Source organism: Solenopsis invicta, chromosome 1, assembly GCF_016802725.1.
Source record: "Solenopsis invicta isolate M01_SB chromosome 1, UNIL_Sinv_3.0, whole genome shotgun sequence".
NCBI lineage: Eukaryota > Metazoa > Arthropoda > Insecta > Hymenoptera > Formicidae > Solenopsis > Solenopsis invicta.
This window is the reverse complement of record NC_052664.1, coordinates 17,172,432-17,418,654: the sequence shown is the minus strand read 5'-3', so window position 1 is coordinate 17,418,654 and position 246,223 is coordinate 17,172,432. Positions and strand designations below refer to the sequence as shown.

Here is a 246,223-nt window from a genome sequence, read left to right as displayed (position 1 = left end):
GTATCCTCCTCGTTACATAATTATATTTTTTAACAGGAATGACAATGTCATAATTTTTTTTTAATATCACTCTTTAGCTTTACAACGCCACATATTATAAAATTCCTAAAAGTTTTTTGTTACAAAAAAATATAATTCAATAAAAAAAAATTTTTTTTACAAATCTTTTGCTTAACGGTTTTTCTTCAGTAACTTCATTAATAGATCATTTTTCGCCAGTGTCGTTTATACAATCACATTTCTGAGATTCTGAATTTTTAATTAAAAAAATATTATTGAAAAATATTGAATGATTGAAATCAAAGTTATAGCTTCTCAAAGTTGCAAGGGTCTTTCAGACCCCTATGTGTAAATAGTCGTAAGGTTGGCGCCGGATATGTTATGTTTAAGGGTTAAAGACGTGAAGTATTCTTGTTACAATATGTCAACACTGGCAGATACTTTGATAGGTCATATATTGTTGGAAAGATGACTTCAAGAGCTATCTAATAAAAGAAATTAATGTCATTTGAATTATTTACAGTTATTTGCATTTTGGGTACAAGCGAAGATGAGTCTAAAAAAAAAAAATATTTGCATTCAATTAGAATATAATATTTGTGTTCAATTAGAATGCGTAAATTTTGGAAAGGAATAAAACTCGCAATAAGAGAAACGTTGAAAATTTTTCAAATACATTACAAATATTTTTTACATTGTAATCACACAAATAGTCTTTTATTAGACTCATTTTCGCTGACACAAAATATTGTAGCTAGACATACCAAATAACACAAATTAATTTTCTCTTATAAACATTTTTTGAAGTCATTTTAATAATATGTAATTTGCCATAATATCTGTCGGTATTGACACACTGTAATAAGAGCAAAGTCAAAAAGGGCCAAGATTAATTCAATATTTTATACCGCGTATAAAATATTGTGCTTAATAGTACAATATTAGGTTTTTTCTCGCAAATAATTTCTGATACAAAGTCTTGATAATGAAAAAGAAATATATATATTGTCAATTAAGGTATAAACTGAGTATTACATAGTATATAAAATATATATTATAAAACACGCAGTTTATATCTGAATTACTCTTTTTGTTCCATAAGAAATTAATGTACAAACTTACAAACTAAATTGATATTTTCCTAATCGCTTCTTCAATTTGTCCATACTTAATAAGCATATTTTTTAGAAATTATAAAAGTATAACATAAAGTGTCTAATAAGATAAATATGTATAATGTACAGATTTCTACAGAAACACATGTTATTTTATTCTAATTTTTCACAAGAAATAAAAGAGAGCTAAGTAATAGAGAAAATTAACACCCTGCGGACAATTTTCAGCATGAATACCTCCTCTCAAGAGAAACTAGCTAATTACAATTCAAGGAAATTTAGGATGCGGATACGTGAGCATTTTTGACACTTTCGTGTAGCATTCCCTCGCACATTGGCCTTTTGTTCCGACTCCTTCGCTTACCTATCTCCGTCGTGTCGTTTCTTAGCGTTCACCGCGCTGTGTTCCCACACGCTTAAACTTCGCCACCTCCATTTATCCAGCATCTTTCTCCGTGCAGAAGAGCGCCGGTGTAATCCTTCGCGTGCAAACATCTCCAAGATCTCGGCCCATTCGTACCGTGGTGTTCTGGCCGCGCTCGCGCGCGCGCGCGGACGCGCGTGCACGTGCGGACGACACGCGATAATTTTATTCTACGCTACCTAAATAGCTTCGTTACTCTCTCGGACGAAAACACCAAGTTATTTCATCCCCTCGCGATTCCCGCCGTCTGTCTCCCGTGCTGTGTCTCGCGGCGTCGCGCAGCCGATTTTCTTCCGCGAACTTATTGAAATTTCACTGCGAAGGTACGAGGCAGGAAAAACTCTTTTCCTCCTTTCCTCGCGCTCCCCTGCTTTCTTTCGCTTTGTCTTCTCACGACGCGGACGCACAAACCAAGATGCAGCCTTCATCACTTATTTCCCACGTTTCTTCTCGTTCCTCGACGCAAAACATCGCCCGAATGTTCTTTCTGTGCAAGGATCTCTCGGACTCATTCCCCACTACTTAATTTGTATAAGCATCCCTTCGTCTCTTGCTGAACATGACGCGATATTTCTTCTCCACAATTGCGCCATTGTAGCAATTAAAACTGTTATGTTTTGTACAAGGACGTGGAATATTATTCTTGCATAAAATCGTAAGAGATGAAGTAATTAAAGCTGTTAAATAACGCGATATAATAATTTTCCTATGAAAGAAGTAAAGTAAATAAAATCAGCAACGATGACATTTTAATATGATTTACGTCATATGGACGTATGATGTTTATTAACGTTAATGTACGTTATATAAAATTATTATAAAGAGTAATAAATGGCAATAAAGATGAAAATATGAGACCCTGCAGAACTTTTTCGCCTAATTAATAGGCTAATCATACACAGTTTAGATTTTCTAAAATCTTTGATGTAATAAATGTCGCAATACTTCTACAAGCTTTGGCTTTCGACTCTAAGTGTATTCAACTTTTCTCTTTCGGCTGCAATACGACAAACTGCATTGCGTTGTAAAGGCCGCACTGTCAGCCGTAAAACCTTTCGAGGCATTCGCGAAATATTGATTCCCGTTGAAAGCAGTTTGGACGCAGCTGAGACCATCGCGGCGCGGATATACTTTTTCGACGAACGGCGGCACGCATTTTCACAAATTTTCGATAATGGACGGCACAATGCGTCGAAATGCCGCTCCGCTGCCTTTTCCTCGCTCGCTAGAAAAAGCTATTGTGCGAACATTGTGAATAAAAATGCATTAACTAGAATCAATTCCGTGTGGCTTTTCGGTTACTCGCTAGACCAAAACAGATCACTGCCAGCAGAACTAAACGATAGAAACAGGCAACTGGTGGTTGACGGTTAAAGATAGAAAGATACAAATGATGCTCGAAAGGAAATCAGACCAATTAAAACGTTTCCTACTTTACTTTGTAACTCAAGCAATATATTCTTAATTAAGACAAAATTATAATTAACTTTTACATTTTAATTTCAGAAATGGAAATTCTCAATTACTTTATATCGTGATACGTTCAGTTTCGGAAGAAAATCTTTTTCGCAATTATTCTAAGTAATATAAAGTTTTGTAATATCTGACGATTTATCATTATTTGATCTTATTTTACTGGAGGCAATAAATTGCGCGTTTGTCTCTAATTTGTTATCCTAAAAAGGAACTACGGAAAAATGTTTGCTTGATGAAAAAAAAACTTATCAGGAAACTTCCACACCACTCGCTCTGTTTTAGTTGAAGAAAAGAACTTGGTCTGCAAAAACGTATCGAAGAACGATCGCCATCGCAGATGGGCGAATATTACGCGAAGTACGAACAAATGTGACACGAGCACTACCACGTGGGATGACCAATGAGAGAGGCTAAGACCACGACGCAAGAGAAAAGCGTTCTGTGGACAAGTCTATCCATCTTGCTCGACAAATCCGGGGAAGTGAAGTCTCGGACGCACGGGGCATCTCATGGGGCTTAATAGCAGAAAAAAAGAAGGGATATGAACTCATCTGTAGACCTGTGGAAATTGCGAGATGCTGAGCGATCAACAATAAATCATCGTGAAACAGACTGATTTTATACGAAAACGAGAATGTTATAATATCAATTTCCCATTTTCCAGATTTTTATTTGCGCTGTAAATTGATATCAATCAGCAAATAGTATAAACGAGATGGCAAACATTACCAGCAGACTTATATTGTGCATCATAGAATTTGATAGTGCACAGGTTATATTATATTTATATGTGTATGTTATGCTGTTAATATAATTTTGAAAATTAGTACATTGAATTTAATACAACAATATTAGAATCTAATTTTCTGCATATTTTCATTACCTTCTATTGCACAATTATTTTTTTATTCAACTGTTTTGTTTACCGATAACTATTATATATATATTTTTATAATTATTGTAAAAGTTTATATATAAATATACTTAATTCGACGTTTGCGAAAATTTCTGTTCAGAATAAATTAGCATCGTTAAGCTTGTTCGCACCCTTCTACGTCGGCTTGCAGTCCCATCTACTTACGAGGCTAATTGTGATGTCGGGACGAGAGTGAAGAGATCATTACATCGTAGATCATCCATTTATGGCCGCGTAGCCATCTGGTCGCTCAGTTTCGCATGAAGATAGAACCGTTTCAAACGAAAGTCGACCTCCCGTGAGTATCGAGTATTTTGTAATGAGATGGAGGTTCGTCGAACTTCGATTGAGACTACGAACTTCCCTCTTTCTACCGTGTTCTCTTCAGCATCTTACTCTTCTTCGTTTCTTCGGTGTCATCCCAGGTTGCTTTCAAAGACTTTCAAGTCTTTTAAGTCTTAAAACATTATTCTCATGAAATTGAATTGGGTAAGACATTTAGTTTTATCTATAAACTTCTGTTTGATGTCTTCGAATAATTAAAAAATATTAAAGCGTTTTCAGATTGTCTTCGTGTTCTCGTATAATTGTTAAATTTTAATGACTGATTGGTGATTAGTAATTATACATGAAAAAATAATTTTTTTTATTAAAAATTACTGTGGGATATTATTATAACGTTTCTTTTTAAAATAATTGCTTCTAAGAAGTTTTATTTTGAAGATAATTTTTCTGTCTCTTCTCTACCTTTATATTTGATCATTCTCTTAAGTGCATAATTAAATTTAAGAAAATTACTGTTTGATAGAAGACATTGAAAGTTTATTCTAAATTCTCCCATATCAAAAATCCTAGGAAATCGATTCTTGTTCATCAAACAAGAAATGCAGCTCTGTAATTGGTTCCATTCAATGTGTGTTCCGGGTCGTTGTTTTCAGAATGTCAAAGATACGAATAACTTTTGCAATCTCGTCGTCTCTCGCTGAAGTAGGTGTCCATTGATCCATGCACGCGGCATCGAACGGGAATTCATTGACTCGATGAAGAACTTCAGTGAGGAAGCACGGGACGGTTCTGGATTTCCGATCCAGGATTGGAAACTTCCTACGTTTCTCGCGATGGTTGAAAGTCGACTCGATGATTTTATGCGCTTTTGGATAGTACTCTGCTTCATTTTCTACCTACGTCAATGTGTGAAGAACGCGAAAGCGTTATATGAACAACACAAGTCGTTTGTGAAAGTCATTGCGCTAAAGAGTTTTATTAAGCAAAAATAATGACTGCTAAGGAAAATGCATGTTTTTGGATGGAGTCAACGATGCGATAGCAAACGCAATAGCAACTCTTAAGTAACTTATTAAAGCACCGTCAATAAAGACTCAATTTCATTAATTATTAAATGTACAAATAAATAACCCACTACTTATTTATGAAATTCAGTATCTATTATCAAAACATACCGATATAATTAAATCCCATGATAGAGTAACTATTATTTTACAATACTTCCCTTCACTATAACGGAAAGTTATAAAATTTTGGCTCGATAGAAAGGATAGTCTTTTCTTGCGATAAATTCATCAAGTCATTTTCTTATTTCTTCGACATTTCTATATTTTTTATCGGACAAAGCATGCTACATTGAACAAAAATAATATTCAGTGAAATAAATTCTAATGTCTGACAAAAGCTTTATACGTTAACAACATCACATATTAATAATTAGCATTAACGTATGATAATTATAACTTGAAAATTTAAGAAATTTTAGTGAGCTTTTGTATTCGAATCAAGACGCGTTGACAGGTCATCTGACAAAGTGAATAATGTATAATTCACTTAAAAATATCCGTGAGAAGAAGAGCTTTAATCATATCGAGATATATAGTCGTGAAATTAATAGCTCAAACATAGAATATTGGGAGTTTATTTTATGCTACAAATTTATCAAATATAATTTTTTAGGAGAGACTTGTAACCCCAAAGAGAACAAATAAACTTCTATCTATATATCTATAATTTTTCAGGCTAAACTTGATTTTGAAGTAAAAATCTTTGTGAAAATCTTCTCAGTGATTTTTATTAAAAATATTGGTTAGAAGTATTCTATTCTTAAATCTCTGTAAAATTAATCAAAAGAAGATCATAAAAATAATTGCGAAACTAATTCAGACAAATATCCTGTGTTCGAACAATTAGTTTCTGCTTTCGTAACTCTATACGATGCAGAGCACACGATTGCAAGATTTGTAAATATATTGTCAAAGAAATATGTATATTATTTAAAAACAGAGATAATAACTCGTCTCCAAATGCCTTTGAGTTTTAATATTTTCGTAATAATTAATACTTCAAGTAATAATTATTACTATATATGTACATATTAATAATATACTACATATTATAGATATACTTAAATTTATAAAATTGAGAATAATTGTTACTATTGTTATTGTTGTCGAGCCGAAATCGATGCAAGACCACAGGTAGCGTCTTCCTCCGGCTAGCACGGAGATATAGAGAACACGCACTTGTAAGTGCGTTAATTTCCGTGAATCCACCAGCGCCAGGAAACGATTTCTTGCGCGACATCGGGTGACAGGTGGAGAGGCGCGGGGACTCATCGTCGGTGATCATCGCCGATGACGACGTGGCAGGCGGTCGGCTTCTTTCGTACAACTTCTTCGAGGGCGACTCTAGATCCATGTTTCATGAGGCACGTCGGAAAGGGTTAAGGCCACCGCGGGTGCGGCGAAAGCCGCAATCGCCGCTATTTCTCAGGACTTCCCTTTTCGCGATCGGGGAAAACTGAAAAGCTCACGGAGTTCTCAGAGACGTCATGATATTCCGAACGTCTGTGTAGGCCCAATATGCTTGAAAAGAAATTAAGATCTACCAGTAAAGAAGAAATTATATTTGAATTTGTAGCATATACGAACTCCCAATATTCTATGTTCGAACTATTAATTTCACGACTTTATATCTCGATATGAATAAAACTGTTCTATTCATATTTTTAAGTGAATTATATGTAATTCACTTTGTCAGATGACCTGTCAACTTGATTCGAATACGAAAATTCACTAATAGATATTTTTATTCAATGATCATTCTTATGACCATTGAATAAAATTATCAAGATTAATAACAAAATTGTTAAGAATATTTACTATTATTGCGTTCTTCAAAAATATCTAATATTTAATTATTTTTAATGTAATATATTAAATTTTATTTTTAATAGTAATATAATTCATATTTATAATAAATAAAATAAGATTTTGAGAATAATAATTAAATTCATAAAGATTGCTTGTCTGAGTCAATGTTGCACTAAGAAAAAAAACTACTAAATCTTAATAAATATTTGTTTAAATAATTGCAATAAAATATTTACTAAATATAACTAAATATTTATTCAGTACTAAAACCACTAGTTTACTTGTCATTTTTTTATTGAATAAATATTTATGTACCATAAGTAAATATTTTATTACAACTATTCAAAGAAATATTTAATAAAATTTAGTAATTTTTTCTCTCGGTATTTTTGCGTAAGTCATTAGATGCATAATACACTAATAAATGTATATTACTTAAATGCGCAAACGTTTCAACCCAAATTCGAATTCTTTTCAGTATATATTTTGGATAGTAACCTTTGTACATTTCAGTAATATGTATATATTGATTAGTGTATTATACAGTCAATAACTTACGCAAAAATAAAAGAGTTGGTTCAAATAGGCAATCTTTAATTTAATTATAATACTTCTATATTTCATTTTCTATAATTTATTAATTTTTATAATTAATTCTATAATTAATTTATAATACTTCTATATTCAATAGCAATAATGAAATTATTTTTTGAGTATGCGGTTAGGTGTACATATAATTACATATTTCCGATTATACAAAAATTTCAAAGCTTTTTTTCTTTTTTCAAATTACAAATTTCTACAAATCTTTTTATTGATCAAAGAGCCGCAAGGAAATAAATTTATCTAAGATAAATGTAGTTTTGATTATTATTAATGTAGGATATATTTATTTAAGTAGTTTTTTTTTAGATAAATTGTCAAGCAAGAAAAACTTAAAAAAACATATATTTGAATTCTAATTGTTATTTTAATTGTAATAAGAAATATAGAAAAAATAGAAATTGAAAATTCTTTCATTTCTCATAATTCGTCATATTATATTTGAACAAGAAATACAGAAATGAAAAATTCTTTAATTTTCTTGTAATATCTCTTAATGTTTCACTGCGTCATATATGATATGAATACGTAATAATAGCAAACTGTATAGCGAAGTGCAGTATGTCTAAATTACATACCTCTAATATCTACCTGACCCCATTTGGCGAATTTATCATGACGAAATATGGCAAAGTTTAACAGTGCCATGTGACGCTGCGGGATAGTAAAGATTAAGGATGTCGCACACCGAGGCACCAGCGCCGTTCCAATGCTTACACGATCTCAAAGATGATGAACTTCAAAGGAATTTTAAATTAAAGCGAAAGAAGGTTAAACACACTCGCATCCGAACTAGCTCACGACGAAAGAAAATCGTATTTAAGCTTCCGCGAATTGGGTCGCGGTTCGGTTGTCCCGGTTAAAATACATTTAATAAAACATTGCGAAGTAAGACCTAAACAAGCTACGAACATTGAACACTTTAAAGTCGTTTAAATCGCATAACTTCAAGTGGATTAACTACGCTTGGTAATGCTAAATAGGTACACGAAAACTTTCCGGGAAAATTTTCTCTCGCGCAACGAGACCCGACAGTATCTTTTAATACAGACCATTCCCATAAACCTACGTTAAAATTAATTGAGATTTGACCGAGTTTCCGTGCCCTTTCGGAGACGAAGAGGCAAGAGATTTCTAAATAACATTTTTGCATTTTATCGCGCGTTAAATTTTCCAAAAGAAAACAAAAATGGGCAGAGGTATGTGCACGTGAACAACTAATAATAAACCGAGATTACATCTTCCCTAACATAAACGATTCTACCCGCGCCATTGAGAGTCTTACGAAATTTAGGTGGATGCGAATATCCGAAAATTCGAATTCTCACTATGAATACAAATGTTCGATGGGGACCGCCTACGTAATATCCCGCTTATCTCGCTCGCTCGCTCGCTCGCTCGCTCGTATCGTAAGTCGTCGGTGTGTGGCGAGCTTTAAAGCCCGGCACTCGCGCCAGGGAAGTGGTGCTACTCTGAATCACCGGCAGCACACCGGCGATATTCCATTCTGATCGATGCGCTCGCGACGATACGGCGCCCGCAGACCGTTCGTCCTTTCAGATGCGCGGCCCGGCTAGTTCGAACGAAAGCTGGTGCCCGCGGCACGATGCACGCCGATCGAAGAAAACCGGAGTCACGCTGACGATGATCGGCGCTACGCGCCGCTCGCTCGCTCGCTCGCTCGCTCGGTTGGTCGGTCGGTCGATCTGGAAACGGTGATCGCGTTGTTTTTTATGCGGAAGTAGATCGGACGAGGTGGAGCGTCCGCGAGATTGGAATCGAAAATGAGATGTGCGCACGCAGCGGCCGTTAAGACGGCCGCTTTGAAATTTCGTCAATGCGAAACAGATGAAACATTTTACTCGATTAATTTTATTCTCAATGAGATAAAATTAAAAATACCTAGGAAAGAATATTCGTGAAATTGAAAGAGCAGATAAGATAATACATTCGCGCATATGCAACTCTAGAACCGGTACTCAATGTCGTAAATAATTTTTAATCTTGGAATAAAATCCATAATTGATTCATAATAGATTCATTCATACATTTATTCATCTTTTTCTTGCAATCAAACATTGAAAATGATTTGCGTCTATGAATACCAGTCTAGAAATCCTGATATGAAAGTTATAGAATGTGTTCCAAAATTTATGACAGCAGTTTTAATTAACTAAATTAATATATTCAGTAATAAAAGATATATGTATAATTAATTTAATCAAATCAGTCGATTTTTTCTTAATCAAATTAAAATGAAAATTAATAGTCATAAAATTTCCTTATATAAAAGTTATATTATTACGTTAAAAAATACAAAAATTAATTTAATTAAGAATTAATTTTAAAAAGTGTTATTTAATTAAATTAAAAAATAATTATAATCAATTATAAATTATAATTAATTTTACTTTGAATGACTAAAAATAATTGCAATATGTGGAACATATTATAAATTTAACATTTTACTTGTAAATGAAGTTTATATAAAATAATGAAGAGATATAGTTTTTATACAGAAAAAAATTATTTCTAACAATAATATCAAAATATTTATAATTATGTCTAACGTAGAATTAATTTTTCTTTTAAATGATTACAAACCGTAATAAAACTTTTGTTTCTTTCTATTTAAAGTAACAAAATCGTATAACCAACAATCACAACGAACACGAAAAATGATTATCTATACGAATAAAAAATGAATATTCAAAATTTTATAGAAGAAAGAATATTAGAGACTTAAAGAATTGAAAAAGATTTTAACTTATTAGAAAAAAATTATTAAGTTAAAAAGTTAATATGTTTAAAATAATTTGTTAAAAGTGTTAACCAGTTAAAAGTTAAAAGTTAACTCATTTTAAAATAACTAGGTAAAGTTACGAATTATGTTAACTTTTTAACTAGTTACTACCCAATCTTGCACATATATATAATACATAATACGTATAATGCTTGTGTCTAGTAAATGTGATGTAATATTATAATAATGAAAGTAGGGAACCAGAAATGACAGAAATAACGATAGAAGAGAATAGATGACATATGAAATTTACCATTAAACGTTTACTATATCAGTTTTCCATAATGGATTTCTAGTGTAGTGGATTTAATAGACGTTTTGATACCACAATGACGTCAGTATTGTTCCGCCCGTCAAAATGGTGCTGCGAGAGAAAACGCGTCAGCTGGGATATAATAAACTTCTGGAACGCACGCATGTTCATAAATATTGACAGCCAGCCGACATAATTATTAATTACCTCGTAATTACTCGCGCATTTCATTAGGGTCGCATTTGCTTTGTGGAGCTGGAATGTGACAAGCGGCTTTTGAGCTTGTTGCATGCATTAAAATAATTCAACAATATATTATGCGAATTAATGTTTCGATAATATAATAGCATGCTATACTTATATACACATAACGTTATAATTTCGTGCTGCGTAATACAGTTGCAAATAATTAAATTATTAAAAAGCAAATAAAACAATTAATGGTAAAAAACGTCATTACGAATTATAAAATAATTGGGTACGTCGATAAATATGCAGGGTGTCTGCATTAATAATGGACCTTTACTCAAATAAAGCACATACAAATTTTGTAATTTAAATACATAAAATTCACTCAACGCAAATTTCTCAAGCAGAATTATCGCATCTCCAGATATATTATTAACAATTTAATTTCACTTACTATCATTTTCCGTCTAGATTAAATACGTATCTTTGTCGAAAATGAATATATCACCGCGAAATTACGGCACTCAGTAAACATTGCGTACCACCTCTGGCAAATAGCTATTTGGTATTTGGATCATTAAAGTGATTTTAATTATCAAACACATGCGAATACAAAGTACCGCTTTTACTAACTGCCTCACGCGTTCAATTGTTATGTGTTACTGTACGTTTGTATTATTTGTAACGCTATATTTAATAAGAACTATTTCAAATTTCCCTAATTTTCTATTATTAAAGTGAAATGATAATACAAACTAACTTCAAATTAATTTCATGAAATTATATAATATAAGAAAAAGCGTGAATAAATGATACATTAGTGATACACATAATGAAGAGATAAAAATATATCATCGCTGGAATTGCCTATTGATATAAAAATTCTTGTAGCATAAATTGTAAGAAGAAGAGATGACATTTTAATGAAACAAAAGATAGAAAATAGATTAAACTGCATAAGTTTTCTTTTCTTCGAGAACTCTCTTCTCTGCAATATCGAGTAAAATTGGAACATAGCATCGCGAAGAATAAATGTTCCCTCCGTTTTGACGTTTAGCTGATATGAAATTCAAAAACTATTAAGACTTACATATGATCTTTCCTCGAAGAATCGAGCCACGAGAAACGGAATTTGAATCGTGTCTCAAGAGAAACATTGTCCGAGTTCTTTACAAGAATCGCGATCACTTATGTGTTGTCACGAATATCAAACTGACCCTCGTTTTATCCATTGAACGTTCGAGACACGATGGTTTCAAATGTAATCAATCAATTCTCTCTCTCCCCCCCCTCTCTCTCTCTCTCTCTCTTTGCCCAAGATCTCAGAATGATTTTTAGCATCGTGAACGCAAAATTTTAGACCTCTTAAGGATTTCACAGATCTCAATTTTTAATTCTTAACTCCTTTATGTTAATCAGATTGCTCGTACTGCTTAATATTCTTAGAGCTTTCTTGTATAAGTATGTAAGATCTGCGAGTTTATTTGCTCCGAGTGAGACTCAGCTCTTGCTGTAATCACCGAGTGACAACTTTCGAGTTCAACCTGCAAGTAATTTCATTAAATGGTAAGTTAAATTGGTTGTATCATGGCAATTGCTCTTTTCATTATTTCTTTCTCTAAGTCTCTGAATTACATTCCATTTCTATTTGTAAATAATTCTCTCTTTCTCGCCTTTGTTACTACATTATTATAATATTCAATATTCAATATACATCTTCAGAAACACTTATAACTTAATTCCCCAAAAAGATCGCTCCTTTTACTTCTTTTACAATGATTGCGCTGTCGAGCCTATCGATCTTATCGTACTCCATTCGGTGACTATTAGTACATTATAACAAACTTTCGATGTTCCTTTCCAACTATCCTCTTCCTTTTTAACCCCAGTATATTTCTTTCATAATTTCTTTCCGCCTTCCATCACTTGAAGAACTTAACTAATTTTCTCCGCTTCTTATAGACATACTATGATTTTATTAAATAATATTCTATCTGAATATAAAAAAAGTTATATTAGTACCGCGTTCAAATTGTATATTTATATTTACGCTCGTTTTCATAGATAATCACATTCTAATAAGAGCAACTCACAGTATTGTAATTTTACCATTGATAAATTTTATAATAATGACTTCAGCTCAGTTTCTGAATATAATTTAAATACATGTAGATATCTCTATATTTATCTTTAACATTAGTTTTACGAATAAACATTTATGTTAAGTTTTAATATCGTTCCTCATTAATCTAAATCCTTCCTTCCTGAATTAAGATTGCACTAGGACCAGTTCCGAATTGTAAAGATTAAATTTCTTGACTGGAAATTTGGACCAGCAAACGCACGAATCTAGGAAAAAGAAGTTATAGCGGCTTATTGGTCTACATTCTGCGTTATAAAAGTGTATTTGATTCGTGACATATTCTTATAGCATGTCCACGAGAAATCTCTTTCCATTATCCGGATCCTTAAAATTTTTCAAAATAAAAGTTTCGTTAAGGCCAAACGTAATAATTACAAATCACCGATTAAATCACAGATAGATGAAGTTAAGCTAAAGGATAGAATGCGATGTGATTAGCAGACGTAGTCGTCTATGCGGAGAGAGATGAAATTTTGGACGAAACGCGGGACGGACTCGTCGAACGGAAACTCGCATTAATCCGCGGCATTATGCACTTCCCATTTTCCGCCACCGCCTCCCTCGTCGGTTCCGTTCCCTCACTATCCGCTTTTCGCTTCATTTCGCCGACTCGCGTTATGATATGGCGATATTTACCGTGATGGCGTACGGCCAAGCGGAGAGGCCGGCCATTTACCCGATATGCCGATGCACTACGGCCGGACATCGGAAATACGAAAAGCGATCGTATATTTCCGTTTTAATGCTAACTCCAAGAACGAAGGTTCGACGCTTAACTCGTGTGATTAAATTCAGTGGAGAGTGATTTATTCCGCGTCTCCCGCAATTTATGGGAAAAGTCGTTTCGGCAACCAAGAGCTATTTTTATTTTACAATTAGTATTGTTTCTGTGTCTAAATATCCGTTATATTAAAATTACGTTTGTCGCGATAATTATTTATATCATTATATTTGTATGATATCATTTATATTACATTATCTCGAATTAATTGTTACAGAAATTAATTTTATCATTCGTAAAATTCCAAACAAATAGCACTTTATCAAGAAAAATATTATTCGCATTATTACGTTATGATTGCATATCACCATCTAATTTTATAAATATTGTATTGTATTTTTCTTCGTTTGTTTTACTAATAATTTTAAAATTTCATATATAATTTCTTATAACTTAATTTTTTTTATTTGATTTGTTAACTTAATTTTGCTATGGTGGATGATAATTAAAACAAATAATTTTTTTGGAATGTATAATACGATTAAGTAATTTAAAATTGTAACAATATATTTATTATAATCGTAACTTTATTCCACCAATTTAAATAACTAAATAAAAATAAATCTTGCAAACTACCTATTGTAAGTTTACTTTTTGGTAAGAAATTCTATAATTGTTAATAAAATTAATTATACTTTTCATTCCTCTGCCATTTTGTGAAATTTATAAAATTTTTCTTTAATTGCAGAATGCAAATTTGTAGTTTGATCTAGATATATGTATGAAAATAAGATCATTATAGATCATTATAGACATTTAAATATAAATTGATATCGGTATCAATAAAATACTAAAAATTTTTTTGTTTATGTTAATAAATTTAAAATTTAATTTAATAGTTATAAACTAATTTTGAATTGACTAATTTTGGATTATATATTATTATATTATTTCATTTAACAATTATATGTTGCTTATCCAAATTTTTAACATTAAGTTAAAAAATTGTTCTTTACTTATAAACAAAAAGGTTTGATTATATCTAAAACAAAATATTAAAGAGAAAGTGTCCAATATATTTTCATTAATTCTTTCTCTCGTTTTTACGGTGAAAAATGACATTTTTGTAGATCAAAGAGAAAGAAGATTGCTTTTTATTTTTAGAATGAGAAGATTCACTGTCCAAAAAAAATGCATTAAAATTGATGTTCCATTATATATGTTCAATAATACATTCACTAATGCAAAATTTCAATGACTAGAACAGTATTTACTCGGCGAATTATCGTACAAGCGGCGTCATCTGGCGGCGGAAGCACAAGATTGCACGAAATGGGTGGATGAATGGGGAGCATTGCGACCATTGCGAGATATGTAACAATCTTCTAACTCCTAACCTTTAAAAATAGGCGCAGTGATATTTGAGCGTGGTGCGATCCGTGCGATCGTTTGAAATCTAGTCTAGAGAAGGGAGATGAGCGATGCCGAGCTCCAAGAGGAGGAAAGAGAAGTGTTACTCTCGATATACGACGGCGATCCAGCTTTCAAACAGTTGACACCCACAACATTTCAATACAAGGTGCAAAGTTATGTTATACTATGTAGCTTTTCTCATAACTTCGTCATGACTTCTGTGAAATAATTTAGCATAAATTATAACAATTTATGCCAAATTATTTTACATAGATAGCAATATAAATGTAGAATTTTGTAAAATAAATATTTAAATAGTTAATTTAAAATAGTTTAATTAAAATCGAGGATGATTGTATCAAAAAAATGTTTATAACTATAGCTTCATCTTATGTACTCAATGTCTTTTCATATTTCTTCATGCAATCTTTGAGTCTAACTTTGAGTTTGCTTTGTTTTATAGTTATAAACAAAGAATACTTAATATATACTTTTAATTTCAATCATAAAGAAAATATTTCTTGTTTTCATGTCAAATTAATTTTGTATCAAGATCAATCGTGTTTATTAACCATATAACACTGATTTTTTTGCATAGTATGGAGAAGATAATGATATGAAATCATTTTTACTCGAAATTTCATGGGGGGAGACATATCCTACAGAAAAACCGACCATCAATATGAATACATTTTACAATAAACATATGTAAGTACAGCCAAATAACTATTTAATTATTCTTGCTCATTCTATTACTTTGATTAAAAATAAATAATATGGAATATACATACAGTGTAGAAGAGGTAAAGGACAAGGTGGTGAGTCATATAGAGGCAGAGGCTGAGCAGTGGTTAGGTAGTGCTATGACGTATACGTTATTTCAATCTGTCCAAGAACATTACGTAGACTTGGTGTGCACACAACCAGATTCAATCACTGATATAAATTTGCATACTAATAAGCTGAAAATTACAGAAGATAATCAACAGGTATGCTCATTGAAATATTGATTTACTATTATAAAAATCATTGCAAACAAAATGATATAAAATGATATTTAATTCTAAGGCTGAGGAAACAACAAGAAAACCGAAGAAGGAACATTTAAGTAAAGCTCAGAAGCGCAGACAGTGGAACAAAGCAGATGGTAAAGGAGAAAGACAACGAGGATGGAACTGGGTAGACATAGTGAAACATTTGTCACAGACTGGACCTAGAACAGAGGAAGAATCATAATTTAAGACCATAATATTTTGTACAGTATAAAAGGCGTGTTATATTTTTATAAATTGTTGGAAATAAAACCATTTCCTTATCTATTTTTCACAGTGGTTTTATTCTCACATATTATCATCTTCTCTGTTTATCATTAAGTAAAAAAATTTTAATAAGGAATAATTATAAGCATAACTTTTGTTAGTAATTTATTTCTGATGATAGTGCCTGTTATCCATGGACAATCTCCATGCGCCAATTGCCAATAAATTTGTTTCCGTTTTCCACCCTAGAATTATTAAATATATATTTATATCTTATTTTGAACCATTATTGATTTAGTAAAATTACATACCACTTCTTTTCAGATTATTAAGGAATGTTTTGTATTCATTAGTGACGATTATATTTGTAGCACAAATAGTTTGACTAGCAATTGACAATGGTACGTTGCTATTTGAATTCTTGTTTAGAATATGTATATTCAATAATGGATATGATATTTCAGTTGTTTCAGATTTTAGTAGCATGTCCTAGATAACATCGAATAATTATAATAAAATGTACGTTAATAGCAAAAGATATAAAAAGCTTTGATTTCTTACTATTGGTATTTTTCTTGTTATACAAAGATAGAAAGCACACATTGAAGCATAAAAGTATCCTTCGAGTATTTCAATAGATTGTATATCTTTTTTAAGAATTATAAATATATTCTTTTTCTCAATATCTATCGTTATTATATATTTCCTATTTTCAAAGAATTTTAATAAAAATTCCATTTCTGTGAGTGAAATTATATTTCTCTTCAAGATACTTGTGAATGATACACCAATTTTTATATTAAAACCATGTACATTTCTACCTAAAAATAATATTCATAAATTATTTAAAAAATCATTATATAGCAAAAACAAAATAATTTATGTAATTTTAATATCTTACCAGGATTTGTAAGCAGAAATATTGATTCTTCTTTATTCACTTTTCCTGGTTTAGGAATTTGCTCGTTTATCATGTAATTCTTAACGATTATAGCTAAGCGATCTTCATTCAGTGTATCTAAACACAATGCTTTAACCGCCGAATAGTTTGCATAGAGATGGACAGCCACCAGGAAGAGATACAATTCTAATAAATATCTACATGTATATCACTTTATTATTATTAATATTTATAAATAACAATTAGATAATTTAAATATACTCGATACATACCGTCCATCGTGGAAAAAAGATAATATAAAGATTCCAAAGAATGATGCAATTAGATTTACACAAGTTTCTTGACTTCCATCCTTAGCAGAAACATCTGCCACGTTATTTTGTATTGCCTAAGATAAGAAAGTTAATCTTAATAAAATGCTATGAATAACAATAAATTAGGTATTAGATCAATAAGTAAATAACACAAGAAAATATAAAAAATTACTATTTTTTACTCAAAGCAGTTTTTGTTTAATAATTATTTACATATCAATTATTAAATAGCTTTTTCAGTTCTATAAACTGCATGCTATAGATTATTAGTCTTAGAATGTAATCTTAAATTGAAGTTAAAAATATCTGTTTTGACCAAAAAATGACAATTTCTTTTTACTTTCTTAAAACTCTAAATGTATAAAATTCACCTGGTGATTAATCAGTGCTGTTCTCGTAGCTCCACCAGCAACACCAACAATAGACTTCATAGTGGTTGAGATACACAAAATTACAGTAGAATATGAGGAAAAAAAAGGCACAAGCAGTTCTATTCCTTTGGCTATGTCATCCAAGATATCGGCAAATAGCCTCCATTTTTTGCATTGTCCATCTAATTTGGTTCTATGACAGAAAGAAACAAAACCTTGTTATCAAGGTTTTATTTCTTTCTATAATACAACCACTGCATTGCATGACAAAAGTGAATAACATTATCTATCCCTGTTTGGTCTTTACCCATTCCACCATGCAAACATTATACTTCCAATCATCCCAGTGCCACTTTTCAGGATCCACGTTATTGCTGCTGCCAAGGGTGTAGCATTTGACTCTCCAACACCTATTCCTTTCATTATAGAATGAGTCGTCAATGTACCTGTTATAGTACTCGCAAAAGCCTGTAAGAAGTTAATTTCTTCGTTAATTACCTCGTTCATGACACAAGATAGAAAAGAAGGAACCTTATGCATAAGTTATGACACAAAAATATTATTATGATGCAAATATTTCTGATGTATCAATCAAATATGCAATACATGTTACTTGGAGATTTAAACTAACCTGCACCGTATCCCATATCTGATATGCTGTGTAGTCAGGATGCACGCTATCTGGATATCCTTGTGGTAAGAATATCTGTTTGAAGACAGACGTGATCCGGGAACGAATAGCTAGCGATTCGGTGAGAGAAAGTTTCGTCTCGCTTGCGCTAAAACCATCTGGCCAACAGGTGTCAACACACGATCAAGGTTAGGATGCGATTCAATCGATTACATCGGTTTACATCGCAAATGTCTTACCTTTCGACTTTACATAAACTGTCTCTTTCTCGTTTCCGTAACTTTCGCGAAATAGAATACGCATATTCGCAGAAAGAATGCCACGGTAAATATTCACTCCATTCACTCGCCACGTTCGCTGATGTCAGCTGTGTGGTCTGCTAGCTTAGGTATTGTATATACATACATAAAATTTCTGGTGATAACAATTGATGTCTTGGTTTTCCAAGTATTTCAAGATACTCTGATGGCGATAATTAATGTCCCGATTTTTCAAGTGATCTCAAGATTTTTTGGTGGTGTTTGTGATAATTGTTTCCCCAGCTAGAAATAATAATAAAATCGATGTCGATTCAACGTCGAAATTATCAAATTGACATTGAATCAACGTCGATTCAATGTCGAAATCATCGAATCGATTGAATCGACGTCGATTCTATTATCATTTCTGGCTGGAACCGTTTAAATACTTATACTCCTGTATAAATAAAAAAAAAAACAGAATAAAAATGTTTATAAATTAATTTAAAACAAAAGAGAAATATGTCTTATAGAAATATGTCTTAAAAATATAAATTAATAAGTTAAAATATTGTTTAATATAAGAAAAATATATATAATTTAATAGAAATCTTTTCTTCGATTCTTTTTTTGTAACATAAATTAAAAAAAAAAAAACTCAAGGAGAAATAATAAGTTGCATCGATATTGGTTCAATGTCGATGGCGTCGATAACTTTACCCAAAAATATCAGTCAGATCGACGTCAATCAGACATCGAGAGCATTTACTACAATCTTTGACAGATGTAATTAACAAACCCCAATACAAAATTTAAAAGTAGTACCAAAAGCTACATTAATTAAAAATTGCACCAAGAGATTAAATTAAGTTAAATTAAAAGTGTATTTTTCAAAGTATTATTTATCTAGATTCATCTCTAAACTAAAACGATTAAATTCGTTGCCCCGAAACAGGGCCGAGAAACGCTAAAAGCCCAGATGTTGGTCATAGGACCCCAGAGACTATAAGAATATAATTCACCAAAAGTTAAGTAAAAAAAGAGTATTCATAATTAGATATATGATTATGATATATTGATACAACAATACATAACAAAGTAAATAAAACTTCATATAAAACTAAATTATAATCTCAAATTTATATGTGTGCTCAAATCAAATAACTTGATGGCCAACAAACACAATAAACAAATTTAATAAACATAATTTTTATAATGCAATTTTTACTCAATATTACTATTATTAATATTAACAATAAGAATGACTAAAAATTAAATAAAGTTAATTAAATAATAAATATAAATACTGAGTGAATTTCAAAATAAGTTTATGTATAATTCTGATAATATATTCTACAAACCGATTACGCACGCAGTACAATTTCGAATAAATATCGAAAATTTTTTTAAATATTTAAACGTAAAATTTCAAAATTCTTAGCTATTTAAAGTAAAAGTTTCTTAAATTTACTTAAAATCTAATTATCAACAATTCTTTTCTATGTTTTTTCTATCAACATTGCTGTTTTTACCAAGCAGTGATAATCTATATTTATATTATTAAATTTTAATTTTTTAATATAATTGAGTTCTAAAATCATATTTTTAAATTGATTTTCTTATACGATGTATCACAAAGACATCATTCTTATCTATATTCGAGAATATTTTTTCAAAATCTCACTTTTTTTTGTCATTGTAATAATAACTTTATTACACTAATAATATATTTAATGACCTCTCTATCAATCAAACGAAAATAGTTCTACGATCATCGTTTTTAAGATTCTATAAGACATATTTTTCTTTTGTTATAAATCAATTTATAAATATTTTTACTCTGTTTTTTTTATCTATACAAATAGTATTTAAACCGAGACATTAATTATCACAAACACTACCAAAAAATCTTGAGAAATCACTTGAAAAATCGGGACATCAATTATCGCCATTGAAGTATCTTGAAAAACTTGATAAACCAAGACATCAATGACCGTTATTGAAAGTCAAGAGCACATCTTAATCGCATTCTAAATCAACTCAAAAAGTAACGAAAAATTGTCTCTTTGTTACTTAAAGACATAAATAAAACAGAAATCGTTATTTTAAACAAAGAAAGTTTTTTTCTGGACAGAATTACTCTCAGTAGTTTGCCCTTGCCTTCCGAGAGACAATCGTTTTTAAAATCTATTAAAAACCAACTTAGAGTTATATTATTCTAGGTAAATTTGAACTCGGAATCAAACAAAAAAATTTCTAATTAGTAAATTAATTATAATGTAAAAAAAATTATTTTTATTCAATTAGTAAAAATTATATTAATTTTTAGTAAAAATTATATTAATTTTTAGTAAAAATTATATTAATTTTTACTAATTTTATCTACAAAAATGCATCTTGAAATTAATTGTTAATTCAATCAGCAGAGTTAATTACTGCATTTAGAGCAATTGTAACATTTTTGATTCTATAATTCCCTAATCTATTTCTTTTTATCTGTATGTGTGTTAAGCAATAATAAATTAATATCTAATTAATAAATTAACATGTGGATAGAATTGATCAAATTTATTAATAAAATAATTTTAATATTATAAATAAATTTCAATTTAATAAAATTTATTAGCTAATAAAATTTATTCTCCACATTCTAATTTATTATTGCAAAAATTATATAAAATACAAAAAAGAGTATTTAACAAATTAACATCTTCAGCAATTATTCTTTATCGCTTTTCCTGTTGCCAAATATCGCACAAGCATCGCCGATTATTCCATTTAATTCAGCAATACACGAATCTAATCTTTCCTTGATTTTATTTACGTCGCATCCATTGTCAGCGCATGCAGTTACAATGGTCTTCTGTCCATTACTCGAATCCATTTCATGATCAACGATTTTTACGCTTTGTGAGTTATCTTCGCGTTTGCGAGTGCCGTTCACTCTTTTAGTTTCGTAACTAAGTCCAGCAATTTCTTCTTTACGGCAATTGTGATGTGACTCGTTTTGTTGCACCTTCGAATCATTTTTACACGTTGAAACTCTTCTTAATCTTTTCAACTTTTCAAAAAAATTTATTTTCACTCTACAATACTTCGAATCGTTTTTCAATTTTTCGTCGTCATATAACCATATTTTGCATCCGTACGAGTAGTTCTTTATCATATCTTTCTCACAAGTGATCTCTCCCATTTTCTCGTCACCAACCTTCTCAAATTTTTTTTTCTTTCTATTTGTATCATTCGATTTTATTTTTTCTTCAATTACATTACCAGATTTGTCACAAACTGTTGTCGCATCTAGCAACTTGTTCACTTCGTTTCGTAATTCGACATTAAATTTATTCATTAAAACTTTTTTCTTCTTCATTTTCGGCGCCAAACTGGATCTTCTCGATTTCAATCTAAAGCAACTGAGAAAAAATCGGCTTGCATAGCTACGACATTCAAACGAAACGCACTGTACGCCTCTGGAAATTCTTTTTCTTTTAATTTTGTATGTAAAAACATTCACAGAACTACAGCTCGTCTCGCTAACAACGTCATTTCGAAGCTCGTTAAGCTTCCTCAGCTTCTCATCTGCAACACGTGAAATTCTCGCGTCCCCAGTGTTTCTTAATGCGTCTCTTGGTCTTTCGTCGGTTTCTTTCTCGGATTTTTCGACGTCCGAAATGGACTTTCGATACGTTCTCGATGGTTCAGACACACGCGATCTATTTGGCCGTTTATCATCTTCGATTGATTTATCGTCACGTGGGTAATCCTCTTTAAATACGGCCGCCTCGTTCGTCGCTTTTACTTCCCGCGCACGTTTCGCGAATGATAAACGAGCGGATAAATCAGTGCCGCCTGGCGAATTGTCCCCCTTAAAATTTCTTCGCGGCTCGTACTGTGCACCCGTTCGATTTTCTCCGTTTTTCGTCGAATGATTAAAATCCGCAGGTGTTAAACTGGGACAAAATGTTTCTTCATGTGTGAAGTATTAATCGGTAACAAAAATATATAGGCCACAAGTCAATTTGCCCTAATTAGTTCAAACATAAATTCTATAGAACGGAAAATGGATCGTGCTTTAATGAAAATATTTATAAAATAGATTAATTTCATTATAAAATTCATAAAATTCAAGATTAATTTTCTGGTTGGAGATAAATTTATTCCATATTTATATATTTAATACTGTGACAGAGAGAGAGAGAGAGAGAGAGAGAGAGAGAGAGAGAGAGAGAGAGAAAGAGAATGTATCCACGTATTAAAGATGTGCATTTACATTTATTTATTTTCATAAAAAAACTGTTGGTACAAAAATATTTCTTAATTCTTTAATAATACCTTGATAAATTATGTGTTACAATTGAAGAAATCGTGTCTTTATTATTAAATGCGAAAATTTCCTCTCGTAATCGCAAGATTTTGTTGTTTAGTTCAGCTACAGCTATGATGATGTTATCAATGTTAATTTCTGCGTTCTCATATGAATTGTGACACGAGTTGAAAGTCAATTCGTTTGCATCATGTGTATCCATCAACTTTTAAGGAGGTTTATCTGGGGCCACATACACACGAGGACAGAAATGCCTAGCCATCTGAATTTGCATGAGTATCAAAGCAAATTCAAGACGCACGCTCTTTTCTAATAGCGTTTTTCACTGGAAAAACTAGTGCGCACTAAGTGTGCACTCGCTGCAGATAATTGGACGTTTCCGTTGGCACCGTCATCGCGCGAATCGAAACGTTCAATTGCCAGCGACAAGTGCACACTCAGTGCGCACTAGTTTTTCCAGTGAAAAACGCTATAAATATTTGTGCATTATGACTAATGATTATTCGAAAAACGGTAACGTAAACTTAAATTAAATACAAATTAGCAAGTAAAACTGAATCTAAACTAACTTAAACTTAAATTAAACTGAACAACACTCAGACTAGAAATTAAAAACCAACAACTAAGTTAAAATTAAATTTAAACTAAACTCAAATTAAACTTATTAATCAATAAATATATTATAAATAATGTAATATTATTTTTTTACTGAAATCGCAATTAAATTACGAAACGTTTCGTAATTTTTCCGTAATTCCGTATTTTCAGTGTAGCCCACGTAACACACGTACAACATATTAATACACTGGAAATACGGAATTATAGAAAAATTACGAAATATTTTGTAATTTAATTGCGATTTCAGTAAAAAAAATAATACTACATTATTTATAATTCATGTATTGATTATTAAGTTTAATTTGAGTTTAGTTTAAATTTATTTTTAACTTAGCTTTAGGTTTTTAGTTTCTAGTCTTAGTCTGTTGTTCAGTTTAATTTAAGTTCAGATTAATTTAAATTTAGTTTTATTTGCTAATTTTTATTTAATTTAAGTTTACGTTATCGTTTTTCGAATAATCATTTTTTATAATGCACAAATATTTTAAAAGAAACTCGCGTTTTAAATTTGCCTTGATACTCGTGCATATTAGGATGGCTAGGCATTTCTGTCCTCGTGTGTACATACGTCAAGCGAGAAACTCATTCAATTTTGACTTGACTAGCGCAGTGCACACTCACACTGTCCCTTACATTCACACACACACTGATTCTCTTCTATTACTTGAAGTTGTTGCTCATCGAGTAATGGAAGATAACCTACGCATGAAAGAGATTTTTACAAAAAAATATCTACTCATTTTTCAGGTGTCCAATCGATCTACACTCTTCGCACAAATTTATTTTACATAATTTTTTGTTATAATCATCAATTTTTACGTAAACTATCTGTTAATTCTTTACGAATTTTGGAGAAGAAGGTTCGAAAAATGTTATTCCCCATTAGACACTATGTAAAGTTGCACTAAATATTTTTATTAATATCTCATCACTGAGATATCCAAAGGACTCAAAAATTTGCGAGATGTATTTTTATACACATCTTAACTTGTATTTAATTTTTTTTCAACATCCATCTGTTAATTACTAATCAGATGAACCTCCTTAATTTAAACTGCTCGTAAATTGTGCGATATTATTATAAAAAGAAACAATTTGATATTTAATACTTTGATATAATAACAATCATTTTACATATAATAATAAAATAATATTAATTTCATTGCTTCATAAAAATTATTATTTAATTTTAATGTCAATTTTATTATCTATTATTTTGAGAAATATCTTCAGTTAATTATCCCCTGACTACTGAAAACAGTAAATATAAGGTATGATCCACTTGACGCTATAAATTCTCTGAAGTACTTTTTGATTAATTAATTTGTAAAATTCTTTGTTCTGATTGGTTAATAAAATGTTTCGAAACATTTGTGGCTTTAAGTATATCTCACTCATAAATTACTAATTAATGATGCGCCTGACTTGCAAATAACGTCGCATCGCTTAAATGTCAAAATGTGAATGATTTTCACGTTGAAGATGGTTCACTCACTCTCGGAACAAACTAAATTTTTATTAATAAATATTAAAGAAAATAATAAATTCAAGATGTAATCGCGGCGTTATTGAAATCTCGAGATGGCCGAAGATAATACCGACGATATCCTGGTGCGACTTGACGAGATCGAGAAGTTGCAGACGGAACTTCGGCATTTGGTACCGCGAGTCACAAATAGCTCATCTAGACACGCTAGATACCAGGATCTCTCTCATGATTCGCCCGCGTCGATTCGTTTCCCATCCCTCTTCACGTTTCCCGTAATTTCGAATTCTACATCAACCCCGAAGAACGAACGTTTGCAAAAGTCAGCCGCACAGTTAAACCTCATCAATAAATCATTGAACGGCAATCGACACTCAACAATAAACTTGAAAAATGCAGGGGGAACTTCTCAGAGTAAAACATTCTCAAGAGACACGAAAGTCACGAAAGATCTATTAAGAAACCACGCGAGCTCACAAGTGAGAAATTCTTCGGCCTCAACTTCTATAGTAAATTCAAGAACATCGACAAGGAGCAATGTCGCAAATCAAGTGACCAAGAATCCGCAAGAATCAATTAGAATAAAAAGATCAAAGAAGGAATCATCGAAAACTGCAACCAAAGATAAAACGCAGCGTGCAACTGACAAGAGATCCACCGTGCAGCTATCCAGAAATGAAAATGTGAACTCAAGTGAATGACGTATACTTTGAACTTTTATTCATTTTTATTAAATACATATTTACACGATTGTTGTCACACAATCAGGAAATTTTATTTTCTCTTTTTCTTAATTTCCCCCCGACTCTCAATTATTAATTCTCAGTGAGAAATGTACATACATCGATTCGATATCGATTTCGTTATGTTTCGTTATCATTTCTCGCTGGGATTGTTGAATTTCTTAGTTTTGTTTGATTCCTGCTTTCACAGCACGCTCATCTATGTAGATATCGGACATTCAATTTAACGAGACAGAAGCTACGGAATCACGAGGCTCACGTTTAAGAAATTGGGATAAAAGTGCCACCTTCATCGAGCGAATTATAGAAAAACTGAATTACTGTTTTATGAACGATAAGAGGGTAACCGTTCCACATCATCATCTAGGAAATAGGATACCCAGAAAAGTACAGGTGCTACATTCACGAATTAAAGGAACGGAAACTCCACAACTCTACGAGTCTGCAGCGAAAATATCTATCATTTAAAAATATAATGCTTCAAAAATTGAAAGATATGAAAATAATATACCATAAAATAAAGTGACATATAGTTCTTCGTTTGCACATTTGCACAGCAATGATTTAATAATAATAAAAAATATAATAAAACATAAATTGATATTTGACTCACCAACCCGATGCGCAATGAGCGGAGTTACTCAGCCACGAAGCTGCGGTGATTACTGTAACACAGAAACATAAGATTTAAATTAAAACTGCGCCCAAAATACTCAATATTTTAAAAGTTGATCCTTATTTACACATTGAACTTTTAAAATTAAATTAAAATTAAATTAGATCAAAATTTTTTATTAGATATTTAGTAACATAATTATATCCGAAAAATACTATTAAAAAATTTAATTTGTATAAAATTTTATGATTTTTTTTCTTTTAGTATTTTTTTAATTTATTAAGATAAAATTAAATAAAAGAGAAAAAGAATATTAATTTTATATAAATAAGAAATTATATTTACCCCAAGGTTGCTCCGCTGGGGCCTGATGCCTCTCCCAGACCTCCACTTCCTCTCAGAACATTTGAGTTGCCGGTTTATCACGTAGTTATGATGAGTCTGTAATATAGAAACATAAAATTCAAATTAAAGTATCGCTTAAAAGAATCAGTGATTTATAATCTTTACGCGCACAGAATGTTTTAGTTGTTTTTCAATTAAACATCTATTAAAATATTTAGTCTATTTTCAAGATTTAATAAAAATCAAATTTTTATAAAGTTTCAAATAAAAATTCTATAATTATTATTTTAATTATTATTTTTAAATCTTCAAACTAAAATTAATAAATGCAAAGAAAAGATTTTACGCAAGTAAGCAATAATGCTTACCGCTAAGTTGCTCCACCGATGCTCGATGCCTCTCCTAGACCTCCTTCGTTTACTTCCTAGACTTCCTTTCGTGAAATTGTCAAATTTCACAGTACAGAGCAGAGTTGTCTGATATCCATTTTCTGTAAAATAAACGTGAATATAATTAAGACAACAAAACCGATTTATTTGCGGTCAATTTGATGAGTGTCGCAATTTATATGTTTTAATCTTCACCAACAAAGTATCATAAAATACGCGTTCGAACAAATTAGTGAATTACCAGCATACAAATATCGGATTTATTACTCGATTGTTAGATATTATGGAGATTGGGTAATAATTACTTAGTTCAAGAGTTAAAAATTAAATAATAAGGTTGAAAAATTCATAACTTTTAACTTATATAACTTAGTTAATTTGAAATGATTTAATTTTTAACTTCAACTAGTTATTTTTGTAACACATAAACTTTAACTCATTATTTTTTTTATTAAGTAAAAAATTTATCTATAAAAAAAATTATGAATACAAGAAAATTTCTACATGAAAAAATAATTTCTTTATTATATAAACTTAATTTACAAATAAAATATAAATTTAATTTACAAGCAAAGTATAAAATTTGTTTGATAATTCTTATTATAATTATTTTGAGTAATATAACTTTGAAAACTTGCAAATTCCTAATTTTATATGAATAATGCTTTTCAAAATTAACTTTTAATTTAATTCAAGTTAATTTATTCTTAACGTGACTTTCAACTAGTTAATTTTTTAATTATGTAACTTTTTAAATTAGTGTAACTAATTTAATTTTGTAAATCATTAACTTTAATTTAATTTAGTAAAAAAAAATATATATATTAACTTATCCAACTTTAGATATTATAATATGAAATAAACGCAATGTGCATGTTACCGGATGTTACCTTGCCAATTGAATAAGTTTTGGCGCCATTCATTCGGGATCCGTATTCTGTTCAGTATCTTCTGCGTTCTGTAAATTAAACAAAAATAAAATTAAAATAGGGGGATTAATTTCATCTCCTGCATGATCAACTTTACATGCCAAGCTCGCGTCTATATCTATTAATGTTCCACGCCATGATTAGATGCACGTGTGTTGCAATGTGTTTGTCCGTGCAATGCACAATATTATGAATCTTTTCAAAAAATTATTCTTAAAAAATATTATAAGAAATATTTTAAAAGGGTTTTAAAAAATAAAAATAGTAATGTTTGTAAAAACGTTTTAAAAATCTATTAGAAATATTTTCAGAAATATTTTTTTATATCACCCAAAAAATATTATGAAAAATTTAAAAAAAAAATTTTAACAATATTTTGAAAGTGTTTCTGCCAACAATTTCCAGAATGTTTTTAAAAATATTTTTTTGACGGGAACTAGCAAACACAAAATATTTTAAAAATATTTTGTGCTGTGTGAGTACTTGCAATCCGATGCCATAATCGTCGCGTTTATTATTTTTATATTATTTTTATATGATGTTTCGTCGACATTAATTATCGCGAAATGCGCGTTTTCACGGTTTATCAATATATGAACATCGAATCATTACTGTGCCATTAATTTGGTAGTTAATAATGTTACTGCGGGATTAATATAGGATTTCGCTTACCTTAATGAGTCTGCGACGTACGCCACTTGTTCCTGCTCCGATCTGCGTCGCGTCCACTACATTCTGTAATCAGACGAAAATGCGCATCAAGATGGCGAACCACTTCGTTTCCGCGCGGTCGATTTTACGCGTCAAGATTGACACCGCGCTTGCACCATCGCCGTGCTACGTATGCAATCATCGAATCTGCATTACACGACGATCGAATTGGCAGTCAATGCGAGAAAGTAAATATCAATTCGCTCACCTGTTAAACAAACCGCAATGACGGTCTGCCCCGCGTTCGCCGCGTTCCGTAAGTGAAACATGAATATCACTGAAGATGCGGCGAGAAGCGGCTTCGTCTCCCGACGCGCGGTCAACTTCACGCGATTAGATCGACGCCACCGATGCCGTGTCCATGCCACCGCGACAATACCACATACCTCGCTCTTAATTTCGCGTTTATTCTACGCAATACTATCAAGCAACAAATATACCTTGTTTCTTATTTAGCAATTGCTTCATATTCGCTACAATAAGCGTATTGATATTTTAAAGAGACATTTTCCGTACCAGTAACTTTACACGCCGCGACTGCGCTCCGTATCTCGCTTATAATTTTGATTGGAATAGACGTATTGATATTGTAGATATCCGCGTGCGCTACTTGCAATCTGAACAGTAAATATTATTGCGAGATCGATAAAGGTTTCACTTACCTAATATTATTAAATGAACCGGTTTAAATCCGTCAACCTCGGCCTGCGCCGCAATGCGGCCGCATCCGCCGCACACCTAATAAGTGAAATTGGCGACGAGAAGGAAGCGGCTTCGTTTCCCGCGCGGTCAACTTCACGCGCCAAGATCGACACTATCGATACTACGTAACCTGTACCAGAGAGGAACCTGAGAGCGGCCACGGCGGCCTTTTTCCTATAACGCTTCGAAACTCCCGTACACTAGTGACGCACATCTATTCTGGTCAGAATAGGAACTACGTGTCACATCCATTTTGCAACCCACCGTTAAAAACAGTGTGGATGTTAGCACGGACAACAACCCACATCCATCTCTCGAGAAATGGATGTAGGTTGTTGTCCGTGCTAACATCCATTTTGCTGCAAATAAAATCTGACGCGTATCGCGTATGTTGCATCCAGAACAGGGGTCGAGAATGTGCACAAATGATTAATTACGTCTACTTTCGCGTAATTTTTTATTTATTATAATCTGAATTATTTACATTAACATTGATATTAATACATATCAATACGTTTATGCCCATATTTTGCACAATCATATTTTTACTTAAAAAAGATGTTTAATAGTAACAGAGAGAATTTGGTTCTTTAATAAAGAAACATTCATTTTACGCAGTACTTAAAAAATAATTGTAATTAACATCGCATCATATGATGAAGAAGAAATAAATGTCTTTCCACGAATAAATATACCATCTTTTTATTTTTACATAATTCTTTATTATTTAAATGTCTTCAAATTATGCTTTTGAAAAAATTAGCTTTTTTAATTTTTTTAAATCTTGACACAACTCTCTCTCTCTCTCTCTCTCTCTCTCTCTCACTCTTTCTCTCTTTCTCTTTTAACGTGATTGTCCTTTAACTGTTTAGTGCTACGTTTAGGCCGTAAAATTCAGAAAGAGGATTTCGGTCGATTTCTGCGCAGGGACGTAGAGAGACTAGAAAGCGCCCACTCTTTTTTTATTATGTTACAATGGCATATACATGCATACGCATGATTTACAAATGACAATACGCGCGATTAATATGGCACAATAAATAATAATGATAATAATAATAATAATAATAATAATGTAATAAAAATCAATGAAATATATGGATACTTGAGTATTATTTTTATTCTCTAACTTACAAACGTGAAGATTATTGATCTGATTTTAATACAACCTTTCAATAGTTTTTACAAAATATCACGTAAAGATTAATCAAAACTTTACAAAAAAAATTAATTAAGAATTATATAATAATATACGATATAAGGTATTAAAGTATTAATCAGTAAAGTAACGGATTTTAATCAAATTCTTCTCGATATTAATCGATGGCAATTGTGGAAATGATGGAAATGGGATGGCAATGGGATGGAAATATTGGAATGAATGCAATGATGTTAATGGAATGGCAATAATGGAAATGATGACAATGACAATATATATAGCCTGACGGCAATGACGGCAATGGTGGAAATGATGGCAATTATGACAATGTTCTCGATGTTAATGATGGCAATGGAATGGCAATATGGAAATAGAATCGCATAATGAAATGAATGCAATGATGGAAATGTTATCAAAAAGATGGCAATGATGGCAATAATAAAAATGGTGGCAATGTCGGCAGTGGCGGCAATGGCGTAATAATAATGGCAATGATGAAAATGGGATGACAATGATGGCAACGATGGCAATAATGACAATAATGGAAAAGATGAAAAGTAGGCCATCCCATTGGATGGCAATAATGGAAAGAATGCAATTATGGAATGCAATTATCGATTCCTGAATGACATGAGCTTGCTGCTGTATTTGGTCTGCAGCCATATAATATTTCCATTTCATCATAGAATGGACAACGTTTAGTTGCAGCTCTACTAACATTATTATCTCTTTAGCATTTAAAGTATGCAAGTTTTAAATTTTTTAATTTTAGCTTTATCTGCTCTGCAGTTTTATTGTAACCTCTTTGTTCCATTTCTGAAACAAGTAGCCGGAAAATTTCAACATGTTTATGTCTTTTTCCATCCATTATTGATAATATTTGTTTTTCCGTGCATAATTCTAAAAAAACACGCGTCTCCTCTTCTTCCCAATTTTGTCTTTTTTTACATGTTATATTAATTATCGCAGATTTATTCTCACAAGACGAAGACATTATTAACTATTAACTGAAAAAAACTTGAGAAAACTAAATCGCCTATTACATAATACGGAAATGTTTACACCGTTACAAGTGTGCTGAAAATGCGTACTATTTTGATACGATACGTCTGTTTGATTTGTATCGTACCAGACTATACGTCATCGTTTAGACCATCGAATTAAATTAATTTAGTACGTATATTGTACTTTGTACGCGTATCAAACAACCGGTGTAAACTAAGCCATTGCCATCAATGCCATCATTGCCACGATTGCCGTCATTATCACAATTGCCAACATTGCTATCATTGTCACAAATGCCACCATTTCTGCTACTGCTATCATTGCCATCTTTTTGATAACGTTACCAAGCATTTATTCCATAATGTGAGATTCCATTTCCATATTGCCATTTCATTGCCATCATTAAAATTATCGAGAACATTGCCCTAAGATAGTCAGGCTATAGGCTGACTAATAGCACTGATGTCAATCATGTGCATTGTTGAAATGTTGAAATGAATGCAATGATGGCAATGGGATGGCAATGTTGAAATGAATGCAATGATGGCAATGGGATGGCGACGATGGCAAAGATATCAATGATGGAAATAATGGGAATGATGGCAATTGTAGAAATGACGGAAATGGGATGGAAATAATGGAATGAATGTTATGATGGCAATGATGAAAATGATGGCAATAATGGGAATGATGGCAATAGTGGTAATGATGGCAATAATGGGAATGCTGTGAATGAGAGACTATCTCACATATTCCAAGCAGAACAGGGAGTCACCACTACATCAAAATAATATTAAAATGATCATTAAAAGTCACTTTTCGATCAATTAAGATTTGATGTCATTTTCACTTACTGTTCTGCTTGGGATTAATCTTTAGCGGACAAATGGTGAGAAAATCGACCAGAGACCTTTAGTCGATTTTTTGACAAAAACTTGACGAAAAATGACGAATTTTTTCAAAATTAAAAAAATCTTGGAAAAAATTAACTTCTGACATTTCGTATACGACAGGCGAAAGGGCTATTAAAACGCGGAATGGTCCATAAAATTTCGGTAACAATTTTGCCGTAATGCTTTGAGCCGCGGACGATAGGACGTGGTATCTCTTCAAAACGAGCTCCCACTACAAAAACTGTACCACGCCGACGCTGATTATAATACATAACTTGTTTTTGGTAGGCTTGCTCGAGATTTTCCGATACCCATTCAACACTCGTAAGTTTTGCATACGTCGTGACCGATATTTTGCCACTATAATGACACGAATAATCTTTAGCGGAAAAACGGTGAAAGATAGTCCAACTTTGGTCAAATTTTTGACAAGAAGAGATGTCAGAAGTGAATCCTTTTTCAAGTACTTTTTAATTTTGCAGAAATTCAGTCGACTATCACTAACGCCAAAATTGCCATCATTCCCACTATTGTTATCATTTCTATCATTGCCATTTCCATTGCCGTCATAATAGTGACAATACGATTGCCCGATCATCGCCATCATCGCCATCATCATCGCAATCATTACCATTATCGACAAAAGAGTTATATCAGTCAAAATTCGAAATTTTTGAGTAAAACTTTCTTTGCGAATTTCTAAAAAATCTGTATGTTCGGATAGCCCCCCGAAGAGTTTTAACTTTTATCATAATGGATCGAATCGCTAAAGTGAAAAACGAAAGAGTTGTATCAAAGTTCCAAAATATAGAGTGAAACTTTTCTTGCGTTTTTCTCCAATATTTCTGTGTTCTGATAGCCCCCAGAAGAGTTTTAAATTTTTTCATGATGGATCGAATCGCTAAAGTGAAAAACGAAAGACTTATATCAGACCAAAATTTTTGAGAAAAATTTTTTTTGCGAATTTCTCCAATATTTCTGTTTTCTGATTACCCGCAAAAGAGTTTTAACTTTTTTCATGATGGATCGAATCGCTAAAGTGAAAAACGAAAGACTTATATCAGACCAAAGTTTTTGAGAAAAATTTTTTTTGCGAATTTCTCCAATATTTCTGTGTTCTGATAGCCACCAGAAGAGTTTTAAATTTTTTCATGATGGATCGAATCACCAAAGTGAAAAACGAAAGACTTATATCAGACCAAAATTTTTGAGAAAAATTTTTTTTGCGAATTTCTCCAATATCTCTGTGTTCTGATAGCCCCCAGAAGTATTCTAACTTTTATCATGATGGATCGAATCGCTAAAGTGAAATACGAAAGAGTTATATCAGTCAAAGTTCGAAATATTTGAGTAAAATTTTTTTTGCGAATTTCTCCAATATTTCTGTGTTCTGATAACCCCCAGGAGAGTTTTAAATTTTTTCATGATGGATCGAATCGCTAAAGTGAAAAACGAAAGGCTTATATCAGACCAAAATTTTTGAGAAAAATTTTTTTTGCGAATTTCTCCAATATTTCTGTTTTCTGATTACCCCCAAAAGAGTTTTAACTTTTTTCATGATGGATCGAATCGCTAAAGTGAAAAACGAAAGACTTATATCAGACCAAAATTTTTGAGAAAAATTTTTTTTGCGAATTTCTCCAATATCTCTGTGTTCTGATAGCCCCCAGAAGAGTTTTACCTTTTTTCATAATGGATCGAATCGCTAAAGTGAAAAACGAAAGGCTTATATGAGATCGAAGTTTTTGAGAAAAATTTTTTTTGCGAATTTCTCAAATATTTCTGTGTTCTGATAGCCCCCAGAAGAGTTTTAAATTTTTTCATGATGGATCGAATCGCTAAAGTGAAAAACGAAAGACTTATATCAGACCAAAATTTTTGAGAAAAATTTTTTTTGCGAATTTCTCCAATATCTCTGTGTTCTGATAGCCCCCAGAAGTATTCTAACTTTTATCCTGATGGATCGAATCGCTAAAGTGAAATACGAAAGAGTTATATCAGTCAAAGTTCGAAATGTTTGAGTAAAATTTTTTTTGCGAATTTCTCCAATATTTCTGTGTTCTGATAACCCCCAGGAGAGTTTTAAATTTTTTCATGATGCATCGAATCGCTAAAGTGAAATACGAAAGAGTTATATCAGGTAAAGTTCGAAATATTTGAGTAAAATTTTTTTTGCGAATTTCTCCAATATTTCTGTGTTCTGATAACCCCCAGGAGAGTTTTAAATTTTTTCATGATGGATCGAATCGCTAAAGTGAAAAACGAAAGACTTATATCAGACCAAAATTTTTGAGAAAAATTTTTTTTGCGAATTTCTCCAATATTTCTGTTTTCTGATTACCCCCAAAAGAGTTTTAACTTTTTTCATGATGGATCGAATCGCTAAAGTGAAAAACGAAAGACTTATATCAGACCAAAATTTTGAGAAAAATTTTTTTGCGAATTTCTCCAATATCTCTGTGTTCTGATAGCCCCCAGAAGTATTCTAACTTTTATCATGATGGATCGAATCGCTAAAGTGAAATACGAAAGAGTTATATCAGTCAAAGTTCGAAATATTTGAGTAAAATTTTTTTTGCGAATTTCTCCAATATTTCTGTGTTCTGATAACCCCCAGAAGAGTTTTAAATTTTTTCATGATGGATCGAATCGCCAAAGTGAAAAACGAAAGACTTATATCAGACCAAAATTTTTGAGAAAAATTTTTTTTGCGAATTTCTCCAATATTTCTGTGTTCTGATAACACCCAGGAGAGTTTTAAATTTTTTCATGATGGATCGAATCGCTAAAGTGAAAAACGAAAGACTTATATCAGACCAAAATTTTTGAGAGAAATTTTTTTTGCGAATTTCTCCAATATTTCTGTTTTCTGATTACCCCCAGAAGAGTTTTAACTTTTTTCATGATGGATCGAATCGCTAAAGTGAAATACGAAAGAGTTATATCAGTCAAAGTTCGAAATATTTGAGTAAAATTTTTTTGCGAATTTCTCCAATATTTCTGTGTTCTGATAACCCCCAGGAGAAAAATCGATTATAGAAAATAAATAAATGAAAGATTTTTTATAATCCATAATACAATATATTTTATTTGAATATAGTATGCGTGCCATTGACTTACTGTGTCATATTTTTTACATTTTATTGCATTTTTTTTATTAAAAATCTTTAATCTAAAAATTACAAACCTTTTAATTATATTTATATATAAGTTGTGACATGGTAAAATATGGTTAGCTGTAACTTTACTGCATTCTTTAATTAAAAAATTTTTTAAACTCATATCTGTAATGTTATTAAAATATTTTGAATAATGTTGAAACATTTGTTCAAACTTAAAAAAGATTAAAAAAGTTTCAACATTAACAAAAAATAAACAATTATTTGTATAACATTTAATTGTACGAATTTGGTAAATGAATGTAATATTGGAGTTTTTGAGCCAACTGATTTTAAACATTTATTACATAGTCTGCATTGTTTTGTAATAGATTGTATGAGGTAAATGGCCCGGCAATGCTATATAAACTATTTAGTTCTAAATTTGATAATCTTATTAAATGTTTATTGAAAAGCGGAATTGTGCTATTACTTGTGCTATTATTATTTATATCAATGTTTCCTTTATTTGTTTGTTTTTCTTCTGACAAATATTTAATAAAGCCTGATAAATATTCGCTGTCATCATTATCATAACTACTATTTTTTATTCGTTTCATGTACATTGCAATCGAGATTAATTTCAAATCATTAGAAAATTGAAGCGGATTTGGAATAACATTTTTTTGTCTTATTTGAGAAAATAAATTCTCCAGACAATCCTGACTAAAACGAGAAATTAAAATATATTTAAAATTCTTTTCTGTTATAAGGTATTTACTTAATTCTATTATAGATTTGGTACTAATTATAATTCCTCTTTGCACTGGTTTAAACTGACCATTGCCTATTTTTAACTGAGTAAAAATGTTAATAATTTCATGTAGAAAATCAATATTTGCATTATATATGTTCCTATTTTTTTCGCCCAATGCTATACTACAACATCTTGATGTCATTAACGAAAACCACTTAGATACTATGTTTACGAACTATCCAGTTGTAATAAACTCTGGCTTATTATTCTCAACTGCTAACAATTGCAATGAGCTACTTACATCATTCGAGAAGACATGCCTGGCTTTATTGACTTTCATTTTATTAAAATTATTAGTACATATATCGTCTAAGTTTAATCGAGGGGTTAATAACAGTTCAGAATTATTTTGAACACTGATTAAAATGTTGTAACTTTATTTCATTTGTAGGTAAATTATATTTCTTAACTATATCATTTGGAATGATTATTATTTCATTATTAATTAATGACTGCTTAAGATTCTTAAAAACATGTGGTGGGTCACCAATTATATACAAATTCTTACTCGCATCGAATGGATGTGTAACATGATTAACAATTTCACTGTGTCTACCGGTACTTATGCCTAGTATTCTCCATAATCCAGTGTTTCCATATCTTATGTCTGATGTAATAAAGTTTACGTGATAATCTATTTCTTCAGTTTTATTTATGATCTGAAATATTATTTGCTTTAATGTTTCGCTGTTAAAACTATTGCCTGTAAAATGGTACCCTACTACATGCTTCCATCGATTCCCAATACCAACAAGCATGAACACAAGAGCATGCGCATGGCAATTTTATTATTATCTTTATCATTAGGAAATGTAATTTTACCTATAAACGATCCTGTTGCAGAATTGTAACATTGCTGTGGTGTGATGGCCATTTCATCAAATATCAGTCCACATTCTATGTCATTGTCATTTTTGAACTGATGTTTCTTATTTTTAAGAAATTCAAACATTTTTTCTAAAAGTCCAGGTTCAAATTGAAAATTTTCTAATCTTCGTCGTAATGTGCGTATATTTGGAAGTGGTATTCCTTGTTGAATTATCTCTTTGTATCCGTTGGTTCCGCATACAAATTTTAATCGCAAAGCACGCTCAATTGTTTCATGCGACCAAAGTCGAGTATGTCTTTTCTTAAATAAAGCTTCAATTTGACAGTCTGTAAAAATTGACTGTAATGCTTTTTTATATTTATCATTACTGTCTTTTTTTTTCAAAGTATATATAATATTTCTTAAAGTTGTCACTTTTCTTCGCATTTTAATTAGGTTTATCTGTTGCTTTCGGATAACATCTTTGAATTTCTTACATCTCTTTTCTGCTTCATCATTACATTTATTATGTGAAACTGGACAAACCACTGATGATGTTGATTCCATATTAATTGATGATGTTGATTCCATATTAATTGATAATGTTGATTCCATATTCATTGATGATGTTGATTCCATATTCATTGACGATGTTGATTCAGTTGTATTATTAATCACCTAAAATATTTATTTTAAAATTTTAAATGTGAAACTGTTATTTATTTCTTATAATGTGTCTTACATTATAAGTAATTTTAATATTAACCTGACATTCCTGCTTTTGAGTATCATTAATATGTTGATCCATCTGGATGACACCGATGGATTGATCCATCTGGATGGCATCGATGGGTTGATCCATCTGAATGGCATCAATTGGTTTGGCATCAATTGGTTGGTGTGAGTCTGTATTGTTTGACTTTCCTTTTTTTGAAAAATATCCAAATATTGTGGGAACTGCATCTCGTTTTAATTTTCGATTATTAGCCTTTTGTTCCCACATCTCTGGAGCAAAATGTACCTATGTATACAACAAAGAATATATTAATTTAGTAAACAATTATCATTGTTATATAAAAAATAGATAAAGCTTTTAAGAAACAGAATTTATTAAAATAATTTTAATATCTTTTTCATTGCTAATTATTGCACTATATATTTTATTTATTTTCTTAAGGCTCCTGACTCCTCAGCCGAGAACTCCGCGTTGACGGTAGCGACATTTCATCTTCGGACCAAGTAAGAACTAATACACGTGAAACGTGACAGATTGACGATGAAATGTTATCGTGCATGTCATTTTGTTATTATGTGTTTCATTGTAAAAACATGACTTGTCTCGTACCAAATTCGTAAAAATGGACCGCGAGTAAAGTTTCTTTGAATTTTATACATAAAAGTACATTTTTCACTCCTTTTAATAACTATCCGTGTGTTTTCCTGTCTGAATAGACGTCACTTTACGTGCTTTTTACGATGTTGCAGCTGCTAAACGAAAAAGGATAGTCGTGACCGATATTTAGAAATATTTTAAAGCCATCTGATTAGTCTGTTTTATCCAAATTGGCATTATTTAGGAATGGCACGTCGGACAAAATTATGTGCCCATGTGTTTTCCTGTTTCAATTGCTTCACTTTACATGCTTTTTACAACTATTTACTGATTGTTAGGCGGAAAAAGGATAGTCGTGACCGATATTTAGAAGTGTTTTAAAGTCATCTGCTTAGTTTGTTTTATCCAAATTGGCTTTAATTACAAATGGCATGTCGGACAAAATTACGTGTCATTTCACGCAATTTCTCGCTTCTGACGTCACGACTTCAATACAGAAGTATTCTAACTTTTATCATGATGGATCGAATCGCTAAAGTGAAATACGAAAGAGTTATATCAGTCAAAGTTCGAAATATTTGAGTAAAATTTTTTTTGCGAATTTCTCCAATATTTCTGTGTTCTGATAACCCCCAGGAGAGTTTTAAATTTTTTCATGATGGATCGAATCGCTAAAGTGAAAAACGAAAGACTTATATCAGACCAAAATTTTTGAGAAAAATTTTTTTTGCGAATTTCTCCAATATCTCTGTGTTCTGATAGACCCCAGAAGTATTCTAACCTTTATCATGATGGATCGAATCGCTAAAGTGAAATACGAAAGAGTTATATCAGTCAAAATTCGAAATATTTGAGTAAAATTTTTTTTGCGAATTTCTCCAATATTTCTGTGTTCTGATAGCCCCCAAAAGAGTTTTAAATTTTTTCATGATGGATCGAATCGCTAAAGTGAAAAACGAAAGACTTATATCAGACCAAAATTATTGAGTAAAATTTTTTTTGTGAATTTCTCCAATATTTCTGTGTTCTGATAGCCCCTAGAAGTGTTTTAAATTTTTTCATGATGGATCGAATCGCTAAAGTGAAAAACGAAAGACTTATATCAGACCAAAATTTTTGAGAAAAATTTTTTTTGCGAATTTCTCCAATATCTCTGTGTTCTGATAGCCCCCAGAAGTATTCTAACTTTTATCATGATGGATCGAATCGCTAAAGTGAAATACGAAAGAGTTATATCAGTCAAAGTTCGAAATATTTGAGTAAAACTTTTTTTGCGAATTTCTCCAATATTTCTGTGTTCTGATAACCCCCAGGAGAGTTTTAAATTTTTTCATGATGGATCGAATCGCTAAACTGAAATACGAAAGAGTTATATCAGTCAAAGTTCGAAATATTTGAGTAAAACTTTTTTTGCGAATTTCTCCAATATTTCTGTGTTCTGATAGCCACCAGAAGAGTTTTAAATTTTTTCATGATGGATCGAATCGCCAAAGTGAAAAACGAAAGACTTATATCAGACCAAAATTTTTGAGAAAAATTTTTTTTGCGAATTTCTCCAATATCTCTGTGTTCTGATAGCCCCCAGAAGTATTCTAACTTTTATCATGATGGATCGAATCGCTAAAGTGAAATACGAAAGAGTTATATCAGACCAAAATATTTGAGTAAAATTTTTTTTGCGAATTTCTCCAATATTTCTGTTTTCTGATTACCCCCAAAAGAGTTTTAACTTTTTTCATGATGGATCGAATCGCTAAAGTGAAAAACGAAAGACTTATATCAGACCAAAATTTTTGAGAAAAATTTTTTTTGCGAATTTCTCCAATATCTCTGGGTTCTGATAGCCCCCAGAAGTATTCTAACTTTTATCATGATGGATCGAATCGCTAAAGTGAAATACGAAAGAGTTATATCAGTCAAAGTTCGAAATATTTGAGTAAAACATTTTTTGCGAATTTCTCCAATATTTCTGTGTTCTGATAACCCCCAGGAGAGTTTTAAATTTTTTCATGATGGATCGAATCGCTAAACTGAAATACGAAAGTGTTATATCAGTCAAAGTTCGAAATATTTGAGTAAAACTTTTTTTGCGAATTTCTCCAATATTTCTGTGTTCTGATAGCCACCAGAAGAGTTTTTAATTTTTTCATGATGGATCGAATCGCCAAAGTGAAAAACGAAAGACTTATATCAGACCAAAATTTTTGAGAAAAATTTTTTTTGCGAATTTCTCCAATATCTCTGTGTTCTGATAGCCCCCAGAAGTATTCTAACCTTTATCATGATGGATCGAATCGCTAAAGTGAAATACGAAAGAGTTATATCAGTCAAAATTCGAAATATTTGAGTAAAATTTTTTTTGCGAATTTCTCCAATATTTCTGTGTTCTGATAGCCCCCAAAAGAGTTTTAAATTTTTTCATGATGGATCGAATCGGTAAAGTGAAAAATGAAAGACTTATATCAGACCAAAATTTTTGAGAAAAATTTTTATTGCGAATTTCTCCAATATCTCTGTGTTCTGATTACCCCCAAAAGAGTTTTAACTTTTTTCAAGATGGATCGAATCGCTAAAGTGAAAAACGAAAGACTTATATCAGACCAAATTTATTGAGAAAAATTTTTTTTGCGAATTTCTCCAATATTTCTGTTTTCTGATTACCCCCAAAAGAGTTTTAACTTTTTTCATGATGGATCGAATCGCTAAAGTGAAAAACGAAAGACTTATATCAGACCAAAATTTTTGAGAAAAATTTTTTTTGCGAATTTCTCCAATATCTCTGTGTTCTGATAGCCCCCAGAAGTATTCTAACTTTTATCATGATGGATCGAATCGCTAAAGTGAAATACGAAAGAGTTATATCAGTCAAAGTTCGAAATATTTGAGTAAAATTTTTTTTGCGAATTTCTCCAATATTTCTGTGTTCTGATAACCCCCAGGAGAGTTTTAAATTTTTTCATGATGGATCGAATCGCTAAAGTGAAATACGAAAGAGTTATATCAGTCAAAGTTCGAAATATTTGAGTAAAATTTTTTTTGCGAATTTCTCCAATATTTCTGTGTTCTGATAACCCCCAGGAGAGTTTTAAATTTTTTCATGATGGATCGAATCGCTAAAGTGAAAAACGAAAGACTTATATCAGACCAAAATTTTTTAGAAAAATTTTTTTTGCGAATTTCTCCAATATCTCAGTGTTCTGATAGCCCCCAGATGTATTCTAACTTTTATCATGATGCATCGAATCGCTAAAGTGAAATACGAAAGAGTTATATCAGTCAAAGTTCGAAATATTTGAGTAAAATTTTTTTTGTGAATTTCTCCAATATTTCTGTGTTTTGATAGCCCCTAGAAGTGTTTTAAATTTTTTCATGATGGATCGAATCGGTAAAGTGAAAAACGAAAGACTTATATCAGACCAAAATTTTTGAGAAAAATTTTTATTGCGAACTTCTCCAATATCTCTGTGTTCTGATTACCCCCAAAAGAGTTTTAACTTTTTTCAAGATGGATCGAATCGCTAAAGTGAAAAACGAAAGACCTATATCAGACCAAAATTTTTGAGAAAAATTTTTTTTGCGAATTTCTCCAATATTTCTGTTTTCTGATTACCCCAAAAAGAGTTTTAACTTTTTTCATGATGGATCGAATCGCTAAAGTGAAAAACGAAAGACATATATCAGACCAAAATTTTTGAGAAAAATTTTTTTTGCGAATTTCTCCAATATCTCTGTGTTCTGATAGCCCCCAGAAGTATTCTAACTTTTATCATGATGGATCGAATCGCTAAAGTGAAATACGAAAGAGTTATATCAGTCAAAGTTCGAAATATTTGAGTAAAATTTTTTTTGCGAATTTCTCCAATATTTCTGTGTTCTGATAACCCCCAGGAGAGTTTTAAATTTTTTCATGATGGATCGAATCGCTAAAGTGAAAAACGAAAGACTTATATCAGACCAAAATTTTTGAGAAAAATTTTTTTTGCGAATTTCTCCAATATCTCTGTGTTCTGATAGACCCCAGAAGTATTCTAACCTTTATCATGATGGATCGAATCGCTAAAGTGAAATACGAAAGAGTTATATCAGTCAAAATTCGAAATATTTGAGTAAAATTTTTTTTGCGAATTTCTCCAATATTTCTGTGTTCTGATAGCCCCTAGAAGAGTTTTAAATTTTTTCATGATGGATCGAATCGCTAAAGTGAAAAACGAAAGACTTATATCAGACCAAAATTTTTGAGAAAAATTTTTATTGCGAATTTCTCCAATATCTCTGTGTTCTGATTACCCCCAAAAGAGTTTTAACTTTTTTCAAGATGGATCGAATCGCTAAAGTGAAAAACGAAAGACTTATATCAGACCAAATTTATTGAGAAAAATTTTTTTTGCGAATTTCTCCAATATTTCTGTTTTCTGATTACCCCCAAAAGAGTTTTAACTTTTTTCATGATGGATCGAATCGCTAAAGTGAAAAACGAAAGACTTATATCAGACCAAAATTTTTGAGAAAAATTTTTTTTGCGAATTTCTCCAATATCTCTGTGTTCTGATAGCCCCCAGAAGTATTCTAACTTTTATCCTGATGGATCGAATCGCTAAAGTGAAATACGAAACAGTTATATCAGTCAAAGTTCGAAATATTTGAGTAAAATTTTTTTTTTTTTTTTCTCCAATATTTCTGTGTTCTGATAACCCCCAGGAGAGTTTTAAATTTTTTCATGATGGATCGAATCGCTAAACTGAAATACGAAAGAGTTATATCAGTCAAAGTTCGAAATATTTGAGTAAAATTTTTTTTGCGAATTTCTCCAATATTTCTGTGTTCTGATAACCCCCAGGAGAGTTTTAAATTTTTTCATGATGGATCGAATCGCTAAAGTGAAAAACGAAAGTCTTATATCAGACCAAAATTTTTGAGAAAAATTTTTTTTGCGAACTTCTCCAATATTTCTGTTTTCTGATTACCACCAAAAGAGTTTTAACTTTTTTCATGATGGATCGAATCGCTAAAGTGAAAAACGAAAGACATATCAGACCAAAATTTTTGAGAAAAATTTTTTTTGCGAATTTCTCCAATATCTCTGTGTTCTGATAGCCCCCAGAAGTATTCTAACTTTTATCATGATGGATCGAATCGCTAAAGTGAAATACGAAAGAGTTATATCAGTCAAAGTTCGAAATATTTGAGTAAAATTTTTTTTGCGAATTTCTCCAATATTTCTGTGTTCTGATAGCCCCCAAAAGAGTTTTAAATTTTTTCATGATGGATCGAATCGGTAAAGTGAAAAACGAAAGACTTATATCAGACCAAAATTTTTGAGAAAAATTTTTATTGCGAATTTCTCCAATATCTCTGTGTTCTGATTACCCCCAAAAGAGTTTTAACTTTTTTCAAGATGGATCGAATCGCTAAAGTGAAAAACGAAAGACTTATATCAGACCAAAATTATTGAGAAAAATTTTTTTTGCGAATTTCTCCAATATTTCTGTTTTCTGATTACCCCCAAAAGAGTTTTAACTTTTTTCATGATGGATCGAATCGCTAAAGTGAAAAACGAAAGACTTATATCAGACCAAAATTTTTGAGAAAAATTTTTTTTGCGAATTTCTCCAATATCTCTGGGTTCTGATAGCCCCCAGAAGTATTCTAACTTTTATCATGATGGATCGAATCGCTAAAGTGAAATACGAAAGAGTTATATCAGTCAAAGTTCGAAATATTTGAGTAAAACATTTTTTGCGAATTTCTCCAATATTTCTGTGTTCTGATAACCCCCAGGAGAGTTTTAAATTTTTTCATGATGGATCGAATCGCTAAACTGAAATACGAAAGAGTTATATCAGTCAAAGTTCGAAATATTTGAGTAAAACTTTTTTTGCGAATTTCTCCAATATTTCTGTGTTCTGATAGCCACCAGAAGAGTTTTAAATTTTTTCATGATGGATCGAATCGCCAAAGTGAAAAACGAAAGACTTATATCAGACCAAAATTTTTGAGAAAAATTTTTTTTGCGAATTTCTCCAATATCTCTGTGTTCTGATAGCCCCCAGAAGTATTCTAACTTTTATCATGATGGATCGAATCGCTAAAGTGAAATACGAAAGAGTTATATCAGTCAAAGTTCGAAATATTTGAGTAAAACTTTTTTTGCGAATTTCTCCAATATTTCTGTGTTCTGATAGCCACCAGAAGAGTTTTAAATTTTTTCATGATGGATCGAATCGCCAAAGTGAAAAACGAAAGACTTATATCAGACCAAAATTTTTGAGAAAAATTTTTTTTGCGAATTTCTCCAATATCTCTGTGTTCTGATAGACCCCAGAAGTATTCTAACCTTTATCATGATGGATCGAATCGCTAAAGTGAAATACGAAAGAGTTATATCAGTCAAAATTCGAAATATTTGAGTAAAATTTTTTTTGCGAATTTCTCCAATATTTCTGTGTTCTGATAGCCCCCAAAAGAGTTTTAAATTTTTTCATGATGGATCGAATCGGTAAAGTGAAAAACGAAAGACTTATATCAGACCAAAATTTTTGAGAAAAATTTTTTTTGCGAATTTCTCCAATATCTCTGTGTTCTGATTACCCCCAAAAGAGTTTTAACTTTTTTCAAGATGGATCGAATCGCTAAAGTGAAAAACGAAAGACTTATATCAGACCAAAATTTTTGAGAAAAATTTTTTTTGCGAATTTCTCCAATATTTCTGTGTTCTGATAACACCCAGGAGAGTTTTAAATTTTTTCATGATGGATCGAATCGCTAAAGTGAAAAACGAAAGACTTATATCAGACCAAAATTTTTGAGAAAAATTTTTTTTGCGAATTTCTCCAATATCTCTGTGTTCTGATAGCCCCCAGAAGTATTCTAACTTTTATCATGATGGATCGAATCGCTAAAGTGAAATACGAAAGAGTTATATCAGTCAAAGTTCGAAATATTTGAGTAAAACTTTTTTTGTGAATTTCTCCAATATTTCTGTGTTCTGATAACCCCCAGGAGAGTTTTAAATTTTTTCATGATGGATCGAATCGCTAAAGTGAAAAACGAAAGAGTTATATCAGTCAAAGTTCGAAATATTTGAGTAAAATTTTTTTTGCGAATTTCTCCAATATTTCTGTGTTCTGATAACCCCCAGGAGAGTTTTAAATTTTTTCATGATGGATCGAATCGCTAAACTGAAATACGAAAGAGTTATATCAGTCAAAGTTCGAAATATTTGAGTAAAATTTTTTTGCGAATTTCTCCAATATTTCTGTGTTCTGATAAACCCCAGGAGAGTTTTAAATTTTTTCATGATGGATCGAATCGCTAAAGTGAAAAACGAAAGACTTATATCAGACCAAAATTTTTGAGAAAAATTTTTTTTGCGAATTTCTCCAATATCTCTGTGTTCTGATAGCCCCCAGAAGTATTCTAACTTTTATCATGATGGATCGAATCGCTAAAGTGAAATACGAAAGAGTTATATCAGTCAAAGTTCGAAATATTTGAGTAAAACATTTTTTGCGAATTTCTCCAATATTTCTGTGTTCTGATAACCCCCAGGAGAGTTTTAAATTTTTTCATGATGGATCGAATCGCTAAAGTGAAAAACGAAAGACTTATATCAGTCAAAGTTCGAAATATTTGAGTAAAATTTTTTTTGCGAATTTCTCCAATATCTCTGTGTTCTGATAACCCCCAGGAGAGTTTTAAATTTTTTCATGATGGATCGAATCGCTAAACTGAAATACGAAAGAGTTATATCAGTCAAAGTTCGAAATATTTGAGTAAAACTTTTTTTGCGAATTTCTCCAATATTTCTGTGTTCTGATAGCCACCAGAAGAGTTTTAAATTTTTTCATGATGGATCGAATCGCCAAAGTGAAAAACGAAAGACTTATATCAGACCAAAATTTTTGAGAAAAATTTTTTTTGCGAATTTCTCCAATATCTCTGTGTTCTGATAGCCCCCAGAAGTATTCTAACTTTTATCATGATGGATCGAATCGCTAAAGTGAAATACGAAAGAGTTATATCAGTCAAAGTTCGAAATATTTGAGTAAAATTTTTTTTGCGAATTTCTCCAATATTTCTGTGTTCTGATAACCCCCAGGAGAGTTTTAAATTTTTTCATGATGGATCGAATCGCTAAAGTGAAAAACGAAAGACTTATATCAGACCAAAATTTTTGAGAAAAATTTTTTTTGCGAATTTCTCCAATATCTCAGTGTTCTGATAGCCCCCAGAAGTATTCTAACTTTTATCATGATGGATCGAATCGCTAAAGTGAAATACGAAAGAGTTATATCAGTCAAAGTTCGAAATATTTGAGTAAAATTTTTTTTGCGAATTTCTCCAATATTTCTGTGTTCTGATAACCCCCAGGAGAGTTTTAAATTTTTTCATGATGGATCGAATCGCTAAAGTGAAAAACGAAAGACTTATATCAGACCAAAATTTTTGAGAAAAATTTTTTTTGCGAATTTCTCCAATATCTCTGTGTTCTGATAGACCCCAGAAGTATTCTAACTTTTATCATGATGGATCGAATCGCTAAAGTGAAATACGAAAGAGTTATATCAGTCAAAGTTCGAAATATTTGAGTAAAATTTTTTTTGCGAATTTCTCCAATATTTCTGTGTTCTGATAGCCCCCAAAAGAGTTTTAAATTTTTTCATGATGGATCGAATCGGTAAAGTGAAAAACGAAAGACTTATATCAGACCAAAATTTTTGAGAAAAATTTTTATTGCGAATTTCTCCAATATCTCTGTGTTCTGATTACCCCCAAAAGAGTTTTAACTTTTTTCAAGATGGATCGAATCGCTAAAGTGAAAAACGAAAGACTTATATCAGACCAAAATTTTTGAGAAAAATTTTTTTTGCGAATTTCTCCAATATTTCTGTTTTCTGATTACCCCCAAAAGAGTTTTAACTTTTTTCATGATGGATCGAATCGCTAAAGTGAAAAACGAAAGACTTATATCAGACCAAAATTTTTGAGAAAAATTTTTTTTGCGAATTTCTCCAATATCTCTGTGTTCTGATAGCCCCCAGAAGTATTCTAACTTTTATCCTGATGGATCGAATCGCTGAAGTGAAATACGAAAGAGTTATATCAGTCAAAGTTCGAAATATTTGAGTAAAATTTTTTTTTTTTTTTTCTCCAATATTTCTGTGTTCTGATAACCCCCAGGAGAGTTTTAAATTTTTTCATGATGGATCGAATCGCTAAACTGAAATACGAAAGAGTTATATCAGTCAAAGTTCGAAATATTTGAGTAAAATTTTTTTTGCGAATTTCTCCAATATTTCTGTGTTCTGATAGCCCCCAGAAGAGTTTTAAATTTTTTCATGATGGATCGAATCGCTAAAGTGAAAAACGAAAGACTTATATCAGACCAAAATTTTTGAGAAAAATTTTTTTTGCGAATTTCTCCAATATTTCTGTTTTCTGATTACCACCAAAAGAGTTTTAACTTTTTTCATGATGGATCGAATCGCTAAAGTGAAAAACGAAAGACTTATATCAGACCAAAATTTTTGAGAAAAATTTTTTTTGCGAATTTCTCCAATATCTCTGTGTTCTGATAGCCCCCAGAAGTATTCTAACTTTTATCATGATGGATCGAATCGCTAAAGTGAAATACGAAAGAGTTATATCAGTCAAAGTTCGAAATATTTGAGTAAAATTTTTTTTGCGAATTTCTCCAATATTTCTGTGTTCTGATAGCCACCAGAAGAGTTTTAAATTTTTTCATGATGGATCGAATCGCTAAAGTGAAAAACGAAAGACTTATATCAGACCAAAATTTTTGAGAAAAAGTTTTTTTGCGAATTTCTCCAATATCTCTGTGTTCTGATAACCCCCAGAAGACTACTAACTTTTATCATGATGAATCGAATCGCTAAAGTGAAATACGAAAGAGTTATATCAGTCAAAATCGAAATATTTGAGTAAAATTTTTTTTGCGAATTTCTCCAATATTTCTGTGTTCTGATAGCCACCAGAAGAGTTTTAAATTTTTTCATGATGGATCGAATCGCTAAAGTGAAAAACGAAAGACTTATATCAGACCAAAATTTTTGAGAAAAAGTTTTTTTGCGAATTTCTCCAATATCTCTGTGTTCTGATAGCCCCCAGAAGAGTTTTACCTTTTTTCATGATGGATCGAATCGCTAAAGTGAAAAACGAAAGGCTATATGAGATCGAAATTTTTGAGAAAAATTTTTTTTGCGAATTTCTCCAATATTTCTGTGTTCTGTTAGCACCCAGAAGAGTTTTAACTTTTTTCATGATGGATCGAATCGCTAAAGTGAAAAACGAAAGACTTATATCAGACCAAAATTTTTGAGAAAAATTTTTTTTGCGAATTTCTCCAATATCTCTGTGTTCTAATAGCCCCCAAAAGTATTCTAACTTTTATCATGATGGATCGAATCGCTAAACTGAAATACGAAAGAGTTATATCAGTCAAAGTTCGAAATATTTGAGTAAAATTTTTTTTGCGAATTTCTCCAATATTTCTGTGTTCTGATAGCCCCCAGAAGAGTTTTAAATTTTTTCATGATGGATCGAATCGCTAAAGTGAAAAACGAAAGACTTATATCAGACCAAAATTTTTGAGAAAAATTTTTTTTGCGAATTTCTCCAATATCTCTGGGTTCTGATAGCCCCCAGAAGTATTCTAACTTTTATCATGATGGATCGAATCGCTAAAGTGAAATACGAAAGAGTTATATCAGTCAAAATTCGAAATATTTGAGTAAAATTTTTTTTGCGAATTTCTCCAATATTTCTGTGTTCTGATAGCCCCCAAAAGAGTTTTAAATTTTTTCATGATGGATCGAATCGGTAAAGTGAAAAACGAAAGACTTATATCAGACCAAAATTTTTGAGAAAAATTTTTATTGCGAACTTCTCCAATATCTCTGTGTTCTGATTACCCCCAAAAGAGTTTTAACTTTTTTCATGATGGATCGAATCGCTAAAGTGAAAAACGAAAGACTTATATCTGACCAAAATTTTTGAGAAAAATTTTTTTTGCGAATTTCTCCAATATTTCTGTGTTCTGTTAGCCCCCAGAAGAGTTTTAACTTTTTTCATGATGGATCGAATCGCTAAAGTGAAAACCGAAAGACTTATATCAGACCGAAATTTTTGAGAAAAAGTTTTTTTTTGAATTTCTTCAATTTCTCTGTGTTCTGATAGCCTCCAAAAGTATTCTAACTTTTATCATGATGGATCGAATCGCTAAACTGAAATACGAAAGAGTTATATCAGTCAAAGTTCGAAATATTTGAGTAAAATTTTTTTTGCGAATTTCTCCAATATTTCTGTGTTCTGATAGCCCCCAGAAGAGTTTTAAATTTTTTCATGATGGATCGAATCGCTAAAGTGAAAAACGAAAGACTTATATCAGACCAAAATTTTTGAGAAAAATTTTTTTTGCGAATTTCTCCAATATCTCTGTGTTCTGATAGCCCCCAGAAGTATTCTAACTTTTATCCTGATGGATCGAATCGCTAATGTGAAATACGAAAGAGCTATATCAGTCAAAGTTCGAAATATTTGAGTAAATTTTTTTTTGCGAATTTCTCCAATATTTCTGTGTTCTGATAGCCCCCAGAAGAGTTTTAAATTTTTTCATGATGGATCGAATCGCTAAAGTGAAAAACGAAAGAGTTATATCAGTCAAAGTTCGAAATATTTGAGTAAAATTTTTTTTGCGAATTTCTCCAATATTTCTGTGTTCTGATAACCCCCAGAAGAGTTTTAAATTTTTTCATGATGGATCGAATCGCTAAAGTGAAAAACGAAAGACTTATATCAGACCAAAATTTTTGAGAAAAATTTTTTTTGCGAATTTCTCCAATATTTCTGTGTTCTGATAGCCCCCAGAAGTATTCTAACTTTTATCATGATGGATCGAATCGCTAAAGTGAAAAACGAAAGACTTATATCAGACCAAAAATTTTGAGAAAAATTTTTTTTGCGAATTTCTCCAATATTTCTGTGTTCTGATAGCCCCCAGAGAGTATTCTAACTTTTATCATGATGGATCGAATCGCTAAAGTGAAATACGAAAGAGTTATATCAGTCAAAGTTCGAAATATTTGAGTAAAACTTTTTTTGCGAATTTCTCCAATATTTCTGTGTTCTGATAGCCACCAGAAGAGTTTTAAATTTTTTCATGATGGATCGAATCGCTAAAGTGAAAAACGAAAGACTTATATCAGACCAAAATTTTTGAGAAAAATTTTTTTTGCGAATTTCTCCAATATCTCTGTGTTCTGATAGCCCCCAGAAGTATTCTAACTTTTATCATGATGGATCGAATCGCTAAAGTGAAATACGAAAGAGTTATATCAGTCAAAGTTCGAAATATTTGAGTAAAATTTTTTTTGCGAATTTCTCCAATATTTCTGTGTTCTGATAACCCCCAGGAGAGTTTTAAATTTTTTCATGATGGATCGAATCGCTAAAGTGAAAAACGAAAGACTTATATCAGACCAAAATTTTTGAGAAAAAGTTTTTTTGCGAATTTCTCCAATATCTCTGTGTTCTGATAGCCCCCAGAAGAGTTTTACCTTTTTTCATGATGGATCGAATCGCTAAAGTGAAATACGAAAGAGTTATATCAGTCAAAATTCGAAATATTTGAGTAAAATTTTTTTTGCGAATTTCTCCAATATTTCTGTGTTCTGATAGCCCCCAAAAGAGTTTTAAATTTTTTCATGATGGATCGAATCGGTAAAGTGAAAAACGAAAGACTTATATCAGACCAAAATTTTTGAGAAAAATTTTTTTTGCGAATTTCTCCAATATCTCTGTGTTCTGATAGCCCCCAGAAGTATTCTAACTTTTATCATGATGGATCGAATCGCTAAAGTGAAATACGAAAGAGTTATATCAGTCAAAGTTCGAAATATTTGAGTAAAATTTTTTTGCGAATTTCTCCAATATTTCTGTGTTCTGATAAACCCCAGGAGAGTTTTAAATTTTTTCATGATGGATCGAATCGCTAAAGTGAAAAACGAAAGACTTATATCAGACCAAAATTTTTGAGAAAAATTTTTTTTGCGAATTTCTCCAATATTTCTGTGTTCTGTTAGCCCCCAGAAGAGTTTTAACTTTTTTCATGATGGATCGAATCGCTAAAGTGAAAACCGAAAGACTTATATCAGACCGAAATTTTTGAGAAAAAGTTTTTTTTTGAATTTCTTCAATTTCTCTGTGTTCTGATAGCCCCCAAAAGTATTCTAACTTTTATCATGATGGATCGAATCGCTAAACTGAAATACGAAAGAGTTATATCAGTCAAAGTTCGAAATATTTGAGTAAAATTTTTTTGCGAATTTCTCCAATATTTCTGTGTTCTGATAGACCCCAGAAGAGTTTTAAATTTTTTCATGATGGATCGAATTGCCAAAGTGAAAAACGAAAGACTTATATCAGACCAAAATTTTTGAGAAAAACTTTTTTTGCGAATTTCTCCAATATCTCTGTGTTCTGATAGCCCCCAGAAGTATTCTAACTTTTATCATGATGGATCGAATCGCTAAAGTGAAAAACGAAAGACTTATATCAGACCAAAATTTTTGAGAAAAATTTTTTTTGCGAATTTCTCCAATATTTCTGTGTTCTGATAGCCCCCAGAAGAGTTTTAACTTTTTTCATGATGGATCGAATCGCTAAAGTGAAATACGAAAGAGTTATATCAGTCAAAGTTCGAAATATTTGAGTAAAATCTTTTTTGCGTATTTCTCCAATATCTCTGTGTTCTGATAGCACCCAGAAGAGTTTTAACTTTTTTCATGATGGATCGAATCGCTAAAGTGAAAAACGAAAGACTTATATCAGACCAAAATTTTTGAGAAAAATTTTTTTTGCGAATTTCTCCAATATCTCTGTGTTCTGATAGCCCCCAGAAGAGTTCTAACTTTTATCATGATGGATCGAATCGCTAAAGTGAAAAACGAAAGAGTTATATCAGTCAAAGTTCGAAATATTTGAGTAAAATTTTTTTTGCGAATTTCTCCAATATCTCTGTGTTCTGATAGCCCCCAGAAGAGTTCTAACTTTTATCATGATGGATCGAATCGCTAAAGTGAAAAACGAAAGACTTATATCAGAAAGTTCGAAATTTTGAGTAAAACTTTTTTTGCGAATTTCTCCAATATTTCTGTGTTCTGATAGCCCCCAGAAGAGTTCTAACTTTTTTCGTGATGGATCAAATCGCTAAAGTGAAAAACGAAAGACTTATATCAGACCAAAATTTATGAGAAAAATTTTTTTTGCGAATTTCTCCAATATCTCTGTGTTCTGATAGCCCCCAGAAGTATTCTAACTTTTATCATGATGGATCGAATCGCTAAAGTGAAATACGAAAGAGTTATATCAGTCAAAGTTCGAAATATTTGAGTAAAATTTTTTTTGCGAATTTCTCCAATATTTCTGTGTTCTGATAGCCCCCAGAAGAGTTTTAACTTTTTTCATGATGGATCGAATTGCTAAAATGAAAAACGAAAGACTTATATCAGACCAAAGTTTTTGAGAAAAACTTTTTTTGCGAATTTCTCCAATATTTCTGTGTTCTGATAGCCCCCAGAAGATATATACCTTTTATCATGATGTATCGAATCGCTAAAGTGAAAAACGAAAGAGTTATATCAGTCAAAATACGAAATATTTGAGTGAAATTTTTTTTGCGAATTTCTCCAATATCTCTGTGTTCTGATAGCCCCAGAAGAGTTCTAACTTTTATCATAATGGATCGAATCGCTAAAGTGAAAACGAAAGAGTTATATCAGTCAAAGTTCGAAATATTTGAGTAAAACTTTTTTTGCCAATTTCTCCAATATTTCTGTGTTCTGATAGCCCCCAGAAGAGTTCTAACTTTTATCATAATGGATCGAATCGCTAAAGTAAAAAACGAAAGAATTATATCAGTCAAATTTCGAAATTTTTGAGTAAACTTTTTTTTGCCAATTTCTCCAATATCTCTGTATTCTGATAGCCTCCAGAAGAACTCTAACTTCTATCATAATGAATCGAATCGCTAAAGTGAAAAACGAAAGAGTTATATCAGTCAAAGTTCCAAATCTTTGAATAAAATTTTTTTTGCGTATTTCTCCAATATTTCTCTGTTCTGATAGCCACCAGAAGAGTTCTAATTTTTATGATAATGGGTCGAATCTCTAAAGTGAAACACGAAAGAGTTATATCAGTCAAAGTTCGAAATTGTTGAGTAAAATTTTTTTTACGACTTTCTGCAATATCTCTGTGTTCTGATAGCCCCCAGAATAGTTCTAACTTTTATTATAATGGATCGAATCGCTAAAGTCCAAAACGAAAGAGTTATATCAGTCAAAATTCGAAATTTTTTAGTAAAATTTTTTTGCGAATTTTGCCCCTATTTCACGAGTTCTGATAGCCCCATAAGAGTTCTAACTTTTATCATGGATTAAATCGCTAAAGTGATAAACGAAAGAGTTATATCAGTCAAAGTACGAAATTTTTTAGTAAAACTATTTTTGCGAATTTCTCTAATATCTCTGTTCTGATAGCCCTCCGAAGAGTTCTAAATTTTATCATAATGGATTTGTTGGGTTTAAGTGTTTGTAGATGGCAATGATAAGTAGTTCTTTGTTAGTTCGTGAGACTATCTAGCGTACTGTTGTATCTCTATGCACTGTGTGTACGGTCGTTCTTCATCTTCTTTGTCTAATCGTAAGCGTGATAAATCAAAATTTTAGACGTGCAAGTGCATATCATGTAATATTCTTTTAATTACTAAGTTGCAATATTTTTAGTTTAGTTTGCGAGAAATGAATTACTTGTATTCTTGTTGCTGGCGCTAGCTCATTGAGTGTACATTGATTATAATTTTAATAAAAGTTCAAGTTGCATTTCTATCTCAATTGGTCCGATTGAAGATTCCCTGATTTTTGCACGGTTCCCTGCACATCAATTGTATCTCACAATAACGACAGGTTATGGGCCCATGTGCAAAAATAGCGGAAATTGTAACGTAACCTCCAAAAAAACACTTAGTAAAGCAAGTAAGAGTCAGTAAAATGAGGTTATATAGACAAGAATAAAACAAGTATTAGTATTGAAAGCTAATCATGGTTGAAGCAAAATTGAACTTGGACAAGCTAGTCGAAAAGTACAGGTCATAATACAGGTCTAAGTAATTACACATCATGGCGCTTCAAAGTAAATTTTATACTAAGAACGAAAGCACTCTATAATATAGACACAGGTGTTACAGTCAAGCCTTCTGAAAACGATGCTTCGTATGATGAATGATGTAGGAAAAACTGGGAAGCACAAACGATCATTGGCATAAACGTTGATGAAAGTATAGCATTGAAAATATGTGTATGCAAAACTGCTTCGGAAATGCTCGAACATCTGGAAACGCTGTATGGTAAAAGGTCTCAATCGACCAAAGATGGACTACGCATGCAATTCTTCGCTTATACCCTATGATCAGAAAGTACCGGGAATTTTTAAATAAAACAAAATAGAGTTAAATTTCAGGCAAATTTATTTTATCTCCTTCAAAATATGATCCATCTGAAGCAACACACATGTGCCAACGCTTTACCCAGTCCTCCATGCATCCCTGGTAGGCCGACGAAGGGATGGCCTTTAGTTCCCTCGTCGCATTCTCTTTGATCTCCTCGATCGACTAAAATCTCTTTCCACGAACTTCTTGGCAATTTTCTCTTTCCTGGCAACTTCAACTTGGAGAACAAAAAAAAGTCGCACGGGGCCATATGGTGAATACGGTGCTTGCTTGATGGTATTTACTTGATGTTTGGTCAAATAATTCATTGGTGTTTTTGCAAGAAATTCAGATCCTTCGGAACGAGCCTGGCTGCCACGCGTCTCATACCCAAAACATCAACCACAATATGCTGTGCCGTTCCATATGCAATGCCAAGTTCACTAGACATCTCTCTTAAGTTGGTATGACGATTTTCAAGCACCATTTCTTTCACTTTCTTCACGTTTTCATCGGTGTTCGACGTCGATGGACGTCCGGAACGAAGGAAATCTTCCATCACTGTACGACCACTTTTAAAGTCTTTATACCACTCGTATGCTCTTGTTTTTGATAGAGCAGATTCGCAAAATGCTTTTTGCAACATTTTCAGTGCATCGGCACACGAAATTTCGTTCGCAACACAAAATTTCAAACAAACTCTTTGTTCAACAAAATTATTCATGGTAAAATGCGGCAAAATGAAAAAAGTTGACTGATGTAAACAAACGCCAGGCAGACACTAATGATCGGATGGCACTAAAACCTGACAGATGTGCGTCTTAAGGTCGTACCAACATAAGAAAAAAAAATAAACCGGTTCCCGCATGCGCGGTACTTTTATATAAAAAATTCCCGGTACTTTCTGATCATAGGGTAAATGCGATGATAATAAAACTGCAGTCGACAACTGTCTTGCCATAGATGGGTTAGCGCAAGAGCTGGGTGCTATTGGTGAAAGAATAGAAGATGATTGGATTATCTCTCGAATTTTGAATAGTCTACCAGAAAGGTTTAGTCACTTCCATTCTGCCTGGGATTCGACAGTATCAACTGATAAAACAATTTCAAAATTAATGGAGTGACTTCAACAAGAAGAACAACGTATAAAATTGAGAGACAGCAATTCAGTAGAAAGTGCATTAATTTCTAAAGGCAAAAATAACAAGCTCTATAATAAAACGCATCACAAGAAAAATTTATCACAATGGAAAGGAAATCAGAATCAGTCATCAAGCAATTACAACAATAAATGTTTTAAATGTGGCAATGTTGGACATCAGAAAAGTCAGTGTCATGGAAAGCCGTGTCAAGAGTATTTGGATTATTGTAAAAGAAACTACAAATGTAATAATTGTCAGGAAGTTGGCCATTTTGTAAAAGAGTGTCCTAAATTGCAAAAGGAAGATGTAAAAGCTTTCATATTAATTGCCTTGTCCGCAACGGAAATAGAACAAATATCAGATGATCATAAATCATGGTATCAAGATAGTGGAGCAACACATCACATGACTGGAAATCTAAGTTGGATGTCAAATCTCACAACGATAGAAAATTCTGCAACGATAATGTTAGGCGATTCAACAAAACTAAAATCATATAACATGGGCGATGTACACATGACAGCTTGTAATGGTAAGGAATGGTATCCCATAGTACTTCAGCTGGTCTTGTATGTACCAGAGTAAACATTCAACCTTTTCTCGTTAACCTTTGCATTGGATAAAGGATACACTCAACAAGCAAATGCAAGTCAGTCAATTATCCTTGAAAATAACAATCCAGTACTAATAGCAGACAGAACGAAAGGATTATTTCGAATGAGAGTAAGGAACAATAACGATCAATGTTTGACAGCTATATCAATAAAAGATTGGCACAAACGACTTGCACACCAAAATGTCACTTATGTCAGAGACATACTGAAAAGAAACGACATAAAATATATCGACGACTGGAATGGTTACGTATGTGAAGGATGAGCTTACGGCAAGCAATGTCGCACTACACACAAAACGAATCCGAATACAGCTACAGAATGTCTGGATGTCATACACGTAGATTTAGGAGAAATGAACGAATTTTTATTAGGAGGAGCCAAATACTTTCTCTTGTTTAAGGACGACTATAGCCATTATCGAACCATATATTTTTTGAAAAATAAGTCAGAAGCAATTGAAAAGCTCAATATTTTTCTAAAGTTGGTTAACATTCAATTTGGTCGACAGGTTAAAACTCTAAAGTCAGGTAATGGAAAAGAAATTAAAAATACTGAAAGTCGAAAGATACTTGAAGAACTTGGAATATTTCATGAACGTTCTGCAAAGTACACTCCAGAACAGAATGGACGTATTGAAAGAAAAATGAGAACTATAGTGGAAGCTGCTCGTGCCGAACTACATACTGGAAATCTTAGCAAGCAACTTTGGGCTGAAGCTATGAATTATTCTGTGTTTACCATAAATCGTACAGGTACCAGCTCGGTCAAAGGTAAAAGTCCAGCTAAACTTTGGTTTGGACGTGAGTATCAAGTCTATGAAGCCATTTGTGTGTAAATGCTACATACTCATACCAAATAAGGTATTACTTCGTAAGAAGTTGGATAAGAAAAGTCAGAAAGGCATCTTTGTCGGTTATAATCTTGAAGAAACAGGTTATCGTATATATGTTTCAGATAAAAGAAAAATAGAAATATCTTGCGATGTTATTTTTGATGAAAAATTGAATCAAAACCTAAACTCGACGGAAATCTTTCTTAATAGAAAAAAAAAAGGCCTGAAAGAAGAAAAACACATCAAAAATTCTGAAAAAGAGGAGCATGTCAATCAACAGGAGGAGAATCATGATACAGAGTCAAGCGATAAAGAAAGCTTTGCCAGCATTGATGAAGTGGACGAAGAATCACAAATTTTCGATGAAGGTGAAATTCAATCTCAAGATGTACTACAGCGAGGACTACGAGACAGAAAACTTCTGAAGCCACCCAACAGGTATGATCCATGTGCTTCAAATCTAATGGCATTAATCGGAGACGTGGAAGAGATATCGGTCGAGGATGCTTTAAACAATCCAAAGTGGAAACATGCAATGGACGATGAAATGCACTCATTGGACAAAACACATACATGCCACTGATTGAACTGCTAGAAGGTCGCAAAGCACTAAGTAATCGTTGGGTATTTCGCATTAAGGATGATGGAAAAATGAAAGCTCGCCTGGTCGCACGTGGATATGATCAACAGCAAGGGACTGATTATTTTGAAACCTTCTCGCCAGTGGTTCGACATGCCAGCATCAGATTACTATTGAGTTTTGCAGTAAAAGAATACAAACATGTAAGGACTTTTGACATTAAGACTGCCTTCTTGAATGGAGATCTTACTGAGGACATATATATGTCACAACCTCAAGGTTATGATGACGGATCTGGAAGAGTTTGCAAGTTATTGAAGAGTTTATACGGTCTGAAGCAAGCACCTAAATCTTGGAATGTAAAATTTACAAGTTACTTGAAAACATTAAATTTTGAAGCGACAGATGATCCTTGTTTGTTCTACAACGCAAAGAGAACTGTAATAATAGCACTGTTTGTTGACGACGGACTCATCGTAAGTAAAAATCACCAGGATTTGGATCAACTCTTGATTAATCTATCTGCAAATTTTGAAGTCACGTCCAAAAATCCAAAATATGGAAAATTGAAATATGTCGGTATGGAAATAAATTTCCTACAGTATGGCATATTTGTCAACCAACCAGGATACACTGACAAAATTTTAGAAAAGTTTGGCTTTAATGAAGCAAATGAAGCCAGTACTCCAATGGAACCAGGAATGATGACAAACGAAGTAACAAATGATCAAGTGTCTAACAAACCTTTTCGTGAAGCAGTGGGATGTCTGTTATATCTCAGTACCATATCTCGACCAGACATAAGCTACGCGGTCAACTATGTAAATCGTCAAATCAATAAGCCAAGGATCAGTCATTGGAAAATAATTGAACGCATATTCAGATACCTACGAGGAACGGATAATTATGGCATTTTCTTCAACGGAAACACGGAGTTACGTGTGTATACAGACTCGTACTTGAAAACTCGTACTTGAAAATTTTTTCAATACCTTTTGAAAAAATCTGATAAAAATATATTTTGTAGAAGTTGGGGACAAAGACAACACATGTAGTTTTTTCAAGGTAGTAAATCGACGAAATTACGGTAGAAAAAAGGTTTAAAAGTTATTTTCATTTTTTAAAAATCGAAATTTGCATTGAAAGTAAATATAAAAAATATTTTTATTAATGTCTAAGAGTAATATTATTAAAGTCCAATTCTAATTTCATAATTATGAATTGAAGACCTTATGTCATGGAATCATAAAAATTGAAAAATAGTTTAATGTTTTTATCTTAAATTTATAAAAAAAATTTATCGATTAAAAAATTCAAGCATCTACAGAGTATTAGGTAAATTAAATAACATTTAAATTGCATTTAAAAATCATATAAAATACATATATATTTTAAAATTTAATATAACATTTATATTATTATCAATATTTATTAATTTTCTTAAAGTAAACCAATTACATTTAATTTCGACTTAAAAATTGATTATATACTTTAATGTAAGAAAAATTTAACTAAAACCAAAAAGAGATAAATTGTTGTTAATAATTTAATTGAGTATAATCGTCAGATGACAGGCATGAAATGTAAAAATATCTTGAGTCGGAACACGCCGAATTTACTATATTGATATGCCCTGACACGCGTACAAGTTCATGTGTTAAGGCATCGGTGGAACCTAGTGTACCATGTTGTGCTGTGGAATAAAGTCGAAAAATATGCAGCGTGTTACCCATTGAAAATATTCGTAGTCATAGCTACGCATGGCTACGTAGTTCAACAGGCACGTTTTATACACATCGAGGCGCTAGGCGCTTAAGCCACAGTGAGCCATAACCCACAGCTCGTAAAAGTTCTTTGACAGTATACGATTTAAGGTTATCTACACATCAAAGTGATCACAAGTTTGCATTGTTTTTTTTTTATTTTAAAATTATGTTATATTATTGTCACATGACGTAGAAGCTGTCAACAATATTTCAACAGATTGTGATTATCTGTAAATAATGCGGCTATATTTCCCGATTATTAGGAAATTATTGCTTTCTATACCAAGTGATATTGAAATACACGTTTATAGTATCGTTGTACTCTTTGGAATAATAATAATATAGATATACTTGGGTCATCAAATACGAAAAAATGGCACTTGTCAACATCGAAGGAATCGATCCTTGGTAAGTTTATAAATTATATTTTATAGAAAATGTTTTATAAAACATGTTTTACGCATCAAGTAATCCTATATATAATATATATATATATATATATATACATATATATATATATATATATATATATATATATATATATATATAATTTTAAATAACTGCATTATCTCTTTTGACATTAATTAAGTATTATTATTTACTCTAATTATACCTACATGAAAGTCTGATTAAAATTTGATTGTGTGATTAGGCTCACGGAATATGACGCATGCGAGAAGTTGTTCCGTGAGATTATGGAACAGCTGACTATGCGTGATGGAGAACCAAAGACGTCAAAAGTTTACGCCAGTTTGTCAGCTAATATAAGATTGCGTATGAAGCAGTACACACGTGAAGTCCAGCAATTAAAATGTAAGGTGGAAGAAGCTTCTAAATTAAAAACAATGTATGTATTCTTTTATCTATACATATATTAATGTTTTAACATAAGTTTAGACTTTGAAATAGTAGCTATAAAATGATGAGCTTCTTAAAATACAACTTGTATTGACAGAACATTTGAGGAAGCTGAACGTAGAACGAGGCAAGTGGAACAGTTGCAAAGCAAGGATATTCAGTTACAAAAATTATACGATCCACGTACAAATGATTACGTATCATCACGCGCCACTCTATTAAGGGCAGGTTCATCGGCTTTCGCAGATGGTGGCACAACTTCTTGGGCTGCTGATGATGATGATGATGACAAACCATTAGATGTACAAGTATCTGTTAATGATCTTATGAGTTATCAAGATCGAGCTTTGATAGGTAATAATTCTTTAAGAAAATAATTATATACTGCCTGTATTTCACATTGTCCTAATTTCATGTAGAACAAGACAAAGGCTTGGAAGAATTATGTAAAGTGATAGCTCGCCAAAAAGAAATTGGACAAACGATTAGTGGTGAAGTGGATCACCAAAACGGTGAGCAGTATGAAAGATTTTGTATTGAAATTGCACAAAATTGAAAATAATTTTTTCTTAATTTTATTATATTGTTTTAGAAATAATTGATGATCTGGCTGATCATATGGATAGAACCGATGAATCTTTGATCAACAAAACTCAACAGGTTCGTAATATCCATTCCAAAGACCGCACATGTGGTTATTGGGTAGTGATACTTATACTTTTTATTGCTATTGTTGTTATTTCTTTCGTATAGTGAATAATGTTATTTTAATTTTATCATTAACTGTCTATATATAAACTGCACAAATATTGCATTAAAGTATTTACAAATAATTAATATAAATATATTAATATGTAATATTAATTACAAAGTAATAATTTTTTATCTGTTTATCTAAGATCATCATTTAATCCCTTGCCTTATAATATTGTGTGAAATTTATAATATGGATACAAAGATATTACAGATCAAATACGTAATATGAACACGAGTCAGATTATGACAAATATTACAGACTAAAATATAAGAATTATTACTCTTCTCTATTATACGCCTCTTGTATTTTTTTTTACTTTTCTGTTGTATATTTTTTTTTGTTCTATTGCATTATAAAGTTCATTTAAAAATATATACATTTACAAAAAATAACTTATTTATTATTGTTGAATATTTTAATATTTTATAAAACAATTCATATTTAAAAATTTTTTTATCATATCGTTAATTGTCAAACCATCAGTAAAGAAAAATTGAGCATATTATTAGATCTTTGTCCTGGAGCGACTTTCTTCCCAAGTATAATACATGCAATCACAAATTAAATCGTAAGGCAAGGAGTTAATATGATTTAGGAAATTAATATTATGTATATAATGTATATATAAAGGAAATCTTAATATTTACTATTTATTAATTTTAAAAATTTATTCTGTAATAAGTTGCATATTCAGTATCTATTTTTATATGTATATGTATACTGAGGTACTGTTATTTTAATTATGTAAAATTTTATTCAATTAAAATAAATTCAATTAGCATTGAGAATAATATTGTCTGTAAAAGCAAATATTTCTACAATTTTAAGAATAAGAAAGAAAAACTTGTTAAATAGTGGAAGTGGGAAATAAAAGGATTGATACAATCAGACATGTTGCATATTTTACATTTTTCTTTTTTTTTATCTCTTTTTATATCATAAATATCTATCCTGAATCTGGTTCTATGCGAACTTTCTCGGCGCCAGGGATACAAAGAAAAAGATCGCTATTGTGTTTTTGCGCTTAATTCATTAAATGAAACAAAGAAGTCTAGATCCGCCTCGTGCCAGATACATCCGCTTTCTCAGTTTCGTCAGCAATGGATATCAATGCGTGTTTTTTGACACATCTGCTGAAACAATTGACAGACGAAAGGAATGCCTGGACTCTTTTCTTTTTACAACCCGACGCAAATTATTTGGATCACTATTGTTGTCTATAGGAGACATGCTATCAGATTGAAATACATATGTACAATTGGCGCAATAGTTTTCCTTTCCAGCGGATATATCGCATAAATTTACACCATCCGATTCCCTTTGTTAAATTGGATTTAGTATCTGCTAATCGCCGAGAGCACATCGCTCTTTCATAACATACAGTGAGATCTCGTTACAACGCCCCGCGTCTCGAATCTCTGAGCTAATATTGTTGTACTGCAAATTTCCTTATATCGAAATGCTCGCATATTGGAACATCTTGCCATTGAGTTCAATAAAACTTCTGCTCTGTCTATATCTCTGGTTACAACAAAATTTCGCTGCGCTAGCTAGTTGTTACTAGAATTGTTTTTATTTTTTTTCAACACAGAAATCGCTACGAACGTCACATCAATTATCCAGATTTTTGTACTGAACCAAACGGCTTCGTGATCATATAAGAACAGTTCTACGGATACCTGTCTACATTAACAGTCGATCAAACATTTATGCAACAGGGGATCGTTTCCTTAAACATTAGTCAAAGTTAACTGATGTTCAAACCGATGCTCTGCCTCTTCCTGAAGACAGAGGAAAAAAGAGAGAGAGAGAGCGAAAGAGATAGCGGATCAGTTAAATCTCAGTTAACTTTAATTAACTTTTCGCGGTACAGCTGCTTACACGACAGCGCAAAGCAAAACGCAATTAAAAATTTTCCCCAAAGCATCAGTCGAAAACATTCAGAATTTCGCGGCGAGGAACACGGATGTGTCTTCCGTTTACAGGTAGCTGCGTAATTGTAGAATAGATTGCACACCAATAACGTAGCGTACACAGTGTTAATTATGTGGTTCCGTAGCGAGACCAAAGTGGCTTGTGCGCTGACTCCCGTGTTAAGACCAACATCTTCAAACGAACTCTGACATCCTACCCACTCTCTCTCTCTGACTGAATAATATATATATATATATATATTTATCTGTATATATATTAGAATATTCTTTTTTCATTATGTCAAATGGGTCCCGTTAGCCGCTAATCGCTTCACATTTATCGCCACTGGCCCGAGTTAAATGCGTCGACTCGTGTTCTCAGTAACGTGCTCATTAACGAGGACGACGACGACGACGACAACTTTATCTAGCTAAACATCGAAGAACATCGAACTGTTTATGCGTGTTCAAGTCCCTGCAGTCAGTCTGAATCTAATTGACAATTGTGTATACCAAAGGTATGTGTCTCCTTGTTGCGCTGCTTGCTTGAGTTTGTCCCTCCTCTTCTTCGAATCTCGTCTTTTTTTTACATTCAGTTCGCTAACAATCACTAATATCAACTACGTGAGTATGCGTAAATACATATTATAACAGTACCGAGCGTACGACTTTTACCGTGGACTCTCGCTACTCTTATTTATGAATATGTTTTATATACACGAATCACGTGTATTCATAATTTTAGAGTGTAACAATATGCAGGGTGTTTCAACTTCTGCAATTCCAACTTGTTAATATTCACATCTTTCTCTAGTTTTTTTCTTTTCAAATAACATCTGGATATAGACATATTTCATTTTAAGGGATGTCAGAAGTATAGCTAAAAAGAACATATCTAATAATATTTTTAAAGAATAGGTCTAATAAAAACATAAATTTGACTGATTACACTCATTGATGTCCAGATTAAAATACACATCTAAAAGCAATTAAAAATAACTTTATCTTCTGTATGTAATGATTCTCAAAGAATTTTTAAATGTTTCAATATTTTTGCAATAAAACTAAATCCATTAAATATATATATAAAAAAAAAATGATTTTTAACCCATTAGGCAGTCTATTAAAAACTGACATGATTAAGAATTGAATGAAATGGAACACCCTGTATATCTGTATATATCCTTAATCTTCAGACTAACACAACCGTTATCATTTTGCAGTTTGGACATAGAGAAGCACGAGTGTTCTATATTAAAACGCATAGTATAATTTTTTCGTTTTACTTCAAAGCGATGAAACCGCAGTGGTTGTGTGTTTCAACTTCGATATATTTATTATAACGCTAGTTCATTGTAACGTATCCGCAAACCGAATACATATGATGGATGGGTGGCATTTCTCTCAGGCTCTAAGTTCGTCACGCTGTTAATGTAAAAGCTGTATCTTCTGTTATCGAAAAATACAATGTGCCGAAAATAGTATAATTATGATAGTTAATTTAACGACTTCTTGAAAGTCTCACAGGACGCGTCCTATAAACGTGCGCCGGGCGAAATACGCCCACACATATATATACAATAGAATATCGTTTGTTACAGTTGGGATAATTTTCTTTCTAGTTTCGTTTGTTCAGTGGCGGATTGGAATATCTTGAGGCTCTGAATGTTGCTCTAAAAACCAATGCACACAATTCAAAAATTCTTTAACATATTCTCTTATAATATATTATTTAGTTTAAAATCATGCGTTATATTTGAAAAAAGCCAGGAGCAATTTAAATGTTTGATATTTGAATATCACAAGTTATACCATAAATTATACAATTTACCAATTGTATAATTTATTGCGATTGTTTATATAAGACCGTAAATTATTTACTGCGTCTAATGAATAATCCACCACTGGGTACACTTTAATTTACTTCTACAGAGGCAGTACCGCGTGTTTCTTTGAAATACTCTAGAATATGTGTCTCTGTTGCGTACTTCTATTATACATCCGATACAGAAGACGCTTTATGGAAGAAAAAAAGCAAATCTCACTCTCAGATGATAGCGAGAATCGCCATTCGCATTGACATACGGCGATGTACGGTATGGCTGTGTGCAAGAAGACTGACACACACTATCACGCACACAGATCTAATTATTAATTAGCAAATATTATTTGTAATACCTCCCTAGGTGTGTAAACTAAATCTTATAGATATCTTTATTATCTCTGGTTTTGCAAAGTTCACGGTACGGTGATGAAAAACACAATATGGATCTATCGAACTCATCTCGGAGGCGTTAGCCGACCGGAAAATCACGCATACATTATTAGAACAGTTCTGCTTATGTTACGATTCGCGAATAATAAACGACAACGAAAGATGCACATAAAGTGCAAACGACAAAACGAAGAAAAATAAAGAATCAACAAAAAGTTCGTTTCCCAGACATACTTAATGTTTTATTTTCGTTACAGTGCACATTGACATCTTGATTTTTTTGTTTCACATTAAGGCGAGGGTCATGAGTACTTCTTTTCTCTCCATTTGGCTTATCATTAGCGTCACCTGCTGTACGGATGCACGTACTTCGCTCTTTCTCGCACACGATGCTATTACCCTGACCACGGACTTCAAATGCGTATATATTTCTCGAGCAACGTTCCCGCTATCGCACGCACGCTTCGCGGATCAAGGAAGCGGAAAGACCTCTATCTAGAGGTGTGTTATGTATGTGTGTATACGGTGTACATGAATCGTGTGCAATCATGTGGTACCGTCAAAGCGACTTGATAAATCATCTAGGAGCGTAACTCTTATTTTTTCTTTTCTTTTCATTTAATATCACATGATTATGCCTAGTATTTTATTTATGCTCTAAGCAACGCTAATCGTACGCAACATGTTATTAAGTGTCGCACTGAGTGTACAAATTCGAAACTACTACCCTAATAAAGCTGGTAGTGCTGCACGTTGACTTGATACTTTGTTTGTGCTTCGTCGACATTGTGGGATCAAGGAATAATCCCAACAGATTAAGATTTCGCTAATATTACATGTAACATACACGCAAAAACGGACAGACTATGCTCACTCATGATGAATTTATGAGGCTTAATAAGATCTATCTTTTAAAGTCAACATCACGTCCGTTTCGCATTACGTGGAAAATTAAAATTGTGTCAGTTTCGAATTCTCATTAAGTGCTCATACTGTACTCTGTACTCTGCCCAGTCGGCGACTTTGATCACGCGTTTCCTACTTCTTTCCTTTCTTTTTTTTTAGTGCGTTTTGTAACCAGTGCGCGAACACTTGGGTCTCATTCTTTCGGGAAATCTCGGATCAACCGTTCAGTCTTTCGAACGTTCTCCGATGGTGTTACATCGGCAGAGAGAAATCGTGTATGTCATGTGTGAGAAAGAGGTAAATAGGTAAAGATAGATCAAAAGTTTTTTGCGTGTGTTTCATTGTGCTCGCGTGTGTTGTGTTGTCGTTAGTATAATAAGCACTGTTGGTCGTCGTATGTGGGCCCTGCTGATTGACAATCGATCGACAGGAACGCGTTTGTTATTAAGATTACGAGAATCTGTAATCACATATAGAAACAATACAACGCGTGGTTGTGGAGTAGAAATTGTATCTAGAGTAATTATGAGAAGGGGGGAAGAGAGAGAGAGAGAGAGAGAGAGAGAATATATGGCGGTATCGTTATTATGTCTACGTGGATATAAAATGTGTGATCGAAACGTTCAAGATTGCGACGTGGGTCAGTAGCACGCGCCAAAGTGGACCTTCTCAAACAAATGCAAATCAGCACAATGTTTGTAACTTAATATATTAGAAAAGTTTTCCCTATCTCGCACAAAGATAGCTGATAAAACGCTTTTGCGTAGTTCTTTTTTATCTTACCCTTGAGAATTGCTCGCCTTGCGCGCATACAAGATTTCCTTTTTATTTTCTCTTTGCAAATCAACGAGACGCGTCAGATATGGGGGAGTATACACACATTCGGTTTTAATCCGACGTTCGCGCGATAGATATTATAAGCTCGGACAGTGTGTGATTGTGTATATACGGTCGTACAAAGTTGGACTAGGTTTAAAAGAGCATCGTAACGCGAATAGAACGCGATGGTTCCTTGTCCGATGTGCTATCTAGAGTGATTGATCATTTGCATCAGGGAATTCGTACGCTGGTATAGTGAGATGGATTCACGCTCGAAATACTCGCTTCATATCGCGAGTACACTTAGCGCAGAGAGACAAAGAGAGCGAAGCAGGCACAGGTATGTGTGTTCGTTGTGATCACTCGTGACTCCAAAGCACATTTACTAATTTACTGACGACAAGATTCGCGAATACGCTCTTATTCGAATCAATCCGCACATCATTGACTTCTCGTTCCTCTCTTAATCGTAAGATCAGCTCGAGGTATCTCTTTCTCTAAAACTATGTTTTTTTTCTCAGATCATGGATCATTTATATTCGGTTGCACGAGAGCACGCTTCCCGTAATCTGTGTATCAATCCTCATGTGTAATATGTATATGCGTGTACGTTTCTTGACTCAATTAATGTCTGTATTATACATGATGAGCTACACAGCTTTCCGCAAAGAGTTCTCTCTATTTATACCGTCAAAATCAATCATTGCAACACGATCATAGTATATATATGTATATATATATAATATATATGTATGTATATATTTACATTTACTATCTACATTATCTACACATCAACAAACTGTTAGTTTTAGCATTTTCATTGTATTGAATTTGTAAATTGTTTTCTTTCAAAACGTTATGTATCTTGCCTCGCATTTTACCATCCATATCATTTCCAAGCATTCACACTTTCATTCTTTTATCACCATCATCATTATTATATCATATCTGTATCATCATCCTTATCATTATCATCATCCTTATCATTATCATCATCCTTATCATTATCAACATCATCATTCTTAACATTATCATTATCATTATCATCATCATCATCATCCTCAGCATTATTATCATAATTATCTGTATACCGGCGTTAGATGTGTAAACTCACGACTAGTTCGAAGTAACGATTATTGTACAAGTAATCATATTCTTCGACTCTCGATAAACTCACAAATAACCGCAAATCAAATTGACGAGCGACGATTTCATTCAACAAAATATAAAAAAAAAAGTAAAATAAATACGCCAACTTAAAAAAACAGGGGAATCGGGGGCAATTAACGATAATCAGTAGCTACACGATATGCAAATAGGCATGTTATAACACGCGCTATGATCGCATAACTTCGGGCCATGACAGTCTCTTTTTACTGTCCGCATCCCTTTCGAGGCTGCTTCTCGTCGATTTCACCATCTTCAGGCAATGCCATCGTTGTCTCTTCGTGCGGACATTGACGATTAATTCCTTTCTCCTCGGAGAATCATCCTGTCTAACACTGGGTGAGATTTCCCCAAATGGCGATCGAGTTAATCGATGTCGTGGCAACAATGACACGACTCATCTCCTCCAACAGTGTCCTTAAAATCGTTAGTCTTCCTCTAATCTCTCCTGGGGGACAAAACCTTTGTGAGGCTCACGGGTTCAGGTTAAATTAGGCTGCGGTGACGGCGAAGGAGTGGCGGGATGGGGATATAAGGCCGTGTCCTATATGAATGCCCAGCATTCCAATGTCTTAACGACAAAATCTTCACGCGGTGCCAACGGCTCATTGCCGTATGTGCTGCAGGACTGTGTCCTGCCCTGATATAGATCGCCATCCAGCCAGAGCCCAAACTTGCCACTAAAAACAAAACCAATTCCATGAAGCTCTCGGCCAACAACAAAGGGGCAATGACACTTTTGAGAAAAATGAGAGAAACTTACTCTCCAGCACCGATTGCTAAACTTTCGTTGTTGCCCTTGATAAAGTACAGGTTGTCCCCAGTCCAGTTGAAACACTGGAACCTCGGCGTAAACCTGAAGAGCAGGGACTCGCCGGTACCGTAAAAGTGATCGCTCACGTGCAGGGAGCACGAGGTCAGTGCACCAAACACCTGTAACAGAAAGAAGTGACTCATGAAGGCTGCGACTTCCACACATGGTAAACCTGAGAAAACGATTATTTGACGTTTGCATTTCGTTTTTACTCCGAGTTCCGAATAAACAATTTCAGTTGACAAATTAGCGATAAACCAGTTTGGATGAATGCAGGACATTTGCGAAATAAACCAATACGCGAATATAACTATATGAAAATCCATGTTAATCTCTCGCTCAGACTAATTATAATAATCGCAAAACTTTTTACTTCGTATTAATTAAGTCAGTTGACCTTAACATTTTACTGAACTAAATACTTTGCACTTATAATTAGTTTATTTTTCAATGATATATGCATACGAATGTTACATTTAGGTAACTTAAAATTATCTACACAAAGAGATTAGATAAAAGATAAAATAAATTGTTTCGTTTGATAACATCGATATTGAGTAAAATTTGAGCAATTTAGGATATAAAAACAATATATTTTTATTTTTATTTGTAAATTTTTGTTTCTGAAAAACAAGAGTTCTTCAAATAAAAATCAAAGTTGGAAGATAGAGACAAAATATATATATAACATTGTAATAATTTAATGTTTTACTAAAGTTTTTGTAGAGGTTTTTGAATACAAGTTTTGAGGCATTTTTACATTGCGTTACTACTTTCTGATCTATGCAATCTATTATTACTTTAAAACATTTTTTTGATAGGACAAATAATTCGGAGGGGTGAATCTAAAGTTAATACTTCACATTCATTGTTGTTCACATTTTAATTTGAAAAAAAATAATACTTTTATCGAAGATAAAAATGGAACAAATATAGATTCTAATAATCTAGAGATAAAATAAAACTATTTCTTCATCTAGATAATTTATGTAACGGTAAACAATGCAAAAAATAATTTGACTCAACAATGCATGATTTTATGTTAAATAATTATATTTTGAATATAATGCTGTACTCTTTTTAAAGCTGTTTTTTTTAAATATATGTTACATGTAAAATGATTTATATACGATATGACGCTAACATAATACAATGTAAAAAAATATTTGCAACCACATGTAATCATCACGTTGGTTCCAGAGTTCATTTTTCAGGATCTTTGAATTAGATCAAAACTAATTGGCCAATTTCTAATTTAAATTAAGGAACAAGAAACTTACGTTGCCCTCCGTATCCTCGATAACTAATAAGATCGGACTCTCAATTTTCGCCATTTTTCGATACATGCTATTAAGACTGAAACCATGCTGACTGGTGCTGAAAACGAGAGTCCACTGGTAACCCTCCGCTCTCGCGGGCAGATGACGGCAGAGCTCTTCTCTGTGTTCCTCGCTGAGTATTTCCGTTGTGCCGATCAGATCAGGTACGATAACGTCATTATCCAGAGAAATGGCACTGTTCGCGTAAAGAGCTCGCCTGAACTCTTCGCTCATAGACAGTACCTGTGAACGAAGATACATCATTTAGCACACCTTGCCAATGAGACATATATCGCGAATTCTAATCGAGGAGGTAAGAGTAAAGTCTCTACTGTTGGTGATGCCATGAAAAGATAATCGTGACACAAATGGATGTGAATAATGTTCTAAATGATGCTTTATTAATATATATGGATAATATGTCGATATTTAAGAAACATGGAATGAAAATTCTTCTAATATCCATTAAACACAGAAACTATCTTGCAACATGCATATGAATGTATATAATGATCAGAATGTTATGCCTATGCTGAGTAAAAAATTTTCAGAGTATCCTAAAGCAGATATTGGATCAGAGTCAAGCAAGATGTTGAATTGGTTGTAATATTGCAACAAATATGATATTTTTAGCAAATATAATCGACAGCTGTGGTGTTTTATTATAGATATATAAAAATAATATATGTAACTTCAATGTATAATTTTGACAATAAATAAATTACTTGCAAATTTAGAATTACTTTCAAAAAATATTTCAGTGCTATATTCTTGACGCCAAATCCCAAAAAACTTCAAGATACTACACGAAATTTGATGTCTTTTTTTTCGTGAAATTCAAACATGAAAATGTGCTACAGATAAATTAATTGTTCTGATGTCTTTATGGCTTCTGACCTCCTCGGTTTAACTAAATCTAAGCACATTTAGGGCACTACCACATCCAAGTGTCGTGTTGTACTCTGTTAATACGATCTCTCGTAACCGCAGTGGGTGTTGCGTTTATTCAAGTCAATTGCCAGGTAATTATTAACGTGGGAGGCCACCGTGAAATGTGTGCCGATATTAAATTACTTTTGTTCGTTGTCCGCCATCACACGGAGTCGCTTAGCTTCGCGCCGCGCATGATAACGCAATACGTGCGCTAGTGAATGCAAATGCTGCGGCGGCACGGTGCACATCCGTACAGAGAGCCTCCGATTATAGAACCTGAACTATATAGAAGTTACCATAAATGGGCGGCCTTGGAATAAAATCGTATCGGAGCGATTGAACGTCGCATCGATTGTGTCGCGTTGAACCCGAAAGTCGATGCAGATAAATAATGAGCAGAATATACTGATCAAATAGACAGAAATGGCAACTTAAATAGAATAATTGAGGCTCGAAACAAAAAAACGCAATGCAACAAATCTGCTGAAATGATAAGATTACAAATAAAATATAATTTGCTATGATAAAATTATATATATAAAAACAGTAAATATTTTTGATAAAAAAAATATCAAAACTAAAATAAAAATTATTTAAAAGTAAAAAATTCTTAATATAAAATATATTATAAAAATAAAAATTATTTAAAAGTGAAACAAGTATTAATGTTTGCATGATGAATTCAATTTACTGTTTCATTTTCTCTCGTCTGATTTATATTAAAACGTAATTACGCATTTATAATACTCTTTTTTTTCTGTATAACTTTTACACAAAAGAAAATTAAGGATGACAATATAACAAAGTGGTTAATCGAAGAACAAATCTTCGAGAACGCAATGAAAATTATGACGTACTGAATATACAATGCTAATCACAAAATTGCGAGTAAAATTTATGGCTCGTAGTTCAGGAATGCAGATTACTGGTCCGCGGGCAATGCTACGCATCATTAATGTATGCGCAATGCGATGTATTATCGTGTGCTAAATTATTGGAGAGGTCCATTGTCAATCGATCCGAACTAATGGAGCAACGGCGCGGCGCAAAGCACGCCTGAGAGCGATGAGTTTGACAATTTTCACGCACGCCTGGACACGGCACGTGTAATTGTGACTTTGTACGTATACCGTTTTTATGAAAGTAGCATACTTTGGTAATTCTCAGTATTGTGTGTCGCTACATGTGACAACAAAATGTGCTTCTGACAGCTGTTACAGATATTGCTTAATATAAATTGGAGACATGAGTGAGAAAAATAAGACATCAATGATTATATCATGTTTACAGAAGATGACACACAAAGCGTGAATGGGAGAGGCTTGGATATATATTTTTTTTGCTTTCTTTTCCATTCGGGCGAAAATCTGTTGCACATACTGTTTACAGATATGCGTCACATTTATGAAAGAAACTTAATTTAATTTTTTTTCAATTGACATTATGTAGCAATTAATGTTACTTTCTTTTCTCGCTGCAATGAAACTGGGTTTCGTCTATCTTGTTCGAGATGAATCGCGGAAAAATTCATCACCACGATGTTTTAGTTGAGTATATCGAATTTCTGAGGAATATCCGAATGACATCGAGAGAGCAGCAAAGTTGGATCGTAGGTTATCGCGGAAATATACAAATAAAGTCGTCATTTGTTCATTCAGTCTTTTTGCAATACGTGAGTAACAAATCACTAAATTAGTACAATGGATGTTATAAATAACACAATGATGCGCGACGACACTTCGGGTGGCATTATTACACACCGATTATCTCTCATCGCATGTTCCCGTTATTTAAACTACTGAAAAATTGCGTTTCAGAAAGACGCCGTCTGCTTACTGTATTTTCAGCATTATCAGCCATTATCAAGCGAGCCTGTCTTTTTTGTGTAAAAAAAAAGAAAACATAAAAAATTCCGTACATTTCCGATAACCTTTGCTCTCGCGATTGGAAGAATTTTAGCTTTCATACGAATGTTTATTATGGATGGCAGCTGCCCCGACTTTGTCGGATGATGTTATTCTAACATTTAAAACGTCTGACGAGTAAAAAGATTAACAAGAATCGCAGACTTAGAGGTCAAGGCTAAATTTATACTTCTTCTCTCATCAAATTTTAATTTTTGCTACAGGATTATAATAATATATATAAATATATTAAAATAAATCATGTGTTAATCATGTGTTAATAGTAACAAATTGTGGCGTTCTACACTGGGAGAAAAATTTCCTAAATTTTAATAAATATTTATTCGAATAGTAATAATGAAATATTTACTTACGAGATATAAATATTTACTCTATAAGAACAAATGATACTTAAATTAGTGCCTCTTGTATTAACTATATATTTACGTTTAGTAAACATTTAATAAATAACTGTTCAAATAAACATTTATTAAAATTTAATAATTTTTTTCCTTAGTGTTGAAGTAAATAAATTCAGATACCTTCATCCAAAATATTAGAGCTTTCGCTAAAATTGCTCGAAAGCAGCAAATATCGTTAATCTCAAGTAAAATTTAAAACATGCATTTAGATGCAAATATAGATATAAGTGTTAATGACTTATATGATATAATTCGCTGCATGGTCTACGGAAGGGAAGAGAACTTGATATCTTGAATCTCACACATTATCACCTTGTTCCTACACGCGGGAAGAGAACCCAAGTGTTTATTTATACATAAAAGATTGCATTATCGTAGCACACTGCGAGCCTATCGTACTTTTGACATTCGTCTCTCACACGGACGGATATAAAAATGTCGTCACTGCCGGTCAATCAGTTCTTCACTGCGAAGTTTTTCAAAGCTCATTATCATTATCGACTACTTCGCACCACTGGATGCATCGCGTTAATTTCAATTTGATAGCGACATGCTATTCCAGCTGTTTCGCGCAAACAGCTCGTTAGGCAATGCAATTATCAGCTTTTTAATAAATTAACAGGGAGAACAATAGCGACTCATTACAAACAATTTCCTATCATTTATGGAGATAAAAAGTACCACGTGAAGATTCGACGCTTATTTTGGATGCGTTCGTCGTGACGCTTTAACGCTACTTGTGTTATTCTAACTTTAACGCTACTTGTGTTATTCTAACTTAACGAAACAAGAATAGAACGACTCGAATAGCGCTAATGGCGTCTCTCCGAACGTACTCTTTGTAGAAATTATTCTTCGAATTTTAATAATAATTTCTATAGCTTATATTCGGATCTTGAATTCTAACATGGAAATAGCTGGATACAGATCTAAAAATACTTTTATTGTACCAGCAAAATCATTATGAAGGATGAAACATGGTGAGCAATGAATGGCTACAAAGAAGTTATAACTAGTTCAAATATTATTTTCAGGTCTATATTGAGCTAAATTTTTAGATACCCCAGCAAAACCGTTCTTTTCGTAAATAAGATCAATATTTGTAATAATTATTTTTATATCGAGCTTAAAAAAATATAACAAAATATTTAAGATACTTAATATCAAACAGATAATCAAATCGATAAGTAAAATGCAATTTGCAGAATTAATTTGGAGAATTAGATTGAAATCAACGATAAAGATTCTACTAATGATTTCTTTTATCGATTATTCAGTCGATAACAAAATTAAAGCAATCGCATGTATATTGAACAAATGAACACTTAACATACACGAATTTACCGACTTCTGTATACATTATCGAAAGTGTTTGATTTATTACTTGGATCGCAATTTCTGATGACCAGGTTAGGTGATGACTCTTTAACGATAATTGATTAGCTATGAATAAATAATCTATGTCTAATCAGATATATAATAAAGACACAACTAATATGAATCAAAATAATAATGAATAAAAATATTTAACAGTTAGAACAATACATAGAAATAAGTAAATATTAGATAAAAAATTTTCAATTTAGAAAACACTTCTACAAATTGTTCTATGTTGACATTGAACAGGTTTTAATCTGCATTATGTCGTACGTGCTAGCCTCAGTTGTCGATTTGTTGCGTAAACGTCTTCAAGTATTTAATAACGTAAAAAAACCGCACAACTATTTTGATTACCTGATATATGTACATATATGTATACACGCATTCAAACATATCGATGAATAAAAACTGTCAGTCGCGAACTTGGTACTGATTAAACTCGATAAACTATCGACGATGAATTGAATTGAAATCATCAATAAAATCTTTATTGGTTATTTCAATGTAATTCAAATATCTAGAAGAATAATTTCTTATGTTTTGTACATAAAAATATTAGAGTCTTTTAAACGAGAAAATAACTCGTTTTTTCCTCGCAATTGCGTTACAGTATTGTTTAAGATTCTTATACAAAAAATTTTCATAAAAAAAAGATATAAGAGTGACACGTCGTACATCCTTGTCATATCGCGCATAATGTTAATACGCTCCGCGATGCTCGTCTGCGATTATTACATCGAGCGACGCAATGACAGCAACATTGAGACGGTGACCACGTGCGTGATTTAAAATCCAAGTAATACAGAATTGATCGAGCTCCGCGTGTAAAGGTCATCACGAGATAAAAAGAATAGATTAAAAGAATTTCGCGTGGAAAACATATACAGAACGCTATATTACTCTTTAAATAAATTTTTAGGTAAATTAAGAGTCAAATTTTATTTTTTCGCAAAAATTACATGCAACATATAAATCGAAGCAAATCTAATTGTAAAATGAATTAATAAAGTCCTATCAAAAAATGTTTTATACTTCAAAGATATTAATAGTTGCTATTAATAAAAATCCAATAAACCTTATAGTCTCGCTTCTTGTTTTTCCATTAACGACAATAAAGAGATAAAAACAATTTCACACAATGGAGACACTCCACGTGATGCGTCACAAAAGACAAGACTTTCACGTGCTCATATAGAAAAATAAGCTACAAGAGACCATCCTTAACGCTTCTTTTCAGGTACGTGCAAGCCGGGCAAAGCCGAGTATCAAAATAGAACGCGGAAGAACACGTTCCATTCCTCTGACAGGTTAACGACCGTGAAAAGCACATTAGTCAATCTCGATTGGATGGGCAAGTGCAGAAAATACATAAATTAACTATTTTATAAAGGTAATTTACCAGTCTTACTATAAAATAACATACCGAATTTGACATACTGCGGCTAAAAGCACTCAGGTTTATATTTCGCTTCTAATTTATTGTCGTGTCGAGCAAAAATTGGACGATAAAGTCGTAAGAGAATGTTTTTGTCTTCCTTGAAACGTCTTAATTTTTTAAGACACGTATCTTTTTTTGCAATAAACAAGCAGTGTTTCGTTGCGATTTACTCGTTAAAGAGACGCGAAGAACCATCTAAATTCTAACTAAATTTGCAGACTCGTGAGAATAATTGCACACTTACGACGGTCACACTTAGCACGAAAGAAATATCTAACAAGCGCGTCAAAATGGCTTTTGAAAACCACGCAATTTAAATCTCTTTAGAATCAACCGATTGTAGATCAGATATTAATTTGATTAAGTTTGATTAAAAGAACACTGTTGCGCACAATAATTGCGGAAATAATTAATATAATTATTTTTACTGCATTTACAAAATTACCACTAATTTAAGCTCCAAAACACATAAATGAATAATCCATAATATTTCTTAATAAATTTTCTTAATTCACTATGTTCCAATATTGTATAAAACATATTAATAGTGTCGTGACATAAATTATTATAATTATTACTATAATTAAGAATTACGTGAATTACTAATAAAACTCACCGTAAGCATTCTTGACGAATGCTGAAAGACATAATTCAGAATGGGGCATGGATCGACGGTCATTATCGATGTAATAAAATCTAGACGTGTCGTTATCGTAGTTTTCCACTAAACCCTTGAACTCTTCGGTATCGTCGATTAAAATATTTTCGATGTTTACTCGAAACTTCAACTTACACGATTTTATAAAACGCGCTCTCGTTATTAAATAAGTGATACGATTGCGATATCGATTAAGGAAATATTCCACGTCTCTCTTCACCTCCACGGTGCTCTGAAGACAGATGTAAAATTCGCGATTCAGTTGTCGGCCGTTCGACTGAGATTCGACTTGGAATTTTTCTTTACGCGTTTAAAGAATCACGCGGCAGGTGCGAGGTTCGTGTGATCGGCAGGACGAATCGGTCGAGACTGAATGATGTCGGAGGCACTCGATCCGATTTTCTTTGACCATCGTGCGAGTAACTTCGCAAAAAAAAACCTTTCATCGGGATCCGTCTCCGGTTTCCCTTCTTCCTGCTTAATGTCAAGTACACATAAATTCCCGCCGAATGCTCGCGTTGGCCTCGACTACATTATTCTCGCGCGCGATCGTCCTTCGATCTCCTAGCCGTCCTGATGCGTCTCTGATAGCGACGGGCCGTGTTAACGAACCACGCGGAGAAAGAGAGTCGCGCCACCGGTGTCATTCTATCTGCCGAAACTGCCTTTAATGACGCTGTCGTTAATGATGCTCGTATAATAACGAACTTCCGTGTGCCATTATGAGATTTCGGATGGATTTCCGTATACTTATCCCGCGAGGTTAGGCTCAAGCAATTTCTTTTTATGCAAGGACAAAATAACTTAGGAAAGAAATGAATACACGGCATATTGCTGTCAACATAAAATAACATAAAATTTTTAATACCCATCAAAGTTATATTTTATTTAACGATAAACGACGATTTGATAATCTGGTAATTATTTATGGAAAAAAAGCCAATAAAATTAAATACAAATAAAAGAATGAGATATCAAAGAGATGCTTAATTAATCACCATTGTGCGTAGTAGTTTTAAATTCAAAGCGAATTTCATCAAAACAAGAGGTAGCAAGAAGTGAACATCACTTTCTTCCGGTGATTAAATAAAACAGATAATTAAAAAAAGCAGGTTCGAGCAAGTGCCTTATCATTTCTGAGACATCGTTCGGAGACCTGCATTACTTTGACAGATGGTGGTAGCGCGATCGCTTATCTCGCATACTCTCTTTATTTGGCGAATAAAGATTTTCCACGATTAAAATGTATATGTTCCCGAGGCTGAAAATAAATCATCGTTGGATTAAAAGGCACGCCCGACGGACAATGCGGTAACTATGTATTCATTGCGATTATACTCTGATACAAGCGTGATCGTGTCCGGTCGCGTTTACATATGCTAATCTCTTGAATAAATTTTCTTGTACCAGGCGAGTCAAGTCATCATTAATCAGAGATAGGGAAAACATTAAATGCCACTAATTTGCGCAAATTGATGAAGATCTCAGCCTCCAGAAGGTTATACACTGGACATTTAGACGCGTATACATCGATTTAGTAAACAAAACGATATTCTCCGTAAAACACTGAGATTATGCAATAAAACTGCGAAGATTGTTCATAAAACCGCGCGGGACAGCGGACATATATGTACATTACGTAACTCTATTCAGAGATTGCAAGCGAAAGGATCGGATCGGATCGGATCATGTATATTTGTTTTTTAATTGAGCTTTAATTAAGATCGAAGCGAGACGGAAGCGACTGAACCGTCGCTTGAAATATATAGATCAGCCGTTAGGGGGATAATAAGGCTCGCGGAGCCGGTCATAAATTGCCTTCAATTGCGAACTGACTACAACGTGATCCGCTAATCGAAATTTCCTGGCAGCTACGTGAGGAGTGTTATTGTGCGACATAATGCGTGAGCACAGAGGACGTTTATGTCGTAAGTAGCTAAGCAAAATTATATAATTTCGCAAAAAGTGACAACGTCACTTTTATAATTTTGACTGAGAGATATTACGCAAGTCCCGTATTACGTCAGTACTACGGAAAATCTGTCAAAATACAATACTTAGATATATATTTATATGGAGGCGCAAGTGTCGTATTTCTGTATTTATCTGTTCGTTATTATTAATTGTCTAATTATGTAGAGTGTAACAATTGCGTCTAAGTTCAAATTGCACTTGAACCGAGGATCATCTTCATAAAAGCCAACAAACAAAGAAATAAAAGATGCTTTAGCATTACAAAATTATTTAAGTTCCAAAGTAATCAATAAATACTTTGTTTTCTTCCGTAAATAATCACAAGATACGTCATGCATACTCTGAAATAATCGTCAGCAGAAACTTGATCATCCCGCATATGGAAAGTTCATAAAAGGCAATAAAAGCCAGCCGCAAATGTTAACATTCAAGGAGACCGGGAAACGGCCAAACGATTGCGAAGGGTGACTGCGATCGTTATTGACAATCGTCCGGCACGAAAATGTCCACCGATTTCCTTTACAATTCCGAGATAACGGAGCAGGAAAATAAATATGAAAGTTAATGTGCCTGCGACTTGAATGCGCGTCAGCGCACGCAAATGCCACTTCATATTAAACGTACTGTTTTTACACCGCAACATTCCTAAACAGAATATAGCTATTACAAAGCTAATTATTCAGATTACATCATTTTATTTCTTTAAATAAATTCCAAGATTACATCAGAATTCAAAAAACTTTTCGCAAATTTATATCTGTCAAATTAAACGTTATGTTATTTTTGATTTACTTTATGATCATCAATAAAAAGATGTAGTTATTTATTTACAAACAGATAAAACATTTATATTTCTAAAAAAATTTATTCAGTCATAAATATGAAAGATTGAGATTGTAAACTATTTCTAATAATTGTTAGTAATAATGGTATTTAATAACGTAGTAATTATATATTATTTGATACGTAATATCGTCAATCATGGTTTTTCTTGTTGCAAAAAAAAAAAATAATAATAATAAGGATTCTTAACGATAACAGTAACGATCCATCATAGCGTGAACAAATTAAGATAAAAAAAATAATGCTAAAGTGATTAAATATTAATTTAATTTTCTACTATTCTATGAGCAAGATATAAAATATAATTTTAGTATGAAACACGAGTCAAAAATAATAATTTCAACCGCTGAAGTGTGATCACACAAATAAGTAAAGAAGTGCCAATTACGGTGATTATAAATTAATCGCTAATTTAATAATGGTGCTAACAAGCACCTTAAACACTGTAAATATTACCGCAGTTTATAAAGAACTAAACATGTAATTAAGATTTACATAAATAATATTAGACATCAAGATCCAGTCGCGCCCATAGTTAGCGTTTCTTTACTTACATGTAAAAAATTTATCAAAGGTTAATATTTAAAAAAAATAAAGTTTTTTAAATATTTAAGTTTTTGGTAAAAAAATTAATAAAAAAATAAGATAGACGTTAAGTTCACAATATATGTGTATTTAATTGGAAAGATGTATGTTGTAACATGATAGTTTATCTGCATAGATAACACCGGTCACAAGTCATCAGTTACTAGATAAAAACATAAAAGCAATTTTCGATATAATAATTTTTGGATAATTGAAATATAAGAAATTAACATAATCATAAGTCCTGATTGAAAATAACGAATTTATTATGCCAACGCATATAATTTATTATACGTATAAATTCAGAAATGTGTCCTATTTAATATAAATTCTCATAAAAATTAATCTTAAGAACATATTTTATATCTAATCAGAATCATCTATTTGTAATTTCTTTATCTTTAACAAGCTTCACCTAAAATTCTAAGAAACATAAAAAAATAAATTAGTATTGATCTATAATCAATATGTTTTTCATTAATATTGTCAGAATTTAAAAAAAGAAACAACTGCTCATTAATCCGTTTAATTAATTTAAAGTGTCGGCAATTCAGTTAAAATGACCCTTTCTAAGTGATGATTCGTGAAGTTTATATTACTTTAATAATGATGTTAATAGTAACAGAATAAGCAGTTCTAATTTCATAATAATTATAACTAATGTATCCCGATGTGTTTTTAAAACTATCCATATATTAGGAATGATAGTAGGCCGAATGTAAAGCACAAAATTTAAAAACTTCGTAGAAAGAGGGAAGACAATTAACAGAAAAGAGAGATAACTTTGAGTGAATCAGCCAGAAAAAGAAATACCGTAATTGCTTTCTGTTTTTACCTACCTGACCTATCTTTACTACTTGATTTTAGATACGTTCTATTTTTCAGACCAAAGAACATACATATTGTATATTTGATTCTGTCCAAATACTTCGAAAAAAAGCATCTAGTTTGAACATTTTGGATTTATGCTAGTGGCGCATAAAAAAACATAAGCAGTCACACAGAAAAAAAATTAGTATTAATCAACAATTCATTGTTTTATGTATAAGCAAAAATATAAAATCTTCTTGGAAGAATTTATGATCTTAAATAGACATGATTTACTTACATGAAAAAAATTTTCCACGTCATGTAAGTAAATTACGTCTGTTTAAAATTATCATTTCTTGCAAGAAAATTTTATATTCTTGTTTATATATGAAATAATGAATTGTTAATTTGATACTAATTATTTTTTCTGTGCAGTAAGCGAATCGACTAATCACAGTAAAAAAACTTAAGCAATAACGTAAGCAGTAGCAAATCAAACATGTTGATTTTCTTACTGCTTGTGTCGTATTGCTTAAGTTTTTTTATATTCCTTTAGTCTTAAGCAGTAATCGATCTGTGATTCGTTGTGTCTGAAGTTTAGACAACAAAGAATATTGGAAACGCAGTATGTATTGGAAACAAAAGAGCTTTTCACGAATTTCCTTTCTTCCTATTTATTAATATATAAAAAAATTTTAATTTAAGCTATAATAATTTCGAACTAACAGATCTAAAGTGAGTTCAAACAATTCAAACATATCACCAGTTCAAAACATTCGAATTATTCAATATTCAGATTCAAATTATCCGATCATCTGTTTTCGAATAATAATTCTTACTACGGTTAAAATAAAGCAAGCTAAAAGAACATTGACTCTTCTAACAAAATTTCTATTTGTAAACTTTATATTCTTACTACTTTTTATTAAACATTGCGACAAGACTTATGTTTCGAAATAAATCCCTCCATAGAGTTTATTTGTCTTTCATAGTGTATAAGCGCCGATGTCATTAGCAATTGTACAATGTATGGAAAGTTTCGATAATAAATTGCGGACAAACCAGGAAAATTTGAACGATTTTGTTTCCGTGGAAATAAGTTTATTCTCGCTATATTCAAATTTTTAATGCGCTATTCCTACTAGAGGCAAAAGTTCACGTTAAAGAGGCCGCTAAGTCAATACTTTTTTATCCCAAAAGTTCCTTTCATTTGTATACTTAAATAATCTCGATCATTTATTAGATTTGCTGATCACATTACTTTCTGTCTTTAATGCTAATTGTAATTTGTCGCTGCATCTTCAACATTTAAAACCTGTTTACTCTCTATAAATTCGTTTTCATCATAAAGTTACGAATGCATTCAAAACTCGGATTGCTGAAGCGAACCTGTTTAAACGTGAGTGAATCAAGAGCGAGATATGAAAATATTCCTTCCGAGAAGCTTTTACCTTTTCTAAAATCTCGTTTTAAACGCAAGCTGTTATGTGGGTGATAATCAATAATATGCATTATCAATCGAACGATATTGCTACAATTTAAAGCCGACTAGTTCTAAACGGCGCATTGGTGGTTCGGTGAAAGGTAAGCTTAGACTTAACCAAAAGACCGGTTGTTAAATGCGTCTCGTGCAAAACACCGCTCTTCTCGAGTTATTAACGTGCAAATTAGGCGAAAAAGATCACAAGCGAACACACCGTTTTCATGTATATACACAAATTGTTAAGATCGTTTCCGCTGTAAATATTACGTCGAATAATGTCGTACGCAAATAATTTTTTAGTCTGGCAAAGTTTGAGTGAAACGTTCGCAGATGAATAAATTAACACGTAATCAGTATACGCTTCGTAATAAACAGAAGTGATGCCAATAACAGCAACAATACGGTTAAGATATAGCAAAGAAATATTATAAACGACACATATCAGATCTTGAACAATAATCATGTTTTTTCCTTTGCGGATCTTTGTCTACGATTTAAGTTACGTGGACAAAATAATATATTGAACTGGAATTATTAGGATCCAAAGCTTCTTTACGTTCTCAGTCATTTCGGAGGAGATATTTCACTTTCTCTGACATTATATTACATTTGAAGACACTTCGGATTTGGTAACCTACTGAGTTTAACTGTTATCGAAGACAAAGAGACGACTACATGCAGGAATTCGGAAATATCGTTATGCTGAGGATAACTCCAAAGTGAGTCAAAACGTTCATTTTTCAATTATCTTTATGTTTAATGGAGTGTGAAAGAGTTTATAAGTGGAGCTATGCAGTAATAACCGCACTTGACTTTTATTAGCTCTATTTAGATTTTGTATTTTTAAATATTATAAATATATATAATTGTATAACAATAGCAATTACAATCATTTTTTATAAATCTTTATTATAAATACAGAACAATCATGTAGCCAAAGCTTTTACATGAAAAAACGTGTTAGGAATTCGTGATTTAGAAATCTTTTATGTCATCAATTTTTAACCTCGAGCTGCGAGATTTTATAGAGATTTTATAGAGTCTGATGTGGAATTCACAAATCACAAATATTTCAATATGGCCAATCAGGCGGAACCTTGTTTATGTATTACGTAATTCTGAACTGCATTCCTGACAATTTCACAATTGAAGACGGGTTGTTTCACGTAGAGAAGTAAGTGTGATTAAAAGACACGAGTACATTCGCCTTAACTCTGACTTTTACCTTCGTTTTCTGTTTCAAGAATTTCGTGATCTTGACGATCGGATTCGGCATTTTTGACCTCGGCATCCTCGATAACTCGGGTTACCTTCGATAAAACACTAAAAATCGCGGTCGGCACCTTCTTCCTGAGTCTCAATCCTTCTCTCCTTCGTCCACAGATGGAAAATCGTAAAAGTCGTTTACATTATGCCTCACACTCGAATTATATTTTTTTTTCGCGAAACACAAAGTTTGTCTGAAGAAGCAAAGCGGCAATCGAGTCACAAATAAGTGTATCTTAGTTTGATTTCTTTCCTAATGTAACATTCATTGAGAAATCATCACAGCAAGAATTGGTTTATGTCAATATTGTAGCATTGATATTCTGATGATATTCTTAACTAGCAATCAAAGCAGCAATAAAACATTCAGCATTACTTGGTGTTACTAAACACCAATAAATTAAATGTTTTTCTTTTTATTTATACTGGCAAGTCATTTAACGATTGAACTTCACTTCACGAGGACTGAAGCCGCACTGGAGTGGAGCTTTCGGAATAAATCTAATACGTTCATATACAAGTGATGAAGAGCGAAAAGAGGGGAGAAGAAAACGAGTGACGCATATGCTTCGGCAGATGCTTTCCTAGCAACTGCGCATCCTCAGCTGCGCAACACGTGGCCCATTCTAAAAATCTCTCGTGTGGTCTTTACTTCTTCCCCTCGAATACTTTCGTGAACGAGAATCTTCTGGAAACTCAAACCGACGTTAATTTGGGCCACTAATCCAGAAAAGATAAATTTGCACATATTACATTCCACTCTTTCAAGGTTTTCTAACGAAATAGAAGATTGTAATCTTGGAAATATTTTATGGCTTTTAAGTTAATCGCTGATATTCAAAAGTCATTTACGATTGATCGATATATATTTATTTATTAGTTTATTATTATGTAATATGCCGTTTACATTTTTGTTAACTATCTATTTTTTATTCTGACCTATTTCACATTACTTAAAAATATATCTCTTGGCAGAGGATAACTAACAATAAGTATTGTCGAAATATTCCACACAGAGCTATTTAATTTTCGGATAAAAATTATTACACCAAAAAAATGCTGATATGAATTAATATATAATTTGATTTAATTGACGTAAGTAGGTAGGTGAAGTGCTGACAAAAATGTTTTCTAAAAAAAATATTTTTATTTATAAATGATTATAATAAACGTTTTTGTTATATTTCGTTGGTATATTATATTTAAATTTACATTAGTTCAACCCTTAGAAGATAAAGGAATGTAAACAAAAAAAAATATCTAATACTGTAAAACTTGTGGACAATACTTCTTATTTTTTTCTTCTAGAATAAAGTTTTTAATCCTGTATTTCTTCGTTTTTTTTTTAAATATCGTTTTAATATCGGTTATTACTAATATATGAAACTTATACAAAAAAAATGTTTGAATATAAATGATTTTTACTAAATAAACATTACAATAAAATTCATATGAAATTTTTATCACAACATATGTAAAATATTGAATGCAAAATAACATAAGTAGTGAACTAAAAATACAGAGAATTATTTCAAATAATAATTTTTTAAATAGAAAATAAAGTTTAAAATTACAAAATTGTTAAAATAGTGTAAAATAAAATAAATAATTTATAAAAAAGATTGTATAATTTCCATAATTTTACAAAATGGTTTATTTTCAAAACCATCAGAAGCATCAGATAATAGTTCGTAAGAGCATTTACATTTTGAACAAATATTTTTCAGATGACTCATACGCATAAACATGTTATATTTGTAACAAGAAAATCTTGTTATTTTATCAGTAGACAAATTATAGGCACCTTTTCCTCCACTTCCTTGCCCCTCCCTTTCCACTGTGTAGGTGCTTACACACACGTTATAATTTATTTAAATTTGTTATTATCGAGAAAATTGCTACATCTGAGAAAATACCGCTTTAAATTTACGCCAATAATTGCAATTTTAATTTTATATTGCATATAACAGTGCTATATTATTTTACATAAGATAAAATCAGAACGTAAGTGGGTGGGGTGCTGACAGCACCCCAGCACGTTTGACGCTCTGTCATTGTTAACTATTTCAACCTACATGAGTCATTACTATCTCAATATATCAATAATAGGAAGGTAAGACCGTTCCATTGTCAACATAAAAATATGAAATACTTAATAAAATTATGCCTGGGATGTTGTCAGCACCTCACTTACTTAAAGATTCAACATCGGACACAAAAATAAGTAGTTGATTCGTTTAAATTTTATTCATGCAACTATATTTGTTATTGTCTTTACTTTTAATCTTTTTAATATTCATTAATACTGTTATTAAATTAACAAAATATTTTCAATTAGACTGATGCTGTTGATTCAGTGTTTTTTCCTCTATCTATTCAACCTAATTTTCTTGCTTGTCATTGAGTTTTCGTATCTCAAGTTTTTTTATTATATTTATTCCGTTTAACCTTATTCAGACCACTTACCTTTGTTTTATATCTTTGCTTATATAAAATTATTGTTAATTAATTCTGGAAGTAATTCGACGTAAATATTCTTATTCTTGATTATCTTGCAAGCATTAACTAGTGTACTATTAAAATTAATACAACCTTCAAAATATTTTTACGGAAAATTTATAATATGGTATATTGTTACTCCGATAACTCGTGAACAACAGTAGTTAAGCAAAATCTGAGTCCACGGATTTTTAAACGGTAAATTATGTCTGTCTTTACGATAAACACCGCGCGAGTATCTAAAAATAAACGAAATCATACCCGAAGCTTGGCATCCTGTCGTATTCGCGACGTATTCGAGGATAAAAAAATATTTCAGTCGCAAATAGTCATATACTACTCGTCACACACATTGTTAATAATGAGCTTTCTTGATTAATAATAATTTTTGTTAATTTTCTAGAGGTTTAGTTACTACTACGTGAAGAACATTTCGGAGATTTATGAATTTCATTGTATTAAATTTTTTATGCTCCTGCATTGAATATGTTATTCGCGATATTCTTTTTTATTATTAAATTTAATCATGCATATCTTTCTATTATAAATAAATTTATCCTTTCGTTACATAAAGAGAATAAAGTGAATAAATAAATAAAAGAAAATATCCTTTAAAGTTATAACAAAACAATAAATGAAGAACAGTTAGTTCAAAGTTACTCCACCTGGTCTAAAGCAAGTCCATTTTAAGCTAACTCAACTTTTAAAACAAACAATATTTGACAAAATTATTTTTGTTTTTGAATTCATGAAATATAAAATATGTGCGTATGATATTAATGTAGTAGTAAACGCAAACGTATACATAAATTTTTAAAGTTTTCTTTTATATTAAAGCTCCTTTTATGTTAAAGTTCATTTCTTTCATGTAATTCTGAGGGAAAAATATGCTTGTTTTATACTTGCAAAATCTACAACTTTTATGTACAGCAAATGTCACAAGTTGACCGCAAAAGTCGATAACAAAACTATAATTTTCTAATTCTTTTGTGTTGTTTATATATTTATATATGAAGTTGTCAACACCATATAACCTTGCGTTGTCTATACTTTAATTACGTATAAAAAAAATTATAAGTTTGTGCAAATAAAACCAATAAAAAGATTTTCGTGCCTGAAAGCATTTAATCGGGAAAACAGACCTATCGTCAATATCTCTTAAATTACCTTTGTTTCAAATCAATACCAATGCTTTCTAGAAATATTAAAGTATATGTAAGAATCACTCAAGAATTTTTATATATTAAAAGTGATGAAAATTAATAACTCACACGAATAATCCCATCATATACTATAAGGGACCGGAGAAAAAGAGCGAAAAATTTGCCTGCATATTACAAACAACTGAGTACACGAAAGATATTCCCCTAAGAAATATTATTCACATCTGAGTAAATTTACACCGACTGTGTCAATTCTCATCAATAATGCATCGATGTTATGTAAGTGCTGACTAGTTCATAGAGTAGTGACTTTTGATATAAGTTGTTCTATATAATTGCTCGCATCATGCAAGGTACGCAGCATTTATTTGAATACAGGCACGTGGATATCCAAATCTTATTTTACCGTAAACAAGTTAGAAACATTCATCCACGATCGTTTCATGAGAAAGCGTTATTATTCTTTAACGATATAGAAAGAGAGAGAGAGAGAGAGAGAGATACAGAGATTACCGTCAAATATTTTCTTTAAGAGAATATAAACGGTCGAAGATAATTGCTTTTATATCCAACTAACTGCTATTGCGTTTCTATCCTTCGAATCGGCTCACGATGCAATGCTGTCTATCACGATTACCATTTTGCCTTGGAATCAATAATCTTTATTCGTCTTTGACGCAGTAATGATTTGCATGATGCCACATCGTTAAAATCGACTAAATATGGAAAATGCGTTCTGCAAGTATTTTGAATCGAACGCATGTGATAGAAATCTACGAAAAATCGTAAACGGAAACTCAAGTCAAAACATATTATGAGAAATATAAATACATAGGTATATATGGAGAGAGAAAAAGATGATAATATAAATGCGAGATAATAAAATCTTGTCTTCTTAAATGTTATGAGATGATAAAAACATTATGCATGCGCGAGTTAAAGAGTATTAAACAAGTGCATGCTGCACATCTAGATTCTAGTTGAGAATATATTCTACGACCAGGAAGAACAGGTGCATGCAGTCTGTTTTCGGCAGCGATGTGCAATTTCGTCGAGATAAGAACCGGGAGATAAACCTAGCGCAAATAAAATTCGATTACTAAGAGCCGGATTCATTGTTGAATGAAGTCATTACCAAAAGAAGTACCTCGTACATTGTTGTTCGTGGATTATCGCGAGGATGTGAGACAGCAAGAGTGTAAACGGAGATCATAAAGAATTCTCTACAGACTATTTCGCATCACGAGAGCTAACGTACTAAGTCGTGGTAACCGGTAATCGAAGCTGGCAAAGCGGGTTGAAAGTCGATTAAAAAAAAAAGGGAAAAAAAAGGAGACACCAAACGATAGGCACGACCGCAACATCGCGTGACAATGTCGGAGTGCACCCGAGATCTAACAAGGTCTAGGGTGCGGCAGTGTTATCTAAAAGGTGCATTGTTCAACATCGAGCAATTAGGGTGCCTAATGACAGATATCATCGATCACCGGGGGAGGAGTAATCGGTACCTCCGAATCCTGGATCTGCTCGGAATCGGCTGACGTGCTCGAAGTCTTCAGGATGCTGTACAGCTTTACGTAGGGGGCCTTGATCAGCTGTCGGCCAATAGAATCGGCCGTGTTTAGCAAATATCGCGGTATCATTGAGGTAAACCGAGCCCCGTACGATCCTCGCGTCGAAAATCAACAGGAACCGGCGCGTTTGACAGACAATCGCGACAACACGAGCGCCAGAATAGAGTGGCTTTTGATGTTAATGGAGAATCACCCGCTCTCGCGATTTCGCGAAACATTTAGCGTTTCTCAGCGCTATGTGATAGCCGGTCGACACGAGGATCGGATTATCAGCGAAATTAGGAATTACGTTCGCGTAAAAGTTACAGAAAAAGAGATTGATGCGATTTGAGACACAGATATCAAAAACAGCAATCTCTTTCTCTTCAACGAATTATTATGATATTGCAAAATTCAAAATCAGCGATTTCAAATACCGTATCGAATTCAAAGTCAATTTTTCTGCAAGACTTTTCGATGAAGGTCGTGACCGCTCACGCATTAAGTATTTTCCGCATTAAAATATTTCCATCAATAACGCGAGACTCGAATTTCTGTTGAAATGGAGATCTCAAGTTGCAGACAATAACAGTATGCTTACAAATGGCAAATAAAATTTAAAGTCACTCGGCAAAGTAAAACTCTTATCCACTTATCGAGAACAAAAGTTTCAAGATTCTTCACTCGTCAATAGCAACTTTGCGACAAAATCTCTAGATGTTAGAAAAGAGCAACGGGACCGGCACTCGGCAATGTCCCGTCGCGTATTGAAAATCGCGGTACTCACCTCCCAGGATTCTCTTGTCAACTCGCTGATATCATCTTGAGTCTTGCTCTCTTCCGTGGAATCCGCGCCCTCGCCGCTCTCCTGGGGAGACAGTTCCGGCGACAGGTCAGTGTCAGTATCGGACAGGATGTAGCCGCGTTCTCGCCAGTAGTTCTCATCTAGCTCGCCATAGAGGCTCGGCACCCACGCATGGATGAACCTATACAGATCGTCCACTCTGCAAAGAGAAAAAAAAAAACAATAGAAAACAACGATTACATCATTGTTCAGCGGTGATGCAAGCTTAAAAAAATTCGTCCCACAATTCATCCCGTTTTATTTATTTATAAGACTAAATTAAATACAACACTAGTAAAGATTTTTCTACATCTAGAGAAAAGTTATGTTCAAATTGATGAAATTATTTCTTTAATTTGGTTTTTTAGGTTGAAGTACAATGTTTTTAAGAAAAATAAAAAATTGATTTCAAGAAATGAGTTATTAATCTTCTTAAAGTAAATAAATTATTTGTTCAAAATATTTGTTTAATTTAAACAAATAATTTTTCGAAGAAGGTACTGACAGAAATGTAAGAAACAATTTAGTTGCTCTAGTTTTAAAAATATATTTCTTTCATTTAAAACAAGATTTGCGTCACACAACAAAATTTAAAAGGAACAAGCAAAAAAATTTTTTCAAATTAAAAAACTTTTTAAACAAGAATACCTTCTACGGTCGCAGCTAGGTGTCTTCGTGCTTGTATTGTTTGTGTGATTTTATATACTTTCCTCAAGTTCAATGAACTGCGCGCCGAATTAATTTTCAGTCATAACACAATTCTAAATTGAACAAGATTAAGTAATATCACGTACTATTAAATATTAACCCTTTTCCCCCCTGAAAAAACCGTAAAGAAATTATTGCGAAAAATATCACCTCAGCCAGGGTTCGAACCTGAGACCTCCCGAATTTCCGGTACAGGTGTCTTAGCCAACTCGACCATTGAGGCTGTGATGATATTTCTCGCAATAATCGGCTATGAGTTAAAACGCTTTCTAAGGCAGCGTAACTTTTAAAGTAGTAGAGAGAGATATTTTGACCGTTGCTGTATTGAACTTGAAAAAAGTATATAAAATCACACAAACGATACAAGCACGAAGACTTAACTGCGACCGTAGAAGGCATTCTTGTTCAATTTGATACAGCAACGGTCAAAATATCTCTCTACTACTTTAAAAAAATTTTCTTTAACCGTATAGCAATGCACAAATTTTTTTAATTCAAACAAATTTTTTTGACTCGAAAAAACTTCTCTGGATGTACAGCAGAAAATTTCCATTGAAACTCGATGCATTGTATATCAGGAAATGCCATTATATGCAACCTTAATATGTTATCGGTTCATCTGTTATTATATTCTTTTTGCCTAAACATAAAGATAATACATTGCAGAGATGTGAGATTTTTGAAACTAGATAGTAGTTTATAAATAAAATTCAACGATGATGCAAGCTGAAGATAAAGTTATCGGAGTGATCTCAAAACAAATCGACACAATCGACTAAAATTCAATATTTCTGCTACTTGAAATAAGTGTGTGATATTTTCTATTCGCACTATATTTTTGCAAACAAAGAATAATTCTTCATATCAAATTTAAGAACAATTTGTGCAAAGGCAGATAATTTTGTAGCTCTTAGCTTTTAAAGATTTTAATTTGAAATTAGATAAGAGTTTATAAACAAAATTCAACGTTGATGTAAGAGCTGAAGGTAAAATTATTAGAGTGATCTAAAAACAGATATTGACATCATGGATTAATTTAATATTTTTACCACAATGCGAGACAAGTATCGAAATATTTTTATTTGCATTACATATGTTCCAATCAGAAAATAACTCTTTATATCGATCCAAAAATAAATTACGCAAAGGAAAATAATTTTATACCTTTTATCTTTGAAGATTTTAAATTTTGAAGTTTTATGAAACTAAATAAAAGTTTATGAACAAAACAAAATCTAAAGATATAAGCTGAAGATAAAAGTTATTGGATATAAAAACAAATCGACACGACGGATTAAAATAAAATTTTTTATATTTAATATTTTTGCTACTATGTGCGAAATGCATGATATTTTTTATTCGCGTTATTTTTTTCGACCAGAAAATATCTTCGAAAATATCGATCTAAGAATTAATTGTACAAAGGAAGATAGTTTCACAAATCTTAGTTTTTAAAGATTTTAATTTAAAATTAGATAAGAGAGATGCTGATAAACAAAGTTTTCATAAACAAAACAAAAGTTAATAACGCAAGTCAAAGATAAAATTATTGGATACAAAAACAAATCAAATTAAATTAAATTTTTTAAATATTTAATACTTTTATTATTACACGAGATGCACATGTGTGATGTTTTCTATTCGCGTTATTTTTTCGACTAAAGAATTTTTTAAAAATATCGATCCAAGAATAAATTGTGCGAAGAAAGATGACTTTAAATATAGCTCTTGGTTTGAAAGATTTAAATTTAAAATTAGAAAGAATTTTTGTAAACAAAGTTCATACCATGATGCAAACTAAAGATAAATTGCAATAATTTAAAAATATATACAGGTAGATCGACATTACGGATTAAAATTCATATTTTTGTTACTATGTGTATATATAATGTTTTTGATTCACGTTATAATATTTTTTCTGAGAATAAGTCTTCATGTCAATTCAAGAGCGAATTGTAGAAAAAGACAATTTTAGTTTTCAAACGCATTGTTAGGCATTGTTGGTTTCCGTTTATAAACTCTTACATATAGTAGTTTTAACAATGCGTTTTGCGACTTGTCCTTGGGCCGCACGTTTTACCTGCGATGCACGAAGGGCATTACGTTTGTCACCGTCTCCCTCACGTGGCGGTCGTAAATAAAGTTCAGCATACCGCCGACCGCGCTCATCACTCGATTCATCGTCGCGCCGTGGACGAAAGAATCGGCGAGCGATGACGCGTTCAGCGGCGGCGACGGCGGCGACGGCGGCGGCGCGCGCCAGCCAGCTCCAATTGTCGCGCTGCGAGTTATCGGACTCGTTGCGCGACGACGAAGTCGCGACGTATATCGGCGACCTCCGTTTCCAACCTCCCGGCAATTCCTATGCCTCTCGCCGCGATATTTTATTCAAGCAGTATTCGATTTGGGCCGTACGCGCGGCACGCTCGGCGAGTCATTCGCGACAGGTTCCGTCTCTCGCGCGACAGGTCTCCCGGAATATACGCGGACACGCGACACTTGACGATACACGAACACGCGTCTCGTACGTGCAGCGGAGAACGACCGGAAAACGAAGTACTCTATGCCAGATACGTCGACGGGCGAACCGCGGACGTGTCACGTGCCACTGATTCGCTCGGTACACCTGCACTTTCGTTTCATACGCAGCTCGCGCTCGCGGAACATTGTTTCGCCGTATCGCCCCAGCATACACGGAAAGAATGATTTTACTAGAGTATGAAAAGAATTTAGTTGGATACAGATCTGAAAAGCATTTTATCAGGCCATCAAAATAATCATATTGAACTCTCAAATAAATTGCCAGAACGTCAACATTTTTTACAGCATTGCTCATCATGCTTGAACATCCGGCACAATTATTTTCATGGACCAATAAAATTATTTTCAGATCTGTATCCCGCCAAATATTTAGACGCTTCAATAAATCGTTTTTTTCATGTATCCGTTTTGGCTTTTTACCAGCCAAAGTTCTTTGCAATTTTTTTTCCCGACACAGAAACAAAATTAGTACCAAATCAACAATTTATTGTTTTATATATAAGCAAGAATATAAAACCTTCTTGGAAGAGTTTACAATCTTAAACAGACATAATTTGCTTGCAAGAAGCAAAATTCTTCCAAGAAGATTTTATATTCTTGTGATTGTATATAAAATAATAAATTGTTGATTTGATACCAATTTTTTTCTATGTACGATCCCTCCAGGCAATTCAATCCAAAATCCAATAAACGAATCCATCTCAACGCCTTGGCTTTTCGTCATTTTATTTTATTTTATTTTCCAAGATAAAAAGCTATAAAATTACTACCTTGCGCGCAACATGAAAAATATTCCTCGGTTGCTAAAATAGCGCGACGCAAAATCAATTTTTATATAGAAAAAAAACGATTTTGCTGAAGTATCTAAAAATTTAGCTGGATACAGAGCTGAAAATAATTTTATTGGACCATCAAAATAATAACGGATGTTGAAACATAATGAGCAATACTGCACAAAATTTTGACATCCTGCAGCAATCAGTTTAGAGTCCAACATAATTATTTTCAGATTTGTAGCCAGCTAAATTTTTAGATACTTTAGCAAAACCAGTTTCTGTGCAATTCAACTCACAATTAATCGAGTATCGTTACCGCAAATTGCGAATGTAAAATAAAAAATACTACACATACGTATCTTGAGTAATAAAAATGTGAAATCTTTATTAATCGATCTGTTTTTTATATCACTTCAACAACTTCATCTTCAGATTGCATCATCGTTGAATTTTATTTATAAATTGTTATCTAATTCGAAATTAAAGTCTCTTGCCTCTGCAATGAGACGAGATTACGAATACCTTTACACTATACAGAGAAAGAATGCAATAAGGATAAATTAAGTAATAGATATCATTTAATGGCATTTTTTATGTCATCAAATTTCAATCACAATTTTTTATTATAGAAAAATTTTACCCGTGATATTCAAGTTTAAAATGATAGCCCGATAAATAAATTAGTAAAAATTATTAGAATTGAAAAAAATCTCTGAAGAAAATATCAGAACGTATGTATTATTTCTTATATTTCTTAAAATATATTAAATACATAAAAAGCCCAATTTTATCACTTGCTGATATAGATGCGCATCAAATTTATTCTTGTTAGCCTTTAGTCTTGCAGATATTAATGAGGGTACTATTTTTGGTAATTTATAATTTATCTGATGATATAAGAGCGAGAAGGTTACTGAGAATTCAGATTGATATGACAAAACGAGGTTGCTCTCGATAGATCTTAATCTAGAGTATCTAGACGAATACTCAAACTCCTCGATCTTAAGTGTAGATTGTCCGATTCAATCACGATACTGGGAAACAATCGGTGCTGTTTGTAAATAAGAGGCACTCGAAAAGAGCTGTCAACAAGATTTACGCGGTATCATGATATATATGAACGACAGATTTAAAGTTCTGAGAATCAGGATCATTATCTTAATTAATTATTGATAATCATTTAATAATCAACAACCTTCAAAACGAGATACATCTCTCTTTCTTTCTTTTAACATTTAGATCCATATTTATGACACAAATAGATTAACTCTGGTATACTACTCATACTTTTTTTTACATTTACAACTCTAGATAACTATTCACCCATATAGTTTAAGAATTTTTCTATATGCTTTTTATGTCAGTGTCTACTTCATATTTTTGCAATCTACTTCATAGGTTGCAAGGTATTAGAACTCAATTACCACTATTTTAATGTAAACAACAAAATTTGATTAAATGTCATTTTAATTCCAAATTTTAATAACAAAAACTGTACTAAATTTGAATTAACAATTAGCGGGTGAAAATTCGCATTAGCAGAATTAACAGAATTAAAGCAAAAAATAAAATAAACATTTTTAGCGTGATCTTAAAAATTGCGCGTTATTTTTTTTTTAATTGTAGCATATTCTCGTCAGCTTAGCTGTAGTGTATCACATTTGTACTTCACATTTGTGCGAGCGGAGTATTCATTATTTCATTGTTCCAGTGGTCTTTAAACACATGTATGACAAGAAGAAAAACACTGGCCGCCGACGCGCAGCAAACCTTGATCGAGCATCAGCGAGCGTATAAATAGAAGTTCCGGCGAAAATCTATTTTGCGTGTCTTGCGACGAAGCACGTGTCCAGCCGTATCGCATTCTGGGTGCCGTTTTCTTTCGCGGAGATGTACGTAAACCGGCCGGTAGATACAAAAATAACACAGCCAACGATTTGGCCCGAAGAAAATTTATCGGCGTGTTTTCCCGAGAAACGTCACCGTCGAATATTTATTCGCGCACAATCAAGTGATTGACTTATCGCGGACAACACGGAGGCTATATAACTCGTTTGGCGACAACACGTTAGCCTAAAAAAAAAAAGCCAATGTATAAAATTTTAGGAATGCATGAATTCCGTAAATTTCTGGTTCTCGCGTTCGAACACGCTAGAAATAAAACGCGAAGCTGAAAAATGAAGAGCATAAAAAAAGCATAATATCGAAAGTGTTATAACATCAACTATCCATTTTTTTATAAACTTGATAAAATTGAAATTGTTTTTAAACGTGAACAAACAAATTTTAGAAAAAGAATTTTCAATAATTCACCTAAAAGGTCCAAATATGATACTGCACAGTTTTTTAATATTATCTAATTGTAAGAGCGCACCAAGTTTATAGACTGTTTCAGTAGATAGTTACTGCAAATAATTATATTATTTTGGAAGAATTTAAATATAACAACAAAGTTTCAAACTTATATATAATAACGTACCAAAATGCAACAACTCAAAGTGATTATATGAAAGATAGCAATGTGAGAAACAATTACCTGTTGCGTGGTACGCTGAACCAGTATTCGGGACGCAGCTTCTTCTTGCCGTAGCTCATAATTGGCGTCGATCGTGGTATCTTCTTGTCCTTGGGTCTTCCTGTTCGTAGCCTCAGGTACAACGGTGGGTCCTCGCAAGAACGAGCAGGTCTTGGGATCAATTCTGCGTAATGCGGAAAATATTTATCAATACAGATTAGATACTTCGGCAATAAAGGAATTTAACGATTTATCTTTTCGATATAGAATCCGCGATTCCAGGCAGTGTGACTCATGATTTCATCATAATAAAGAAATCTTGTTGCGATAAAAAGCTCGTATGTATTTATAAATATACAGAGATTATATTTCTTAAGATTCTTTAAAAATTGCTAAAAATCACACGTAAATACACAGATAGGTTGAAAACACGAATAAAATTGAAAAACGAGGCAAGCACATTACCACAAAAAAGTGAGAGTAGAGGGTGTCAGAGTAGGAATTATCGTGTAAAAGGAATAACGATAGCAACGAGGACAGTAGAATCGTGAATAGATGAATAGTATATACACATTGCACAGATATTGTAGAAGAGTTTGACAAAATATATGTGCAGCAAGAAATGGTGATGAAATGGAAGTAACCATTACAGTGATAGAGTGTATGGTTGCCCGTAAGTTGCGCAAATCATGTTTAATGCATGACAGTATATAAATAAAATCAGTAATAGATAAACTCATGTTACGTTCAAACGTAAGACGTATGAAAGAGGCAACTGAAAAATTGGGAATTCGCGGCACAAGGAGAAGAGCAAGCTAATACTGTATGAACCTACCCAGGCCCTCGAGTTCGGGAAAATTAGGTGCTTGGACTAGAGGGGCAACAGAAACAAATGACATTACTGCATTAGTATGAACCTATTGTTAGCTAAATGATGAAACCCGTTGTGCTAATCTGAAATAGATAAAACATTACTGGAAAAAAAGAGAGACAGAGAGATGTGATTGAGCAATCAATGCAGAAATGTACAACAGTTACTACCAAAATCTATAACAATCGAACATATGACACATTTCGCAGGAAATGTTACATTATCATAGTGTTTGTCTTAAAAGAATCATTCGATTATTATAGAAAGGATTAATACAAAAAATTCGAAATTCTATGCTAGGTATGCTTTAAAGTGACAATTAAAAGATCATTTAAATTGAAACAAGACGCAATGTCCGTCACATGCAATGTGGCACAAAGGGTTTCAAGATTCTGAAGATATATCCGTATATTTTATTAAAGAAATATATGTTATATGAAAGGTGCTTGTTCAGTTAAATCTTTTCGCTATAGAAACCGTTTGATAAAATACGTATTTATCAGAATACACAAGGTAAGATTGATGAAGTAGAGAGTCAATTTACATCAAACAAGACCCACGTTATTCACGTTGCTTTCTTCCAAAATACTCGATAAATCTTTTATCGTAGAAAAGCGATAATATTTAACGTTTACCTAATGGAATGACGTATGGAACTGATAATGACAAACAAATATGATCTAAAACATTGGTAGACTACTTTATTGTACATCAAGGTAAGCGCATTTGGTTACTAATCCCGAGTTTGCCTGGAAGTTTAAGACGATATTAAAGAAATTTAGGAAACCACATTAAAAGAACTATTTTCGCACAAATTTATAGCCAAAGGCGCTCAAAATTCTGAGATAGGAACAATAAACTGGCAAAACAACACGGTTTAAAAAGCTATCTATGCGTTTTCGGGCAAGTGCAAGTGCATGATATATTAATCCCGTTTGCCATCCCCTTATCGTCTTTTATCAATTCTTTTCTATCCATATCGATATCAATGTTAAATGTTACACGAAAGTAACAGCGACGTGTGTTTTGTGTAAAAGGAAAGTCTGTTGGAGTATGTCTTCATGATTATTAGACTATCCATTCCGATAGGACATGAATTATTTTATAGATACGTCTCTATGCGATCGTGATACTTACTGTCAAAACTCACAAACAATTCCGGCATGTCCTCGACCGAGACCATACTGCGATAATCTAGCCGCGGTGCCGTCGCGGAAGCTTTGCTACCTCGACTACTGTCGACGCTGCTGCTGCCGGAAGATGTTAAAGGTTGCTGTCTAATAAAAGTACCCACGGAAGAGCGTCTGAAAGAAAATTTGTGAAAAATGCATTGTAAGAAAGATAGAAAAAAATTTTGTTGTCAGACAACATTCCAAACGCTTCTGAATGACAAGTACACGTTAGCTGCCAGATCTAACTAAGTTGTAACACATAGAGTTTTCACATCCTCATAATTCAGAAGCGATAATGTAACATTCACAGCAATAACAATAGGAATTAACAATTAAGGTGTATCCAGTATAAATGACGAATAATAAATCAAGTGTCTGCTTGAGGATACTAAACACTATGTTGATTATGTATTGGCTGTAAGCGATCTGAAAAGTAGTATCGGCAGTGTTCGTCGCTCGAGTTTTTCAACAATAACATGATTTACCTGAAAGCAGGAGCCCTCAATCCTAGAGTGTCTTCAAAATTAAAGAATAATAACAAAACAATGGAAAAGTGTACGGGAGAAAGAAACATTTGAACAGTAGAATCCTCGGAATATTTTGATAATTGCGTAGTGCATGTATAATTTTACTTTACACTTACAAGATTTAATTAATATAATATTTTTTTTGATAATCATTGAAAGAGGATTCTATTGAAATAAAACGTTTCCGAATTAATAAATAGTCGATAAGATAAAAAATAGATGAGAAGTAAAGAATAGAGGACTAAGGAAAAAAGGAAAAGTACACCAATGCAAGGTTACGATCGGGTGTCCAGACTCACCCGATGAGGCCTCCTGGACCAGGTGAGAAATTGCTGGAGTCCTGGGAGAGAGAGGAGGCGGTAAGCGGTGGAGTTCCGCCCGCTCTACCGCCCCCACCACTCTCTTCGCTGGGGGTTTTAGCAAACAGGCCCGAGCTAAAGTCACTCACCAGGTTGATCGGCGAGCTTTTTTCCACCACCATTACATATTCTTTGTTAGTTATATTAGAAATGATAGTAAAGCGTTAATGAATATCTAAGTTCGTATCGTAAGCAACGTAAACGTCTTGGAGTTTTGTCAATCGCGCAATAATTATCAGTCTTTTAGATGACTAGACCAGTCATCCATAACATGTGTTTTCATACTTATATATTCCTTTCAGAGTTTCCTATTCCGTATTGCTTTTCATATGCTAAAAGCTCTTCCTATGCAAGTAGCTAATATATGCTACGTTAACAAATGAGGCTATACCTGTTTCAAAGATGAAATTAATTTTATCTACTAAAAAAGATACAATAAATGCACAAGTTATACATGGAATAACAGTTCACAAATAACCTCATTTGTATTCTATATATTCTATACATTCAATAGAATATTCGCAAAAAGCAAGTTAAAATAAAAGCGATAAGATTATTAGTTTTTTTTTGTGAGTATGCATCTTCGCCAAAATGTTAATTCATTCTTAACACAAATAAATTAGAAGAGCGTGAAAAAATAAAAGCGGTTGTAAAAATGTCATATATTTTTAAGTAATTTAAACGCTGTTTGTCCATAATTATTATAATATGACATAAATTTGTTCACCTCGAGAAGACTTTGCTGAAAACAGAGGAATGATGGGAATCTGCGCTGTTCGGAAGGCTCGACATTTTGTCAGAGAGAGATTTGCTGCTTTCGTCATCCTTCTCTCCAGTTAAACCTTCCATCCACGACAAAGGATATGACAGACGTTTTAGCATCTAAAATGTCAAAACAAATACATAAAGTATATGTATAAAAAGTGCTACCGCATTACTACGATGCAAATGTTTAATTTACATACACACCTTGTTTTTTCGAGTTTCCTGTTTATCATCCTCTTTGTGTTCTTCATCCTTCTCTGGCTCTTCTGCATTGCTCTCTAAACTAAAGGATACAGAACTGGCTTTTTTCCTGCCATTAATAGCAGAAGTGGCGTCCAACGTACTCGTGATATTCGTTGGTGCTATCGTTATCGGAGGAACCCAATCTGAGGATAAGACAATATCCGCATCTGAGTAAACTTTTTTCGATGGTATAGGTTGCACTACTGGAACAGGTGGATTAGGATCACGAATATCGATACCAGAATCATGGCACGACAATTTGACTAGAGACCCCTCTTCATCTTCAGGAATGGCATTTGATTTAGCTGGTTCCGCCTGCTGCAATAATATTTTTATATCATTATACATATCTTTCTTTATAATTGGTATACATATGTACAGTATCCCATAAGTTTGGAAACATTCTACATTTTACAGATAAACAATCACAGATATTTAACTTTTCGCACTGAGATGCGAGAAAATCGCAAGTGTTTCCAAACTTATCGACTTTATATATATTTTAAAATATAGTATACAATTTTACTAATTCTCAATATGCTGTCATAATAAATATAATCACCTTATCAGAATTTAATGAATCTTGTTGTTCATCGTCAACAGAAAACGTACTCCGGTCTTTGCTAGGAACTGCCCAATGATGGTCAAGCATGGAACGCCTGCGTTCTTCTAATGTTCTGCTACCTTGGCCGCCAGTACAAAATTCTTTGTCATTACTATCTTTCTCTTTCTCATTATCTTTGGTCGAAGTTGAATTCTCCTCCTGTAATAATGTTGCATGGAATAAAATATAATTTTAATACTTTACATAATAAATGCTGCAACAAAAGAATACGTACACTCTGGAGATTGGTAGGGGTAACAAGCTCTCGTTCAAAGGCCTTTGGAAAAGCGTCGCCGTCTCTCTCGGCGCAGCTACACACACTTTCACTGTCATCGCCTGCCAATTCAGGGAAATTCTCTTCTTTACCGGGAGACAGACATTTACGATTATCTATTTGGGGTTTCTTCATGTAATAAATTTCAGGTTTTTTGTCCAAATGTCCGGATTCGGCATGGGAAACTCTCATGTGCGCGATATCATAATAAATCGCAGCATTGACTACAAACTCCATTGGAGCGATCACTCCGTAAGATTCAGCACCGTGCTCGATAACAAGAGGATCGGACACATTTGGATCGAACATAACTGCGTTTGGCGTGACTAACAGCACTCCACCGACTACACCCTGGAAGAATATTCAAGTTTTAGAAATGTGAAATGTATAGAATAATATCTGTATAGAATTTATTGATATGAAAAGGTACCAAAGACAAATTACCTGGCCATCTGTTATATGCCTGACATTAATTTTCAAAAATCTTTCTCTGAATGGTTGCTCATCCTCATGCGTCGCACCGGAAGTCCCAAGAGGTGTTTTGATGCGCTCCATATGGCCTGGCTTTGGTGACACTGGTCTCAGATTGTCCAAAAGTTCTGCAAAACCAAATGATGCAAGAATAAGTACAAAGTAAAAACATATACTTTATGAAACGTTCAAGTACATGTTTTATTCTAATTTTCATGAAAAAGTGACACTAGTCTTGCCACAGTCTTTAGGAAATTCTATTCTTAATTACGTCGTTTACGATAATAAGAGTTACGACAACAAATAGTTTAACTTGGATCCGATAATGACGTTCTTAATACAGAATCCTAAAAGTCTGTTATCTAATGAGAGACGAGCTATGACACTTATTTAAATTCCAGCTGTCCACATCAATCTAACCTCACATTCAGAATGCTGCGACGTGACTCGTTATTCGTCGCAATAACGCGAGTAACGAGTCACGCGTGTACAATTTCAACGAAATCGGCAATTACACCGTCCGTCTCATTTGCCACAACGTCACGACTGTAGCGCAGGCATTATTACTCGCATTATTACATTCGAGCATATAGGTTAGAACCATGTTTATGCGGCTTTGCACACCGTGGTCGATCAGCTGATGAACAGCGCGACATACCGGGTGACCCACGCGTACGCTCCAGAATTTATTTCGTTTCGCAAACTCTCTCGGACACCTGCGACGAAAAGGAGCATTGTGGTCCGCGAAAGAAAATCGAAGAACTAAAATTCAGTCCGGTTCATACTTAAAATAACTGTCCTTTAACCTTTTCACATGTGATCGATTCGAGGATACCGCGTCTCCATTTGTCCATTTCGCGCAATCGATACTGAGATGCTCTTGAATGAAACGAGAAAAAGAAACTGAAGATACAAATAAAAATGGAACGGAAGATACAAATAAACATGAAAGAAATATTGAATGCGCCATCAACGATATGTACAGAACGTTTCAGATCAGTCATAGGGGAGAGTTGAATGCATACCGGTCAATTAAAATCTCATTAAATTTTTGTATATTTTGCTTAATTTAATATAAAAAGGATATGAAAAAAATAAAAAATGAGGAAAGAGAATAAGATAAAAATTTAACAAATTACAGCTTGTTTTCTGTGTATTAATATTTTAAAAAATAAATACAATTGACATTAACTTTTATCAATTTATAGCTGATAATAATGGAATCATGCAATTTTATATTGAATTTTTATATTTTCATAAAAGAAGGTTTATTATGAAATATTTTATATTTATTGTATATGTACTATTATTACAAAAATTAAATCGATATTTTTATATATATAATTTATTAAGTTTCCTAAACCGTACAAATTTTATAAACATTATTAATATACAATTAATGAATGATTCAAATAAAATTTTAATAATTGTTATAAATAGAAATGTCAATTGCAAAAATAAATTCAAGCCAGTTTTATTTGTTTACCTTTTCATTATATTGTTAGAAAAGAAGGTATTATGGCGACTTGTTTACATTTTATATAATAACTTTATTAATAATCAATATTTTTTATTGAAAACTTGGCGATTATTTTTATCAAACTGTTCTTCAATAGTTTCTAAAGTTACGACATATTTATTATGTTAATTATTATTTATAAAAATGTAGCGACACTGTATGTATTGAAGAAGAACAAAGATGGTAATGTGGCCTACCACAAGAATAAATTTAAAAAATAATTTTAATTTAAAAAATACAGTGTGTTGTAAAATTACATATTTATTAAAAATAAAGATATATTGCAGAATATGTGTAAATGTATGTACATAATACGCATAACTCTTCCGCATAGACTGTAGTATTAAAAATCTATAATACATGTCATGCAAACTATAGAATAGTAATAAAATTGCAATCAACTTATCAAATAATTACTTCCTTATGAAAACTTTGTAAAAAAAAAACGCATTAAGCTTGTTAAGATATCAGTATCTAAGTATAAAAGCCTACATTAGCCAAATTCGATGTTATTGTTCAATTTTGTATAACTCGAAATGTACATACAATTAAATAAAAAATTAAATAACAAGTAAACACTCGAGTACATACGTATATACGTTCGTGTGATAACACGCTCAAGTTAAAAAAAAATGAGAAAGAAAAATATGTGTAATTAAATGTTAAAAATTTTGAAAAAGTTTCAAAATACTCAAAAGTAAAAATGCCTTATAACAAAACTATTGTGTATTAGCATATTATCGCCACGGCAGATTATTAAAGAAATAATTGCATAATTACTAAAATTTGTCATCTAACAACGGAGATGTGTGAGTGGCCGTAATATCTACACGGTCCGTAATACCTTCTCTTCTGTTACTTATTTTGCTATTGTATTATTTATAAATTAATAAATATTTGAAACTTTTCGATACATTATGCATAAAATAATTAGTTAATTATTCGTTGTATTTTTAATTATTTTAATTTATAAATTTAATACTTTTAAAGGCGATACGATTTAGAAGACCCACCGGTATGACTTAGTTAATCGGTTGCCTAAATGCCCTAAATTATATCTCTTGCAGCATCTTGCAAATAGATTTATAACAAATTAATTTATTACTGGTGAGAGGTTCAATATTACAGTAATATCAAGCTGCAATTTCCTACATTATTTGCGTACAAATCAACGTACCAAATGGGAAATAAGTATAATAAAAAATAACTGAAATACTCATTTGGCAACTCTTCCCTATATTCCGTCGCTCGTCCTCGTTTCTTTCTCGCCGATTTATCGATTTGTCTTTTTTTTTGAAAAAAAAGGTGTCAAAGATTCAATAGTTTTCGTGTGTAATATGCATCGAAAGACATATGCGACGTTAAGTCACCTTCATAAAGCGATTGCATGTTTTGCAGTGTATGCAAATCGGAGAAGATGCAGGTCCGCGATCTTTCGTCTCCTCCCGCCGATCTCGCCGGCATTGCGAAATGTGACGACGCGTTACATGTGTTATACAAATGTCGCGATCGCGCGTGCATGTTTCACGCCGAAGTGCAACCAGAACAACGCGGTAGCGGTGGTGACAAAGCGTTTCCCGAAGAAGAAGACATAAATAAACTTCGCGCGGGTGTGCGTAACAATTCGCCTGGCTATTGTTCCGCTAAACAGACAAACAACCGCGCAGTGAATCACAAAATTGTGTAACGTCGGGACAAGTTTTTCTATATCGCGTTCGGCGCAAGCGTTAACGATTCCCCTCGTAAGTGCGTACAATGCAAGTTTTAATTGGCTGTCGCGTATAAATAAGCAACTACGTATTTCGCTAGAAATTAGATATGTTTCACGCGAACAAGTGTTATGTCCGCATACACTGCATATTAGAACGCAATTATTAGAATGCCACGGAAAACGAGAGAAAGATAATACAGAATCCCGTCTCTACGTTTTTCTGTCAGAGAAAAATTGTGCACGTATTATTTTTTAAAATTTACATTTATATAGTATTCAAACAATTTATTATTTGTTACGTTACTCTTTACGTAAATCCTCTGTCGGTGTAACACATTACATCATTTTTCTCATTAGCTCCTTTTTTTTATATAAATTTTTTTTATCAATTTTTGGCACATTATACAATTCTTTTAATTAAAACTTTCTCTCGCGAAATGATCTGTGTTCGAAATTCGGTTCCAAAAAAAGTGTGACAACATGTAAAAAGTATAATATATAAGGATAATGTAATGTTCTGACAGCGATGTAAGCGCGACGTACTTTCGCGCCTTTAAAAATTATCCTAATTAGCTCGCGCAAACGTGTGGTGATGAGTACCTCGACTACCTGCCTCCACCGATAATCGCCAGGTGAAACGCGGGAGTTCCCGCGGTTCGCCGCGGGCGACGAGCGATATAAACGCGAAAAGGCAATCGCGCTGGCCACAATAGTGCTCCGTATCGATCTCTCGGGAATCGCGTAACGCGATGTGGTAACGCATTAATATTCATTCGAGCGCGGTCGACTTTGTACGCAGCCAGATAATATCCAATATCCCAATTCTTTCCTCTGTGTGTTTAACCAGGCGAGAGCCAATCTAGCGCATATCACGCATGACGCCCGGACGGGCGTAGCTTGCTTCGCGGATCCTGCTCCATTATTCATGGCCACGTCGCGTGTATCAAATCTGTCTTGCGCATTAGCATAATGCGAGACAAGATACAGGACCCCCGGGCTACGAATTCGACGGGGAATAAGGACGGAGACTTCGTTTTAATTGCGCGCCCTCGTCGAGTCGTAAATGGGGGAAGGAAGGTGAGAGAAGAGAGAAAAAAAAAGGCGCGAGTCGTCCTTCGACGACCATATGCGACATCTGGACTATGTCCAACTCTCTAGAGCAAGCAGATTTTAGACAGTGTAAAAAATGTTCTTTCCCTTTACTTTGCAAACCGTTCAATAACGCTGGATTTCACGATAAGCGTGATAAGCACGATAAGATCGGATTATTAGTCAAGGTTTTAGCTATCTATTCCTAGAAAGTTGATTAATACTAAAGACTATCTGTAATGTCGTAATAATATGCAAACAAATTTCCGTGTTTCTCTGTTCGCCAAACATAATATAAATCACTTCCCCTAGAGATTAACGAGGAAGACGAGCGCGTCAAATGTTCGATCAAAACCTTCTCTCTTCTTTCCGGAATTCTGCATCCATCATTATAGAATCTCAAGTCGCATCGTTATACCATTACTCGCAGAATAAAAGGATCAAGAAGAAAGGACTTGCACAGGCGTAATTCTGTTGAATATGAACTCGAGGATATCGGTTTCAGCAAACATTCCGTAATAACCGAAGAAGTCAGCATTCAAGGGGATCAAATAGAAGGATGAGAATTACCTTTTTCTTCGGGTGGTAGGTCGTCCTGGGACTCGTGATCGTGGCAAGGGTCAGGGCTGGGCGCATCCGCGGCTGATCCGCCTCCCGGACGTCCTTCTCCTTTCGCCGGCACCCATAACTGCTGACCGGAATAAATGAAAGTACTTCCGAGCCTATTCAATTTGCTCAGCTCGGACGGCGTCGTGTCGAATCGCGCCGCCACCGACGTAAGCGTGTCTCTATCGCCCACCTGTAATTACGAAGGCAAACGTGTCATTAGGCGTCTTAATTTACGTAATTCCTCAAAGAGGAATCACTTTCTTCGCACGTCCCAACGGTCCTTGAGCGTCTCATGCAAACAACGAAGTCTTTTAATTTAATCGGATTGTTGAAATGAACCAAGCAGAGCGATCGTGCAAAAATGATTTAAATTTAATTTCTCGCCGTAAGCAAAGAGGTCTGAGGCGTTTCTAACGAAACAAGGAGCATTAGGAGTAATGTGTGGTAATCAATCTAAATTTCTTCTCTCCTTTTTTAACTCTTAATTTACGAGGTGAAAGTTACGCTTCTAATGTCGTGAATCCATTGGACCCTTATTTTTCAAAGGCTAACGAAACGATACTCATTAATCTTAAAAGCATTTTTGTTATATCTTTTTGATGTTTGGACCCTCATTTATCTATTTATCTAATGAAAACTAATAATACTCAGTCTTGCATTATTCTTATTTAAAGTATGTGACGGCGCATACAGTGGTGTACGCACTGAAAGAAATGAAAAAAATAATTTTGTTGAAAATACAGATGTGAAAATAATAGTTATGTTGGATTATTAAAATAATTACATTGCCCTGAAAAAGGGATGTAATAACTATATTACCAATTTTGGTAACTTCCCAGATAGCACACAGAATTCAAAAAGAATTCAGGTTTATATCATCAATTCTGAATTCATTTTGAGATGCAAAAAGAATTCTTTTTCTGACTTAAAAAAAAAAGAATTCTTTTTGCGTCTCAAAATAAATTCAGAATTGATGATATAACCCTGAATTCTTTTTAAATTCTTTTCTGAATTCTCTATGTTACCAAATCCTTTTTTCAGTGCAATGTAATTATTTTAAATGATTCAATATAATAATTTTCATCTGTATTTCCAAAAAAAATCGTTCTTTCAATTTTGAAAAAAAAGTTTGATAATAGCTACCAAATGTTTAGTGAAATAATGCCAATGAAATATTCGATTAATGTAACCAAAAATATTTTTCTGAATAAGCAAATGTTATCAAATTTAGTTATATTTTTTTTCAAACTTTTTTTTCCAGTGCACAAGCGTTGAAAGATTCAATATCCAATAGAGCCACCTCGTAAGTTAAAGGTTGAATCAAATTCGTATTTGCGAGACGCATTCTCAGCGCACACAAATCGACTCGATGCGGACGCGATGCGCCGGGGAATTGCATCTTCGACAAAATCTTCGTTACTCCTTGCGCATTTGAGCTTTCTACGCGGTACGCATTTTCCCGTACACGAGCGCCCGCGGCACGGGGCCATTAGCCCATTTACATAAGCCGACAGAAACGGCGCGCGCTCGAATGTATCGGACGATAGAAAATTGAATTCCTGGAAAAAGAGTCTTGTCGAGGCACAGTTGCGACGTGTCTTTTATGCAAATTCGTATGCAGCCGCTTGTGCCTGTGTAACGATGGGTGCGGTGCGCTGCTTCGGGTGTTGCGCGCGGCAGAGCGATTTGTCGCGGTCGCTCCTCTCTCCTTGAACAAAAGCCTTCCCGCGAGAAAGGGCCGACATAATTCAATTAAAAAGATCGTCACGCGAACGGACGCTAATCTCACTGTCGGTGGGCCCGACATTTTCCACGAACATCGGCGGAAAATAGGGTTTCCGACGCTTAAAACGCGATTTATGTCCCGCCGGGAAATTCGTTAATTATTCCGCGACACTTCAACCCTCTCTTCAATTGCGCATTGTCTGCCGCTACCCCTAGCGCTCCCGTAATTCCATTAGTTGCCATGACACAGAAATCTTGCTTTGCTATTATCATTTTTTTTTTTTCCCCGGTAAAGTTTCCTGGGGCTTTAAAGCCCTTCTTCGCTCGAAACAATTAAGCCGTTCACTGTCAAAGCATTCCACAAGTCTACATTTTTAAATACGTATTATGTACATTGCAGTTCTTTTTTATTATTTTCTGAGACGGTTTTAAGTGCTTGGTTTTTATTACCTCTCAGAAATGTTTTAAAATTTAAGTAATTTCTTAATTCCAACATTTATATCAATATTTGTATTATATTTATAATTATATACTTTTCTATTATCGTTAATTTTTAATTTATTAAAATAACAAAATTTATTTACATTAACATAAGTTTATTTGAAATTATTCGAAACAAAAATATCTCATCATTTACTTTCATAATTTTTATTTTTTTTATCAGTTATTTATGATTTAAATATTATTAAATATTCATATCGGAATGTTCAAAATCTTTTCATTATTTCTTTCTTGTTTCGCGTCAAGAATATTCTATTTAATGAATTATTTCTGAACCATGTAAGATGGAATGTAGACATTGCTTCAATATTGGTTCCCGACAGCCTTCACTCCGGATAAGTATAGGACAATCAAGATTAGCCGAGTGATTAGAAAGCAGCTCAAGACCCCTCCTTTCCTCCTCTCATCCACGTCCCATTAGTAGTGCGGTCGAACAAAAAAAAAAGGGGAATGTCTATTCCTCTGACGGAGATTAGACGCGTGGGCGACAGCGAGAGGAGGAAAAGAGAGATCGATTAAAGCGGAACAAAAAGCGCTGTGATGAAGCTAGCAAGAAGAGCTAAAGCTAAAGAAAAAGGAACGGCGGTGGATGGGACAACGGAGGGATATTTTCTGAAACCGCGAAAAGCAAGAAGACGAGCGCGATGGTCATTGTCTCAGTTTCCATGTCTTTTAGCTGTGGCTTTATAATCTTCATCTCCGTTTTCACGTTGAGTGAGATGCTGCCAAACCACAAAAGATCTCCTGAGACAGAGAGGTTCTTTCTATTTTATGTGTTCTCCCCTCTCGAATTCGCCAATCTTCCGCGTAACGCTAAAAGATTGGCATGCAGCTTGTTTTCGACAGTACATTTATGCCCTGACATTCGCGAAATACGATAAAAAGACCATCTTTTCAATAATTACAATCTTAAACATTGAACATGTCTTGCCATCAATCAAAATCAAAATTTCAGAACTGTAAAATTGTTTATTTACCTTTGTCAATGAGTCAATAAAAATGGATTATTTGTTTCAATCAAAACTGATTTATTTTTAATATTTTCTGACTGAAATTCCAACACGGTATTTAAAATTCTATCAATTACCAAAATTTGGAAAATTGAATTTGACAAAAATTACTCTGATAGTTTTTAGAATATTGTAAAATAATTTAATTCAAAAGTTTCAATGTTAAAAATTACTGCGTAATTTTCATGTAACAAAATTTACTTAAATAGTTTAATAAGTTAAACGGAAACGCAAAATGCTTTAAGTTTTGTTACAATGAAAACATTTAGCATAATTATTAAGATGGGTTTCATTTAACAACTCAAGTTCTCATAATATGAAATTATTAGAACATCTTTCTTTTACATTTGTTTTTTTATTGATAAACAAATGTCAAAACTTCAAGACTCGTTTTTATTAGAATGATAGACACAGAGAAATTATAAAAATAAATAAAATAACATTGTTTTTCACAGTAGGCGTTTCTCACATTTCTCTTTACAGTAGCACAGTTAACGCCAGGTTAAACAACTTCTTCCCGAATAATTCCTTACATTAATATTCTTGATGTTAATGCAACTCGAAGTTACGATAACATTAATGCTTAGGTCAACACGTCTTAGATATCTTCGTCTGAAAACCGATAAAATGATAAGCGTGAACTTGGAAACTGTTGTTGCTTAATTGTGCACAATTGTAGGGAACATCATTGAGGTCGCCAGTACGAGGAAGATAAGAGAAATTGTCAGATTACAGACGTTAATCGATCAACGGGGTGCAAGGAAACCGAGACGGGAGACATAAGCTGGGTTCTAATAGAGCAGGAATTGCAGCCACCGTGATTATTAGGACACAGGGATTACGCTACGACCATAGTGATTTCACTGCCGCTAAACGGGACAACGTCAGCAGCTACCGGGACAATGACCCATCAGCGGATTAACATTGCGTAAATTGTGAAAATGCATCACTGATGTTGCGCGTGTAATCCAAATCGTTTCGAAATCATTTGGAAATCATTTATTCTCATCTTGGATCAATTCAAAGCTAGCAGAACATTTAGAAATTGGTATTGAATCCTTTTCTCTAAATTTAGAAAAAAAAAAGATTTAAATAATAAGATTGTAATACATTGTAAACATATTACTCACATTAATACTCTTTCCTTAAAACTATTGTTTGCTTTTTAAATCTATTTTTATACATTTTTGTATTACTTTGTTCTTTTTAAATTTGATGTATTTAAAAATTTTTGCACAATAACATAAAAATGAGAAAACCATTATTGATCAGCAACAGATCTGGATAATAACTAATAATATTTTTAGTATAAATTTTTAAAATTACCAGTTCAAGCAAATTGCGCGTCAATTATTTGTCAAGCTTGGAGACATAGTTCCAAACTAAAGATGGCGTAATATTACCAATTAAATTGACAAGCAATTTAATAATACTTTGATACTAACAAGCATCAAAATACTGTAAAGAATTTATTGCAAAAAATAACATCTCAGTTAGAATTCGAACCCGGATCTTCTTATATTCCGTACGAGCGTTCTACCAATTCAATTACCAACACGTGCGTAACGATATTTACCGCAATAACCAATGTATGTTACGAGTACTTCTTTTTTTAGACGACGTATAATAAACGATAATAAGTGAAATTAGGACCATTTTCAAAGATGAGAGTCATTATTGAAACGGTATCGGACGGTATGACTAATAATGGCACTCTCATCTTTATGTTTGACCAATTTCATTGGTCCTAATTTCTTGAATGTATAATAATTTATTTGCGTGTACTAAGCACTTTTCTTGTACCTTCTTATTTAAAAGGTACATGAAAAGAACAATTTTACTGAAATATAGATCTGAAAATAGTTACATTAAACCATTTAAAAAAATTGTATCAGATGTTTAACTTAATTGGTTGCTAGAATGTCAAAACAGTTGGCAATAACATTATCATGTTTGGACGACCTACATAATTATCTTGATAGCCCAACATAAAATTATTTTCAACAGATCCATTCTGTAACTCTTAACGATAGCTTCGTTATCGTTATAATGACGTTGCGTAGACATAATACATGGTAAAAAAGCTGCGCAATAGCGTTATAGCGATAATGAAATTGTCATTAAGAGCTACAGAATAGACCTATTGATTTGTATCCCGCTAAATTTTTAGAAAGAATAATTGCTGCAGTAAAATTCGTTCCGTATAAATTTTTAACAGTTATATATATATATAACATTGTACGTAAAAAAAATCTTTCTCTACCAAGTCGATCTTTCATGACTACTGATTGTGATCTCCATTTGATATATGCTTATACATGCTCTATAGTGACAGATTTAGCAAAGATACTCTCAGTGGTTCACCTTGCCTTCCGAGAGGTGGTGAGCAATTAAAAATCTCTAATGTTCTGGGTGGATTTGAATCTGAGCATTTGGCAGAGAGCAGACATGCAATTCTTACACCATGATCGCCACAAATAAGTAATACGTAAAAATTTATGACCGATATTATGTTCATAATCATAAAAATAATCGTTTTAAAATAATTCCTAAGAAAAACTGTTTAATCGTCTGCAGATCAAAATTATTTGAGATTTAAAGAATTTTCTCATTTTGTGTCGATTCTGTCTCAAATTCGGACATATACAAAAACAACAAAAAAAATAAAAAATAAATAAAATAAAAAATAAAAAGCATTTCGGATCAATTGTACAATTGTACAATTGAATTTCTAAATGTTAAAAAAGAGAATATTAGATTTTTTCAGATTTTTTAGAGCTCAAAAACCTTTTAAAAAATAAAACCATTTATTAGTAACTCCAATTGATTAAACAATGACAAAACCATTGATTGATCTGCGAGAGATTGATATTAAATTCGTCCTTTTAACAATTTCAAAATTTTCTATTCTTTTCATTATTAATAATTATCATATTTGTATCAATTTTCAATTAAACTTAAATAAGTGCAATTTGTTTGTACTTTGTTTCATAATTAATATAAAACACGCAATTAATTATACTTAAAGAATTACATCAAATCATCAAAAAGTAAATTAAACGAGATAACAAATATATTCGTACAGTTTATTTACTTTTTGTTATTTATTTATTTATATTGAATATATGATAATCAACAACGTTTTCGTGAAATTTAGTCGAAATGCTAATAATTCTTGATCTCAATCCCAACAAGATAACTAAATAATTAATAATTGTATGTTTATCCATCGCTAAGCAAAAGACGAAATTTCTAAATTTAGCTTTTAAAAAGAGAAAACAATGCAATACGGTGGCTAGATCGGTCGGGACTCTCGCAGATTTCCGATTTGCTCTATCAACTCCGGAGGGAACCAGGAAATGCAGCTTGTGCAACAACTCTATTTCCTCGTCGGATAAATGTCACGCGGTCTTCCGTTCCCTGGAGCGAGCCTTTCACAAGCATCACATTAGGAACAAGTTAGGGTTAGAAGGTAGAAGGAAAGAGAAAGATGTCGTTCTTCCTAGAACGCTGAACGATCGAGAATTTCCCTTGAGATCTATACATGCGCGAAATAGACGATCGTGATCGACTTTATGATGGTTATAGTTATACGACGGACGAGTAACGCAAAATGTAATACGATTACCGATGTCGCAAACAAAAAAAAAGATAGATGAAAAATACAAAAATTTAAAGAAAAAAAAGCACGAAACTTCTCCTCCATTTGAATTACGTTTTATTTTTGTGTCGCGAGATTACGACACATATTTATTATTTATCTGTTAATTTATAATTGTTTGATTATTTTGATCTGTTTTTAATTATTAAACTTAATTTATGAATTATTAAATTATTTTAATTGTGACGTTTAAATTATTAAACGGAGAAATAAAACCGAGATAATCGAGGCTGTTTAAAATGGAAGTCGAACGCCTTTTAAAATTTATTTCCTCCGCGCGAGAGAAAGCCAAAGAAGCATCTAAATATCAGACACGTCAATGTGAAATGGAAAGGTTCGTAGATCAGAATTCCAGATCGATTCGACACGAGGTGTTCCAACGGACCTGGGCACAGTAGACGCGTGCCATCCCGAGACCGCGATCTTTGCATACGCGCCGCTCTAGAATTCTAGCGATGCGCGCAAGGGTACCGTCCCGCGTCTCCGAAGTTTCGGGAGCGAATGTCCGCGGTCTTTGCGAACTCGCCGCGGCCTTTCGCCACGAACACGACCCATCGGGGAGAAACTATTTCGCTAACGAGAGTCTGCGAGCGTCGGCTTTCAACGAAGTAATTGGAATTCATACCGAAGTGTCTCGCGCCGGGAGATACGCGCGCGCACGCTGATAACTGCGGCATGATGATAACCGAGGCCAGTACACGCGGCTAACCCTTATTCCGCCGTTACGATTTTGTACCTCTATAAATTCTTTCCAATTCTCAATTCTTTAATTTAATTCTTTGAAAAGAGACTTCTTAGAAAAAGAGACTTCACTCAAAAAATGTTTCGCTGATGTAGATTTCTAGGTATTGTAACAAGAATTTATCATCTATTTTTTATTTATCTAAAGTTAACATATTGTTTGTCACATATAAAATTTATAGCAACATTTTATTATAGCAATACCTCCTACAAAATTTAGCTCTTATTGCCAATTATACAGTCAAATTTTATAAGTGTATTGGCCTTAACATAAATAGGTGCTTCAGAAAATTTTTTTCACAAACAGTTCGGATATTAATTCTATCTCTATTATTTAGATTTTTTAAGCATAATATTTGCTAATCATTTATTCTAGACAATTTTTTAAAGAAAAGAAATTATGGTTGTACTTACAAAACTCGAAAAAAATGCTATTGAATCAACAGCATCAGTTTAATCGGAAATATTTTGTTAATACAATAGTAATATTAATTAGTAAAAAATTTAAAAATAAAGACAATAACAAATGCAGTTGAATAAATAAAATTTAGCTGAATGAACTACGTATATTAGTGAAAATCCGCGATTCAACATTTTAATTGAAACAACGTTTTAATTATTATAGCTTTTTTTTTAATGTATTATTGTTGTATTATTTAAAAATTTAGATGAAGTCAACCAGTACGTCCGTTCAAAAACGAATCAGAAAACTTGTAAGAATTATCAGATTATAGTCAAGTTTATCAAATGTTCTGATTATAAAATCTCGAGTCCTATTACATAACAAAAAATTCTGTTTGGTCTTATCAAAATGCATTTAATCATGTTTATCTTGCTTATATAAGAAAATTATTTTTCTCAGTGTTCGATTTTGACGCGAAATTGCGCGAGTACTGTTGAAGCGGATCTTACACACGTTTAGTATGGAAAAAAAAAACTGTTTCTTCGAACTGAATAATATAGATTTATCGCAAGTTTTATAGTAAAAAAACTTCGAGAAAATCACGCGATTACCTTTAGTCACATAACGGTTCAAAAAAGTGCCGTGCTAGAAAATTTTAGCTTATATAACGGGGATTGCGTCCTTCGAAAAATTTATGCGCTGCTACGCAACCTTTTCCATTCCACAATCTTCCCTCGCGCTTGGTTCGTCGACCTTATTATGCATTTAATCGCGTCTCTCTTACAAATTTTTATTTAAAAAATTTCTACAATAAATCTTTGTAATCGCGGAGTCTCGAAATATGATTCTGTAAATTCTACAGCATCTATATATCTTACAAGTGGCGGCGAAGAAACAGTTATGTTAAGCTAAGTGTAGTGACTGGGAAGGATAACGGATATTTATGCATTCGAGCAAAGGTTACATTCGCTCTCCTTGGCACCTAATCGTCTTGTCCCGACACTTGGTTGTCCATTGGAATCGTGCAAGAGCATCGCCGAGTGTACCAGAGCTTGATATGCGCTCAATTAGGGCGTTTACTATGCATACAGACACACTTACCATGTAGGCAATGGTGTTGATGGGCTGCGAGACACGGCCGTGCTTCTTCTCCTGTGTCGTGGAGCCATCTTTGCTCTCGTTATCGGAATCTGCGCAGAAAAAAAACCCTGATTTGCAGTCGTGTCAATTTCTTCATCGACGTATTAATAAATAAAGCATCTCTGTATGTAATATATTTTATCTTGACTCGTCCAAGATTACTGCGCAGACATCTATGTAACATAAATATTTCATGATTATATTTAATCTATTTGTAAAAATGACTTTGTAAAAAGTCGTAATTCAGATTGCTCGCGTCTACTTCGGAGTATTGAGTCCACAGAGATATCAAAGGAAAAATATTGCGCGTTTACATCTATCTTTTTTTTTTCAATAAACTCTGATAATTTTTAGATAAATCGTGCGCGCGAGAGATAATATTGTTAACACACTATATATAACCTCTATTAAAATAGCTACACAATAAAAAAATGTGTGTGTGTACATCTATTTTAAAATTTAGTTGTAGAATGTAAGGGGTAGAAACACATTTTGCTTCAGCAAAAAGTGTATATCATTTTATAGCGTGAAAGAGATATATAGAGCTGTTATCCTAAGTATAGTATTTCCTCGATAAGAACAACGTTGAATCTTCATTGAGTCTTCGCGAGACAAAGTCGATATCGAGCTACAGTCTTAAGAAAGAAAAAGTAGCCGAGACGTTAAATATTCGCGGAGATAAGTAACGGTTAGAAATTTAATTTCTGCAGTCCGCCTACCCAACTGCATTACTCATCGTCAGTGCAGTCAGCTGCACCGTGGCGATTGCGACTCGACTAATAAACGAAGCAGCAAACACGTGACGGCTGAACACAAAAGTCATTCCGGGGGTTGAACCTGCTGCACGCAAGACAAGCGCGGTTAATCATTGTCAATTTAAAGATAAACATTCCTTCGATCGCGGACGGAGGGAACATCGCGAGAATCTTACTTCAGAAGATGGACGAGAGATTGAGATGCCACGAGGCACGGCGGTTGCGATATTGATCTAAGAATCCGTCTTGCAAAAATAAGCGAGACTAGAATATTTTCTCTAAAATATATTTATCGTATTAACTATACACAGATTTCCCGATTTAATTAAAAATAATCACCATTCTCTAAATGTAACGCTAATGCAACCATGTAAAATCAATACTATTAATATAGTGAATCGATCGATAAACATTATTATAATGTTGTCTTTCTAAAATTAAGATATGTATATAAAGCCTTGAGTATTAGTCAGAATATTAAATTAGAATAATATTTTAAAAACTAAACCCGAATGGTTTTAATTATTTCACGCGCGAGTAGGTAAATATATATGCAGTGTTCTACTTTAAATGTCGTAGACAAATATCTGGGAGAGAAAATGCGAAAAAGTAATTTGAGCAAAATTTGCAAGGTTTTAAGGAGGACAAATGATAAAATAAATTTTTAAAAAAGCAGATTTTTCGAGGTTTCATAAAGACCATCGTCATTTTTTAAATAGAATTATGTAATTTTTTGCACAAGACTCTTCTAATTATTCTGCGTATAAAAATATCAAAATAGAGTTATCGAAAAATAAATAATTTACGAGATATTTTATATTTTGTACTAAAATATGCAAAAATAAAGTATCAAATATTTCGTAAATTATTGCATTTTGATAATTCCGTATATATAATTGTAATATATATATATATATATATATATATAATTACAAGAACTATTAAAAGCGCCAATGTCGAATTACTCATGTATCTTAATTGAACGGTCGTGTTTCCTATTATTTTCTACAACAGTCGGCCAAGAGGATAATAGATTTTCTCTATTATATTCTACGCGAGTAAACGTGACAAGAGTAACGAGGAATCGCGCGAGGAGCAATCTGAAAGGTTTGTTTTTCTCTTCCGTGGCCTTCAATAAATGATTCAGACACTTTGCTCAATTTTAACTGGCGACCAATTCGCGCTATTGCGCAATAAGCTCGAGACGACTGCGGAAACGTTATTTTAGCCGGCACGACAGCGCTACACTTGGACTTGACGCTTTAATAACAGATTTGCATATTTCATCGCGTCTCACACACGTCGCAGATGGTGCACGTGTGAAATTAATTAATATTTATTGAAGCAATCGACACGAGGCGGAACATACGTAAACCAGAACGCCTTCTTCAATGAATTTCTCTTATAAAGTCTCAGATCCGATATAAGCACTTTTCACTAACCGTGAATTGAAGAAACAGTTGTTAATTTAAAATGTATTATTTAACTCAAACTGATCGTTTCAGCTAAATTTATTAATCAAAATACACTATTGTATTATTTTTTTAAATAAATTATATCTGCACTGAAAAAAAAATTTCTTCTAATTAAATCATTTTTTTTTAAATAAATGTTAGTTAAAATAATTTATTTTTAAACTTAGGAAATATTTGTTTTAATCAAGGAAATAATGTTAAAAAACTATATATATTTATTTGAAAATAAAAATTTTTTTTCGTAACACATTAAAACTAATAAATGTAACGAAAACAATTTTTTTATAAAAAAATTATAAATCACATTGTTACGAGCCTAACACTAGTTATCCAAGTGATGGGTAATAAATAAAATCAATAATTTTCAATATCTGTAATTAAAACGTATTAAGCTCATAACGATTCATAACCATCATTATTTCCATTAATAATGTAAATTTCATTAATATTTCTATTTATAACGTGATTTTGTAAAATTAGCAGTGTTCAAACAGCGAGTGGTTCACCACCATGTATTATTCACATGTTTCAAGAGTAAATAATTTCCCTCAGACATGCTAACGAAGTGAAGAGGGAAGAATTTGCACATTTAAAAGTTGAAAGAAATTAAAGCAAACACCGAAGGGCTGCTTGCAAAATAGCCATGTTTGAGCCACGAAGAGCCGAGATTGGCGAAGCTTTTACTTTGTGCGGATAGACACGAGAAACGCACGCGGATAATACTCCGTACTCATTTAAACGCATTTTTTCCGCCACGACTTTTCCCGCATTTTCCGAGTACCTGTACTTGAAGTGCGTTGCAAACTGCCTGAGAAGAGCCGCGAGTCCTCTTGCGCCACATAGTACACGACATAATCGTGAAATTCCTTCTCGTAGATATGAATGTTTCTCGGTTCGTAGTCCGCGTATTCCCACTGCGAGTCCATCATGAGCGGAACGTCAAATTCCATCGCTATCTCCAAGCATCATCGCAATTCTCCAGTTATTCTTTGGAATCGCCAGAAAACGGCGAACACTCCTCGTCACCGAAATTTGTCTACGCCAGCGCGTTTAATATTTCGCATCGACCGATCGCAGTGGTGGAATAATGTACACTGCTGGCCGCTGTTTTTCTTTTCCGTAATTGATAAGTGTCGGTTGACGAAGTCAGCGTGAATCTAATTATAGATAATTAGAAAGCGCGCGAGTTTTCGGTCACCTTAATTTTTATTCGTTATTTTGAAATAGCGTCATTGTGACATTTAAACAAACTTTTCGCGGCTCATATTATTAATAAATCTAACTCTAATGATTGATAGAAAAGTATTTGAGCTTCTCGAATAATGCATAAATAAAAAGCTTTGTTAAAAATGCGTTGTAAAACAAACAACGTTAATGGACACTAGTTACAAGTTCGGCAGAGTTTCAGCCAAAGTTTTTACATTAATGAATGGCTCTGGGAGATACAATGGTATTGACTTCTTCGGCTTCTCGCTAATTTTATCTGCACTCAAATGCGACGCTCGCTCAGTGCAGAGTAGTAGCACAACTCGCAAAAAGAAAAAAAAGGTAAAAATAAACTAACTTCGTACAAAAACTGTCTCAAGAGCTACGTGCTAGCTATAAGTGAAACGTAATTTACAATTATAGGCTACTTCGGCACTTTTCGTAATCTTTTCACCGCGTCCGTTTCTTATCAAGTGAACTCAGACGTTCTAAAAAAAAAACAACAGATTATATGTTGAAATAAAGTTATGTCGTGCTAATTTTCGTCGAAAAAGCTGAGGAATATTACACAACCTATATTCTCTAAATCTTGCGTAAGCGAAAAATTTACTTAAAAAATTGCATGGGTTCAATTTTCACTCTTTTAGAGTGACGTTTCACTCTACGAGAGTAAATTTTTATTTTCACTAGAGTGACAAATCACTGGAAAAATTGCACATGCTCAATTTTCACGCTGCAGCAGTGAATTTTCACTCTACAGGAGCAAATTTTTTACTCTTATTAAAGTGACAAATCACTCGAAAATTACACAAGCTGAATTTTCATTCTTTCAGAGTGAAAATTGAGCATTTGCAACGTTTCACTCCATGAGATTTAGAGAGCAACATGCAGAAAGTTCTAAAAAGAGATATAAATTCGATGCACGAAGGTTCCAGAAATAAAACTCGTGCAATAAGATGTTGCAGGACGGTGAAAGGATTAATAAATGGCACGCGACATACGCCTTTACTCACTTTTATCTTTCAAGGCTAAGAATTTTAAATAGCAGACTGTCCAAACTCTTGAAAAACATTTCAATTAATATCTGAGACAATTATCAAAGATTAATCTTTTTTTCTCCCGAAACAAGCCTGTTTTGCAGAATCGTGCCATTAACGTTGTATTGCGTGTCTCATTTTCTTCACGCGGGCGCAGAAACGTACGCAGCTTCGCAGGGCACTTTCTCCTGCCAGCGTGGTCGACCTTGTCAGTGGCAATGCGTAAAAAGTGCTCGTTTTCTGCCGTGAAACCGGCTGCGCCGAAACTTTCTCGCGTGACAGACCAAACACGAGCGACAAAGTAATTGGCCCGCTCGGAATCGTCGAAATAAAATCTAAATATTCAATTTACCGCTCGGATTTGTTCAAAATTGAAAAACTTTGATCCTTTACACTTTTAGTTCGCTAAAACAAAACTTTCCAGTTAATGTACGTAGTACAGCTATTACAATTTGTATGTACATATACGTATATATATATGTATATCCAGCGAGGGTGTAAACGAATAAATGTCAAATATTCTAAAGGGATGTATTTTCCCATCAGTCAAATATTAAAAAAGTTTATATGAACATGTGTTTAGTAACGCTTAGTCTTTAAGAAAAGGATTTTATCGTGAAACAGTGGTGGAATGTCTCGAAAATTGAACGGAGCAATTGATTTTATGTCAAAAAATATGCCAGAATAAAGCCACAAAGTACTGATTTTTTGATAGCACGACTTTGGTACGTTTATAAGCAGAATAAGCAGACAAATTGTATTATGTAAAATATATAAATTTTATAAAAAAAAAAAAAAAAAAAAATATCTTGGATCCTTCATGTAAATTAAAATTGTACCGCTAATCTTTTTGACACTTTACTCTGGCAGATTTTAACATAAAATTAATCGCTCCGTTTTTAAGATATTTTACTGCTTCGCAATAAAAGCGATAATTGATTTTTACCATTACTTATCCCTTACCACGTAATTTTTATCTGAAACATTTTTTGTCAACTGCTTCAAGATACCAACAGTGGAATATCAAGATATTCCACTGTTTCACGATGGTATTCCTCCTACAGCAAAAACTAGCGTGTCTGGGTCCATGTTTGCGTGAACTTTGTAATGTTTGGTCGATTTGGAAAATACGTCTCCCGAATATCTGACACTTACATTCGCTTACACCCTGTACATAAATTATATTTTATATATAACTATGGATAACATATATTTCTCTTATGTATACATAAAATATATATGTATATATACAATAAAATTGCTATGTAAATACGATTTCGTGATTTATAAGAATCTCGCTTTAAATGCGGAGCACGTATGAAACATGGCTTAGCGCAGACGTCGGTTTCGAGGTAATCGCGAAAAAATCCACAAAAGATGACGCAGACCGACAACGTCCCGCGCGTAGAAGCGTACTGCGCGCTCGGCGCAACGGCGGCACTTTATCGCACGTAAGCGATAACGGGGACGAGAGAGAGAGAGAGAGAGAGAGAGAGAGAGAAAGAGAGAGAGAGAGAGAGAGGTCCTGTCACGTCGGCTCTTCGCGATTCCCGGCACGATCCGTGGACGCGCCGTCGCGAGGCAGACGTCATCCGCGCGCGGCTGAAACTGCGCGAGGTGTTCACGATCACGTGAATGATTAGCGGCACTGCCGCGCCGCGGAGGCCGTCAGGTGTCACCGATCGGCGTTGAAGAGGAACGCTCGCGATCGCGACCGCGACTTACCGGAGTCTGAGCGACGGCGACGTCGCCGCCGCCGCCCTGATCGACTACGTGTGGACGGTGGGAACCTCGCGATTCGCGAACGCAACGACCGTGTGTCGTTCGCAGCCGCGACGATCGACCGACTTCGCGCGACTGATCATTCATAGATCGCCATGACGGGGATCGGATCGACGTCACTCTTGGCGGGATTATTCGATTATTCTTTATCGGCGCCAATAAGTCGCGCGATAATTAATTACGAGATTAATCACCGGATTCTCGGAACGGGATGTCGGGTGGAATAAGAGGAAATCTGCTTCGCAAAGGGCCTCTCAGAAAAAATTTCAAATAAACAAGGCGATAAATATTCTTCAGGTTGCAGATACATTTAGGACACGCAATTGATTAGGCGTAATAAAATTTGTCATATAAAATAGCCATTAAAATTATTAACTCTCTAAAAAATTTAATGAAGAAGGAAAAGAAAAATTAGCGACACACAATAAAAATCACCAAATTATTACAGAAGGTATTTTTCTTATTATTCCTTATTAAAAATTAACAAAAGTCTCCCCATTCGTCTATAAAATAAATTTACTATATAAAACGATCCTGAAGAACATAATCCATGAGAAATCATCATAATGTATCTACCTAAAATACTTAATTTAGACATAGTTATTAAAACACATAATATTATATTCATATGAAATATAGACGAATAAGCTACCAATCTTTTTATATCTATACTTGAATTGAACATAAAATTCTTACAATTATTCCTTCAACAATTCTCAAACTAAAAATTAAACAATTAACTTTCATTAATGACAACTGCCTCTGGCAGTCTGCCGTATGCAACTAGTTGTGCGTCCTAAATGTATCTGCAACACCCTGTACACACCCTGTTAAATTCGTAGTGTCGAATTCTACCTAATTTGAATTATTTTTCTTAACCATTCTTAAAAGTCGCTACTGCTTCTACTTATACATATGTTGTTAATTCAAATTAAAATAATAAAAGTTAAACAAGTTAACTATAAAAATGTTAAAATTGACTGAAATATAATTATTTGTTAAGTGCATACGTTAATACAGGCTACTTACTTTAAAATTAAATAATTTAACTATAGAAATGAATTAAACAAGGTTGTTCTTTTAACTACATATTTTGTGTTAAATTTCGACACACATAGAAGTGAATTATAACTCAGGAAATTTGTTTAAATTTGATTTTTTAATATTTAATAATGTATAATTCTTGTTCGCCTTCATTGAATTAAATAATACTGAATTATTATTTTGAGACAAGAGTATAACACATATGAATTTCAGCTCACATATTCTTACGTTTAGAAAAAAAATTTGCTCAATGTTATAACGTACGATGATTAATCGCTACGCAGTTTGAAATATCACTAACGAGAGATTGTGCAAAAAAACGCTCTCTTGTAAGAAAGATTTGCACGCGATGCATTATAATCAATGCAACCACGGAGACTCAGATAGCCTTTGCTTATGCGTACAACAATGTAAATCCTTGCGGATCTAATGGATCTAACAGATATAATTTGACTATAAGACGAGATATTTTTGTAAAGAGATATTTTAAAATATGGTAAATCTGTCTGAAAAAATTAATACGATAACACCAATCATTTTATTTTGCATTTAAGAATTTTTCTATTTAAGAATAAAATATTCTCTTTCCAATAATATTATAATTATCTCTATTTATCAATCTTATTTTATAATACATAGAAGAGTAATAACATCGAATCCAGAAATTTATTCTGCGGACATGGATATTCACGTTAACAATAAATTGCGTAAACAACAAAGAATTTTGATGGTCAGACATACAGCTACAATGTGATTGTGATATAGCGATCCTAGTTTTATCAACCAATCAAATTGTCGCGGCATTGTAACTCTGGTACCATTGCATAACGGAGATAACGATTTTCGCGTCCCGAAGGATCGTTCAGATAATTAGTCTCATGCGGCAGAGATGTTCGATACGATTGCCAGTCGCAACATGTGACGAATAAATTATTGAAATGTGACAACATGAATACATGAATAAGAAAGGCAAATATAATTTCATATCATTCTCAAACGTGACTTTGCATTTAAATAGATAAAAAAATTAATGGTAACTTCAAAATTGTACGAGTTAGGCTAGTGGCATTAAAAAAACGTGAGCAATAAAAATGTAAACTGTGAAGAAATCGATAAAATTTTAATAGTACTGCTGCTTACGTTATTGCATTAGCTCTTGATTGTGACTGGTCGATTTCTTTACTATTATTTACGTCTTACTGCTTACGTTTTGTGCTTTTATGTGCTATTAGTCTAATCTAACTCGTAAAATTCTGGCGTTATTATTCATCTGTTCGTTTGAGTATAAAGTTATGAAGTCACGTTTGATATAAAATTACATTTTGTTTTTTATTCATGTTATCACTAGCTCAATAATTTATTTTTCTATACGGCATTAACCTTAAAGCGTCTATTAAAGTATCTATGCGATCACACTGTTAAAAATATCATGAAAGTCAATGTATTTTTAAGTTAAACATTAAATTTAATGTATCTATAACTGAAAAGTATGTACATAAAATTTAGTACACTTTTAACGACATTAAACGTTTTTTAATGTTCCTGCTTGAAATTTGCTTCCGTTACAGCGCATTAAGTTCTACTGCCGATTTTTAACAGTGCACTTTCTATCATCTATGCATAATTAATACCGTTATTATTGAAAATCTGGTAGATTTAATTTCAATCTGTATGTCTCTTAAATAAAGGAATTAAAATTCACGAAAATATTACCAGATGATCGTAATTAATTACAGAAATGTAATTAATCATGTTCATTTGATAATATATGTAATATTAATTACATTCCTAAATATATCAAAATTTTTTGATGATACTAAATTCAATTATGTCAACATAAATTTATAGTGAAAAAATATGTCTTGTAAATACAATTAAAAGTTTTATAGATTTAACCAAAAATGCTAATTAAGTCCTTAATTAAATCTACCAAACGTTCTAATTATAAAATATCGATTTTAATCGTGACTAGAAATTCAGTTTGGTCTCATAAACATCCATATTAATTAAATAAATGTATTATTATTAACATATTGTAATACAGCAAAGAAAATGTTTTGATTATACCAATAATAAAATGATAGTCTCGTAATAATCTCAGCCATTAACGGATTTATATGTATAGTTTTAAAATACATTGATTATGTCGATCCTGAAGTACTACCTACTTAAGCCACGCTTGCTGTTGATAAGAATGAAACTACAGTATCATATTTTATTCTATTGTTGTATCAAAATAAAAACGTATCAACTCACATAACGTCGGACACTATCAAATATAGCCATCTACGATATTCGTTCTTTCGACAGTGTCTTAAAATTACCTGAAGCAATCAGATCCTATATACGTGCATTATTTCGCATATCATGTAAAACAAGTTTTTGTGTCGAGAAATGGAGAATGCAGAATTGAATATTTAAACACGGAGCCAAGGTTAAGGCTGAGGTTATATATGTTTTGTGTATAAATCACGGCAAATGCTTGTTAATTCGAATAAGTTGATTTCTTGGCCGTCACGCGTCCCGGCCCTGCCCATTTCCGAGAAACTTTTCAAAGGCCTCACTTGATATTCGTGCATGGCATAATCGGGAATAAACGTTTGCACAGCCTATGCGCAACTAGTGTCGTTACAATGTAAACAGTCGCATGTATGCATAGCTACATACGACGGCGAGAGAACTCCGATAAAAACGTCAATGCAATCGACGAATGCATCGTAACGCTTGGAATATCGCTGCTCTCTCTCTCTCTCTCTCTCTCTCCCCCCTTTCCCCTTCGGCCTTTTTTACAATTTTTATCGCGGAAAATAAACGTTCCAAAAAATAAATAAAAAAAGAACAATATAACCAATTTTATATGCAACTGATAATAACATTAAAATTAACAAAATTAAACAATTAATGTAACACAACAACGTTGATAAATTTGTTCACTTCAAATTGCTATACAATTGGTTTAATGTAATTTTAATAAATAACGGTTGATAATAATAAAAAAATAGTTTACAAAAAAAAAAATTACTCCCCGAAATTCGTTTGATTAATAACACGTTGCGAGCAGTGACCACAACTTCAAGTGCAGAAGGGCTGGATTGGCGACCGGATTATTTCTCGGACGTGCAATTCCACAGACGGCTGGCGCAAGTAATGAGATAAATTTCTAACAGTTGGAAACAATTGTCCCATGGTGTATTGTCCCCTCCGCTGCCATTAGAGCCACACCCGCGAGCATATGCACGGCAAATGAGTCAAATGTTCGCGCTGCTATCTGGGTTGCTCGCGTACTTGAAGCGGATTTAATAAACTGCGCGCGAAGCCATCGAGACGGGATCTAAATTTTCATGGCAATTTCGCGTTCGCGAAATGGAGCGCGGCACGGAGTGACGCCAATAGCGGATTTGAGACGCTGCATTCAAGTTGGTTTCTTTGTGCAACAGGCGTGCAAATGTAACGTAAAAGTGATGAAAATCATAAATGCGCGCGCGGTTAATTTTAACCAATGACTGAAGCGTCGAATAAATCGTATGCAATAATTAGATTCCAATCTGCATAATCCAATCACTTATCCAACGCTCGATCATCGTTTTCCTTTTTTATACGATAATTGTTTAATGTCACTCAGCACAAGCACCGAGATACTTCAACTTCGGACGAATAGAGAGCTACTTTTCACCAGTCAATCATTAAGCTCGCTCAAAGATCAAAGATCCTAAGTGTTGTTCCAGGCACACAGAGTAGCATATAAATTACAACTTCCTGAATTATTCTGTTCCTATTACAAGGATTGTCCGACAATGTATACGATCGTTTCGGCACTCGTTCTAATCCTGTCGATTTCTCGCGGCCGGATCTGTTCGTTCCGTTTATCGAAACGTTGCTTCATTAATTACCACACCACTCTATCCTTAATCCCGCGCGTCAATTAGTCTTCATTAAGCCTCACGGGCTGGTATTGGTGTAACGCGCGTCGATTCGAAGTATGCGCGAGATAGGGCGATCGATCACACGTGGCACTTGTGCTACTTTGAGAAAGTAAGTCAATGTAACTCGCCCGAGTAAGGCTGCGCGCGGCTGATTCGTCGAAACAGCCCGGGTCTCCCTGAGACCTTCGTTCGGTATAGATCGCGCCGTCATCATGGTCAGCCGCGCAAATTCGCCCACCCGTCGTCGACGACGTCACCCGGAACTTCCGCGTCGGATATTCCGTGGATGATCGAGTGCGTGAATCCGCGCGCAACATCGACGGACATTGCATGTTAAATGATCTCCGATAGCGCGACGACGCAGCGAATCGAATCGATCACTATGGAAAGGGCATGTGTCGTACAATGACACATCGTTCCAGAGTAAAACGATAAATTGCGGCGGCAGCCGCTTAATATTACATTTTTAATACCGAAATTGCAATATTAAACAGCCCCTGGGATGCTTCCGGCCGCTTTCAACTTTAATATTGAATGCGAATAAACTACGTGCCTAAGATATCGAAAAGAAATAATTAACGTTTACGATTTTATAAAAAAAAAAAGAAAAATTGATTCAACGTCCTCTCTAAAATGATTGAGTTATAATAACGTGATTAATACGTGGCTCGAATTTTTTACGCAAATATCCGACGCGGTCGATCGATTCAATTATTTAATAATGTAATAACGTGGACTTACCTTTCGTGAGCTTATCCACAGATTCGAAGCGTCCTTCGACCTTGTTCCGAAGAGCATCCAAATCGAAGGGTGGCATAATTCCATGATCCACGCTACGGCTCTTGCTCCTGTAATAGAGTAAATGTGGCCGTTAATTAGCTTTACTCTCGTTTATATCCCGAGCTCGTTGCGCAACAAATTTGATTAAGCAAAGCGAAATTCGCAAAAATAGATCGGAAGAGATAAAACCGGACGAAAATGAATTGAGATGCAGGTGCTACACTTTGTGCGCTCTTTGAAAAAGAAGTAACTTTAAATTCCCTGCAATTTACAAGACTTACGAATGTTTTGACTATGCAATACGAGTTAAAAGTTCAAAATTTAAAAACTAAAAGTGACTTGGATTTATTTACTTTTTTCCTAATCAATAACAAAAAGTTTTAATTGCAAATAGACAAATTTTGGCTTTGAAACCACTCTGGTAGAAATTGAATTTCACGTTTGTCTAGATAGAAAAATTGTGTTCTACATAGCTACTATCTAATAATGTAACGCTCACTTTTCCTATTAACTATCTAATATAAACTATTTATAATTTATTACCTTTTCATTTTGTCTTGTTCAGTATGCAGAGATTACATTTCGATATACACCATTAGTACTGGAAATCTATAGTTCATATTGTGTATACTATAGTTTTTCATTCAATAAACAGATTTTTAACGGAATGAGATAACCTTAATCTGAAGCTTCTAGAAAAAATCAAAGTCTTGTGGATATCTAGCTAGCTTGTATATTTTTCAAAATACAGTGCCATCTCTACTATCCTTTTCCTGAATAGTGACTAGACAGTTGCGTACGAGAACCAATTACGAATATATAGTTACTAACCAGTGACGAGTTGGAAAATCTAATCTAGGTATCTAATCTAACTAGCTACAAAATTGTGAATCAAATCGACTAGATCCGTTTCTACCAGAGCAGCTGCAAAGGAGAAAATAACGAAAAATTTGATTTTTGCAGCGAAAATTACCAGATTTTGTTACAGTTTTATGTAAATAAATTTTAAACGAGTAAATGGATTTAAACCTTTACACGAATATTTATTAAAGTTTTATTAATATATGTAAAAAAATTGAATTAAATCGCGATGCTATTTTCTCATCAAATTTGCAAATAAGTATTATAAAATGGAATTTTATATAAAAATCAAGAACAAAAAATTAAATAACTTTTAAACTAATAAGAGAAATATGCTTAAATTTTATACAGACACTCAAACGTAATAGTAGAACAATCTATAAAATTAAAAATTTTTTGTAATACTGTCAAATGTGATAAATCCTTGAAAAATCATTCGGAAAAAAGAGGATCAAAATGATTCAAAGTGTCGTAAAGTGAAAATAATACAGAGTAATGAAAACAAACGCGCGAGAACATCGTGTAATGAAAAGGTATTTCTATTTGCGGTTTACGTCCCTGGAATGGAATCAAGTCACCAGCACATTCGGAAATAGAGTCAAGAGAGGCCACTCGTCGACTTATTCTCGCAGAACGCATTGTGGAACGTACGCGGGTAGACGCTAATAGTTTGGCGCGGCACTATTTGTAAAACGTTCAACTCAACGGAGGCAATCTCGCTTAGCCATAACAAAACGCAATTTCACGATGCAACGAACCGTGCACTGTGCAGGTTACCTCCATAAGTCGCGTCGTCTATGGACGCGTGGCCAACAAAGATAAAGCCCAATGAGATTCCTGCGAACGGGCCTGAATAATGCGCTGTAAAGCAACGCGTAGCGGGGAAAAAAAAAAAAAACGTTTTTGAATGAAAAAGTCGGTGAATGAACTTGCGTTATGTCAGCTCGTTGTTACAAACCACACGCTTCTCCTGGATTTCATTTAGGATTATTCTAATGTTTACTTCTGAGAAATATAAAATTCTTTAACAGATATCGAGAGTTAGACGCGCGCGTTATTACATACAATTTCGCTTGCGGTCATCTTACGGCTAGACTTACTTATTGTTAGTCGACGGGGAAAAAACGACACTTTCGAAACAAAAAACTCAAGGCTCCATTTTAAAAACTCTGTTTGCAGTCTTACGTGCTTTTTATATATATCATCGTGCGTGCGTTTCTAAAGGATGCATACTACATTCTAAACATCAACGACAATAATGAAATCATAACTATTTATAATACTTAGTTCTCACTGTTGAAGTCCAGAGAAAACAGAGATATGATGAGATGATGATGTGCGTATGCGATTTTACGTACCTGACATAAGACGTCGAGAGGTTTTCCGTCGATTTCGAGGTTGTAACATCCGCCTGGGACATTCGCCTGGACCTGGGATGCAACAAACAATCCAAAACATGGGTGATGAAAATACATGCAATCTACGCGTGCGCAGGAGCTTAAAAAAAAACAACTAAAATCATAATTGAATTGAAGGAAAAAGTTAACTGCAGTACGCTTGGAAAGTAATTCCTACACGGAAAACTGTTTTCCACGCAGAGTACTTAAAGTATTTTAACCTCTGGCGGAATTTAATGAGCGACCTTGCGTGCTTGACATTTTAATGTATAGGCATGCGATTTATCAATAGCATGTTTTTTTTTTTAACACGTTTCGACTATGTCAAAATAATAATAATTTACCACGTCTGCTTGCAAAACAAATTTTTATCGTTTTTATTTAAATTTTAGTGAAATACAACTCTATAGCTCGTAACAGCATTACTTTTATCCAAAATATTCACTCTTGCGTGAAAAGGCGTCTTCCATTTCTATTACAAGTAAAAATCTCACTCCAAGCGGTACGGCAGAAACTGCTGAATTAAAAATAAGCGGAAGGTGCGAAAAGCAATTCGGCGGATATTCGGGCAAAACGGCGGCAAGGCAATCGCATTCAAAAATAAAATGTTTAAAACGACATGTACGTCGGAAAGCTATTGATCGTAATGCAGAGTAGCGCTCTACACTGGATGCGCATGCAACTTTGTTATTTGTCGATCCGTGCTGCGACAAATGCTATCTGCGACGGCGACGTGCGCGCGAATCGCGAAAATGCAGTCGCGCTTCGCGCGCGCGCTCGATTCGGTCAATTTCAGGAGTAAGGTCTGCGCGCACTCGCGCGTACGTACGCGGGAGGCTGCATCTCTCTTCCCGCGCTAATTGCATTTCGACGTTTTAATTCGATTACATTTGACGCGGCTTAGCGGCTCCGCTCGTTACCGGTGGCTCACTCACCGAAACGATGACGTCTCTCGTACGTGTCGAGAAAATCGCCCCTTTCTCGAAATCTGTATTTCTTTCGTGCAGGAAAATATAACTTGTAGAAATATTTTCCACACTGACAAAAGAATTGTAGTGGTGGGCAACTGTTAGGGGACAGCCATATAAATTTTATTAATAGAATTATAATATAGTTAAGTAATTATAATGTGGTTAATTATTATTATTAAAAATAAAATAGTTAAGTAAACTACATTATAGTTATTGCAACTAAATTAAGAGTTCAAAGAACTAATAAAAAATAGTAATTACGATATTATATAGCAATTACAATTATTTTTTATTAGTTTTCTCAATCATTAACTTGGTTGCAATAACTATAACATAGTTCACTTAACTATATGTTATAATTCTATTAACAAAATTTACATGGTTGTCCATTTATAGTTGTCACCACAATTTTTCCTCTCAGTGTAACCTGTCGATTTAACAAAGGAATAAATTCCCCTTTTCGTTGCAACTTAAGAGAATTATTCGCGAAGAAATGAATAAGAGCTTTTATTGGCTCGTAGTAAAAAATGATTCAAATCATTTTGTATAAGACATTGCGTCACAAGCAAGAAGGAAAAAAATGTATATTTATGGGGTGAATAATCGAATTATTCACACTGCCGAGAGAGATAAATCAAACGATGAAACGATTCTTTTTCAGACAACAAATTTGTTAACGATTTAAGGAAGTTTCCGTAGAATTGCGGTCATCTTTTCGCTTAGCGCTGTAATATTTAGCAGCTCGGTAGCAACTGGAAGCAATGTGAGGCAAAAGGTGCGCACGTATACAATAAACAAAACTGAGAGAAAACGTTTTATGTTTCGGAAGATATAAATTCGGAACTTTGCATCGTATAACTGAATACAAAGGCGAGCAGGAAATAATAACGTACAAAATGCAGCGTTGCTCCGTACTTTCGGATGTGATTCATTTTATTCGCTCGACCGCATGGGCGCTTCGCAATCTGCGCAAAGCTAGATTTCACCGATGATTAGGCAGCATAAATTACGCTGCAGCGTTAAATCATGTACCAATAATTAGCCGTCGAAACAGTCTGAAGGCTGGCGAAATTAATGTTTCCGACATTCATCCGGGTAGAAATAAAATAAATTGTCGAACAATATTTAATTAAGTGGCCTGACGCGCGTGCCGTTTTCACCGGTCCCGATAAATATAAGCGGGCAGATATAAATAGTTCTGGCACAATTTCGATGGCTCTTGTTTACGCGCCCGTTGCTTTCACGCTCGGCCAATACTTCGCCAAAAAACAAATATTTTGCACAACACCTCGCGACGCGACGACGTCGCGAGTTTACGTCCGCGATTTTTCGCGATGACGCGGCGACGGCGCCGAGATATTTGCCGAGAATGTACATACTTCACGGTTGCGCGATAAAATATGCATAGCGTTATGTTAATTATGAAAATCGCGATATGAGAGAACGATAATTAATAAGTCAGCGCGTTGCGAGGTCTCGGCCATCGAGATATTAATAATAAATTTGTAGTTCGAGCCAATTGACCGGACCTTCAGCGAAAACACACAAGAGCGTTCTGTAATATTTACCAGTTAATATGCAATGTCGGAATTTTTTAAATCCTCCGAGCCCAAGAGACACAAACATATATATATATATTACTTCATCCCGGAACAGATTTATACAGCGAATTTATCAACCAACCTCTGAATTTCTCTTTAATTAACGAGACCGCTTAGTTTATTCGAACGTGTATACGGAAAGTTTTCTTATAAAATTCACCTTAAAATCTTGGTAGTCGTGAGACACCATTGTATTTCAAAGAATTTTATGTAATTTTCTCCAATTTAATAATTATGTATCACACGTATTTTACTTTTAAAAGAGTAAAATATAAAATGTTTATTTTCACGAAAGTATACAGTTCAGTTTCAAAAATTTTAAAATATGTTAAACAGTTTATGATTCTTTGTCGTTTTAAATGCCAAGTAGCATGTGTAAATATATACATATAATATCTTATATAAATTTTACAATATAGCATGGTAATTTTGATCTGACTTAGTCGCTCTTAATAATTTTACCATGTAGCATGGTAATTGATCGGCGTACTATTTATACCATAAGTGGGCAATACATAATTTATCAGAAGAAATGGCATAGCACGTAAGACAGGAGACTCGTGATCTAGAAGTCTCGGGTTTGAACCTACTACGTGGTATTAAGCGCGATACTAAGCGTTTTTTTCAAAAGACAATATATCTATATGTGATTAAATGCATAATCATATAAAGACTAAATTTCGTATGTGATTATTATACAAGAAAATTTAGTATTGTAAAAATTTTATCTTTGAACTTTTTACAATTATGCGTGGTATTTTTTAATTAATTAATAAAATTCCTTTGTATATTTTAAAAATTCCTATCATTACTCATAATATTTGGTAGATTATTAAATTCAAGTTTATCACGGTAAATCATGGTAAAATTTGTAGTGACTTTCGAAATAAAATATATGAAAAAATCTCTCCGTGTAAGAACGTACGTAGAAACAAAAAAATGATGCAATTATTTATTTCAAAGAATTATACGATAGAATCAATAAATAATTTTCAAATTCAGCAAGGTAACATTAATCGCGTTTCAAAAATACTTCTTCACTATTTCTCTTATTTCAATTTTTACAATTTAATAACGGCGCCTGAAGGTAGGCAACTGTAGACATTTGCGTGTAACTTGGTTAACAAAGGAATTTTTTTCGCAAGCGTTTTCCTTATTCAAGTTCTCTCAGTTTCGCACACGGTGAGCAATAATTTAAAACGCAGATTGACGTCAAGACGTGACATATTTACGTGTGTATTAAAAGAAAGTAACGTTTGTTACTAGGTATTGCCATATTTGCCAAACAAAAATGTGTGTTATACATTTCAGGTCTTATAGATATATTAATTACTGTCAAATAAAATTTTAACGGTCAAAGTAAAATTATTACCACGGGTAATTCGATATATTTTACTTAGAATTTTGTTTAATTTTATTCTAAAAAAAAAAAAATTAATTTTTTTTCTTACTAATAAATACAAAGTTTAATAGAAGAATAACATACATTTTGCACCAATTTAGTTCTTGTATAATTTAGTTGTTTAATGAGTTTAATATTTGACATTTACATTTTCTTCAAAACTTCATTATTTTTAATAATCTTGTTTATTTTATACATTTAACTTTTCCATGAATACCTTTCTCAATATTTTTACATAAATAAAATAATAATCATATATGTGGATTATTATCTCATCATATAATTTTAATAAGGACATTAATATTAATAATAAACGAAATACAACATAAAGTTTCGCGGTAAGCTTTCCTAATTGGGTTCACGCGAATTGCAGAGGCAACTTGATTTAAATTAAAGCGACACTATAACACAAGCGTTATCGAAATCGTTGATAAAATCGCATCGCCAAGAAAAAAAGAGAATTAATTCACTACAGTGCATTTTAATTTTTCCGGAAAAGTTTCGCCATGATGCTCTCTCAGAAAAGATTTCTAATAAGAAGACTAAAAATATTCTTGACGCATTTAATCTTATTGCAACCTTGTGCAATATAAAAATAAAGTAATATTGAGATGAGATCTATAATTCTTATTCTCGTATTGTACATCGAATTAAATAAGATTGATTTATTATTTTGAGACAAGAGTAATACATATAAATTTCAATTTGTATATTCTTACATTTGAATAAAAATTGCTCGCTATTATAATGTATAACATTATAATGCATGATAATTAATCGCTCTGCCGTTCAAGATACCATCGATAGGAGACCACGTGCGAACGAGCGCTCTCTAGAGTATAAAGATAGACTCGCATGTAATACATTATAATCAACACATTCGTGGAAACTCTGCAGCCTTTGCTTATAGCGAAATTCCTTATGGACTTTTTGGCTATGGGACAAGGTATTTTTGGTACCTACTTACAAAGCGAGCATGTGTGTGTCATACACTCTTTTATGGATCTTCGTGATATTTTATAAAAAAAATTCTTTAAATTTTCCTAAGATCAATTGTTATCAACAATATGTATATTATGAGATTCACAAACTTCCACTGTCTAATTTAAGGATGTTTTGGCTATACGAGTTAAAAGTTATCGAAATTTAAAAAGTGAAAACTTCTTTAGGTTATTCCTTTTTTTTCCTAATCAACAAGAAAAACATTTTGGTTCGAATTTTAGTATTGAAACTAGCTGCAGCAAAGAAACCAATGAAAAATTTAATTTATAATGGCTTTTGCAACGAAATTTTTACTGTAGTTCTAAATAAATAACTTTTACACGAATAAGTAGATCTAAATGAATTTTTGCACAAATATTTATTAGAGTTTTATTAATATATATAAAAATTTTCATTTAATTGGTAATGCTACTTTCCAATCAAATTTGCAAATAAGTATTGTAAAACGCAATTTTACATCAAGAATCAAGAGTAAACAAAAAATTAAACAACTTTAAACCAATAAGTGAATTGTGCTCAAATTTTACACAGACATTAAAACGTAATGTTTAAAATATTTTATAAAATTTTGATATTTTTAGTAAATGTTCTGAGATATGACTCATACATCCTTAAATTAGACGTGTCTGAACAAATTGATGGAACAGCACCAAGATCATTTTATTCCAGATACGAGAATTTTTCCATTTAAGAATAAAATATTCTGCTCCCAGCAATAATTATGATCGTCTCTATAACAATCTTATTTTATGATGTACATAGAAGAATAATAGGATTAACTCCAGAAATCTTTTCTGTGAGCGTGGAGTACGAGAGGTTTCACTTCCAGTGAAACCTCTCGTACTCCAACGACGATACAAAATAGACAGTTGATTTGCGAGCAATCTACAGCCAACATTTAATAATGCAGAGTTTCGGATGACCTCTTTACGCTCGAACGCGACTCAAATGGCTCGAGTTACGTGTCCGTGCGGTAATCCTGCACCACTGGGCGCAGTACGAGCGGATGGTAGGTACGTGCACAGACGGCGCGCAATTTCCCCGGCTATCGGTCGCGCCGGTGACGCTGCGTGACCGAGATCACGCGCGTCGACCGGCGCGCACGAGGCGCTTCTTACACGCATATATACACACGCATACACGCACGGTGGAATTTAGGATCGCGCATCGGTGAACCGACGAAAGAGAGAAAGGTGGCACGAGTACGCGCACGTGCGATTTCGACATTTCCTGCGATAATCGCGCGGCCGACGTACCCCCCCGGCATCGTTACCTGGAGTCCCCCGATGAGTTCTCTCTCGGTCTCTTCCGACGGCACGCGCGTCAACGGGAAATCTCCGCGGCCTCCTATTCTCCGTGACGAAATCGCGGGGATTCATTGTCGGCGGATGTTAATTGAGCGACGGCAACTCTGTGATTTAAGATTAAACGAACTGCTTAAGCGGAATCGCGCCGGAATTATTGTTGCTCAACACGGTTCAGCGTAATCGCTCGTTCCTAATGAGAAATGGGCAATATCATTACGTCAAGAGAGAAAGAGACGGAGAAAAAGCAACACCCTGAGTCACGATTAGTATAATTTTCGAGAAAAAAAATTCCGCGTTGGTATGATTTAAAAATAATAAGAGCTATACAGAGACGAAATCAAAGTATAACGAAATAATAGCAATATAAACGCGTTGTATTGTAAGAGCTGAGTTACTAGAAAACGATTTAAAATTATTGAATTTTGATTAATCTCTTTATTATTTATTTTGCATTTTGAATATATTCTAAAAATGTTGTTATTTTGTAAATAAATAAACTGACGATCGCAATGAAACTTTGTATAAATCATCTTAAATGCTTAAATAAATTTGGTTTATTTCACAGAATCAGATCTCTGCATCGCAATGAAACTTTACATAAATTATCTTGAATATTTAAGTATTTGAATAAAAAAAATTCAATTTTGTCATTATTTTATTATTAATTATACTTTCATTAGAACATATGCCTACTTCTTATTGAAATAATTTTTTATTTAGATAGAAAGTCGCCGTCAAATTTTTTCTACTATTCATTCACATGCAATCTGTAATTTTTTAAAATAATTTTCTTAATATTTTGAGAAAAGTCCTATACATTTTTAAATATTCACAAAGTGGAAAAATGATCGCGAATTTTGTGCGTGTCTGCATATCGATTGACGAACGTTATAGATATTTTATTTTTCTTTCCCCTAAATATTTTACCATTCCTTTGAAAAAAATACGCGTCTTAAGTATATAAAATTTCTATTCAAGACATGTCATCTAGAACAAATCAAAAATTAGATTATAACGTGCCAAAATTGCACGTTATAACTCTGGGAACCAAAACGCGTAGGATAAAGCAACTAGTGTTTATTTATCCAAGAGCGCGTAATAAATACCCCGGTCTTCCTCAAAGTTTTACGCGCGAATTGACTTTATTCCCCTATTATCATATTTCATAAAGCCGACACGCCGCCAAATTGGCAAGACGGGGCATCGTGCCAAAATGATTTCCTTTCGCGGTACATCGCGCCGCTTAACGTCGCTCTCAAATCCGAATTGAACGTTCCGATCCGAATTAAATTTAGTGTTTTAGCAAATCGACAGGACTTTATTATCTGTTCCGCAAATACGGGCATATCGTAGAAAATCTTTGATTATTCCGAACGTGCATTATTATTATTATTATTACTATTATTTCCGCTCAACTTTGAAGAATCGCTCGTAAAATTTACGGGCAATAAACAATATTCCATCATGGTCGATAACGCTACGATACACGTAAGCGATAATCACGTTATTATACGGTTATACTGTTTTTTTTATTTTTTTTAATAATACGCGGCACGATATTGGCTTCGTAAAGTTCCTTTGTGACGCGCAAATCGATCGATATCGTTTTGTCCGTGTTTCATAGCTCATGAAGCGACTCGTATTATTGCGCATCCGCTATCTCTGTTTCTTCATTGTGTCTGGAATACATTATCGTATCTTTAATTATTAGCATTAAAACGATCGTTCACGTTTCAACGATAGGATGGAAAATGCGACTTTCAGTGAGCGCGCACGTTAGTGAGGCTCTAAATCCGTCTCCGCCGCGGCAGGTACGAAGGAAACTCGATAAAACGAAGACGAGGATTCCCCCCGTTCTCCGTTAACGAGCCGACAAGGCAAACACGGCCGAGCATCGGTGTTTCCATCGGGCAACAACGCGCGGAGAAGATGTTCTTCCCCATCGCGTTGTCCGACTCGTTTAACGATCGTCCCGGAACCGCAAGGATGAAACTCGTTGTCCTCGACAACGATGGATCGATATCCGCGCCAAACTCCGTCACCGGAAGACAAACTTTACGGAGGAAAGAGAGCGCGAAATACGTGTGTACGTGGAAGTGTGCCCTTTATCTGTGCCCGTTGCACCTGTGTGTGGCAATCAGGTTGTTCGGAAACAACGTTGGCCGCCGCGCCGAGACGGAAACTCTGCTGGCTGTCGGCGTTGTTTTAACGAGGCGGGGCCCCGAGAATTCGCAAAGGATAAACTCGATTTGTGCCGCCTCGTGTGTCACAAACCGCGTTACTTTATGACGTAACCTCGCCCATAATGTAATCGATGTAATGTACCGTACGGTCGCGGTGAGATCGAAACCGTCGCGGAAATGCCGTTCGAAAAGCCGATCGCCCTAGGAGGGAAACCGATTGTACCACTCTGTGTGGCATAAAGAGTATCATTAATATCCCGATAAAGTCGGATAAAAATAGAACGCGATAAAAAGTACCATTGGAGAAAATACTAAATATAATCATTACAGAAGCTTTTACAAGAAGCGAAGGAAAATGTAAAAAAAAAAAAAAAACTAAACTACTTTGTGAATATTTAAATTAAAGACAATGAGAATGAAAAACAATGATTCTCTCCACGATTGACGATAATAATTACATTTTAAAGATATATTCCAAGTACGAAATAAATAAAAAAAAATTTATAAAAATTCAATAATTTTGAGTCTTCTTTTAATCAACCGGTTCTATCTTAGAATACAATGTGTTCACATTGCTGTTATTTCGTTACACTTTGGCAAGTGTTTTCGTCTCTACGCAACATACTAATTTATCCTTAATTTATACCAGCACGAGATTTTTTTCCCAACCCGTTAACAAAATTACTAATCGTGACTCAAGGCAATGTGGAAATTCCGTTGAGGACGGAGCGTCAATCGTGCAATGTACTCTCTGTGTTATCGTCCTGCAAATTAAGCGGAAATACCAACAATCGTAAGTGGAGAAAGAGAGGAAGAACATAAAGACGCAACGTAGAATTTTGTTCTCACGGAAATTCTAAGAGTTTAGTTGCACCGAGCATTTAATTTGCATTCTACATTTACGAATACGTTAAAATTGGCTTTCCTTTATATAAAAAATTTCCTATTTTATAACGTAAAATAAATCTTTGCGAAATATATCTTGAAAAATGCATGTGTACAAAGTAAATATTTAATCGAATATCCTCTTTGTTTCCGGAATAAAATCTCGTATACGTGCCAGGTATAAGAGGATATAAATAAATTAAGAGAGGAGGCGAATTTCATTCGAATCGCGTATCCTCGGTGTGTTTCTTGAAAGCTAGCTTCCGCTTCGAAAAACAGCGAGAATCGAGGACATCTCGCTTCCGCCTAATTGATACCTTCGTTCAATTAATTCAAGAAGGAACTAGGAAACGAGGTCAAAACAACATTCTTCTGTTAGCATCAAAGGATTGTCGAAGGTCGAAGAAAAATATCATTACCGAGACTATTTCATCACTTTTCGAGCTAATAAAATGTTTTTCTTGCACCATAATTAGCTTTCGTTTTCAATTACAACATTCGCGTTTATGTATTTTCCCCGAGAACCAGTATCCTGATCGAATGTGATAGCGATTAATTAATTACGACATCGTGATATAAATGAATAAAATTCACAATTAGGTAACTGATTGATTAAAATTCTAACTTAAAAGATGTAAACAATTATACGATATCGATTGTCAATTTTACATCATGATTAATTGTTGACTAATGATAATATCGATTATCAGTAATTTTATCAGTGATTTCAAAAAATAATTAGATAATTTTTTATACATAGAAAACATCAAGTTAATTCTCGTTTGGAAATTCAAAGGCACGTTGGATCATCGTCTGTCCCTTTCGCAGCCATATCGTGACAATAATCGAAGGACAGCGTAACTTGAAACGTAAGAAACGTGTATTCGTCGCGCGTACATCGGCATCGTTGCAGGAATTTAAACGCATTTATCGTTATACAATCGATGCATTTTATCGATCCGTAGTACCATTTGCGGCGAACAATTCTTTGAGACGATTGCCAATCGATCGGCTTATTCGACGCGCGTGATTTCCGGCGGACGGCCGTTTTGTTTTGTCGTTAATTAAAGCCCACCCGCCGAAACTGCGGCCTTCGTCATGAAAGTCGAGCCGTTAATTCAGAATGGCAATTAGACGCAGAAATTAATTTTCCGGCTACGTTTCGTGGCGCGAGCCAAGTCATACACTATGATATAATCATCGTGGTAATTATGAATTCATAAATCGTAAAGCCGCAAACGATGTGCCTCGCACTCGTGTGCGCGTTATAATATCGCGCAAGATATAGCTGTACGAGATACGGCTGTATGAAAAGATAAAAAAAACTTCATATTTTTTTCTCCACGTTACATTTCGTATTTTAAGATATATATAATGCTCAACTAGTGTGACTGCGTCTGCAAAAGGTTTGTCTGATTGTTTTTAACTTGAAAATTGATACCTCATAAATTGTAAACATACTTTTGCTACAATTAAATATTAATAAGTAGTTTAGCAATTAATAGCTCCCCGTGTATAATGGATTATTAATGGATATTATTAAAAAAATATATTGGTTTAAGAGTTTATAATAAAAAGAGAGATTAATTTTAGAACATCACGTAATTGCTTTATACATAAGCATATATGTATATTATCGCATGTGTCTTTGATATTTCTCATTTACACGATCGAGCACTCATCGCAGATTAATAATATCAGCACAAAATACAAAACGCATATAGAAAAAAAAAAACTATAACTAGAAAAATAAACGCTTACTTAATGTGGTTAAAGAGCGTTTAATTTTAATACATCTTGAGTTACAATCTTCTATTACGACGCCATTACACAATCGATGCGAAAGTTCAGAGATCATCGCTAAATTATCTCGACTATTCCAACGATCGAGTAAAAAATTTAATAAGCTTATAAAGAGCCTCCACGTAATGTTCCACTCCTGAATTATCACATCTCGTGCCGTGTATCGATTATATTATTCGTGGTGCGACAATCCTTTAATCTCTTCTTTGATGGGCTCGTCCACGAATGTCATTATTGGACGAATAATCATTATTATCAATTGCTGACTCACTTTCCATACAATCTTTCTTATTAATCGACGGCATTTAACCGTAACTTCCGCGTGCAAAATAACCGATTCGCCGCGAGCGAAAAGTGAATGTATTACGAAGTGCAATCAAGTTCTACTATTCCGTTATTCGCTTTCATTTTTCATACGCCGGATATCCGGAAGAACAAGGTTTCGGAATTCGTTTGGCACTTGTAAAGCTCAATTCCTAGAATTCTCTTGATACTTGATTAGTTGACTGTCCAAAAATAAATTTGGTTTCACGTTTTACTTAAAAAAACAATTCCATATTAAAGTTCCAAGTATTATATCAAATAAAAAAAAAGCACACTGATGAATTCTAAAACACACATATATGAATCATTGCTTCAAAGATATTAGGGTTTCAGAGTTTTAACGCGATCGCATGATTTTACGAACAATAATTTTATTTTCTAATTCTAAATATACATATTGATGTTAAATAAAATTTTTGAATATTTATACTATATTGCTTGTGAAAACTTGTGTGTAATGCGGATTTACGAAAAAAAAACCTCTTTTTCGCGTTCGTTCGAAAAATAGAGCGGCGAGATAGATGGACAGCGTATTAAATCCCGGGAATAATTACATCACGACCCAAAAATGAGTGTCGCAGCACAGTAACAAGCTCGTTCGCGTCGGAGGTAGTCATCGCATCGAAAAATCTGGCCGTTTTGCTATTAAGCAACAGCAACAAGCAGCTGTTGCGTACTGTTGGCGCCTTGCACTCGACGTGCCGTCTCCCGGTTGACGTATCGGCTGCCAAGAATTCCCCGAGATGCAAGAAAAGATACAGAGTCGCAGTCTGGGTCGCGGCCAGGTTTAATGAACGCCTTACAAAACAAAGCTAGATGACGGAATGGACGATGAATGTGCATTGTATATAGAACATAGAAATGCACACCGTAATACAGTTTTATCGCGAATTACGACTTGCGGATGGCGCGAATTATCGTTCGCGACAGCATGATAATAACAATGTGTTTAGATTAATTACCGAGGTCAATTATAAGCTCGTGCAGTACAATGACATCCTGTGGTTCCTTCTCCTTTGAGGCTTATCATTGTTTTTAATTAACTGCATGCATTTATCGCATTGGATTTGTCACTAGTAAATATCAGTATTTATTAAATATCTGAGTGTAGTTTGTTATTCAGCTCGGTGATCAAGACGTCAGTCCAGAAAAATGAATCGCCTCGGCATAACAAACATATAAAACGACACAATAAAATTTTTTTTGCTACAAAAAGATAGAAGTTAGTAATTTTAACAAGTTTTTAAAAGTCGCGGAATAAATTAAATAATTCAGGAATTTCGTCGGGCGTGCACAAATTTAAGAATGTAAAAAGTTCCCAAGCATAAATCAGACACGGTTTTAGCGCGGTTGCATTTTTTATAATTACCCATTTGTCCTCTCGCATAAAGAAGATAAATTAAGTGTATAAATAAAAATGTGCATAAATTTCTCTCGCGATGGATTAACGATTATGTCATCCTTATTATCAGAACAGTGGAATTTATTCGATCCTGAAGATGTCCGAGCCAACTTTTAAGTTGCACCGGATATATATCCAGAATCGAATAAATTCCGCTGTTTTCCAAGAAGTCGCATAACGATAGAATATCATACGAGTACCGTTAGCGCTTCGGCCATTGTTCGAGCGAATGCGATGCGAGTGAGAGTCCATTGTTTTCTTGAACACGGTAATATTCATAGTAAACTCGTTCCCGCATATTCTTCCTAAATTCTTTCACGCGCGTTTTGCCGGAAGGTAAAAATTTTGCGTCAGACGCGGAATTTCGCATTCACGACGACACTATGGTTGACGTTATCAATTTTGAGCTTTATAGAAAAATTCCATCGACGTTCCCATTTATATCCGCATCGATAAACGCCGAAGTTCGCGAGCTGCCAAACGATGCGTGTTCGTCAATCAGTGACGTCACCCATCGTCATTGATCAATTACAATGCACCGTGTAAGCACGCGCGCTTTCGTTGTTCTCTTTCGAACAATCGCGAAACCAATTGTTGCGAATAAAACAGTCACGACATTTATAAATAGCACCGGTAGTAGTAATAGCGGTACTAATAGAAAGCCATTATTTCAGCTTCAAGAAAAACTATTTGATCATTTAAACGCCAACGTTCTCAATTTAACATCAGTACGGAGCAATTTTTCGATTTCAATTTAATACATTTTTGTTAAAAATTCTTATCGTTATCTATTCATTGAATATTTATATATAAATGTATTGACCTCTATGTAAAATAAAAACGTTTTGTTATTTGCCAATAACTGGAAATTAATTTTTTATCTCTTCTACATCGCAATTTTCCATCCCCCCCCCCCAAAAAAAACAACGTTAAACCTGCTCGTGTTGTTCTGCACTCTTTGCACTTAGAACCTTTTTCTTTTTCTCTCCAATATTCAAATGTAGTTTTAAATGCAAAAATTTTTTAGAGATTTTTAGCAACACAAATATATTTTTTCAACACATTTTCAGAAAAACGTCGACAACGACGCATAGAAATAATTTTTAATGCGTGCGAGCAACTTTCAGTCGCGTTTTCTTTCCTTTTTTTCTAACGGAGAAAAGTGCTTAGTAAATTTCGCGACGACAGAATCCCGCTGTTGCTCGTTATGAAATTCGCCGCTCAGCCGTGTTTCGTCGGGGCTCGTAACTCGCAGAGCTCGACTTTCTAATAGTCTCTTGCCGCGGTGCAACGCAGGGCCGAACTCCGAACGCAATGCGACCAGCAATCGCCAACGATAATATCATTCGATTGCGTCGATACCGAGTCACGTCGGCAAAGCGTTTTTTTCCTCGCCGCGTTTTTAATCTTGAGCAAACTGTTTTCATTGCCATTTTACAGGTAAGGGTATAGTATACCTACGAAGATAAGTGATAGAATAACAAGATTTAAAAAAACAATAAGTTTCTCGCTCGTATGACAAAAACAATAAACTAATAAGAGACCAAAACGAGCTGAACTGGTTATCATTTATGAAGATTTTAATTTTTAACTATAGCCGCCTCAATAAGGTTATTTCACATCTGTGTTCACACTACACTCTCATATTTGAGTGTGTAGTGTGAACATAGACGTGAAAAAACCTTATTGAGACGGCCATATTGGACACGAGTTAAAATCCCAATATAAAAAAAAATAAGATTTAATTAATGATAAAATCACATACGCAAATTTCATCATTTCTCCCGAAAGTGAAAGAATTAACGTGCCATAGGATTTCCTTCTGTGATGTACAATGGATCAATGAACTTTGTTAATCCGACGTACTACATTTCAATTCGTTCAAAGGAGAACTTCACCAAGTAGAAAGTGTCGATAAGATAAGACTAATTAAACACTGGCTAATCGAAGAGTTCAAGCGTGATAACATAAAATTTTTAGCATATTTTAAATCAAGTTTCATCCTTTTCTGAATCCAAGTTATACTAATAAAATTCATACAGTTCAAAATCAATTCGTAACTTTTTTTCTTATCGACGAAGGGGACACAGCAATTATGAAAATAGCATAAATGTTTAAAATATTCAAAGTCATGTTCCCGTTTTAGTAACGTCGCGTTAGAAGAAATTTTCATCTTGCATCGCAAAGACGTTAACCATAATTCCACGTCACAGACGCGGGAGTCTGAAAGGTTCGTAATAAGGTACGAAAACCGAATTTGGTAGAAACAAAAAATAAATAATACGAATACCGTGAGCATCGCGCCGCGCACTGTGACATAATATTTGCCGCCTGGCTTTCTATTTGCGTTTTCCTACACGCTTCCTATTTCATTAAATCGGTTATCGCGTAATCTGCGTTTGTCGTTCCCGTGAAACTGCGCGTTGTTGCACGCCATCGTGAAAGCACTCTCTCGTCCCGACTGCATTTTTAAGGCAATAAAGCGCCGAAACGAGTAATGTTCCGTGTCTCGTGAGAATGCACGGCGACGTACAGCACCGTCCCTGAAAGTCGGTGCGCGCTCTCGACGTGAGTAAAAATAAGACATCGTAATCTTCGTGCCCGCTTGTTTTGCGTGAGAGAGCTCGTAAATTCCGCTAGCTCGCGTCTTTGGCACCCTTTCAGCCGCGCTCGATGCAAATGCAACGTTTCGCGCATTCACTGCGATTCAAAAACTGGTTCCGGACCGTCTCATAACCGGTCGAGGCAAAAAGCCCATCAGAAACTCAAGCAGATTATTTATACGTGCAGAAAGACGGTATTGATTTTGACGAACGACGCAACGTGGTAGCAGTCGAGTTATAAACAAGAAAACGCACCAACTAATAAATAAACAATGAAATAATTGATTTAAATAACTACGCGCGAGTCGCGTGTAATAAATAACGATAGTAAATCTCGCGTTGAATCACGTCGCAATAAAATCGTGCCGCGGGGCTGCAATTTGTCGGCGGAGGTATCGGATTCTATTTTCGATGGTACGTAACGTTTCTCTCGCCGATCCCGAATCTGCTGGTACTAAGGATGCGTACGTCGCGTCGTTGCGAAGTTTAAATGCGAGCGCGGGGCTCTTTCTCTCGCCGAACGATTAAGTGGTGCGGTGCTTAGTAAGAGCGACTTTACTTCCGCGGTCCCGCAACGGTTGCGGCGCTCTGACCTGAATTTCCAATTCCTCCGAGAAAGATAATTTGTAGTTCATTATGTACGCCAGTAACGACCCGACGACAATTTTGTTTCTCCTGAATCTATTCTTTTCTCTTTCCGGCGTGCGCGCGCGCGCGAGCTTGTGTTCATCTCCCGGCATGCGAAATCGGGGGGAGAAAATCTATTCGGAAAGCGTCGAAATTGTTAAATTGTTTTACTGCTGCCAGCCGGGATGCAAACGCGGCTGGCAGCGTTTACTTGTCGGCGTTGAAACGTTTTAGTTCGTGTAAAACGTTTGTTTCGCAAATGGTTTTGTTATTATGGAAAAGTTATTACCATATATGCAATCATATCAAAATTCGAAAATTGTACAGCGTTATTCCGTGAAATATTGTTAATCCTTAAACATTTAAAAGTATAATGAATATATGTATGTCGGACGTTTTGCGAAACAAAAATTATTGCCGTACACACAGTGCGAACCGGAATGCAAGAACTTTGTAGCACAAACTTAGTGAAACATTATCATACCCTAAATGATTAAAGATAAAATGGATACAGATGTGTTAGACTTGATTATCGTAAGTTCGTTATTTACCGAAACGTATTGATGATAGCACGTGATTCGGTTCGCGTAAAACATCACGAAACGTTTACCACGGTCGAAATATAACTTCCGTGTGGAAAGTTTAATCTGCTCAGGATGTGTTACGCTTTATAAAGCGTAAATCGCATATATGCGATTTGCAACGCTACGAATGGAAAAAAAAGGGAGCAGATAGCCGGTACGAGAGGCCGGTTTAAATTGCTATTGGATGCCTTGCTCGGTGCGCCATAAAAGACGTCGGAATGATCAGAAATGGTGGAATCAGAGCGTAACAACGCTGTCCCGTCTCACTCAGTTGCGTCGCACGCACTTTACGCAAGCGACCGGCGGATAAGGACACACCTTGCGTGCCTGAAGACGATGAAGTCCCACGATAGGTGGTATACTGTTTAGGTAGCATTGTCAGGTAGTCGTCTGTTCGTCGATTGAGAATTATTCATACTACATGTTATAGAATATCAAGAGAGACAAGTTGAGGGAGAAGAAAACGAAGAGAATATCTTTTCTGTTATTGAAATATGATGAAAACCATAATAATATAAGTTATAAAATTCGCCACACACTACATTCTCCTGATCAATTTAATAAATACATTTCTTCTACAAGATTTATTTTAAATTAAATTTTTGAATATTTAAACTTTAATGAGAATATTTTATAATTCACAACACAGTTGTTAAAACCAATTTCTTATTTTCTCTGATCAAATAAAGTATTAACAGAGAATTAATAAAATTTCTTTCGTACAGTTTTTTGTCGAATTAAGTTAGATTAACAATAAGATACAGATAGATAACAAATAGATAACAAAGCTATCTTTGTCTTTTAATCCGAAATAAACATTAAGAAAATCTTCACCAAGAGAAAGGACCTTGCTAATTCAACAAATGCCCAATACCTGTAACAAATATTTGTACACACAGTGACAACAAATGTGACTTTGTTGTCACTATATCTACAAATTTTATTGAATTAACAAAACCTCTTTTCTCTCAGTGTTATTTTAATAATAACGTTCGTTAGTGTTATTAGCAAAGTTGCAACACAAAGTGCTTTTTATTTACGACTGTTAAAGAAAGATTGTTTTAAAATGAAACGATGTTTCATCAGAAACTTTTTTGTCGAGATTTTATAGAAGTGCTATGAAATCACGTATATTCATTCTCGCTTCATCAGAAATAGCACCGATACTCCCAGCGACAATAATCGTTGTCCTAGTTTGCATAACGCGTGGCTGAGGCGCAATAAGGTCGCTGAGTAAAATGCATAACTGCCGCTACACGTCTAAAGATGCTAAAGGAAGGAAAGTAATAGTCGTGCAAATACGATTATGCAAAATCTTTCCTATAAATACAGATGGGACATGTCACCCAGTAATTTCGTGTCGGTCGATAAAATACGGTGGTGGAGAGGCTTACAAATTATGTAAGGTCGCGGTGTACTTGAATCCAGGTGTAACATCTGCCTTCAAGGTTCCGCATTACATGCGCTTTTGTGTACAAATAATTGCTACATGATTATGCGATGCATTTGCAACGCTTTTGACTGTACGTATCACATTTCTTAAGAATAAATTACAACGTACGATAAAAGAATAAATTGCCGTATGATGAGATGATCATTTTTCAAAATAAAACGTCCGATTGAGTTATCCTTATCGCGATTAACTATTTTTCGCTAGTTTTAATTAAAATAATAAGATTAAAGTGGAAAAGAAAGATGAAAACACGTTTTATGTACTAAAAAATACAAATTTTATATAGTAAAATAAACACTTTATATATATATTAGATACAGCTTGATTGTTTTTATTGAAAATAATTCAATAATATTCAAAAGCTTTCAGAACCAGTAAAACCAGTTCTGAGGCCATTGTCTCTTAATATACTCGCATTTTTATTTAAATATATGTATAACAGAATCTATGTAATTAGTAAAAAGTATTGACGCTTGACATAACTTGATAAAACTTGTACCGTGTGAAGCAGAAGAGAAGCGGAGAGGGGCCGCGAAAGAATAAAAAACATTTAATGACAGAGAGCGCTATTTTAAGATCTCGCGACCGGTTTGTACGAGAGTCACAAAAACCCTCGCTTGTATATCCCTCTTCCAAGTTCCAAGTGATCCGTCTTGACAAGCCAAAATTTTTCAGAACGCTACACTCGAGTTCCATACGTGCAAGAAATGGCGCGAAGAAAGAGAAACGTGTTAAACGATTGCGTTAACGTTCCTTTGTTTTCAGCACGATATAAGGTACGTACGGTACATACGTTCCGAAATGTGCCGACAGTAGAGAAAATCTATGCGCATGTGGCGTGAACTATACTACCTTTCAGTACTGTCAGTATACTTACATTTCGAAACGTACTCATAGTGATGAATATAAAATCTTCGAGCAACATATTTTTAACATCAGAGGTATTTTAAATATTCTCTTAGTTAATTGTTTAATTATTGATGTATGTTGATAAAGAATAATTCGAGAAGATTAAAAAATTGTGTGGATTATTATATTAATGAAAACAAAAATGTTTTATATATAAAGCGAGTGTTATATAAATCGAATATTTCATTGTTTACGAATTCTTGTTACAAAACAAGTGTGACAGTATCGAAAAGGTCGACTAACTTTTCGGAGTTCAAGCCAAGCATCTTTTGCCGTTAATGTTAACGACGACGATAGCGTTGACAGAGATTTGTAATGAATCGCGCGATGACATATGACAAAAGTTATCAGCAAGTTACGTTGATTAAATAATGCAAACATCAGTATCAGACTATGTTAAGAGAGTAGACGTGTAATGTTGACAGTCTAAAGTACGAGAGAATAAAAGATTCAAAATAATATTTCCGGTTTTAAGAAGTAGAAAGAAAACTCTCGTTCATTTGCTACAGCACGATTAAAAAAGAAACAAAGTTTCTCAGCTCGAATTGCATGAATTACTAAGAATTTTAATCTAATATTTTAACGTACGATTTTGGTGTAATAATTTGATCTACTGATGTCAAGAAATAAAAATATCATTAGTTCTTCGCTCAACATAATAAATTCCCTCTTTTTGACAGACTGAAAAAAATGATAATTTTTTAACTATGACTGATGAACAATAAAGATAGAATGCGATAGCATTGATAACACGGAGAGCATTGCGCTTTCAGACTGCAGCTACAGGCTTTCCCTAGGAATGTAAGTACACTTCATACCGCAAGTATACAAAATAAGAAAGAATGCAAAAAATTCTATGAATGTATAATTTCATTAAATATATAATTCATTACATCCAAAACACATCTGGACAATACAATTTTTTCTAATTAATTAATTACTGTTATAATTAAAAAGAGATGAATTTTACAGCGTAACAATAGTTAAACTCGTTTTTCAGGAGTGGAAAGACAATCAAATAAAATTTAAATTGTAAAAAAATTCAGATTAATTTCTTATTTAAAGTTTCACCACGAGAGAGAAATTGCTTCAAATTAGAATGAATGAAAAGAAATTCATATTTTCAAATAATATCCATTTTTCAAGACTTGTGACTCACAGGAAATCAATCACGCATGTGAATTATGTAATATAATTAATGGTAAAACTTTCTACTAGATTCTTCTAGTCGATTATTCGCTAAGCACGTTCATCGAAATGATCGTCCGGTTTTGCCAGCTGGGATAGATTTTATGACGAATTGTGAAGGGGCAAACTAACGTCGATTTTTCGCGGTGACTTCCGCGAATAAGTCTTTCGTAGAGAAATCGCGAGATTGCAATGCAACACGGGACTTTCATAAAATGTTCCCGGAGACATTGTTCGGGGAAATATTAAAGTATTGAAAATTCCATTTTCTTCGAAATAAAAATGTCACATTACTTCCAGTTGGAATACTGTTGAAAACAAGACGCCAGAATTTAATTTTGAACTAAATCGAACTCTCTCTCGATAATCTTATTTATCTTTATTCCGCATTTAATTTCCTTGTCATATTTCCCATTCGAAATATCCGTTGTTTTTACCGACAATATTTTTCACTTTAAAACGAAGAGCAAACAAGTTCTTTGTCCAGTCTCGTAAGTCAAAAAGATTGCGTTTTACGGAAAAACAGACTGCGTTTAAATATTTGTTCTTAAATATCTTAAATAAAGTTTTGGTAAGATTCAACTGTTTGAATCAGAGACTAAAAAAAGACTGTGTAACTCTTTGTCTCTTGGCTAATATTATTTTTATCACTGCTTCCGGAATCTCTTTTGTATTACGCGCTTTTTGCGTCGTATCAATTACAAATTATCGTTTATATTTTCACAAAATAGTGTGACCGTTACGAAGAACCGTTATCTGAAACGATAATGTATTCTCGTCTAGCGAACGATATAAGATTTCCGCGAGCCCAGATTATGACTTCAACGCTGATGACATCTCAAAATATTTACCTAGAAACGGCACGCGTTTATTCGCGACTTTTCACTCAAAATTGAGTTTAAGAGTCGAGCGCTTATATTTATCAATTGCACAACAATAAAAGATATAATCTAAGACGAACTGCTGTCTGCGTCGCTGCTTCGTAAACTGTTTATATCCATGCGACAGTGATTTTAAGAACCACACAATCAATGTAATATTATTATTATTATTGTTATTACTATTAACTGCATGTTATGGCATCCAAAATTATACGACGATACAAATTGATTACGGTATCACAAAAGTTAAAATTATGTGATGTGGAAGTTGGTCGAAATCGTGGAAGGCGATAATTTCATCGAATTATTGGATATTATTGAGAATTAATTGAACGCCCAAACTCGCTATCTTAATCGTCATTTTCGCCTGCACTTTGGAGGCCAGCCAGAAACGCACACGAATATATCATTGTGAAAGTCACCGCGAATTGAGCATTAATATTTGAGATTATCGCGTGTATCGGCCATTATGGTGTTTTAAAGTATCATTCACGTGTTTTTCGTCGCACGAAATTTTCTCGAGCAGTGCGAAACATGTTTTTACAACTCCGCAACGATCGCTTAACGATTATTAATTGCAATTGATGTACGAATAAATCGTTCGGAAAGATTAACATTGAAATTTATTTGCGAAATAATTAAGCGGCATAAATATAAAACGAATTATGCCGAAATTTATATTCCCCACCGCGCCGTGAATTCTTTTCCTTTTTTATTCTATGCACGATGTCCCGTATCGAATGTCTCGTATCGAATGTATAATGTATTCACAGCACTTAATTCATATCTGATTCATTCACTTGGTTGGTTGTCTTTCAATAATATTTTTCTTGTATGATTTATTAGTAATAAATAATTCTGAATTTAATCAATAAACTGATACATTGTTTATCGATTGAATTTGTTCACAACATTTCGACCCAAGATTCATGTCCTTTTCAAGCGATTAAACAATATTACTTTAAATTATTTGTTCAAAAAACACGACCGAGTTCTTTCCAGAATATTCATTTGTGCAGCAATATTTCTGTTATCAAAAATCTATATAATTTAATAAAGCTTGATAAAGATGTATAATAACGTAAATCAACGCTTGTCAAAATCACGTGTATCTTTGTGAAACGAAAGCGACTGTATTCTGCATTTACTGCATAAATAATTTTTTTAGAGAGAACTCATGGACGGCCGTGTTTCCCGAACAAGTGATTCAAAATAATATTGTTTAACCGAATCACTTGAAAAAGACCTGAACCTTAGGTCAAGACGTGAACAAGTTTAATAAATAAACAGTTTGCCAGTTTGTCAACAAAATTCAAAATTATTTATTATTTTTATCACCGGCGGTTATAAGCAATACTACGGAGATTCGTATACCTTATTTTCGCTTACCACACTTCCATCTCTTTTAAGATTAAATTTCACTGGACTCACTCAAAGATTGCTGCAATAGGTACGTGATGATTCACAAAACAGCGGATACTCACGTTCGCGCGTCCACGTATAAAACAATCGCAAGATAAATACCTGGTGACCGAGTCCGGCACAAAAATGTTCCACCAGGATGGCCTCTTCTGTCGCGGATAACTCTGCGAATCGAGTCCTTCCGTGCTGCCGGTCTGCATAGGAACGCCAGACACGCCCTTCCTCCTCTTGCGATCCATCTTGGGCGGTTTCACGGCGAGCGGATGCCAGGACTTTCGGCGTCCCTTCTTGGCTTCCTGGGTCACGCGGTCACGGTCCTCGTTCTCCAACACATCCCGATTCTCCTCCAGCAGATCCTCGGACACGTAGAACACCGAGCCTCTCCTACCGCCATTGCTGTCGCTGCTGCTCCTCCTCTTGTCCTTGGGCTTCTCCTTCGCGCTGCTATCCTTAACGTCGATCTTGATGTTGTCCTTGGTATTGTCCTTGGCGCTGCTGTTCTCCTTCTCCTCAAACACGCTGGCCCTACGAGCCCTCTGGAAGAGACTGTCTCGCCGAGCCTTCAGATCCTCCAGAACGCTGTGCCGACGAGTCTTCGCGTCTCGCAGAATCGCCGCGTTTTCGCGCTGCTTCCCGATGCCGAAGATCCTCGCCAGCGACGACTCCTGGTCCATCATCGCCGGGATGGAGTTGGTCGACGCGCACTTGGTCGTGTGACCGTTCTCGCTGATGTACATCTTGGCTGTTTCCATGCTAACTGGCGTGGCCACTGGTCGTCCGTTTGACGAGCGGTTTACAGTCGCGTATTGCGCATCGCAGAAAGCGTCGGAAACGCCGAGTTAGTATCTTGTATCGAGGTCACCGAGGGTCAGCTCGCGTTCAGATTAAGTATTTACTGGCTATACACCGAGGAGAGACCGTTGTGAAAGACCGCTGGCTGCCTCTCCGCCGGTTGTTACCGCTAACGTCGGGTTAACGTCTTACCAGCCGCAAGGCCGTCGAAGATCGGACGAGGATAAAATAACTGCATCGGATGGCTCGCTCTCTTCTTCTGCGAAGTCGTTAATGTCTTCCACCGGAGATAGATAAAGAGAGAGAGAGAAGGGTCAGTTGCTGTGCAAGATATATGTATTCACTGACACCCTACGAAACGAGACTAACGAAGAACGAGTCGTCGTCGTCGTCGTCGTCGTCGTCTCGATGGCGTTGACCGAATAATTTATAGCGGACGAGCCGTCGGGAATTACGAGTGACGTTTGCGATTCGATATCCACGGATCGGATCTAGTCACCAGAATTCCAAGTGTTGGCTAACGAAGGCACTCTCTATTTAATATTACACACCAAAGGGAACCGCGTTGAAGGTTAACACCGCGATGTCCACGAATTCCGAAGCGTTGCAGAGGAAATTAGACTCTCTCTCTCTCTCTCTCTCTTGAGCGAACACTCGTCGATTTGGCTACGCAAGATCCACGCGATTTCTCGCCGGTCGCGGCGATCGATCTCCGGCGGATCCAATTGCCTCCAATCCACGATCGTACGCGAGGGAATGTTATCCGGCTATCGTTGACGAACGGTCATCTCTCTCGCGAAGATAAGGTAGACGTTAAAGCGCGATCGGCGGCGTTATTCCATCGGCGCGGCTCGTCGGTGAAAGCAGCCGAACGGTCGACCGCCTTTTCACTCCCGACGCCGACGACGACGCCGCCGTCGACGCGGTCACTCTCGTGAAACGCGTGCTCTAACACGTAGTAGGAGTACGTCGACGCGCGTGCGTGTGCGCGTGCATTCGTATGTGCGTGCGTGCGTGCGTGCGTGCGTATGTGCCTCGCGATCGGAGCGGATACGCCCGTAGATAGGAGAACACGTCGGGATCGTTGACCCAACTGAAGAGATTCGCGTTTTATTTATATATTTTTCATTTGTCCCACTTGTATACCTGGCGCCCCGTTTTCAAACGTCCAGCGCGAACCGATCGAGCGCTTTGTCTCTCGAAATTGGGAGGGACTTGCTGCCCCCGATAATTTCCGCAAGCGAATCTTCGCGTCCTGCCGTCGTCTTTACCTCGATCAGCCCTCGCCTCCTGCCGAAGGCAGCACGGATGATGAGACCTCGACGTTGTCGTCTCGCATCACGCTCACGGCAACAAAAACACGGAGGATGATGTGAATCTTTGCGAGGATAGGCACGAGATCGCGGAAGCTCTCTTTCCCTTCCTCTTCACGATTATATAAATTTATTTCCCCCTTTTTCCCCCGCTTCTCGTCGAACACACGCGCGCGATCAAGACATTGCGACACAGGGTCGAAGAAGAACGGCTCTTCCTCGCGTCTTTCTTTTCTTTTTCTTTCTTCAACTCGCTTATCGCGCGCGTACGCCACGCACACGCACGCGATGCACGTATCGAAGGCGTTTAAGTACAGAATTACACGGGAGAGCGTCGGACGAGACTCGCGCTCGATCAACGGCCGTCGCGTGAATCGGGTATCGCAGCAACTAAGCGCGAGCGAGCGCGATCGCTTGTATTTATACGCGTACCCGCGTTGCCCACCTCGACTGTCTCTCTCTTTCGCGGCACATCCCCCACCCTCGAGCCACGACGAGCGCGTGTACGAGAGGATACGCACGAGACCTGGCCGATCCTGATTCTCGTCTCGGGATCGGAGGAGGAAACCTGTATACGAGAAAGATCGCGGCGCCGGGCTCGTTTATGGGATCCTTTGATCCGAGTCTCGGACAGCTATCTTTTAAAAATTTCATAAAAATGTCAGGGAGCGTCGTCCAAATTTTACAAGCGTTCCTCGGTATCTTGTCACCCAGGGTCCAGGGTGAGCGTTTTGAAGCGTCAGAACATTAAAACGCCCCACGTTTTTAATGTTGACACACGTGACTATTTGAAAATTTATCTCTTTTTTTTTTCAAGAAGGTCGTAAGCAACGACCTTTAGGCCTAAATACATACGATTATTTTTAGCGCTAAATAAGCGATATAAACGTAAACTTTGATATGTTGCGCTTCTAGAAAGACGCTGGACGATAAAAAAAATTCGAATGCTTTGTAGAATTTATCTGTTTTCCCCGCTTAAAATGGGAAGAGTATACAAAAGTCAGTGAACTCGTTGAGTAAATTAACTTCAAAATAAACTGTTCGCTAAGTTAATTCTAAAATAAATTGTGCCCCATCCACAAAACCGCCGTGCGCGTATGTGTAACATTGTTTGGAAATATATACTTAATTTCTGCTTAACATCATCTATATATAAATTTCAAAACAAACGAAGATACTATTTTTTTTTAAAGAGAAAGAAAGTATAACTATAAAATACAATTCCAGAGTCTGGTTTTAATCGAGCATTTCAAGATATCATTCCTTTTTATTTGGATACACATAAAATGAACTGTTAACGATCCAAGTTTAATTGCCGATCGTAACTGCAGATAGATTTCAAACGTTTTTTAAACGTTTCTAGCGCGACAGATTCTAATCATATTACATCTTTTATCATCTTTTTTAGACAGTCTCAAACTTATGTATCGAGGGCTTCAAATCACGCAATGAATCTAGCTTAACGAGGTAATCTATAATCGAGTCAATCAATGTGATAGTAGTCCATCCGAGAACGATAAAACGAGGTAAGAGATAATAACGGTGATCAACCAGTAACGAGATATATCGATAATTTCGTTGAAATTATTGTTGCGCGAAGTGTACCGATTTCTAGAGGGAGGAAAGGCACAATGCGATTGCGTCATTTACGATATCTTACATAATACTTGACGCTGCAAATTTAAAGAGACATGCTTCTTCACTCTTCAATTTTAGATTGACAGCACGAGGATAAATAAATATCGCTGAAATAAACACATTTGCTGTAATATTTATACGATAACAATCTAGCGCGTGTGCTATCGTCAAATGTTAATACAAATTCTTATTATCTTCAAGGATGATAAGATTATAATTAAAAAAAAAAAAAAATAATAATAATAATAATAATAACAGTCGCAAAACTCAGTGTATCTGTATAAAAGGCAAGCAGATAACTTATAACTTATTCGAAAGATAAGCAAGGCAAAACACATCGCACAAATGGCGCGTCAATTAATTGCGACATATTTTGCCACTTAGAGGGATTGGAAAAAAAAAGAAAGCGAGAAAAGAAATAGAAAAAGTATATTCCGAGAATCTTGCATCCGGGTATTGACGTTCAAATGCCCCGATATTCCTAGATATCGCGCTCAATCAGCCACTTTAAATTGATTACGCAATTCACGGTATCAGACTATCCGTTCAATTCACGGTCGGCCGCGAGATATTTTTTTCCAACGATCGCCATACATCTTGTGGGCGCCCCACGTGATCTTGACCCAGTTCCGGATCAACAAGAGAATGACCACACCCGCTTGTTTATTCGATATTTACTTAGACCATCCCGCTGCAGCCTGGAACCGCGAGCCATGCGAATAGTTCTCGCGAGTTGTAAATAAATGAACATGTACACGCCGCGTTTAAATTAACTTTCCTCTTCTATCTCTATACATATATACATTCATCAAAAATATAAACAATTGTTATTTTATTACAATTTTATTATTACAATCACATTATTTTGTTGATGTTGTACTAGGTATACAGTGTCATGATCAAAATTATAAGACACTTAATATTTTATAAATATTTTAACTGGAAGGATTTAAAGAAAAACTCAAATATGAATTATCCTTTGTTTTGTCTCTACAAATCTTTAATGTAAATAAAATCTTAATAATCTTCTAAAAAATTAACGATTGCTAAATACGTCAATGTTGTTTGGTACGTTTGGCTAACTTTATACTCTAATTACGTTCGTATCGTCCAGGCGCAGCATCCCCTTCTATTTATTTTTTGTCTTAGCAGAATTAAATTAAACAGGGCAAGAAAGAGAAATTACGTAAAAGTACGGTAGGATTAACAGTTCCGCAAATTAACTGTTTTCTACTGCATTAATTAAAAAAAACTTCGACGTAACTTCTGTCAGATATCATAAGAAATAAACTTTAAGTAAATAGCTTTTTACTTACTAGATTAAATTGTCAATTGTATAATGAAGAAACAGTTTGCGAAGAAACAAATTGCGAAACCAAGAATTTGTTTCTATTATATATATATATATATATATATATCCCGTATTTTTTTTACTTTTGAAGTTTAAATTGCGATTCGAATCTATTTTCGAGAAAGAATCCAAGGAAAGAAAAACTTTATTAATCGACTTTCGGCGATAGCAGTTTGTACAAGCAATGCCTGAGAAATGCTTGTCGGTCGCCGGAGGGACATTATGTTGGACGGAACAGAGAGCGGCGTTGTTTGCTGCAAAAATTTTCTCAACGAAAGCGAGGAGATAAGAAGCGGTATTATTCAGTCTCCACGCGGACGGCGGGAGGCCGCTCTAATTGGCTGAATCGAATTAAGAGCCCGACTCGGTTTTCATCGTTGCCAATTTCGTAATTGGATACGCAGCCGAATTGACCAATTGTTTGCCATGCTGAACATCCAACCGCCTCCCTCTCGTTAATCGGAGCCTCCTTCGTTAGGAAAATGCGGCGACGCGCGACGGAAACTTCATCTCGGCCGAGCGACAGGGCGGAAATGTCGTAGAAGAACGGGTGTAAGTGTCTCCTCGTGGCGGCCTTGTAGTTAGACAGCTGATCGCGCAGTGACATTCCCACGCCTGACGATCGATCGCCGTGCGAGTGCGAAAGCGCAAAGCAAACTCGCGATGGCTCGCAAATTATTTCCAAATAAATCCGTCATAGCAAAATTTATAAGCTCATAATTAATCTCTCTCTCTCTTTCTGTGTTTTTCTTTATAAAATATTATAATTAGTTTGCACAGTATATAATTAACATTTTAAATATTAATACATGTGTAGCGAGTGTAAAAACATCTAAGACAATACATATCTCATTTTAGGATAAAAATTCTTGTACATAATTGTAATGTTTATTAAATAATTTGAAAACTCTTTCTAAATCTGCAAAAAAAAAATTAAAATTTTTTAAGTTAATAACGAAATTAAATTCCCATTAGAACAAAATTTTCTTTCATTTAAGCCAATTATATATTTAATTGTATTTATAATTTTCATGTAAAATATTTGATTTCTGATAGTTGTCAAAAATCATCACAAAATTACGTTAAATTTTCGAAGTTCTCTGATCTAAATAAAAAGATCTAATCAGATCTAATTAAAAAAAAAGAAAAAAAAATACACAGAATGATGTTATCTTTGCTAAGTGTACTCATTGAGACACGCGCAAGAAAGTGTTTCACAGTGATGGAATAATTTCGCACGTTAGAGCTGAGTCTAATTACCGAGTATACTTTTATCAGACGTATATTTGTTATTGGATTTACATGTCATGAGATAGGTTTATGCGACATGGCTACTGAAATCGTAAAGAGAGACTATAACACTTTTCTTTTAAGAGCACAAAGAGCAAATCCGTTTAGACTAAAAAATTCTCAATGAAATCGATATAAAACTGTTTACGATCAAAATAATAAGAATGGTTCACGTTTTCGTTAGCTGTACTCGAAAATTCCTTTAAAAAGAAACAATTATTGATCAAAGTAATATATTTCAATTATAACAAAGTTCTATAATATTTGAGAATCTGTACCACAATTCTACACGATGCAAATAAAATGTTCATAAATAACCATCTGCGTTATAATCGAATAAAAGTCCTCCTTCTTTATCCAAATTTTTCTTACTCAAATGCGAGTCGAAACCACCGCCATATCGATGAAGAAACACAAGCAACATATGTGTCCTTGATGAAACTTGATATCTGACTGAATTAAAAAGCAATATATAAATCAGGTATGTCAGATTTCCTGGAGCCACGGCGTCACGTGCCAATTTCAACCGATTAGTCATAAGAATAATTTGGGTGTTGCGATAAGCCTCTTGTTTTTCATCGTAATACAGAATGCGTCCATATTCTCCAATCTACAAATTGGAGCAGCGCCTCGAAATGGTGAACTCGAGCATACTTGTGCCTTCCTGCATTAACCATCCGCGTTAACGAATACACTGAGCTCGAATATGAAAATATAAGCGAAGTTGAAATCGTAGAAAATAACAAAAATTAATTAAGCATTTCGTTAACTCTTTCAACCATGTGAAATGCAAATTTGCAGATTTAACGTAATATCTCGAATAATTCGAGTTAAATGTTGTATTTGAATTTGTTAAAATTTGAATACAACATTTAATTCGAGTCGTCGTCTATAATACGTTAAGATTGAATATTAAATTTGACATGTGCAAAAGTTTGAATCTTACAATAAAATTTGAGCATAAAAATAATCACAAATTTTGATAATAAAAAGATAACACAATATTTTCAAAAGAAGACTGATTTTACTACTGATTTAGCTAGAAATAAATAATGTACAAATTCTTGTCTGGATAATCACGTATAGGAGATAAATATTTTTGTGTTATCTGACGAATTATATGAAGGGATTAAAGATATGCATTCGAAAAGTAACGGAAAATGGAGAAAAAATCGCGTCCTTCGTCATGATTATGCGTATTAAATGTCAGTCTGACGATATTATTGGACAGACCTTCGTGAACTCAGACGGGATAAAAAAGATCGGCAAAACTCTCATAGCGTATCTGTCTGGTGCATCTCATCGTAAAACGGCGATTTACGACCCGACGGAATTATAAACTTCCATCTCAAAAATCCGTCCGAGCGTATATGCAATCGGATAAAGAGATGCTTTTTCCACGATTTTTCTGATTCTGTGAAATCTATTGTTTTCGATCAGTATTCAAATATAATTATAATACAGATATAATCTTTATATTGTATTATTTGGTGTTCTGTATTCAGATATCCTTTTTCACCGGCGCAAATGCGGCCAAACATTTTCGAAGATCACGTAGATTGCGTGTTATGGATAATTTAATTTTTCAATTTAACTCTCGCATATATATAACGTCAAAATCTAAAATTGGAATTACATTTAATCAATTTTAATCGTTTAATTGTATCGAGAGAGAAAGAGAGAGCAAGAGAGAGAGAGAACGAGATATAATAGATCAATATATATATAACGATTATATTGATTGCAATCAATTAGAATTGCGTGATTAAAAAAACTATCTCTACACGCTGGAAAATCGCCGACCGATAAAAAGCTATCTGAAATTGTTCCGCCGATCAATCACTAAATTATTTGCCGCGCGCGATGTCAATAACTGTGCTCTAGTAATTCAAATAATCGAATATCCAAAATCCACTTTCAACGCAGTCATGCTTGCACATAGTTATTTAATAAGAATTTATTTATTATTACACAATCGACCAAATATACTAATTACAATACTACTAATTGCTACAATTATTCTCGTACTTTCAAATAAAATTAAAAAAAAAATAATAATAATAATATTTTAAACTCGTCTTTTTACAATATATTTAATAAATATCATTCTCTATTTTTTTGTTTAAAGATTATTGTGTATGCTAAAAGATACTTCTCAGAAAGAGAGTTTAGAGCACACAATAAAAATCAATTATTCATAAAATAAAATGACAGAAACAACAGCGTGCCAAGGTGCGAGTTCAACACGAACATCCATATCTAATAGATCGAAACGTTTGCTTAGATTCATCATACAAAATGATGCGTCATTCTGAATGATATCACTTCACATAATGGAAAGCTACTTGTAAATATCGGCCGATACTTACTCGAATGTCCACTAAGATGTTCCGCGAGCGACGCGCTCTTTGTAATGCACGAACGATGAAATCGCCGTGGTATTTACGCGGCTGCTTGTTCACCTTCGCGCGAACGTAATTTGTTGTTTACTTCCATCAAGAGATTTCGACTCTTCATTCGGATTACTGAGAGTCCTTGCGCGAATCGATAGCGAGATAAAAACAAAAAAGTACGTCGCGAGCAGCAGCTTGAGAAAGGCCTGCACCGAGCAACAACGCCGCCGCCGCTTTCCGCTTGACATTCCACGCGTGCGGCACCTGCCGCGGAATATTAATGGCGACCGGCGTCACAAAAGTATGAAAGATGTGCATTAATGTTGCATAATAAATACATCGAACAAAACCTTGTAATCGCTCTCCGTATGAACATAATGTTCGTTAACGAATCCGCGCGTCATGTAATTGACAAATTAGAAAAAAAGAGTCCAATCATGATCATTTTCAGAATTATTACTTGTTGCTGCAATTAGCTATTAGAAACATTAATAAATTTAATTCTGATGGAATCGATTGCTGTCAGTGCATGTTTATACGTATCGATTTGTATTAACGTATATATGCATTTCGACTTATATTTTTTAATAATAAACGATACAATAAATGACGTATTTCTGTTTTCAATCATTTTCTATCAGCAATATATTTTTGCAATTATGCAATATTTTTCAATAATTTTATTAATTTTAGACATATATATCAGCATGTATAATCTAAGACATCTAAGTAAACGTTTCGATCTATCAAAGATGTTCGCATATTAATAAAATCATTTAATCGCAAAGGTAGCTTCTTATCACTGATAAGTTGTAACATGACTACGTTTCTTAAAATAGCAGTAACCAGTGCATATTGGTATGATATAATTCTTAATAAAGCTCTTCTTCGTCGAATTTAAAGCCGCTGTAATCTGGATATATAATCTAGACGTTATCTCAGTCTTAATTATGATTATCTCGGAAATTTTTATCGCGCACATTACGGATAATTAATTTAACAGGAACGATTGCAAGCTCTCGAAGATGTTTTGCTTAGAGCGTTATTTGAAAAGTAAATATTTTTTATTTTGATCTATCACACACTCTATACGCTAATAGATTATTTTTACTCATGTACAAATTTGTCTCTAATTTATCTTACTTGTGTAATGAACCGACAATTCGTTGGGGTAATGCATTCAGAATTACTGCAACTGATTTCTCTTATTATGCTTGTCATACACAGAAAATGCAAAGAAAATAAATACTTTCTTTTTAAATAAATAAATTTGTCAGAATCATACTTAAAAAAAAAAACTATCTTTTATAAATTTGAAATATGTAAAAAATTTGATTTCAGAAAAAAATTTTTTCATATGTAGCAACAACAAATACACTGAGAATAAAAGTTAACTTGACTAAATTTTTCAACTTAGAATTTCTTCAGTTTAAATATTTATGTATTTAAGTTAAATATGTAATTGCTTAAACTGAAGCTCAAGTGTTTTACGTACTTATATCAAATACATAAATACTCGAACTGGAAAAATTTCGAGCTGAAAAGTTTAATCAAGTTAACGACTTTTTTCTCAGTGCACGACTCGATAATATTACAATTAATTTTTACTGAATTTAACATTGTAGAGAGAATTATCAATTTCCTAGTGAAAAATGATTTTAAGAAAAAAAAACTTTTAAAGAACATTCTCTGAGACTTTGTCGAAACATTTGTGGTGTATGACATAGTGACCTCAAATTCTTGCATAAAGAAATATTTTTTGATTTCTTACTTCGATGCCGTCGAGAAAAACACTATTTGACATGCATGTACCTGTCTAAGATTTTCAATTTATGTCACCACCTCTTCCAACTCCCGACGGTAATATGTATGCTGATCACAGAGTATTTCATAAAATATTCTAACCGCAGCCTATACCAGACGAATGCTTGGCGTTCGCACTTCAACCACACAATCAAATTTTACTATGTTATTTATTATACTTTGCGCAATTGATGAACCAATTGCGTCGATTGCAACGATTTTTATGGCAACGTAATTTATTTCGATTGTAAATATATCGCCTTGCACAAATTTCGATGGTCAGCGCAAAATCATACTGATGTGTCTCGTCACAAAATTATAATTGCAATAACATATGCGCAATAAATTCATCGGCATCTTCATTTCTTAGCCACGATGAAATTATCCTTGCGTAAATCCAAAGTACTTTAGAACATATTAGTTTACTTTATTACAACCAGTAAAGTCGCTCTATGTAAAGATAGGATCAGCCACGAAATAAATTTTTCTTTTTAATTTTTTAGCTTTCTAAATACATAAAATGTATGTTTTCGGTAAAGTAGTATAACATGCAAAAAGCAATTTTTCCAAAATAATCAGTAAGGAGAAACAAATATAAATATAATTCTTTTCTTTTAACTAATCAAGTTCTAATACGTTTTAAAAACCGGTCGCTTTTGATTAATTTATTATTTAGAATTACAGATGTACAATCAGATGACGAAAAATAATAAAATAAGCAAATATTTTTAATCTTTATGAACGTTAACAATAACCGGTAGAAACAAAATAGATACTATGTATGCAGAAAAACATATCGCACATATTGTGCACACTACTCGCGCGCATGAGGTACAATCTAAACTCGAGTTAATTATCGTGCTACGAACTAATTAAAACATAATTCAAATTGACCGTTATAATTGCTCGTAGCGCACGGAAAACTTTTGCGGACGCCTTTCATGCATGCAACAAGATGATATTCGAAAAGAATACATAATTTTGGCCCCAATTAATAATACACTGATGGGAATTTGATACGTAATTAAATGTAATTTGCAACAATTATAAGCGCTGGACCTCAGGGAAAGATCACATCTGTCGCGCAACGATCTTTTTCCCGACTCTGTCAATTAATTAAATACAAATATCAAATGTTGCCACAAGCTAATTATTGATTAAATTAACCTTTATTATTATATCTTTAATGTGCGGATCAAGTAAAATCAAATTAAATATTTGAACTGTACGTAATAATAATCAGCAATGTTATAGCGTCAGCAATGTTAATATTGCCATAGCTATACAAGGTGATTAGAAAGTTTTTATGTAGCTATATAAACTTTCATAACTTCCGTTCTGTAATAAATTAATCTGCAAAGGCTATTAGAATTGCAATTTAGTAAAGTTTAGTGTGTATTAAGAAATAATCTACTTATAAAAATTATAAAACTTTTCTCTACAATGAAAATAACTTGTTAAATTGACAAAATTTTTCAATTTGATTAAATTTCTTCAGTTCAAGTATTTATGCGCGCATTTAACTCAAATACATAAAACGTTTGAAATTTAATTTAATATAAATTTATTCATATATTTAACTTGAATACATAAATACTTGATTTGCAGAAATTGAATCATGTTGAAAAATATAGTCAAATTAACAACTTTTTGTCTCAGTATACAGATGAATAAAAAAAAGCCAATTTCTTGGCTATTACTATGATCTCATTAGACTTGAGATCATTAGATTTCTTTTTATCAAGATTAAGATTATTGTTTATTAAACGAATTCTTTAAAAGAAATTTCGTTAAAAGAGATCTGCAGGCTAATTGTAAGATAATTAATCGAATTCCTAGATATTACTGTAAATCATTTGCAAAATGTATTCGTAGAACTTTAGAATCGGATTGTATATGTAATAACGATGACATGTTGAGAAGTAACAATATCCCGATAAGTATGTGGATAAAAATAAAATAAATTCTGTGAATAATTTTTTTGACAGGCTAATTTTATATAATGCCATGCAAAGGCTTTGTAACCACCCTGTTATGTAAAATATGATCAAGAGAACAATGTATTCTTTTCTTTAAATTAACAATGTTATAGAAATTACAATAACTCAAGTATAATGAATAATACAAAGTAGTTAAATTAAAAGTAAAGAAAGTTAAAACTTTAAACTTCAATTAATTGATAATTTCTTCGTCTTGTCCAATTTAAAAAAATGAGATAACAAATACTTGCACAAATTTTAGAATTTTTTTGCGACCGATTTCTAAAACATTACATTTTAACTATCTAACAGCAAGGTGAATTTTTAGTGTTCGTTAAAATAAGGATAGATTTTATATGCGACTTCATACGCTTTGTGTTATTTTTTATCTAATCAATGTACAAAATGAGTAAAGAAAGTAAGTGTTACGGTAAATCCTTTCTCGTCGCTGTGAATTACTTGTAAAAGTATAAAATAGACGAAGCCGTAGATTGTATCTGACCCCAACCTTATCTTTAGAGGATGAATATAGTCTACAAAATGCTTGAAGACGATTAAGTGAGATGAAATATTGAACCTCAGAGACTTTTAGACTGTAACGAATAATGTGCGAATTGATTCCAATTGTGAATCGATTGCGGATATCGTTTGACAGAATGGAACTTTACAACTAGTCGATGGCGATGCTCTCTTGCTTTCATTTCAAGGTTGACGGCAGGTACTTGCCTGAATCGATTATCGCTCGATGCGCTTCGTTGAGTGTGAAGAAGATTGGCAGATAGAATTTGCATTAGTATGCAATGGGAATTCGCCTTACCTCCTACGATAATGGGGAATAGGAGCAATAACGCAAAATTTCGAAATTCTAGATTATATAGACAGTGTGATCGTAGAATTTGCCTAAAATATTATCTATAAGATATTTAGGAAATTTTTTCAAAAACAGAGAACGTATATAAAAAGTCTATAAATTAATTCCTCACTCAGTAATCTAAACAAATAATCAATTATTAATTTTATATATTAATTATTTAGCGGTTTGCTAAAAAATATCAAAGTATTAAAGCAAATTAGTCTATTTGGTTTATCAATCGCGCAAAATAAACAAATTAGTTAAGTTCCATTCAATAAAATATTTTGTTTGCAATTTTTAATTTCAGTACGAAAATTAGATGCATTGTTAGATGCGTTTCCCCAGTATCACGTGGCGTTATTTGAAAAGAAATTAACTTTTAAGCCCCTGATTAAAAGAAAAAAATACAATAGTTTATTATATCTCTGATTAGTCGCTAATTGAGAGAAAATTCTTGAGTAGTCTTATAAGATGTCATTCTGTCGATAATGTTGGGAAAAGTATTCACGAAACCAGAAAGATGACGTCAAAAGGAAAGTTTGAGACGGATAAGATCGCTTTTAGTGAAATACAGGCGACACTTCACAGCCACTTCTCCGATAACGAGATGACAAGAGGAGCATGTTTGAGTGTGAATTATATAAGCATATAAACATCAAAAATTTTCGGGTCAAGGCGCCTCTTTTATCATTTAACGTTCGCGATTCGTAGCACGCTACTTTTCCACCGTTTGCGAAGAAGAAGAAGAATGCCGCGCGCAATCTCGAGGATGCTGCAGCAACGGAAAATGCACGTACAGAAAAACGCATATTAACTTTGTTATGTATTCATAGAGGTGAAGATAGTATTAGGGTGAAGATGGTGTTATAAGAGAAGGTGGATGGTCCATGATAGATATTACGACCCTTGATAGATACAATGGCTACTTGTAACGCCTCCTTATTAGGTGCTGAATTCTAGTGATTATTTACGAAATTATTTGTTTAGTAGTCTGTCGTTATACAGTGGCGTTGATATGTCAATAACCGATATTTGTTAAAAGGTATTTTTATTTCTAAGCATTTCGAAATTTTTTTAAAATATATTTTAGAATTTAATGACACATACTTTCTCATACTTTTTAAACGCGAGCGTATTTTCATAAAATTATATGTACACTTGAGTATTTTGTTTTGGTTATTTAACGTTTTATTCGGCTGTGCACTTTCGAGTTATGCAAAGTTAAACAATAAAATGAGATTTTGCTAATGCAACCCTTTAAGAGTGCTGACACCTCAACAGGTCTAATATGGCCTATATTAGACTTTACGGTCTAATAAATAATTCATAATTTTGAGCCTCTATCGATTGATGAACAACACATTGACGAATGTAATCGTTGTTTTTAATCAAAATATTAAATATTAATAACGTAAAAATATTGTAAAAAAAATGTAAATGGAGACCTGTATAATACCTTGTTCTGTAAATATTAGTGTCTTTTTTTTTACAGACATGATCGCTTTTTTTACTTTTTATCAAGCTTCCGTTTAAAACATAATTTGTAATTTAATAGAATAATTCACATATGGGAGTTGCACGTGACATAATGTGTATACATTATTCATAAGTTAAAACAGACTAATAAATATTGATAAAATAATTATTCAAAATAATAAAATAAAAAGTTAATGTAGTGGCACTTTATCGTGATCAATGTTGAATAAAACCTAATGCACGTTATACTGCGATATTAATTTCACTTTAGCTTTTGAAAATAGGAATATGTAATAATATATAGCTTCTAATTTTATCCTATTAGCTGTTATCGTATGAATATTTCGCTAGAAATAATACTCGTTAATAGAAATATACAGAGGATTAATCTTAATTGAATAATTAATTAACAAACTAAAAGTCGACAAGATAAGCAGCGAATTAATCTTGATCTTTAGTTAACTTTACGTTATCGAATTGAAAGTTTCAATTCCCGCCTGACCTATTTGTCGGGGCTCAAGGTGATCATTCGGCTGCATCAGCAGTTGCAATTTTAAAATATCGAGTGCACCTTTCCGGATGTTGATAAACATCAACGGTATTACTACTCGGCTGTAATCGCCGACCTCTAACTGTTCATCCCTACGATACCTTGCAGTTTTCATAGAGCGCCAATAACTGAAATCACTGGCGGAACGACATCGACTCGTTCTTCGATTCGCGCGAACGCGTTCCCGCCATTGTGCCGAGGAAATGAGCTATCGGTGAAGAAAGATAAATGCGTACTCCGCCTCTTTCGCCTTCGTTATTTCGAAACTTTATGGTTAAGACGACCGTCTGACTTCTTGGACCGTACACTATCGAGCGTTTTCAATGATTTTCTGTAGGATATTAGAAGACAGAGAGCTCTTTTTCTCGTACGTCTCGGATAAGCTCCAAGTTCAAAGATTAAACAAAGATATTGAAACAATAGTAGATTAAGTCCGTAATTTGTAAAAAATCTATTCTACTCATCTTCACATCTCAAGCAAACTTGAATTATCAATTGAAATTTACGCAATAAAAATAAAAGATTTGAAAGAGCGGATTATATTTATAAAACAGTTTTCATAAAATTTGTAACTAAAAAGTTACTATTTCTTATACACTGAGAGAAAAAGATGGTTGGAATGCAACTAAAAAACCGTAAATGTAACTATAATATCATAGTTGACAAAACTATAAACATACAATTATTATAACTAATATTATAGTAATAACTATAGCAATAAAGTTTCTGACTGTAATTGTGACTATGCAATTATAGTCACAAATACTAAATACTTTTCTTTTAATAGGTCCTTTTTTTGAGTTAAATCTGACATTGTCTTATGTCCAATTTCTTCACACTTCCCAATAGCTATCTTCCAAGTAAAAATATTCGTCAAATTCTACCTAAGAATTCGTTTTCTTTTTCTTCACTAAATCATCTAGTTAAGTATCTAGCGGGAACTATTCTTCATACTAATAACTTTCGACACAAAATGTACTAAAATTTTAGAAATTACCATATTCACTAGAAGATATCTCATGGATAAAGTTATTTAGAGGTAAAGAAATTGGGCATTAAAGGCGTATTATCGTACGAAAACCAGGAAAAAAAAACTGTTTTTAATGTTTTTGAAATTTTTTTCTAAAATAACGCAAGTGATTCACTTTAAACTTTGTACACGTAATCATCCGCATAGTTTCCGAAAAAAATTCACATAAAAATCATTTTTTTTCCCTCTCTAGCTCTCGAAAAGATAAATACCCTCTTAAATATCGCTACTCAATATTCTTTCCGTCGGCAGACACTTGCGTGGAGAAGAAGAGACAGAAAATTTCAAGTCTCTGATCATAAAACGGTATCGACGAACGATAATCGATTAACACGCGATTAACACACATCGGTTGTTGGCAGAGTGTCGAAAAGCAGCGAAGATAGAGCAATAGCGCTTCTCGGGAACATCAATGTTGAATAAAATTCATACAGTCCGCGAGACCGGATTTATGAAAATTCGAGCAACTTGCAACTTACTCGCGTGAACGGTATAACGAAAATATACGAACGATCGCGAGTTACGGCCCGACCAGATTCCTGTCGCACCGAAAATATCACCGCTGACGATTTATAGGAATCGATACCTGCAGGCGAAAACGCAAACAGTTTATCGGCGGGAACGTTTGTTCGCCGCTGCAAGTTCGCTCGTACGTCTTCTTCAGCTTCATCCGCGCGTGTAAGCGAAACCGCCCATTCGCCCGACGCATCTCGCCAAAAAGACGATCCTCGATCCTCGATCAACACCGCTCGCGAGCGCGATGGAAGAGAATCGGCGCAATATGAAAACGATCGATCTTCGTTCGCGTCGCTTCCAGCAAGAATGCAGCACGATCCTTAACTGGAGCATGGCGATTGAATTGAATTGATATTATGAAAACAACGTACGTTTATATAATACTTCTCGGGAATCAAGATAGCTTATGGAATGTGTCATAAAAATGTGTTGTAAATCTAGAGTACACAAGTGAAAACAAGCATACACAATCTATGCAATATAAATTGTTTATGCAATCGCGAAATTTTTATCTGCTATGTAAATGTTATCTTTCGTTTCGAAAAGTAATATTTATGTATCACAATTTCATTATTGCGTACAAAAATTTAAAACAATCTTGGTTTCTACGTCTTTTAAAATTTAAAATTTCAAGATTAAAGCTTACGAATTGTAGAGCTCGTTGTTTCTTTAATGCCGACCGCTTTGCCATTTTATATATAAACGTTCATTCTTATATTCAAACGTGCTTCGAGCATAAATTCAAATTTCTACGCGTGCTCTTTTAATACATCTATTACCGGAGAAAGAGACTGAAAAAAAATAAATTTTACTACGTGAAGATACGTATCTCTCAATCCGACGGATACTCACATGCAAAAAGTCGTTCTGTCAGGGTAGAAACGAAGTAACAGCATAAAGATTACTCACCTGTAAAACAAAAAAAGGATGCATTATTAATAATTATCTCCTTAAGCAAATAATTTTAATTAATTTACAATTATTAATTTATTTATGAAATGCATTTATATAAGTTACACAAATATATTGTAGACCTAAATAAAAATAAATTGTAAACAGACGAATCTTCAATTTCCCTTTTATTTTTATATCACAAAACTTTTCTAAAATAAATGGCTCAGACGTTAAAAGAATGTATTTAAATAGGACATTTCTAAAAATATTAAGAAAATTATGAAAAAATTACAGATTATTTTATGTTGCAACTTGAAAGTAGTAGAAAAAATTTGGCAGAGATATTTTTCTATCTGGATAAAAAGTTATTTCAATAAAAAACAGATATGTGCTCAATAAAAATATAATTAATAATAAAATAAAAAAATAATAACAATCTGATTTTTTTAAATTTAAGTACTTTAAATATTTAAAGTGATTTATGTAAAATTTTATTGTGACGCAGAGATCAGTTTAAAATAAACAAAATTTATTTATTTAAAATCATTTATTTATTCAAAATAACAAAACAATCACAATAAAACTTTGTATAAATCTTGAATACTTAAAATACTTACAGAAAAAAATGTGATTTTTCTTAATGTAAAAAATAATTTAATTTTTAATAACAAATAGAACAAATAACTAAGTAAACTATAAATCTGTTATTAAATAAAAATCTAATCTTATTCACACAATTTTCATACGTACGTAATTTATTTGAAATGTTATTATTAACACATTTCCAAATTTGATTTACTTTGCAGGGACCGTATGTCCGATACATTTTTAACACATCTCTCTTTGCAATTTTTTCCTGCGCATGTTTTTCACTCTTGCAATTTAAATCTTTTACGTCTTTTCAATTTGTCCACGATTTAACATTCATATCTTCCAGCTCTACAACTACGCAGAGAAACAAGCACGTGCATAAGCGCGGCAGCCTATGCTTTCAGCAGCATTCGCGTATTGCAGGATGCGCGCGTGTGAAATCTTCAGAAACGTTCGCGTTGCAACGACAAAATCGATAAATCGCATATGCAATTGTTTATTGTTCGCACGATATTCGAGACTAAGTACGTTTCTCAATGCGACGCCTGCCCGGTTTTCGCAGACACGTGTCTGTCTCGACATGCACAACACGAACGCAGAGCGTGAGCCATTGTCTCCTTCGAGCTATCGCGCGTGTCTCGTAAAAGCATGGCTATCTCGCGCACGTTTCCTTTCGTCTCGTCGATGCTTTCGCGCTGTATCGCCCGAGATATGCAGGAAAGTTATTTGCGCCCGCTATTCAATCTCCCACGCTCGATACGCGACAACGCGTACAGGGGACACCGAATGAGAAGGAAGCAGTTTTCCAGATTTCTCCTGATTTTTCAAAAGAGGAACGGTCGCACGCGCTCGTCCTTTCATGACGCGCTCAACTTCGCGATAAACGCTTCCGATCGTTCGGATAAAAGTAACACTAGCCATCGTCGTTCCATCCACTTTGTATTCACAGCACGCTTTCCACCGTTTTTTTCGGTCACTTCCGCTCGGAAACGCAACGGAAGCACAATGAATTCCAGACTTCACTGAAAGCATGATTTCAACGGCATGGTAATAGAATTAACCTTTGCTAATTGGAAATAACGCGGTTGTTAAGATGATAATGCATTCGTCGTAGCGCGCGATGGGAAAAAGAATATATTTGAACATTCGAGTCACAATCTTTTTGATTTTATAACTTTGAGGATTTTAAATTTCAGTTGCTGCCGCAAATCTTCAAATATAATTTCAAGAGATAAAAATTCAAGAGGTAAAATCGCAGATGAAAAATCGCGTCTCCCTGCGACAGCCTCGGCGAAACAGTGTTGCGCTTTACTTAATCTTTTATTTTAAATATAATATTTTCAATATAACAAATTTTCAACTACATAAATATGCGATTTATAATAGAAGCGAGTTTTCTGTCGCTTGTTATCTGAATTTCTCGTACTCTTAACGAGACTTAACGCCACGTGAATATTATCAGCTCTAATTAAGTTTTCTCCACGATATGAATTCTACGCAGTCTGATCTTCTATCCTTCGGTAAATACAAAAACGCTTATCTTCCTATCAAGAATTTTAATCTCTTTTACAAACAGCAAACTAGAAGGAAAATATAGGAAGAGAAGAAGAAAAAAGAAGAGAGAGAGACAGAGACAATAAGAATCGCACAGTTTAACAATGCAAAAAAAAAAGACGATTGCTCCAGTTCTTATGTGGAAAAACCGAGGCTAAAGCTGGAGTAATCGTCTTTTACATTTCCATATAGTGTAGCGAGCGATCACAAAGATCCGCTTGTAGGCCTGTTTGTCGCAGAGTATCCTTGAGCGCAAGTCTCACCCGCCGAGCGAAAGGGGCTGTTCGAATGCTTGGTAACTGGAGTACTTTGTCAAGATTACGAAGGTCGCGGACTTTTCGCGACTTCTTGCGAGTTTCGCAGATTTGCGCGACCTTTTACGACTCGGCACACTATCCGGGACAATTACCGGGCTCCACCGACGGCAGATGCCGAGCGAATTCTTGCCGGAGCTGGTGTACACAGCCAGCCGATGACCATGGGCAAAGAAACCCATCGGAGCGAAGCAATGACCGACCGACGAGGCGGAGCTTTCTTGCATGCATGATTAGGCTGTGCCCGTAAAACCTGATGGAACCTGTTTGAAACCCCGTAGACGTGTTCGCACGAATGAGAGAAAGACTCATTCATTCAGGTATGTTCGACTATAAATAGAATTCCCGGAAGGCGGCCGCGACAGCCGATCTTCTCCTTAAAGCGAAGTACTCTTCTGGCTACATGATACAGGTTGTGTACGATTCTAATCGAGCATTGCAATTCTTCAGGAGCGACATAACCTCGATATTTCGATAGTATGAACATGAGGAAATAACCTACGTTTACACGGATTTATTAAAGTATCTGAACATTTATATAGTTAAATACACATATATGAAAATAATGTCAGATCATCAAAATTAATTATAGGACGCTCAAGCTGGTCGCTAGAATGGCGAATCTTTTTGCAGCATTACCCATTACTCGGCTTGAGCGTTGTATATAATTATTTTGATGGTCCAGTAAAATTATTTTCAGACATATATTTAGCTAAATTTTTAAATACTTCAGTAAAACCATTCTTTTTCTGTAAAATTGTTTATAGGCAGATACAATATATTTATTATTATAAGAATATTATAATATCGCATTGAAATTATGCATGCTGGCTTGAATTATTTCGTTTTATATGATAAATGAGTCTTAACTGAGTAAGAACAGACTTTAATAATTTTTTAAATAATTTTTAATCGACTTTTTTTATTCTTCTCAATAACATTGATAATGTATACCATAAAAAGAATATTTATTAATTCATTACTAAACAGCAATTGATGATTTAAACACACAGAAGAACAGTTTTGCTAAAGTATCTAAAAATTTAGTTGGATATAAATTTAAAATTAATTTTGTTACAATCAAAATTATTATGTAGAACGTTCGAACTGGTTGCCAGAATTTGCCAAAACATTTTGCAGCATTGTATTAAATATCCTTCATTATTACTTTGATAATCCAAGAAAATTATTTTCAAATCTGTATCCATAGCCAAGTTTCAGCAAAACCGTTCTATTCCGTTTCTAATTTCTAATCTTGTAATTTACCTTTTCTAATTTCTAATATTAGGCGACACAATAACTTTGTTCCACGGTGTTAACCGCATTATTTAATCGTATGCGATATCGTGCAGCAAAACGCATTACAATTTTAATTATATCTTGCAGAAATAAAATCAACGCGCATGCAACACTGCACGCGATTATCGCATCAGCGAAAATCACGTAATACGACAAATCGCCCGAAACGTTAGCACATACGTATCTGCGATCTCAGAATACAATAGGTAACTAAACAATCAGTCATTGCAGTCCGTTCGAAATTAGAATTCAACGAAAGAAACGAAATGCTTAGATCAAACCGTGCACATGTTTCAGATCAAACGGCTCGTAAGCAACGTTTACCAAGCCATACGGCTCATGTGCGTTCCGAATAAAATTCGCGATCATTAATCGCAGTCATAGTTTATTATACTTGGCCAAAGAATCGAGAGTCATCAATGAAAAAGCAACACAGAATTGAAACGGCGGCGCGGCGCGGTGGCGGCGCAGAAAAGTGCCATTTTTCGAAGAAAAATCCATTCCGGAATCGAGATAAAAATGCTTTTTCTTTTCAGAGAAACCGACAAAATGCGAGTTACTCCATTTTATCTTTCCCTTCAAAACGGAACAAAGAGAGTGAAAGAAAAACGAAGATAGGAAGAGAGAGGAAAAAAAAACTAGATTTATTGGGAACAATTCCTTTCAAATGCGATAATAAATTAAATAACATTGAGTAACATAAGTTCAACAAAAATAAAATAGTATCTAAATAATCTGCTCATATTGAGGATGTACCGGACATACAGTCTCTGTAAAATAAATAAAATTTGAAAATGTGTTTAACATTTGAAATAAACCTTATACGTATGAAAGTTGTGTGAATAAGATTATATTTTTATTTGTTCTATTTGTTATTAAAAATTAAATTATTCTTTGCAACATTAAAAACATCTAAATTTTTTTATGTAAGTACTTTGAATTGTTTTTATTACTTCTTGTTTCATTATTGCATCATTAATTATATCTTTCATTAAAAGCACATGTCTATTTCTTATTGAAATAATTTTTTTCCAAATAGAAAATTACCGCTAAATTTTTTTTACTATTTTTAAATACAATATAAATTCAATGCAATATAAAGCAATTCGTATTTTTTTTTAAATAATTTTCTTAATGTTTTCAGAAATGTCCTGTGCATCTTTAAAAAAAAACCATAATAAAATAATACTAAACTAATTTAGATTGTGTAGAAAATGATGTAGTAATAACAGGAAAAGGATGAGCCAAGAGTACAGTTCAAAAAGAGAGATTGACACTCAAGATTGCGCATGTAAGACATAGAAAGAGAGACGACGGAAATACCGAAGGAGGGAGATGTGTAAAAAAGCGGAAAATTAAAGGCGTAGGACAAGAAGTACGTCGAACCGGTCCAACCGCTCAAGAACAACCGCATTCCAGAGGATTTCTACAAGATTGTCGGCCAGCCCAGCATCCCCTTTGGTGCATCCTATTGAGATTGTGCGCGATTCGTTTTCAAATTCATCCCGATAACGAGCATCCTCCGTGAGAACTATTTTCGGCGGACTGTAACGGCACAGTCGCGACGAGAAATTGGAGCACGTCAGTTTCAAGGATACGTCGCGCTCGTTCAATGGGAGTGAAATCGAACGAGCTGGGCGTCCGCATATGTGCAACACGCGTCCGCATGCAGCTGCGTTATTGTTAGAACTATATTATGACAGGTTGTTATCTGCCGACTGATCATCTCTATATATTTGACGTGTCGCGAAAGAAGGAAATGAGATTGTCAGCGGCATGATCGAATTAATTTATAGATCATCGATTGGCAGCCGTCTATATTTTTCACGAGTCAATTGGTTCCTGCTGAATTTTCTATTTGTTCGTACAGAATGTCTTCGAAATCGAATCGTGCGGCTCCAACTTATTAAGATGCGAACCAAAATTGCTGATCAAACACCTCGTTCTATGATTTTGCAGGAAGAAACCGTTGCGCGCGTCAGCAATTTCGGCTTCGCGGACTGAACACGTTAGGATGACGTACGCTTTATGAATTTTAATTTTTCTCCACGCTAAATCTTTGCTGGCCTCTCGGCGGGGTCAGCGGCGCGATGCGACTCGCCGCGGCTTATATTTTATTTATAGCGCGATTCGGTTCGCGTCATCGCCGTTTCGTATTCGTATTTTTTGAATAAATAAAGGAACAATCCTTCACCGCCCTGCTATCTTAACGCAAGACATACGCGATAGATAAATCGTAAAAACGAAGCGTTTAGCCTCGTGCGCGTAAAACATGGCCCATTTAGATAAGAATTAAATTTTTAAATCATGATGTGTTTCGATTAGCATTTCCGTATTTTTTTTTTTTTTTTTTTTTTGAGAAAAACCTTTTGTTTTATACAAATGCATCTCTATTATTAATCTTTCGTCTAACTTGGCATTTGAAGAATGAAACGGTTTTTCGATTTTAAATTATTCGCTGGACGGCAAACTGAAGAGATCGGCTCCCCTTCCTAAAAAATGTTGATAGCGAAGACTTATTGGCTACGTGACACCGTATATCGTCACTCGTGTTTCGTATAGCGACAGGTGAAACTCGAGCGTTTGCCATCGGTGATCCGGTTAGACGAGCGAAGTTGTTCTTTTGCCAAAATGGTTTTTGCTATTTTTAGCCTTTGTATAAATATGTAATGGAAGTATAAAATTATTTTCATCAATAGATATAGAAAGGCTCAGAAGAGATCCATATTCAAGATGGAACAGCGCTCTGCAGAGGAAATTATGCGCATGGTATAATCAGTAAGAGTACTCCACGAAAAAATACGTGGCAGGTCTTAGCCCAGTTTTTTGGCTGTGTCAATGAGATACAACGTGACACGAACGTGCATACGTGCACAGACAACCTTATAAGAGTTTAATTTTCAACTTATTTATTAATTTATTTGCGAATTTTATTTATTATTTTGTATTTCTGAAAAATTTTTTAAATAAAAATATTTAAAAGAAAAATTAATTATATTATTATTTACGAAGAACACTTCTATGATCTCTTAAATTTAACATGTCATAAATCTCCATGCAAAAATCAAAAGTACGGAGTGCACCTTTGACTGGCTATATTGTGTCATGCGTTCTTTAGAACAAAAATTATTTTATGACAAAATTTATTTTACATCAAGTTCTCTGACAGCGAAAAGGTCGAAAATGAGCGAGATGACGAGAAAGATGCCGACGAAGGTTTAATTCATATGCAAAGTCGTTTATACATGGACAGTGTTTAAAACACTAAAATCGATCATGCGTAAAATCTTACAAATTCACTGCAAATCCAAGTGTATTTTTGTGAATAAAATCATGTAGTCACATTTTACACATTTATATGCGTGTAATTTTTGTATTTTTTACACACATAGACATGTAATTTAACATTGATAGATGTCTAACAGTGTAAAAAGTACAAAATTATATGCCTGAGATTAATTTAATGCGTAATACAAATGCTTTTAAAAAGTGACCTTGGATTTGTAGTGTTGAAAAAAACATGTCCGCGTTAATAAATTATTATATAATAGAATAAAGAAAACGTTGTGTCTATTATTATTGAAAATAAGAGAAAAAAAAACATTTGATTAATGTGCTTTATGTCAAAAAGCAGTTCGCGAAGAGCATCGCACGCACTTTTGTAAAGAATGTGCAGCATCACACAAATGTCTTTCCTCAAACTATTTTTAAGTGAAGTGAAATTTCTAAAATAAAATACTGATTTCTTTACCTTTGGTAGTAATAAAAAAAATTTATTTCCTTTTTCTATTACTTTTTTCCATCTTTTTTATAATCAAAATTTACTGAGTTTTGGATTATTAAATAATTAAACTTTTTTCGAATCTTTCACTATTTTTTTTCCGAAGTACTAACTTTGAACTATTTGCAGCTAAAACGATTTTTTTAATGCACGTGTAAAAAAGTTATGAATTTTTTATTGTGACAATTTGTTTGTAGCAGCATTCTACCAATTCGGCTTGAAATTTGGACATGCACAAAAAAAGTAAAAAAATGTTTCGGGTTATATATTTGTACAATCATATATTTAAATATTAAATATTAAAAGACTATACTAGAATTTTTTCAGATTTTTTACAATCCAAAAACACTTTGAAAAATCCGAACATCAGTAGTCTGGTCTGACATTAAGCAGCGAAAAATAGGTTGGACTACGAAGGATTAAAAAAGATAAAAAGATAATGCACGTTTAAACATTTCCTAATACTTTGATTCTGAGTTAATTAATTTTCTAATTGCTTCCAGTACACATGGCTTATATTTCCGACTAAAAAGAAAACAAATATGATACAAGAGATCCAGGTGTCAGCCGTGATTTCTTAAATTGCAGTAACACTATTCACAGAACAATCCTACTTGTCATAATATGCAGAATATCTCAAAGTTCAAAAAATAAAATATATAGCTAGAAAGTTCTCAAAAAATTAAGTAAAATATTCATTTGTAAATTTCATTTTTAAACAGTGAATTTGAGATGTATATAAAAACTTAAAATGAGTCAGAGATTACATTTAGATGATCACTTATCATGTGATCACTTATATTATCGCACGCACGACTCAGCTGCAACTGTTTAAGCGTAGTTATTTGTGATTGGCCAGTTTTAAATCGTTCTCTTTAAAAAAACTACTTCGAAATAAAAATTTACAAATAACTATTTTACTTAATTTTTCGAGTATTTTTTTACTATAATATTTTGATTCGCGAATTTTAGATACTCTGTGCGTGTGTGTGTATGCGTATATGTATTATATAAATTTGTGTATTTTATAAAAATATCTAAATATATAAAAAATAAATATATATATATTTTTCTACGATCTCTTTGTGTATCGTATACTTTTCCATCCTCCTATCTCTCTTGTTACAAGTTCACGGACGTGAGCGGATCACGCACGAGGGCGTGTTCAATTTGTTTGTGAGCTCGCGATATTTGCGAATTGGCGCGTTCGACAATACCAGCAAATTATGCAGCTGCACGTCCCGTATGTGTATGCGCGCACGCGTGTGTGTGCGTGTTATTATATGCAGCATGCGTCGCAACTCGCGCCGCATGCCATTTGCGCTCGCGTCGCGAACATGTGCGTGCCGCATTAATTGCGCCCGATCGTTAAGTCACGAAAACAGAAGCGAGAGAGGAGTAACGCGAAAAGAATGTCGACTTATCAGTCAGAGGTAATAAATTCGTAACTCGAAAAGAAACAGTCGAATCTATTTTAATTCCAAGTTTACAGTCCTCTTAGCACTTCATTTTTTGCCACTTTTACATTCGTTTTTCTTAATTCTGCACAAACATTTTCGAACAACAATATTGTAAAATTTAAATTAATAGCGCTTATACTAGTCTCCTCGTTTCACGAGATTATATTTATTGCGCATTTGAATATAAATATACGTTAGATAAATCTGTAAAGATTCTTATTATTTTTAAAACGCTTCTCAATATTCTAGAGATCTTTTTATTTCGATAAGTTCATATCTCGGAAGTAATTCGTGCTCGTCTCTGTAAAATCAATCGCACATCACGTACAACAACAATTTGGACGCGCTTTAACAAGACTAATTACCCTTGTTAAGCGATTAGACCACTGTAAAAGAGAGCTGCATCGTTCGACTAGTAGATAGGATCTAAACGTTTCCGTCACATCAGTGCCGGCGTAGCGTCCTTAACTCACTTATATAAGAGTTCATTGCGAATAGCGAGACGTCAACTAAGCGTCGTAACTTGCCCTCACTCATCTCAATACAATACAAAATAGCGCTATTTAGCGTGATTTACACCGAGGTCGAAATTATTCACAATCTTAACAATCATTTTAGTAATTCAACAACACGTAATTAAATAAGATTTTTTTAAATACTCAGAATTTTTGTACGAGTTGAAACATTTTTCAAAAATACACGGAAATACTATATCTTTTCTTAGAATTTTTCATACATGTAAATTCTAAAATATTCTGAGATTTCCTGTCCCATAATTTCTAAAAAATACTTTTAACGTTTTTACATTTTATAACGTTTTATCAGAAATTACGCAGTAAAAAATAAAATATAATTTTAACATTTTTGCATATCCCAGAAAATCCACTCTAAATTAAGTTAAAATAACTCAAAAGTTAAGTTAAAATAACTTAAAATAAGAATTATTTTAATTTAAAATTTAGAGTGGACTTTCTGGGACATTTTATTTTTTTATTGTGTAGAGAACGAAAAATCTTAGAAATCTTAATACTGAGAAATACTGAGAAAAGATGTAGACTTTCTGAGTACATTTCTAAAAAAATGTTCCAATTCGTATACAAAGTTATAAAATTATATAGATATTCTAAAAAATTCTGAAAAATTTATATAAAAAATTCCGAGAAAAATTATCACCATGGTTATTTTGTCTTATACAGTATTTTCATTGTACAGAAAACGTTGATTACATTTTAACATAATATTTATAAAAGACGTAGTTAATTACAAAAAGAAGAAAACGGAGCAATAAAAGACATTAATTTAACATAGTGATCAAATGTTTTTCTTCGCTGCTTTTCTAGTCCAACCGGATCACTAGTGCCTGATAGTGTTTTTGAAAGGGTTTTCGAGCTCTAAAAAATCTAAAAAAATTCAAGTACACTCTTCCAACATTCATAATATGTAATATCATTTCGATGTTACAATTGTATTACGTTTTTACAATTGTATGACCGAAACGTTTTTTCTTTTTTTTTATACGTGTATTAAAAATTTAAAACCGAATAATTCAAAATTGAAAATTTACTTAGATTTTCAAAGCCTTGTTTAGACCACAAAAGGTTAAGAAGAATTACAATTAACAGATACTATTGATTATGTGAAGAATAAGATAGGGAATGATGAACTTTGACTATCCTGACCAACGTGCGTTCTGAAATCATAATGATATCGCTTTCGTCTAGTTCAGTGTTGGTTCGAGCACTCGACCTCAATGAGGCTCAATCGTGTCTCAAACGCTGGAGGATCTCATCGACTTCTGGCCAATCAGTTAGAACAATATCACTGGAATTCATGAAGGTCTTAAAAGCGGCCTTTGTCTATACTACAAAACGAGATAAGCGAGTCCATTTATGGCTCCTTCTATTCGAAAACAGTCTGCCTTCGATCGAAAGCCGCAACAGAATCGGATATTCTCGTATACACGTACACATCTGCATATTTATTGGGAGCAGTAATGTACTAGTTGATAACGACAGATGCGCCCTTGCCGTTGAGCAAGGTCGATGCATTCAATGAAATTCCTTCGCGCAATTCGAATTATGCAGGAATTCTCGTCAAGTAAATTGTTTACAGTTATAAATTTAAATTAAAAATGAAACTGTTCTCTACAAACGCATTTGTATGTAATTAAAATTTCACGGATTTGTTTATATACCATTGAATATTTAGCTGCATTCGTAGCGTTATTATATAGTCATTATAAATTGTAATACAACGTTAATAAGATATACTCATCATTATACATTTGTGTTATTATATTGCGTTTTTAATGAAAACTTTAATTATGGTAGAATTATTCGCGCGGGAATGCCGTTATTATGGTCGACAAATTATGTAGTTTTGTTAATAAGCCTACAGGAATGCTTTGTCCGCGAGGAGAAACAACAATTTTATGCGAACGTATGCGTGATGTAATATGCTACTGTCGCATATTTCTCACAGTTATATTGTATATTCTAGAGATCACGATCGTACTGAGATACTTAAAAATTTATTTGTGAGATATAAATTCATTTGACTAAAATAAATCTTGACATAAATGTGACGAAATAAAATGTTATTCCTGACAAAGAAATCAACTGATAATTGAAAAATGAGTTAAAATATATTTCGTCGAAAGAAGATATTTCACGCAAATGTATATTTCGATGTCAGGTCACATCAAATTTTTTCATAATCGATAATAAATATCGAAAAAAACGTCATAAGTAACATTTGGTTGATAATATTTCGCCTTTTTTCTCAGTGTGTATACCCACAGGTGTGCGGATACTTTCCAGCGATTCTCAATTTCCTAGCTTCCTCAGTTTTCACGTTGTCCAATATAGAAAATTTGAAACATGGTCGAACAACAGAAGTGTCGACGATAATACGTGAGCAAAATTTTACATGAACTACATGGATTTAGGAACAAAATTTTTGTATATATATATATATATATACACATATACGTATTTATATATAAACATATTGTATCGTGGAAGCCCATGTAAACCAAATGTAGATTCCAGTCTCGTGGTATTTCTGTTGTACGGTCATATGTAGGTATCAAATTTTCTATATTAGACAGCGAATACACGTACGTGTATCATACATAATAAAGAATATCATATATAATAAAGTAAGCCGGAGAAGATGCCAGTTGAGCAAGAAGCTACTTTGATTATAATTTCTTCATAAATTAGAAATTAGCTATCCTGATGCGCATTAGGATGCGCTCATTAACTGTTGCTACAACTATAGAGGAAAATTTCGATATATTAATAAAGGCCGACAAAGATTTATAAGAATAATACAAAAACGTAAGTCAAAATAAAATATTACATACTCTTTACAATATTTGATAGCGTAATCGCTAAGCTCTGTGGTTTGATACTTACTTTAAAATCATGTAACTGTTACACTTCGGACTTTGCCGTTTAAATGTTGCATGACAGTTATTATGGCTGGTATTATATTATATTTTATAAATTATGTGTATACAAGCTGCAGTGAAATCTTCTCCTAACACTTTGAGGTAAAATGCTAGTACATACAAAAAATAATTTTTTGAACTTAACAGTTTCAAAAAAATAGTTTTATAAATTAAACGCGTACTTTAAATATTTCTAAATATTTAAAATTTATGAAATGCTGTTTAAGCTGTGCTAAGAAAAAGGTCAAAATGTTACTTGTGACGTTTTCTTCGATATTTATAAAAATTTGTGATAACGAAATGTATTGTATATTTGTGTAAAAGATCTCATTACAATAAATAACTCATTTTTCTTATTATTTGTTACAAATAACAGATACATTTTATTTCGTCGTATTTAAATAAAGATTTATTTTAGTAAACTATTATAAATTTAAATCTTACAAATAAATTTTTAAATATCTTTTTTTTCAATGTATAAAAATATAAGAAAAGTTGTTTTCCAAATTATTCATTTATGTTTTATCACTCACGTTTGTTTGTATAATTTAAAATTTGACTATATACTGTAGGTGAGCAAAACGCGCAAGTTTCTATTATTATTTGAATGCTTGTGGCATCTTCCTTCAAAGAAAATGGCATTTTACTTATATTGGAAAAGATACCAGTTTTGTGGGGCTCAATTTTTATTCCTCAAAAATCTTGAATCGAACTTACTTTTTATTTAAATAATAAAATAAATAAAGGTTTTCAAAACTGTCTCGTAGCTTAATTTTATAAAGTTGATAAAGTTAAGCCAGAAAAAGATTTGAATATAGTATCTTCCCCTCAATTTATCTTATATGTATTAGATAGAATTAGACAAAATTAATAAGTATTATACACGTAAATACTCACATAATTTAATAAAAAGTAATACAATGTAGATTTTTTCTTTTTAAATATAATTGTATTTCAAGTAATCCGCGTGAAATGGGGTGAGGAAAAAGTTTGCTCGAGGTTGCAAATATTTGCAAATAAAAAGCACGTATATCGATACGTCGAATAGACTGACTAAATGGTTATCGTAAAACCAAAGAGGAGTCATTCCCGTGCGTGTCTCTTTTTACGCGCGATCGTAAAATAGCCTACGGCCGCGGGATTATCCTTCGGGACACACGCCCGAACATTCTGTCGCTTTTTACGATCCCTAGCGAAATTCAGGGAGCACCAGAGCGTACTCGATTGGGGCGGAGGAGAAAACTGATAGAAACACGTTCGTTGAATGCGAACGCGGACGATCATGTCTTGAAATTGTCCAGAAATTGAAACCAGTATAAATTAGACCGGATTTAATTTTCCACACTGCGAACGAGATAAGAATAAAAAGACGCTCCGTTACTCAACAATGAGAGTCCACGATAACAATCCAGCGACGCTTGGACATAAATAAAGCTCAACAGTGTATTTTAGGATAGTGAAGTCATACGCTTTCTTTTCTGGCAACATCGTGATCTTCAATCTACAATTTATAAAAACTATTTTATAACCAATCTATAATTCACATCAAATAAAGAAAAAATTCTACTAACGTTATATGCCATGTTTTTTCATATGTATATATATTTTTTTTTAACATTGCGAAATGCGTTATATTATACAACACATAAAATGATAATATAAAAAGATTTCTATTCTGAATTCTGACGTGAATTTCAGATTGTCTAAAGTAAGCATAATAACATCTTAATATTAACGTCAGCGTTTTTTAATACCAATTATATTTTACAATAAAACAATTTTCGCTATTCTCATACACAATTTATTAAATTATAAGTAACCTTGGCACGTTTTATGCACGAGAGTTACACTTTCGCTCGCGTGAGCTCTCTTTTCCGCGCACAGCAGATTTGCGGCGTGTCTCTGCCTCCTCCTCGCTCCTTCTCTTCTCCCCGAGTGACTTCGATACTTGATAAAATACGAGGACATTCGGCGGACATTGCTCTCTCAATAATCTTTTTGTCGAGAGAAATGAAGTATCACGTCGACGAGGGGCGTCGCTCCCGTGTGACACGAGGAAGGCCAACGCCGCGACGCGAGGCGTTTCGCCGCGTGGAGGCCGAGATGTTTCGAAAGTTAATAATATAACAAAGTACAAGCGAGAGCAGAGCAAGTACGTCCACTCTACGGAACCTTGAGCGGAGTCCTCCACTGATCGGCCAAATCGACAGAAACGACCTTCCTTAAGGACCGACCGTTCGTCTTCGTTGCGAAATTTTTGATGATGAATAATATGATTGATATAATCAGATAACAAATGATAACAAATGATCAAATTAACAAAATGAGTCCTCTCTTTCTCTTCCTTCCTCTGTTTATAAAGAATTTTATAATTGCATAATTCATCAATTGTCTGTAGTTTTTGCATAAACAAGGCAAGACGTTTACGCAACGCCGAGACCTTTCGTAAGGACAGCGCAACGTGACGCTACGCAACGCAACGTGTACGTCGCACCATGTGCGACTTTACGATTGCAGATTATGCGCACTAACAGAGAGGCGCGCACGCTTCACAGGTCTAAACTAGTTTAATACGTCCAATTAATCTAATCGTGCCCAATCGTTATTTGTCCCGTGCGAGTACCGTTTTACGTAATAACGAGCAGGGTTTTCAACGAAGCTATCAGTTTGCTTGTAAACACACTTGGAGGTTGATTGTCAACTATACGTATCGCGAGATAAAAAGAAATCTCGACAATTTCTTGATTACGCGTGTACAACAATCTTGTTGCAGTGCACAATAATCACATATTAATTTCAAACTTTCTGCTCATAATGATGTCATTATTGTGTTCACGCTCTCAAAAGAAATATGTTTCACTCTTAATGGGGCTCGAAACTTTCGAAAAAAAGTATTCGAATCATTTTACACATCATTAAAATATTTTTTAATTAAAAAATATATATAAATTAAATTAGCAATCTCATCTTTGATATCAACAGGTATTTAGAGAAGTTAAAAAATGTGGAATAAAAGAAGAAATTTTATTAGGTGGGTATTCTTCCCATTTTCATATTTGTACCCATGCATTTTTGAGAATTATTTTTTTAAGTATGAAAACTATAAATTTGATACTTTATTCTTTAAAACATAAACATTCTTCACAAATTTTTTTTAAACATTAGAAAATATGTTTTTTACAAAATCCGTATGGGTGCGTAAAAAAAATACCGATCACACTGTTGCCGTAATTCAAGAATAAAAAAAATTAAAAGATATTCTTAATCTATATAAAAGTAGTTCTCACCCAACCTACTACCAATTAAAAAATTGATTTTTGCAAAATTTTCAGAAAAAAGTTGATTTCTTCGTTTTTTTTTAAACATTTTCTTATCGGAAAAATCAAAAATTAAAATTTTTATTTGATAATACCTCGGGTGAGAGAAATGTTGCAAATATCTTCTAAAAATTTTTAATTAATTGAATTAAAACTGGATGAGCTAACGTGGCAAAAGTTTTCAAAAATGTTATTTTAAAAAAACAAGTGAAAATTTTTGCAAAGTTTACATGTTAATAAAACTTTTGCAAGCCTCTTACGTCATCTGCGCTCTCTTTCAAGGTTCAAACTTTAAAAAAATATGTAAAAAAAAAGTAACTTTTTCGAAGCTCAAAAGTGAGAATAATTCTTTAAATAAATAAAAAATTAACAGCGCTTGGATACTTTTCACGCGCTTGGTATGTTTATACGTTGCTCCCGATTAAATGTTCACATTCAACATTCCGTTGATTTACATTGACTGTATCCCTTTGGCCCGTATGTCGGTCGCGATAACGTAGGTCACCATTAGCGGAGTTAAGCAAAGCCAGGCGTAAATTCGTAAATGGACGTAATACAAGCGCGTGCACAGTGATGCTTCACAAACGCGATTGCCTCGTGCAATCTGCATACCTAAGTACACGCGGCGAGTGCTTGTAAACCTACTTGACCCATTTACCCGATGACCTCGTCGCAAGAGATTTCTGAAGAGAGTATCTACCTAATGGTGCGGGCGAACTTGTTCCTCGAGTCAAGAACACCAACCGATTATTTCGCTTTTTTTCTCTTGCATTTTGAGGAACAATACAGCAACACAGATTCATAGCGGATTCAGAGCGTACGCCTCGGAATTATTTCACGGACGGTGCTACTTAAATATTAAACGAAAAGCTGAAGATCTGGCAATGACGAATCTTTAAAATTTGCAAAAAGTTAATCTGCACAATTAGAAAAAAATATTTAAGGTCCGATTGTTCCATCTCCGGATAAACTATCTAACGAATCTGTCAACGGTCGTTTATTGTACGTAGACATTTATCCATTAAATATCGATTACCATGTAGTTTATCCAAATGTGCCATCCGGCATTGATAAAACTGAAATAACATGAACGCAGAGTGAACTTAATAAATATCAGGAATATGAGAAAAATCAAAATATTTTAATATTAATAAAACACGATGTACAAATTTTCGAGACTAAAAATCACGCCAGGTAAACGTATTCACATAAGTTTCGGCATAAAGTCGATTCAGAAATTCGTCAGCACCATCGGGATTCACTAAGCGCAAGTTAGTAGTAACTTTGAAGTACCCACGTGAAATCTCCGAAATTTCTTATGTTCGGCGCACTTAATACCATCGAGATGGGTAGATTCCCGGAGAATTTTCGAAATAGGTAAGTAGGGTACGCGACGACGTCATATCCTTCACTCTGTCCCTCGGTAAATCGATTACTCGCGCCGGGGCGATTCCAGCATGGAGAAACGTTCGAGCAGGAAGTACGAAACGAACGCGCGCCCGATAATTTAATCAAGAAACTTCCGCCAGCTTACGCGGCTATGCATTTCTTGCAATTGCCATTTGAGATATCTCCGACTCCGCGCGCAGGAGGAATTCTGCAGGAAATCTTCTAGCTCGCGAGGATCTTGGACACGTATCTGCATCGTAATTTCGTGGACGTGCTTGGACGTGCTTGGACGCGAATATCTTAGGCTTGATTATAAGCGGGATTAATTCATGATGAAAATCTTTAATCCGGAAGTGCACGATGAAATCAAGAGTTTAATTAAGGTATTAAGTAACATACCTAGCAGCTTCTAGTTTCTGGAAAATTTTTTTTTCTAATTGTAATATTTTCTAATTTTAATATTTTTTTGTTGAAACAAAAAGAACCGATCGCTTCAAGAATTTTAATGAAGATAATATTACAAATAACATTTATAATGAGATTATTTATCTTTGAATAATAACGAGATGATAATGATGCGGCGGATGAAGATTATTCTAATGAAATAACCGCAAAAGATGCGATCTCTCTCGTGTTGAAATGTACCAATCGTGTTACCGATAAAAATTAATGAACAATTCATTCATAATAACTTTACGTTCGTCAGAAATAAAAACTATATAAATTTCATATCAGAAAGAAAAATGGTCGGTCGATTTAAAGGGGGGAAAAAAAAAGGAGAAGCAGAGACACTTTGCGATAAAATTTCATCAAAGTTCTACTGTTCTTCTCCTAATATACCACAATATAATTCCATAGGAACAGTCTAGAAAGACGAAAGTGTCGCGCAGGAGGACGGTGATATTTCCAGACAGGTCGTTCGAACGCTTTCGAAGGTGAAGACCTCGGGAATGCGATCTAAATTTGCGGTCATCTTGCATACGTCTGCCCGTGTATACGTGAATACGTGTGCCGATGTGTATGCACGTTAAGTACATACGCGTGCACATATGTATCCGATAGCAGACGGCAACTCGATAGCATAGATGCGGTGGCACATCCCAGCCGCCGCCGCTATGCATACATGCGAATGCATCTCCACATAAAGGGCGGCGTCGGCTGCTCCTTTGTTTTCCCTCGATATAAGAGCGGCCTAGCGGAACAATCGATGGTTCGTTACCGATCCGAACTCGATATTGGCCGTGACCTTGACGGCCACTATAGTAAGCTTTTTCTACGCGTTGCAAAAAGGGACTTTTCGCTAAAAATATACGTATCCATGCAAGAGGTAAGTTTCAATTCTCTTATATACCTAAATGATATATTACAGTACAGTTATGTTTCCTTAAAAAGTTTCCTTGTAACTTTTAAGGCAAAGTAAGAGAAATTTGTTCGCTTTGCCATAGAGATTGTAACTCTTGCGAAAATGTAGCTGCATATATTATAATTTGTTTAACTGCTTAAACTATCAGCAGTAAAATATAGCAGTTCTTTAAGTGGCTCAATTCCTGTAAATAAATCGCAGCAGTACAAAAGCAACTTTACCGAAAGATTCGTATTTTATATCGCACATGCGGTTTATACATGAATCATGCCGAGTGACATAAGTTCATAGTAAGCATGGTTCTCATTTTGAATATAAAATTATAGAACAAAATGAACTTTGCAAAGTGTGAAATCTGTACTGTCCTTGTTTAGTACGACATGCGACATGTGGCATGGCATATGTTAACAGTAACAAATTCAGTAGTCGAAGATATATCTGATGCAAACTTGGGATCGCAAAATTTAAGATATTATACTGAGAAAAAAGATATTTCAAAATTTATTTGTGAGATATAAATTTGTTTCATTAAAATTATTTAAATACGACGGAATGTAATTTTATTCCTAACAAATAGACCAAATAATAAAAAAATAAGATAAATTTCACGGAAATATAAATTTCACTATCACAATTATTTTATAATTAATGAATATCATAGAAAACGTATAAATAACATTTGTTTGTTGTTACTTTGCCTTTTTTCTCTGTGTATTCAGGCTTTAATATGAATATTATCATTTCTAAAATCTTTAAAATTGATTTTTATCAATAAAACTATCGATAAAACAATTCAAGAATGAAAAACTTAACTTTTGCATTTTGGAGCATTTCTCCAAGCGTGCGATAATCACTTCCAGCGCGTGTACATGTCAAAAAGTGAAACTGGGCCACTGGATAATTAATACGTGTTAAACGACGCGCTGAATTGTTCCACCCATATATCTATCAAATATCTCTATTTGTACGACGTGTGCGTCACGTCGGTAACTTCTATACAAAGTGGCTATCGCGGACCGAAATTATATATATATACCGGATACGGAAGTGACGTCTTGGTCGTCTGTTCTCGATGTATCTGTCGCATCCATGACACGATTCGGAAATCCATTACATATATTACAAACGCCTAATGTCGTCATATGTCTGCAGTTTATTGCACCATATTGAGATCGACATTAATATGTAACAACGAAGGAATAACAGAATATTAATATTTAACTTTTAATACAAAAAAAGAAGCATTTTCTATCCTTCAGAACTCGGCGATAAATACGTTCGATAGTTTGCTTTAAGGATTTCAATTCATTTTTTTTTCATTATAAAAAAATGAATAAGATTTAGATTTAGATAGGTTTAAGAATAAATATAATTTTTTTTTGATAGGTTAAATATGCGTAGTGTATGGATGTGCATGAGTGAGTTATAAGACATATTATTGTAAATCAAGTCCCTTCTTGGCTTGTAAAGGCAGAAGCAAATAAATTCTATTCTAAATTATTATGGAAAAATGAGCAATAAATGATATGCTCTCTAAATTTGAATCAGTCTATTATTCACTGATAATTAACAGCCTTCTGATATAATTATATCACTCAGTGATATGTGCATTGTCTTTCAGTGATAATACATTGATCCCAATCAGTGGCAATACCCCTCTCTTAAACGAAATCACAGTAGATAATCACTGATGACAATTATAAATATAGCATTACAAATTGATAATATTTCAATATCATGACATTTCAATTTTATGATATTTACTAATTGTTAAGATTTCACTAATTCAGATTTAGAGAGTACGTGGTATTGTGTAAGATTACGGAATAACAATGAAGAAAATAAATTCAATACTTATAACACTATTAGTATTATAGTTTACAGTTTTTATCGAGCTTTAAAAATCTCTACAAGTTTTTTTAAATAATAAGATTCTTTGATTAAAACCTTCCAATTTGATAAAATTGAAAACGAAACTGCTCTGCGCTCTCATTGATGAGAAATAATTTAAAAAGATTAATCACATTCGCAATGCTAGATGAAGTAGGTATAAGTAATCCATTATGCAATTAAATTTACATTGTAGCGATCGCGTTGAAAGTCGTGCAACTATTTTCTGTGTCGTAGATCCGGGTTTTAATCCGAACAGAAACACCTGATTTTATTCGATCGTTACCTTTATGGTAATGGCAAACCACCGGCAATATCTTGCCATAAGAACCCCTCTAATTAGGCCGTTCAGAATCGACGTTTAAATTGTAGAACATCTGTATATCTGTGTAAATTATAAAGAGCGCGCACCACAGAAATATGCTGAGGGGTCATCGTGTCTCTGATAACAGACTAAAGATGCAGAAAAAGAAATTCACATTGATTATACCGTTAGAGATAAAGGAATGTAAAAATAAGAAATGAGGTAAAGGAATGTAAAAGTAATGAGCTTTAAGACTTTAACAATGGAAAGGTATAAATCGATAAGCTCTGGCAATCTAAAAGCATGAAATATTTAAGAAAACTATGCCGTGTGATCACCCCATTTACTCACTTAAAGGTTAAAAGATGATACTTCAATTTGACGCAAGATGAATATCCGTAAGCTATATTCATCGTTAACGCAGAATGAAAAAGGACATGAGCGACTCCAAGAGACAGAAAAATCACAATCCTTGTACTAATCGACATGCAAAAACGACAAAACGGACAACGCGAGAACGAATTGTTTGATCGGCTCATCCATCGTGCGGAATTTCGAGGTAGAAAAATACACGCGGCGCTCTATAAAGTGAAAACTGCTGTGAAAGACAGGATGAAAAAAAGCGCACTGGTCCAGCGATAAAGCAAACAAGCACGAGTCTGGAGAACTCGTGCGCTGGATAATTTATATGATGTCGGACGCGAAGCTGGCCCAACGGCGAACGAGGGGTCAGGGTTGTACGGAGGAACGAGTTGGCAAGTTCGTCGGCCACTATATAGGTGATGGCTATTTAATAACTTTCCCTCTCATTTTATATGGCAAAAAAAAAAGAAAAAATCGGGATCACGAAAGATTGAATAACGAGTTGCACGCCCGGGTCGGATATAATCGCAAGCCCAGTGGATAAAATCATTAATCTAAAAAAGGCCACGCCGCGATACTCGCCCGACAAAAACGAGATTGGAGGAATTCCCATGACAATGCATCTGGTAATTGCAGGCGTTACATGTATACTTCTTATAATTATAAATCTACGATTTAGAAATTAAAGTTAAGACAAAAGAAATCGCTCTCACGTCCTTTACATGTCGACTTTAAATAAGATTTTTTGTTGATTAAAACGCGTCAACGCGGAACGTCCACATCCATTAGATATCGGCATTTTTTTTCTAGAAACGCTGATATGATAATGTTATAAAAGTGGATAATAATCAGAGTACCTACGACCGCCATCTGCTGGGTACACTTTCTACTATACACTGTCCGGCTTATCCGGCCTTATGGTAATGGCGGTTTCACGCCGCTCATTTATTAAAATGATCGATAATCCTCACTTTATAATATAACGCTGAGTCAAGTATGATCCGCGGCGTATCGGGGAAAAAATTCCCATACAAAAATTATGTGCCAATTCATGAAGTTTCCTACAATATTAATCGCCATTCCCCGACGCGACATCGCGTGAACAATCGCGACGTTAAATAATCATAATACGGTTCGTGCGATTCAATACCCTATACTGTAAGGGCTGCACATTAAACATTTAACCTTGGATATTAAATATTAATACCCTGACAGAGGTAATATTTTTCGCAATAAAATTTTTTACAATTTTTCGGAATAAAGGGGGATCGTAGAGATGCGTGTAAGCATCAAAATTATTAAATTGATTAGCAATTTAATTTTCGTGATATTACATTTCTGTTCTTAAATGTTGTGTTTTAAGTCCGGCAAATATGCGGCGCGTATAAATGTTTATAAATTCAACTAGATAATTATTGAGCACTAGAAACTGCTTCCGATCCCGGTATTGCCATTCTCATTATTCAAATGTGCTGATACACTTCCCGGTCGTATTAGGATTTCGTTTGTATTAAATATTTAATGCATCGCAAAACGATTACGTTAAATGCAAAATATATTGCTGGTTCGATTAGAAAAACTAGCGCAGAAGTTTTAATCTGGAATGATATGACACACGGGAGCATTAGTGCGAGCAAAATCTCTTAACATCCTCTAAAATAATTTCGTTGCTTTCTCAGAAAAAGTCGTTTCGCAAGGCCACTAGACTTACTTTCATTTAAACGAAAAAATTAATTAGGCTAAAAGATATATTTATGATGGAGTAATTCCTAAAGTGTACTTCTACATGTCCTGCGTCGCTGAGTAAACGCTTTCTTCAAACTAAACTATTATTTTTAGCATCGATCAAAGCATAGATCAAAAGATAAGAAAAATATTGGAAGATATATTCTTTCAAATTTATAACTCTGCAACTTCACGTTGCAAAGCTCGTTTAACGATGCCATCAGTAATGCCATCAGTAGCGCTTATTAACGTTCTAAGGGCGAATCCTTTAAGAACGTGTAAGAAAATTATGGCTGACCAAGAGGACGATGTAGAAAATAAAATGCAAAGGATACCGGAGTGGAGGGGTCGTGCGAGTTAAAAATGGACCCCGCCACTTTCCGTTGCGTAAATCACGCCGGCGATACTCACTGCCAAGCGAATCCGCCGGTGATGCCTTCTCGCAGCCGATCCTTGAGGCTCCGTTGCCTGGAAGGGATGGTGTCTTCCGGTTTGATGGGCGGCCCACCGCCGGCACCACCGGCACCGCTGCCACCACCGGAGAATAACGCCATTCCTTCCGCGTTCCGATAACGTCGATCGTCGAATCGATACACCTGCGACACTCCTCGCGAGCTCCCTACGTCGACAGTTTCACATCGCGTATCGGACAGGCATGATCGGTGAGACGCTGTGCATCACAGGCGTACCGATATTTTGGCTGATTTGTTCGAAACTCGTCCTACTCCAGATTCAGATATTTAAGATTCGAACAATCGATCCGATTATTTCGATCGACCGCGACGATCGAAGTTTCTCCTCGCGAACGCGCGCAATGAACACTCGCGAGCGAAGCTTCGGTGAGCTTCGATAGCGGTTATCGCGCGTGCACCAGGGTCACATGCAAACACCAATTTGCTGATCCGTGATGATCAGCGAATCGATCGGACTTCACTGACGCGACGCGTCGCCGACACCAAGCGTATCAGCTGCACAGGCAGACACGGACGAGCCGCGAACGAATCGCGGCCAAGACGACATCTGATGATGACCGTTGGCAACGACGTCACTCACCTCTCTTATATTTCCCTCCGCGTCTCACCTCTGACATGGTGCCAATTGTCGCAAATCCCCGGCACACCACGAGACTACAGGAGCGATCAAATTCGGTTAACTTTGCGACAAGTGCGAGCGTGACAGCGAAATTACTTGACATTCCGTAACGTCGCATTCGTTTCGATTATTATTTCTACTATTTGAAACGAATAGAGAAGAGTGGAAAATACAAATCTGCATTCGTTCGTGAAAGAAATATTTAAATCTTCTAAGTGCTAAGCGTAATTTAACGACATAAGTGCTAAGCGTAATTTAACGACAAGTAGTTTACGGATTATTCGACAAGCATTTACGAGACTCTCGAAATGTAAAGGCTAGGGGTCCTCAAAAACCAAACATAATAAAATATTGCTAGTTTTGTTAAGTATGATGTGTGAACATCATCACTCCGACATCGATTTAAAATACGTTTAATGATATTTCATAAATTTAATTATCGTAGTCCGCTACTAATGCTGTATTAATAATTTTGGAGTACCGTTCTATTAATTAAATATCTTAACCAATGAAATATAATTTGAAGTATACATAATGTATACGTTATTTAAACCAGAAACCCTCTTTTATGAAAGTCTTATAAAAGATTTAAGATTTTAATCTCCTCTCTTCCTTCTCTTCCCGTTCGTAAGATTTATTCTCTTATTCTCATAAAATAAACTATTTAATGTTAGAAAAAATTTACATCTCCGGTAGTTGAAAAAAAATTACCGGATAGAATTTATCGAGCAATCTTTTATCTTTACGATTATCTATTGTAAAACTCTACGGAATATATCTCTTTATTAATTTTTCCAATTAATTATTGGGACAATATCTTTAATCAAAAATTGAAATAATAAAAAAAAAACGCATATATGATAAATCGACATACACTGAAACGAATTTAGTAATTAATAACCAAGCTTTAGTAAAATAATTTAAATTTCAATTAATAATTTCAATTATGTTGAATTAATATAACCAAATAGTAACATGTAGTAATTATATTAATTGTATAATATACACGAAAAGAACAATTTTATTATAGTATTTAAAAGTTTAGCTGGATACAGATCAGAAAATAATTTTATGTTAGACCATTAAAATAATCAGTAGAATAATAATTATGTTCAAGCATAAAAATATTGTTGCAAAAAGTGTTGACATTCTAGCAATCAGCTTAAACGTACAATACAATTTTTTTTTAATGGTTTAACATAAATATATTCAAATCTAATAACATAAATATATTTCAGCAAAAATTTTCTTTCCATTTTTACAGTAACCAAACATAGTAACTATTCAATTATTACTAAATGATTATTAAAGGGTTATTAAATATTATTATTTGATTATATTGACTGAATAACAAAACTATTTCACTAAAACCTAATAGCTATCATTTAGTTTTAATTATTATTAAAATGTATTTAAAAATCATATAAAAAACATTATTTTAGCACTAAAATCCTGTTATAACTGTCTAAGGATTTATCTCGATTTGAGGATGTATCAAACATGCAATTCCTGCAAAGTAAATAAAATTTGAAAAATGTTCGATATTAACACTTCAAAGAAACTATACGTATCAAAGTTGTATGAATAAGGTATTTATATTTTTATTTAACTTATTTATAGTTTATTTATTCTATTTGTTATTAAAAATTAAAGAACTTTCAATATTAAAAACAATTCAATTTTTTGCATAAGTACTTTAAGTATTCACGATAATTTATACAAAATTTTATTGCGATTGTCTGTTTAGTTATTTTGCAAATAAGTAAATGAATTTTGTTTTATTTTACAGAACTGATTTTTGGATTGCAATAAAAATTTGCATAAATCATTTTGAATATTTAAAGTACTTACATAAAAGTTCTGATTTTTTCATTATTTCTTATTTCATTATTAATTATATTTTCATTAGAACACATGTCTATTTCTTGTTGAAATAATTTTTTATTCCGATAAAAAATCGTCATCAAATTTTCTCTACTACTTTTAAATGCAATATATAAAACAATCTGTAACATTTTCATAATTTTTTCAATGTTTTGAGAAATGTCCTATACATCCTTATATTAATTTATTATTACCAAACACTTTTTTCAGGGTACAGAAGAATGAAATAACGTAAGATGTTACCGAGAGATAATATCGAAAATGTCAGTGTCGTATAAAATATTCACGTGTCTCCACGTATTCTAATCTTTGCGTTATCTCGTAACACACACGCGAAAACTGCGCTCTCATCAAAATAATAAAGAACGTGATCGAGAAATGCATTAATCAACGTAGCTGAAAACTAATAGGTGCAGTGGTAGTACAAAACATGTTTTTCGACAGCCATTGTGTTCCTCCAGCACTTTTAATCGCCGAGTCACGAGACGCTGTTTTACATCAAAAGGGTATTTTTCAATAATAATTAAATAATCGTTCATAAATTTTAATTCATAAATACGCATTTGTAAATTCCAAGGAAATTGATTGGTTTTGCAAAAGCGATTCATCGTCCGTCGTTAAAACACATACTTTTTTGTCGATTCACCGTAGAAATACACGGGCGATCGAGGATTGAGAGAAGAAATGGAGGGTAAAAGAGTAATCCGCGAAGGAACTGTCAGGAAAAAAAGGAGGAATAGCGTTAGGAATGCCGGGAGAAACTGATCGCTGAAGATGGATCGTACGCGCGAACACCCTTGTAGACGAGACGACATCGCAGACGTTTGCGATAATCAATCAACCGATCCTTTCGACAGACAGCTCTACTCGCAGAATAACATGACGACCTACGGATGTTCTTACAGCTACGATATGAGGCTCTCGAAGAATGGATTGAGTTTATGATACGGTCAATAATTCCTTCACGTGAAATATAAAATCGCTTTACTCATCGTAAGTCGTCGTTTGTATTACGACTTATTTTGTTCTAGTATCAAACACTTCATCGGATTGATTACTCTTGTTCGTAAACGTTTTTCGCATAAAAAAAAGAAAACAAGAAGATTTTTAATGCATCGACGTGTACACGGCCATCTCGGTTCTAAAGGCAGGGCGATCAAATCGAACATAACAACCTCGGTTAAACTTTATTACGTCGAGCTCTGCGCGCATAGTCAAGGCCGCGACGATGATAACAGCCGATCTTAATTATATGGAAATCGAGCGGAGTCTTATTGCTTAGTTGAGACATAATGATTTCCTTCGGAACAGCTGCGATCGTACGAGTAGAACACAATGACCACAGTTAAACGGTAGAATAATATTTAGGTAAAACGTTTATGAAAATATCACATTAATTTTGCTATAACAAATGTTATCAAAGCGGTTATTATTATAATAACATTGTGATTTCAGCATAATTTTATTATAATTCCGCTATATTTACGTAATAGAGAACTTAAGGATTTTTGGCTATATGTTATATCACAAATTAAAAATCCAAATTTGAATAAAAATTAAAGGCTTCTTACGTTTATTCTTTTTTTCTTAATTAGTGACAAAAAATTTTAGTCATGACCTTGAAACCAGTTACAAAGAGAAAAAAAACAACGAAAAATGTAATTTATGACTTTTGGCAGCAAAAATAATCCTATTTTACTGCAGTTTTAGATAAATATCTTTTAACGATATATTGGTCCTATTAATCTAATCATCTTAAAACATTACCAAAAATATAAAAATTTCATAAAATGTTCTAGTGTTACGTCTGCGTAAAATTTGAGCACAATTCACTTTTTAGTTTAAAAGTTATTTAATTTCTCGTTTATTCTTTATTCTTATGTAAAATCGCGTTTTGCAGTACTTATTTGCGAATTTAATGAGGGAGTACCAATTAAATCAAAATTTTTTACACATACGCATAAAATTAATGAATATTTGTGCAAAAATTCATTTAAATCTACTTACTCGTTTAAAAGTTATTTATTTAAATACTGCAGCAAAATATAATAATTGCAAGTGCAAAAACCATTATAAAATTAATGTTTTCTTCTTTGCAGCTAGTTTCAATGCTAAAATTCGGATATTCGCGAACAAAATTTTTGGTTGGTAATTAACAACAAAAAAAAAAAAGAATAAACCTAGAAAAAGCTTTCTGTTTTTAAATTTCTGTAACTTTTAGTATTGTATAGTCAAAAATTCTTAAACGAGTAAGTGGATCCAAATAATCCTTTGAACGAGTATTTATTAGTTTCATTAATATACGTAAAAAATTTAAGTTGTAATGCTATTTTCTCGTCAAATTTTCAAACGAGTAATATAAAACGCACTTTTATATAAGAATCAAGAACAAATAAAAAATTAAATAACTTTTAAACCAATAAGGAAAATATGTTTAAATTTTACATAGACATTAAAACGTAATAATAAAACAATCCATAAAATTTAAAAATTTTTGATAATACTTTGAGATACGGCACAGACATTCTTAATAGTCTTTTTTAAATATACAACGCTCAACCTAATGCTCTTAAATCTTATTCGACTTTGAAATGCTTATCATTTATATTAATAACATTTTTAATTAAGAAACAAGGTAATTAAAAAGATAAATAATCCGAAAGTCAATGATCAAAGTGAACATATGGCGCTCTTATAAAACGCTAATCTCTATGTATAACAACTCGCTGATATATAAAGAAAATTTATCAAGCATGCTCGATGAATTAGAACGAAAAGTTTCAAAGTAGCTATCTGCTTTCAGGATCATCGTACGTTTGTCTACCCTGTACCAGAGGTACCTACGTCAGCGTTTCGAGAGCCGCTTCAATGGCCTTGTAACATATACAAAGAGCGACCTATAAAATCCGCAACACAGTTCAGCCGACATTACAGCGAAAACTCGACTACAAGGAGTTAAATGTGGCGACGAATTTTCCGGTGCGGAAATTCCCGTCGTGTTGCCGATACGACGTCGACGAGCTTTTGTATCTCGCTCAAGGGCGTTATCAAGGTTAAGGTCACAATCAAGGTCGTGCCAGTAGCAGCCGTTAATCCCGGTCCTCGGTCCTCGTTCCTCGTGGTGAACACACCGGCCTACGCCTCTCCATGTCGAAAGCCTCCCAGTATTGATCTCCCTTCGCCCACCAAACTCGACCAATCCCAGCTGGCATTGCATGGTAACCAACACGCTCCGCCACGTTTTCCGAAGAACCGACCTACCGCGGGTATCCCTACTACCTGAGCATTCGAAAAATTTCGTGATAACCGATACTAAAGCCGCGATTTAATCCGTCGGCACGCCGTGCTTCTCGTGCGTACCCTCGGGCGTCGTCGACCTTCGTCAAAATCGCGTGACGATCGTCGTCAGGGATACTTTCTATCTTCGATCGGCATTTAGACACTGCATGTTTAATTGTTTGCTATTTTGTACCGCGATTAATTGTTAATTAATTAATCGCGCATTTGATTTTAGCAGTTTCAAAATGAGAGCTGGAGAACTGTAATTATTACAACTTTTAGGCGTAATATTCTATAATCGGTTACTCTCTTTTAATTTATTTGGGTACTCTCCTTTTGACGTTACAAGCTGTAGAAAAGAAGGTAGAAATATGGATTCAGTGATACTTTTAAGCAAAAACTAAAACAAAAATATAACTTTTACTTTTTTAACAAGTAATGAACAGATCTTAACCGGTTTATAGAATTTGTACAAAGATCACTGTGGAATATACATAAAATTCGAAATATAAAAAAAATACACATATCACAATTTTAACTTTTTGAATTATTGTTAAAATAGAATCGGATCTACATCGATATTCAAACCACGACTCGTTATCGAAATATTATCTTTCAAACAATTATATAAAGTACGAAATTTCTGATAACGTCAGGTGGAACGCGACCTTGACACATCTAAAGCAACGAAAGCGGGTCATTCTCACGCATTCCCTTGAAACTCCTACACTTACAATTGGCCCACCAAGATGTTCTAGGTATTGCGCGATTGTTTCGGAAAGTAGGCCATACTCGGCCTACTGCAATCGTAAGGACACTGCACCTGCGCGTCGCAGCATCGCGTGGAGTGCTTACGCTTCTACATATTTTATCTAACCAAAATTTTATAATAATAAAATTAAGACCAATAAAAATGTCAAGCGTAAAGATGAGAGAGTCAATATCGATAGCGGAGCTTGGTACCTCATAATAATTTTGTGTGAATTTTTATAATCTCCAGCTCACGTGAACTGCGCGTTATTTTAATTTATGATATTACGCATTTCGGCTTCGCGCGGTTAAGTACCGTGTTTCAAGAACCATGATATGCGGCGCGCAGTTTACGTGAACTGGAGACTGTAAAAATTCACACAAAATTATTATTAGGCACCAAGAAAATTATATATCGATATTGACCTTCTCATCTTCATGTTGAAAACTTTTATAATACTTATTAATCAATTTTGCTATAGTTATTTTATGATAAATTTTATAATACTCTAATAAGCACTTTTAAGCTTCAAATATTTAAACAATAAAATATAAACAAGTGACAAACAAGATCGAATCGAGCAAAATAAAGATTTTACAATAAAATTTAAAATTTATCTATAAACAGATTTCGTATACAATTACATAAACATGTTTCGGACTTGCTTGTCCGTCCTCAGTATGTAACAATTTCGAACATGTCGCTTACATAAGTATGAGTGGAGTGATGATCCGGATACATAATTAAGAGAAGTGTCAGTGTTTGAAGAAGCTAAATTGTACAAATTCGTCTTATGTCGGACAATCAAAACGAAAACTAAATACTGGAATAAAGGAACATAGAAATAATATAAATTTAGATTCATCTAAACACACAGTTGTAACAGAACATAGAGTATCACACAATCATTCCTTCAATTGGGATGAAATAAAGATATTGGACAGAGAAATCAATTATTACAAAAAATTAGTGTCCGAGATGATCCATATCAAGGAACAGAAAAATAGAATCGATCTAAAAAAAGATACGAAGACCTTTTGAATAATTTTTATCTAAATATCTTAGACTCGTTGAAATAATTAGTTGGTAAACGAATTAGTTGGTTTTGAATCATAAAGATAAACGTGTCAGTTCAAATAGTGTATGTGTGTTTGTTTCCTTGCTCGTTTTTCAAAACACGTTATATGTGACTATATTCAGTCGAAATTTGACCGCTATTGTGTTCAGATCACAACGATATTGTGCGCCTCGACTCATTGTCAGATTAGCATCTCGATAATCTCACGGCATTGTAAGTCACGGTTTCGATTTTTCTATAGTATTCATTATATCGGTTAATATATATAAAAATAGTTTCTGTTAATTTTTTCATACGGAATAATGTGATTCAACGACATAACAGACTAAAAAAAGATGACTCCTTATAACATCGAGACATTGCTTATTGCGAGCTTCTTTCATCACTGACACGTCTTTTAATTATGTACCCGGAACATCACTCCACGTTTTAGTCTGAGATCATTATACTTATGTAAGAGATATATTTAAAATTGTAACATACTGAGGACAGACAAGTCCGAAACATGTTTATATACATTGTATACGAAATCTGTTTATAGATGAAATTTAAATTTTATTGTAAGTTCTTTATTTTGCTCGACTCGACCTTGTTTTTCACTTTATATTTTATAATACTTATTAGTCAATTATGTGTTTTTATATCGAAACATTAATATTCTTCAAATATTATTTTTTTTATCAACACGAAGTTTTCACTATTCTATATCTCTGCTACTTCATCAGATAATAAAATCTTCGACTAAAATAAAATTATTAATAAAACACAACGACCTTCCAGATTTGTCAATTGCAAGATTGTGCTGATTACAATCTATTAAGCGATAATAGAAATGTCTACCTCGCATGACGTTCGCAAATTTAACGAGTGATCGTTTCATTTCACTACAAAAAAAGCACGAAAAATTCCTACACCTATACAAGAGGTTCAGTTAACGAGAGTAGCGTAATAAACAAGCCCGTAAATAAATTAAAGGTCATTCGGTAACAAATATCTCGTTCACCTTGCTGATCATATTAAAATAGATTTTTAATATGATGAATTAATGCGTGGCCATTATTTCTGCTGCTTTTTTTTGCGTATATGCACATGTAATGTAAATGATATTTGAATAAATGTTTTTTAATAGAAAAGAGAGAACACAAAAACCGTACATTTCATTAATCTGCTAAATGCACCCAAAGCTTTTTGCACAGAAAAAAATATGTAACTCCATTTCACAATCGTACAACTATATTCGTAAACTCGGAAGGATAAATTGGAATATGCAATATGTACGTTTGCGTTTATATTAGTACATATTGCGTACTGAATATCATGAATGTACTTGTGTATGTATGAAATTGTAAAAAACAGCTGTTAACAATTAAAAAAAAAAAGGAAGTGATGTCTCCCTTTATTCGTTTGTACTATTCGTTCTTTCTTTCTGTTACTCGTCACGACGTTATGTAATTTTATGCAATCTTCTCCCCGTTTCGAATACATCCGTTTTATTGAGTATGGCATGCCAAAACGTAACAGAATTGAGCAGACTTTGCTATGACACTGCAGATAAGAACTTTCCATAGCCGTCACGTAACTGTATCCCGGTGCTCTATCTCATGTCTCGGTTTCTCGTATCAAACCCACACAAGTATTCTATTCTGTCAGTAAATCACACGCAAAGGCATCCCTAAGGCAAATACCTACGCACACAAATCCGCCTCAAAATTCAGGAAATTTTGAGATTATGTAAATTAAAATTCCGGAATAAATTAAAATTCCAGAAATTCTACACACATAACGTTCGCGAAATTCTCAAAAGTAAAAGATTGAAACCTCCTTAAAAATTAAATGTTATTTCTTATTCATTAATAAAATATTAAAAAATTTCAATAGAGATAACTTTTGAAAAGCTACTCAATACTTTACTGGAAATAACACATTTCAATAATAGCGTAATTGCTAAAATTCAAATATGTACGTACGTACGCAAAACGTTACGATAAATAACAGATAAATCGCTTTCCTGCTAAATCTGATTTCCTTCTGATTAATCGCAAAGATATTTAAAGAAAAAAGTTCAAACTTTTTGATCAATTTTTAAGGAATCTCCACGATAATCTACTGTTTACCAAATTAGAATACGACTACGAAATAGGTTTCGTCCATATGGGAACGTATCCATGTGGAAGAACGTGCTGGTTCCGAGCATGGCCAAGCTTTCGTCAAAATCGAAATGCCAGTTGCCTCGCCCTGGAGGCCGATACGTGAGCCGAATCTCCCGCACAAAATATCAGAGAGGGAAATAAACGTTTATCGAGGGCGCGAGGGAAACAATAAAAATAACTTGGGAGCTTCCCCGAGAGGCCGAGGTGTTCAGCAAACATGTTAACGTAGAGGTTCTCAAACAGCCAATTTCGTATCTTTTCAACCACGCCCAGTACATATGTATGTGTCGTATGTATTAAGGTACTGTATGTGTAGCAATGTGTATCGACGATACTATATGTTATGTTGGTACGAAAGGTTCGTCATGTTTGTCGAATAAAGGTGAAAACAAAATTCCAACAAAATCGAACCAAAATTGTTGCCACGCGCTTCAGTATATGCTCTTTTTTCATCCCGAGAGAAAAACTTTCCAATCCTCTTTTCAAAGAACTTCGATTTTCTAACTTTATCTAACATACAAAACCCAGTAGAAAAACGACAGAACTTTTGCATCAATCTAGTACTATAGTGACAATATGTGTACGCGTAAAATGTACAAATTATATTTTTCGTTAAAATTAAAAGTCGCAAACGAGAAACATTCGAATATTTTGTCTGTTTTATTTATCCGAATAATTCAAAGTAAAAATAAAAAATGATAAATCATCTAGTTCGAATATTTTGAGCAGTGATTCAAAACAGTGATCGGTGCAATGTCGATTCGTAATGCTTGAAGTCTGAAAGCTCAGTTGAGATTGAGTAAAGAAGATTGGAAACGGAAAAGCAGTTTTTCACGAGTCTCTTGTACATAAATCTTTCAAAAAATTTCGGTTTGAACTACAATATATAATTTCGAACTTTCGAATTTGAAGCGAGTTCAAACAGTTCGAACGTACTTTCAGTCTAGAACTATTTGACATTCGATTTTAAGATTCAAAGTGTCCAAACTATTCAATTATTTGACGTTTCCGAGCACAAGTTAAAATCGTTATTACATGAAAATCGCTATCGTCTGTACTTGTACAAAGCACGATTACATATATATAACAAAAAAATACAAATCGGACTATCACGTAGCAACAATAAGCTTTGCGAATCTAAATGCGAAAATGTGCGAAAAAGAATTGGGTCACGTACAAACGGGTTAAATGATCCGGCCGCCGGCATTAACCTCCATAATACACCAACCTATCATTCTATCTCGCGCCTACATGACGCGAGCATGTCGCGAACGTTATCCGGCGGTGCAATGTTTCGTAGCACGTAGCGCATATTGGATTACAATGAATCCTCTTACGACGCGGCGCAAGGCTCTCAAGGTTGCACTGCGACCTTTGCCATTATCAACAGCGAGTCGCGAAAAAGTAAGCCCTCTCTATGCAACTCGGTGCGAAGAGTCCTCGGAATTCCAGCAGGATCTATCTCGTCTTATTCCGGCCCGGTGGATCGCGAATATTCGTGAATGTTGCACGGCTCAATTTACCTGCGATCACCGATGCAACGATTCAACGGTACGTCTTACGCAAGTACATATTTTATCGATGCGAATGATAAATGTTGTATGTACTGTACTGTGATTATTATTGTTGTTGTATTTACGTCATTATATCGCACTCCTTAGTCTATTATGTTATTGTTAAATTTATTATTTATTACGCACTTCATGCCGAGTCCATTAGTATTAATTGTAGCTCCGTTATTAATTACAGCTGTACATGAATACAGGTACACGAATGAAATTCAATACGCGAAGTTTACTTGGAAATATACGTTTGATTTATTGAATTATTCATGGCTAAAACTTTGTGTGTCCCATTATTAATACGTCCCACGTTATTAGCGTAAACTTTTATTGTCTTTCATTTCTTGTCGGTGTTAGAGCCGCCGCGCCGTATTATTCGCGAGAATGAAACAATCGGAAACGAGGCGTCTCTTCGTGGCGCAAGTCGGACTTCTAGCAAAATATGCAACGAACGTTCCTGCAGCTGCACCTGCTTGCACGCAGGCGACAAGACTCATATGTAAATGCCCCTCGTTATTATACGAGATGTCGCGACAATATAAAAATGACGCAGCTGCATTCGTAAAATCCTTCCCACCACGGGGAACCAACGGAAACGCAATAACAAAAAGAAGAATGAATGCAAAAGACGAAAAATGTAAAATGTTTTTGGGGAAAAACTGCGTGGCAAATCATGGTTTATGCTTTGTCATTGTTGCATTAACATTTACATAAAATGTTTGCATGTGAAAAAATAAAAGAGAAATTATATCGTTTTTTTTTTAATCTCTCTTTGATATAAAACATGAAAACTTGATATCTCTTTTACGCGCAATAATCTAAGTAGGTTGTAAGACACTTAATCCTTTAAGCTGGAAAAGGCTTTCTAATTAGCTGTATTAGCTCATTTTTCACCTTTGAGTAGGTAGGTCGTCACAAAAGTTACATACACAAAAGTAGATAAGTAGAATGCTGATAACATCCCAAAGGAATGTATTATTGTTATATTTTGCATTAGTATGTTATATTTAAATTTACATTAAATTTTCATTACATTAGTTAAACTCTTAAGAAATAGAGAAAAGTAAAAAATAAATTTTAATATTCGCGAATAATACTTTTATTTTTATTTTCCAGAACAAGACTTCTACATGTCATCATTTTATTTTTTAATTGTTTATTATTAAAATATGTAACTCAGATAAAAAGTGTTTAAATATAAATAGTTTGATACTAAATAACAATTCAAAAAAATTCATATAAAATTATTGTAATATAAAATATTGAGTGCAAAACTCAAATAATGAACTAAAAATACAGAGAATTATTTCAAATTAAAATTTTATTAAATAGAAAATAAACTTTAAAATTACAGAATTATTAAAATATTGAAACAAAATAAATAATAAGCTAAAAAAAACTAAATAATAAAAAAGCAAAGAAAAAATAAAATTATTTAATTTATAAAATTTTACACAAGCACATTTTCAGAACCAGTATTAAATAATGGTTTGCAAGAGCACTTATATTTTAAACAAATACTTTCTAGATAATTCATACGTTACGTTCATTATGAAAATCTCGGTTTTCTACCAGCATTTCTTGGACAAATTATTCCCCGTGGGTGTGTTAATTTATAAATTATAAAATACATATGTACAAACGCGCACACGCGCGTGCATTTTATAATTTATAAATTGACTATTACCATAGAAGTAAATGCAACATTTGAGAAAATATCGCGTTAAATTTATGATGATAATTGCAATTTTAATTTCAAATGCATATAGTAATACTATGCTATTTTGCATTAAAAAAATAAAGGAAAATAACAAAATATATAAAAAAGTATCGGAAGCTGGTTTGTAAGACTGAATCAAAACGCAGAGGTAGGAATGCTGACAACTCCTCGGTATGTTTGACTTTTGTTATTGTTTATTACTTCATCCTAATAATATCCGGTGCTATCTTGATCGATCAAATGATCGACAATAGGAAGATAATATAAGTCGATGAAATTCCATTGTCAATCTAAAAGCATGAAATATGCTTGGAGCACTGTGGCCAGTGACCATTCCACTTATCTACTTAAAGATTAATTAAAGAACATGAAAATAAGCTTTTGTTAGTACTAAACATGTATATGAGTTTAGTTTTTGGTTTTATTCTTGTTATTCTATTCTCTTCATCTTATTATTCTTAAATTAGATTTAATTGAATAATGCCTTACTTCTATTTTCCTCAAATGTATATATTTATCACATTATCATTTAAAAATGTGTATATAGTTCAGATCTGTAGATTCACTAGGTTAAATGTACTGATCAGTCATCCTTGAGGCAAATAGTATTAGTTTTTAAATAAATTATCCATATCGTTACTCCATCTTTTAAAATTTTTACTATTACTATTTAATCAGTAGAATCTTGAAATTTGATTTTTTTTCCTTCTTCCACGTATTGTATATCAATATTGTATGAATACCGGCTTGAAGGATTAATAATAAATAGATAGTAAATTGATTGCCGTAAAACTATAGATATTTGCATTTCCATTATCCACTGTACAGGTATAAGTTGGATACATTTATAAAATATGATGTTCATAGAAGAAAAACGTAATTTTTACTCATTTACGTCACTATTACACTTGACAACTCATTTTTCAACCAAAATCGCAAACATTAATCCAGATGCAACACGCCGCAATATCGACGCGCTGTCTGTGGTCGATAAGAAAAAAAAAGACAGTGAATATGAGCAAAGTGGGGCGCGTTAATGAATTTCCTTATCAAATCAGAGCAGCATCGTGCCACGAGTCGCTATTATTATCTCTCATCGATCAATACGACGTATAGCCGTAGTGCACGACGACTTGCAAATAACACCAAAACAGCTATACACCAGGAACCTCACCCGCGGACATTCATTTATACCGAGGCTCGCTTTGGCAAAAAAAAATCCCGAGAGATGGAGAAGATACACGTTTCGTCCGTGGAACGTTCGCGTTTTTAATTGGTATCGAAAAGGGGAAAACAACGAGATAAAGCACCGTATATATTCGCACTGCACATCTCGCGCTAAATGCGGCTGTCAGTTTTTCACTCTGACACTGAATATACATTTTTCACAATAGATAAATCTCAGAATAACATACATTCGGTAAAAAAAAAAACGCAAATTCGAAAGTCACAATTTGTCTCCAAAACAATCCTTTACAAAACATCGTTTTGCAACTCCTCGGTATCCTTTTTCATTTCCATATATCTGGCATTACTTGACAATACATTTACATCTCTATTTATATTTATATATAAGAGAAGATAATCTTACATCTTGAATTGTCTTCACATTTATAAAATAAATAAAAAACTTCTTACATATTATGTAAAAAAAATTATTTATTAATTATATTTTTATAAATAGCGATAATATTCATATAACTTTGAAAAATTAATTTTGTTTTCATTCAGACTATACTTTTATCTAAAACATTCTCTATTATTTGCAAGATATTTTAGGTAGACAATTGAAATAGGACGTTCTATATATACATAAACAAGTATGTTTTTATATACAATGTATAAAATAAGTTAACTTTGCTGGAATATAATTACCTATATTCTTCTATCTCAATTTCTGTAACATTTTCGATACAAAATTATTCATACATTAAAAATTGACATTTTAAGCAATTTTACTTTTGAAACTTTTGACACAATCATAGAAATAAATTCATGTCTGCGATCGTATGTTACTTCCGGCAGATTCTGGCGAGTGGTGTGTCACTTAGAATCATCTGGACGGATTAATCACCCGAGCGAGTCGGCTTCATTAATCGCGATAATTTTACAAACGACCGCGCCTACGCCAATTTCCACAGCCGGTGTTTTTCTCATCCAGCAGAGAATCCCATTAGGAGACACGCGATATAGATCGCGAGACAAATAAAATGGCGTATCACAAAAATTTATAAAAGCATCGATTGATGGAAACTAGCTAAATAATTCTATCATTAGTAAATTTGCATTACAATCAGGAAATTAATTGTCTGAACGAACACAGGATATAAGGAGTTTATTTTATGTTACAAATTCGCCAAATATTATAATTTTATTAGGGAAAACTCGATTGAAAGTGAAAACCTTTGCCAATAATGCATTTCCATCACAAATATTGTTTTTGATGGAAATGTATCACTGGCAAGAATTTTCATCTAAAAAATTATAATATGTTTGGTGAATACGCTTTGTTAAAACCAATCACAAAGATAACTTAATTTTCTGAATATTTGGAATACGTTTTATTTCATGCCTGAATCTTCTCATTTCTGAAATTACAATTCTATTGCATTCATTTTGTGATTTTTTTTTTATAATAACCATCTTTTTTCGGCAAATTTTATTGATTGAACAACAAAAATTAACGAACGCGTTAATTCCCGAGTTTCGGGTAACGATCAGTTTGGTTATTGTAGTCCAATTTGATCAATTTAATTAGTTCGACTGGGATGGCTCTCGTTATTGAAGAACAAAGGACACAAAGCGACGCGAACGAAAGATACAAAAAGAAAATTGCTTCACTGCTAATAATGAAATATTTTGTAACTTAGTAGTACGCAGATGTATTTTATTATTTCGTCGTCGCGCGCAAGAATAGAGGTCAGTACGAGGTATGGATTAAAATGTATTTAATACGTAATATTGTTTGTATGTGCGCTCTACAATAATCCCCATCTACGAAAACTGCGTGTATGAGTAAAGTATCAGCAATTTTGCGGCTTTCTACGAATAAAAAACCTTTTATAGTCAAAAGCCATTAAAAGAATCGTGTACACTATCCATGGTGATTTATGCGTGATTTATTTGCTTTCCAATTAATGTCGGATTTGTCATTTCATTTCCTCGAAATTGCGATGCTAACTCCGCGCGGAACAAATCTGTTTCCAGACAGATTCGAATTAGGAAGTTTCAAAACGCGATTTTAATGATTATACAGAGATTGAGCTTAACTTTATATTTAAAAGTTTAAATACACCCTACGTATTAAATATATACACAAATCGTAATTTTTAAATTAAAAGGAAACAATTGAAAGTTAAATTAAACATTCAGACTATTATAATAAAGCATTGATCCGTCCAACATCGTTGTAAGACATAAGCTCGTCAAGATAAATTCAAGATAAAGAAATAATATAGTAATTTTTTGACAGTCATTTTTTTTGGTCTTATAATTTTCGATCGTAATATTAATTACACTATTAATATTAGTTATACTAAAGTACAATTTAAAAGAATTCAAAAAGTACTTTAACCGTATCTATATACCGAGTTCGTAAAGGGGAAAAAAAAAAAATCACGCCTCGAATCGATGTCACGCAAAGCGACACACGTTTTAATTCGACGTTAATGCAAAACGTCCGGATGATCTCCGGCAAGGGTGAAGGTTATTATCCTTCGCTGGCAGAATTCCAACAGTCGAGTGCATTCGAGAAGAGTGCTTCCCCGACGTACTTAACCCTCGGTAGATTGAAAAGCGATAAAGCTCATCTCCTCCCCCCCTTCGCCACTCGTCGCGACGATGCGCGCCTCAATGAATCCTGTTATTCGATCTCGAAGAGATCGACTCGTTCCTTTATCTCTTGCACCGCAGCTAGTCTCGATAAAGTCTTCCTATGGTGTTACCGCGTCGCGTCTTGTCGTTAAAACGAAAAAGGGAATAAGAAAGAAAATAAAAAAAAAACAGTTCAAGAGAAATGAGATTGTCCGAATACCGTACACGAGTACTATTTTATGCCTAGACAAACTAGGCACTTGGCTAAAGCATGTTTTTGTTTTCGTACGATCCGTTAATAGCGACGGAAATAGATAAAATTACTATCGACACTACATCTAACGAATTATTTTACGTTATTCTTTTTCTTCGGACTTGTATTTTCCATTAATTTATATGAAAAAAATATTTACCTTAAAAAAAAATATATATATATATATATATATATATATATATATATATCTTTGTTACTGCTTTCATTAAAATATAATAAGCCTATCTTTATAAATATTTTATTTAATCAGATGTTTAGGCAGTAGAAAATATTTTGTAGTTCTGTTAAAACCAGTCCTTGTTAAAATTTTTAACATATCCAAGTGTTGCTTTAACATAACGTAATTATGTTATTTGAACATTTTGTGTGAAATTGATATTTAACATTTCTTAGCGTTAAATTAACACAATTTATGAGAGAATAAATAAATAATATAATAATATAATAATAATGTAGTTTTAAAACATAAAAGTTAAAATAAATAAATAAAATATGTGGCAACAAATTATAAATGGTAATTTTATTGAAAAAATATGTTTCCATACTCTGGTTCTAAACTGTGTCAAATCACATTTTTGTTTTAATTTTTTACATAATATTTATATCACCTTTTAACATATTTATTTTGTATCAAATTAACACAAAAATTTGAACGAGCCGTTTGTAACATACGATACGTTAAATTTAACACAAATTTTCAAACTGTCTTACTTTTTCTCATATTATAAGAAAAATAAAAAATAGTTATATGCGTGTAGAATTTGTAATAAACAACACGTATATTTTTAGCAAGTGTTAAATACTAGCAGCTCAAACAAAAGATGAATAAGCTTATTTAAGCCCAATAAATCACAAATAAATACAAATTGGCCTCCAGAATTATGTAGACTACACTTCGTCTTGTATTTCAATGATTTGTATCTCTTTTTATGCGAAATGAGACAGCTTCTTTTTCAAGTATTCTACAGACGAGGCATAGAAGTTAACAAAAGTCCACGTGCATGTAATTATGCGTAGCGATCGTTATCGCCGTAATTGTCCGTGTCAGCGTGGAAATAAGTCGCATGAATACATTGAAAGGACCTGAAAGGATTAACCATCTCCGGTTTCGCAATCACGAACGCAGTCTCCGTAAGTCTAGTTCATTCGCTTCCCCTACTTTGTCAACGATGAATATCATCTCAAATATTTTCGCGAGAAGAGGCGCCAAAATTGGCGAACAAAAAGTCTGCGCGCGCACGTGAGTGATTATCATCGCCGTAATTGCCCATCGTGTCGGCATGAAAATCGTTTTTATCGGTCGCGTCATCGCGCGCGCGCGCGCGCGTAACAGCGTGTTAATGCCTGTTTAATCAAGAAATACCCCGGTTCGCAGCGAGGACCACGTTTAGAACGACCGATTAAGATTTATTCGCATGCACGTCAACGATGCGTCAGTAGTACGTCAATAGCGCATCAGCTCCCCGATTGTTTACATGTAAGAATGCATCGGAACCTTCGCCTTTAACATTTATGTGAACAATCCCACATACGCCTAGATTTTGTTACTAAAAATCTCGCAATATCCACTGCAAACAAGCAAGAAAAAGAATTCCTTTTTATCGCACGACAGTTGACCGAAAATAAAATAAAATAAAATGAACACATAATGTGATATTATATGTCCACCGGTACAAGCTCGTACGTTACAACCGACAGAAAATTGCGATTGTAAACGCGAGGGTGTTAATTTTAATGATAAATTCTCCAGCCAATTTGAATTTTCAATTAAACTGTCAAAGCCCCAATATCCACAAAATATTCATTATTCACGAATATATGCAGACTTAATGTAGATAGATTTATCAAACTTAATGTAGATAGATTTACTCGCCTCATAGGCGGAACAAACAAATTTCGTGCTTCATCCAGAAAAACAATGCTAATAATTTCGCTGTCCCCGCAAAAAGAGCAATGTGAAACAATACGTCATACGTATATCCACTTTAATATTTTCCACCTTACTCCTTCACCTTATCTCGAACTTGATGCTGAAAACGTGTAAGCGTTTAGCAATTCACGCTTTCATTCATTCCTTTCGTCTTCATCTTTATTTAATCGTTTGACAAAGTCATCGTCATAATAATTTCTCTTTTTTTTTCCTCGAAATAGCAATAAAAACTCGAGATAAACAAAAGCGTACGAATAGATAACCGAGGGTGAAGAGAACGCGTACACGCGTTCAACCCTTTCTTCACCTGTGGTTAAATAGAGCCGCTGAACGGAGCCGGGAAGCTAATCGGAACAACTGACAACTGATTCTCTGGTCTCGTTCAAGATTGCAGCACTGTGAGAGCCAAGGTTAACTAATCTACGCGTAAAGTTAAACCGAGGAACCGAGGCTGTAAACGAGCGCGACGCAATCGAGATAATCGAGAACCGAGGCGCGATCGGACAAAGTCCTCGCGGAAAGATCGTCGCGAGGTAACTGACGTTTCACCGATGTTCAAACGGAAGCGCGCACCCTCCGTGCTTCGGGGGCACCCTCCCGCTCTACCAGCGGGGGTAACCTTTCCCACCCCTCGGGCCGAACGCGTCACGGCCTAACCCACCCTCAGCGACCCCAGGACCGTAGCCACCCCGTCGGGTGGAGACTCCACCTCCCTTCTCGCTACTCGTGTGTCTCGTCCGCCCGTCCCTCACGACGCAGATAGACGGGATCTGTTGTCGAGTTGCCAACGGAATGGACTCCTCCTCGTTTACCCGCCATTGTCTTACTCGTCAGTGTCGTCGCGACGGATGCATTGAGAAATTGCGTCGAACAAAACAGATAAGAAAGAGACCGTCCTGCTCCTTGCACGAGTAGCTTTTTTGTAGATCACTCCGATCTTTATTTCACCGTAAAAACATTGCTACCGCACCGTCGTTACGTCAATTCAACGATTGTAAAACTTTAAAAACACTTTGAAAACAGTTTACAACGAGAGGAAGCGAGGTTATACGGAATGCTACTCTACAACCCAAGATAGCTGTACTTTAAAAGCAATGTATTTAATTCAGTATCGGATGAGTGAAAATAATTTTCATTTATATTTTAAAAAAACCAAATTAAATCGACGCGCCTGTAACTGTACCATTGCAATAAAAGAATGATTATTTACGACATTGAGCTCTTGCAAAATCCTATCCATTGAATGCATTGAAATTTCTGTCAGCAACTGTGATAAACGTAATCATTTTAGATATGATTTTCTGCATTAGCAGCTGCATCGAGCAATCGATGAAACTTCTCGTACTAATAGCAAAAGATAAACAACGTACGCCCATATGCAACGACGATAAAAATATTACATCGCAAACGATGCAATGCGCATCAACGGAGTGAAGTTAAATCATCTGACTGATGCGAGTGAATACTTAATTCGTTCTCGATAACGCGCAAATCGAGTACGGATCATCGTAACTTTCTCGAAGGCTGACGGGGGTCAGCCAGCGTGGGAGGACGCGGTACTCAGTAGAGAGAAGGGAACCGTTAGAGAATATGTGTGTCTGTGTGTGTGTGTATGTGTGTTTGAGAGAGAAAGAGAATAAGAGAAAGGAGGGCAAAAGAGAACGAGAAAGAGAGAGAAAGGACAGTATAAGAGAGCGTAGTAAACGGAGAAGCACTGTATATAGACTCAAAAAGCCAAGAGAAGAGCAGAGGGTTGGTCGATGCCGCAAGGTCGTTCGGTATCGACGATCACCCCAGTCCCCTCTTGCCCAGACTGTCCCGATCCAATTGACGTTTCGTTACTCCACCACGATTCATTGAGGGCCAGCGTGTGACAGACGTTTCTAACCATCGGCATAAATCACACACGGTGCTACCAAAGGTGTGACTCTGCTCGATACTTTGTCACTCATACCGAGGCCAAGGTATCAATATATTCAATGTTAGGTCAGAGATAATCGATACTGCGATATTTTTCAATAAACGTAATAATCGTGGAGTCATTAAAAAATTGCAATCAATTTTTTTTTGTAAACATCAAATGAAAAGAGAACGTGATAATTATCAGATAATATTATTGAGGAATACCAAACTGACCATCGTTTACATAAAGCATCCTTGAAAATCTTATTAAAATATTACATTTCTTTAATTTACAATTAATAAAAGTTTTATAGATATAGCATTAAAAATCATTAATAAAAAAATAATAAATAATATAATATAAATAAAATATAAAAAAAAGTTCAATTCAAATTAATAATTAAGTGTAAAAGTTTAATACAAATCTTCAAGACTCGTTTTAATAATCGCAAAGTCTCTATTACTTTCGAACCTATCGCAACATTCTGCTAGAATCAATTTACAAATCTGATGTTTCAAGAAGATAACTGGATGCTAGGAAGCTCATCAGCTGATCAGCCGATTGATGTCACGCGTGGTTAGATAATTGTGATTAAAAAATCATATTACTACACATCGCTCCGGTACCGTTCGCAAGCAGCCAACTAGCAAAGTCCGTTGTTATCTATTAATAGCGAAATCTATCGCTGGAATTATTATTACCGTACTGGCGTGCATACACCTCTGTCAATGTCAGTTTATCCGTAACCCTTCGCCCCAACCACGAGAACATTATTGACGCACAATCCGAAAGCATGGCGGCAAATGCTAAATTAGCGATAAATCCCGATGTAGATAAACGTATAGATAATAGATATGTATGTAAATAGAAGTAAACGCATTTAACTCTCTGCATTGTATGCAATAAATATTATATTTAACAAATCGTATTCTATAAGAAAAAAAATTCACTGGCACAGCGTATTTCGGATTGTCGTAACAAATTTGATCAATTATTATAAAACAGTACAAAGGAATTTATTACAAACAAATTGAAATGATTAAAAATAACGTTATTCAAAAGAAATCTAATTTTATTAAATCAGTAAATTATTTCGCTATAATTAAACATTAATTTCAATACCATTAAAGCAATAATAAAATACGATAATAATAAAATGTTTTAGAAAATAAATAATTTTATATATAAATTTATTAAAAATTATATAATTAAATTAATTTCATTTCATTTCATTAATTACTAATTTTAATATTAAACAATTGATTATAATAGCAAACTTTAAACTTCCACATTAAATACGTAGTAGCAGTAATTTGCTGCGTCAGCAACGTGTTCTTTTTCATCGTGTATATATTTTTATAGTAAATATCTACGTCCAGATATATTTTTCTCCCTGAAAACCTATATCAGTAAATAAGATATTTATAAAACTAAGCTAATACACGCATTAACGTATGTTGCCTGTGCGTTGCCAAGTAAAAGCAATCTATTTCATCATTCGACATTCCGATTAAAAACAGCGCATCATTATTGATCGTTTATCAGTCTACCATTAACCATTGACTAATTATAATCGTACTATTGAATATGTCTCGCGAGTTTTATATAAAAGCGTACCCCACGTTTCATAGAAGACCTTGGACGTCAGTGCAACGAGAGGATATAATGAAAACGTGAAGCTCGACGAATCGAAAATAGAAAAAAAAGTAGGGAATATGTTCAAGCGACAAGGCCATCTTTAATGAGAATTCGGGCAATTTTTTTTCATTTGTTTCATAAAAACTGCGACTAAAATTCGAACATAAAACTCAATCTAAGGACTCTAATGAACTATTTTCTTGAGTCGCATTTAAATAAGCGCGAAAAAATACGAATAAAGACTTGCTTCAATAAAGATTTCGTGTTCATACTCTCTTGCTTGTCTGTGCTTGGCTTTACATGCTTTATATACTTATAAAATCACCGTTTGATCCTTAACAATAGATTTTTCCTCGTAATATGTTCAACAAACATTGTACAATGTTTTAATAACATACGCCCAGATTAGTCAAAAATTTTAAAATATAAAAATATCAAGCTAACGCAATTCCATAAAATATTTTACAATTTGAATTATATGCGCTCAATGTTGACCGTGAAATCATATGGAGTTCGCGCATTGATGTCCTAACTGTGCTTACATGTACATCTATGTCATCTGTTATTGATTTTCGGGGCTCAGGTGATATTGACTTTTATTGCTCAGCTGATCTTGTCTTTCGGTTACTCTTGTGCAAATTCTGCCTACACGTGCATGTAATAAACGAATTAATTCCGCAAAAAACAAATAATAAATATATTCACCCCTGAATTGTGTCGCCATGCGTGTCCATTGCCTTCCGGTTCTTTTCCTCCTTCTCTTTCGTTCGTTAGTCATTACTCACATGCACATTGTTCTCACGTAGTACTCACTCGCAATATTTAATTACGATCACGCGAGCATTAATTACCAAAATGTGACGATTACGCGACACTTTGCAAGGCACTCCCTGAATTAATCGCCCATATTTCATGCTTATTACAGCATAAAAAAATAATAATGCGAAAATATAATTACAATACAATCGCACGAAATTGAACCGTTCAATATTCGTATTGTCTCGTAAATTATACAGTGGGCGAACCTTGAGCGACGAAGGGATCGACATACATACGCCAATTTATGCTACACGATAAACAAATATTAAAGCGGGAAGGCCATGTAAACAGCTAAAAATTCAGCTATTATAAAATTTGAGAATTTATTGTGACGAATTAAATCAATCTTTCTGAAACCTTTATTATACTTTACTACTTAATTAAATATTCAAAAACCATTCTTGTTATTATAATGTATTTTTAAATATTAGAGTTGGAAGGCCATATGTAAAAAAAAAAAAAAAAAAAAAAAAAGTGCCGTGAAATGTAGCCCAAAAAATGTTCAAACTACAAACTTCTCTTTGCGTATACATATTCTTTAACATCTTCACAGCCCGAACCTACTTTTTCATAAATGTTTTTGCAACAAACTTTTAACGCTATTTGCTTAAAAAGACTTTTTCTTTTTCTTCTCAATGTCATCATTTTTGCAATTTTGCATTTTTTCGCTTCAAAATAGGTTCATGCTGAGCATATACTTGTTAACTAAACTTTCCATTTTAAATTTTTTATTTCAGATAAAAGCAGCAGCAGACCCGACACTCGACGCGTTTTTTACGTAATTGAATGTACATCCTTGTAACTTTGATATTTAAAGATATATTATAATAATAAAAGTGGTTTTCAAAGTAAACGTTTTAAAAAGATTGATTCAATACATTCCTCACAATAAATTCCCAAATTTTAGCTATATTTCTAGCTGTTTAAATAGCCTTTCTTCCGTAAAATACGAAGTTAATTACGACTGTACAAAATCATTAAATGTGAGTTATTTCATATTTGTGACGTTTGAAGATATTAATGACTGAAAGAAGCGAATAATAAATCCGAGTTAATGTTGAATTAAGCTATTAGGATGCGAAATTAAACGAAAATGAGTAAGTAAAATTTCGAATTGCACATTATAATATCGAACGATACGTGAAATAATTCTCTGCTAAATTGTGCGAGTACAAAAAATTTGAAAAATAGTACTTAAAAAACACTTAATTTTGACACAAGTGCCATCTCGATTTTTAGTGGAAGGCGTGTACTAACTTAACAGACATCGATTCGCGCATTATTTCATGTTCTCAATACAAAAAATAGTAGATACATTGTAAACCAGCGAAGAGCGCGACGCGAGATACATTTAAGTGTCCAAGTATTACGAAAGAAATTATTATCGCACGTTAATTACCGTGAAATGATTTATAATTTTCATATTGATTGTATCGACTGATTCTTCGAGTGGATAAATTGCATAAAATAGCTGCTTCGATAGGCACTCGTCGTTTCGATACGTTTACGACTCGTGAATCGTGAGAATTAATTAAACGCATGAGCTGATAATCGTTACTTGTTCACAAGGAATAACAGCGTTTCAAGAGATATGTAGTAATGAACCGACTAACGCGCCGCTGTCTGCCTACTTGGGTTCGCCCGGCGTCGTGCAAATGGCAATAAGGTGATCGCGTGTATGTACACAACAATACGCCGTACGTTAATGTAAACAGTGAGTACCGAGGGTCGTGTTGTTAAATCGACTCGTCGTTAAATCGCCACAAAATATTTCACATACTATTAAATAATTGCGCGTTGAATAAAATTACTTGTATTCAAATTAATTTCAGCAGAATGGACCGCGCACTTTAAATCTAACAATTGAAGAATAATAAAATTTACTCTCGTTTCAATCAAAAAGCATTTTATTGAAAAGTAAATAAAAAAGTATAATTTATTAAAAGCAAGTAAATTTATTATTACTACTCTTCTCTAAATACTCCTCAAACGAAGTAAAATCGTATATGTATGTTTAATAAATGAAAAATGAATTAAATTGCCTAAAAAAAATAGCAATTTAGTTCTTTATTTATTTAAATCACATAATTTTGTTACATCCTCTTAGGATGTCAAAATTTTAAAAATAAACAATAATAAATCTACATGTTTGTTTTCTATCTAAATGCAAAGTTTTTAAATTTAGTTTAAAAAAATGTAATAATTCTTTTTAAATAAAATAATTGCTTAATCAGTTTTGTTTAAACAAAATTAAATTATATGCGTAATTAAAATTTGCTATTAACACTGATGAATCAGCGATATCAGCTGTGTGTATAATATGACATGAAACATGTAAGATAAAATCAGCTGAACAATAAATGTCAATAACAAGTAAAAAACCGATATACGTGATATTATACGCATGATATCAGTAGTTATTTATCATTTATATCGTTTATATAACTCGAAACTAACCTCCATATTGTTTAGACTTTAATCTTCAATTAATCGTCAGAAAACGTTATTAAAATGTTGTAAGACATTGTGTACGCCTTTAATCAAATCTTTTAATGGTCGTTATTTCGTACACAATGACTGAAACCTCACGAACTTCTTATTTAATCAACAACGTATGGAATGTACGTTTAAGGTTTCGCATTGATATATATTCTAAAGAGAGAGACGAGGAAAAATTTCAAAAATAATACTAAGTAATAATATCATTACAGCGCCAATCTTCTTGATAAATATCTCTCTTGAGCCAAAATGGTAACGACAGTAAATTATTATATTTTATCTGATTCCGCCTCATTTATAGTACAAAGCATACAAAGCTAGAACGAATAATATTCATAATTCGTGATAAAATTGATACAATTCCATGTTTGGAGCAAAGCTTCACACGCAAATTATAAATTCGATCTACTTCAACTTTAAAAGCTTCATACGATGTGTCAATTGAATGATTATTGCGAATAGAAAATCGCGGCACGGAATAAACGATGAAACGTCGCGGTTTGTCGTCATTCTCACGGAATTATCTCGGAAAAAATCAGCGACAGGAAAAGCTTGTTTACGGAAAAGCGGACACAGTAGCTTATCCGACTACGAAAACACCCCTCCACGCATGACACACGTAGTGGCTGCATATAATCAGCTATGGGCTGCGCGCGTATGTACATATGTATCTAAGCAAATGAACTGAGATACACCATCGCAAACATTCGCGCGGAATGGACGCCGCAAGCAAAACGGGCCGTGTCTTATCACGACCTTCTTTTGTACGACTCCTCTTTTGTCAGTATCTTAACGACCATTGCGTTTTCGATAATAAACATCAAGAAGTTCTCCAGAGCGATTGAAAACTTTAAATGGGAATGAGATTAAATTTAAAAAAAAAAAAAAAGAAAAGAAAGTTAGAGCTAAGAAAAAATTATGCATAAAGATTATATCAAAAGTGACCGGTATATTAAAATTATTGCGAGATACTTAGACCCATCTTATTTCAAAGTTGAGATTTTTATTTCTTCGTTATACATAATTTATGCAATTTTAGTAAAAACATTTATATTAATTCGTTAATAATTATTGCACACATAACGCACATATGTACGATAAATCAAACAGAATAAAAAAATTTACACTTTCTCTTATGTGTTGATTCATCGTGTCGCGTTTGAGCGCGATAAAAATGTATCTGACACGATGTCAATAAATCGAAGAAATCGAGGACAGCTTGTAGCAAGCCGTAGAAATTAATATAATTTTAATAAATTCAATTTTTTCGATGTGGCACACTGCAGCTTGCGTTAATTATTGCAATTATTGCGTGATTTATTCAGCAGATTTATTTTATGCATTTTGCGTGAAACTATCCCAATTTCAAGTTTTAATTATAATAGAAGAACAATGATAACCGTTCTTTGCGCAATTACATATGCATGTAACACGCCAACTAGTCCAAATTCCGGAAATAAAAATGAGCAAACAAATTAATTTTTCTTTTTCTTCCTTATGTTAATTACTAAAGGTAAAATATTATTTAAATGAAAGTTAATTAGTAATATAAAATATAATTAATTATATAAAATATAGAGTAAAAACTTGTATTAAATCTAACTTTTATCTAGAAAAAATTAACGTAAATCCAATTAATTTTCCTTCGATTTATTTTACGAAAAGCAGTGTACTTTCAAGTTAATTCGATATAAATTTTAATAACTCTTCTGCTAGAACTTTTAGCTAAGGTAAGATTATCAAATAGGATCATAATTAAACCATGTGACTTCAGTGAAAGCAAAGGAACTACTTCTTGCTTCATCTTTCTCCGTTGACATCAAACGCATAAACGTTACCATGCACCAAAGTGCGGCGCTGTTCTAATCAAAAATTGCATAATTCAAATGGCACTCGGACGGTTATTGCGCCAAAACAATCCTTTCAATAGGCACGGTTAAGCCGTGACAAATATTCATTAATATTTCCGTTTGTTGTACGCATACATTGCACATACGTTTACACATGAGTATACTTGAAAATTAATCGAATCTATGTTCCCATGTTCCTTATTCACAGTCGAATCGATATATAAACAATGTAATTTAGATAAGAAACACACCGTGCATGTTATTTAAATTAAAACTTCAAGGTAAAAAGATTACTTCATTTTAAAAATATGTGTTAACTCAACGAAAAATTAAATTGAATTTCGTTTCACGTAAATTTTCTTTTTCAAAACACGAACATATAAACAAAAAAAATGTTAGGCTTGAACGTTACGTCATTTCTCTCATCCGATCCGATAATTTGATCTATGCAGTGTTTTGTTACTAATACTACACTAATTTTCTTAAACTGAGTAATCCGACATTTTTATGGCTTCCAAAATTAGAAACTATTAATCATTTCTGTAACCAGCACGTATGAAAATTTACTGATAAGCAATGACGGAAACAGAACGGTGGCCGTAATTAATATACGTTAGCTCTATGAGATAAGTAATGTGAACAGAAGAGTAAAATTTACCGAGAATCTTGGCATCTTTTCTGTTCGTGATAGAACACGTGTGCTGAGTTTTACAAAACAGACAATCTCATCTTGTAAGCAGACGTTTCTGATAAGACGACATCTGTATAACTAAATATAGCACAAATGAATATTTTAAATAAAAAAATGACAGTAAAAAATTTATTTAAATTATTGTATTTTATTAATTACTACTAAATAGGACACATAGAAGTGTACGTAGTATATGTACTTTTTAATGCGTTTTTACGAGATTAAATAAGAGTTGATAACAATAAAGTTTTAGGAAAAAGATTATGAATATTTTAATCTCTATCTAAATAAATAAAATCCTTTATTTAAATTTGAATCAATAAAAGCTTACTGATTTGCAATGCTATATTTGTAACTTATAATTGTGACTATTTAGTGGCAATGATTCCGATTAAGAAAGCGTACGAGGATACTCTCACTGACCGTTATCAGTGAAAGACAGTGGATATATAAGAGACTGATATAATTACAAGTATAGACTGATTTCTATACAAGTATAGAAATCAGGTTATTCATTGTTTTTTAGTCAATAACAAACTGATTCTGATTTAGAGAGCAATGAGGCAAAACATGTCTAGTAGTCAAACAAAATATATTTTGAACGTTAAAAAAGCAAAATAAATTACACAATAATAATTTGTACTAGACCATTTAAATGTAATTAGTACACAAATAAGTAAAAAAAAAAAAAAAAGTCAACTAACGATCGAAGGCTAGATTGGTGTCTAATATTATTTTATATGTATGTCTTAAATACATTTTTAGTTTTTTTAGGCACTAAGATTTACGATCATTAGTTGACGGGTCTTTATTATTAAAAATAAATAAAAATATTAGAAAATAATTATTAATATTTAATTATTAATATAAATGTAATTACGTTACAATATATCAAAATTAAATTATAAAAAATTACATTTATATTTGGAAAATCATACAGAATTTTTTTATTAATTACGTATTTAAACGTAATCACATATATTCACAGCAACGGACTTCTAGAACTTGTTCGACCTCCACAATACGGGAATCGAATATGAAACATCCCTTAGTTTTCAATATTTCATCGCGAGACACCCGGTATATAACACATGTCTCGATATCGTATACATCTTCTGAGGAATCTAGCCCAAATATCGACCGCTGCATAAAGTCTATACTTACACAGCATGATACGTAATACAATTCGACATGTATGTATTATAAAACTTGACGATTGCTTCGATTCCTTTCGAATTCACACGAGTTGAAACTTGATTTATGCAATCGATGCATAATCGTCCTATCCGCACGCCACAAACAGAATTCTACGGAAACGTTTATATCGATTACCATAAACAAAGCACGTCGCTTTAATGTACTTTAATAACCTAGTAATTTAATAATCAAGTCTTAGTAATCAAAACGTCGAGCGATCAATAAATCGAAATTAATCGAGTTGACGAATTATGCGAATTATGCTGACCTCTCGCACTCTGTAATATTGTCGGTTTAAATAATAACATTTTTTAATATATAATATATATGTACATAACCTATACGTATTAAAATATACGGAACTATCGGGGTTCGGGGACTATTCAAGTAGGAAATACTATAAAATATCATCGAATTATTCGACAGTTACGTTCGTTACGGGAAACCGTCCATCAACGAACGAGATATCGTGTGTCACTGTCGCAAGGTGCAATAGAAGTGTGCTGAGAATACTCAGAAAATGGCATTCGCAACAAAACGTCATTTTAGACGCTACATTATCGCGCATTTGTGTATGCTATGCGGAAAAATGCACGGTACGAAACCACACAGCGAAACGCGTATAAGCCGCCACGGCCGTAGCAAAAGGTTGGGTTCAGGGTGTGCGTTGCACACTTGTGTGCGTTGCCCTCTTCCACCACTAACACTTGCTATAACCTGCCACTTATCAACAATAGTAACGAATGACAAAACTTATGTACAAAGCTCGAAAAGTGGAAGCTCGATAAACGCGCAAGGTCCATTTTAAATCCGATAAATAAATAAATAAATAAAAAATGCAAATTGCGTCAATGTATTGATAAATATAATCCAAAATAAACTGAATATACGCGCATATATTTCAATAATTGTATAAATTACGATACCGCGATGTTATTTTAAAAACCTCGCAATGTGCTTGTTCAAAAACTCATGTTATTGTAATACGTCAAACGTCAATAGCTCTAATATCTGATACAATTACAGTACACTGTAGTATATTTAAATTCTCCCTCATTTCGAGCCGCTCGGAGACCAAATGTATGGAATAAAAAATAGAGAAAATTAACGAGATCGTGGGATTATAACTACTTATATGTTCTAAGAAAGTGAAGAAAAGTAAGTTGAGTTCATAAAAATGGAGTTGATTAATTAGGCTCGTTTCCATTTCGCGCACTGTTGCTTCGGGCCCAGACTTTTCGCACCCGATCCTGCGCGCGCGAGCTGGCACCCATAATTTCGCGCTCATTATGTGGGCGTAGAAAGACCGTGATCCTTGTAGAGGACGTTTCCAAGTAGCTTTCAACAAGAGGCGCCCGTGCAAATCCACTTTTCAATTCGCGATCGCGTTACTCGTCGGAATTTACACGAACGCATTTTACTCGACGATTTGGTCACGCGATTAGTAATTCTACATTATATGCAAATTTTTTATACGCTTACGACGTTATTCCAAAAGCATCGATCGAGGTTAATTGAGGTTTATTTAGATTTCTTTTTAGTTTTATTTCAGTACAACAAAATTGAAATAACCTAAATAACTAAATTCCTACGGAGTTTAATTGATTGAAAAATTATTTAAATTTTTACACCGAGAAAAAAGTTTATTGACAAACTAAAATATTTAGTTCGACACGCGGAGAGAAAAAATATCTTAAAAATTTTACACAAAAAAATTTTTACTTAATTTCGTAGAAAAATTATTTTTTTGATGAATTCTAATAGCTCATTGACTTGCAATCAAGTAAAAAATTTTTTAACTAAAATATCTATATAAATAAAATAAAGAAATAATTTTTAATCAAGTATTTCTTTTCTTCTTGGCTTAGAAAATATTTACTGTTAAATTATTTTCATATTTAAGATAATCAAATTTTTAATCCAAGAAAACAATTTAAGTTTAATAATATTACTTATTTGTAAAATCATTATTCAAATGTAAAAAAAGTAATATTAAAATTACATACTTAAGATAATATGTCTATTTATTTAAATATTTTTATTTAAACAGAACTGTTCTAGAAAGAAACGCTTACATCCAAATATATGGTTTTAAAAAAACGTATTTTTTCATTTAACCAAATTTTTCTCTCTTCAACTAGATATTGAGTTGATTTGATCCAACATATTTATTTAATTGTATAAAAAGTTTATTCATGTCAATCATTAACATTTTTTAATCAAGCAAGAATTAATTAAACCAACTCAATATTTAATTGAACGTATAGACTAAATATTTTAGTTTTTCTCAGCAAATTTTTTTTTCTCAGTGTATAAATATAGCTCGAATATATCTTCCATTATTTTATACTTTGCATTAATTTTATTGCGATATTCGACATTTTAAATAAAATATCTCATTAACTTTAATTTTCATCATTTCCCACTGAACAAAATAACACAAGCTTATCAGATCAAATTAGTTTTGCAAATAAAGTGCTGTTTATATTATAGATGTATATTTAAAAATAGATTATTATGTCAGTATTTAATGCAGATATAATATTGATTAAAATACATTCTGAATTTAAAAGCGTGTATGTCCCAATCCCCCTTAAAAGCATATTTTATGCGCTATTGTTATTTATATCCGTAGAAATACAATAGAAATATCGATCAGAATGTGCCGTTTCGACTTCGAGATCGAATGTATTTTTCTCGAATTCGTGCGTCATCGATTTAGATATAACGGCATATCGGAGATACTTCGTTAGTATTACATATAATAGAAATTTCACCTGTCTACATTTGCACATCTGCGGCACGCGGCCATAGCTACGTTATAGTATAAAGACAACTTAATGAACAAAGTGTCAACTTTCAATACAGCGCGGAGAAAGCGCACATCAATCCTGCATTTTCAATACGAATTCGACGTCGTGTCGGTGCTACGTTTCTGCATTAAAAGTCGATATGTCTCGAAATGAACGTCATTCCCGCGACCGCAAATAAATTAAATTAACTCTCCGAGATCCAACTGGAACTTCGAAGGCACAAGGAAATTTCCAATTTTGAATTATTTGATACACGATAAACGAAAAGGATTGACTCCCTGCCCTAAAATAAAACTTGTTAATAATGAGAATTTATTGGCCAAATGACGCCGTATTTCGTCAATTGTGTTTAATACAGTAACAAGTTAAAGCCGAGTGCATGCCACCTGCAGTGATCCGATTGGACTGGTGAAATAGCATTTCGTGCAAGTAAATTGCATTTTTTATTAATTTTAGCCTTAATTTCGACAAGTAATATAAGCAAAAAATGATTTGTATTATCACAAAAAAACAGATATTCGGAACAAAGCCATATTGAGATAACAGAATGCTCTATAGAAAATAGAGAAATTTTCTTAAAAATATAATAAAATATAATAAATAAATGTGATAAAAACCTTTTAAGTGAGCAATTTTATAATAAAATCTGATTTTCTTTGCAAAAAGTATTTTTTTTCAATTTTAAATTACTTTTTCTTCTTATTTTTTACAAACGCAAATTACTAATTTTCATGTTATCAAATAATTATATGTTTTCAAAGTAGGCATCGTTACACTATTTTTTTCTCATAAGTACCAGCCTTCGACTATTTGAAGTTAAAGAGATTTTTTTTTATGCACGTATAAAAAAGTTATGATTTTCTTAATGCAACAACGAATTCTGTCTCAAATTCGAAAACGTGTAAAAAAAAAGTGAAAAACGTAAAATATTTATGAAATCGTATTCCGGAATGTTGGAAGAGTATACCAGAATTTTTTTCAGATTTTTTTAGAGCCTAAAAGCTCTTTCAAAAAACACTATCATACACAAGTGGTCCAGTTAGATTGGGAAAATAATAAAAAATACGTTGAACCGCGCAGGGTTAAACAAAAAATTCGATGATAAAGCAATTAGACGTTCCGATGCGATACTGGCAAATTCAACCGTAATTCCCTGCGCACTATAACCTCGCCGTAACGTTCCTTCGCTGTCAAGAATGATGACGCAGGTCCCGAAGGACACCGCGCGCTTGGAAGCTCATTTCGGGATCGGTTTCATCAACGTCGGTTTAAACTTAACTCTCATCCCTTTCTACAGCTCAAGTTTTAAATGAAGACGCGGGGGTGGGGTGGGGGGGGAAACAGTTTAAGTATTTCTCTCCATTAACCGACGGTACAGCGTCGATTATTTAAATACCCCTAAACGTTTTAATTGCGAAACTCTTTCATTAGAAACGAAATCTTCGGGATATCAATGATGCAAAACCACGTTTCGCGAAAGACTTTTAATAAGAAAATATTCAACTTTTATCTCATAGAACGTAATAAGAAAGCAACGCGAGCGGGGTGACAACTTCTGAAATGTTAAACCGCGCGACCCGCACGGGTTCGTTGATAGTTGAACTACGCATTTGTTAATATTGATCGACATTGCTGATACCGATCAGCGTCGATCGGAAAAAGGCTCAAATATATCCGTGTATATCGAGAATCAGATCTCGAATCGATTTAAATCGTGTCGCACCACGCTGTCGTACTTTTCCCCCTCTCTCTTTTTTTTTCGCAGAGAGTTCGCCTTTCGCGGCGCAAAGAACGCAATGAGAGTAAAGAAAAAAAGCTCGCTCACATTTTGCCTTGGTCCGCCATCCCCGGTTAACCGTATCCGCTGTTGGTCGCCCTCTCGAGCCCTCTCGGTGGTGGTGGTGTCGAGCTCTCTCCTCCTCCTCCTCCGCCTCCTCCTCCTCCTCGTCCTCCTCTTCCGACGGAGGAGCTCCAGTGCCTTTCGGCGGACAACTCCAATGAAGGAGCTTTCCCAGATAGCGGCGACGATGATGAACGTCGAGGTAACCGAGGATCTCGTCCCCGGGGACGCGACGAAGATCCACGACGATCACACAGGAAAATCGCGACGCATAGAGCCGGCCGCGCATATACACACACGACGCAGCGCCGCGCGACGAATACCACGGGCGGTCGAGGGGAAAGAAGGGAATGGAGAGGGGTGGGGAAGGGAGGAACGGCGGCGAAAAGTGACAGGAACGCGCCGCGTGCGGGCGGAATTTTTTCGTTACTCCGATGGCTCCGACGATCCTCCCGACGCGCGCGCACGGGACACGCACGACAGCGAGGCTCGACGGCGCGGGAACGCGAGCAATGGGTGCACCGTGTCGAGCGATTCGACGGAAACCGAGGACGCGTTTACGCACCGGTTAAAACGCGATTACAGGACGCCCGTGTCGCCGCGACCGCTCGCGACTCGCGCGGCACGAACCGTCATCGATTGTTGCCGCGCGGTGCGACCGCAACGCTGCCGCCATCTGCCGGCTGCGTCGCGAGCGAGTGACGAACGAAGTATCGGTAAAAAGGAGTTCTGACTTGCAGATTCCCCCCCCGGCCGAGCATACAAAAATGAAATGAATTTTTATTTCTCTCGACGTTTTTGACTTCGCGCTTCAGATTTAAATAGATTTAAATTCAAAAAATATTATATAAATATGAATATAGTCAAATTTAACTTGGTGAATAGTGCATTTCGTATTTTAATCCATTTGAATCCAAAAATATTTCAAAACTCTAAAACGCAAACTCGGATAAATTGAAATTCCAATTTTCGATTTATTTTAGATTTAATGTCGTTCGCTGTTATCACACAATTTAATAAATTATCAAAAATATATAAATAAAAACAAAATAATATATTCTTAATATTTTGATATTTTCATAGCTTCTTTATACATATAAGTACATTAATTATAATATATATAATTAATACACGTGTTTCATTAATCTTATTTACAATTAATTTAAGTTAGAAGATTTTTGTTATCTTATATAAAGTACGTTATAAAAATTTACAACACAGCTCACTTCAAATGAGAAACCATTATTGTCGCCTTCCATGCTTATTAAAATTCAAATAGTAGATATTAATATATATATATATCATATAATAGGAATATTTATAGAATATGACAAGTATTATTCAGTAAACAGACATTATCTTCTAGTGAAAATAAAGTTCCTTTTGAGCTTTAATAAGCATATCTCTTAATATCATGTAACTCCAGTTCTTGATTTACACGAATATTATTTGTCATTGAATATCATAAGCATATGAATTACATTCACTTGATTAACATTTTATAATCATATAAATAACTTGAGATATTGAAATAAAATTGAACATATCGTAACATGTACAGAAGGCCATAACTGCTCCACACTTGACATGAGCTGTATTTCAGGTTTTCTATAACGTATTTTATATAGAATTATAGAAAACCAAAAGCAACTAATTTCAACCAATTTTAAATAAGATTAAGTGAAACGCAAATTAATGTATTATACCATATTATAAAAAAGCACAAAAATATTAATATTAAGAATATTGATTGTTGAGACTTTTGTTTATGTTTCATATTTTAAATAATTGATAAATTTCGATAAACCTTATTATTTAAATAAATTTTTTTTCTCTAAAATTTTGTTTAATCTTTTTTTGTTGGCAAATAATAAAATAAAGACAAATGGGTTATTTTACAGAATTTTTACCCTTTGGGGTAAATTTAAGCAGCAAAAAAATTGTTTATTATATCAAGATATCCTCTAGGTTCTGCTAAAGTAATTCATAATTTTTTGAATCTCTGAGTTAGGGACCTTCTCTCGTTACTTAATTTTTAAATAACACAAACTTTAATTTATTTTTTCCCCAATTAAAAAATTATATAAAAGAAATCTATATTTTAAAAAAATTAAAAGAAAAAATACATTCCTACATAAAAAATAATATTTCTTTGTTATTTTAGACACACTTAATTTACAAATAAAATTCACAAATAAAATTTTTAAAAATTTGTTGATAGTCATATTATAATTGTTACAAAAATTTGTTTGATAATCATATTACAATTACAATTTTAAAAAATTTTAAAATTTTATGAATTTCTAATTTATGAATAATGTTTTCCAAAATTAACTTTTGATTAGGTATAACTCCAAAATTAGGTATAACTCCTATTCATAAATTAGAAAATAATAAAATTGAAGTTATAAAATTAACTTTGTCTAACACTTAGTATATAACTCACTTTTTCAAAAAAAAATATCATTTTTGAAAATACTGAAATATGAGTTATATCCTAAGTGTTAGACAAAGTAAATTTAAAAATATTTTAATTTAATTCAAGTTTTCTCTTCTTGGCTAATTTATATGCTAAAGTAATAAACAACATAATTTAATTCAAGTTGATATACATGTATATGCTTATCGTACACAATTTTAAGTTTTAAACTTATTTCATATATATCCACTACAAGCTCTTTTTAAATATTTTATCAGTCAATATAGTATATTGACTGACAAAATGTTTAAAAAGAGCTCGTGATGAATATATATGAAATAAGTTTAAAACTTAAAATTATGCATCGCTCGTAAGTTCCCAGGTAGCAAGTTGGTGTTATGTTGTTCATTAAAATTCTCGCTTAAGCAACATCTTATCTAAATCGTCTATTAGTTTAATAAATAATTAATTCATTACTCACAGATTCGATGCGCAACAGTGGAGTTATATGTGGCATGTAGCTACGTTGACTCTGCAACATAAATATAAAAGTTGCATTAAAACAGTGCTGAAATAAATCAATAAATTATTTTAAATAACTTTATTATAACTTATTTTCTTAAACTTACCGCAAAGTTGCTCCATCGGCGCCCGATGCTTCTCCTAAGCTTTTCGTCCTCAGTCTGTTTGGATTGTCATTTCCGTAACACTGTATTCGTGAAAACGCGGGCCGTAGTCATTTCAAGTCCATTCACTGCACATTCAAACTCCGATGCCCCGAAGGAGCCCTAACGTTTCCCAGGCTTCGTCGTCGTCTCATACGCCCTCGTCGCACGCTTGCAAGGCAACACTTGCGAAAACGCGATCAAACTCATTGTTACGACAATCGCTACTAAACACTCCTGAAATAAAACGACCGATGACGACATTATGACAATTGATTATATCGAGGGAACCGTGTCCCCTCGCTGCACACGTAAACTCACCGATGCCCTCAGAAGATAACCTTGATTCGCCTTGCCAACGAATCTGGTGTCTCAGGCTTCGTCGTCGTCTCGCGCCTCCCTCATCGCATACACAAGGCAACGCACTCGCGAAAACGCGACCGAACTCATTGTTATAATACGACACTTGCGATGGAATACTACCAAAACGAAACAACTGATGCATTATGGCGCTTCTTCGACGAGATGACGAAACATTTGAACATCGACAACTTCATACCGATGCCGCGCGCGGGTACAACGCGAGTCGAGTCGACAGCTATTGACTCCAATCGAGCGTATCGCCCAGAAATAATATATTCGAGGCCGCTTGCAGCAACTTGATACAACTACAGCAATTAGACAGCCGATACGTGATTGTCCCTCTTCTTCGTATATTAATGCGACACGATCCGTACATTCCGTTACATATACAGCACGTGATCTGATTCACGTATTACTCCGCATCCTCGACGTCAATCCAAAGACTCTCAATTCGTTATCGATGAAACTCTAATTTAGTACTGCGATTCTCCCATCGTTTCAATCCCAGTACAGAGGATATAAACTATGCGAGACATCTGCTACGTGATGAAGGACTAACGTTTCAAAACGTGGGACAACGAAGATACGAATTACATTACGACTGAATATGAGCACTCGTTCGCCACACTGGCACAGGCGCATCACGATTCGTCCTGGTTCGCGGTTTCCCGAACGTCCGATACGTTATTACACTTTTGGTACTCTCAAAACAATCACTTGCGTCAAAAACTCGTACGGTACGACGAAGATGCGAGTTGAAATGCGTCACGACGCGTCGCATACTTCCGTCGTCCTACCTGACCGACCGACTACTGCCACTGCGTAGCGGCGTGACTGGCGCGTGCCGCGCCTGCGCGCCGCTACGCCGCTATGCCGCTACGCCGCTACCGCCGCCGCTAGCTGCTACGCAGTAGCAGCAGTCGGTCGGTTAGGGAGCACGGCGGAAGGTCGCGGCGCGTCGTGGCGTATTTCAATTCGCATCCTCGTCGTCCCGTACTAGTATTTGACTCGAGTGAGTGTTTTGAGAGTACCGAAAATGTAGTGAAGTACCGGACGCTCGGGACAACTGCGAACCAGGACGAATCGCGATGTGCCTGTGCCAGTCGTGATGTAACTCGCATCTTCGTTGTCCCGCGTTTCGAAACGTTGTTTCTTCATCACGTAATAGATGCCTCGCGTGGTTTATGTATAACATATTCTCTGTACCGGGATTGAAACGATGGGAGGAGCGCAGTATTAAATTAAGGTTTCATCGAATTGAGGGTCTGGATTGTCGCCGAGGACGCGGACAGGAGTAATACGTGACTCAGAACACGTGCTATATACGTAACGAAATACACGGATCGTGTCAAATTAATGTACGAAGAAGGGGGACAATAACGTATCGGCCGTTTAATTGCTGGAGTTGTATCAAATTGTTGCAAGCGGCCTCGAATATATTATTTCTGGACGATACGCTCGATTGGAGTCAACGGCTGCCGACTCGACTTGCGTTGTACCCGCGCGCGGCATCGGTATGAAGTTGTCGATGTTCAAATGTTTCGTCATCTTGTCGAAAAACCGCCATAACGCATCGGTTGTTTCGTTTCGGCAGTATTTAATCGCAAGTGTCGTATCATAGCAATGAGTTCGGTCGCGTTTTCGCGAGTGCGTGATCTTGTGCATGCGGCGAAGGAAGCGCGAGATGACGACGAAGTCCGAGACTCATCAGATTCATTGGCAGGGCAGCTTTAATTAAGGTTATTTTCAGGACATTGGTAAGTATGCAGCGAGAGGACACAGTTTGCTCGATTCAATCGGCTGTCGTAACGCATCGGTCGTTTTATTTCAGGAATGTTCAATGGTGATTATCGTAACAATGAGTTCGATCGAGTTTTCGCCTTGCGCGAGTTGCGAGTGTTGCCTTGCAAGTGTACGACGAGGGCGTGTGAGATGATGAAGCCTGGGAAAGCCTCTTTCGGTGCATGGGTCAGTTTGAGTGGGCATTGAGTGGACTTGAAATGACTACAGCCTGCGTTTTCACGAATACAGTGTTATGGAATTGACAATGCAGACAGGCTGAAGGCAGGCATCGGGCGCCAGCGGATCAACTTTGAGGTAAGTTTAAGAGAATAGGTCATAAAGTTATTTAAAATAATATATTGATTTATTTGAGCACTGTTTTAATGCGACTTTTGTATTTATGTTACAGAGTCAACGTAGCTACGTAGCAGATATAACTTCGCTGTTGCGCATCGAGTTTGTGAGTAATGAATTAATTTTTTATTAAAGTAATAGATGATTTACATAAGACATTGTTTAAACGAGAATTTTATTACTATGTATTAAAAGATAAAAATCATTTATCTTGTAAAGGATTATCATAGCAAATTATATTTTTATCAAACTAGATATAAAGTTACATAAATAATCATAGATTTGTTATATTTCTACAACACATTTTGCAAGAAATCAAAAATTGATAAATTTTTACTATGATATTGAACATCTAATAATTATATCTTTTTATAAATATATAATTAATAATTAATCTTCATAAAAATTTATAATTAACAAGTGGGAATGGTCATGAGAATTCTCGATAACGAGAGATCAATTATTAAACCTAAAATAAAAGTTGCTAATTGTCTAATTGTGACATCAAAGCTATGTGACTAATCATTCACACTTGTATAAACTTTGAAGGCATAATAAAACTAGGAAAATTTGAACTAAGAGGGACTTATTTTTAAAACTTTGTAGGTGATTTCCACTACCCAGACATTGTGTGTAGTTTTAAGAATGAGTCTTTTTTTGTAGAAAGAATATCATGAGCAAATTAATTTTGAAGAGAGTTTACCTTTGAAATTAATTTATTTGTGACTTTCTTTCTAAGAGGGATTCAATTTTAAAACTGCACATAATGTCTGGGTAGTATGTGAAAGTCGTCTGCAAAATTTTAAATATAAAACTTTTTAAATATAAAATCCTTTTTTTTTTCTTTAATTTCTCTTAGTTTCATTGTACCTTCAAAGTTTATACAAGTGTGAATAGTTAGCCACATAGTTGTGATATTACAATTATGCAATTAGCAGCTTTTATTTTAGATTTGATAATTAATCTTTTGTTATCAGGCAGTTTGCACTATTCCTGTATAATATCATCTCTTTCTGTTAACGTATAGTGATATAATCACTTGTTAATTATAAATTTTTATAAAAATTAATTATTAATTATATATTTATATAAAGTTAAAAAAAGATATGTATAATTACTAGAACGCAGATGTTTGATATCGAAGTAAAAATTTGTAGATTTCTGATTTTCTGCCAAATGTGTTGTAGAAATATAACAAATCTATGATTATTTATATAACTTCTCATGACTTTCTTTTTAAGGGAGACTCATTCTTAAAACTTTGCATACATTTCCTTGGTAATATGAGGAAGTTACCTGCAAAGTTCTAAGAATAAGTTTTTCTTAGAAAAAAAATTATGAAAAACTTATTTCGAATGTAAACGCTCTTCGAAATTTGGTCGTAACTTTCTTTTTAAGAAGGATACAAACCACGTTCATTTAGATTTTACCGCAGATGTAATACGTAGTACCGTGATAACGTGTTATGGATGCAGGTGACGCTAATGTACGGTGATTTCGGCTGTTCGGCGAGAAAGACTGGCATCGCTACTCTCAAGCCGGTATTCACAGTCGATTCTTATTTCAAGATCGTTTTAAGTAATGTCTTAAGATGCTAATACGGCTCTCTGATTGGTTGATGGCATCTTAAGATGATGCTTAAGATCTTAAATATAAGAATCGACTATGAATACCGGCCTCAGTCTTCTCTCTGTTCGAAAATAATTGTTATTGATTGTGAACAACGTTATCGACTGAGCGGGTAATTCAGGCTGATATGTTAGAGATACTCCAGATGTTGTTTTAACAAAAATCTACTTACCGATTCACAATAAATGAAACATTTTGCATACCTTATAGTGATTTCAGCTGAAATCGCATAACCGAAATTACTATTAAATATTTTCTTGCAAATTTTTTTTCCATCAAACTACAAATGTAATGACATAACAAAGATGTAAATCATCATATTTACGTATATGTATATTATATAAGTTACATTTGCGTTTGCTAAAAGTTTCTCTTAATTATTAATTCTACCTGATTTATTTTTTTTCTTTTATTGTTTTATATTGAATTAATGTTTTAAATTTTTCTAAAGTTTTTTCCTTTATTAAAAAGTTCAGAAAAATTCATGAATACGTTTTTAAAAGTTGCTCTGATTTATCTGTAAAACTGTTATTAGCAAATGCAGTTGAACAAATGAATAATATGATAAACAATAACGTAATTAAATATGAGTAATTTTATGTTGTGTTTTGAAGTTGGACACTAGCGAAATTAGCACAGGTCTCTCGTAGGCGTAAACCGCCCAATCGAATGAAATCATCTCAATTGGCCCAAGACCCTATTCCTAACTGTTATGGCAATTAAGTCTATCAAACTGTTTATATTTATATAATAAAAAATTTTAGAAAAATTTATATATATTAAAAAAATATTTATGGATTCGTGAACATAATCATATGCTCTAGTATTAAAATTGTAAAATTTGCAAAAAGTAGAATTTATCAATCAATTTAATTTTTGAGAGAATTAATTGACATACAAGAACGTATCAGGTTACCTTTGCATCACATCACAGATTTTTACTGTTATCATAAAACACACTCGATGGCAATTAGAGCAACATTGCCTATCTATTGATGCATGGTTCGGTAGAAAACAAAAGAACGTGCTTTAAAATGTAATAGACCGTGTCTTATCTTACTAACCGTTAATACCGTTTCAACAAATCTTACTCATACTTGATAATTACGTGAGTAATTAAGACTCTAATGTCTTCGATTTATTCATAGTTTTTTCTTTTAAACTTTGAAACAAAAAATTATTTAAGTCAATAATAAAGTAGTTAGAGCAGCAAGATGAATATATGTTTCAAAACATTTGCAATCGGTGCTGAATTAATTTTTAATTTACAATAAGCGAAACTATTAGAGAAAAATAAATTACACGCATAACTTCGGATCAGCAATGTAAAACTCTGTATTTCGAATTTAAGCTCATTCGATATTCGGCAGTTTTCAGTTACTTTTTTATAATATAGGAACGAAAAGATTAAAATTGATTTTTACATAACACTATTCATTTTCACATTGCTTGCATGGAAGCTATTAAAACCGTTCTACCAATATATACGATTAACATACAGCTGCGCCTTCTTTCCATATATGCCTCGCAACTGCGTCTCTCAATGATCAAACTTTTTGCCGCCATGTAAGCCGTGATAAATGGAAAACGAATCTCGATAATGTCCCGGTTTGTAACCTATGTCGCCAAGGCCGCAGACAAGAGACAATGGAGCTACCGAGTAGTCGACGGAAAAAGGGAACAAAGACATTGTTTTGTGCTTGGGAAAATGCTTCCTTCGAAAGTGAATGCTAGGAATGCAATTTTTCAAGGTTTTCGCGATTAACTTAATATCGATGTAATTTCAAAGTGGAAATATTTAACGTGCAAAAAATTCTTTTCTTTTCTGCTAACATTAATCAATTTCGTGAATTTTTGTCGAATTACTTTTTAATTGTATTATTAAATACTTCTAAATTCTGCGTGCAGAATTAACAACGTAAATTACATACGCCTCCGCAAACGTGATAAATTCCAGCGAAGAATTAATAAATTTAAGAGATGACACGTCCAAAATTTCGTCGGTCCGTTTCATTATGCAGGAGAGACGAAGTTAAGAAAACAATGAGGCCGTGGGTCTTTGTGCGGCTCGGCGCCTAATACAAGAACGAGCCCATTGTATGTAAAATACTTTCTGACAATAATTTGATATTTCCGTCTACGAGAAGCAGCGACTTTGTCGCGAGCCGTTAATAAAGCATACACGATGAACGCATTAAACTACGTGTTGGCTCATCAGCATTTGTTACGTGGGTGCGTAGATTTTGCAGAATTTGAAATGGGATGCCTGTTGTTCTCCTTAAATATTTACCATCGTTAATATGCTATCTGATGCTTTATGCAATTTTTAGTTTATGCGTTTTTAGAACATTACCATTGTTTCTATTTCATTGAAATTATTTAATATTGATTTAATAATTTACGATAAAATTAATAATATTCATACATTTTTTAATTTTTGTAAGTAACAATGACGTGACTATTTACTATTTCTATACATGTTTAAAAATTGTTTCAATAACGGTAATGAAGAAAAAGTTTTAAAATTTATTATTTTGTTTTCGAAGATTATTTTATTTTAAAATTATTGTCTTGGAAATTTTTTGTTGTATGTACATCCTTCATGTATATATCATGAATTATCATCGTATTTTTCCGAGATTATATTTTTCTTAAAAAAAAAGTTTCCCAGAAACAATTAATGATAATTGTAGTACTTGAATTGGCAGAAAAGTTTACGGAACGTGATTAATCTGCTCGTCTGCAGACTGTGGGACGACTACATCGACGAATAAAAAAAGTGTGCATAATTTTGTCGGGTCCACCTCCTCCAGCGCAATGAACTGAACACGCACGTGCGTGTTTTCGGGTATATGCGGCGGTGATATATAAGGAGTTGATTGAATCATTTAGTATGTCTAAGTATAATTTCGCGTAATTTCCGCATAAATCGAGGCTGGATACTCGCTCTCGCAGCTGCGAGTGCAGAGTCCGCTCGAGAGGTCGGCTTCGCCCCGATTCCTTCTTTGTCCCGCTTTGTCCGAGAAAATACTGCAAGATCAGCGAGCACGTGACTCGATCGACGTAAACAGTGGGAAAAAAATAACGAGTTCCGTCCAACAGAACGACGCAAGGCACGATCGTGCGCAGCATGAGATGAGCTCCCACGATGACTTTGCGAGACAAAGAACCAGCAATTTTTATCGCGCAAGCGGTCACGTCGGCGCTCGCAGCACACTAATTGTTTACATTTTTCGTCGAAGTAGTACCCCTCTATTTAATTAAATTGCTTATCCGTTTTATATTCCATTTCTACCAACGTGGATTATCTTACTGTTATCTTGCTTTAACTCACTTTTTATCTTTTCCCAACTCTAGAATTAAAAAGATAAAAAGCAAATTAAACCAAAATTAAAATTAATCTACATTGATAAAAGTGGGTACACACATATCCTTCACCCAGAGACATTTTTTTTCTATAAATTTGAAATGAAATTACGTGACATAAAACAAATTAATACGACAGATAATTTAGAATTAGATGACCAATTAATAAAGCAGTCAGTCATCGATTTAATTTTATATCACGAAACGTAATAATACAAAAAGAAAGAACATTGATTTTGCTTCGTCGTACTGCGCTGTTTCGTTATTATTAGATGTAGTTGAAACGACAGAAATTCTTTTATCCAAATCATGTTGATAAGATAACGTCGGGAGTTTGTGTGCGTTACGCTACCGACATCAAGACAGATGTTGTTAAAAAAACACTTCCATGCAGAGTTCTTTGTATCTGGATTGCGAACGATCGACGATTCGAGAACGTAGAGAGATAGGCGCAGTCTTGATTAGTGGATCGAAACCTTTGTCTTCAAAGAGTGCAGTAAGTAACCACACGTCATTGAATTTCTCAGAAATATAACACAAAGATGAGAAGATTCTCTTGCATCAGAAGTAACATCTATGTTCGTCAATATAATGCAAGATTTGTTAGCTATCTGTGAAAACGAACAATTGAGATAAAAATATATTTGATTAATTTTATAAAACATTTGATTTTACAAAAAATTAATTTTTCAATTACTCGTGCTACGCTCATTAATACACTGAAAGAAATACTGTAATATGGAATTAAACGTAGTTTGATTTAATTAAACATCGGGTTATTACAAAAGTAAGTAGTTGATTCAACTAAATTTTATTCATTCATCTATATTTGTTATTATCTTTACTTTTAATATTTTGCTTTATTAATACTGTTATTGAATTGACAAGATATTTTGAATTAGACGATGCTGTTAATTCAATTTTTTTTCAGTGTATCTAAGACTTTTTACACCCAAAATTTCTTCGAGTAAAAAAAAATTTGTTTGAATAAAAGAAATCTGTGCAGAAATCGGTCTCTATACGGTTAAAGAAAAGTTTCTTTGATTTGAAGACAATTTTTCGTTGTTACTTTTATTAAAATTAAAGAAATATTTTGATTGTGCAGCACAAATCTTTTTTTAAATGAAAGAAATATATTTTTAAAATCAGAACAACTAAATTGTTACTTATATTTCTTCAATATTTTCTTTGAACTAAAAAAAATATTTAAATTGTACAAATAATTTGAACAAATGATTTATGTACTTTTAAAAAAGGCGTTATATTTTTAATAACATTTTTTTTACTTTCCTCAAAGATATTTTTATCTCAATTTTTAAAAAACCGCGTTAAAGAAACAGTTTCATCAATTTAAATATAACTTTTCTCTGGGTGTACAAAGCTGCGAGCTAACACTTAAAAAATCGGAGAACGAATATTATATTACATATAAAGTTTCAATTAAAGAATACAGATTTTAGAAATAGAACGTGCTCTTACTGACTTAAATGCGATCGCGATAACGCGATTTCTGTACGCAACTTGTTGAGTACTTGATTGCACCGAGAATTTCCCACTGAAATTCGTACGTTTCGCAAGTGGCGCGTTTGCGCTCTCTATTTTTGCGGCTGACTACCAACGGCAGAAGTTTCACGTGTGTTTGCGACCGATTGCATTAACGCATTACTCCGACGTGTGTACGTGCAACAGCATATGTGCAAGCCGGACGACAATGACATTCCGTAGCGTCGCCATTTTTCTAATCGTTTCAAATGTACGAGCAGCTAAGCTAAGTCTGGGTCCTTGGCTTCAAGCAGAAGCTAGCTCAAGGATGACGGCTGCCTGTCTATTCGAATTTCATCACGGTACGAAGCTAAGCGGGTGAATGTCAGAACCCCGTGAAACTTTATCGTATGCCCGTAATGAGACGTATCTTTGCTGTATAATACTTAGCCACCACTTGCTTAGGTAGTCTTTATTTTTAGATAGCTGGTCGCGCGAGTTTGTCTGAGCACGTGTTCGGCATATTAAAAAGAAATAAGAAGAAAAAATAGAATTGTTTCTTGTGAGTTATCATATTTCCTTAGAGTGAATAAAGGACAAATCTGAAAATTTTAAGGCTTTGTTTGTACATATTTCTAAACCAGTTTGTAGAGTTCGATCAAAATTTTACTTTTGGCCAAAATCTCTGAAAAGAGTTTTGATGACGTAACCGAAACTGATCAAGTGTAAACTGTATGTACTTTAGGATGAGGCTACTGTGATGATTGTGTAATACAAGATTCAAAAGAACCATCGAAACAGAGTTTATGGGAAGTTTATGATAAAATCTCAAATGAAAAAAAAGAAAACGTAAAGCCGGAACAACAAGTGTCTATATACCAAAACTTTAGAAACTTTAAAATTTTTAAGAAAACCCATACTTAAGCGAAATGCTTATATATATTTTTATTGGTATTCTCTAGCTTATATTGACTATTACGAAAGGCAGCAAATTTTTATTTGCTCCTTCGATTAGCGTAGCTAATCGAACAATTATTTTGAGACAAATTATGTTTAGATCTCACGTTGGAAATTGTGATGGCTAATTCAATTGTTAATGTAATTGAAAAGAGGCCTTCAGTAGACAGTAATAGCGCTGTTTCTAATAACAGCTAGATAACTAACGTCGCCCTTGCATGAAGCTAAATTTGTTTCTCTAAACATTTGATCATTAGTACGATATTAGACATTAAAATATTAATTATAAAAAGAATTTCCCGCAATATTATTAAAGCAAAGGACAAAAGTGAGTTTTGAAATAATAAAAAAATTTAAAGTACACTGATAAAAATTGCTTGATTCAAATAAATATGTTATTAGTACTATTCAAACTATTTATATCATTCAAGTAAATATTATTTGTTTGTAGTAAATATTAATAGTTTGGTATAAAATAGTTATTTGAATAGTACTAATAACATATTTATTTGAATCAAGTATTTTTTTCTCTCAATGCAGCTAAAGGACTGTCCTTTACAATAAAGGATATACAGTCATCATGCTTATGAGGCAATAATGTGAGCAAAATTCGCGTTTATCCCTTTTCTTTCTGTTTCTCTTTTTCCATGGAAAATGCCGATATTAATATTATGAAAATGATATAATGATCGAGTTTATTATGCTTTTTTATTATATAACGGTATGTGCAAAAGTTTTTCACAAAAGAACATATTAATAAAACAAGCTATATCTTTTTTATCATAAAGGTTAGAGCTATTTTAAAAGTTGTCACGTTAAGTGCTCTCCAGAATTACACGCGACCTTGGGTAGGTTGGCAACCCGTGTCAGACGTTCTTCTCGATATGTCGTTTCCTCTATCTTAATGCTTCTAGGTAACACCTGTGGCTAGGAGCTCCGAGATGCGAATAAGTACAACAGTTTGTAGGAAACTCGTAATTATACTCACACAACTATTACACGACTATTATATGCTTGAATTATCAAGCGCAATATACATATAATCGCTGAGCGGCAGGTGGATGGATTTTTCCGTCGATTATAAAATTGCAATCTCATTAAAAAATCTAATACACCTGTCGCGTGTAAGATTGTGTGACAAGAGATTAAATTAAATTTAGTGTACTCTTCTTGCGCGATTACAATCTTTTAATTTTTTCCTATTTTGTAGAATTTGACAAAAGAAATAAATTATCTTATATCGCTGTTATTTACGATTACATAAAGATTGTATGAAAAGCAGATTTTAAAATAAATTTGAAGTCATGTTAAAGTAGCTGCCATATAAAAAAACTTTTTCCTTAACTTTTGATTTTTCTTTAGTTTTTTTGCACATAACTATGTTGCTTCGTTGTAGAGACAAAAAAAACGAGTATTTCTTAGTTTGGAATAAGAAACCGAGTAAAAGAACTAGTTTTAACCAGGTAAAAAATTATACTCTTATCAAAATATTAAAAAAAGAGACATAGAATTTATTTTTTTATTTATTGTTAAAATATTGATGTTATTTTAATATTATTTAATATTTTTATGTCCTTTATTTATGATTAAATAAACACAAAAAAAATGTGTTTAAGACAGAGTTCAAATAACATAAGCTTTAAATTCTTTTCCTCTCTGCTTCCTACAATGATCCCCATGATCGGAAAGTATCCATCGTTCGTCATTTAATCATTGTACTACGTTATAACTTATAACTGTTTACTTATTTTTATATAGAATTTTTTTAGATGAATGCAAAAACTGAATTCTATATACGTTAAAAAAGAATACGTTAAAACGAAAAAGTTTATTTAACAATGATTGAGAATTTGTTCACATTTTTACACTGAGAAAAAGGTTTATTGAAAAAGTACAATATTTAGTCCGATACACGGAGAGAAAGAATATCTTGAAAATTTTACTTAACACAAATTATTTACTCGAGTTCTAATAGCTTATTTATACTTGCAGACAAATTTCTTAATTGAAATTTAAAAATTTCTTAATTGAAATTTATGTAAATAAAATAAAGAAATAATTTTTAATATATAAAGTATTTTGTTGTAATTCTGAAAAATATTTACTATTACATTATTTTTATATTCAGGGTAATTAAATTTTTTTATGTAAGAGAATAATTTAATTATGTTTAATAATATCATTAGCTTATTTGTAAAATATTTATTTAAATGTAATATTTATTTAAAAAATATAATAATACAAAATTGTATACTTAATATAATATGTCTACATTCACTTAAAAAGAAATATTTTCACTTAAACAGAACAATACTTGCATCAAAATATATGGTTTTAAAAACATGTATATTTTTATTTTTTCAAACATATTTTTTATATAGTTTTAAGAAAATCTTTTTTATTTAAATAATTTTTTTCTCAGTGTAGAGCAATAATACAGCGAAATGTCGAAACTTATATGTAGTTCAGAAAAAGACTGTTCAAGACCAGAGAGCAAAAAATCATTTTTTTACTGACTTTTATTCAAAGTTTCTAGTTTTTTCAGTCATTTTATTTCTATCCATTTCATTTCTATATGTACGTATGTGTCTCTTGATGCATTTTTCTTTACATTTCTTTACATCTCACACCTTATTTAAATTATCAGTCGATTTTTTAGAGGTATGTAAATCAAGCATTTGTGAAATCAAATCGAATCTTTGATAACATGTATGAAATCGAATTTGAAGCAAATCTGAAATTTTCACGTCGAATAAAATTTGAATCAGATTTTCCTAGATTTACATTACATGTTAATTGAAAGGTAATAACGTCAATAACGTTGCAGACCTTTTTAATAAAGAATTAATTGCACAGATTTTAGAAAATAATTACAACAAATAATGTGCTAAGTAGAAATTTATAATAGGTACTATACAATAAGCGTGAGAGCATTATGTCGATAAATATGCCAAAAGTTCGAATTCGAATCTTTCAGACGAATCTAATTTGAACTATATTTGCACACCTGTGCGATTTTCACTTGGGACAAGATTGAAGGCATTTAGGATCGTTCGTTGGGCAGGTTGGCCACCCTTGGTCTAGGCGGCAGGTTACGAGCATGCATATTTAACATATCAGATCGATGAGTCACGCATCTTGTCCGATATGTTCCGGCTACCCCATTCGCGTCGCCCACGCGACCAGCGCATGACTCATCTGCGATTCTCGGAAACGCGCCGCCGCACTTGGGATCTCGCTCGAGATTTTCGTCGTTCACTGTAGCAGTACCGTTAGTGGGAAATTCACGCGTCACCTCAGTCCACTCAGGATTCGAGGTCGTGGCACTGTCCGTCACTTTCAGTCAAGCGTAACGATGACTGCTTTTTTTTTTTCAATCACACATACACATGCGTCCACACACACAAGAAACTGCAATAATTCAGAACAACATGTTGACGAATGGATACACGATAGCTGTGTCGCTGAAAATTAACGAGTTGTCATTCCTAATTGATAATTTATTAAATATAATAGGTCTCATCGCAACAATAAAAGATGTCACATGTCGCATTAGTCGGTCTATCTTGAAACGTGTCTGCGCGCGGGCCATTTCGTCGATTAAATAAACATCGAGCCAACACGTGGCGATATTATTATTTTGAAGGCACTCGTGCGCTGACTTACGGGAAAAACGGCGTCGCAATTGTTGGCTCGTGAGAATAACAATTGTGATACTCACGTGTACACACTTTCAACGCGTCCTTCACTGGAATGCCGAGATTATCTCGCGAAATGATACCAAGTCTGATAAAAAGTTACTGTAAATCTAACATTTATACGTCGCTGAGATAAAACAAAGATATCGATCAGAAAACTTTTTTCTATCTCAAACTCTTCATCAAGGTAAAGAACCTACTTACATTTCTTTACGTCTGTTTGTAATTTCGCAAAACAATTTAGGAATTGGTATTGAATAAAGCTTCTACTTTATATGTTTTTCATACACTTTAAATGATTTATAAGTCACGACAGAATTCCAATTGTAATTTTATAACGCATATTTTACTGTTTATATGTATTTTAATATGTACACACACACACACACACACACACACACACACACACACACACACACATATATACATACA

The 246,223-nt window shown here is 33.6% G+C and overlaps 4 protein-coding genes across 18 annotated transcripts; 2 read left to right on the top strand and 2 right to left on the bottom strand.

Annotated features, from left to right (window-relative positions):
- Positions 1 to 15,174: 15,174 nt before the first annotated feature.
- Positions 15,175 to 16,536, top strand: LOC105201224 (RWD domain-containing protein 4). Its single transcript, XM_011169175.3, has 4 exons — positions 15,175 to 15,383; positions 15,816 to 15,925; positions 16,011 to 16,206; positions 16,286 to 16,536. The coding sequence occupies exons 1-4, from the start codon at positions 15,279 to 15,281 to the stop codon at positions 16,451 to 16,453; spliced, it is 579 nt and encodes a 192-aa protein (XP_011167477.1). The 5' UTR covers positions 15,175 to 15,278; the 3' UTR covers positions 16,454 to 16,536.
- Positions 16,533 to 19,333, bottom strand: LOC105201223 (RUS family member 1). Its single transcript, XM_011169174.2, has 9 exons — positions 18,933 to 19,333; positions 18,694 to 18,851; positions 18,370 to 18,530; positions 18,063 to 18,255; positions 17,650 to 17,765; positions 17,378 to 17,574; positions 17,038 to 17,297; positions 16,788 to 16,965; positions 16,533 to 16,721 (listed from the first exon to the last, which is right to left on the bottom strand). Exons 1-9 carry the CDS (start codon positions 18,994 to 18,996, stop codon positions 16,642 to 16,644), a joined length of 1,407 nt encoding a protein of 468 aa, XP_011167476.1. The 5' UTR covers positions 18,997 to 19,333; the 3' UTR covers positions 16,533 to 16,641.
- A 40,927-nt stretch (positions 19,334 to 60,260) lies between these two features.
- LOC105197952 (syntaxin-8) lies at positions 60,261 to 62,851 on the top strand. The gene is made up of 5 exons (XM_039449871.1): positions 60,261 to 60,754; positions 60,999 to 61,193; positions 61,302 to 61,558; positions 61,624 to 61,716; positions 61,797 to 62,851. Exons 1-5 carry the CDS (start codon positions 60,720 to 60,722, stop codon positions 61,955 to 61,957), a joined length of 741 nt encoding a protein of 246 aa, XP_039305805.1. The 5' UTR covers positions 60,261 to 60,719; the 3' UTR covers positions 61,958 to 62,851.
- A 3,454-nt stretch (positions 62,852 to 66,305) lies between these two features.
- On the bottom strand, positions 66,306 to 229,191 carry LOC105197934 (TLD domain-containing protein 2). 15 transcript variants are annotated; one of them, XM_039449829.1, is made up of 19 exons: positions 153,714 to 156,118; positions 131,026 to 131,097; positions 128,768 to 128,874; positions 116,766 to 116,854; positions 107,585 to 107,813; positions 102,669 to 102,823; positions 102,186 to 102,575; positions 101,909 to 102,109; positions 101,586 to 101,661; positions 101,308 to 101,489; positions 101,066 to 101,220; positions 100,279 to 100,443; positions 99,418 to 99,584; positions 97,431 to 97,593; positions 90,813 to 91,029; positions 89,981 to 90,067; positions 71,076 to 71,357; positions 69,745 to 69,914; positions 66,306 to 69,661 (listed from the first exon to the last, which is right to left on the bottom strand). In XM_039449829.1, exons 1-19 carry the CDS (start codon positions 154,361 to 154,363, stop codon positions 69,526 to 69,528), a joined length of 3,693 nt encoding a protein of 1,230 aa, XP_039305763.1. In that variant the 5' UTR covers positions 154,364 to 156,118; the 3' UTR covers positions 66,306 to 69,525. The 15 variants fall into 15 exon arrangements, with proteins under 15 accessions (XP_039305763.1, XP_025987963.1, XP_025987968.1 ...); XM_026132178.2 differs by having other exon boundaries at positions 101,586 to 101,664; positions 153,714 to 156,117; XM_026132183.2 differs by lacking the exon at positions 153,714 to 156,118 and adding an exon at positions 229,062 to 229,181 and having other exon boundaries at positions 101,308 to 101,664.
- Between the last annotated feature and the right edge of the window lie 17,032 nt (positions 229,192 to 246,223).

Bases quoted from the DNA above. Each gene is read 5' to 3' on its own strand.
- LOC105201224 (XM_011169175.3), top strand. From the start codon at position 15,279: ATGAGCGATGCCGAGCTCCAAGAGGAGGAAAGAGAAGTGTTACTCTCG. The intron at 15,926-16,010 runs GTAAGTACAGCC...ATATACATACAG, and splicing joins ACATTTTACAATAAACATAT to TGTAGAAGAGGTAAAGGACA. The intron at 16,207-16,285 runs GTATGCTCATTG...TTTAATTCTAAG, and splicing joins TTACAGAAGATAATCAACAG to GCTGAGGAAACAACAAGAAA.
- LOC105201223 (XM_011169174.2), bottom strand. From the start codon at position 18,996: ATGCGTATTCTATTTCGCGAAAGTTACGGAAACGAGAAAGAGACAGTT. The intron at 17,766-18,062 runs GTGAATTTTATA...TTCTTATCTTAG, and splicing joins CAGCACTGATTAATCACCAG to GCAATACAAAATAACGTGGC. The intron at 16,966-17,037 runs GTAAGAAATCAA...GATGTTATCTAG, and splicing joins TAACAAGAAAAATACCAATA to GACATGCTACTAAAATCTGA.
- LOC105197952 (XM_039449871.1), top strand. From the start codon at position 60,720: ATGGCACTTGTCAACATCGAAGGAATCGATCCTTG. The intron at 60,755-60,998 runs GTAAGTTTATAA...TTGTGTGATTAG, and splicing joins ATCGAAGGAATCGATCCTTG to GCTCACGGAATATGACGCAT. The intron at 61,194-61,301 runs GTATGTATTCTT...TTGTATTGACAG, and splicing joins GCTTCTAAATTAAAAACAAT to AACATTTGAGGAAGCTGAAC.
- LOC105197934 (XM_026132175.2), bottom strand. From the start codon at position 154,363: ATGGAAACAGCCAAGATGTACATCAGCGAGAACGGTCACACGACCAAG. The intron at 100,444-101,065 runs GTGAACAAATTT...GGTGGAAAAAAG, and splicing joins TTCAGCAAAGTCTTCTCGAG to CTCGCCGATCAACCTGGTGA. The intron at 69,662-69,744 runs GTAAGTTTCTCT...TTTTGTTTTTAG, and splicing joins TTAGCAATCGGTGCTGGAGA to TGGCAAGTTTGGGCTCTGGC.